The sequence below is a fragment of the Manacus candei genome, unplaced genomic scaffold, assembly GCF_025592945.1.
Source record: "Manacus candei isolate 608988 ecotype Guabito, Panama unplaced genomic scaffold, ASM2559294v1 h1tg000033l, whole genome shotgun sequence".
Classification (NCBI taxonomy): domain Eukaryota; kingdom Metazoa; phylum Chordata; class Aves; order Passeriformes; family Pipridae; genus Manacus; species Manacus candei.
Window position 1 is genome coordinate 6,055,126 of NW_026138081.1, and position 243,793 is coordinate 6,298,918.

The 243,793-nt window shown below is 38.0% G+C and overlaps 1 protein-coding gene across 13 annotated transcripts; it reads left to right on the top strand.

The window, feature by feature from the left end:
• The first annotated feature begins 24,779 nt into the window (after positions 1-24,779).
• On the top strand, positions 24,780-239,954 carry SIPA1L1 (signal induced proliferation associated 1 like 1). 13 transcript variants are annotated; one of them, XM_051791511.1, is made up of 24 exons: positions 24,780-26,889; positions 27,298-27,513; positions 48,080-48,181; positions 98,679-98,771; positions 160,845-162,663; positions 171,944-172,074; positions 172,697-172,885; positions 179,249-179,423; positions 188,389-188,492; positions 189,730-189,887; positions 193,393-193,969; positions 195,070-195,344; positions 201,286-201,564; positions 210,724-210,873; positions 215,580-215,704; positions 218,420-218,538; positions 221,007-221,446; positions 227,221-227,460; positions 228,540-228,705; positions 231,644-231,866; positions 233,859-234,005; positions 236,436-236,550; positions 237,043-237,124; positions 237,877-239,954. In XM_051791511.1, exons 5-24 carry the CDS (start codon positions 161,166-161,168, stop codon positions 238,018-238,020), a joined length of 5,337 nt encoding a protein of 1,778 aa, XP_051647471.1. In that variant the 5' UTR covers positions 24,780-26,889; positions 27,298-27,513; positions 48,080-48,181; positions 98,679-98,771; positions 160,845-161,165; the 3' UTR covers positions 238,021-239,954. The 13 variants fall into 13 exon arrangements, with proteins under 13 accessions (XP_051647471.1, XP_051647460.1, XP_051647458.1 ...); XM_051791500.1 differs by having other exon boundaries at positions 24,782-26,889; positions 98,679-98,775; positions 231,623-231,866; XM_051791498.1 differs by having other exon boundaries at positions 24,782-26,889; positions 231,623-231,866.
• The last annotated feature ends 3,839 nt before the right edge of the window (positions 239,955-243,793 follow it).

Sequence of the window (243,793 nt, forward strand, 5' to 3'; positions counted from 1 at the left end):
TCTGAGGCTTAGTTTTGTCACTTACATTGTTGTCCAGATTCTTATGACACATCTGATGGTAAAACACTTTCAGGATATAATAACCCTCTTAAAAAACATGTAGACAACGTTCAGGAAATTTCTGTATGGTATTTTCTAGGCCATCTTATGGTGTTGGTAAATACAGTGAGGAAATAAACACTGGGTCCCTCTTTGGCATTAACTGTGCATTATATGAGTAATGTAAAGAATGGATATAATAGAGGGAGTGTATGTATGTTTACATGTGTATATATAAGATGTACACATGTTAAATATTAAGTTAATTAGTAACAAAGCAGCAACATTTACTTCATTTTTGAAGATCTGTTTTATGGGATTTATTTAGGACTGTAGCAGCAGCCAGTCTACAGCAGCTAGCTTCCAGTCATTTCCAAATGAGTCATTTCCACCTACGCTAACACATGTCAGAATGGTTCCTACTGTGTGTCTACCTATTGGAAATAAACAGAAAATAACTGTGTTAATCTGAACTTCTACAGCTTCTTTTACCTCAGGGTCTTAAAGCACTGTAGAAATGGAGACCTCCCAGCCCTGCTATGGTGGTAAGGTGTATTACACTCATTGTTTAGATGGGGAAACTGAGGCAAAAAAGAAAGCTTATTTGCGTAATGTCACAGAGCAACTCTGCAAACAGAGTAAAGGCAAACACCGCCTGCTCCCATAGCTTTGCTGCCTATCCACTGGACAATGCTGTGGTTAAATCCCAGAAATCTATTTTTTTTGCTTTATTTCCAGCTGGAAGTGATGGAGGTTTTTTCCCTTCAGTTGCTTAGCTACCCCCTGACCTTTGGATAGTCTTTCTCATTGGCTGGGTGAATGCATTTCCCTCCAGCTGCCTAGACATGCACGTGTCTCAGACCTCCCTCTCTGGCAGGATCTCATCAGCTGCCCTGTCTCAACCATGTGTTTCTCTTCCTATCTTGCTGAAAGAAATGTTATTATTTTGCCTCTAGTGCATATCAAAACAGTGCTAGTAAGAAAGCAGAACTGATGTCTATTTTATAGATTCATTGTATTATTTAACAACAGGCTGTTAATTAATGCGAACCCACTAATTATGGTGATTCTGTTTCTCTGGAATTTTCCACAACCTGCACACCAGTGGGTGTGGTGGATTGACCCTGGCTGGACATCAGGTGCCCACCAAAGGCACTCTTCTCCCCCTCCTCAGCTGGGCAGGGGAGAGAGAATATAACAAAAGGCTCATGGGTTGAGATGAGGACATGGAGAGATCACTTAGCAGTTACTGTCATGGGCAAAACAGACTCAAATTTGGGAAATAAATTGAATTTATTACCAGTTAAATCAGAGTAGGATAATAACCCAAATCTTAAAAACATCGTCTCCCCAACATTCTCTTCTTCCTGGGCTTAACTTTGCTTCCAAATTCCCTCCCTCCTTCCTCCAGCAGTGCAGGGGGGTGGGGAATGGGGGCTGCAGTCGGTCCATCACATGTTGCCTCTGCTGCTCCATCCTCCTCAGGGGAAAGACTCCTTACACTCTTCCCCTGCTCCAGTGTGGGGGCCCTCTCATAGGAGACAGTCCTCAACAAACTTCTGCAACATGAGTCCTTTCCACAGGCTGCAGTTCTTCACAGTCTGCTCCAGTGTGGGTCCTCTCTGGGGTCACAAGTCCTACCAGCAAACCTGCTCCAGCATGGGCTCCTCCCACAACGGGTCCACCAGTTCTGCCAGGAGCCTGCTCCAGTGCAGGCTTCCCAGGGACTCACAGCCTCCTGCAGCATCCACCTGCTCCATCTCTTCCACCATGGACCTCCATGGGCTGCAGGGGGACAGCCTGCTTCACCATAGTCTTCACCATGGGCTGCAGGGGAATTTCTGCTCTTGCACCTAGAACAACTCCTCCCCCTCCTTCGCTGACCTTGGTGACTGCAGAGCTGTTTCTCTCCCATATTCTCACTCCTCTCTTACCTGTCCACGATTGCTCTTGTGCGGTAACTTTTCCCCCTTCTTAACCCAGAGGTGCTACCATCATCACCAGTGGGCTCAGGCTTGGGCTTGGCCAGCAGCTGGTCTGCCTTGGAGCCAACTGGCACTGGCTCTGTCAGCCATGGGAGAGGCTTCTAGAGCTGCTCACAGAATCACAGAATATTCTGAGTTGGAAGGAACCCACAAGGATCATTGAGTCCAACTCCTGGGCCTGCACGGGACCATTCCCAAGAGTCACACCATGTGCCTGAGAGTATTGTCCAAATGCTTCTTGAACTCTGTCAGGCTTGGTGCTGTGACCACTGCCCTAAGGAGCCTGTTCCAGTGCTCAACCACCCTTTGGGTGAAGAACTTCTTTCTGATATCCAACCTAAAGCTCCCCTGACACAACTTCAGGCCATTCCCTCAGGTCCTGTCACTGGTCACACAGAGAAGAGATCAGTGTCTGCCCCTCCTCTTCCCCTCATGAGGAAGTTGTAACTGCAATGAGATCTCCCCTCAGTCTCCTCCAGGCTGAACAGACAGCTGACTTCAGCTGCTCCTCATACGGCTTCCCCTCGAGGCCCTTCAGCATCTTTGTTGCCCTCCTTTGGACACTCTCTAAGAACTTAATATCTTTCTTATATTGCGGTGACCAAAACTACACATGATCTCCCAGAAGCCACCATTGCAGCTTCCCCCTGCCCCAACCTTGCTGCTCAAACCCAGTGCAGTTGGATTTCTTTTCAAAACAGCTAAAACTAGAACAGTTAAAACACTGAACAAACTGGGATCTGAACATGAAGACTGGAACATGCATCCACTTGACACATGACCTCACTGCTACTAAAAACATCTCACTAACCAAACTTGCATGAGAAGTCTACTTCATATAGGAGGGTTTAAACCTTTAATTAAGATGTTTGGACTCTGGAAACAAAGGCAGATAGAATAATCAGAGATGGCTTTTGGATTTGGGTTTTTTTTTTAACCTATCAGCTTGTCTGGAAATATTCTGCCAATAATCCCATTTGCTGGAGGTGGAGAAGCAGTGACTCAAACAGAAGACACAAAAGAAAGAGAAGAAACATGCCTTGTCAGGCCATTCTGTAACATTTCTGTCATTATATAATCATGAAGGATGACATCATATGGACTACATAAAATGTAGAGTCCTGTGTTAGGCATCAGCATCCCATGCACAGCACAAGGCCGGAGTAAAATTTTCTTTCTAATGGGACTTGAACAAACCATAGGATGGAGCTTCCTAAGTTCACCCTTTGATGAACCAGCCAAGAACCAGTCAGAAAATGCTGAGGATATATCTTAAATCCATCTCCTTGGGTGTCTTCCAGGAGGCATATTCATATGTTTGGGATCCATTATATATGGCTTTCTCCTGAAGAGCTGAGAAGAGGTCAGCCTTTTCTTTCCCAGGCTGCCAGAAGGTGAGCTGGGAGCTCATGCTGCTGCAGAGAGGACCTTTGCAAAACACTGGGCTCCTGGGGTCAGTTCTCACCCCAGTCAGAAGTGCTCAAAACTGTCTCTGACCTCTTGGGAGAGTGTCCTTGCTACCAGGGTATTCGGTATTTATCAGAAATAGCTCATATGAGAGAGACTGAGCTTAATTCACAGGAATCTGTACAAACAGCTGAGATCTTCAGATGGAAGGTACTGCAGAACTGCAAATTATTATATTTAATCATAGAGCTCTTGAGACTCAGCCCTTTGAAGCCTAGAGGCATTCATTAGCAACGTCGTCATGTAATGCCGAGCTCTTAGTAGAACATAATGAAGATATCCTCAGGATGAGGGGAAAAAAGAAACACTGCATTTCCTCCCATGGGAGGGGGCATAAGAACTAGATGTGCAATCCTAACAGATACATTCCTTCAGGAGAGGTTTGTGTATTTTTTCCAGCACCAAAATGAATTTACCAGGAATTTTAAGACAGCGTTGCACCCCTGCTGATGAGGCTCTCAGGACATTTTCCTCTTTGTAAGAAAGTGCATCCTGTCTCCCTAATAGGCAGTGCTAAAATGCCTTATGCAAGCACCCCTAAACACTAGGAAAGTTTCAGTTAGATTTAAATTTATGCTCCCATGCTAGCATCCATTCCATGGAGGGAATGTGATACTGTAATGGTTTCTTCATGAGGATCTGCTTCCCAGCTTTGAACCTGGGGTCCTCTATGACCCTACATGCTTGAAAATGGTGACAAAAATGGGCTTGTTACTACAGGATCTATGGTGCACCAAGGGATGAAGAAAGGGCCCACAGGCACAGTTTGTGCTCTAACCTACTCAGGCCAGAAGCCAAACAGACGGGCAGGGAGCTGGAAGCAATTGCAGTGTAGGAATGAGAACTATTCTCACTTTTTTGTGTGTACAACTGAAAAATGTGGATTTAAAGTCACTTTGCTGCAAAGAGCAAAGCGAATAAAGAAAGGGTATATACCTAGAGTGCCATTAGAAGTGCAGGCACAGCACAGGCAAACACAGCAAGTGCTGGTGACAGAGCAGCTGTAACAACCTGGCCTTCATTCTGCTGACGTAAACCTGCAAGTTTTTCTTTTTCCTTAATATTTGCCACCCACCCACTCATCCAAACAAAAGAAAAGACTGTCAATTGCAGCATGTTTGCAAATTCTCTTCTTATCAACCAACTTTACTCGTGTAAACAATTTCTGTGCATAATTAACATTTAAAATACAGTACACATGGAAAAATCATAACCAAAATGTACTAGTGAGGGAACTGGTCCCAAGGACACATAAATATAAAGAACTCCTTTGAAGTTCAGCTGGATAAAAAATTATTGAAGTCACTATGATCTTTCTTCTGGAAGGAAATCAGCTAGCAGTAGGACAACGATGGAGGCTTTGTGAAATTTTTGACCTTCAGGGGGTTCTGGAAAGCAGTGTATTTACTTAGGGTTATTTGAGGGGCTTGGCAAATTGAACAGTCAGGGTCTTAGTCATCTTTGCATGGGAATGGTGTATGCTCTTTGTGTAGCAGCCTGGAAAGAAAAAGCCTGCCTGCCTGTCTGCCAAGCAGTGGGGCTGCGAGCTGATCCAAGATGGAGGCCCTGTTTATTCTGGGTCCAGATTCATATTTTACTTCTCTCTCCACTCTTTCATTTTTTGTTAACCTGCAATAAATCATCCATTCTGGACATGTTTTTTCCCTCTGCATTTAGAAACCATTACTCTAGAGAGTCCTACTTTCAACACTGAGCTATATAAGCTGCTGTGTGAGTGAGTGTCACGGATTTTAAAAGTTCAGGAGATTATTTATAGAGTTTGGGGGTAGCTGAAGGTACATTGTCTAAACAGATAGGTGAACTGTCAGTATCTTTACCTGATCTTTCTAGGTGGAGTCTCTCAACTCTAGTGAGTTGAGAGACAGCTGACACGCCCAGAGCAGCAGGCAGCGTGCTGATGGCAGGTCTGCCAGCCCCTCTGGCACTGCTCTCCACAGTTCTTCCTCCACTGCAGTGGTTCTGACACCCTGATTTACATCTCAGGGATATACTGGTTTGCTACCTGCAGGAAAATTATTTCAATGGCATTACAGGGCACATATAACTGTATGTCTGACTTAAATTCTAACTTGCCTGGCATTTTCTTTCATACCCCTCTGCAAGTTGTTTTTTTCTTATTTAACAGCACAAAAGTTATCTCTTTATTATTTTTATTGTTTAAACTGGAATGCCTTGGCTACATAATTAAAAATATGGAGAGTACATGAGTATATTAATCTGACACATCTTGCTTTATATATTTCCAGCACCTGCTGGAAAAAGCCTTCCAAGAATGCAAAGAAGAAAAGGGGTCTCTGCATCTCTTCACTGGCTGTTTTTCCCTCTTTCATTTTTTTTAAAAAAAAGATGGTAAAAGTAAAGTAATTGCTCCTGTGATGCCTCTGACGTGGGATGATTTATCAGGGTTGTGTAAGGATTAGCTGAATGGGTGGGTTTGGGTGTTATAAATGGGATGTGAAAGTCTGGATTCCCAGTGGTAAGCTTGGCAGGGTTAACTTGCTCGGTCCTTTGTTCTTGTTAGACAAATAAAATGAGTTTCCTCTGAGTGGGTGGTAGAAGGGTGTATTTTGGATGAAATCTCAAACATGAGGTTCTGTGTGGATGTTTAAATACTCTCTGGCATGTTGTGTGAGAGGAGGGATGGGCAAGGGGAGGAGCAGAGCTCTGTGGCTGCAGGAAGCTGTCTAGCCCAGCTGCTGGAAACAGCTTTGGAGGCAGCCCACCTGGCAAATATTTGACTGCTGAGAAACCAGTGTGACGCCGGTGTGTTATGTCCTTGTGCAGCGAAAACAGAGTTTGTTCCTTCTGTGGGCTCCATCCTGCCTTTCTGTGTGAGAGCAGGGAGGTTAGGAAGAAGATGCCTGAAATTTTCAATCTTTACAACCCGCTCACAGCTAGGCCAGCTGGGGCTGTGATTAGACACCCTGCTGTTGGAGAGGTGGTAGCTGAGCCCTCTCACTGGCTTAGGAGGGGTTATTTAGCTTCCTGATCATCCTGCTTTTCTGCTGGCATGCAGCAGCAGGGATTTGGGATCCTGCATACTGCTCCTTCCTGGACAAGACCCAAGGAAGGCGGCTGCATGTATTACCCTCATCTAAACAATTCTGCATGACTGAGAGATGAAGAAAGTCTCTAGGAACCTCTGCTTGACCACCACAGCTCTACTCTCCTCATTGCTCTACGTGATGGGAATGGGACTAGAGTAATGGGAGCAATGGTCTGGGAACAAGGAGTGGAACTTAGTCTGGTCAGCTTGTAAGATAGTTTTTGCACAGCAAAAATTCTTTTTAATATGGGAACAAGGAGAAATGTGATAAAAATAACATTAAGAATGTGCAAATCTTCCTGCAATGTAAGAAGAAAGGGAGGGGGAAGGGGAACACAGCCACATAAGGAAGAAGATATGACTTGGAGAACTGAAGAGGATAGAGTGTAAAAGCAATGCAGTCAATAGCTAATAATCAAGAAAAAGAGAAATGGAGTAGTGATTAACTTATTAGCAGCATGTAATTGAAGCCTGATCCTTCAAGTGAAAGGAAGGCTGAGAAGAATTCAACTTCTTAATCTTCATATACACTAACTGGAGCCAGAGCTAAACCAACTTCTGAATTTTTTCCTAAGGGTTCACAGATTTAAAAAAAAAAAAGCCCTCTGAAGTCTTATTAAATGTTTTGTAAATACTATGATGCTCTTACAGCCACTGCAAAGCTTTCTCTTGCTCCCTGTTCCCAGGTGGTGCTCTATTTAAAGGAATGAGCAACCTCTGAAATCCTGCCAAGATCATGGAAACCTCCACACCCTGCCCATGATGAGCTGTACGGAAGAGGAATCATGGCAGAGTTCAGGCAGAGTTGCTCTGTGCTCAGAGGATACAAGTTTTGTTTCTAGTGTCTGTTCTCTCCTCTGAAGAGAGTGGCTCACACTTACCTTACTCAGAACTGGTGCTTGAGTCAAACAACAGTATGGTCCCTGTGAATCACTGCATCACCAAGTGAGCTACAGTCACTGATGGTTTATCTCAGTTACAAATGAAAGAGCAAGAATTGCTTCCATTGTTCTTCATGGTTAACATCCTGCTACATTTTATTGCAGAGCATGTATGAGAAGAAGAGATGTACAGTTAAAAGAGCAGCTTAACAATCACATGAACTAAGGGAGGATCTAATCTTCCAAGCTCATTACCAGATGCAATGCTTCTCCGCTTTTTAGTGTCGAGGCTTCCTCTTGAAATGGCAACAAGCACATGAAGAGTCAGGCATTTCCTATGGCTTTCCTAAAAAGGGCACCTGTATCTATTGAATCTTTGGAGTGTTAAAAAATCAGTGTTAAGCCAACTTCCACAGACTTTCCCAGCAAAATCAAATTAAAGGTGCCATAATTTCCCATAGCTGTTGTATGCTGTGTTACAAACAGAAAACCTACTCATTATTCATAACCGATCAAATTATAAAATATCTGAATCTCTCACACAATTTTTAACATGTAGATTACCTTTTCTGGCTAGCCTTTTTAAAAGCCAGGCTTTTAAAGCAAGGCTGTAGTGTAAGATGAATGATGATCACTTCTCACTGTACTCAGCAATTACTTCACCAACTCCTTTCCAAATGTGTAATATACTAATATATGAAGATCATATTCAACAGCAAGGTAGACTGAATGCTGCAAGGGAAGTAATTGCTTCTGAATGTAATTTGAAGATACAATGAAGTCTCTGTTAAATGAATTTATGAATGTTTTCAGAGCTGATGTAAGCACATCTGTTACCAGCTTTGTCTAACTACATGTAAACTGCTTAGTGACACCACTTCTACTGACAAATATTTTAAATATCTCAATTTTACAAGACAAGTTTGGTTTTGAAGAGGTATCAGCACAGTAATAAACTTCTTCAATAAAAGGTAAAACTTTACCTATTCTTTTATTGTCCCAATAATTATTGCTCTGTGTGGAAGACAGCAGAATAAAGGCAGCCATGCCTTAATAGAAAATGTCTGACTAGAAGAGAAATATTTATAATTCTCTTGACTGGAAATCTAATTTTAGTCAGGGACTTGGGTTAGGCTAAATTTCTTGGGAAAGATGGTATGCTAAGTTAATTGTTTCCCCAAAATTAAAAACAAACCGAGACACTGTTGGTCTGTGAAAATAGAAGCATTTACACAAGAAAGTCACGGAGACGTAGTAAGTTAAGGTAAGCAATCTTGTCATAGAATCATAGAGCTTGCTGAGTTGGAAGGGACCCACAAGGATCGTTGAGTCCAACTCCTGGTCCTATGCAGGACATGCCAAGAGTTACAGCATGTGCCTGAGAGCATTTTCCAAATACTTCCTGAACTCAGACTGGCCTGGTGCTGTGACCACTTCACTGGGGAACCTGTTCCAGCACCCAACCACCCTCTGGGTGAAGAACTTTTTCCTGATATCTAACCTAAAACACAATGGTAAAAACACAATGAAGTTTTCATCCAGAGGACCGTGGGTTGTCATCACCCCAAGCTTTAACAAACTAGATAGGCTCTGGCATGGCTACTGCTCTACCTAAAAAGAGATCCTTCAAAGGGTATAAAGTTCATGGATGAGTTGCTCAGGTGAGGCTCTGAGGGAGCTCCAGTATGAGCAATGGGTGAAACCACCCCTCAGCTGATCACTCCAGGAAGAGGATTAAATAATGAGGTATCTGTGAAACCTGTGTGTTGGGCTTTTCCAGTAGCCCCTTCCAGCCTGGTATTCCTGGTTCACTTTTGTCTGCACTGCCCTGCTTAACAGGGAAGGAGGTTTGTAGGGAGCCTGTCCTTCCTTTGCTTTTGTGAAGGAAGCAGGCAGCTTGCATCCTCCTTACATTCTCCTGATCACTTCTGCCTGGGTCTCCTGAGAGCAAATTATGGTTCATTCTGGTGGAGGAGGCTGCAAACCAAAGGAGAGATTGTAACTGGTAAGCCTTTCCTATGCTCATCTGCAAGGATTAATATTTATTGCAACTAATAGCTACAGCACTTTGACCAAAACTGCAGAAACTCTTGCTTTTATTTATGGAGTTGTGTGAATCAGCTGTTCTCTGTGTTGGCCAAATGTCCTTATGTGTCTCCACTGTTTTATAAGAAAGCAAAACAAGTCTATCCTGTAAAGATGTTACCTGAGCACTCTAGATTTCTGCCAAGACATATTTGCAGCACTAAATTTTGGGTTACATTTCTTGGTAAGTAATCTGTACTTGCTATGTTTCCTCTCCTAAAATAAAATATTTTGAAAATAATAGGACTATATTTTCTGAGGTTCCTGATTTTCTAAGGGTGCTGCTTTTTAGAGAAATATAGAAAGAAGGAAATCTTCAGCCAAATAGCTGCTTAGGAGGTAGCTTTTTGTGCCGAAGTCCAAAAGACTTGAAGTCAGACTTCATGAGTCATCTATAATTCGTTGCACGTTGAGGTATATCTTGCTTTTAGGCTTTGGGGTGAAATGTGAGCTTTCTAGTATAAATAAGCATGCAGGGAGTGGCTTTATAACTCACAGGTCTTAGACTGTCACTGGCTTTGGATTATGTCCAAGTGTGACATACTGTCGGCCACTGAATGCTTTTGATAGCGGATGGGTATAGCAGCACCACAACACTACAGGCTTCTAAGTGCCCACAGTAGTAAATTTTACCTAAAACTAAGAGGACATTCTATCAAAATATCTATAACAACAGCCTTAGCTCCTCACTGCGCTGCCTGCAGTTTTGCTTCATTTTGATCTTGCTTCCTCCTCCATTCTGCCATACAGCACTGGTGTGCTGGTACATCCATAATGTCCTCACTCCAGTAAAGAAGAGAGAAGCAGGCAGACAAGAGCTCCTGCATGTAGCAGGTCAAAAGGATCTGTAGGCCCTTGGGGAGGGCTGGATTGAGGAGGCAGATCCAATAAAGTAGGATCCTCTAGGAGGAGACCCCCATCTTGCTACAGCCTTCTCCGTGGGGATGACATTCTCCAAAGCTTCAGATCAACTGGAAAGTTACCATTAGGGAGAGGAAAGGGAGAAATTCCCTTCCCACATGGTCCATCTGTGCAAAGTTCACTCATTCCTCCTGAAAAAGTTAATAGCATTGAGACAGCTAACATTGTGATACTGTGTTTTGTGATGGTTACCGGGAAAGATGTTATTGCCTTTCATTACTTCTCAGTTGCTGTCAGGCAACACTCAGCACATGACAGGAAAAAGACCAGTGATTCCAGCATAGAAACTCTCCAGGACCAATCTTTCCCATACAAGAAATAAGAATCCTAGCTTGAATGCCTGAGATTACTGCTTCAGACAAATATCCCTAGACATTACAAAAGACTGACAGAAGACATTCTTCTATGTGAGAACTACTGTTTTCCATGTGGTGGTGAACAGTGTCTCTTTCCTCATCAAACACTGAGGCATTTTGAGGCATACCCATTGATGCTGTTCATGGCAAATAAAGTATGCTAAAGTAACAAACTTCTGCATGCATTCAGCACTGGAAATTTTTTGGTGCTCTTACAGCTGCTATGGTTACCAGTCACACAGTTGGCCACCTTCTGTAATGGAAGTACAGAGTGATTATACTGTACATTGTGTGAAGAAGTCAGATAGACCTTGGGGGTGTGAGGTGGGTGTAATTTCACATACACTGCAGAAGGAGCTGGAATCAAAGTTCTCTGAAAGAAATGCATTGCAGTGCTAATACTGTGTAAGTGTTTGTAAAGCAACTGTCTCTGACTTTTATATTGCTTGTAAGGGAAAGAAGATCAACTACAGATTGGGCTTCAGGAAGGAGCCCTTCAGTTTTTCTCAGACATCATAGTTTAAATCAGCACGTTAATGAAAGAGCTGTTCACTTTGCCTACCCAGAGATATTGTTCCTGACTTTAACCTGGCAGTATGCCATTGCTGATAGAAACTTGAATTTCTTCTTCTTGATGACATTGCAGCTGTTTACAAGATAGCCTATTTCCATGTAGTTCAACATCCTGTCTTTTGTTACCTTGAACAAATGGTGCTGACACTTGTGCAGCTTTGATTGAACTTTCACAAAAGCTGTCACTGTGGACGAGACCGCCTTTGACTTTTTTCTTTGTTTGTCAGTGATGTCTGCTTGTGGTTTTGTCTCCAGCATATAGTATTTCTTTGGGTTTCAGTGGCCTCCACCCAGATTTAAGTTCAACTGCTGGTGGTGGCTCCTGTGAGCTCACTGCTGAGAGCACACCCTCCAAACCTTCTCATGTTCTTTCCAATTCACTCTTCCATTTCCCATTCCTTTACTGGTATGTTAACTGGGTTAAATGGCCATATTTATTAGACTGCATTACACATAAGATGGCTGGGGGCAATGGCTTGAAATCTTAACTTTTCCTATTTTCTTACCTTACACAGGATTCTCTCTATGCATGCATATCCACATAGGCATGATTTTATTTGCACTTGTATAACTGCCTGATACTCAGGTCAGTCCATGGGAACTTAAGTTGTCCTTCTTGCTAGTAAGCATGTTAAAGAGGCAATAGGGGTCCTATATTCTAAAGGGGATAAAGGCAAACATGTGAAGTTATTTCAATAACGATTTTCCAGGCAATGAAATAGCACATAAGGTGTTGAGAGAGAAATGGTAATAAATCCAGAAGAATTTTTTTTCATTTGTGAAATATTCTCACTTATTCATTTTGTCAGTTTTCCCTTCTCCATGAGGGTAAGAAAAATACTTCTTTTTAAAAATTTCATTCTGCATGTTTATTTTCAAAAAGGCAGCTGGCAGGTTGTCACAGAAGGGGAAGATTATGATTAACTGAAATGTCATCAGCATGTTATTGTCCACAGAGCGATATGAATGGGAATTAAGTAATGAACTTCTACAAACTGATGATAGGAGAAGGAGAAGCAACAGGCTGATTTCTCAGCTAATGCAGGGTTTTGCTGAATGAATGGAAATGGTGAGATCTTGCTTTTAAATTCTTATACCTTATCGACTCCTATTACCCAAAAAGGACAAAACTCTGTCTTGTCAAAAAGAAATCTGCAAGATTAGACAGAAAGGGAAAGGTAAATCCCTCTTTATTTAACCAAAAGTCTTGTATTTCTAAACTTTGGATTTTCTATTAATATTTGTGTGGCATACATGCTGCTGATCCTTTTTCCAACATTGCATGATTAAATCATTGCAATGGTAACTGATGCATTTTCCTTCACAGCGCCAGCAGAATGCTGATAATATTATCCCATGGGAAGCTCATTCCTGATTCAATCAGGCATTCTTTAACTTTTTTGTTGTTGTTTTATCAAAGGAAAGACAGAGCAGTACATGTTAGCCTATTATATTATACATTATAACTTAGGATGTGTTCAAGGCATAGAATCTGGATATGAATTACAAATACATCTAAAAAGGCCATGTCACTGTGCTGGTATGGGTATAGGCTGGCGTTTGAAATGTTGGGATGTTTAGAGGTGAAGTCTCCAGAACAGTCTGCCCTTCTTTCTTGGAGAAGATACCAAACTTTGCCAGTGCAGCAACAGAGGCAGCAATCCAGCCATGTAACACACAATGGGGGAAGACAAATGGTGATAAAACTGCCTTCTATCCGGAGATTACCACATCTCTGGAAGTCCTCTTTGACAAGTTAGTTCCTCTGTATGTGAGGGAGCAAGCTGTGCTTCAATGCCTTTTTGAATCTCTGTCCTGCCATGGGACAGGGCTGAGGAGCCCTTTGTTGTGCAACAGCCATGGGCCTGGGTCCTAACAGCCGTCTGTCCGGCACAGGAGCTTCAGTACACTGAAGGAGCCTTTACTCTGGTGGTGCATTATGGGTGAAAACCACCTCAACATAGCAACAAAGTGCTGGGCTGAGGAAAAGGCTGCAAGGTCAATCTTGTGGGTCAGATTCCTTTTCACATTCCCATCCTTTTAGGGACACAGGCAGGAGAAACCATCTGCAAGACCACTGATAACATTCTCAGGGTGCAGTGGAAAACTCATACAGACGTTCTTGTGACTATCCCTGTTTTCCTTCCCCTCCCGGGCAGGTGGTGAAAAAGAGGACTGGCTCATGCATGTGCTCCTGACAGCACCCTGAGTGGTTTTGCACCAGCCCCACTTAGCATACAGTCCTTTGGGAACCAAACTGGACACATTTAGTGCAAATCAGTCACACTGGGCCAGGTCTGCAGTGGGGAATCAGCTTCTCTTTGCCTAGAGGTATTTAAAAGATGTGTAGATGTGGCATTTAGGGACATGGTTTAGTGGTGGACTTGGCAGTGTTAGGGTAGTGGTTGGACTTGATCTTAAAGGTCTTTTCAAACCTTTCTTTGCTCCTTTTCTTGGTTCTGTGGAAAAAGCATTTGCCCTGATTTTGCCCTAACCAGATGGGTTTCCGTGTTGCTTTTTGTGAGACCTCCTTACATTATATAGGAAGCAACCAGCTGAGTGATCCATCACTGCCATCTCCACTCCTTGGAGAACAGCCCACAAGGGCACAGGAACCAGCTATAGCACAGAATAGGTAGCCTGAGCCTGCAGCACCACTGGGTTACAGCCAAGCTACTCCAGGTAATCTGGCAGTGGTGGACCTTTTTGAGGGCCTCCACATATCCAGCATGTTGATGTAGTGATAAGATTGGTTAAATCATGCATTTCAAAACCTTCAGCACAAAGTCCAAGGACATGTTGTAGTTCTGTAGTAAGAACATAGTATTTCTTCTCTCCAGTTGATAGCACATATTTTTCCAAGATCACAAGTGGCCCTGTAGGTCAGAGGCAGTTCATGGTGACATCCACTGATGCAGTTAAGAGAAATTTATTCTAATTATTTATTATAAAATACTACTAATATTATTTTATATAATAAACTCATATAATAACACTCTCAAACCTTACTGGATTTGAGTGCCAAGATTCAAAAAAAGGTCACTTTTTCTCTGTCAATTGCTTTCTTTTCTTCTAAGTTGCAGTAATTAGAATCTAAAGAAACCCTAAGCTGAATAGAGAAATTGAAATCTTGCAATTTCTCACAATCTTAGTTCTTTGAATAAGGCAAATCATTTTTTGACAATGTTGTCTTTGTGATCTCTCCAAAACGCCTTCCCCCAACCCTAGTGTAACTCTCTTCAAATATTTTTTTTTTCTGTCTCTAAGTAATTTTACATTCATTGGCATTGCTTGCTTGTAATCAGAGAGCCATTCCAGCAGCTAGCAGATGTTTAAAGACAGCATCTGCTGTTTTTATTTAAACTGGGGAGGGTTTGATCCCAGGAGATGTCCTAGCAAAATCGATGGGGCTGTCTGTCTGCTGTAAAAGAAATAGTGGCAAGATAGGTAGAATTGAGCTGCAGAGGTTTCAAGAGAATTGAGCAGGTATTCAGAAAGAATTGGCTCAAGCTGATTTTGCAACAGTAATTCACTTGATGGTATTCATGCGGGAGAGCATTTCAGATGTATTATGGAATAAACTGAACTACTGGCAACATTCATTGCTCCCTCCTTCCTGTATGCTGCAGTGAGGGCAAGGCTGTTTCTGGACAAAGAGCTTCAGTTTCCTATTTCTGTTGCAGTTCCTGTAACATGACGAAGTACAGTATACTGTAAAGTAGTCTACAGCAAGGCCAGACGTAGAGATGGTGGAGAACAGAGGTAATCAGGTCTTTGTAGAAGAATGTGGAGCTCAGATGCTACTTTTATATCTTCATGTGATGGTGGCTTCCATAACAGGGCTTCCAGCTAGCTGATAGCCATGCAACTTCATACTTGTGGCTAAAGTTTGTAATATGTAGCACATTGCAAAGAGGTGCTTGTGTACTTTGTTTGTTGCTGAAATGCACAATGCAGTGGAAGATTTTAAAGATGTCCCACATAAACATCTAATGAGGGACTTTCACTCACAGCAGTTGTGACAATTCAAACAGCAGAGGAAATGAAATGCTATCTCCTCTAGAGAACCTGCTGAGATATATTTAGAGCCTCCACTAATATGATACACAGACGCCTGTTCCAATAGTTTATAACAGTCCCCTGTGGCTGATAGTACCACTCTTCAGGAATGTGATGCCCGCAAGAGGCTTTCTTTAGGATGAACAAGATTTCTCCTAATCATTTGCTGGTGGCATTGTAGATGGAAAAGATGTCAAATGAATAATAGATTTTACTATCACTAGGTTGTAATATACAGTTTCAATACTCTTTTTATTTGAGTTTCTTATTTTGATATTTGCTTGTTGACATCTTTTATTGTGATAACCGCCACCCACTAGTCTTGCTTCTTCCTTCAAAGACTTTTTATGTCCTGTTAAGTCTTACACAATTTTCAAACCCCACTGCTCCCTTTCCTGCTTTCCCATGTTGTTTTAAGCCATGGCATCAGATGCACATTATGGACACAACTCCTTGTAAATACTGAACTGCCCCTTTTATGGCACTCTGGGAATGTCACTTATTCCCACTTTTCAGGCTGTCAGAGCCACAGAGGCATCTTTGTGTAAGCCACAATCAGGCCTCATAAATCCAAGCATGAGATCCTCTTGGCTACAGCTGTGTTTTTTAGGAGTATGATAACAGAAATAACATTGAACAAAATGAGCAAATATTGGCTCATCTAGTGTCACATCAGCAGTACTTTGGGTTGCCACGCAAAAAAAAAAATAAATCAGGATGCTGGGAAGACAGAGTTTCAGAGTGGTGAGAAGCCAGGCTCACCAGGGATGACAAGTGATTTAACATGGCCCTTCACAGTAAGTGCCTGCAAGCTAGCTGATTGCTAAAGCAGCATTGAGAGGATCTGTAGAGGAGGTTACACAATCAACCAGGCCAGCTAGCGAAAAGGATGCTGTCATGGCAATAGCTGCAACAGTTTCTGTTGGAAAGGAGGCAGATTCCTGTTAGTAGTGTTCTTAGACATCTAAAGATCACCTAGAGTAAGCATTACCTGGTTTTGTAAGCATTGCTTGGTTTACCTTTTTCATAAGTTTTTTTAGTTTGCTTTCTTTTTGTCTGCCCAAAGAAAGAGGATCATATGAATTGTCGCTCCTTCACTTGCCTCTATCAGCAATCCTTAAGACAAGCCTTTCCATTTCAGCTACATACAGTGACTTAAACCCCAAGCATGTGAATTATAGGACAAATACTATATTTTGTGGGGCTGCCCATTAGTAAAGTTAAGCATGTGTTTGTTCTCTGGGGAAAGAGATGGGAGAGGATATCCTGTCATGAGAAGCCATATTTGAACAGCCAACAGAGATAGCTACAGAGTTGTTGCTCTTCAGGTAACATTCTTAAAATCAAATAATCAAAACCAAATTTTGAGGTAGCTGCACAGAATGCTACTCGCGGACCATGAGGCCAATCCATAAAAGTACAGTTAATGACAACATATGATTTTTAAAAATGTGATTTTTCAAATCATCAACCGTTAAAGATAATGATAGCTGTAAAGAATAGCAGATGGAGAGTGTCTTTTTCTTGCCTAGTCCCAGGCTTTGATGTTAGACTGACTGGCAAACACTAAACCACAAAGGGTTGCATACAGTTTACATGAAATACCCTGAAGGAGTCAAGATTGATTTCTGGGTAAGTTCAACAACAAGATTACTTGTTGTCATATAGCTTTACCATGCTACTAGAAATCCTTCTACTGCCAATAAGAAATTACTCTTTGAATAGTAAAGATGTGCCAAGAGCCATAAAGCACTGTACAGATCTGATTCCATTCCTGCTGATCTGAGCTCTGATGTGCATTAAACTGTGACAGTACGTGCATATTGACACAAAAAAAGGTCTAGATCAATATAGCCACTTGCAAAATGAAGGGGATACATTGATATGGAACTAATATTGGGCAATGTAAGAGAGGAAATTTGAGCCCAAGACATTAGTGAAAATACTGAAGACAGAAGTGTTATGGGAAGTTTAATATCCACACAGGACACAACAGTACAACGCTAAAGCTCTCACCTGGAAGATAACATCAGGAATATTTTACTCTATGTGCTTGCATTAACTGCATGTTTACATTTTCAGAAGGGCAACAGGGACCTAACAAAAAGCAAACAGAAAAGAATCTTCCATCATATCTTACTTCTGACCAAATGTATTTGTCTGATGTTAGACCAGGAATCTGATTTCTATTAAACAAGCATAAATCTCAAAAACTCCCATCTAATTTGATGTTGGTGATGGATTTCACAGAACAGCTTTTGTCTCCCCACTTCTTAGAAGCAATAGAGATAGATGAAAAAAAATACTGGAGAATTTGCAGCAGGAAAACTTGCAGAATTATTGTCCATACATTTTCAGGTGTAATGATCTTGTACAGTCATAAACTATTTCATTGCTTACAAAAATGTTTAGTGTTATTTGTTCCTTACATAATTGTTATATTTGTTTCATCAAGGTTTAAAATTACTAATAAAAGCAAATTTTCAAGCAGTGACCTAGTAGAAAAATAATAATTCTTATGCTATTTGTCAATAATTTACAATGAAGAGGTGATACACTCATGAAATAAAGAGTGGAAAGCAAATCAGAAAAAGCGACTAAAAGTATTTGTACACAAAACTCATCTATTGCAATTTTGGAAGTCCAATCTCAGTAAAGGCCATTTAAGTATTTAGGCAAGAAATACCAGCTAGGAAAAATGTAGTGGTGCATTTAAACCTATTGCCTTCAATTTGGAGAGCATTGCCAACAACACCACTTACAAGGAACTTTAATCTGCTCAAGTATAGATTTTCTAATTACTACCCCAGGGCAACTACCAGAGAGAATGGCCACATACAGGATGTCTAGACAACTAACTGCTTGCCTCATTTTTACAATATGCTTACATATCTATTGAGTCCAGAGATCACAGGAGGCCAGAACATGAAAGTTGCTAATCCATTAATGTTCCCTGTTTGTTTCATGAGAGGGTTATAAATTGTTTCAGTGTTGAAATACAGTGACTTCAGGAGTTATCAACAGATGTCTCAGATTAATGAGTCATAGTTACTGTAATTCAGCTAGGTTATGGGTTTTTTTCTTCACAGAAATTAACTCCACCAAACAATATCATAGAAGAACAATCCCTGCAAATTTAACTATCTAGCAGGGCAAGAATTGAAGCTCTGTGTGTATTCCTAGTATATGAATGAAACACGTAAAATTGAAATTGTGGAAAAAAATGCAAAAATCATAAAACTTGCAAAGACCCTGTCAAGACAGGAAGTCCTGCAATCCATGTGCCTCATAAATAGATCAGCAGACCCATCTGTGTCATTAGGTGACTTAAGGGAGACTGAACTGAAAGAACATGTATTATTCTGCTAAATTGCATGTGAACTCCTAGGGTTTTTTTTTCAAAAGTTTGAAATTTGGAAAAGAAGAAATCTGTTCAAACTCAAAATACCTATAGAGCCAGTGTTTCAGGCCACCCAAAGTGAGGAGAAATGTAAAGTAAGTCTGGAGACAGGGTGTGTGTGTGTGTGTGCAGTGATGTCACTAAGATGTCTCATTAAAACAGACAAGCTTAGATTTTAATCCCAGGAGGGCTTTCAGAAAACTGAGAAAGAAACATAAGGATTTATTCACCAGAAAATGGGACAGGGAATTCTACAGTTATGACAACAGCCTGAAGTATAAGCATGTCAGCTGCTCTAGATCAGAGCTGATAAGAATATCCTGAACTCTTCCTCCAAGTTTAAACTGAGGGGAATATATACATACATTTAAAATAGCCCCATTAATTTCTGAATAGGTTTTATATGGCATTATGTAAGGCTTTTATATTTTCTTGAATGAAAATTAACCTTTTATTCAGTTTAAAAAAAATTTGACTCTTAAAATCCATTGTTTTCTTCCCTGCTTTCACTGAAATGAAGTGCACATTTTGGCTTTGGCTGGCATTCTGAGATATAGTTCATTAGTCCCTTGGAAAAGATTTTTCTTAAAACAGGATCTCCAGGCCACTTTTATTTCTCAGTTCCCTCCCCCAAATAATCACCCAAGGTCCCATTTTACAAACTCCTGTGTATTTTTTTTTTTCAGGAGATGCTAATACCACTGGTATTTGATAGTCTTAAAATGTTGTCAGTACCTCAGGCTCTCAAAGTCCCAGCCTAGCATTCATGCTCAACAATCTCTGTAGCCACATCTACCTAAGGTTTATGCAAATACACTTGGGATTGTTCCTGTAAATAATTTTTGTGTGATTAAACAGCTATTTTAAAAACCATTAAGCACTGAATGAACATTCATATCAACCAAATGGATTTCTGTACTCTGAAACCACAGTTTACAATAAAAAATTATTTTATTGATTGCTTGTGAAAATGCTGAGAAACTTGAAGAGGGACATATATGCAAGACTGAATATTTGACCCTTGAGAAGAAAATGTTTATCAAGTAGCAAGAGGATCTTCCCTTAGAATATTACTTTCAGGCCATAGGATACTTTCAAAGCTTTAACAGACCTGCAGTAACCCTGGGCTAGGCCAGACTCTTCTGTTTTCTACCTTAGCAGCAAAAATAAGTCTATATTGGTGCACTCACGTTACTGAAAAGTAATCCATCATACTTACAGCCTCATTGATTTACTTTAAATAACTCTTTAGTTTCTGCAATACTGGCTACTGGTGTAGATTGATATAGGTGTTATTGCAACATAACTAGTTAATAAAAAACTTGCAACATATATTTGTAACTTTATAGCATGTTTAAGAGTCTTATGGTAAAGAAGTTCTACAGCAAAAGACAGAACTGCAATTCTCCCTCTTTCATGTATTTCATACGAAATACAAACTACAAAAACATATACCTGGCACTTTTCCTTTACAGATCCCTGCACTTGTCCTTTAAAGACTACTTCAGTTTCCTACTTGTTCTGAAGCTGAATTCCAATTGCAATTGTAAGTTGAATGGCATTTGCAGTGCTAACATGCTCCTTTTTCAGTGCAAAACATCTGGAAGATGAATTCAAAGCTGCTGAAACCTGATGTACACACAGCAACAGAAGACGATGGTGGATACCGAGTTTTGGATGGCACAAAGTGATCTTATGAGATCTTATGAGATCTTCCAAGTACCCTCCCAAATCCTGCAACAAGATTTTCAGGCCCTGTGAAGGCAGAAAGGCCAACCAGAATGTAAAAATAAAAGGATGGTAGCTAGAGCAGTCACATACTCTATGGAAACCCTATGGAATGGATACCAGAGGAGAGGAAATTCTGATTTCCACACTTCCCCCCCTCACCCAAGTCTTGCTTTAGACAGAGTGGACACAAGATGGGAAGGACTTTTCCAACAGAAAAAGGAGAATTCAAGCCTGAGATCGATAGAAAAATCTGTTGACCCAGAGTGATCTAGGATGAGCCATGTAGAACTGAATAACCAAAACAGAAGTACAGCTACTCAGCATAACTGGCTTCACTGTCTTATTGTACTCTGTGAGTACAAATATACTTTCATAATATGCATAGTAACTATAGGGGGCTTAGCTCCTTCAAAATAATTTGGAAAATAATTTCATGTTTTAACCATGCTCCAGTATCTTTTTGTCAGTTTTTTGATTTGAAAAATCACAAAGTGTTTTTTCCATCTTCTTCCTGATATATGAAATCCTCAGACAAATAACAGAATGACTAACACCCTTTGCTATGGAAAGAATGAAACTGAGTATTCGGAGAGTTCCAAATGCAGAATAAACAAACTGATACAAAAATTTCCCCCTCTCTATCTAATATGGTGATCTCAGTTTGAGTTTCAACATCAATACAGAAATCCTCAGACAGAACAGTTTTCCAAATAAAGAATATCTTTAAATGTCATATTAGAAGAAGCAACTTACTCTGCTGAAAAATTGAAGCCACTGATACCACAATATTATCCTCTCATGGTAACAGTACGATCTCTTTCCCTGCAAAGTAATTGTTTCTTCCATAATAATTTAAGCCATGGAAGCCTGCAACTTCAATTTTTGATTCTAAGAGAGTTCTCAGAATATTTCCCAGCACTCTTGGTGATTGGCAGCTTTGTAAAAAGCGATACCTAGCCCAACTATCCATCAAACAAATGAGTGGTAAGTCATTTGGAATTTCTCCCAGTGTTATTCAGTTTTCTGTAGAATTTAATTCTGTTGTGTGTAGGAGAGGTTTCCCAAAGGTTAATAACTGTGTCATTTTATATTTTGCTCAGAAAACTGAGAGCTAGAAAACCATATTTCAGACTAATTGTGTATAAAATACTTTACAAAATAGCCACCTTGAATTATGGACATACAAAAATGAAATGTATCTGAAGGATTTTATTTTATATTTTCTTCAGGATGAATCATTCAGGTTTCTTTAAGAATGCTGCTCAAATTTTCTAGACATTTCTAAGGATACCGGCTTTTGTTTTCCTCTCCTTTTAAATGAGTCTACTAATAACATCCAAGATAAGACTAGGAGATACCTCCATTCTTCAGTATTCAGAGCCCAGAACCCTTTGCTGAAGATAAATGCTTATTACAAGTAGCGATGAGAGGTCACTCTTTCATTTTGAGATCTTGCCAGCAGAAGGGGTGCTGCTCTTTTCTGCCTGGACTAAACTTGCCATGAACACGGAGCACTTGGGTTATGTTTCTCTCTGGAGCACATCAATCTCCAGCTACAAGTTCCACTTCCCAGGCACATGCCATAAGCATTGCCGTTGTAAGCTCTTCTTGGTGGGAATGTTCTCCATGGGTGCTGCTAAAATTTTGCCATTTCCCAGAAAGGAAGACAAGATTTTTGGTGCCAGAGCATAAAAGTCAGTCCTTGGACTGACAGTTTTTGGACTTTACATGAATATCAGCGAGAATGTGTTTTCCATAAAACATAGAAACAACCCTTCTGATTTGCAGGAGTATTCACATTTCTGGGGAGATGTGCTTCCTGGAAAAGAAGAGCTGTACCTTGCTAACCACATTGGAAAAGCAAGTGCTAGCTATTCAATCTGTAAAATGGGGATAACAATATCACCTTACAGGAAAGGGGTAAAAATGTATTTATTGCTGTTTGTGAAACATTCTGTTCTGATGAATGCTCCAGATCAACCTAGTTGGCAAAGCATCTGCCTGTTTCCAGAGCTAGTGAACAACAGTGTGCAGAAAGGAAGGCGTGGAGCTGTGCTCTGATTCTCCAGGCTTCAGAGAAGCTGAGGAGAAAGTTATATAATCACATAATTGCAATTTATATTATAGAGTGTGTATGCCCAAGAAATCTGAAATAAAGGTATAAGCAGATGGCATTTGGGATATTACTTTTGAGTATTTGAATTTTCATCCCTAATCTTTTAATGCATGGGAAGGGAGTTTTTTATAAAATACAGTATACAATGGAATTTGCTTATGTTGTTTTTAAATACTTGAATAGTATGATTCGATGGCTGACATTGCATCACATCACTTGCAAATTTGTAACAAAAGAACCCCCTCTCCACAAACGTCCCTTTTGCATTACCTTCTTGTTAGACAAGGAAGATTTCTAATTTTCCTTCTCTTTTCCTACATTTTCTGCTAAGCCTGTAGTACTATGACTACTTGACACACTATGCTGAATTAGTGTACATTGGTCTAACCATCTATGTTCTTGCTCCAGGTACTGAATTAAAACCAAAAGCTAACACCAAAATAATATTCTTAAGTATTCTGATGTGCATCCAAATAAAATGTGGGGGTTTTTTGCATTAGCCAAGGTTATTAACTGTGCCTTTGCTATTGAAAAGCCTTCTTGATTCATAAAGTTAATGTCTATGTACATTGGTGCCTCTCTAAATGCAGACTTGGGACATGTTCTGAACGTGTGTTTTGCAACTCTTTTCTGAGGATTATATAGCTGTCTAGGTACTAAGTGGCTCATTTTCTGGGCTTCTTTTCTCTATTCCAGTGGTTTGGCACTCCATCAAAATGCATAAGAATAATGCAGATCCTTGCAAATTGTGAGAAAGGGCCTGTTGACTGCGAAGTAGGACAGACAGGCTTGGCAGGAGGGAACTGCAATGTGGATGGGTGCCTCTGTAAGCCCATGTACGGCTGAGAGGTCACAATCCTGGCCTGTTAGACTTGACACCAATAATTTCATTTTGTACTTCCTTCTTGACAATCCCTTCGCACCAGCCTTCAGGATCATCTGCACACTTTCCTCCATGCTGCTGCTTTGTTGCAAACGCTCCTGCATACTTTCTCTCTTTTCAAATCCTTGTTGATGGAAATCCTTCAATATTTCTACTAAGTTAAATGTACCAAAGTCTGAAACATTTCCTTGCATTTATCAAAACATACATTTTTTCCACTTCTAACTAATGTGTATTTCTCATGTTGAGTTTTAATGACTTCAAATACTTTTATGGCCTATTAGTAATTACCCATGCCAATTAAATGGAACAGATTTACTTCAGGATGAATTCTTGTAAGCTGCAGAGAGGGTTTAAAATGCCTCTGAAATCCTTTCGAGAGTTCAAATGATGAGTTGCACAGAATTATAACTGGTGAAGTCAGGGAGTGTTTATATCTACTTCATGTCAGAAAAGGTCTGTTGGTGAATGACAAAAGAAGAACACAGAAGTTATAATTCACAAGATGCTGCCTTTTCTGCCAAAGCTGGCTAAAGAAGTTGCCCCTTGTGTCCAAAAGCAAAACTGGCCTTTTCTTATGGCAGTATAACTGTTTATGTGTTATAAACTGGATCACTGAAGTGATCCATATGAAAGACAGTCCTCTAATGCCCAGACCAATAATTCTAGAGAATACTCTAAAACCCTAAAGCCTTCCCTACATATACAGACTTCCTGAGAACATGAATGAGAATATGGACGTTTTCCATACCCTGAAACTCACTGATCTTGGGCTCTATCAAATCATCACTATGTGAATTACTTAATCTATTTTTCTGGTGAGTTGTATATCTAAATCGTAATGCTTCTTGGAAGGGTGTACTGTTACAGACTTTCACATGCTCATTGTTCAGCAATGAATAAATTCCGCACTCAGTTTCAGGGTAGTTCAGATTCTTAGCCAAATTTTCCCTGTGCTTCCAATATTTCCAGTCAGATCTACTCAGAAACAGTCCTACTATCTACCCTTTCATAAAACCAGATCTTCTGAGAACAACATAAATGTTAATTAATTTACATTCACCTTGCTCTTCTGAGGTAAATAACTGTGTCATTTTCCCTTTCTGTTTAAAGGAGAATATTAAAACAGAAATGAAGTGACTTGCCTATGGCAACACAGCAAATTAGTAGCAGAAGAAGGTTTGGCATTCAGAAATTCTTGGAGTTCTTGAGGCTTGTCTCCAAGGGGAAACCAACTGCGTATCCTTCATTCTGTAACAGCTACTTAAGCAAAGGCCAATGTACGAGTGCTCTTTAGAAGGGAGGAGAGTCCTTTTGTTCTGGAATTAGTTGTGCATTATTGAGGCAAGACAACTATTTTGGAATAAGCCCCCTCTTATCCTTCTTATTCTAGATCAGCTATTCTGATGACTTCCTTAGACAGAGGAGGTAAACTCTGAATTCTCCTTCTCTCCCCGCTTCAAACCCAATTAATAATTGCTTAATTATAAAGACACAGAAATGTTTGTACTTGCACAAAAAGAAAGTAAATGAGTTCTGGATATTCTGACACCACAGCTCTAGACATCATGCATGGGGAAAATGTAGTGAGACCAGCATCTCACACCAGCAGCCCTCACACTGGGACCCCTGCACTACCAGATGTCGACCTCTCAGATCTGGGATTCAGGGAGAGACTACAGGAGCCTGGGAGAAGGAGCCAGCTCTGGGCTGAACTGCAGCCAAGGGTGTGTGCCTTCACTGTGGCCTCATCTCAGATAGCTCGTAGGCTGGGCTGGTGTTTGGTGTCAGAGACTCCCTTCCTATGTGACCCTTCTGAATATCTTCCTCATCTTAAGATCAGACACATCAGCAGCGTGTGAAGGAAGATCATAGAAACGGTTTGGGAATGTGCTGGCCTCATTAACCTCAGAAAAGAACTTGCAAGCCTTACTATCTAATTTCCTCTGATGAAGGCAAATTCAGTAACTGCATACCACAGTTCTGATGCTGCAGTCACATACAGTGCTGTTATGTGTATGTACCCAAGGACTGTAAGACTCTTTGGACTTCCCTCTATAAGAGTGGGGCTACAGCTGTCAATAAAAAACTTTTAAGTAAAAATCACTGAGCTTTTTAGGTGGGTGATATAAGGTAAACATATTTAAATTACTGAAAATGTTCCTGTTTATTTTCCTGGTTTGTCAATTCTGATTTTTTTTACATGCTGGAGCATCACTGGGATCAGTTCTTTGTCCATCCATAACATTTTTTCTGCTCATGAAAATGACACTGGGAGTGCTTTTCTGACCCCTTAACACCTGCAGGAGTTGTGACTTCAAGTTGGAAACCCGTAAGAGAGTGATTGCTCTCTGGATATCCAGGTATTTTTACAATACTAAACACCGTGGTATTTAAACATCAGTACCGACTCTTCAGAAGACATCAAGCCATTTGGAGCTGTATGTAAGTTTTGTTGGTCTTTGCTGTCCTGACATTCCTGGAAAGTGAATGGGGGAGTGAAGCTACCATCTCTGTAGCAGAGCAGCTGCTCAACACAGCTCGGCTGTTCTAGCTATCACTGTGCTGCACGTTGCTGGAACGCTGCCAGCCCAAATCAGAGGTGTTTTCTGGAGTGTCCTTATTTCAGGGAAAGCTTCAGTCACGGTGGTTTAACTGAGATTGGCAATGTCCTATCAAGCCGAGGACAATAACAACCACCAGCAGAGTATCCAGAATGGGTTACCCAAAGCTAGTTTTGTTCAAAATTTTGGCCATTTGAAAACAGAGCAGTGTTCCTGCAGAAGAAGGGGTGATGTTGATGTATACTAATTTTTTAATTGTTGTTAATTTGTTATCTGTGGTGGATATCTAGAGAGATAATCCATTTTAATTTGGCAGCAAAAGAGCTTGGGATATACTATCCGGTACCGGAAGGTTTTGACTTTGTGGCAGCAATTGCAGCGATCTTCTCTCTACAGGTCTCCAGGAGGATGGAAAGCGATGCAAAGATTAAAACGGGGAAAAGCCAATCAAAACGGAGGGAGCCAGGCTAGGGCCTGTGCCGCCCGCTGGGCCCGGCGCTTGGCTGTTGCCATGGGAACGCCGCCGGCGCGCGGGCGGGTGGCGAGGCGGCCTCTCTCGCGAGAGCGGCAGCGGGCGGAGCGCGGCGGGGTGAGCTCATCCCGGGCGGCGCGGGCGGGAGTGCCGCGTTCAGCCCGGCGCAGCCCAGCGAACGGAGCGGAGTAGAGTCGAGTCGAGCTGAGCTGAGCTGAGCTGAACCCAGCCGAGCCGAGCCGAGTCGAGCCGAGCCGAGCCGCCGGCAGCCGTCGCCGCAACTTTGTTGGGTGAGTTGCGAGCGGCAGCGCCGAGCCGGGACGGGCTGCGCGCCGTGCCCTCTCCTTCCTGGCGCGGAGCCGGGCGTGGGGAGCCGCCGTGCCGCTGGCCGAAGGGGTGTGCGGGCGGCTGGGTGGACGTGCGACGGGGGGAACGGCCCCCAGCCCCGGGGCTGGGCCGCCCCCAGCCCGACAGCCCGGGGTTAATGGAGACGAGGGCAAGGGGGCCCGGGCGAAAGTGGTGCGCAGAGTCCCCTCCCGCCGCAGCGCCCGGAGCCGGGTGGGGGGCGCCCGCCCCGTGCGCCCCCGGGGCGGCGGGAGCCCCCAGTGCCGGCAGCCTCGGGGCGGGTCGGGCGCGAGTACCCCTGCAGCGAGCCGTGCCGGGTGCTGTATTCCGGATTTGTGTCTCTTTCCCCGCAGGAAAGGCAGCGTGGAGCGGGAGCAGCGCGGCCGGAGGCGGCGGTGAGCGGCGGCGGCCCGCCCCGCTCCGCTCCGCGGCTCCCGCGCCGCCCGTCCCTGCGGAGGCGGCCGCGCCGAGCCCGCCCTGCGGCGGGGGACGCGCTCCCCCGCGGCCCCGAGCGGCACACGCCGCTCGCCTCCGCGGTTCGGGAGATAACTTGGCTCTTGTTCGCCGCTGTAAGTTGCACTTCAGTATTTCCCCCCCCTTCTTTACTTTTTATAGCCAGCGAGGGTGTAGTGGGGCTGGTTTTGTTCTGAGCCGATGCTGAGAAGGCAATAATGATAACAATTAGGTGATTTGGAGGCAGTGCCAGTGGGGATGTTCTGAATGCTTAGCTCACGAGAGGGGGATGGAGGAACAAAACGTTTGCGGATGGTTGATTTCTTCACTGGGAACCTGGAAAAGTGGGAAAACAGGGAATGTCTTAAACTGGATCTTATGGGGAGGGAGAAGGACGTGGAGAAGCAAGGAAAGGTAGATGAGAAGGCGATAACCCTCCTAAGCTGAGTTCGTTTGCTCTTTCCCGGTTTTATTCATTACATGAAGTCCTGATGTTAACGTTCTCATGCTATATTTAAAAATATCTCTATTATTTGCACTGGATAGCTGTGATGCAGCTTCACTTCATTTAATAAGGAATGCTCTCATTCATGTCTGGTAAAGCAGTGATACAAAATGGGAATTACTCAATGAAGATCTCCTTGTATAACCTTGGCCACAACATCTGTATATTTTAGATCAAGGGGGCACGTTTTTACCAGTAGAATAATATAGAGGCATTTTTTTGATAATACTGTTTACCAAATTGCATTTAAAATTTTTGCCAGCAAAATTGCTTTAAAAAATTTTAGTGATGCTGCTTCAATGAACCCGTTACTGCATGCTGAATGAAGTGCATTTGTGAGCGTGGAGCCTTAGTTGATAATACAATGCAAATTTGTCTTCAGAGTAAAGGTGTCAGATTTCATTAGGTTCCAGATCTGTATGGGTGAACCAAGATTGGTGTTTTCTTTAGAAAGCAACCCTTTCATGATGGAATTTCGATTTAGTGGCTTTTTTTTTTTCCTCTTGCTAACTATGGAAATTAAGCATTTGTTTAATTTAAGACATAAACCAGTTTTGTAAAAGGGAAAACAGTCTTTTACTGTAAGTACTAACTGGGCACTAATATTGTTTTCTTTAATGGAGAGTGTGGTTATTATTTATTTGGAATGTATTGCTGGCTACACTCCATTCCCCTTCAGCTGGAGTGGTGGGAGAGACGTTAAAGTACTAAGGTAGAAGTTTGTGGCAGCTGTAATCGCAGAGAGAGATCTGTAAGTTGTGTTTCACTGTCAAGGCTTTTATGCCTTAGGCCATCAGATGCCATACCAGTTATTAATGCAGAAACACTGTGGGAACTTCAGGATAATTTTTTCTTGGTTTCAGAAGAACAACCCCATATGTTCTATTTAGGTAAAGCTAAAAAGAAAATTTTCATGATTGAATGTTTTATATATGTACTATGTCTCCTTTTTAACTAGGTAACTAGGGACAGAAGATTTTTTTTTCACCATTTTAACAATGTTTATTTATGGACAGTTGATTAAAGGATGTGCACTTAGTTGCACAACGTTGTATTAAGAAGGTATTACTGATGTTAATAAAATGCTTAGTTTCAACATTGCTACTTGGGATAGGCATACTTAGCTCTAGGTTGTGCTTCATAGAACCTCTTAGATCATGAAGTCAGAAGCAAAATGGAATGTCAGCTCTGACTATTTGAGGGCTGCAATAAAATTTCCTTTATGAAAAAGGCTAGCAGGTGTAGAGGTAGGCAGTGACACAGAACTGTGAAAGGGTGGAGCTGCAGCCAGGAGTGAAGACTTAATATGGAGACATGTAATATATAATCTGTTTTTCTATAATAAAATGTATGATCATCGTTTCACCTTTGCATCATCTAAGTTTAAAGAGCTTTATCCCCGTCTCATGTTTGTCTGAAATATTATTTTAAGGTTTGGGATTAACTTTTGGATACCTGTTGTTTTAAAAAATATGTCCAAATGTGGCCTCTTCCCACTCCCACAGGTTTTCAAGGAGGGTTTTTTCCATCATTCTTATAAGCATTCTGCTGCCACTTTGGGAATGTTTTGTTCTTATGTAGCTCTTACTGTCCTCTCAGTTTTGTAAATCTGTCTCAAGTATTTCCTTTAAAATGTCTGTTTTAGAATTATTAGTTTTATTAGTATAACAGCATTTTTTTTAATAGATAGGAGAACAAAACTTAAGAACATAAAATATTCCTACCAGTTATTTTGAATTTCAGTAAGGTCATGTTTAAAGAGGATGATTTTGGAAATACATTGGGAAAATGTGAGGTAGGCTAGTAAGAGAAAGGGTTGAGGCCCAGTTGAATTTCTTTTCTATTCCTCTGTTTTGTCCTAGAGCATGTCTATTGTAGAGAAGAAAAAGGAATAGTCTCCTCCGTATCAGTAGTTTAATCCCTTCAACAAGAAGGTTGGTGTAAGGTATTTAGTTAGAAGTCCTGGATGCCCAACTGGGGTAAAGAAGCAGAGCTTCTGCCTTCTCTAAACTTTCAGTCACACAAGTTGGTTTTCCTAATGCTGACATTATCAGAAGTTGAAATTTATTCTCATTGACCCTGAGTGTTGGCTAGTTGGCAGATAGTTTTGATCTGTCGTTTCTTTGGCTTTCCTGGCTTTAGGCAGATTCCTTTTATTTCTCAGCAGCTCTCTAATTTAAATATTTAAAAAGTCAATAAATCATGCTTTAATTATCTTAATATCTTTTAATATCTTTGCTTTGTTTACTTCATTATCCGTATTTTAGATTTTTATTTTATTCATTTATTCTGAAAGCCATTTGTTTAACTTGTTAATAAGTTATGACAGATACAGCAGTAGTAAGTGCACTTATTTCTTTTATCAGTGTAAATACATATATTTTAAAAACTGCTAGGTGAGGCTTTTGTTGATTTGGCATGTAAAATTAATCATATTCCATATCTTTCTGTGAGCAAAAAAAAATGTTATATTGTTCTCTTTTGTGTTTCCAGGGAGATTTGACTTCAATGACTTGCACTTTAGAGGGATATACTTGACATCAACTTTTAAATAGTCTAAGATTGATATTTCACTGAGTTCAGTTTAATGTTTGGGGACTTTCAAACTGGAGGTTTATAAAGTGGGATTTGACGGCTCTGTGAGACTTCAGATATTCTCTAATGAGAGGCAATCAGTGTTTTTTGGGAGTGCATCCTTACCAGCTTGTAAACCTACACATTATGGCTGTTGGTGATGCTGAGTGACAGTAATTTTGTGCATTTGACTTATTTTGATTTTTAGTTCCTATGCAGCTGGCAGCACAAGACTAACGCTGTCTGTAGCGGTTTCGGTGCGTATTTGGTAGTAGTTTTGCACTCTGAACTTTAGGAAACCCTTTAAGAGTTGCAGAGACTAGAATTGCTTGGGTTTTTAGCTACCTTTGAACATGAATCAGCAGATAAAATGTTTTTAGATGTCTGTCTTTGCATATGTAAAGCTAAATTATGTCATTGTCTCAGTCTCTTTAATTTTGAATTCTGTGGCACCAGTTTGCTGGGTGAGTTATTTGATTTAGATTCTGCCACATGTCTTTTATGTTAAGTGAGACTAAGCATTTGCAAGTCTTTGTTTTCATTATGGAAGCATGTTTTAAAGAGCACTTATTTTCAATGCAGCAACAGAACACTTTTCATATTCTTGGTAGCTGTTGAATGATGATTGCTAACTGAGTATTTGTCGTGGTTGTTTCAAAGGTCTGAGTCTGTAAGTGGATCCTCTCTTGCAAAACCGTGTCTTCATACTACTTGAGCCCATGTTGGATGCTGAAATGCAATAGTCATAGCTCTTGTTCCCTGCACAGTGGATGGATGTCTGTTTTCAAGAGAGAGATGAAGTTCCTGAAAAATGCATGACTGTATAGAAAACTTTTGTGAATGTTTATAATACAGAAGGAAGGGTTGTTACTGGGAGTAGTGGTTCATGCTTAGGCCTGAGAGGCCCTTTGAATTTTTTGTTGATGTTTTAATACTCTTTTACTTTTGGTCTTAGGCTCTGTAGAAAGGGAAGAACACTTTCTTCAGATGAATTTTGGAGATTAGTGGAGTGCTTTTTGAAGACCAGGTTTTATTTCATAAAGTTGTCAAAAAGTTATATCAAAAGTTAAATAAACTGCTGGCATGTTTTAAAGTTGGACTGTTCTTCATGATTCCCTATGGTTTACCTTCAGTGCTAAAAAACCTTCTGGTTGTGGTTGTTTGAATTTTGTGTAATTTGTTTACCTTTTGAGGTAACACGTTTTTTACCTCAAAATACTCATGTTGACCTTGTTACTGCAAAACTGGGAAATATGTTGATTTTGAACTTTTGCGTTAAAATGGACTTTTTTTGGTGAAAACTTTTAAAGTTAACCCCAAAATATTTCTTATTTTTCCTAACTGGTGATGTTATAGTGGATTAAAAAGCCTCAATCAGCCAAAATTGGTGGTAAACAAGTTATTTTTCTAGGTGGCTAAAAAGTGTGGGTTAAAAGTTAAGCATAATTTGAAGAAAAGTTGCCTGTTGAGTCTGCTTGTGAGACTTAGTTATGTTTAATATACTTGGCTGGTATTATTTTGTGAATTTTAGTGCTCACTTTTAGAGTGGGGTAAATTAGCAAACATCTTCCTTTGCTGCGTAGCCTCCTTGCTGCCTCTCTCTGTGCAGTGTATGGGGGGGTTCCAGGATGTGCCCAGGGCTGCTTTTGTAGCATGGCTCTGTTCTCTGCATTTCTGGAGTCGTGATGGATTTTACAGCAGCATCAGCTAAATCAATTGTCTTTTGACTTTTGAATAAGTAATGACAGGCTTATTGTATGCTGATGTGAAATAGGATTAATTCAGAACTTTTTTTGAGAGTGGCAGATAATATCTGTAAAACGATCGCTGCGGTAGCGGAACTTTCTCTATGCTAGTTGTTCACATCAGCAGCTCTGATAAATATCTTGGGTTTTCTTGGTGGTGGTAATACAGACAGTTCTCTCTAAAGAGTTACAGGCATTTTTAAGGCACACATTTGTTGTTTGACCAAAAGTTGCTGTGGCAGTTTAACCCTAGACAGCAACTAAGCACCACACAGCTTAGACCCAGGAACATTTTTTTTTTTCATGTAACTTCTTCAAATGATTGCAATTTTATTTTTGTATTGCCAGTTTTTTATTTGGTCTTATTATAAGCTACTGCTCTTATTTGCTCGCTCAAAATCAGTTCACCCTGTCATATGATGTGTTGGTGCAGATCCATGATGACTGGTGTTTACAGGAGGGGTTATTTCCTGGCTTTTTTTTTCTCCTTTCTTTTTGTTTCCAAGAGTGCTTCTTTCCTTCATTTGATTTCAAAATTGCTGCTTGTATGCATGGCTTTGTCACTTGGTCTTAACACTAGCATATCATTTGACAGAGAAGAAGTGGGTCTATGGCTGAAAGTAGGGGTGTCAAGTCTCCCAGATCAACATCTTGGTATTTGGGTAATTTTAGTTTGGGCAGAATTTAGTCTGGTCTCCTAAACTAACTCCTAAATGTTCCCAACACAGATGTGGTTTGTCCCCTTGGACCATTATGACCCTTAAGGGTTGGGCCACACTTTGTGAACTTCTGGGGAGGGATTTTTAACTTAGTTTCCTCTAGGAGAATTCTAGTTTATGCACACCTAAACAACTATAGAAATTAACTGTTCTGAGGGTGGTTAAGCATTTAATAGACCCCCCAGTAGTGACTGGTGAATTTCCATCGTTGGAGACTTTTAAAGCTTGACAAGACAAAGCCATGAGCCACTAGGAGCAATGTGGAAGCCAGCCCTCCTCCAGCAGGAGGTTGGGCTCTTGAGTTAAACAGCTGTGGGCTCTGCAGACTGCTAGCTGGTGATAGCTGGAGGGCTCCTCAAGGGGCACTGCTCTTGGAAATGCTATTGTAGGTACAATTTAAACAACTTTTAAAAATGAAGACCATCCTTGTGGCAATTTTTTTTTAACTAATGTGAAGCACTTTTACTCTGGCGTCCAGCTCGTTTCATGTCTCTCGCAGGGGTAGCAGCACTACCGCTGGTGTCAGTTTATCGTGGCTTCCTAGTGCTGGCTCTCAGGTTGCAAACCTGCAACAGGAAACCCCATTTCCTTTATCTGTGGGCACGCAAGAAGAGGGGGGGGAGCTGGGGTGTGTGAGTACTTATTTATTTTCCCTCAAGAGGCTCATGTAAGCAGAAACATACACGTCTTGAACGTTTGTCTTTTGGCAGGGCCAGAGCACAAATTTGCTCTTGCTGAAGAAACTGTGGCAAAGATCAGACTTTATTTTTTGGTTTTTCACATTTCTGAGGTGTAGCATGACTTTGTCTGTGTGTTTTTTAAAAAAAAAGACAATGGGTGATGAAACTGAAACTGCAGGCTTAAACATGTTACTGCTACGCAAGCCATTACAGTTCTTATCTCGGAACTATTTAAAGATCTCTTTTTGTTTTTGTGGACAGTGCTTTTCTCCTCACTTTCTGAACTACCAATCTGATTTTTAAAAAATTTTTAAAAGCTGAAGTGTTTGATACTATATTTGGAATATTGTTGCGTGTGTCAAATAGAAGACATTACTAGACCCCAACAAATAAATCCTGGAGTGCCTTCCCTGCCTCTGCTGGATGCAGTTGAGATTTCTGCTATTTCTTTTCAGATTGGAAGGGCTGAAATTGGATTTTATGCATTCAGTTCATGCAGAAGAACTGCATAATTGTGCTGAAGAAAGTTATGGTTTAGCATTCTCATGCCTTGAAAATAAACATATCTTCATGAATCACGTGATACTGGCACCGATCTTCTACTTTCCAAATGTATTTAACAGCTTGTTGTATGAATCAGAATAAAATAGTTCAACAGACTGTACTGTATTGATTATACCCTAGCTGGAATAAACAGTGAAACCTGATGCTTTCCCCAAGCTTTTGCTAAAGCAAACATTTAGAAGTGAAGAAAAAAGGAGATACATATGTAAAAACTGTTAACATAGTTTGTCCTTTCCTTAGATTTTTTTTCTTTTCTCTTTCCCTTCTTTTGCCTTGAAGAAGGAAGTGTTGACAGGTCAATCTTATTTTTTTTTAATCTCCCCCCCCAACTTCTGCATCATCTTGCAGAGTAATCATCGATTCGTACTTGACATAACTCTGGAAATTCCCATGATGTCCTGAATCTAGTACTGTTTAGTGCATTGCCATACACAGATAGTAGGAGAGTCTTTGCTAGGATGCCTCTGTTAAGAAAAGGAAAATTCTAATATAGTCTCAAAACATACCATCCATTTGAAATTGAGAAGGCTTTTTTTGTATTAAGTTCTGTGGGTTTTTGGGGCATGCCTGTGCAGTGACATGAATGGTTCTGGTAGGCTGGAGTATTACCTGCCACAGACACTTCCACTCTGCTATTTGAACTGCAGGATACATACCATGGAATAATTTGAGAGCCTTAAGTTAATTCTTGTCTTATTATACAATTATCTCCCTGTCTAGGCAAAGCCAGAAGATCTGCAGAGCTTTATAGGGTTATCACATACTAAAATCATCAGGGTTTCTTTTATTTTAATCCTGGACTATTGTACTTCTATTTTCAGCCAGAAAAATTTTAAGGTTAATTAATATGCTACATAACGTTTGAGAACAGAAGATATTACTCTGTCTCCAAACAACAGTATTGGAATTGGCTGTGAACATGCAACAGTCTACCGTGTATTCCAGATTTAGTCACCTGTGTATGTAGTGTTGATGCACTAAAGACTTTCAAATTTGTTGGTAATTTAAAGCACATCTCCTGTAAAACAAAGGTGTGATAATAAGCAGTAATTAAATGTTGCGAAGGGTGCTCATCATTGTTATTTTAACAGGAGTTAGTCATTATCTACTGATTGCTGGCATCATTAAATCTAATTTTTTAGTATGTAAGTTGATGCTTACATACCTGAGCAGCTAGGTTGAGTTTTTCCATTCTTGCATTGTTGAAGTATCTTTTTGGTTTGTGAATCTTAAGTGTGATGACCTACCTCAAACTGCCAACAACTTTATGCCTGCCAAGGGCAAGAGGGCACATGTTGTGAATGTGCTGTTAAACTAAGAGATGTAGTGCATCCATTCTGAAAATAGAGGCAGGGGGAACAGTCAATTTCATTCAGGACAACTTCGAAGTTGTGTAGGGCTGGCTACATGAAAAATAATCATATGCAAGGTAAACATTGCCTCCTGTAGAAATACAAAGTGCTCAGAGATAGAAAATATCTGAAGTGCTGGATGAGGGAAGAGACCTTTACTGTTCCTTATTTTTTGTAACTTGCACTTTGCTTAAAACCAAAAAACAAAAGCAATTTATAGCAGTCACCAAATGTTCCTATGATGTAATCATTTAATCTTTCAGTTACGAGTAATAGGAAGAAGTAATAAGGATTAGCAAGGGTGAAACTTGAAAAAGTAATGGGTGAAATAGAGAGCTAGTGGACAGATTTAAATTAAAGTAATGCTTTGATCACTTATTTGTTTGGAACATATTGGAAGGTAGCATTGTGAACATTAGGGAAGCTGGAGAGGGTAGTAACAATAAAAATTGTTAGATCATTGTCTATTTGTACTAAAGTTGGGTTCATATGAGGAAGAATCTTAATTGTAGTGTTGTTTGCCTTTGAGTTACCAGTGTTTCTAATGTGGAAGACTGAAAGATTTCTGGCGGAGTAGTGAGCTTCTACTTGACATGGCATTAAAGCATCCAGAGTTAGCATGACTAATACTTTTTGGTAGAGAATAGTACTGAAGAAGCGATTTTTTGAGTTGTGTTTAAATACTGTAGCTAAAAATGTATGAACAAGTGAATCACATTGTGTTTCTGTCCCTCCCTTCCTCTCTCCCTCTTTTTCCTGAGTGTTATACTTTAGAAAAGAAGGGTCCAGAGATGTCTAATTTTTCTGGTTTTAAAAGTGAAAGAACTGAAGATCCATTTGAACAAAGGTGAGAGAAGAATCAGCACAACTTGATAAAAATGATGCTAAATGCTTAAAATTCTGACTAATTTATTAAGTTAAATCCTGCTTTCCTTCAGACTTCTTAGCTTTTTTCCAGGTATTGTCAGAAAACACAGCTAAATTCTTACTTAAAACTTAGCTACAAATTAGAACTTTATTCCTTGTAATGGAGAAGTTACACGAGGACAGTATAAACAGTGTATCTGAATGTGTGGTTTTTCATGTTCACTTTTTTACATGGGGAAAGAAAAGGACTTGTGGAACAGTGCTCTCTATTTCAGTAGCATTTTACAAGTTTCAATAAAAACTTGGCTCTGCAGCAGTATGTGGGTGTTGTGCTTGCAGGTAAAAGTAATATAATGTTAGTGTTTAATAGTACTTTTGAAAATGAAGTAATGGTATGTGTAGTGTAATGCAAAATACCCCTAAATAGTGGTTGGTTTCTGCATTATAGTATTTTCTTGTTGCTGATAAAGGAGGTACAAAAACCTTTTTGTGTCAGAGGTTCAAAGCTATTTTGCCAGGTAGAAGAAATGTCTTTCTGAAGGTGGTGGGTTTTTTCTTTTTGAGTCTTGCATTAGTGCTGAGTGATTGTTCTGTTGGCTTAAAACGTTAATAGCTATCTTGTTTGCTGTAACCCTTCTTCGTTATCACCTTAGTACTTAGCTGAGATGCCAAAAGCTCTTGAAATACATGGCAACTCAATCAGGTTAGCTGCTTGCATACTGGCACCCTGGGTTGCAAGTCAGTGTGTTTTGTTATCCCCGTGCTCAAAATTTTGAACCAAAGACTTAACGATGCTATTGAAGTACTCCTGCTGTTCAGTTTATAACAGTGTTAATTAGTACTGAATTTCTTTGAGATGAACGTATGCAGTGTTAATAAAACTACTTGTGAAATTGAGCTTTGTCATTCTCACTGAATGGTTGTACTGAATAGTTGCTTGACTCTTCCTCAGAAGAAAAATAATTGAGAAAGGCTTGTAGTGTGCCCCTTGAGCTGTGTAGCTGTCCCTTGGGGAACGGATCACCTAGTCTCAGTCATCTCTTCTGAAACACTAGATGGTCAGAGACTTGGCTGCAGGGGGAGGGACTGTTTTAATAGCAATATACAACTTCGAGCGCACTCTCTTTTCTTGTCTTGTGAACGCAAACAAGTTGTCCAGTCTCATGATTACATGTGAGGAGCAGGAAGGCCGCTGGGACAGAGAGGGTTTGTGTGGGGAAGGTTCTGTAAATGATTTCTACTGATGACAGAAACAATTACTTTTGGGATGAAGTTTGGTTTCCTTACACCCCCCCCTCCACTTAGTTTTAGACTATTCTACCTGACTTGATTAAAAAAAAATATGGAAAATGAATCAAGCAGGATAATTAAAACATTGACAACAGGTAAGTATTTTGTACTTGTGTCTGTACTTTCATGGACTGGAAAGGGCTAGAGCCCTAATCGGACATCTTAGGCAAGAATACAGAGTCATCTACATAGCTAATGTGATGCAGCATAGTTGCATGATAATTGTGCTGCTCTGCAGTGTGTGTATTCTACTTCATTTATTTATTTATGGGTACTAATGAGATTGTATTTTGATGTGACGTTACTGTAATATCAGTGCCTTGAATTCATTCATTAGTTTACCTCACTGACTTTGTGAAGCAAGGAAATGCAGGTGCCCTTGAGCAAGTTGTTTTAACACACACATGAGAAATCTGTAAAGCGTTCAGAGCAGAAGCTGCCTTGGGCTTTAGATTTCATCCTACTACGGGCAAATTTATTTGTAACTAGCTGTAAAGCTGTGCTTGGAGACTCTTGAGCCAGCTCAGAGGAAGGTAATGACTCCATCTGCACTTGTCTGCAGCCCGCTTTCTGCTCTGGAGTGGGTCTGCTCAGCTCAGACTCCTGCTGTTTACCAGGAACTGTCCGTGGCCTCATAGGATCTCGTGTACATCAATGGCCCTTAGTAAACTTGAACAAAACCACAACAGTTACAAATTAGTGCTCAAACCTGTGCCCTGGACTGATTTTATTTACTATTATATCTTTAGCTCTCAGTGCCTGCATGGCACAATGTAGCACACTGCTGAGTTTGTAGTTGCAAGTGGATAGCATTTAATAGCAGTACCATAGCACTGCATGTGAGCTAACCAGCCTCCCCTTCAAGCTAAGGGACAGTGTTGTGCTGATGTGGCTGTTGCATTTCTGGTTCTGGTGGTAGTCCAGTGGTTTTAGCTCAAAGGTCAGAAGATCAATGGTACCAGCATAGTAGCTGGCATGCTACAAATTAAAGTAATACTAGAATAGATTGCCTTGGTTTTTAGTAGTCTGCTAAACATCCCTATTTTAGTGAGCTCTTGTGCATCTTGACCTGTAGCAATAGAGAATGAGAAGGTCTATAAAACCACAAAAAGAATGAAACAGGCTGCATCCAATATGTGTAAACAAAATGTGTAGACATTGTCAAATCTAAGGCCATTAAAATGTATTTTTACTTAAAGTATTCCTTTAAGTCTGGATTAATGTCTGGTGTAGGCTCTCAAGTCACGTTCAGGAAGACTTATGTTCAAAAGTTACATGTGGCTGTACTTCAGATAACATCCTTGCTGCCCCTGTGCCCTGAGAGTCAGCCAACATGCCTTACATCATCACTCTTGGAGTTTCTTCATTTAGTTTTTTAGTTCTAGCAAGCATGTGGATAGTGCCCTTTAGCTCAGCACTGGCTCTGGTATCTGTGCTGCATGGCACTCGCTGCTGAGACTGCAGTTACTGTATCCTACATTTCTGATAACAGCTTTGAGGCAAGGTTGCCCTCGAAGTTTCTGGTTTACTATGGAAACCAGCTTGTGTGGTTATGCTCTGTGTGTGGCTGCCAGTTTGTCTTTCTCCTGAAAACTTCTTTCTTCTCCCCAACTTGATAAATATTTTGATTTTTTTGGTGTCCTTATGGACACGTAGGGGTGTCCAACAGGCCTTGTAAAAGCAGAGCAGTGAGTGGATAAGACTGAGTTCCAGCATTGGCAAGAACTGCAGCACACATTGTTATTGGATACCAGAGGAGGTGTGATGGATGCAATTGCATGGGAGGAACTTCAGCTGGAGTGTGTATATTCTTATATACCAAATCCAGTCAAATATGAGAGAGATTTGAAGGTACCAAGGCTTTCTTAGTACATCTGCTTATTCTATGCATGTTTCTGCCAAATCTTCCAGAAAAGTGCAGAAGACAAAATGTAATGGGAGCCTGTAGTGGTACCTGTATTTAGGTTGCTTAATAGTTTCTGTCATTAAAGTGTCCTGTGAGATTTCTCTTCCCCGACACCTCCCCACCTTCCACCCCCTCCTCCCCATAGTTAACACTACCACTGTGTGAGCAGTTTTTGTGGGGTTTTTTTGGTAGAAGAAATCGCTTTGGATCAGGGAAATGTCTTCTTCCCTCCAGAGTATTTTGAAATACCACCCCCCCAGTGTTACTGTTGACAAATGGAATACTGGTTACCAGAAGCTTTCTCATACTACCTTTTCTCAAGAATCTTTTCATTGTGCTACTGAGGTGTTTCAATGTTCCAAGGCTCGCCCAACAAACTTATGCGAGCGAATACCTGGAGTCCAGCAGATGAGCACAAACAAATGGGATCCTGCCCTTTTGCTGCCCTCCCAGTTCACTGTGTCCAGACACTCTTGCCTTCCTTCTTGCTGCCTGTGCTTTCTAGCAAGTGTGTTGTAAGGCTTGGTTGAAAAGAGTTGTTGGGATGAGTATGAAAGATGGTTTTCTTCTTGATTTTGCTTGTCTGACCTGTTAAAACTTAAGCATTTTTTTTCTTCAAATTTTTTTCTTTTCTGACTTACTGTTCGGGTCTTACTGGACAAGTGATAGGAGACACTATCTAAAGAACATCCTGACTTCTAGAAAAGGTTGAATCTTCTGCACTTGTAATGCTTTTTGATTGTTGGTTAGTAAGTTTGTAGGTAAAGTGGAATTTGTAATGATGTATTTTTAAACTTGAGATTGCAACCTGCAACATTATAATCAATGTGATATCTTTCCCTTCTTAAAGAGGCAAAACTAAATGTTTCTATCCATCTGAGAAGGGAAGGTCTTTGAATAAATTGGTATTGACTTTGGTTGTCTGTGGCAGTGGCACCATGTGAAACAGTAACTGGGCCACAGTCCTCTTTCTTCCTCTCTCCCTCAGCAACTGCCATATGATGTGCAATCTGGGCTCACTGGGCTCTTGCCTTCCTTCCCATTGCTCTTGAGAATGGAGATCTTTGATTCCTTTTTCCTTCGAGTTGAGAAGGATGCTGGTTTCTTCACCTGCACTGGCAAGGCCTAATACTAGGTAATAATGATTCGTGAATCTTCTAGGATCACAGCTTTTTATTTGGGCTGCCATAACACAGTTTTGCAGTTTAGGTGACAGTGATCTGTCAAACTCTGAACCTTTTTCAACCATTCAGCATCAGTCACCACTGGAGTGTTGGATTGTATAGCTGCTGCTATACAATAGTTGTCCACAATGCTTTTAACTTCTTCTTGGTAAAAAGAGGAGAGAGCAGTAGTACATGAAGCCATATATATAAGTTGGGTGAAGTGTGTGTAATAATATATATCCAAACTTACCTTAAGGCTGCAAAGTTAGAACACTGGTTCAGTGATGCTGCATGAAGGGCTTTAGGACTCCCAATACTGGGTCAAAAGTACAATGACCATATGTAAATTATCAATATCATAAATTATTCTGTTGGCTGTAATTAAATCAAAAATATTTAACTGGTAGCAGCATGACTTATTTGTGTTAAGCATTAACTATTTAGACCACTATAATTTCACAGTGGATTAGATATTATGCGCTTTCCTACCACTGATAGCAATTTGGTGTCATATTCTGCCACACTTGATAAAATTTATACATGTGCCTGAGTCTCATTTGGATCAAATTTGTCATGATCAGTGACAATGCAGAGATTTGCTGTTAATCCTTGTGAAACCAGCATTTTGTGTCTTGTAACTTACTGACAATTTTATCTCTACAAATGTTTGAGAAAGTTTACTTATCAACTGTATTTGTACCTAGCAAATAACTCTTTTTTATTCAGTGTTTGAGTGGTTAAAGAAGGATTGATTTTTGCATGCATAGTAGAACCATGGTTGTCCAAAGTTATGAAAGTGTGCTCTAAGAGTGGTAAACACTGGTATTCATTACATTTATCTTTTTGTTCATCATCCATTCTTAATGTTAGGCCAAACCCAAAGTCTATTTCTAATTTTGTAGAAGGGGAAAAAATAATGCAGTCTTCCTGAAGCAGATTCTTTCTTGAATTCTCTTTAATCTTTTTGACAGATATGAAACCACAAATCTTTTTATCTGGAGAATGTAAAAAAAAAAAGGGGGGGGCATTAGAGGAAAAGACTTTTATGGGATCATAAATGTTCTGTTTGGTTCGGTCTTATTAGATATTGCTTGGAAATTGAATCTCCTTCTGAAGACATTTACATGTTCCAAGTTCTCAGTATTTGACCTGATTCCATTATGAGCTATTTATATTTCAAGATATGAATTGAGCTCTTTTAAAGTCTTTTGACCTTTCTTTGGAAAAGGGGAAAACATACTCTTCTAGGCTTGTGACTAAGTGTATTTTTTTAAATAAGGTTTGTAAGTAGTGTCATGGACGCTACATGACATGTGTGAGTCTATGGTGTCCAAAAGCACAGGGTAAAGAGATTCAACTGTAGTAATGCTGGGAAACTTTTGACAGAATATTTGTTAAGGACATGGCTTCAGATGATTTATTTTTATTTTGAACTGTGGCATTTATCCACAATGTTCAGACAGAGGAAGAGGTATTTCTCTTTCTCTTAGCGTTTCATGTGCCACGAAAGAGAAGTGTCTTCTGTTTGTCTTCTACAACTGAGGAATCTTTCCTTGGCCTGATTATTGGATTTCAGTAACATATGTTTGTGGTGTGATCATGTCTAGAGGCATCAAACAAAATGAGTAAAATATGGTGAAAGTATAGCTCAGATTTTGGAGATGAATGTGTTTTTATTGAGGCTAACTTTCACTGACTGCAGATGCACTGTGTTAGTTGGCAGGGATCTCTGGAGCTCCTTTAGTCCAACCCTGCTGCTCAAAGCAGGGTCAGCTGGAGCTGTTGCTGGGGACACTGTCCAGTTAAATTTTGGACATCTCTTAGGATGGAAACTCCAAAATTCCCATGTGACCCATTTTAGTGTTCAGTCGCCCTTAAAGTAATTTTTTTTTATGTTAACAGGATATTCCTGATCAACATGTTGCAGTACCTGTCAGGAGTCAAGGGAAAAGATTCTTCTGGATACTATCAGAATTTGTTTCACTGTTTGATTTCTGAGCTCTTTCTTTTTGTGAGCTACATAGAAATTGCAAGCTAGAGCTACTCATTGTGTCTCTCTGTTACATGAGGAACAGCATGACAAATTCAGTTTTTGATCCACTAGTCAGATACAACTCTTACCTCATGTGTCAGGCTTTCTGAAAAGCTTTTAAAGAACGTTATCCATATCATTCAGGTTTTGCTGGCCTGTAGAAGCAGGTGACATAGTCCTTCTGCAGGTATGCACAGAAATGTCCTGTCTTTCTGTAGAAGGTTGACACGTGCTTTAGATGTGACACTTGCATTTAAAGAGTTAGTTTTTATGTGTACCTGTGAGTCTGCTAGAGGTCTGTTTTTCTGTTTTCTGGGAATGCAGCATCTTTTTTGTATGAAAATGAGGAAAAATGCATAGAAGACAGTTTACTGCTTCACTTTTGTACCTCCAGAAAAGCTTGGTACCGTAGTCTGAACTAAACTGCATGGAAACTGCTATTTTTTTGTGCCTTGCTGTTCATTCATTTATTTGCCACACTTGTGACCATTGCTAAAAGCACAGCTTGGAATTACAACCAAATTTACTGCTTATTTTTAGGTGATGGTTGTTTTGTATCAAATATGATGCTGTGCAGGTGGTTTTGGAAACCTCACTCGTTCCCCATGAAGCTATTTTTTTTTGTACATATCTCTCCCTGTTGTGCTGTAGTAATTCAATAACTTGAATAATCAGAAATTAGCATCAAATTGGGATGAAAGCTTCCATGGGTAGTATCAGAGTTGTAGATTTATTTAGGCCGAAAGGGACTTCTGGAGGACATCTGCTGCAACCTGCCCCCCTGAAAGCTTGAACAGCGTCAATTTTAGTGTACAGTGACAGTAAGTTTAGTCTTTGCTATTGTCTCCCTTTAGGTAGATGAGAAAGCAGGATGATCCCCCAAGTCTTCTCCAGAATAACAAAGTCAGGTGTCTCAGCCTGTCCTTGTTCCTCATGTACTTCAGTCCCCGAACTGCTTGGTGCTCTCTCTGATGAACTTTCTTTAGTCCATCTGTCTTGTACTGAGCAGTCCAAAACTGGGCATGCTCATTTAGCTGAGATCTCACTAGTGGTGAGTAAAAGTCAATGTCATTTGCTGGGTTTAGACAGAGCACCAACGAGCACTTCAAGGCAGATATTTTTAACTTAATTTTACCTAGAGGTTGAGATTTTGCATTTTCAGAAATGTCTATTTTTGTTCCTAGATTCATGAGGAACCTTTGATTGAATAATTTTTTACTATATCACTGTTTCCAGAAAGGGTTATTTACATCATTTAGCTTGAAATAGACTTTCTAATTCATAGCCAAACTTATCTCACACAGCTGCAGATTTAATCAATATATTTCCCTGCTCTTTAAAGTTTTTTTCCATCTAAATTGAACTGGTAGTAGTCACATACCGTTTTAGTTATCCTGCTGATGTATTTTGCCTTGTGTGGCATGTTATATTAGTTTATGCTGCATTTCTTCAAGCCAGCCATCAAGCAAACTGTTGTGGATTTCTGACTTTGAGTGGAAAAGTAGCTTTCTGCCTGCTTTATTCTTGGTGTTAGCTTTCAATTTATAAATTAATGTTTGTTTGATCTGCATGCAGGGATGGACTTTGCACCATATTCTAATATGTCATAGTCAAAGTCAGTAAAAGTCGTGCCAGAATAAATGCTTATAAGACAAATATAAGAGTGGGCATTCTAAGAAACAGTGAGTAGGGAAATGAAGCAGTGGCAGGGAACAGAGAAGAGACAGTAAAGATATTTTTGTCCTATGCAAATTAGTCTTTCACATGAACCACTGAAAAGAGACACTTTGCCCTTGATACTCATATCTTTTACCACATTGCTTTTGCCGTCTAACAGGCTGCACGGTGCTGCCAGAGCAGAAGCAAGCTGCCATACAGCTGTCTTGGTGAGGAGTCCAGGTCATCCAGAAATTGGACCCTTGGCTTAGGGTCAGGCTTCTCCTATGGTAACATTTTCAGTCATATGACTTTGACTTTTGCCAAAGACTAACTTTAGGTGAATCTTGCTGGCACCTGCGCAGCATTATTTTTTGGCAACTGCAGCTCTTGTGCCATGGGCTGTTGGCAGGTTGAATCACTTGCTTAATTTATAAGATACTATGTAGTGTTTCAGGATATAAGGACAAATCAGCTTGCAGCCTATGCTTGTCACAGCTGTCTTGCCTTACACCTCATGGGAAAAGATTTATCGGGCATAATTATGTTTAATTGAGCCACTCTTGCTATCTTGCCAATGTTACTTTTTTCTGTTAATTTGATGAGTGGACACAGATGAGATAAAAATGTAAACAGTGCCTATTTGAATGGCTTCTTGGATTATTTAAATGATTCATTTAATCTGCCATGAAATTATGTGGGTTGTCACATGGAGGGAGATTCAGCTAACTTGAGTTCTCTACCTCTTAGAATTTTATTTCTGTGAGGAAGGTTTAGTTTTCTTTTTCACTTGTACAGGATGAACTTCATAATGCATCTGCAACTTACTTTCTGTAGTCACAAGTGTGGGCTTTCTAAACTATGATTTGTTCTTTGTAAAACAACTTTTAAAACATCCACAGTGTTCATGGTTATAAACTTTTTCAGCCTTACTGTTGAAATAATATTTGTAGTAGATGTAGGTCAACTAAACCTCACTAAACTTGTAGCAGCTCACGTTTTGGTTTATCTGTATAATTCATGAATATTTCAGGAGAATGCAAGGCTGTATTTCAGAGTGGTATTTCTGTGCCTTAAGTTAAATAAAGTAGGGGTGACTTATTTATGGGAAGCTGTAGAGACGTTATTGTTTCTGGGTCTGTCTGGTGTCCTGGAAATGCAGTCTTGAAATACAAATGCTGAGGAATTGGGAATGAAAATAAGAGGAAGGGAGATAAATCTGTCGTTACTTCAGACTTGAGTTTCCTTAGTGTGAACTGTTCTGTATGTGGAATTGCTTGTAGGATGGATAAGCTGAGGAAAATTGCAGTATAATAAACTTGAATTTATTTTTCTTTCTTTGCCACTAAGTGCATTATTAAGCATCTTTTCTATTAAAAACTATCTTTTAAGTAGTACAGTTTTAAAATGGCTGGAAATATTTAACTAAGCCACTCTTTAGTTGGAGAGGGAGGTTTGCCTATGTGTGAGAATTACTTTGAGACTGCTTTCTGTCATCGTTTTCTTCTAGAACAGTTGCCTACACCAGATAAACATTTAGGATATGTCTTGATTGGAATATGAGTTGAGTTGGCTCATTTTTGCTTTTGCTAAGAAGGTTGAATATGAAGACCTTGCTGTCTGTACTTGGCTTTCAGTATATGCCAAATGCGGGTTTAATTATGGAAACTAGACCTGCTCTAAAGCAGCTGCAGCCAAGGCAAATGTAGTCCTGTTTCGCTTTACTACTTGTCTTCCCAACTAATGAATTCAAAGAAATAATCTAGCACATGTAAATGTATTTTAGTTTTTGGTTTCCATGCCTTTAAAAAAAGCCTCACAAAACACCACCCTCTCTCCCAGAAAGCTGATAGGAAGAAAAGAGGAATGCCTGGTAAAATGCCTTTCCTGTCTTGGCAATTATACAGTGGTAGTGCTGCTCTTCTCATGCCCATGTGCTTGTAGAAGGTTCAGTGTTTCTTGCTCTGATAGCAGGTGCAATGCTCTGTCAGGGAGTGCCTGGAGAAGAGAGGCTCCCAGGTGGGGATATGCCTTTCACAAAACATAAAACCTGGCCTGGGTTGAACTGAATGCCTTCCCTCCGCATCGTGCCTGAAACTGTAAGGGATGCCTGTGTTTAAAATTTCTTACACTTGCTAATAAATTTGTATTCTTAGTTGCTTATGACTTCATCAGACTGATCAAAATTTTCTTGAGCAAATAGAATTTGTGTAGCACTGAGGAGCAGGAGGCACTGGTGGGGCACTAGTACTTATCTGCAGAGGCAACTTAGTGCTCAGTGGGCAGGTAGTCAGCATGGCAGATCCCCCCCCCCAGCTGATGTGTTTGAAAAGCTGTGTAAGAATTGCTTCAATTAATGAGTTTCATCTTTTTGAGAAGTCTTTCATTCCCTTTTCACTGGTGGGAGAATAAATGGTACAGAATACTAGCTTGATTAGGCTTTGTTTTAATGTGTTTTAGTAGATGAAATGAAGACTGTTTTTAAAAGCTAAACTCCACTTTGCATAGTTTCATCCACACTAAGCAGTAGATCAAACAGTAATTAGCTGAACACTTGGCTAATGACCGCTGGAAGAGGAAGAGGACAGAAAATTGTCAGGAGAGTGCTGCTGTTGAACCTCTACCAGGTTGTATTTTGGTTGAGAGCCTTTAGTAAGAAAAAGTGCTACTGATTTGGCATACTGCTTTTTACGGTGTCTCCTGAAGTGTGACCCTTAACTCCAGCCTGCAGAAAGAGGTAAAAGCTGATACTAGAACACGTGTTCCAGGTATAATCAGATTTCTGTATTTTTAAATTGAGGTTAATAACAAATGTTACTAATGTTTTCAGTTTTTTAATTTGTTGTGATAATAATGACTTTTGGTGAGGTTGTATGTAAGAGGCTTCTTGACTGTATACATTTGCTGAGACATAAACATTTCAGTTTTAGAATTTACTGATTTGCAGTTCTGACTGTGTATAAAGTAAGAGGTAAATTAAGTTACAAACCTTGAAGTAGGTCTGTACATCTAAGGCTACTGCTGTACCCTGCTGAGTGACTTAGGTAAGGGTCACCTTAAGTATCAGAGGAAGGTTAATTAGGAAATTAAAATCACCACCAAACAAAAACCCACTGCTTATTTTGGCTAATAAACATATGGATCTGGCAAATTCCCCTGCCATCCTAATGTATCTGTTCCTTTAGCAGAACCAAGTGGTTCAGAGCCATGTTACTTCTGTGCTAGTTTAAGTTACTGTTATTACTGTGTGAACTGGTGATGTTTTCAGCAGGCAAGTGTTCAAACTGATGGTTCAGCTGAAGGATGATCTTGCCAAAAGGGCTTTTTGTGTTTTGAACAAATTGCACAAATTGATTCCTTTTGTATACCTAAAGGATTATTGAGGCATATGGTGCATCCATAATTTAACTTTCCATGTAGTCTTACTCAGTTTATCAGTTTGCTCTGTGAATTGCTTATATGGTTGCAACTGTGACTAAAACTTCGCTTGGAAAAGCTTTTACAAAGGAGGAAAACAGGTTTAGAATACTTTTTGGAGGAAAAAGGGATTTTTTTGGGGTGTGTGTTATCTCTGTCACAATGCTGTTGGACATTCAATCAAATCTCCTACTTCTGATATATTTTAGATGCAAACTATTCTTTGGACTTGACCAGATGTCAACCTGACAGGAATGAAAATCTGAAGATTTTTGTGAACCCACAACTATCTAAAGGAATTGATGAGCAGGGTAAGAATTCAACTTGTGTAAACCTTACTTTTGTGGGTATCTGGCTACTGTAATACAGAACATACCACTTCCTGCCACATAAGTGGAAAGAACAAAGGAAGTTATGAAGGATAAGGACAGCAGTCAAATTCAGTTTCAGCATAAGGCAAAATATCATCATTCTGAATAGCTACCCTTAGAAAATGTTAGTGGCAGACGTGAAGTGCTTTCCAGAGTATAGATAGATGATGGCAGAACACTAAGTTTGTTGAGGAGGTTAGTTTTTTGGTGTCTGTTTGTTTTGAAATGTGAGAAAAAAACTGAAGTGGCATGTTGACTATGACACTTGGAGGAAGCAGAGCATTTTCTTATAAATGAGGTTTGGTATATTGAGGTCATGACTATTACTCAGGAATAACTTCTGGGAGTTGCTTTGGGTTTGAAGTTGGTTAGAGCATGGTGCTAATAACACCAAGGTCATGGTTTTGATCCCTGTATGGGTTGGTCTTGTTGATTCTTCTGGGTCCTTTCCAACTCAGAGTGTGATTCTGAGTGATTCTGAAATAGCCTAAAATGCATTTAATTTGAATTTGAAAAGCATTTTTTCTTGTCAGATACTAAAGTTTTGCCTGATGATTTTTTGGCATGCAGTAGAAAGCTCACACTATGAAGAGGATTGAACAGAAGTGGGCTGAGAATGAAACCTTCTGTTTCTTTTGAAGGTCTATTCCACAGTGTATTGTTAAACGGTATCTGGATTTTTCTGTGTTTAATTTCTCTTGACTCCTTTATCTGTATAGCTATAGACTTCATTGTAACAGTTTCTGACTTCTTGTTCTTATTGTTAATGGACTCAGAAGTAGAATGACGTTTTAAAAAAATGGGTTGTAGGAATTCAGAAGGGTTTTTGATGGACAGGAAGAATCATCCTGTGGCAAAATTGAGTTAGTACATCAGTTTTACATTTGAAGGTCTTTTATTTCTACCAAAGACAATGTAATTTCTGCAACGCAATGGTAACATGGATTTGGCTCAATTTTTCTTTTTAAATAACATGATAGAGTAAGGGAAAGTGCTTTGCCCATGTGTAGGTACATTTTTTTTTTTCTTCATGTTTCCTAAAGCAAGGACAGCTGAAGGAAGAGTAAAGGCAGTTTAAACATACTGTGGTGGTACAGATAAGCTAACAATTGTTTAGGTACTGTTTGCTCCTTGGAGATTAGAAAATTATTGAAAATGTTAAATACTTTTTTCCTTAGTGCCTTCATTTGAGGAGTACTTAGGAAGGCTCTTCAGTGTAATGAGTTCAGCTGTTTTTCCCTAAAATAGCTTGTACTTTGTCTTCATTTGCAGTTTGGACTGGTTTTGGTAGAATTTTCAAAATTTCCTACGTAATTCCTGCCTAAGCTAAAGTGTAGAGATATCGCTTGTTAATCTATTGTATGCCAAATGGCCCTCATTTTCTGAATTTTAGTGAGCCATTTGTATGTGCCCAAAGGAGCAATGTGTTGTTAAGACAGAATATAGCGTGGAGGGGGCTTTTGTTTTGTTTCTGGTTTTGTTTGGTTTTGTGTGGGTTTTGTGTGTTTTTTGTTTGGGTTTTGTTTGTTGTTTGTTTGTTTGTTTTTTTAAATTTGAAAGCTGTAAGCTTATACAAGCACCTAAGACTGAAATGTGCTTAAGTGCGGGTTTTGGGGGCCAGGATTTCATTCACTCTCCTTTGCAGTTCTGATATTGAGAGATGTCTCTCAAAATGGTTTGACAGCCTAGGAAAGGGACTTGTAATTCAACATGATATACTTAATGATGAACTAGGGTGCCTTATGTGTCAGATATACACCTGAAACTGCATAATGACTGGCCTTTTCTACTGCTAGATTTTGCGTCTGGGCCCCCCTGCCAGATACCTCACTGCTGCACAAGTCATTGAGTCATTTTGCTGTCTCAGTCCTCATCCACCTTGTACATACATACTTGCACAACTGAGAAGGCAGTAGAGAGGCAGGAAGCTGCACTGAAAGATTTGCTCATCAAATTACATCCTAAAAGTACAGTGGTAACTTTAGATGTTTCTGGGTGTTTATATGTTGCCTTCTCTGAAGGCTAGTAAAGCTAGTAAATATGTTTTTAAAGAGTTGGTATAACTTTTATCTATAAACCCAGAAGAACACAGGTTGTAACAAATGCACCTTTGCGGGTATAGTGCAGCTGCTGTCTCATTCTGGGAAAATTCACAGTAACAACAATTCTTCTGTAACTCTTGGTTTTATATCCTTCTACAATGGGGATATTAATTGAGATTTTTGTGGGTTGTTTTGGACACTAGAAACTGGGATGAGACAAAGTGTCTTTCTTTACACAATGCAGAGCTGTTGGATGAGAATAATCTAGTTATGTTTTAAGCTGTACTTGAAATCTATGGGTGACGGATCCCTTGGTTCTCTTTCTTTTTGTTTTTCCCTCTTGTTGGGAGTGGGTCACTTGTTTTGTTTCTCAGTGCGGTTCCCACCTAAACAATGTCAGTGAGGTATTTATGTATTTATGAATTTTCTGTGAGTTCCTGTTACGAAACTTACTGTGTTTTTGTCTCCTCTTTCAAATCTATACTAGAGGGTATTACTGCCAGCTCTGTGCATGGCAGATTGCTTCTGTAAGTGCATTCCAACAGGTGTGTTATTTTTATTTTCCTGGCATTTGTTTTGCAATTCAGTATGAACATACTTTACATCTATATTTCAATCTGGTTCAAACAAGTTTAGTTCAAGTAGTGGTTGAGTTGTGGTTTTGATGGAATGACTGTTTGGCAAGTATTGTCTGTAAACACTTTGGTGCTTTCTGCACATGGTATTTTGGGACTGCCATAATACAGTTGCATAATCTTCAATTATGTGCTTTACAAATAAGAGATGTTTTTATGGATTGAATACAAACCTTGAGCAGTTGAAAGTTTGGTGTATGAAAAAGAATCTAACTTTTTATTTTTTTCATTATGTGCATATTTCAACCCAATATAAACCTTCTCACGATACAGAAATGTGTGGGATTTGTTTCAAATTTTATAGGGACTCCTTAATGAAGGAAGTTGTTCAGCTTTGCAAGTCTGTAGTTTCAGGTGACTCACTTGTGACCCTTGTGACATTCCACCCTCTTCCCTGCTCCAAATGGTGTCTAGAGAACTGTGGTTTGATGGGAGAAAGTTCTGGTAGCATTCAGTAAATGCATATAATATGTACTGAAAAAAGAGAGAACAATTGTTTTGTTCATTTGAGAGTGACTTAAATACATATTAAACAATACTGTATCAGTTCTGAGGACTGTTAAATCTAAGCCTGCTAAATCTAAGCACTGCTGACGTGCCCACTCCCTTATTTGTTTTTAATATGAGAGGAAAATGTTAGAGAAGTTATTACAAGTCATATACAAGGTACTACAAGCTGTTATTTATAGTGTTCCAGTAGCTTAAGGACTTGCCAGTATTGTAGATGACAGTTTTAGGGTGCTCTGTTAAAAAGTGCCTGATCTTCAATAGATTCACTTCTTGAATCAAACTGGAATTCTGACCTCGATGTTGTCCTGTGGTAAAAGTTATATATTGCAGGGAAGAAACTTGCTTTTAAATTCCTTGTTAAACTTTGGTTATCTTACTGAGATTTCACCAGTCCTTGTATGTAATGGATAACTATTCCCTGCCAGTGTTCATGATTTTAGCTGTGTCTTTTTTTAATCCCTCCAAGGCCATAATTATCCATAATTTTTGTTTGTGTAGAAGCCGTGCTATATCTCTTAACTTTTTTCTCTAGTCCCTCTATCTTTTTGAACAATGCAAGTGACAAACAGTAGTCAAGAAAAAACTTGTGGTGATGATTTCTGTTCTGTTTTCCCTTCTAAAATTTGAAACTTGCTAATACATGGATTCACTTGAGATTACTTTACCCTTCCTATGGCATTTATTGGCAATAGATTTAATCTAACATTTTATTTCACAATCAGCCTGTTGCTGTGCAAGCCTTCTGTAGCTAATCAGAATAATCAGACAAGATTATTCTCACTAAATCTCAAACTTTTAGCTTGGCAAAGTTTACAAAGTTTCTTCAGCTGTCAGTTTATATTTATAAGCATAGGTCAAAGTGCAGATCCTTGAGGAAGGTTATAGTGCATCATCCTCTTCCCTTCTTTTCTCATTCCTGTGTCACCATTTGAAAAAGCTTATTTCCTCTGCCTGTCTCCCACTTCGTATTTGTGGATCGGTTGTAATTTCCAGGTAATTTGTTGCTCTCATTGTGTAAGAATTTTGTTTCTGTAAGACCTGAGAGATCTTGCTATTCTCTTAAACTTCCATGTATGTTCGTGAACTTTTCGGATATATTGCATCAAATAGTTTTTGTGTTCTTGTTGTCTCTTTTAACAAATCCTAAATGGTTGGACTTCTCTTTATGGAAATCAGGGTGCTTTACTACATAACTTATTGTAAAGAAATGATGTTTTTCTTTGAACAGGCAAGCGAAGTAAGATGAATAGTAAAGAGTATCTCTAGCAGAGCCAAAAGGCACACCTTGTAGTTGTGGCAATGGCATGAGATTACTCTGAATGCGTTTTAACCTGTTTCATTATGCTGCCTTAAACCCAAGCTGCTGCACGGTAGAACTGGAAATATTTGAAAGACACACGTTCCCTGCCAATTGCAAGGCAACCACACCCTGACTTGTTTGCTACCCTTAGGAAGGTGCCTTTTTGATTTGTAAACAGTTCCTCATTGTTGCTGCATAATAAGAAGCTGAATTAATGACATTTTTGAAAGAAACAAGTACTGTAAATCTCAGCTGTACTTAACAGGGTCTTTTGTTTGAGCACTTTAAACTGATGAATAAAATGTGTGACATCAGTTAAGTTTAACTGTGTATGTAGTACTGTGATAGTGCTGGGCCAGCCCTTTGTACCTCTTCCCCTGCACTCAGGTGAAGTCTCCCAGGGTGCTGCCTTCCCTGAACCTCCCTCCTTGCCCCCTTCCCTGGGAGGGTAAATCGGTATGCTGCATATAGACAGGTGTATTTTAGACCTGTCAGTATTCCAGTGGTTAGCTGACAGTCAGAGCTGTACTATGTAGAGAGGTATGTAGCAGGCAAGATTTGAAAGCCAATATAATAATGTGAAGAAATCATTTGCACTAGATTTTTAGGATATCTGAAATGCACCATGTTACATTTCAGATAGTAAGGGAAAGATGATCAGAATAATTCTAGTCTATTTGCCTTTGGAATTATTTCTCTGAGACTTGTAGATAACCTATAAGAGAGTAAATCTCTGGGCTCTGGGGCTGCAAAATGCCGAATATAATAATTGTGAAGTATTACGTGAATGAAGTTGTTTCTGATAGTGTCTCAAGTGATATATGTTAGTTCTAGAATTATATTCTGAATAATCACATGATAATCCTAATGCAATTAGTGTTTCATGGATTATAATGTTTGTGTAATTTCATTTTGCTTTTGAAAATTAATTGCAAAAACATGATGATGCTCTGTGATACTTCTGAGATAAGTCTGTTCTCTTGTATTGCAGAAAAAACCCACATGACTTCAAGATAAACCAAATAAATCCTTCAAAGTTTCATGTTAATATCCATAAAGAGAACATTCTCCTTTGTGGCCTGTTCTTGTTGTACCCAAAGAATGATTTTATTTTTTTTGCTGATCAGTGGCTATTGCTTTCTACCAAAGCATCTAATATTTTGTTTCTAGATACTTTTATTTTTAAAAAATAGTACCTGTTGAAGTAAACTACATAAGTGTTGTTTTCTGAAGATATACTCTCCCACATAATTATTTCTCAGAAATAGAATAGAGATCTCTGTAATATAATAATGCAATAATGCTTCTTCTGTTGTTCAAGAAATATCCCATGATATTTCTTTTACTAGTCATATATCCCAAGTCATTGTTGCAGATAGTTAGCAAGCATACATTTTAATTTTTTTTTAGTTCTTTGCTGCCTTAAAAGATCAGTCAAACTTCTTTTGTTGGCAGCTCAAGTGCTAGAAAACAAAATGGTAGTTTCTGTAAAAATGGGCCAGTGTGTAGAACTGCTGCAAAATGACTGATGTGATTCTGTCTGAAGCCTGAAGAAGATAGGAGACTATCTAACTGGAAACATTGTTCTTCTGTGCACTTGATTGCCTTCAGTTTACTTGCTTTATGTTTTAATTACTGCTTATCATCTACTAGTTTGGATATTGCATACCCAACTAGGTCCTGGGACTCTGTTCCAGTTCAGCAGTAGTTCCAAGAATCTGCCTTAGCTTTCACAGATGAGATAGGCTGCAAGTAAATGAAAGTAGTGGAAAGAAACCCCACAAAAAAAAACATTTACAGGTAAATTTCTGTAATTAAATGCTATCTTTCTTGTATCTACCTTTTATTTTGAAATTGATGCTTGTAAGGTTCTTTGCCACTGACTTGCTCTGCTGATGTTAATAGTTATCATGACTTTGGAATAGGGAGGTGACATGTAAAATGCAGGCTGACCATAAACTGCAAACTGACTATAAGGAACTGAAAATAATTTGTAAATTAACTGTAAGAGACAGTAAAGTAATCTGTGAACTTGCTGCTTCAGCCAGGAAGTTACTGGGAGGCAAAATGGTCCCTCCAAATTACTTGTTGACAGTTATTTCTTGACGTGGAGCAGCTTTGGGTAATCTGGGAGAATACAAAATGTAGGAAGTTATATGCTGTTGCTGGATTTAGTGATGTTCCTATCATGGATTAATATTTACTGTATTTTTGTATACACATCCCACAACCTTCTCCCCTGTTATAAGTAGAGTACTACTTTCTGCTATTTATGTCTTGTTAAATGTTGGGAGAGGAAGTGGAAAGTGTGATATGGCTAACCTACATTAAAAATAATTAAAACCATAGTTGTATAGTGTTTTTTTACTGATAAAAGAACCATTTAAATGTATTTATCTTTGTTGTAATTAGTTTAATGTGAGTAATCACATTTCCACTATACTTGTGCAATAAGCTGAGTTTTAAAAACAGAAGCAGTATTATCTTGATATGCCATGATACTATGTGTAATAGTATGTAATAATAAAACAAAATTTTAATTTCTAAGATATATTAAAGAAGACTTTTTTTAGCATTTGGAGTTTAGTGTTCTAGTAAAGAAATTTTAACAGGCTTTTGTGAATGAGGAATACGTTAGTTAACAGATTTGAAAATAAAAATATTTTAAAATTAATTTTGGTGATCTGAGGCATCCCTGACATATTCAAGAAAACACATAAATGTAATCTGTGTACATTTTAATTGCGTATGACATCAAGCTTCATTAGGTATGTTATTATGGCAGTTAACACTATATGGGATTGAGCATTAGGGTTGAATCTCTGGGGTCTCTGGTCCAGAACAGTGTATTTAGTGAATGGTTCTATTTCTGACCTTCCGTTAGCAAGTTGCAGTTGTCTAGTGAGGTTGAAAGATTTAGTATAAGGATTTTTATCTTCTGAAACTACATACTGAATTTTAGAGATAAATTGTAAGATTCTGCATTTGGAAAGTTAATAAAACAGAAAATAATATTTCTTCCTAAGACATAATTGAAGTAGTTCACTTATGAAAAAATTACAGACTTGTAAAAATCAAAGAATTTGAAGCCTGGTCAGGGTACCTGATTCCTCATATCCACTGATAATCAGGAACAGGACTCTTTTATATTTCATCGTCTCATCTGCATACTGTATTAAGGCCTTGTAACTTCTTAAGAAAAGCAGCATTATAATCTCACATTTCTGGAAAGGTTTCATTATCAGATGGGTTTAAAAGCAAAACTTGGTTGCCATGGCCAATTAATGTAGAACAGTGCTATGCTGCCAAAGGTTCTTTCTGTTGTTATTTTTGTTATAGTCTGTAATAAATTATGTAGAGATCAGTGCTGGCAACAAGAATTTCAATTTTAGACTTGTTTCATTTTTTGGACTTTGCATTCCAAGAATGGGGAATTTTTATTCGAAACTTTGAAATGGTTGTAATTAACGGCCTCAGAAAATTTTTTTTCTTATTTCTGAGAGTGAATTTTCAAACATATCTTTTGAGTATGCAAATAGTTGAATGAGTAGTTGTAATGGTTTTTATTTACAATTGTACATTTGCTCTGATTAATTTTCTGAATTTATATTTTACTAAATCGGTTCTTTTATTGTTGCCTTCTGAAAAAATTGCTTTTCACCGCTTTTAAAAAGCATATAACCCATAAGCATAAAGATGATCTCATAAAATGTTCCAACCTTTTAAGTCCATTTGTTGCCTCGGAATAATTGCATGCAAATATTACATGCAAATAGATATTTACGCAAGAAAGTTTTGACTTGATGAGAGTTCTACATGGATAATGAACAGAAAACTGGTTTTATGTGTCATACAATTGACCATGAATGTGTACTTTGTGCTTTTATTTATTGTCCAAGTTTATAACTACCTGCCTTGACTTTGTGGGGAGCACAGTGCCATATTTTGCATAGTAATGCTTTTTATTTTGCAGTGTAGAGTGGGGTAGATGATCTTTTGGAGCCAAATAGTTTGATCCAGATTCAGTTGTAGGTGCATAAAAATCAGGAGCTGGACTCGATGATCTTAGTGGATCACTTCCAACTCAGCATATTCTACGATAAAACAGCAAAGTTCATTTAACGAAGAGAATGTGATGTGGTGGGGTTTTTTTTATCAGTTCCCGGAAGAAATGATAGGAATGACAAATAATGTAAAACAACGTGAGAACTTGGTTCATGTGTTGAACATGGTTCCACTAAGACCAGCTTCAACATTATTATTACCAAGAGTATTAGTATAAGCATATATAACCATATATACTTATAATAATATGTGTATATGCATATTTCAGAGTGCTTATGGTCTTCATACTCCAGAAGAGAGTTGCTGCATGCAGTACCTATAAAGGTTATTTACTCTCATGTCTGTTTAATGGGTCTGTTTCATCAAACAGGTCCGTTAGTTCCTGAAAATAGTATCTGCTCATAGAAATCTGAGCAGCAAAGTCCATCTAGTAGCTTGAGTTATGAGTTAAGCTTGCAGCTATGTCAAAGTACCAGGTTTCAGGGAATCAGCTTTTGAGGAATCAGGGAATAGAGGACGGTGCATTTCTTATTGTGTTTTGTTTAATGTTTTTATATGCTGCTACTAAGTGTGTTATTCTGCAAAAGATGAGCTGAACTGAAAAACTTCTATTGCTTACTGAATTTATAAGTAAAAAAAAATTAATGTGAAGACCTTCAGTGCTGTTCTTTTTGTCCTTTATATGAATCAATTTTTCTATTCAAGATACAGTTCCTCATCTGTTTCCAGTGTCAAAGGACAGACAAAGAGCTTTAAGAGCAGTAATTACTTAAAGGCATGTGAGAGAGAAATATCTTGCATTGGAATCTTCTGTCTTTGGTTGTGCTTTCCATGTGTGGTTTTTGTTCTTTCTGTATTATTTAGTGTTTTTTTTCCAGTTAAAAATGAAATGTGGAGTGAGACAAACTCCATAATTTATTTTTACGTATAAGGCCTTTAAAGACTTTGCTACTCCTCAAGAGAAATGAATTTTCATAGTATGGACTCTGTTTGCATATATTTTATATAATAGACTTCAGTTTGGGCTAATATTTTACTGACATCAGCCTCTGTGTAGCACAGAGCTGCTCTGTGAGGAGTACCGACTTCTTTTGTAGCCTGCCAAAAACTGTATGTGTGTTGGCGGCATGAATGCCATCCTTTGGATGAATTTTTTTTCATCCCAGGGTTAAGCCACAAAAACTGGAAGGAAAAAACAACAATATTGAGTCTGTTATTTTTAAAAAAAATTATATAAGTTAGTCTTTCAGTACAGACATGCTGAAAAATAAAACCCAACAGTTGTGTGATGTTTCTTCACATTTGGACACCTAATACCTTTTCCGAAATATTTTGAAATTTATGGGTGATTTCTTTCTAAAAGAAAGATTAAGACAAGATTAAGAATTTCGTTAGTGTTCTGAGTAAGCAGGACATTTGGAAAGTGAATATTACCTAGTTCTGTAAAGTTCTTTGGCTTTTAGAGGTAGTAGATGCTTTGCAATTCGTGGTTTGGCTTGCTACCTCAGCAGGGAATAATATTGAAGTTATTGTGTTCTTTGACCTGAAGTTTTGTGGCAATTACAGTTTGTGAACAGAAAAGATAGGTTGAAGGACAAAACATAGAAGTTATTTCATGAATGCAGTGGGATTTGAAATGTCTGAGAATATAAAGTTTTCATTAAATATCCCATTTCCTACTACATAGTTGTCTAATACAGATTCTGATTTCCCTGGTGGAAATGCATTTTTCTGAAACCACGAGCAAAAAAGTAATTTAGCTAAAATTTGGCCAAGAGTCCTAAAATTAAGTTTAAAACCTTTATTGAAAATGAGATTTGATCTTTGTGGTAGGTTACAGAGCTGACTGATTCCAGACATTCTTTAAATGTGCATCTTGTTCAAAAGGCAACTCCCACAGTGCACAAACTTGGAAAATGTCCTATGTAGTTTTGGTTTCAAGCCGAAGGTAAACCAGGACTACAATTGCACTGCTGCTCCATAATTTCTTTCTGCTGAAGCATTCTACTTACCTTTCTTACAGTAGTACTAATAGATTGGCACATAAACAGTGAATCACATCAGCTCGTGGGTCTGCACAGGCCTTCATTATTTGACTTTTTGGATTGTTTTTGCTTCTCAGACAGAGCAGTGAAGTGATCCAACTTGCTGCTTACTACATACTGGTGTGGACACAAGGAAAAATTGAGGTTGTGTGGCTGAGGCACAGCATCATATGCCAATGAGTGCAGTGTTGGATTGTCCCAATGCAGTTGTGAAATGTCAGTATTTTACTGTTTATAATATCATAGAAATTTACTTTTGCGTATCATTTTAATGCAAGAAAATAATCTAGCTATATGAAGATTAAAACCAGTGAGTTTCTGTGTTCTGAAATCTTTTTAGAAAAGCTTCTCAATTCTGAATAGCTCTTTTCCTTCCTTCCTTTTTCTCCTTTATAAAAACAATCTGAAAATTTTCTGCAGTTTTGTTGCATTAACTTCCTTTCTATATCTGGTCATTATTTCCAGAAAACAAAGAACTACAATAGATTTGTGTTGGTTTTTTTGTGTGGTTTGTTTTTTTTTTGTTTGGTTTGGTTTGTTTTTTTTTTTTTTTATTATAGAAAAATTTGTAAGACAAGAAAATATGGTATAGGCTGATAGGGCCCATGCAATTGAAGTTCAAAAAAAAAAGAAGTTCTAAATTTTAAACTAGTGATAGACACAGCAAATCAGCACGAAAGACATTTCCTATCTTGTGCTGATTAAAGTGTATTTTTGAGGGAATGTATTCAAGTAAAAGTACTGAAAAAATAGTATCGAAATCATAATTGCTTTAAAAACATAATTTTCTGTATCTTGAATTCATTACTTTCTTTATATTCCTGTTTGTTATTTTGTTTTGCTTGCTATACTCCATAAAAGATTTGACTGTGTTGTGCCTTCTCTAAATGTTGCTTTCTGTAAAATGCATTGTCTAAATTGTTTGTGCCTTGGCTTCCTCGTGGAAAGGATGTCCTGTAGTTGTTTACACTTCTGGATTGCCATACTTTCTCATCAGTTTTGTGAATGCTACTGCATCTAATATTCTCATGCTTTTTCTTATGATAGAGGTTTGATGATAGTGAGTTATTGGATTGATCCTTATTGCAGATGGTTTGAAGTGAGAGCTAGGCTGAAACTGGAAGTAAAAGTGAAGTTAGCAAATATTTCTGAAACATATGTTACAGTGGGGGGGTTGTTCAGAACGGGCAGACATTGGTTGTGGGAAGAGAGGTGTAAAGAGGACAGAAAGTGACAGCTTGTACATATTGTTGAGGGAAGGGGGCCCTATATGACTGGGATAAGGAGGTGCAACTGTGTTGTGGTAACATTGGACATACATCTCCCTCCTTTCCTGTTTGTGCTTAAAAAAAAAAAGTGATTTGCCTATTCAGTAGAGCTGCTTTTAGGCACCAAGTATGCTCACTTGGAAAGTAAGAATAGCAAAATGTCTCTGGGTTTGTGTTGGTTTCTTTATCCCTCGATTCCAAGTGGGTGGTTATCAGGAAATCTTGCAGTCTTGTGTCTGGTAAAGATAAGAATAAAAAGCATGAGTGCTGGGAAACAGTTTAAGTCACTTACATGAAATTTAGCTTGAGATTCTGCTTTAGAAAAAATGGCCATATGCTGAAAAATGTCAACACATGTTCATAGAAATGAGTAATTATCAAGTGGAACTTGACTTAGTCTCCCTTAGTGCTCATATTCATTTAAAAAAACCCATAAAATTACTTTTTCTAAAGGAAATTGCTAAAGTTTGTTTGTCTGGTTCCTTAGATAATCAAATCTTGTGGTTAATACTGGATAGTGAAATAGAAATGATGGGGCTGTAAAATAGGAAAGATGGTGTGATTTCTAAATGAGTATGTAAAAAAATCAATTTTCCAGGATGTGGATGTGAGTGCTATTGTGAAGGTGGTGCAGATGCTCATTACTGGATTATTGAATATGTTGTATTCTTATCCTCTTTTAAAAGGCAATGAAATGTGCTCAGCCACTAGTATTGAATGCACAGTTTCATTAGGAATTCATGCACTGGTCTCTTGGTTTAGGAGGATCCAGGGCTATCATTTGTCATGGGGTTAAGGAGACTAAAGTGACTTTTGGATGGTGTGGGACACATAGAGGTTATATCTGGAGTTATCTGGCCTCTGTGTTGTTGCGGAAGTGCACCAGCAGCTTTTTTTCCCCCCCCCTAGAGTATTTATAAGTTTGCTGTCAAAGCTACTGCCTGTTTTGGAACTGGAGGCAAGGGGTTTGCCTTTGCATAGCAGCTCACTCATAATTGAATGTTTGCATTTTCTGCGGGTATTGTGAGACTCTGAAAGATAAGGAGGAGTGACATAAGGATTGGATCCTTAAGCTTATTGCAAAATGCCCATGTTCACAAATGTTTCTTGTTTCCTTGGGTTTCTCACCTTTATGTGTTTTAACTGCATTCTGATTTATTATAAAAGGTGTTTCTAAACTCTCAGTAGGTATATTGCATCTTCAGCTGCAAGGCTAGCTATTTAATAATACAGTGTATTATTGTAGTGTATATAGTGAATATAGCGTAATAAATGTTGTAAATTTTATGATTTTTTTTAACTTTTGTTTATTTGTTTGTCTTCTTTGTCAGATCACCATAAAGAAAAGAGTGTTGCCTTTTAATTTTGAGTCTAATATTCAGTAAATTGCTTTCAGGAATGTGGTTGTTTTTAAGGTATAAATCATGATAAAACAGGGAAAAGGAGAGTTTGTCAGTACAAAGCTTTATTAGAGACTACTTTCTGACTGTATTGAGAAAGTTTTATAAGGGTGGTGGGGATGATGTGAAGTGGTTCAAAGTGTTGCATATTTTCATTAGCATTACCCTACAGTTCTTAATTTTACACCTTTGTGTAGATGAGACAGATGTCTGCACCTGTTGAGTCATGCCATCTCAGTATGACTGCTCAGATTCTCAGAAAAACACTGTATCGAGGCAGACCAAAGGCATGTTTGACAAAGGCCCTGTATTTCACCCACAACCAAATAGTTCCCCCTCCCCATCTTCTCCGTTTCAGCTGCAGGGATTGTGTGAGTGCTGTCTAAGATAGGCTGGCTTGGATCTTGTCCAAGTGTGCCTTGTTTATTTGCCCTTACAAGTGAGACTGAAGTTACTAAGGGCAAATCCTTGGCTGTAAGCAAGTGGTTTGGGATATTAATATCTCCAGCTAAACTGACTGTGTACAAAGTTTGTCTGGGACCTGGATTTGCCCTGTGAGATTTGGTTAGATTTTTTTTCCCCCTCTTTTTCAACCTTGAGTAGGTTCTCTTTCAAATGCCTGCTCTGTAGGACACAAGGTGGCAACCAAGGTCGCTTTGTTGCACAGAGGTGGCAGGGGTAACAATGGCACGTCTAAAGAAGACAGCAAAGGGCTTTGTTTGCAAAATACAACCTTTGTCTTCTACTGTTTTCACATGCAGGAGATGGATTTTCCTAGTTATTAATTTTATGTAGTGTTGATTAATATTAGAATGGTTCATACAGTGATTTGGGTTGGAAGGGACCTTTAAAGGCCCCAGATATTAGTCAGAATATTGCTGAAATGGAGTCTGGGTTTGTTTGTTGAACAGGTATGTTTTCATTGTGTGTACTTTCAAGGAAAGGAATGGTCTGAAATCTTAACTTCCTTTTCAAGTGAAGCTCATGTCCTTTTAGCTCATGGCACATTTAGTTTCTGCATATCTTAATGTGTGTTTTTGGGCTGAAGTTCTTGTTTTAGCCAGGCTAGTTTTTAGCAGCACTGTTGATAGTTGTATTTAGAATGCTTTGTGTGATATGCTTCGGTCCTAATACAAAGAAAACCCTCCAGCTTGTTTGAACAACAGTTTCTCTGCAGCTAGATTGGTCTGGTAAATAGTTTTAAAGTGTATGTTTATAGACTAGTGTTTTTAGAGCTCTCAGAGAGAGACCCAAAAGGACATCCAGGTAAGTGCTGGGCAGCACAGCAGTGAAGAGTAAATGCACAAGTTCTGGTTGAGACAAGGCATTTTCTTGGATCAGGTCCCTGTTTGTCTTTGTTTGGAAAGATGGAAAAATGCTGTTTCTTCTACAAGGCCTAATTAGATGTTTGTGAAAAGCTTTGAGAAGCTTTTGATTAATGACTGTATATAATATGTGATTATATCACACACAATAATAGAGGGCAAGAGGAGAAGACTGGCAATGTAGTTCTTGCAGCATTGTGAAAAATTAAGGCCTTGTTCTTTTTCAAGTGCTGTCTTTACATTTAAACATAATTTCTTCTGCTTATTTCCCCTTAATCCCAGACTAATAACAAAACAAGAAAGAAACAGGTCTCCTTTTAAAAAAGGAGAAGGAAAAAGTGTAGGGTAAATAGTTTTGGCTAGTTGTGGTGTGGTGGTGTTTTTTGTTTTGTTTTGTTTTAGTATTTAAACTGTTTTTTCTATATTCTGTTTTTACCACGTTTGTAGCTGATATATAGGAAATCAATCCATGAAAATTTACCTTTTTTTCCCCTTCTCCCTTCCCCTCCTTTTTTTTTTTTTTTTTAAAAGGCACCAGTAACTGGTGAAATTGTTTGTTTGCAGGCTTTTCAGTACTGGTTACTTAACTTCATACAGCTGTATAGCTACACTCTGTCCCTCTCAGTTTAAAATTGAGGAGTTTTGAACCTCAGACGCTTATTCACCCTCCTCTCCCCCTTATTTTTTTCTAATCTTCATATTACCACAGTTACCTCTTGGCTTCAGGTTTTTATTAGCTGCTTTTGATTTAATGTGCACACAACTCTTTTTGCAACAGAAATGTAGTTTCTGAGCAGGTGAATCTGAGGAGGTGTTTCTGGTAGCTGTAGATGACAGATTTAGGATTTTGTTCGAAATTTGTTGGAGGTGTGGTGGAAGGACTTTTTTAGGAGGGCCAAGGACACTGCACTGCAGAAGCTGGCCAGCAGAAAAGAAGCAGACCTGGGAAATGGTTGCTCTGCCATCCATTGCATCCCACAGGGTTATGCAGTGGATTTAAATGTGCCATCCCAAATAAGAGTACTAGGTGAAATTCTTCTTCAAGAACTCATTTCTAATTTTTCTTTTGTATTTAAAAAAAAGAGATGGAACCCAGTGGATGCAAATAATATGCTGGAGACAGAAGCCAACAGGAGAAGTTAGAACCTTCTCTGCCAAGGTTCTGAGCTTGGAGTACTTAACTTATCAAGAGTTCTGCCAGAGAAACATGTGGTTTGTCAGCTGAATGTAGGTGGTTAGCAAGCATTTAGTGTGAATGCTAGCATACTTTTTTTGGTAGTAATACGGGAATATAATGAAAAACAGTAATAATGGAGAACCATCACTTCTATGGGAGCTTATGTGTGCAAAACTTGTGATGAAAAGGAGACTGTTCTTCTTCCGAATGTTGTCATTAGTGTAGTTTAAAGGAAGGAATGGGTTGCTTTGGTAGAAATATTAATTTATTCCCAAAATGTATTTGTTTATAATATTTTTAAATCCTAAATTGGTGCTACTGAACCGTACCTTCTTGCTTTCTCCAAGAAACTTGCCTGTGTTTTTGAGAAAAACACAGCAATATTACTTTCTTACACTGTATTTCAACAATGCCTTTGTAATGGTTGACAAAATGAAGTAACTCGAGTATATGAATCTTTTGAAAAAAAGAAACCCCCCCAAACCAAACCCCTCACCTTCTTCCTTAGCACATTAAGATAGTCTGAAGTGAAATGCATTTTGGTTTGGTTGTTTAATGTTCAACTCCATTATAGTGGCACAGTTTCACAGACTTTCTCAGAGGGTGTTTGGGTAAAGGTTGAAATCCTGTAATCATAAATAGTAGGTGAAATAGAGACCGATACACAGTTGTAGATTGTATTTTGGCCATGTGACTTAGTTCAAAAAAATCTAAATTACAGGATTAGACTTATGTACATGTATGAAAATTTTTCATGGACATCCTAGGTTTTTTTGCACTCTTTCTTCAGAATGTTAATTGCACTTAAAATTTTTAAAAAAGAATTTAGCATTCAAGAGACACAATTTAGCTGAAAGAGACACCATTATGCTTTTTTTCCCCTGAAAAAATGTTTTATGTATCTGGAAATACTTCTACAGGCCTTTGTGGATGAAAGGCACCTTTCTGCTTGTTTGGAGTATATAAATGGCAATATATAGAGTGTACAATGAACGTTTCTCTTACCGAGGAAAATGAGTGGTGAAACAAGGATTTTCAAGTAACTGCAAAAAATTAAATGTAAAATGCAACAAAAAGGAGAAGCGTGTGAGGAAAGTGAAGGTAAACTAGACTGTAAAGGTATGGCTTGAACTGTTGTAGAGCAGGCTTCATGTTCCGAATGTCTGCCTTTCAGGTTATGACGAAAGGGCAGCAACAGCAATGGGGTTGTTTTTCTCTTGAGTGAGTTCCAAACCTCCCTTAAAACCTGTTCATTGTATTAGTAACGGAGTGCCAAGACCTGCTTTTTTAGATGTTACCATTCTTACTGCCTGCATGGTTAAGAGGATTGTACATTTCCTTCAGTTGGAAGTAAAAATCCAGGGTAGATTCACATTTCAATCAATTTAAAATTTATTCTTTGTGGCAGTAGGACATGGGACTGCTTTTTCTTGATGATCAGTACAATCTGATTGACTCAATCTGTTCCTGGTGGAATTGAAATGCAGGGAGTGCTCTGTTGTGAAAATATGTAGGCTTTCTATAGTAAGGAAATCTTGTTCAGTGGCAGGGCAATGTGTACAATAACTACAGAAAACAAAAGGCATATTTAATTCTTGATGCAAGATTTGACTGATATGTTGGAATTGTTGTATACAGAGACCAACAGCAGTTACCAACTCACATTTCAAGTCATTGTACAATTGCCAGTGGTGCCGAAGTTTAGAGGCTGGTGGCCAAGAGACAATTGAAAGTTTATCACTTGCAGTTTCCTTGGGTTAGCTTTCAGCCCTCTTCTGACTCTTGCTAGTTTTTAAAATGTAACAGGAATAAATTATGTGAAATTAAAATCCTATATCATCCTGTTCATTTACACTTTAATTCTTGGCTTCCTTGCTCCATGTTTTTTTCCTTTTCTGGGAAACAAACAAACAAAAATTAATATAAACTTTATTTAGTTAGCCAACAGAGATATAGAGCTGTAATTTCAGAGTTCAGGTTTTGTCAGTTAAAATACCCAAGATTGCTTAAGTCTAACTGTTAGCATTCCAAAATAATTCTGGATCATATGAAAACAAATGAGTTGTAGTTATTATTGAATAGGTAAGTCCAGATTAAGCAGAAGGACAGAAAAATACAATATCACATGAAAATTATTCACAGTCTTGGCAACTTCACAGTAGAATTTGCTGGGGAATATTTGCACTTTTTCCCCTTCATGAAGTTCAACATTAGCACCATATTTGATAAAAATGTAGGAGAAAATGAACCCTGTGCATCAGGTGCTTGATAAAAGACCACAGACTTCAGTAGCAGGCAATGCTGAATGGCCAGGGAACAAAAGCAGTACAATGGAACAGATGGTTTAAGACTTCTTGTGTAATGATGAAAAGTCATCACATTTTTAGATGGCTTATACTAAGAGACATGCTTCCTTGTAGACTTGAGTTGTTTTATAGGGCAAAATTCATGTCTACCAAAATCCACCAAATGGGCTTTTAAAAAAACAAAATTTTGTTACATGTGAACAAGGAAAGATTAGCTCTTCCTCAGAAGCAACATGGGTAGTAGCAATATAACTTTAATGGGTCGGTTTTCCTCTCCGCAGCTGGAAACTTTCTTGGGGGCCATTTGGAAAATTTGTTGCTTCTTTTTATTTGATCTTGTAGTCTTTTGCCATGTTTTAAAGTTGAAAGATATTTTTAATAGTCATCTTTTAAACAAACAAGTCTCTTTCTATTAAACTCCAAGTGAGTGCCAGTCAGTTGAAACTACTATCGGAACAAAGTTTGAGACTTGGATTCTGGGAAACATTGTGTTTGTGCCCTCTGAAAGTAAGTTTGAAACTTCCTGATTTTAAAGATGACTTATCAAAGAAACCCAGCTATGGAAGTTTGGCTTGTGCAATTTTAGCTTTCTGCTTTGCAAACCATTGCCTCTTGCTTTTTGGTAAAGCCTTTTTTGAATCCCTGCATGTGTGATCATGGTGTATGTCTGTTCCCTTTTCCTTTATGGCTTATGTGCTTTTTGGAGTCTGTCAGGTTTACTTGTTAGGTGATACCAGAGAAGCCGATATATATCTATTACCTATATATCTATGTATCAAATTCCATTATGAGGGAATTAGAAATCCCCTCCATAACTACTACTCCAGTATCTTATCTTTCCCAATATCTTCCTTTCTCATGATGCTAGTCTGTGTCTGACTTGACTCTGTCCAGGTCAGCCGAGCCAGTATGAAGGTAGCCCAGAAAGATGGGTGTGGAGAGGAAATAAGTTGTCTGTCAGGTTATGGCTTGTGGCAATAGCAAACTGTTAGGCAACGTGAATTAATCTGACTTCATCTGCTTAGGGGGTGTGTGTGTGTGTATTTAACTGCTGATGCTTCATTCAGATTGGTTTTTTTAATGTCTTCTCCAAGAAAGGATGGTAGAAATAAGTGGTGAAACACTGCAAGAGGAGGGAATTGCAGTTCTGTGTTATGACAGGTGCTTAAAAATTCAGGAATCTGGTGTTATCCTTTTTTTCTTTATTTGTTATGGTTAACAAATGTCTGAATATTGCTCAATCTTGCTAGTTTTTGTATGTATATAATGTGCCATAACTTTAAGGAAATGCTGCCTACCTTCATGGTGCTAGGGCTAGTGGAGTATTTTGTGTAACTCCGTGATGACATGTAAAAACTGTGCTGCAGCAGTACAACCACTACACTTTCACCAGTGCTATGAGTGCTTATCACTTGGCTAAACTACCTTGCTGGCTGTGACTGTTGTGTTTTATTTTTCAGGCAATAGTGCCTTGTAAAGGGTTGCAAGATGGCAATGGGTAGGGAGAAGTCTTTGTAGTGGTGAAATAAAAATATTTGAAAGTTCAAAGGATCACTTTTTCTAAGTGTGGGCTAATGTATTATTTTCCCCAAACTGTAACCTGTCTTTCTCTAGTTAAATAGAATTAATGGAATTATGGAGATAAGCTCAAAATGTGAAAGTTGTATATAGCTCTTTTTAAATGTTTTCTGATGCTTATTTCAAACTCTTGAAGCACATAGTCTTCTTAAGGTTTTTTTATTTAAGTCTCTTAAAAATGCTTTCTCCCACTTCTGTCAAAGTTTGTGTGTAAACAGTCCCAGTGTGCAGTAAAAAGCCTGAAAGATAAATAGGACAGCTGCTACTTACAGTAGAAGGAAGAAAATGTGCTTTATAATTCTTGCATACATTTAAAAATTGGTTCATTGGGATTTTTCGTTAATTAATTCTATAAAGTAATTTGGCCCTTGGGATAATTTTAGGGGGTTGTAAATACTCAGAGTATTGGAAGTTTAAAGAACATTTTTATGTATTTGCAGAACTAATGTGTTAAAAGTTCTTCTGGCAGCTACATTTTCACATTGTAAATGGTGGTCATGATATCCTACCTTTCACAGGTATTCTGCTACACCCTTTTTGGGGGAAACCCCCCATAACTCAGTTGGAGTAATAGAGCTGAATTGAGGAAGCCTTGCTGAAAAATTGTATACCAGTTGTTGGGAAGGAAATAATTTTTTTCCTTTATTGTCTTTCTAAGAAAATACAGTTCTGTTAATTGGCTGCACGATGACAGAACCTTTCTTGTTTCTTGAAAAAGAAGCTAAATTTTTGAGTATTAGAACAGAGTTTCATTAGAAGATGTGTTATAACTGATTAAAGGTGAGATATTTGCATATAAAAAAATCTCTTAGCAACATCTGTTTTGCTAGGGAGTTTAGAAGGAGCCTGTGCTGCTCCAGTGTAAGGCTTCCCAGCAACAAAGCAGAAATCATCTGAATTTTTTCTGTGTTTCTTGTTCCTGTTCTTTTTCAAACTTCATACATAGAAACAGATGCTGTTACTTCTGAGGGCTGTTGGATGTATTGAATCTGTTGCAGTTCTGCTGCATCTTTTCTGGGGAAATGTTTGCTTTGAAGAAGTTCACCTTCAGGCAGCATGAGGAGTTGCATGGCATTTGATCTCATGGTGACCCTGGACTGATTTTCCTGTCTCCTTCCCCCCTCTCAATTAGCTGTAGAGGATGTCTGGAGACACTGAGGACTTGAATGTTCCTGAGTGTTAGCAGCAGTATTTATTGGCATTTATCTAGGGGTCATCCTAAAATGGGAAATGAGGTCAATGACTGCTGCTGATATGGGGACTGGGCTGTGAGTTGAAGCTGCAATGACACTTACCAGCCAGGGCAGAGGATGGCACTGTCCTGAAACATGTTCCATTCAGGCTGTGGTGCTTTAGGACCACCAGGCCACAATGTGGTGAGGTAGCCCTCAGGGATGCCTTGAGTTAGCCCCAGGTAACTTCCTTGGTAACGCTGCTGCTGGTGTCATTACAGAGTCGGTTTAGTTTGGTTTTTACAATTGTCTGGCTAGGATGACTGCGCTATTTTGGCTTGGGTTGATGGAAAGCACTTCTTAACATTGCTGGATTGGAGGGGGCTTAAAAACCTGAGGCTGTTAATTTAGTCATTTGGAGCAGATTTCCTCTGCTGGTAGGTAAGGTATTTTTAAAGTCGCTTCCAGAAATTGCTTTTGTCTGCCTGTGTTGCTGTGCCTGAGTCTTTTCTGGATCAGGTGTGTGTTACTAGGGAGATGATGAATTCCTGGGCTCTGACTGCAACTGCTTAAACCAACTGAAACACAGGGATTTGCGTACTGCATAATTAAATGATAACTTTACAGAATTCGTGCAGATCAGATAGAAACAAGCAATCCAAACAAGGATTGCACAATAGAAAGTGAACTTGTACCTCCTTAACTATGTGGCATCTTTCCCTCTGGCAGAGACAGCAGAGTTTCAATATTAGTTGCCTCATACTCGCAGTATGACAAGTAGTTTAGGTAATTATCTCAGGAACTGGCTTTGTTTTTGCTGTACCTAGTACAAAGTAGGCCCTATTTTGGTTTAATTTGCTATGCACTAAGGTAGTAGGGGTACTTAATAGTGTTTAATTCTTACTACGTGTGCTTTAAAAAGCACAAACACAGGGAATTTTCATGTCCTTTGAGGAACATTTTGATACTCTTACTCCAGAAACCTAAGTACTGTGTTTCACAAAAAAATTGAGTGCTTTTATGCTACACCCTATATTTCATGTAGCTGCTATTCCTGAGCATGGTGTTCACATTACTTAATTGCTCTGTGACTATTCAGATATAACCCTTGTATGCTTTGCTGTCTAAATCATCTGGAAGGTGGTGGAGTTTTTTTGTGAAAATCTGTATGGTATAGTATGTCAGAGCAGTAATTTACGACCTGACTGGCTGAAGGTAGACTGCCTTTAGACAGGCAGCATAACTTGTTACATGAGATTTTGTAGCTCACCAGAAGAGAGAATTGTCATGTGCTGTATTTGTGCATTCACACATCCTTCTTGTGTTTGCCGGTGTGATTATATAATGCATTTCTTGGGTTTCATCAGCGCATCAAGGGGGAGTTGGGCACTTCATTGCGGCTGGGTGGATTTGAGTAATAGCTAGGCCTCTCTCGGGAATGGACCTGCAAGCTAAGCTGCTCAAAGTTGAAAGCAGATCTTTCCTCTTATTTCTGAACTGACACCTGAAAGGAATAAGATTAACTGGCTCTTCAGCCCTGTTTTGTGGATTTTCAAAAATAGAATGCATGAAGGAAATCCCTCATTGAACCGAAAGCTCCATAAAAGGATTCTTCTCAAATAACACATCACCCTGCTATTTTTATTCTGTGCTTTAGTGGTTAAGGTGAAGGTAGAAATGCTGAGTGAAATCACCATTTAATGTATTGCTCTCATACCCTTGGGAACAAGGGTTTATACAATAAAACTAACTTCTTTTTTTTTTTTTTTTCAAATAAGAGAAATTGGTTTCACTAATTAATTTGAAATGGGAAAATAACAGTATATATTTTTGAAAGGGGAACCAGTGGTATTAATTTGATTCTCAAGTCATTTGATACTTTAAGGCATAATATAAAACATTTTCCCATGATACTTCAGCACAAGTGCCTTTTAAATATGTACATGCCCAATCTTCAGGCACAAATGGTTATGCCACAGAAGAGGAGAGAGGTAATAATTAGACACAGGACAGTAATGTGTGAAATGAAAGGGGAAATTCTGTGCTGGTCTTGATGGCTGAAAGCATCAGTTTTACTGTGGGTTTTGTTCAGGATGGTGGTGCCATTCTGTGGATATATAGGAGGATCCCTGCTAGAGTGCTTTTTATTTCTTGTGTCTCGTCACAACAGACTTGTAAAGGTAAGCTAATGTAAGCTGGGAATAACAGATGGGGGAACATTTTCTTGTCAGACTCTTTCCAAAATTTCCCATATACCTTTCCACTTCTGAAATTGTTATTATTTTAAAATCTTTATTGTGTCTCTCCTGTATATCTTCTGGTCTTCTATTCCATCTTAGAGAAAGAACACCATAGTTGTGCTCTTAGGATCCTCAGTATGGATACTCTTCAAAATCTCACATGAGTTCAGTTTCTGTTGTTTTCTTTTTAGAAGGCAAGTTGCTTCTGCCTAACCTAAAAGCCTTGCACAACCCTCTCTGGACATGTTTCCTGTTCTAGTGAGTAAAGCTTTGATTCTGGAGATAGAAGGATATTTATTTTTTCTTCTTTCTGTGAGAGAGAGACACACATATATGTACACACACTTTATTATGACACATAGGTCTACCTATGCCTGTATCTATCTATCTCAGAAATAAAATAAAAAAATAACATAAATTAGATATCTCTCTGTAAGGTATGCTTCTACCTAGCTGGAGATGAGTTTTGTAGTACAGGTTTCTGTACTACAGAAGTGATCACTAATGCAGTGATTGTTTAAAAGGCTAGGTCTTTGTTGATTTATAAGTAGCTGTCATAGAATCATATAACAGTTTGTGTTGGAAGGGACCTTAAAGATCATCTAGTTCCAAACCCCTGTGCTTGATTTTAAGTGCAAAACTCAAGATAATGATAGTCTTTGTGCAACAGGGCATGCACCTTGTTAATAGTACTAAAGTTTTATTAAAGTTTATTAAAGTTTATTTAAATTTTAATTGTTTAGAGGAAACTTACACAAGCTGGAAGATAGACAGTGTTTCTTCCTGGTGCTTTCTCCACTGTCCTTGAATAGGAAAAAAATGGTCATCTCTCTCAGTAAGACTGTTTCAGATTTCAGAGCAAACACTGATCTAATCTCAGGGGAAGTGCAAGTACTGTCAAAACATCTTTTCCTTCTGGGGTAGGCTATTCCTAGGAATTTGCAGTTTGAATGTAATTTTGTCTGGCTTAAAGCTGAAGTGCATGGTTATAGTAAATGTGACACCTCAAGACAAAGTGAGAGTTTTATTCACAGTTGCATCCTGAAATAGTATTGTGATTTGGCACTGAAGGTACCCATTTAGCATAAAACTTTACTGCATAAGTCATATTTCCAGAATTGTTTTGGTCTTGTTCTGCTTTGCGTGTTACGAAATGCATGTTTCATTGGTAATGAAGAGCTATAATACAGTAAATGGGGAGAAGATTAATTAGGAATGGTTGCTTTTCTAATTAGTTATGATGGTAATCAAATTACTTGACACTGAAAGTAAGAAGTCTAGATTTTTTTTTTGCCTGTTCATCTCTTGTCCAACATTTTATATTAATTAAATAGTATCTAATGTTAGTCTTGACTTTCTGATGTGTACTAGTGCTGTCTAATGAAGAAAGTATCTGTTGGTAAATGCAGTTAAGTTTAAGCTAGGAAAATCCATTGCTATGATAAAACTCATAACTAGTGATTGTCTAATTGGCATTTTTAATGTATTGAAAGAAGAAATCAAGTGGGTTATTAAGTGTAGTTACATGTGAGTTTACTAATAGTCCGGCTATTATAAAGAAAGATTTGGGTTGAAGATGTATTTCTGTCATTAGAACATTTGAAATTGAGTATGTTTAAGATGTTAAAATTCTGAAGGCTTTGAAGGGACCACTAGAAGTCATGTAGTCCAGTGCTAGGATGAAGTTAATCCAGGTGGCTCAGAACTTTTTCCAGATAAGTATTGACTTTTTCCAGGGGTGGAGTTTCTACAGACTCTGTAGGCAGCTTCTAGCAGTGTGTTTGATGTTCCTGTCCAATCCAGCAAACAGGCTGCTCTGAAATCATTTTGGCATTTTGTTTCTGTGAGTCATGAAGACTTCTGGATTCTTGGGGTCTTTCAGAACTGAGTAGCATTGTATCTCTTGTAACATCTCTTTTTGGGATGCAGGTTTGAAAAACCTTTGGATCCACTGTAGTTGTGGAGAAGGTAGCTGGGACTGAACTTTACTTGAACTTTACTTGCTCAGTGCTGGGAGTGAAAGTCACAACAGATGCTTTCTTCTACAAAACAATGCACAGATGGAAAGAACGGATGGAGAACTAAGTAATTGACTTTTGATTACCTGTGGAATGATTTGTTGAGGTTAAGGATTAACTTATGCTTTAGCGCTCCTTCAACCTCACCTGAACCACTCATTCTTTATGACATCATATTTTCCTTACTTTTGGTAAGGTAAGATGTATGTAGTATTTATTATGAAAATATTAGTTTATTATGATATCTGAAAATGCAGGCTACATGTTTTATTTTATTCATAATTATCCAATTTAGTAGTCCTTTTTCCCCTTTTACTTTGATACTTCTGACTACATCTAGAAACTTTACTGGATGCTTCTTATTAAAAGAAATGGAACAGCTAGTCAAAATAAGACTAGTTATGTCAAAAAGCATATACCTTATATAACATTATTCACTAAATGTTTCCTCAACTTTGGTCTAAGTATACTTATCTGGAAAGAGTAATTTTCCTAATACTGTGCTGCTCCTTGGATGATTGCTCCCTGCAATTGGTAGCGTAGTAGTTGCAGGAAGGCAGGAATGCCTACTTTTTAGAGTAATAAAAGGAAAAAAGAAAATCTATTTCTGTCTTGATTTAGTAGTAGTATACTCCTCTTTACGAAATAAAAGGGACCTTTGAGCAATATTAAGTTGCTAAGTTTGTGTTCTGGGTAGGTGGTTAGAGCATACTTGTGCATTGCAGGAGACTATGAATGTGTTTCGAAACCATAGCACTCTAGCTGTGGACTCCCAGTAATTGGCTTTCCTCTTGTGTCCCAGAAAAGTGCTCCATTGAGACCAATTTCGGTAGGCCATGCTTCTATCTTTGTTATTGAATCTTTGTTATTGAATGACCGGACTGGTGGATGTTCTTTCCCATCAAGGGTTGTCTGTTGCTTATCAAAAAGGACTTGTGATAAATTGTAGAATTTTATGTTCTGCTATTTGACATGCGTACAGTTCTTTTGATTTTTATAATACTCAGGTTGAACATTGCCCTGTCAGAATGCCATTCTTCACCTTAGCCTAATGCTGAAAGTCGCATCTGAATCTTCAAGTTTATGTTTGCATGTCTAGTGTCTAAACTGGAGCCCTTGCCCTTGTTATGCTTTGCAACAGAGGGGAATAGTGAAGACTGTCTAGATACCTGAGCTGTGTAAATGTGACCGTGTCAATGGTAACAGCCAAGAGATATTCCAAGAGAAAGGAAGTTGTTAAGCTGAAGAACAATATTTAATTTGGCAGTAAATGTAATGTTAATAGGTCTAGGGAGCTATTAGCTAATATTGTGGGGAAAAAATTGTAGTCCAGGAAACATGTGGGGCTCTGCAACTTTTGAAACTTAAGAAAGAGTAGATTCTTTGCATGACCAGATGTGGGTGCCCAAGCTTGGATTCATACCTTGCATATTATGATGTCTATAACCATGGAGGTTTAATCATACCTTTACATCATTTCTGGAGCATGTCTTTTACAGGTGACTGAGGCAAAGCTCTGAAGTGTTCTGTTTAACTTGGTATTGCAAAAGTTTCCATAATCCACATTTTATAGATACATGCTAAGCTGATAATACTGGGCATTGCATTCCCATCTATTCTTGTATCTTTGGAAGCCAGAGATATAGATGATAAAGAGGATTTGCTTGTAATGTAATTTTTAAATGTTAATTGATCATGTAATGGGTAAAATTATCTGTTTGATACAGATATTGATACGATAATTTTTTCATAAAAACAAGATGTCTGATATTTAAAATAGTCCTCAGTTTGATTTTTATCCCCATGACGCCCCTCCCAGCCCCCAAGAGATGTTTTCTGTCATTTCCCAAATGTGGCAGTTTTCAAAACTGTGGATTCTTTCGTCTTTTCAGTGAGGTTCTTACTGTCAAGACTTCTTGCAGTCCTTCATGTTAGTGTTGGATACACCAGTGAAAAAGAAATGTGTGATTTTCTTTTGTTTTTCCTTAAGAAAATGTATGTTAATTCCAGAGTGTTCTAGTCAGTTTTTCAATTATGATGCACCTTAAAATAAAGCCATTGTGTTGGATTTCCCATTGTGGCAAGATTTCTTTCTAGGAAATAGGTTCTGAACTGTAAATAAAAGCAATTGCAAATCAAAATTTTAGGTCTCTTGTGAAGGGCTGCCCTGTGATATCCCTGTTACTTTGCCTGTCTCTCGTGGAAACTTTGTCCACTTGAATTTCCAAGTTTCTTTGCTTGTTTTTGTTATGGATAATCTGTATGTTTGGTCTGCAAATTATTTATTTTTGAACTAAAGTTTGGTAATACCATTGAAACCCTCAAACATTTAGATGTGTGCTGAGATTGGGGGTTAGACTGAGCTTTTGGTTCACTGACAATATTGTGAAGTACCTGATTGAGACAACTAAAGCCCTATGGTGTTAAAGGTCTTCAAGACTAAAACACTGAACTCCACTCCATTTCTTTAGAGTCTCCAAACCCAGTTTTATCTCTATACCTTAGAACTGGTCTCCTTGTAGCTTCTTTTCTAAAGAAGTCCTGTCATTTCTAAGCATTTTGACATTCTTTCTGTAAAAGGCACGTCTTGTTGTTGTTTTCTCTGTAGTCTACATGTGCTTTTTTTCTCCAGGTGTGTGTTCTTTCTTACCGTTTGTTATGAGGGATACAACAGTGCAACAGCATCCGTGCGAATACACGCTGCTCTGTAAGGCTTCTTCAGAGGGATGCAGAAATGCACACAAAGAAGAAAATCTACAATAGTACAACAGAATGGTCATAGGATTGCAACTATGAGCAAAATAAGCTAACATTTAGGTTACTCCTCAGTGGAGAAAAGCAAGATTTCTCAGAACTGGGGACAAAATCATAAGTGGTACCAGAGGTAAAATCATCCACAATGCATGGAAAGAATAGGAAGTTGAAGGGTTCAAACTAGTTCTCTGTACTATCTTGTCCACTTTCTGGGTTATCAGAACCCAAGTCTATTGACGTATTTCCATTACCTGTGTTTTTGTAGTTTGATCGTTAGAATTCTAATATATGTACTGATTTAAGTATTTTGATGTAAAGGGTGTTAGAAGGACCGCAGAAGTAATCTTTTAATGCATATTTAGATCTCCATTCTGAGAGAGGTCCTTTTTAAAAGGAGAGTGAAATACAGGCACTTGACATCCAGGCATGAGTTTATTTGTGGTCAAACAGTTATATTTATTCAACTCTTTAACCTGTTTCCTTTTTTCTTATGGACAGGAAGGGAAATTGGAATGCACAATATATTAATGAATGTGATGATTTCAGTGACACATCTGTTTCCTCTAAAACATACTGTAAACATGCTAAGTGACACGGTGTGATTTCAATGAAATTCTGGCTATTTGAAAATCAAGGCCCGAATATACAAAACCAATTAATATGAGATCTGTTTGAGAGTATCTTGCATGTTCCACATCTGGGATATACCAGAGGGAACTTCCTCTGGTGCAGTTAGGAGCACTTATGCACCATGTCCTATAGCTCCATCATTGCTACAAAATCTTCTAAAGGTCAGGTGAGAAAAGTGAATACAGCAGTCTCCTCACTTCTGTCCAACCACAACAGTTTTGCTCTTGAATTTCAACTGCAGCTGTAGGGAGTGCCAGGTCTCATTGATGTGATGGACACACCCAGGGTGTGTGCTGAGGGAGTATCTGGCGTTTTATAACTCCTACTCATGATGTTTCACTGGTTTATCTTAGAACGGAAGAATTATCTCCTAGCTCATCTGGTCGTACCCTTAGCTGCCTTGATCGTAGGACTGGAAAGGAAACTGTGGTTATCTTCTACAAATGGAAAGTCTGGAATCAATTATCAGGAAAAAATATCCCAAAACAAAAACTCTTGAAATATTAATTAGAGTGGCATTTACTTAAATCTTGTTTATACAAGGCTGAGTGTAGCTGCAAACTAGAAGTTAAGAGGGAGAAGTACAGCTGTGCATACATGGGCCAGAGCAAATAGCTGCCCTAGTGATCCTGGTGTGGCTGTGTTAGCCACAGTTGTGGACGAGTATCTATCTCTGAGCATACACCTGGGATCAATAGCAGCGTGGCAATCACTGAAAATAGGCTGTTTATTGATAAATTTAATCTTACTTGAGAGGCATGCAAAAGTTGTTTACAAATGATAAAGAGCAGTGCTCATTTGGCCTGGCATAACTGGTGGATTTCTTAGGTCAGCTAGGAGAGTTTTGGATGGCGAAGGGATCATAGAATATGCTGAGTTGGAAGGGACCCATGAGGATCATCGAGTCCAACTCCTGGCCCTGCACAGGATACCCCAAGATTCACACCATGGCTGTTTCTTTGTTGGTTAACAATTATAAAAGAGCTCTATTTTATTAGCAAAACAAGTTAGAAGGTTTTAGCCTCTCATAAAAGACCTGCCATAAACTTTTTTAGATGAGGTGATGTTTTCCTTGGACTGCACTGCAAATTTTTCATTTCCAATTTGCTTACTAATATTTTTTTACCAAAACCTCATGTTTACAAAGGGAAAACTAGGCAATATGCCTAAAATGTGTTGGTTTTTTTGTATTTGTTTTTTTTTTTTTTCCAAGTGATGATTGGGACAGGATTTTCCACCAATGCTTTAATTGAAGTAGCTGAAATGGGTCTATTCCATTTCTCATTTCCAATTTCAAATTTGAAAGCAGATTAAATTGAAAGTACACCTTCAAGTTAAAAGACTTTGCATTCTTACTCTAGGTTTAAGAAAACACCATAAAAATGAGAAGATAGGTTTTATACTCAAAGGATCTCACCTTACAGATATTTTCCAGTAGAGTCACAGTTTTGAATACTATTACTGAACATTCACATTCCTGTAGGCAGCTTGTGCAATCTCTGCCTGCATACAGAATTGGGACATCCTGGGAATATTTTTTTCACATTATACAGAGCTCATTAGTACTGAGGGAATGGTTGATTGTGTATTCCATGATGGTGGTAATGTAAGCAATGCTGGAGAAAAGAGGAAAAACTCACCTTGCTAAATTATCTGATTGATTTCTAGCTATAAAATTGCAGCCTTTTTTTCCTTTGAGATTAGGTAGAAATTCCTGAGTGAAATATCTGGAAATTGTTCTAAATACATAATATTTTGGAATATAATAATTATTTAGGGCTGACTCAAAACAAAGATGCTTTAATTTGACCAAACAAAAAAAAAAGTTTTAAAAATATTTTCCATTTTATAGTTTAGCAGAAATTTTATTTTACCTTAACAATCAACAGCAAAACTTAACGAGAATTAAAAGCATGGAATAGCTAGTACAATGTATTAGGTTGAGTGAATGTGTTAAAGGTGCTCCAGACAACATCAGTGAACAGGTTTGCAAAATAAAACTTCATGAGAGTTTTCTCAAGTCAGGTGTACATATTGTTGCTTATTGTCTATTGATTTACTGGTATTTTTTGGCAGGCAGTTGGGATGTGTTTTACATAGTGCATACTTAGATGTTCAGACTCCAGTATGATAATTTTCTGGTCCCCTTTAATATTTGCTTATAACAAATGAACCAACTTAGGCAAGACTAATGGATAAGCAGATGGGATGTTGCCAAACATCCATTTTGGATATTATTTTTCTTTTGCTCAACTGATTTGTTTTAAGATTATGGAGTAGTTACTAAAAGTTCATTTTTTTTTTTTTAGTCATCAAAGGAGAGGTATCTTCCATGAAGTTAAAGTTAGTTCCCAGTTGTAACAATGGGAGGCCATGTAATCTGTGACCAGTTCAGTTAAATTCAGCAATAATATTCCTGTAAGTAAAATTACTCACATGCATTTTGCGGGGCTGTGGTTTTTTAAAAAATTTGGGTTTTACTGTATTTTAAAGTAGTAGTTTATCAAGGGTTAAGTAGCATTGTTACCTAAAGTTTCAGAAGTAAAAAATTACCTGAATTTGTCCTGTTTCAGGAAGCCCGCTTGAGAATTGTTAGCAGCTTGTGTTCTGTTCTGGTTTTGCAACATTATGAGACTGTAAAGAACAACTGCCTAGCCTCTTGTGGCCCTGGCTTCCCTTGTTGCAAAGCAGGGAGGTTATGTGTACCTGAAGCTCTTGTTTAATTTTAATCTGGCATAAGCTGAGCGACTAGTTCTTCCAGCCACAAAAGCCAAAAACCTTCAACAGCAGTTAATTTATGTTCACACATGGAGGCTGTGTAATTCTCGTTGTTTGCCTATTTCAGAAGTTTAGTTCTTCCTTTATCCCTTTCTTACAAGACATAGAAACATTGCCTTTTATAAAGGTCACTTTCTTGGGGCGTACCTTTTATGAACACTTCATTAAAAGCAGGAGAATTTAAACTATGATTTTGTTGTCTTTAGTCTTACGTAGCAAGTAGCTGTATCTGTGTACTGTTTTACAACTCGCTCCAATTGAACCTGCTTTTTTCAGGCTTGTCCTCTTTTCTCTGGGCTCACAGTACCTCTTAAGGTGACAGCATGTAGCAGTTTATGAGTTGGAGGGAAAGACGGATCAGATACTTTGTTTCAAAGAAAGGTGTTTATAGAAACATTGCAGTGTACAAAAGTACTTGATCTTTAAACTCCAGCATTCCCCTTGAGACTGGATAAGATTTTCTTCCTTGAGCTTGGTTTGCAGAATTGTTTCTTTGTACTGCTTGTCTCTTTCTTCTGTTACATGTTTAAGTTCCGGCTTGGCTTGCAGTGCGCTATTCACTTCAGTGGCTTCGTGGGTAATGGTGAGATCAGCATGTGGGAGGCAGAAAGCTTCAGAGGCACGGATATCTGTCTTGTACAAGTAGAAGTAATTTTGGTAAATACACCCTTTGCCTTGCTGGAGATGTCTGAAACCAGAGAGAGTGACATGCCTAGTTAACATGGGATTCTATTTACGTTGACTAATATAAATAATTTTGATCGTGACTTTACTTTTTAACTGCCGCTTTTTACCAGAATCCCCAATTACCTCTGCTTGATTAGAAATAATATTTTTGTTTCTTTCTTTGTCCAACTCCTGTGAACATTAATATATTCATACCTTTTACGTTCATTTCCTGTAGTGTCTCAAGATCTGACATCGAGCTATGGTGCTTGCAAAGTCCACCAAACCCAGTGTTTACTGACATGATTTACCATTTTGTTTTAGTTCTATGATTTTTCTGCGTAGCTTGTGGGAGAAAAGTCCTAAGATCACCAGCTACTCTAATGCCTTTTTGTTTGGAATTTGGGGTTAGGAATATTATCTGTTTTATTGGTATGGCAGAAGGATGCATTTTGAATTGATGTGAATTTTACATTTCTGATTCAAGATTAGAATAACACAATCTGACACTAAAATAATTTTGTATGATTTAACATTTTGCTGATATTTAGCCTTTTTCCCTATTTTGACGGTAATGCCTGTATTAATGCATGTATTTGAGTAGAACTGGTTGTATTGCATGAAAATTCAAATAATTATTTCCCTTCTTTCACCTTTCCAAAAGGAAATTATAAATGAGCAGCAGCAGTGTCCTACAATGCCCTACAAAAATCAGTCACTTCCTGAATGTTTCTATTTTATTCTATATGTAAAAGGGAATATGGCATTGTGTGTTTCATTTATGTTTGAGGAAATCTGATAAAAAAAGATATCAGCATGGATTTAAGTCCATGTAATGTAGATTAGATTATCTACATTAAAAAAATCTGGGGGGAAATAAAAGCCCACTTATTTATAAATAACTTATTTATAAATAACTTTTTTTGGATGTGAGAAATAAAATAATAAAGAAAGAAACTCAGCTTTGTCAGTGGCAAACTTGTAGTTGACCAACCTGTAGTTTAAAAGGTGATGAGAAGAGCGAGGTTGGTATAAATGACTCTGTGCAGCAATGGCCATGGACACAAATGAGAGCTGTGAGTGAAATGTCCAGGGCATCTGAAATGCAAATATTCACTACTTTGGGACTGACTTGTCAGCATCTTGTGCATAAATATTCTTAGAATCGTTGAATCAGCCAGGTTGGAAAAGATCTCTAAGATCAAGTCCAACCCTTGATCCACTACCACTGTGGTTACTAGACCATGGCACCAAGTGCCACATCCAGTCTCCTCTTAAAAACCTCCAGGGATGGAGAATCCACCACCTCCCTGGGCAGCCCATTCCAATGCCTGATTACCCTCTCCGTAAAGAATTTCTTCCTAATATCCAACCTAAACCTCCCCTGGCACAGCTTAAAACCATGCCCTCTTGTCTTGCTGAGAGCTGCCTGGGAGAAGAGACTGACGCCCACCTGGCTACAACCTCCTTTCAGGGAGTTGTGGAGAGTGATGAGGACTCCCCTGAGCCTCCTCTTCTCCAGGCTGAACAACCCCAGCTCCCTCAGCCTCTCCTCATAGAACTTGTGCTTGAGTCCCTTCACCAGCCTTGTTGCTCTTCTCTGGACCTGCTCCAGCACCTCAATATCCTTCCTGAACTGAGGGGCCCAGAACTGGACATGGTACTCCAGGTGTGGCCTCACCAGCGCTGAGTATAGGGGAAGAATCACTTCCCTGCTCCTGCTGATCACACTGTTCCTGATCCAGACCAGGATGCCATTGGCCTTCTTGGCCACCTGAGCACACTGCTGGCTCACGTTCAGCTTCCTGTCAATCCAAACTGCCAGGTCCCTTTGTGCCTGACTGCTCTCCAGTCACTCTGTGCCCAGTCTCTTGTGTGTGAGTTTACAGATGTAAGCAAAAGGCACCTGAAAGAAACATCATTGTTCCAAAACAGTGAATTTAGGTAGTGCTCTTTCTGCAAGTTGTACTGAGCACTTTACCTCCAACAAGAGCTGAGACCACAGCTAACCTTCAGCCTCTCTCTCGCTGTGAAGGCCAAACATTCTTCTTGCTGACAGCAAGGAACTGGAAGACTGCACGTGGATCTCCTTGGCAATGTTTGCATTTGAGTTTCTTGTGCTTGGTACAGGCCTTCATGCTAACTCCTTGCATTTTTTGCCCTTAAACCATAAGTAATAGTTCTTGCCAATGTGAGCCCTCTATTGCATGTCCTCAGAATGTTTCAAATGCTTGTTAACTCAATCCTCTATGGCTATAACTTTGAAATATGAAAACGTTACTTTTTTCACTGTTTTTTGTTTGTTTTGTTTTCTGCATACCTGATTTTCTTAATCTGTTATTTTTTTTAGGAGCACAGATGAGTATAGAACGTGCAGGTGTCTGTATGTATATGTATTTTGGTCCATGGAACATATTTCAGATTTCTGTATCTGATAAAGTACATCTGCTGCTAAGGTGGCCTTCTATATCTGTATTGCTGCAGTAGCTATGCTCTAAATTCTTTATTTTACAAGGCTTAAAATGTACAAATTAATTTTGTTCCCTTTGTAAAGCCAAGTCACTCTTTGAAAGATATAACGTGCTGTCACTTCAGCACTAATGATGTCTTCTAGATCACTAGGGTGTTGACCTGATGTGACTTGCATGGAATTTTTTTTTTGAAGAACTGCATTATCTCCATGTGGGAGCCTGCAAATCATTTATGTGTTTCATCTGTCTGTTGCTGGTGAAACTGGTGATAGAATCCTGTTCAGAAGCAAGTTGGAATTCATTGACATAACATGTATTCTTTTTTCATCTTCCTCTTCCCCCCCATACAGTATCAAGTCACTGCATACTATTACTAATTTATGACCTCTTTGGGGCATAGTAGTCATTTGATAAGATCTGCCTTGGTCTACAGGGAAATTACTGGTATTTCAATCAGTAAGAATGATACCCGGTGAACAGTATACTAGTTTCCCTTGTCTAGGTCACAGACAATTAAAAATCCTTAATAAACTTTTGGTTTCCTGTGTTTTTAAAACATGAATTTGTTCCCTAGAGCCAAATATATTAGATATTTACAAGTAGTGTGCCATACATGTGTGACAACTATACTTCTAGTCCAATTAGAAAGTTGCTGAACACGTCACCTGTATTGTTATTTATTAGCTTTCTATATATGGTATTTTTCTTTTAGAAGTATATTAAATTTAAAAGTTATTTAGAAGTTTCTTTTTAGATATATAATAATATAGTTATTGTAAAAATGTACAAAAAATTTTATAAATTGGGGTTTTTTAGGAGCTAAAATACAGTTTAACATCTTTCGAAGGTGACAGTTTTGTCACCTTTTTCAGTAGACAGTTTTGTGAGCAGTCACTTTGAGTGATCAGCTCATTGCATACCAAGTCTTAGTTTTCATACATTATAGGACCTGGACCCACTGAAGAAAAAGTACATGGCGGTGGGGGTGGAAATCAATTGCATTGTCTCAAATCTCACAAATGCTTACTTACCCTTTCTAACCAATACTACCACCCCTGCTGAAGTTTCAGCTAACAGTGTCTGTATTAATTGAGTCATGTGGATCGTAGTCCTCTTGTTCTGTGTGAGATGCACTTTTATTGGACTGTAGTTTAATGACTGGATGTGCTGGATTAGGCCCTGGTGATGTGATGGAAAAGGATCTTGTTTGAAAAGCCATACTCAATTTACTGGTTTAGGTGGCGTTGGGCATAAGATGGGATTCTCAACAGGAAGAGAAACTTTGGAAAAGGACTTACTAAAATGTAGGTGATTAATATTGTAACTCCCTGGCCAATTTTAATCAAGCCTGGATTTACTCAGTTAATGCTGAAAACTGTGTTCTTGTACCCCTCTGCAGTTTCCCATGTAGCCTGTTGCTAATCTGGGAATTCTGGAAGGCATTCAGCAAACTTGACTGGACATTGCTTTTTATGTCAAAGCTAACCTGCCAGAGAAGATGTTGGGTTCCAGCTGAGTTGGCTCTCGTGATCTGGTTTACTGTGTCACCAGCTGGCTATTGATGACAGAACATGAAAGGGCTGAGAGAGCGGGAAAAGCCAAGACTCCTGCCCTCTCAGCTCCCACTTCTTCCAGGAGCAGTGTGTGTTACTGGGCTGTTGGTTGGATGTGTTGAGGAGTCCCTGAGGGGGCCATGGGCACCCAACGAGTGACTCTGACCATCAGCTTGTCTACCTCGTTTATGTCTCTCTGAAGTGGCATAATTTTTGTTTCACAAAAGGGTGATAAGGAGGAATGTTTGAAGACTCCAGTAAGCAAGTTACACATTGAATATGGATTAGTTCTGGTCTGTAAGGTTGAGCAATGTCTCATGTGATCCATGCAAATCCAATATGCTAGCATAGTTTTTGTGTTTCTGTGGTTAGTCTGGTAAATTCTATGCAAGTCTGACTGTGACTTGGTTAATAAGTTGAAGACAGAAGGTGAAAGTCTGGTAAAAAGAAGAGGATGTTTAATTGAAATTGCAGTATGAAGGCAACCAGGAATTCTTAAGTATTTCATTTTCAGACTTGTGAATCGCTGGGGGCTGTTTACTCTAGAAGGGTTGTTGAGACTTACTGTGAATTAAAGGAATGTTTAAATATGACAGAAGGTTGTATTTTGGGGATTGAAACCCACATAGGTGTAAGAAGGCAGCTTTGCAGATGTGAATTCAGGACCAGTATTTTCCAAGTATTTTTAAAATACAATTGTTTGAATGAATTACGTGTTTAGTACTTTGGCTGCTAAAAGACATTGTTAAATGTTCTTATGAAGGCACCAGCTTCTCTAACCTATGAAGGTTGGTTGATAAACATCCTCTTACTATAAACATCCTCTTGACCATCTGTGAACTAAGGCCTGAAAGGAAAAAGGAGGAAGGTGGAACCTTTTACTTGAGAGCTTGTTTTAGGGCAGATATAACATTATGTATATATTTTACTGAGAAACAGATGGTTTGTGAAATGAGCCTAACAAAAATACAGCTGAAAAAAAAATCCCTTTCTGAGTCCTGCAGTGTGGTATTTGTGCTGTGAATATAAGCATGCTTAACAAAATATTAACAACTGTAATTAAAGGTAAATTGTTGGAAATCCTTAGGTTGTATTTCTCAAATATAAGAACATATTTATAAACTTCTTGAAGTCCATAAAAAATTCTGAAAAAAGTGAGTAGGCTTTAGCCAGTAATTCCGTTAAGTAATGGGTCTGGCATCTTGCTGTTCTCCCATTTCTTCCCCTTTCCTTCCAGATCTAGGCACAATTGTTGGCAAACTAGTAAATGTGAATCAGAATTTGGCTTGATGGAAAATTAAGTGTAAACACAGCACACACATGCTGGTAGACAATTTCTAAGAAAAGAGTTCCTATAATATTTTCTCAATAGCCAGAATTATTTTGTGTTCATCAGCATACAGACAAATTAGTCTTCCATTACACTAACCGTGTTTTCTCTCGGTGTGAACTGACTTGGAATAGAGTTTACCTTGATTTTGCTTAGAGGGTAGGGTTCCCCCAAGGGCCTCACAGATGTCTCTGGTGTTTCTTCTCCCTGCCTGGAAGCATTTCAGGACTTGTGTTGAGTGGTGAAATCATGAATCTGAAGAGTGGTTTTTGTTGTTTTGAGTTACCTTTTTCTTTGAAGGAATGTTTTCTTTTAGTCAAGTTGACATTCTTTATTTATCTCTGATGTTTATAATTACAGCTATTTCTTTTTCCTGAAATGATCCTTTTGTATGGGCTCTAATAGTTGTCTTCTAATTACCATGCAGAGTTACTTAAGATTTGATTCACAACATACTGAGATTTATTTTCTGTAACCTGCATAACACAAAATGTGACTTGCTTGAGTGAAAAGAGTGAGTCTGAGCATTTGCTATCCTGACAACATGCTTTGGTGAAGGTGCAGTGTTGATACTCCTTTCCTCTCCTCAGTGAAACCATATTTGCAGCCTGGTGCAGGGATCACAAAGAGCATTCTTTTGGATAAAAGCAATTACATCTAGAGAAGTGCACTCAAGTAACGAGTGGGTTTTCTTTTGAGATTGGTCATGGGACAGTTTTTCATGTGTTGAGTCTAGATGTGAGGAAAGGCCCTTACTTGGGCTTTATTAAAATCCAAATATTTCAAAAAACCAGGGAGATGTGGGAAGTACTTATGATCAAAGTATGTTTGTGTTTGAAAGCAACCCGAGACTGCAAATCGAGACCCTATTGCACTGTAAGGGAAGAAGTGAGTGGTCAGCATGATAGGAGCTCTTCTCCTCTAGAGTAAACTGTGTTATTACTGATAGCTTTTCTTGGATATCTTACCAGCTATTTTGGGTATGCAGTGTGCAACAAATCTATCTGGAGATAATACTTGTAAAACTCTTAAAAAATGTTAAAAATGTATGCATCTTAGAGTGCTGTATGAACATGGTGATTGCAATCCTATGCTATGTATGGGTTTGCTGTGTGGTATCTTCTCTGTGGCAGTGGAGTGACATTTTCATAGCACTTTGGCTTTACATGGCTGTGGTGACTGAGACCCTGGTGATGGGAAAGTTCTTTCAGGTCATCCTCTTAATAAAGTATGTGGTGCCCTTTGAAATAGCATAAAAATACATATATTTAGATTTGGAAACTTTTCCTTGTCAAGAAGAGACCTTTATGTGTACCAAGTCAAAACTGCAACTGCTAATTATTCTGTACTCAGACACTGAAGTGAGATGTGGGCTGGTGGATCTCTTTATTCAAGATTGCAAACATATATATTTTTTTTAACATGTTAGTAATGCTGTGTTCTCCAAGTATTTGAAACTAGGCTGGAAGTCGTTCTTGTATGTAATTGCTAGCTAATAATTTCTGATCTTTCTTAAAAATTAGGTCCGTGGTGCAGTTTTTTTAATGCTGGAAGTCAGCAGACAAGGCAGAAGGCTGGCTTGGCTGAACAGGGATCTTCTTTTGAAGCTAAGGCAAAAAACCAAAAAAGTTTGCCAGAGGTACTAAATTGGGAGGAACTGTTGTCTCCCTTGAAGGCAGGGAGGCCCTGCAGAGAGACCGTGACAAATCGGAGGGCTGGGCAATCACCAACTGTGTGAAGCTGAACAAAGACAAGTGCCAGATTCTGCACCTGGGCTGGGGCAACCCTGAATGTACATACAGGCTGGGGAACGAGACACTGGAGAGCAGTGCTGCAGAAAGTGATTTGTGGGTCCTGGCTGATGGCAAGGTAAATGGGAGTCAGCAGTGCCCTGGCAGCCAGGAGGGCCAACCCTGTCCCAGGGGGCATCAGGCAAAGCATCACCAGCTGGTCAGGGGAGGGGATTGTCCCACTCTGCTCTGAACTGGGGCAGCCTCACCTTGAATATTGTGTACAGTTTTGGCACTACAATATAAAAAAGATATGAAGCTCTTAGAGAGTGTCCAAAGGAGGGTAATGAAGATGGTGAAGGACCTTGAGGGGAAGCTGTATGAGGAGTGGCTGAGGTCACTTGGCTGGAGTTCAAGCCTGGAGGAAACTGAGGGAAGACCTCATCACAGTCTACACCTTCCTCATGAGTGGAAGTGGAAGAGCAGGTAGTGATCTTTCCTCTCTGGTGACTACTGACAGAACATGAGGAAATGGCATGAAGCTATGTCAGGAGAGATTTAGGTTAGATACTAGGAAAAGGTTGTTCATCCGGAGGGAGTTGGAGGCTCCCCAGGGAAGCAGTCACAGCACCAAGTCTGACAGAGTTCAAGAAGCATTTGGACAACACTCTCAGGCACATGCTTTAATTCTTGGGGTGTCCAGTGCAGGGCCAGGAGTGATTCTGTGATACATATGAATGATAAGATTTCTTACCACAGGTCAGGAGAAGGTCCATTAACAGAGTACACCAGTCTGGGCTAATTTGGTTTGTCTTCTGTATGGGACATCAGGTCTGCAGAAGCTCATTTTCAGTTCCCCTTACATCAGTAACCTGCTATGGTTTTTTTTCAAATGTTTCTGCTGAATCTCTTGGAATAAGAGTCAAAAGTGCATCCAAACCTAACTTTGGAATGTATTAACAGATTTTAAGCTTGCTTGTACCTGATAAAATTGGTATTTCAGCTAAAGTTCAGTTTTTTTTCCCTCAAAGCAATCAATAGTAGTCTGGGGTAACTAGTAAAGCCAATAGGATGAGATTTTTTGTTCAGATGTCTCGGAGCCCAACCCACTCTAGGAAATTGCTGTTGTAGCAGTACTGGGCAACACCTCTATCTTCCTAGCAAAATGGAGAATTTTTTTGCTTTGGAAGTCCAGACTGTGGGGGTGCAACCACACCAGCCTGGCCCAAGCCCATGTAGCCCCTGCAAGGGCACACTGTGCTTTTGTCCTCCCCCAACTTAGCTGTTCTTCCTACCGCCTTTGCTTACAGATGTGTGCAGCTGCAGGGTGGGCTGAGTCAAGGGCTCAATCCTGCTGAAAGCCAGTACTTCCAAAGAAGGGGAAAGAGAGCTTCCCCCCTCCCCTGCAGCAGCACATACGTGCTTTATAATGGGTTTGACCAGCCTTGTATGGCCTTAATAGGATGTTTCTGAAATCAGCTGTTACTTATGGTATGTCTGGGTTTTTTACTGGAGGATTTGTTCAAGTTGTGCTTGTGCTCCATGTTCTTGCTCTAGATTGTTTGAATTCCATGTAATGCATTACTAATGTTTTCTTTTCCATGCTTTTCCTAAGCCCATCAGAAGCTAACAATCGTACATCTATAGTAATGAGGCTGTTATATTGTTAAGGCTGGATAAAAATAATTTAAGACCTGCCATAGGCTCTTTGTAGACACTGTCAGTGGCATCACATAGTAACACTATAGATTTTCATAATGGGTCTCCAAAAGTATAGGGGGGGAAAAAATGCCGTTAGGTAATTCAAATGGCCACAGTGAAGCTGAGATGGTATTTTTTTATTTTCCTATTCATGAAACAGTTTGAAGCTTTGTGTGTTCTCTTGAAATTGAAACATTTTAAGTAAAGCTTGCTGAATTTCACTTCAGACATGCAGGCAAGCTTTTTTAAGATAAGAATGATGCGGACAGTATCTCAGTAATACTTGTCATCAGGTTTGTTCTTATTTCATGTAAGAGAATGAATTTTTTTTTGGTTTTTTTTGCTAAAGACACGTTCCTGTATCTATCTATTTAAAGGAATGGGACATGTTACATGGAGTACATAACTTCTACCTAATAGCATTGATATCTAACTCTTTTGTTTCAGCTCACTGAGTTGTGCAACTTTTCCGTTGTTGGATATGAATGGACTAATAAATCTATGAAAAACTAAAGAAAAATATGTTAATTTTTTCCCTCAAGATTTATAGCCACTATTTATTTTCACATTCAACTGGTGGAATATAAACCTTTGCTGGCATGCTTATTTGGATGAATCATGGGAGTAGGCTCTTCTCAAAGCTTTTATTTAGAAGGATGTACATGTTCTGCCCTAAGGGATATAGGGAAGCAGGTCAAGAATTGATTTGTGCCTGTGGATTCCTCGCTGTGGTGGACAACGACTCAAGTAGACTAGAGCAGAAGATGCTATTTGGATTGTGAAATTATTTAAAAAGAAATGTTCGTTTGCAATGTGTATGGGTTTTATGCTGCTGTTACTAATTCTTCTTTTACATTTGAAATTTTTAGCCTGGCATAAGATTAGAGAGTTTTCTCCTTCTTAATGGAAATTTCTGGCAAACACAGTTTCTGCTAAACTGATATGGATAGTGCGTGCTTCTGGGTGGTGGATGAGTCGGGCTCTTCTGCTCTGGCTGCTGAAAACAACGCGACTCTCTTCTGGAGGAGTGCTGCTGCTGGTGGAGGTGTTTGCATCTCCTCCTCTGTGGTTCTGTGGCTTGGAAAAAAAAACATAGATAGACTACCTTACTGCCCATGTTGTGCTCCCCACACACCATTTTTAGTTTTATGGAGCTTCTGCGACTTCTGTCATTTGTGGTGGATTACACTGGGCTGGTGCTGGAGGTCTGCAGTTTATAACAGTGGAAAACTTTTCCTTAAAGAGTATCTTTTTTGTACAGTAAAAGTAAACTTGGTTTTCTACATAAAATAAAAAATCCCCAGCAAAAATTGTGTTGTCATTATATTAAGTCATTCTTTTCTGCTCTTTTATTTCTAGGTTGTTTTTCCCAAACACTGATGAATACTTACTGAAGTGTAGAATCTCAGTTTTTGACAACATGGAAGTGTTTCATGTACTTCATTAAGCATGGATAACCTTGCTGTTCTGTTTCTTCATAATCTAATTTCCCTTATTAACAATTTTCTTATTTAAGTTTCTTTCGTAGTATTGCAGTTTCTTTAGCAAAAAGATTGTCTAGTATTTATCTTATGATAAAATCATGAGTTGTTCTGCATTGTATGTTTCTCTCTATCCAAGGGTTTTAGTTACAAAGTGTTTTAACTGCAGCATTTGTAGATAAACAACTGTGCTATTTTAAGCCCCTTCCCCTCCAAAAATAGTAGCAAAAGGCCTCGACTTCCTTGTATCTCCGTCTCCTAACTTGGGTTCAATCTTGTATCTTGTAATTACTCATTTACCTACAGACCATGGTACTTTCAAACATGATGGATCTAGTGTCAGGATCAGTGTCAGTGGAGTACATTGATGGACTGGGTAATCTTTTGTGACCATGAATAGAAAAGTTGAAGCTGGGAATGAATTTTCATGGATCCCTAATAGTTAGCTGTGTTAATAGTCTCTAGATTCAGAAGGTACTTTTTTATATTTCTCTTCTGTTTTGGGTTTATTAAAAGTATTATGTTCAGAGTGTTCTGCAATTCTCTTCCCTTTCTTCTCACGAATAAATGAGCACGGAGTTCTCAGAAGGTAACATCTCCTTTTATTAGTGAAACTGCAGCAACTTTGGAGTCAAGGCAGATTCTAAAACTTGTCTGTTCAGATAAAAATCTGATGTTGAAGAGTCTGCTGCTGTTCATAGCTGGGTATGTAGTTTGAGAGAAATTATAGTAGCATTGAATTTTCTTTTTTTTTTTAATGTGTAATTTTGCTAATATTCTGTAGCTGGTTCTGCTGCAACTCAAATATTTTTCTCATTTGAAACTGAGTATAAATCTAATTTGTTTTTCCTTCACCCTCTCCTCAGAGATATATCAAATTACCCTCTGTTTTAGATTCAAGCTCTTCATGGAAATTAATCGTTCTGACCCCCTGTGAGGTAAATATTATTTTCATTAATAGGAAAATTACAAAGCAGACAAGTAAAATTGCTTATTTGAATTATGCAGAGCTCTAGACACATGGTCAAATTGCTAGACTACCTGTTTTCAATAAATTCTTTACAAAACTTTTTTTAAAATTTAAGCTATAATGATATTGATACTGTCTAAGCAGACAGAAAAATACTTTTTTTTGTTTGTTTCCTGAAGTGTTGTGTGACTAAGAGGACAACTGAAATACTGTTATAGAACCATATATCTTGAAATGTGGATAAATGAGCTGTCTGCTGAGAAGAGTACAAAACAGTTTTAAATTTTCCTGGGGGAACAGTCAAAGAATCCTTTTAAATTTTATTTTAGTCTGGTAAAGAGGATGAAGGTCCTTGAATGATGAAGGTACTCCACTCTAAAGGAAATGAATCAAATGGGGTGGGGATGGAGATAGAGGGTGCTTGTGTCTTATAAAATAACAGATTATCAGTTCCTGTGCAATGCAGGAAAGAATATCTTGAATTACTTTTGACTGTTTCAGTAGGATATAGTTCTACTTGATCTCAAAGGCAGCGTAGATGAATTTTTTTTTCCCTTGAAGGAAGGCTTGTAAAATAGCAGAGCAGAAGTTTGGTTACATATGCAAAAAACTTCTAGCTAAAGAATTGTCTTGTTATTGTAGTTGAATTTCCAATTAGGGATAGAAGAAGATATGACTTATGGAGTGTGAAACTTCCTAGAGGTGACTAGAATTTTCAGTTTGACACAGTTTTAAAGCTTTTGAAGACAATAAATTCTCCTCAATAATGGAATTTTTCATATTATTTTGGATATTTTGAAACTATAGTGAGGTAGTTAATATCTCTTTTAATTAATTTTACAGGCAGTAAGCATCTATATGACTTTTAATGTGAGGCTTCCTGTTGTAGCAGTTGTATGGTGTACGTTTCTGGTGTGCTGTGATGGGGACTGGAGGCTTATAGAAGTGATGCTCAGAGCACATATGCACTTAACCAGAATCTACATTTCGGTATTCCTGCCTTAAATGCCTTTTGTGGTGAAGGGTCAGGTAGTGGAGCTTCTGCAATGTGCCTGTATGTTGTGAAAGATTGGGCAAATGTGGTTTGAGGTGCTGTTTGCTGACAGACGTTAGTGTGTGCCAGTGGGAACCCACTGGTTGATCGGTATGCGTGGGTACCCTTCAGTAACAGCATCAGGGCTTTTACTTTGTTCACTGTTAGGCAGTTCTCTGCCTTCTTGTTTTGGGTACCTAATTTGTCTAGCTAATGTGTTGTTGCCCAAATTAGGTGTATTACCAGTTCATCAACATGTTGATGAAAAGCCTTCATATAAAGAGAAGTCATTATAATCCTTTGCCATGGGTGCTAGAAGTTGGAAGACTAATATCTTTGACTGACACTTGGCTGCTGGGTGATCCTGGCAACTCCTTTTCTTTCTCTTGCCTGATTTCCTTTTCTTAGCATTTGGTTTAATGATAATTACCTTATCTGCAAAGCACTTTGAACTCTTATCAGCTGATGAAAGTATCCTAACAGCAGCATGCTCTCTATGGTGCTTTCTCTGTTTTTATTGACAAACAGCTTTAAAATTCCAAGTCAGTTAAAACACCAGCTCAGTCTTTCTTTTAACAGCAGTCAAATGGATTGAAATTACGTGGGGAAAGGGATGGGGGAACAGAATGAGGCTTTCAAATTCTGAATGTGCAAATTCTGTGCTTTTTACTTATTTCTCCCGTATTTTTTGCCATAGACAAATTATTAGTTCTTTTTTTGGCAATAGTAACTCCTTCTGCAGTGTAAAATCCTGTCGTTCTCTCATAGCTTAGTTGTGACAACTAGGCTGAAAAGCAATAGAACAACTTTATAAATAGAAAAACTAACTTTTAAATTAAGAGGAAATACTAGCATAAAGGATTGGTCATTACTGTATTTAAGTGGGAGGAAAGAGTGGACTCTGTTTGCATTTGTTGTTGGTTTTCTTAATTTCTAACTGATGTATTTGCATTCCTTACCTTAAAGTGTTTACTGTTGTCAGGAATAACTCCAAAGTTCGTATTTTTATGTTTGTGCTTTGTAAATTCCTTGATGTTTCACTTCAGTTAGTTCAAGTCTGGACAAAAGCATTAGTTCATAGACAAGGAGCTCTTTCAACTCAGCAGTATCTTCTTCATGTAGGTATTTTACTTGTAGAATGTGCAGTTATATTTCAGGTAAACACGAAGTCATTTGTATCCTGTTATGGTCTCTATGGGTCTGGCTGAGCTGGAGTTCATTTCCCCATAGCAGCTCTCACAGTGCTGTGCTTTGTGTTGGTAGCTAGAAGGGTGTTGATAACACACTGGTGTTTTGGCTACTGCTGGGCACAGCGTCAGCACTGCAACATTCCTTCCTCAATCGAGGGCAAGATCCTGGGAGGGGGCACAACCAGGCCAGCTGACCCAAACTAACCAAAGTGGTATTCCATACCATATGATGTCAGCTCAGATAGAAAACCTAAGGAAAGGAGGAGGAAGGGGGAGCATTTGTTCTTTACTGTGTTTACCTGCTGAGAAACTGCTGTGCATGCTGAAGCCCTGCTTCCAGGGAAGTAGCTGAACATTGCTTGCTAATGGGAAGTAGAGAATAAACCTCGTTATTTTCCTCTTTGCTTGTGCATGTGCAAACTTTCGCTTCTGCATTGGTAAACTGCCTTATCTCAACCTATGAGTGATTTTCTATCTTGTTCTCTCTCCCCTGTCCACCTGGGAAGGGGAGTGATAGAGCAGCTTCGTGGGCACCTGGCATCCAGCTGAGGTCAACTCACCACACAGTCACACACTGTGTGGCTAGAAAAACTGGCCTCAGCCATGGTGGTTGTGAATAACCAGGAAAAGTTATGACATAATGCACTAAAATGATGTTGTGAACATCAGAAGAAGCCTTTTCTTGTTAAATGAGTTTAAATGAAATTTTGTCCCATTACCACTTTTGAGAAAAATGTTAAGAATTGCAGTAATTGACTCCTGTTGACAGGGCAGCAGAGTAGTTAATGAATTAAGTGCAGTGTTGCTAATTTTGATTGATACTGTGTAATTATGATGTCAAAGGTATTTGAATTTGTATCAGGCTGAAATCTGCACGAGACTTCTAGTTTACCCTTGACGAGAGGAAAAATACATAAAATGGGAAGACCCAGACACTCCCCCAACCTGAGCTATCTTACAAAAGTATATGAGAACGTAAAAAGGTTTCACTAGTTCAGCTTGCCTCTTTGTTAGTAGCACATCTCAGAGAAGTTCCTGAAGGTCTTAGTGTCTGAAAAGCAAAAGGTAAATGTTGAATTTTGATGTCAACAGCAGCAGAGTATTGTCTGACAGCCTTCTGTGCACTTCTAGCTTTTTTCTTTCCTAATAGCCTTAGTCTGACTGGAAGTCTTAGGTCCTGAAGGTAAAAGACAGCCTTCCAAACTGCCTTGAGCTGTTTCTATTCTCACTAAGAAGAAATAAAACTTCATTTTATCTGAAAGCAAAATTTATGGAGAAGACAAGAGATCCAATTATTCTGACAGTGACTCTTGAAGCAAATGTTCTTTAGCTTGATAAGCCAAGCATGAAGGAGTACACTTTATTAGGATGTAAATTCTATGTGTGATTAATTTGTTGTGTAATATTTTAATACATTTTCGGTTCATTAGAATTACATGTTTATTACTATGTAGAGAGGTTTTATTAATGTGTCAGAAGTAGTATTTCACTGTTCACCAAGGTGAAAGTCGAGATGGTTGTGATTTCAAAGTTTAGGAGTCTATACATCTTATTTTATTATAAACAACTCTACTTTTTCTAGAATAAGGGATTTCAATTCTTACTACTTGTTATAGACCTTTATTTTTTGTACTTGTTTCTGCTTCGCCTTACTTCCCTTCTTGTTTTTGTGTTTTTCAGCATTTCATATTCATTGTTTCAGATCCTCCTTTTTCAGGAGATTGTACTGCTGATGAGGTTTTTTTATAGCTCCCTTTGATACTTCATCCCTATTTGCCTTTCCGACCCAGAAGCCTTAGTGAGCTTCAGGAGCAACTGTTTTGCATTTTATGAGTAATTTTAAGAACTTAGCTGTGCCATCTGAGTGTGCTGCTTTTGCTTGCCATATAGTTTTGTGTAGGTCAGCTAGCTTGGTGCTTTTAAATATCCTATCTTATTTGTGTTTTTGATGTGTATGAGTCATTAGTGCTTAACAATCGTATAGTTGGAAAGTTGTATAAAAATGGAGTTTATGTTGTAGTAGTGTTATTTATCAGTTTCTGTCATTCAGCATCTTCAGCAGCAGCATATGTTTGGCTGGAGATGAAACTTAGGGCCCTGTGAAAGCTTTGGTTGGAGATGGCCCCTTGCAGAAGTGCTACTCTGTAGGCTCTTCTCTATTGTGGCAATGTTCTGTGGTTGCAGGGTTCATTCACTCATCTGCTGGCACAGGGCTTTGAAATTACCAGTCAGAGGAATTAGGTGCTGAAGTCCTATCTCCTTGTGACTGGTGTTAGCAAAATAGTTTGCAGACTGGTGTCCAACACGATGGGAGCAGCACCACCTTTTTCCTGCAGTGAATCATCTCATGTTTATTGAAGTTCACTGGTGAAACTTGTCCTGGCTGTCTTTGTTCCCCTGGTAGTAATTGCGGTAATAAATCAGCTCACAGACATATGTCAAAAGCCTTTTGTTTTTATTGTGAAGGGAAAGACAAACCTATTAAAAATATTTCCATAAGCTTCTTTATTTAGAAATTGTAATGTGTATAGGTGATGCCTTCCTAAAGTAAACTGAGAAGGATATTTTCCACTGATGCTGCTTCCTTCTTTCTTTTGCAAATCTGGATTTGTTAATAGGACATCCTGAAAGGCCTTCATATTTCTCTTAGGAGATGAAGGGACTGAGGGCTACGTAAGGCAGGGAGAAAAATATTTTTTTTTTCTAAGTCTCTGTGAGAAAGATACATCTGAACTTCTTGTGGTCATTTTTTCTGCCGTTTTGAATACTATTAGATTTAGCTGAGATAGTTATTCTTGGTGTTTATTTAGACAGCACTCTTTCCCCTTATATTTTTGAGAAGGCTTTGTCTACAATTTCAATACTTCCTGATGTTATTAATTATATAAGGCTTCTAAAGCTTTGAACTGCTGTTCTGCAGGTGACTTGCTGTTTTGTGAGAATAGCTTTTGCAGGTTGTGGCAGAGAAGTGGGAGAATTAAGCATTTCTTGGGTAGGTGGCAGATTTTGAGATCAGAGGCATGAATTTGCAAGGATTCCTCATCTTGCTTGTAGTACTGCATATTGATAGCTGGAACATAGCAAACAATCCTTGAATTGTCTTTAAGTAACACATTTGGTTCTTTCAAGGGTGATGTCAGAAAATAGCCTTTTTCAGTAGGACCAAGTTCTTTCTTTCCTCCCTCCTTAAATACGCCTACACTGATGTTTTTTCAGCTCTACAAGTGTGTGTTTTCTCAGTCTCTCTGCCGTGTAGGCGGCCTTCCCAATCACAATTGAGCTTCACAGGCAATCTTATAAGAAAAAAACCCCGTCTTTACGCAGCAGGTCTATAATTTAACACCAAAGGAAATGGAGAGTTCTGGGTTAGAATTGTGGTGCATCTTAGTAATGGTTGAACAGGTGAAGAACTTGACCCTAAAAAACACAAGGAAACTTTTTCTTGACCAGAAGACCGACACCTGTGGAAATAATTTTTTTACCTGCTGCCCAAATGATTTGACAAAATGTCAGTAGCAATCACAGAGTTGAAATCTTACGCTTGCTTCATTGGTTTAAGTTATAATTGAGCTTTCTATCTTAGGATTAGAATTTGATTCTAATGAAAAAGACAAACTCTGTTTGTTGGTAACATGAAAGTTAAAATGCAGTTCTTCCTGGAGTGTTACCTTATTTTAAACATGAGTTTAGTTTTCTATACCTTTTCAAAACTGCTTTTGCTGCACTGGATCATTATTTTTGTGTACTGCAGCTCTTTTGATGATGCTTCTCATTTTTCCAAGGTCTTGATTTCACGCAATATTTTGTAAATAAGCCTAAACTTAACTTGCAATAAAAAAAACCCCTCAGCTGTATTTGTAATTGCTCAAAAGAAGATAGCGATAATTAATTTCTTGAACTCTGTTGATAATGCTGTCTGGCATTTCTTAAAGAATTTTGGTTGATGCTAATTTTCTTGCTACCAGGTATTCAAAGTTTATTCAACTCCGTAAAGAAATACTGTTGGGAGAGTAGCAATGCATGGCTTAAAATCATTTGCTTATCAACCTATCAAATTTCAGTGACAATTATTACAAATAGCACTTGTACCACGGTTTTATGTGCAATTTATGCTGCCATTGAAGCTGAAAGGAAGCCTTCTTGTCTGCTTATCCTGTCTTGTACCTTTTCTGCCTCATGTCAGCACAAATACTCATGTAGCTGTCTGGTGAACTGGACTGGGGAAAACCAGGTTGAAGAAATGATCTAGGTCTTCTTTAGTCTACTTATTTAGAGTTGGATTATAATCTATCTCTTTGATGTGATTCACTGTACATCTTCTCTAACACGTGTGTTTGGTGGGAGTAGAGTAGGACAAAAATTCATTGGTGGTATGTACTCTGCCTCCAGCTTGTGCCTCTGCAGAGTTCTAGGGAATGCAGCATACATCTCCATGGTTACATCTGTTTGCCCAGTCTAATTTTAGAGGCCTCCTATCATCTAGAGATGCAAGCTTTTTGTAGCAATAGACAGAGGTCAGATGTTAGCGCTAATGCTGAAACAATACAGATTATATTACAGGACCCAGTAAATAGGAAGGACCGCTTTGAAACCTTTTTTTTTCTTGCTGCTCTTCAGAGTAGCAAGACTTCATAGAGGACTGCAGCTGCTGACTTAGATAAATACATGCTCTCCCTTGTTTGACATGTGTGATAGTTTTATGTTGAGCAGTGAGGAAAAAAAGTGGGCCACAGCGCTACTAGATGTCCCCTTTCCATCAAGTGTTACCCAATGTGTGTTTAATCTCCAAATGCCTGGCAGAATGTGTTCTGGAAGAAAATAACTTGATTCAGAGAAGCAGTGATAAAGAAAGGTTGGGATTGTTACAGTGGGAAACTTGTTGTGTAGGCTCCCTCAGATGTGTGAGTTAAGTGCAAAAAATTAATAGATTCACAGTTTTATAAGTCTTCATTATTGCTTCTGGCTTCTTACAAGCAAAATTTTCAGAGTACCCTTTTACCTTTGAAAAATATTTCACTTGTTCATTCCCATTTAGATTTTGTTCATGCCCATGGTCTTTCTGTTTCTAGGTTTCACTGTGTTATGATTCATCAGGAGTTGATCGTGACGTCCACCTGGAGCTTTTGCTAAAGCTCCATGTACCTGCCTTCTCAAGAATTTGGGTAGGTAAGAGTGCATGTTCTGCTTTCTGTACCATCTGACCTTTTGGAGTACTGCTAGTTGCCACAAAATCAGTGTTGGCTTTGTGACTGCTGGTACTGCTGGTAGTGTTTCATACAATGCATAAGGAGTGGTCTCCAGCAGGATGGTTTCCCCTGGTAGGCTGGCTGCTGCCGAGTGCCATACTCTGTTCCAGTCTGTTGCTGAATGCATCCTCTATACATGAGAGCTTATTCCAGGAGGGAGATGCAAGGGGACTAGATGGCTACTCTCCCCCCCCCCCCCTTTCTAGTATGTGTGTGTTGAAGTGTTCGTAACAGCAGGTTGGACTCTGTTCAGGCTGTGACAGAATGCCTGCTTTTGTCACGTTTTCTGAAACATAGTAGTTTTTGTAGGTGGTTTCTTTTGCTCTACTTGTGAAACTTATGTTTTAAGGAAGAAAGGGATGATTATTCTGAATGTGTCTGATGCTTGAAAAAGACTTTTGGTCTTTTAGTACATGATTTGTCCTTTTGCAGAGAAATGTAATATACTTTTAGGAAGTTTGTGAAAAGATAAAAAGGATGCTGCAAGTATGAGATGCTCCAGTTCTGCCCATGCCGCCTTGTCCTCTGCCTTGTATCTAATGCAAGTCCTTTGCAGGTGTGTAATGACCTGGTTCGAGGTGACATATGAAGAAGGTTGGAAAATTGCAGTGTGCAGTTTTGGAGGGTGAGGGAGAAGGGATAGAGAGCAGTGTTGTTGGTTTTGCAAAGATAGGCAGGGTTGGATTTGTTTTCAGATGGATCAACTTCTTGAATTAACAGGTTGTGCAAGCAGTAGTGCTGCCTGAAGGGAGGTGACCAGAATACTTGCTAGGGACTGCAGGAAGAACAGCATTAGAGATCTTAACATAGATCAGTTTAAGTAGATTTGCAACCAGGCAGTAAAACCACAGCTCCCCCCCCCGAACAAGTTTTAATCACATGTTTATTAACAAATATTAAAAACTATAGATGTAGGGTATGCAAAGGAAGCGCAGTTGAAGTGACAGTGTAAACACTGCTGCCAAAGACAAACCCTCCCTTGTAACATCAGTTCATCAGTCTGTTAGATGTCTAAAGAAATAAATAGGTTTCTTATGTGAGAGAATCTACCCTGTTGTTTTAGAGGATGTTGTTGTGTCAAAAGTGTCAGTTTAAAACTGTTCTTCTGAAGTACTGGAAGCAAAGCTGCATTATGTTGGCAGAGGCTCAACTTCTGAGGTTTGACTTACTGTAGTGACAAAACCTTTCCTTCAAAGGACACATATATTAGAAACAAATATATTTGTTCACTGACCTAGCGGAGCCCTTGGAAAAGGCTATTTTAATTATTTTGTCTTTCCCTTTGAATCATCTTACCTTTTAACTTGGCACCATCTTTAGTGTTGATTTTTCACACAATCATTATTGTGGTTTTCTATGATATGCAACACTCCAAGTTACTGACTGAGGAGAAAATAGTGTTCATTTCTCCCCCACGATGCCATACGAAAATTTGTTTTGTTTTTTTATTGAAGTTTGTGGTCCCAAGAGACTATTTAGGATCAGAGCAAACCTGAACACTGTGTAGTGGGGCACAGACAGTGAAAAAGGGCTGTCTTGAGTGATGAAGTAAAAGCAGTCTTAGCTATGAATTTAACTTACTGGTGGAAGGTAGGTGAGCAGTTTTTCCCCCTGCTATGTTTGGATTCCACAGTTTAGGATTTTTGTCTTACACTTTCCATAAAAAATGTAGAGATACTAAGGTGTAAGACATTCAGCAGCATAAACTTAGTTAATACTGACAGAATAAAACCTGTAAAATTCTACATACAACTTAGACTGCTTTTTTCTTTTTGACCTGCACTTGAAATGAAGAGGAGGACTGGGGGGAGGAAAGAGAAAGGGATGGCCACTGTGTGCAAGCAGACCTTAAGTTACATTTTGTAGGATGGTGTTTAAAGCTGCTGGTTTTATCGGTATTGTTCTTTTGCTGTTGACAGGTTGAAGCCCCATGGCTTCATTTTTCCCTAGTAATAAAGACTGTTTGGGTGGGGTTGAGGTGGGAAAGGTTTTGCCTCAGTGATTCTTGCTTTTCCACAAGGATGTGCTTAGGACCATGTAGTGCTGTGCTCCCTGCAAAGGGAGGCAGAAGCTATTTGGGTACCGTTTCTCTGAGTGGCCAGGAGGAGAGATGTACAAAGTTGTGTTCCTTGCTTACATTTTGCAGGTCTTAATTTTTTTCCCCAGAGATTTCCCCAAGGTTTAGTTGGTGATTATATAAAGGTTTCTGTTATTAGGACTGTGTAGGTTTGCAGTTAAAGTTGTTTCCCTGAGGAGTCTAAAGAAAGTTAGGAAAAACCCATGCAATTAGTGCTTACTGTCTTGACCTCCTTATAAAGAAAGGGTGTTGCTTGAGGAATGCACATATATATTTCGTTTGCATGCATATGTACCTGTGACTCAAAGGAAATATGTGTCTTGGATGCATGTATGTTCCCAAGGTGATGCATGTTTGTTCCCAGGTTAGTGATTGCCTTGTGTAATGTTTTTATACTGTGGTATTGTAATGATAACTGCAGTAATTATCTTTAAATGGAAAAGAAATAGAAAGTGCTTAGTCTATTTTTACATTCTTTTATGCTTTAACAGAAAAGCATATAAACATAAAATATGTAAAGAATGTAAACATGTAAAGAATGTAAACATAAAAATGTCATGAGTTACCAGAAGTTCGCATGTGGTAGTTCAGAGATTAGTTAAAGTACTCTAGAACTGGAGAATAGCAATAAGACCATTCATCAAAACTGAATAATGTTCTTAATAACTAACTGTGTCTATTGTAATAGGAAATGGGTGTTCATGGTAAAAGTCTCATCTTCATTTCATTGTGTATGAGACTGAAAGAATTGGATATTCAGAAACTAAGTGTATATGAGTGAATGAAAAGAGAAAAGCCTGGACCCATTAATTTTTGGCTGCCCATTAGCTGGTGAGAGTTTTATGCTTTGATTGCTGTTTTCTTACTCCAGAATGACTGAAGATTTAATGATATGGATTGTAATGATCCATGCTCTTTTATGTTACAGGCACCTGTTGACTAGGCAGGCCCAGAATGAGGCATGCTGTGTCTGCAAACTTCCTGATTTCTGAATAGTTAGGCACACCCAAGTCAGCATTAATCTAGCTAGCCTAGATTAAAAATGATTGCACGGATTTAACAGCATGGATTTTAGCATAGCCTGTTTGAGACTGGCTGGGACTCTGGGTGCTTAATCACTGCAATCCTGTGCCCTGGAAATTGTCTGGGTTTTGTAAAACTGAGTTCTGTGGCTTGCATAAATGTACAGAGCTCCTGGTAGATTAAATAGGTATATTATTCTGTGTACGAATTTCCCCTAGCTTTGCATTTAAAGTGTGGAATGTAGTGTAACTTAGAACTAGTAACTATGTACTTAAGACTGTGTATGATTACAAATATACACTGATTAACAAACAAGATGTTTTCTTTTGTTGATTCTGCTATATTAACATTTTGTAGGACTGGCTGGTGAAGAATGAGCAACCCTGGTATTTTGATTTTTTGCATTGTTCAGCTTGCACATTGCTAAAGTACATTGTGCTGTGCTTCTTAAACTTGAATAGCAGCACATTTTTGCAGTTAAAATATTTTCATTGTTGCAGGTTAGTAATAAGATTCAGCAATTAAATAAATCTGAGACATTAAATAGAAGTGGAATCTGTGAAGCAGAAAAAACCCCAGTAAGTTCAAGGACAAAAAAAATCCACCCAACAAACAAAAAACCAAACCAACAAAAACAAACAGTCCCTCTTCCCCGAAACCCCCTCCCCCAAAGTAAAACAAACAAACCCCAAACCAAACAAAAACCAGCAAACAACAAACCCCCAACAGAAGAGACAATAGATTAGGGACATTTGGACCATTAGTGTTATTCCCGTTTTGTTTTTTATCCCTAGAGAGCAAAATACTTTGTTCCTTTGTAAAATGTTTTGAGAACATATGCAACTGCTACTACTGTAACTGCACTGACCATTAAATTTCCTAAATTCATGCTTTAGAACAGATACACCAACTTGAAATACAGAATTTCTAAAGAAAACTTCAATGAAAATATTTCTGGGTATTCAGAGATGAGCAATTCTTAAATGATTCCATCTACCTAAAAGCAAAAGATGTCCAGTCACTGGCGGTCCTTCTATAACTCTCTTTCCTTCTCTTGATCACTCCCTTCTTATCCTTTAGTATCTGTCTTGAACTGTAAAATCAAGAACTCATAGCAGTTTCTCTGTGCCAGATGAAGTAAAATAACTACTTTGCCCTCTTATTTGATATTCTTGCTTGTGTAGATATTAGCTTGCGTAACATTCGCCGTGACTGCGTGTTTCAAGTTTTCTACTGGGGACACAGATTCAAGGAAGCTAACTAGTAAACTGGAATGATGCACAGAGCTGTCACCTGTGAAGATCAGAATTCACACTTTCCACTTGAGATCAGAGAAGATCAGCTCGCTTTTCAACATAATTGTATTCACTGCTTATGCATAATGCAAACCCACAACTTAACTCTGCTCCATTTGATGGAAGATAAAGATCAGTGCCTACTAGACAGTGTGATGCTAGTTTTACAGATGCCATCAGCATCAGGCATTAGTCATGTTTTTTTTATGTATATAGCATAGCATACATGTCTGTACACATCATAATATGAATGATGCTGTATAGTTTTTCCATTATCATAGAATACCAGACTGGAAGGGACCTCAAGGATCATCTGGTCCAATCTTTCTTGACAAAAGCACGATCTAAACAAGATGGTCCAGCACCCTGTCCAGCCAAATCTTTAAAATGTGTAATGTTGGGAAATCCACTGCTTCCCCAAGGAGATTATTCCAATGGGTGATTGTTCTCATTGTGAAAAACTTCCCTCGCGTCCACTTGGAGTCTCCCCAGGAGCAACTTGATGCCAATATCCTTTGTCTTTTCCATGTGATTTCTTGTAAAAGGGAGTCTCAACCATCTTTGGGGCACTAATAGTAATGCAATTAATAAATAGAGCTTCCTATTAGTGGGTGTAGATTTTATAACCTGTTGATCTATTTAGTGTAATGCCTTGTATATGCTGTTTGCCAAATTTGTTATCAGTCACTAGTTCATTCCATCAATTCCCTATGTAAAGACTTGGTACTAATATACATTTCTTTGGTACCTTGAAGCTCTGCTATTTATTATATTGACCTTTAGTATCACTAATACGTCACTTAGTCTTTTTCAGTTTATATTAGAAATAGTGATTTTTTAAGCAAAGGAAGCTTATGATTTTCTAACTCATCAGGGTAGTCGAAAATTCAGTTTTGGCTTTATGTATGGCATTTTTATAGAAGCTTAACATGTTTGAGCTGTAGCCTTTTCCAAACCTGTTCATCTCCAAAAAAAAATGGAAAGGGAAGAAGCCAGGTTGGTCATTAAATCTCATCAAGTTACATTTTAGCATCTATATATATTAGAAAATGCACAAGAGGAAAATTTTCTCTAAACTGGCAAGTCTAGGGTGGCAGAGTCTTTTAAAGTTGAGGAATTGCTTGGATAGAATTAAATTGGAATGTGCTATGGTAGAATTTTTGGTTTTATTGCTGTTGGGTGTTTAGCGTATGTGTGTGCGCAAACATCCTCTCCCTCAACCACATCAGTGTCCTGTTGTTTGTGAGGCTGAGTGTTTGGATGTGTCAGCTGGTCTAGGCTGCACCTACAGTGTGCTGGACTGGCCAGCCTTTAGTGCCTCCACTCCCAATGCACATGAAATAAAGGCAGGAAAGCCACTTCCTCATCCATGTTGGACCGACCTGTTTGCTTGGTATCACACAGGTGGAATTGTTTGGAGGCTTCTGGTTGTATATCTGTGACACAGGAAATGCTGGAGAAGACATTTTTTCCTCCCTTCTTCTTTGCCTTTTTTTTTTTTTAACCCAGCCTTGTCAGTATTGGTGTAGCATAGCTCTTAAAGCCCCTGATTTCTGTGTGTGACAGTGATACCTTAGGGGAACAGCCACTTGCTGCTCTGCTCTTTGTAATGCGTTTGTGAAGCCTGTAGCTCAGAGGTGTAGTAAGTGTGTGTATGTATATGTGGTAGTGTAGGTATGATTTTTCAGGATATGAGGAAGTTTAATATAATTTTTTCTTTGTGCTCGTTGTTTTATTTTCTTACTCTGTTCTTTTTTCCTTTATTTTTTCTACTGCTTTTCAGCATTTATTTTCTTCAGCATAGCTTTCTCTTTTTACTCCTCTTTTTCTGTCTTCTAACACCTCTGTTAGAATTCTTTGCAGAGACTTGCTGAGGAGAAAGTTTGAAGTTGAGAACCAGTGCACCTTTCCTTTCTCTGAGAAGGGAGAACTGATGCTTTAGCCTCTCCTCTCTGAAAACAACTTGCTATTGGGAGGAGGTTGTGTGGAAAGAGGATGAGCTGCAAAATGACTGTGGCCTGAGCGCTTTCCTGTCTGGGATTAATTAAGAATCAGAAGCTTATAGTATTTTTTAATCATTTACATACTCAGTTGTGAGGGAGTGTTCCTCAGAAATCTTTGCTCCTTGACTATAAAAAGTCGAGGAGTCCTTTACTATAAAAAGGAAGCAGCAGTAGATTTGGTCAGACTGAAAACGTGAGAGAGAAGAGCAGGTAAATGCAGTGGTTATTTAATATTTTTGCTGTGGAATTGTGAGCCAAGTGCTCTCTCTTGGGTTATTCTGCAAAGCAGTTGTCATTTCTTCGTTAGTAAAGGTTATTCTGGCTATTTTAGCTTTGCTTTTATTAAAATGGCTTGGATGTAGAAAGTAATGTTGACGCTCATGACCATCTTGATAGACACTGGAAAGGTATTCAGAAGAGCTGGTTAAATATTTGGACAAGTTGGATACATTTTCTCATACATTAAAATGTAACTGTTGTTTTTCATCTAGAAACCCAGTGTTACAGTTATCTTACTGTATTTGGTCAAATTGAAGTTCCCTCTCCGTAATGGTGCTGCCTCTGACAGAGCACAGCAACTGATGTAGATGGAGGAAGATAGGACAGATTTCTAGCTGTAAACTTTAATGTCTTCTATCTCATGACTTTCTGAATCAGGAAATCCAGTACCTTTTGTTCTTTGCCTTTCTCTTGCCCTTCCTAATTCTGCAATAGCTTTTTTTACTTGGGAAGAGCAGAATTGCGTATGGTACTGATGGTAGAAATTTCATACGGTGATAAGATAGAGAACCAGCGTTCTTTTCAGTACAGTTCCCAATGCTGTCAATGTGTGGGCGTTAGTTTTGTGTTGTTGGGTTGGGGTTTTTTGGTGGGTGGGGTTTGGTTTTTTTTGTTTGGTTTGGTGTGGGTTTTTGTGGGTTGTGGGGGGTTGTGGGGTTTTTTTTGGGGGGTGGTGGTGGGGGCTTTTTTGTGAGCTTTGGAGTGTAATATGATGGATACAAATGTCTTCACAGTCTTCAGTAAAAAGAATGCTACAAGGAATTGAGAAATGCCAGGTTGTATTGGTAATGGGTCTGCTTTTCATATTTGATTATCTGTTTGGTATAGCCACCTAACAGTGGGTGCTTCAGAGCTGTGAATCATTGCAGCATGCAAAATTTTTGAGAGTTTGGGCCCCTATTTTCATGGTTAGGGCTTAAACTTTCCTATGCTTACCCCAGATTAATAATATCTCTACTGACATATCCAAAGGCATGCCTGCTGCATTTAAATTACCTATTTCTACTGTTATTCCATGTTCATCAAGTAACATGGTTCTTCATTTCTATACGATATCTATGCAGTTACATACCTTCAGTCCATAGGGGCCTCCAGAGAATGAACTAAATGATCTCGGTGCTCTAAGGACACTACTGGAATTGTTCATTTGCAAAGCAAAGAGGATTATGGCTGACCTTCTTCTAATATTTTTATATAATCAGGATTTAAGTTGTTTTCTAATTTTGCCTATTAAATGAAAACTGAGATTTAGTCTTTCCCTTGAATGACTGAATTCTGAAGCAAATCAATGTAAAAAAACCTTTTGAGATCCTTAGAGCTTTACTGTGCATGTGGAAAATTGCAAGTGTGTATTAATACATACTTTGAAATTCTGGTTTGGAAGGTCTTAACACCTTTAGACAAAATCTGAGGGTGCTACAGAAACTGCTTGCTCTTTTGTAACTGAAGGACTACTGTTACTGTTTTTGTTTTTTTCTGACTTTTTTTTTTTGGCCATATTTCTATTATAACAAAAATATGACAAGTTTTCATGTCTTTTGGTAAACTGTCAAGAACTGGCTCCTTTTCCTTCCTTTTTTCAAATGAAATCAGCCTTTGAGGCTGAGGTTTGGGTTTGGTGCTCCAGCTGTGAGCCTTATAGGGACTGCTGCCTGTTCTGTCATTTCAACTGAAAACACAATTTACCTATAAAACAATTTTATTCTGTGTTACTACCTGTACAGTGATTATGCTTCAGTTCTAAATAGACTGGTGAGTCAGTTCTAAATTGACTGGTTGAAACAATACATCTTGCTTGGCATTTGGATTGTTGGTAGAGTTCAGGATCACCCTAATCATGACTGATACAAATTAAAAAATACCCTTCTTTCATGCTTTTTATTTCAGCCCAGTTGTCTAGTAAAAAAGTTTTTATATTCTTCTTATTTAATCTGTATTTGATTGCGTTTTTACAGTTTAACTTTGTGGCTTACAATATTAGTTTAACTTAGCACAAATACACCACACCTGCCATTTCCATTTAGTGTTTGAAAAATAGTGTTTGTACAGTAAGTACTTCTGACAAGGAATTACAGAACTATATTGAAATGATTTTAGTAGTAAGTAGTACAAAAATCAGAAACAGCTGTGTCAAAATACTTTGTGATAGAAGAGCATACGTGAGTACATAGGATTTCTTTTCAGTTTCATGATACCAAAATTTAAATAGCGGGCACAGAGATATTAATTTGTGTCTTATGTAAAATATTGTATTTGTTATTACACTGGAGGGTGGTTGTTTATAGAAATATTGTTCCTGTTTTGAGCAGCTCATAAACTCATCTCTATCTCTAATGTAAGTTTACATGAATCAAAGATGATCCTGAGTGTAAAAAAGCACTGTCAATTCCTTTTGTTAATCAGGGAAAGTATTTTGTATTATCAGCTAGATTTTGTAAGTATTTAAAATCCCTTTTATTAGTCTGAGGCATTTTGCAGTCTGTGTTTTAATACATGAATTATATTTGTAAGAGTATACAGAGATAGATAGGTCTGTCACCCGCAAGAACAGGAGAAACCTCAGAATCATTTGCCTTTATTGTAACAGTACAATCAATATAATATGTAACACATAGACCAATATTTTGTGGTATTCATATAAACCAGATGGAGCTTTCTTGTATTTGGACAGGTACAGACATAAATCCAGTAATAAATTAACCTTTACTTGTTGGAATGGGGTCTAATGTAAAATCATCTTTATTCTGACAAAATACTTTTGAGAGAGAAGCTTAACTACACCCTATCCCCATCCCCAAAACAAAATGCAAGTTATAGGGAGTTTTATTCATGGCACTGTTAGGCTAAGCTGGCTAATCTTTTCAAGACTGAAAGCCCTTGCAGTGATATAGGATTTATTTTCTGGACTTAAGTAGATGTTTGGACAGCTGTTTATTCTCTAATATTATGTTTTTCTTTTTCTATTTTCTATGTATTTTGTGGTTGAGGAAGGATTCTTAAAAGATTTACCTGATATGTAGAAAAACTGTTGTCTAAAAATGGAAATGTTGGACCAAGAGCCATGAGCTTTGAATTATACTGCTGATTTGCCAAAGATTAATAATGCTACTACTGTCTCTTTTAATCATTGGGCTCTCTGCATAAAGTGTTTTTTTTACCTTTTAGAGGCATTGGAGCTTCACAAATTTCTTTATCATACCTGGGAGTTGGTGGTTGGGAAGACTTGTTGGTCAGCAAGCTTGGTGTTGCTATAATTGAGCTTCCCACTGTTTGTTCTGTCTCACAAATTCACAAACAATAACTGAGTGGGGACAGAGTGACTGGAGAGCAGCCAGACACAAAGGGACCTGGCAGTTTGGATTGACGGGAAGCTGAACATGAGCCAGCAGTGTGCCCAGGTGGCCAAGAAGGCCGGTGGCATCCTGGCCTCTATCAGGAACAGTGTGGCCAGCAGGAGCAGGGAAGTGATTCCCCCTGTACTCAGCGCTGGTGAGGCCACACCTGGAGTGCTGTGTCCAGTTCTGGGCCCCTCAGTTCAGGAAGGATATTGAGGTGCTGGAGCAGGTCCAGGGAAGAGCAACAAGGCTGGTGAAGGGACTCAAGCACAAGTTCTATGAGGAGAGGCTGAGGGAGCTGGGGTTGTTCAGCCTGGAGAAGAGGAGGCTCGGGGGAGACCTCATCACTCTCTACAACTCCCTGAAAGGAGGTCGTAGCCAGGTGGGCATCAGTCTCTTCTCCCAGCCAACCAGCAGTAGGACAAGAGGGCATGGTTTTAAGCTGTGCCAGAGGAGGTTTAGGTTGGATATTAGGAAGAAATTCTTTACGGAGAGGGTAATCAGGCATTGGAATGGGCTGCCCAGGGAGGTGGTGGATTCTCCGTCTCTGGAGGTTTTTTAGATGAGACTGGATGTTGCACTTAGTGCCATGGTCTAATAACCATGGTGGTAGTGGATCAAGGGTTGAACTCGATGATCTCAGAGGTCTTTTCCAATCCAGCTGATTCTATGATTCTATGAAAATGTAGGAGACAAATACTTCTGAGAATTGTTTTCTGATGGAAAATGCAATGTTAGAAGAGAGATTGCCTTCTATAGGACAATGGTTAAATAATCACTGTTCCCTATCTTCCATAGCATTTTTCTCTCTTCAGTTGTAATGGTGCTGCCCTGTTCAGGTGGATGTGGTAATTTGTGGGGGTAACTTGTTTTACATTTATCATGTTGGTTTAGGCTTTTTTTCTAACTTGTTTGCCAGATTCCTTATGTTTTTTCTGTTAATGCAGATGTAAGAAGGTTTGTTTTTAAAGCTTTACAGAGTCTGTCATACATGCAGATAGGTTACTGGAATGTTTTGAGTTCTGTTTCTGAAATGGATGCTAATTCATCTGAGAAATAACGGGTTTTTTGTACATATGCCAGTGGTTACATTCTTCCCTCTTGCAGTATTGCAGGTGCCCTTTCTATAACTGGAGGAGTTTTGCATTCCTTCTTGTACATGTCTGTTGGACCCAGACTTCACAGTCTGGTTTTACAGATGATTTAGAATAGCCCTGGAGATGTGATCAAAGTCTTGTTCTGTCCTTCAGCAAATATTTTTACATGATAAGTCAGGAGTCTTGGGTTTTCAGACTGCTTTTATATGTTGTTCTGGCTTTTAGATCTGTGAACTAGTAAATATGCATACGTATTTTAGAAGGAAAAGGGGAATGCTGTCTGTTTCTAGCTTTATGATTGTTATAAGTGCTTGCGTTTACCACTCGGTTTCATAATGCCAGTTCATAGAAACCGAGATGTATATGTGTATAACTTACTGTTCTTAAATTTCTGGCAGAGAAAACTGTTAATGAAGGAATTGTGATGGTGGTGGTCTGAAATGTAGGCAAGAGTTACTGAAAATCTGAATTTTTTAAAAGGCTGAAAGATGATGTCATACTTGGGTATGTGCTGTTGACACTTCAGACTCACTCTGAGCGTCAGAGCTGATGTAGATACTTGATGGGTTTTGGTATAAGTCGGAATATTATTGCTGTTTCATAGAACAGATGAAAAATAAAATCAAAGCTAAAATACATGCATGATCAGAGCCAAAATAAGTGTGTGCATACACAACTATAGTTAAAGTCTAAATTATTTTATATTAATAGATGTAAACATGATACCAGCTGGAGTAGGAATGTAACTGCTGTCTAGAAGAAAAAAACCCCTCACGTTGAAACTTGGTTTAAAATTGTGACTGCGTAGAGGTGAATTGCCAAGTGTGAAAAGCAGTAGAATTAGTATGGATATCAGCAATACTGAAGAGTATGTAATTTTTCTGGTAACTGCACTGATTAATTCTATTTAAAGAACTTCATGTTAATTTTACAAGAAGACCAAGAAAAAAGGAGACTGAAGCTGGAAGGAAATTTTTCTGTTTTAGACGGGGAGGTGAAGGGGAGGAGAAATTTGTTCATGTGCACTGTCACCTAAAATAAATAATAAAAATGAGTTTATACATAAAGACCCCTTTAATTTTTTTTTTTCATTTACTCTAGTCACTGCTAGGAAAGTCAAATAACTCTACTAAGAAGATGAGTGTTTTTTGGTTTTTTTCCTTCTAGTTCTTGTCAATCTGTTTTTAGTAATTTTAGAACTAGATTTTAGGATCTGTTCCTTAGAATACACAAGGATGATGTATGTGGTATTTCAAAACTAGGACAATGGTGTTGACTAGGCTTGAAATACCTTAACTTCTTGTGCTCAGTGGTCTTACCACTTTCCCAAATTGTATTTGGCTTTCAGGATCAATATCAGGTTTATAACTCTTTAATCTGATCCTGTATTGCTTCTCAAGTTCCTTTCTGCTTTATTACTCTTTAGATGGCTATTTTTTTGTATATGTGGAGTTTTTATTTACTTTACTTGATCTCTTTCAGACTTACAGTATTTTGTTTTTGCTCTCACCTGCATGGATTTTATCAAGTGCAGTTTAGAAGCCCTGATTTCCTAAGCTTGTCTGGAATCAGGATTGTCTCCTTCATACTTCTTACACCAAACTGAGGAGGAGCAGAAGTTGCAATTTGCAGATCGTTCAATGAGGCCGCTGTTTGATCACCAACATTAATAAACTAAGCAAAATTTGCTACAGGTCAAGTTCTAGCTGGACCTGCCTGAAATGCTTTCTGGGTTTGGGTTTTTTTAATACTGATCCACTGCTTTAGTTCTCTGAAAGCAAACTTTCTAGTAATTACCCTTATCTGCACTACTTATTTTGGATTCATGGTCTCCAGGTTATGTTGAACAGTGTCAGAAACATCATTTACATAAGCTACACCTGCTGCTTCATTAAGACATTTATTCAAGAGAGAACATTATATTCATTTGTGGCTTCCTGACTGTAATTTATCTTTCTCCTCTAACTTATAATAATTTTTGCCCCTCTTCTTTTCCCCCACCAATATATCTAGGTCTTTCTAAGCATCAGAATGACATTGTTTGTCTTGCCTTCGCACTTCCTTATTATTGTTAAAGGACATACACCCTGTTTCATATTGCTCTGAGATCCCTGTCTTTTAGTGGTTTTCAAAGCAGAACAGTAATAGTTTAGAAATCATTTGGACTAGTTCTTTTATATAGTCTAGTATGCGTTACTGTAAGTAGCTGCATTAAACTATGTGTTAATTTTTCTAATTCAAACATCAGTTTGGTTTTTTGAGGAGAATTTATTTTGAGTATTACTTTGCTAACTTTCTTGCTTCTTCTTTATAGAGCCCTAGAGGGGCCTATAGGGGCCTCTGAATATCGAGACCAGATTCTAAAATTGGCTGGTAATTCAATGTGTCACAAGTTTAGTCATCTCTGGAGGTTTTGATGGCCTGGGTGGGATCCAGAATCAATCGATGTGGCCTGTCCAAGCCAACATGCTATTTAAAAGCTACCATCAAGTAACTAATTCTTAATGAACTTGAGAGCAGTGTTGGTATTTCTCAAAATTAAGAAGAAATGCTTTTTTTTTTGGTTGTATGGGAGTGTGATTTGTAACCTGCCGCCCCCAAAGAAATGTTGCAGAGCTCTGCTGGACTGGTATTTCACTCAGGAAGACTTTGAGAGAATAACTAATTCCGTGTTGGTATTGCTAACCACCTACTTGCATGTACAATGTTTTTCTGCAGTTCCTGTCTGGGCAAGACTAGGCATGACTTAAAGGTCTTCTTACCCGAGTCAGAACAGTATAAAAGAGCACAGAGAAGGAGGTTCTTGGCTTGCAGAGATGTAAAACGCCATACAGATGAATGGCCTATATGACTGTTTTTGTTGTACTTTATCTGTCATTTGAACAGACTTACTGTAGCTAAGAAACATAGAATATTGCTATAGGATACATTGAGTATCTTATAAATGTATGTATATATGTAATTGTAATATAGATCTTGGGACTGCTTGGCTGATAGGTCTCCCCAGGTTCCTGACTGGAACCACTTAGTAAAGGACTGTGCTTCAAAAAATCTGTTCAAATAGCCATAACACAGCTACATGTGCTGAAAGCTGAAGCCATGGTGATGGGAAGTGATCCAGAAATCTCTTTTTCTAAATGGTTGCTGTTTGACAAATTTCTTTTGTGAATTACTGAACCAGTGTTGAACATCCTTTGCTGATGTTGCCAATTACACCTCTCTAACAGAACACTAAAAATCCCAGCTCCAAAACGATACTGTTTCTCTTCCTTTGTTTAGTTCTGTCAAATAGACTATGCTGGTAATTTCAAGACATTAAAGAGCAATGGAAGATAAACAGATGCAAAATCAGTCTGGTTTAGTACTTTTTCTTGTAAATTTTCTGATAACTTCTAATTGACACATGGGCTTCTGTTTAATCTGTCATGTCTGGGTAGACATTTTAAGTGCAAAACAAGTAGAAAATAATTTCAAATGGCTGAAGGACTGAAAATATAGTTCTGCAAGCAGAGTTTTCGTTAGTTTACCCTTTTTAATTGGAAAGAAAATTTAAGGATATTTACTAAAAATAATAATTGCACGACCTAAACCAACAGAATTGTTACTGATTCTAAGAAAAAAATTGCACTTTTCAGTGAGTTTTTTCTTTTCTATTTATTTTTTCCTCATTGTTAGTGGAATTAATCTCACTTATGAACAGCTGTTGAAATAATAAAATGTGTTACTCAAGTTGTAGTTGTAGTTGTTCCATTTTCTTGGAAGTCCGTAGCAAATTTAAAAAGAAAAACCAAAAACCAAAGCCACCAGAGGATAAAGGAGACAGCTTACATGACAGAAGTTTCAAATGGGAGAAAGTATTAAATAGAACGTCTTGAGCTTGGCCTACACACTAATTCACTGAATACTTCTGAACTGGTGCCCCCTTTGGAAGGGGTGGTTCTGACTTGCCCCTGTCTGCTGATTTGATGGTTGTTTCAGGGTCTTTCACCCAGGAATAGTGGGAGAGTATGGAGGGGTAAGTCTGAACTGCATTGCACGGCACGTGCACTTGGTATTGCCTTGTTAAAGACAGAGGTCATCTCTTAGATGTCTTGCTTAGTTCAGCTCATCAGATATTTCATGGTGGGTTGGATTATGGTGCAGGTTCTGGTGCATTTGGAAAAAAAAATGTCCTACACAGCTGTACAGTTTCGTTCTTGAAACTGTTATTTTGGGGTTTGGTTGAGATGTTTTACTACTTAAAAATTGTCCTTTTCTGAGTGACTCTGCCTGGTGAATGGGGTAGCATATCTTGAGTTGGCTGCCTACAGCCACATGCCCTCTCCTGCCCTGCTGAATTGAAAGCAGAGTTGTTCATCAGTCAGTCCTAAATTTTCTGAGGTTTATAGCCTAGCGTTGCGAGGCAAGTCTGCGTAGGTTGGTCTTAATTGCTGTTCTAAAAATGGTAGTCTCAAAATCTTATGAGTGAGAGCTCTGATTTGCAGTGCAGGAAGAATACCCAGTATTTTGTTTAGCTTACTCCACAGTTTAGATGAGTAGCTCTAGCAGTCCCATCGCTTGGAACTGAGAAGAGGGGCTGTTGTACTGTGAGAGAGCTGTCCCAGTTCAAGTCCTCTTTTGTCTAAGACTTTTATCTTGCACAGATTTCACCCACTCATATTAGGTTCACTGTTCTGGCAACTAAGTTTGCTGAAGGACCCTCATTTTGCTTCATGCACAGTTTGCAATGCTGGCCAGACTTTGTAGGGTCAGATGGGGCACCTGTGCTTATTCCAGTGTCTGAGCGTGTCTTCTCGCATTGTCTTCATGTGCAACATCAGCCTCCATGAGCTGTGGCTCTCCAAAATGGGAGCACAGGGACAATCTGTTCAGTACTAGCAGTGCTGTCTGTGTTGGCATCCACTGCAGAGCAGAGGGAGGAAGCGGTTATGATTCAAACACCAAGGCTGTAGAACAGAAAGGAGGGAGAAGATGCTAGGCTAGGAGACAGAGGGCAGACTCTTGGAAGGAAGGAAGAAAGACTGTAAGAGCCAGAGACTGAAAGAAAAAAGGGACTAAGGAAGGAACAGGACAAGGAGAGGTGAGAGGAGTTGATTTAGAAGCAGCAAGCAGCAATGAGTAACAAAAGAGGTTCTGAGGATAGGAAAAATGCAAATAATTACTTTTTTGGTTTAAAAGAGTTGTGGATGGTTTGGACGATTTTCCTGTAAAAGTACTGCTGTTTGGTGCTGCTGAGATTTTGTGGCAGGTGCTCTCAGTGGAAGGTTCTTTTTTCCAGGAATATTGTTCTCCAACTGATTGGCTATCTAGGTCTTGAATTAATTAACTCTGAACAAGAGTATTTTATCTGTATATTTTGTTTAAGTTTGTTTTACTGGCTGCTGCATCTTTTAAGAGAGATAGATTGCCTGTGTCCTTGTTCAAATGCCTATGGTATTTCCAAGAGGAACTGTCTTTCTGTAAATGGAGGTCTTTTCTGTGAACATAAAATTCATAACATGAATTAGTTGAATGCGTTAATAGGAATGTGGGTGTGTGGAGAAGTCTAAAATGGTAAAAAAAATGGATTTTTTTGTACATAATATGATTTTCATGATTCATAGTTGAGAATAATGATCCATGCTCAGGGGAAGCTCCTTTTTTTTGCTTTGGTCATTTGAAATGAATAGTATACTTCTATTATAAGCTTAGACAGTGATAATAAAAGTAATGCTTGTGTCTGTCAACATTTGTGAAAAACAAGTCTCTGCAGATTTCTGAATGTTTTTTTTAATTATGAGAACAGTAAATCTGTCCTGTGTAGTGTCTGAGTGAGCTGTCTTATATAAAAACATTATTAATTGATTTTTATATTTTACAGCTGTGTTTTGGGAATAAATACTGGAATAAAAGCCAAAAGCTCCACTCTGGATTGTAAGAACCATACCAGAGAAGAGTTAAGGGATTGATTTAATTTTCTGGGTTTTTTGAGGAGGAGATAAAAGGAGGCCCTTGAGTTGCCTACTTAACTTGGTTTGCCAGCAGTCTCAGAACTAGTTAGATCATCACAGGTGTATAGTATCCATTTCTGTGCAAGTATCTAGGTTTATGAAGATAGGCACCCAGTGAGCTCTTTATTTTCACTTAAATCCACTTAATAAATTCACTTAAGTTGAATTGTGGAAGTAGGGGTTCACTGGAATTGCTCAAGAACTTTGAATTTGCTTCTTCAGATGTGAATATTATGAATGCCAGTCATTAAAGCTTCTCTTCTGGAAGTACTGAGTTTTACATTCTGGATGCATTCTATACCTTAATCAGTTCTTCAAACATTGTGTTTTGTCTTAACTTTATTCTAAAACTCATAGTGTAGGGTCAGCAGCTAGTGAGATAGTGTTTGTAGCACATGATACAGTACATATAAAGGACTATACATGCTTGTAATGAGGCTTGCTTCAACTCGAGTAAGAAAAATAATGAGAGTTTTCTCCCTGATTTAGAAGCACACATTTTCAGGAAAATAAACAGCTTCACAAATAGCTATGCAATAGGAATTTGTGGAGTAAGTTGACCCTTACGTGTATTTTTCCCTCATTAGGAGACATTCCTTTGAGGGTTGTAATGCAGGCTAATTGCAATTTAGTTGAACCATGACTTTTCTGTATGCATGTGTTACAGTTCTTTTTCTTCTCTAACTTGGAAGGCATACACACATTCTTAAAATCTTTAGGATATAGTAAAGTTTGTTCTACTGGTTTGGAAGCTGAGTGTGTTTGTAATGTGAGGAGATGACTGAAGGCCAGAAATGAAGAAGGTGGGAATGGAGGAGATGGGAAGTTTCTGTCTCCCTGTTCCTGGCAGCAACCAGCTGCCAACTGGGCTTAAGTTGTAATGTTAAACTGCAGTCCTGGACTCAGTGTGGGCCCCAGTGCAAGTTCTGTGGGCCTCAGAGATGTCAATATCTGTTTTGTCCCTAACACAGATTGGATAGATCAATGGGAGGCATTTAGATAGCTTGAGAGCAGAGACACATAAATCAACATTGTTTTGCAGTGCAGAAACATATGAAAGTCTAGGAAAACAAAGCTATGTATTCTCCCACTGTAAAATAATACTCAGAAATCCTGTGGTGCAACACATTTTAGGAGACTGTTGAGATGAAATATTGAATTCTCTGGACTTGTGGCTACAAAAAGTGAAGGTAGCATCTAGTGCCATAATTACTTCTTTTTGCATGTGTGTGTTGTGATGTAGTATCTCTTGTTTTCCCAACTGCTATATGCTTGTGGAAGTGTCTTCTTGCTAGGACCCCTCTGTGGTCTCTTGAAAATAATACAGTGTTTATCTAATAAAATAGCAATTCCTTTGTGATGGAATGGGCCTACTGAGGACATGGGTCAAGCCAGGAACAGCCCTGATTCCCCAGTCTACCACATTGTGAGAGGGAGGACAGGTCTGAGCGTGAAGGTGTTGGAAACTGCACTGGTAATGGATTGATGTGATGTTCCTTCTTACTTGAATTGAAACATCTGGTTTTGTTCCTATCTTTCACTAATGACTGCTACCCAGTTGGTGTTCTTTATACTAAGTTTCATGCAGAAAAAGAATGGAAGAGTGGTTTCATCTTAGACTAAAAACAGGGCCTTGTATATTCCTCTGTTAATAGGAAGGATTTCCATCTACTGTAACATAACTATATAAAAAATAAACTGAACAGTTTGTACAGCACCCATAACTAAAAACATCATCTAAGTGACCCAGAGAATAGTTAAGGAATAGGACTTGCCTTTCTAAAAATCAGAATCACTTTACAGACTACTCAAAACAGGAAAAAAATGGATTATCTCTTCTAACAATCCTTTGGGAGGGAACTGGGCTGTGGTTATGCAAGCAGGTGTATGAATTTAGTAGTCATAGCTGTGGTACCATAAAAATGCCAGTTGTGACCTCTGTTGCTTTCTATATAATTCAAAATTTAAAATTCTTATCAGACTTTTTGAATGACAAATATGGATGGTTTATTGCAAAAACCCTTAATGGTGAAACCTGCAAATAATAGCAAGATTATTGAAGCCTCCAACACAGAAATCCTTGGACCTTTGTCCCATCTAAAAAAACCCACATTCGTGCCATGAGTAACAAAAAAGTCGAAGCCTTAGTAATTGGCTTGATCGCTCATATTTCATATGAAGGGATTTCATAGTATTTCTAGTGATCTGGTTTTCAGATGTAAAACTACAGGGAGTAATTTATGTGAAGGAATTTGAACTAGGAGATGATTTTACAAAAACCTTGATTTTTTTTAGTGCGTTCAACAAAAACTTCAGAACTTCCTTTTTCTTCCACACGCTTTATGCAAACAGTCTGTACTTGTACCAAAACTATTTTTGTTTCACGAGTATAATTCTTACCTGCAGTTTCATTTAATCATCCAGTATTAGTTAGTTTTTGAAATATAGATGTAGTAATTTGAAGGTTTTTCTGTAACAAATAATGTAGAAATATCCATCTAGAACAAGAACCAGTAAAAATCGCTGCTATAAAGTCTTTGATAAGATTATTTCCCAATCAGTCTCCAATTAAGTTTTGAAACTTTTCAGAAACTATGGAGTGGATCTGCTTTGCCTGTCATTAAATTTTTGGTACTTGCAGCTGTGTTTAATACTTGCAGAAGTTGGATATGATAGTTTTATATTGAACGCTTAAAGCAGGGTTCAACAAAGGCATTTGCACCTCACATGCCTCCTTGATGCTTAGCAGCAGCATTTTAAATTGTTTTGGAAAACGAAAGCAGTTTCACCATTCCATTATGACAATCAAGTGATTCTAAGTAGATATAACCAAATACTCCTGCTGTATGGATATTTTCATGCTTTTTATCACTATAAAATATTCTCTTCTTTATAAAGAGAAGAAAATCTACAGGCTGTCAGTGACTTTCAGGTGCCTGTCAATATATCACCATAGCTCTTTTCATGTGTACACATTAAAAATTACTGCATCTGTAGGGAAAATATTTAAATTGGAGAACTTGTAAATTTTTATGGGTAAAAATACAGCCTTGAAAGGCTTACTCCTTTAAAATTGCAAGTGCAATACAATGTAGGCTAAATCAGAAATGTGGACTTAATTCACCTGAGCAATATTTGCATTTTACTGTGATATAAAATGTATATAGAGTTTACCTTTTGAGGGTAGTGCAAATTTGGGAAACAATGAGAACTTTCAAATGCAAGTTTTATAACACAACTTTTGTGTTAGCATAACAATGTGTTTTAACTGAGAGAGAATGTATTTGGAGTGTGCAAGAGGAGAACCTGAGCCTAAAAAAAAATAACAGAAGGGACAGGAAGCAGTCCCTTTAACGTATAGTGACTTGTATACTAAATGGAAGATTTATGAATGAGGCTGGTGTTGCATTTTATTAGTTTGTTATTGCTTTATGGATTTTTATTTTAATTCTATTTTTAAGACTCCTAAATATTGCCTGAAAGATCATGCTGCAGACTTTGTTTTTCTCCCTTTTGCAGATGTTCATTTTCCTTGATTGTATCTAAAGGGCTTCCTTGTGTCTTAAGTAACTTAAGAACTGTGATATACAGTGTCAGTTTGAAGACTCTTTATTATGGGAGGAGAATGTAGTCTGCTGTCAGAAAGGTGCTTGGTTTCAAAGGGGAGTCTGCAATGACTGCAGGTTTCTTTATTTTCTTATAATTGTCTGCACCAGACTGTCTGAAATCTGCAATCACACCTTTTGCTTTTTCATAGTAGTTCCCTTTGTATGAGTTTCAGTAACATTTTCTGTTATAGATACATTAAACTTGTTTACTTTCTGGTTTTAAACTCACTTGGAATTCTATTTATAATTTCAGATATGTGGCATTATCATATCTGTTTTTCCAGTATCATCCAGTAATTCACTATTTTAATGCAGTTACATTTAGATTAATACAGAAATCTGTAGGCAACCAGTTGGTTTGAGCAAAGTATTTTCTTCAACTCACATAGGTGTCCAGTTAATTGTGTGTCCATGGTGTAAAATGTCAAATCATAAATCCACTGTAGAAAATACTTAGGAATGTCTAGTGTATTTTTTCCTACAATTTAGAAAATACAAAATCAGTCTTGAAGTAAAAATACTCCTGGTAAATAACAAGATAAATTGAAAAATGGGCTTAATCTTATGTAAAGTATTCATGCAAAGAGATGACAGTGGTTTAACTAAACCAACACAATGTGATTTCATATATTCAATTGCTGTCATTTGTGTATATTGAACTCACTTTCCCTCAAGGTATTTTGAGACAATCGTTTGACTTGTTTTTTCTATGTCAATTTTTCCATGTTTAAGAGTATCTTTGAATATTTTTCAGTTAATGGAATTAAGTAATGGATTCAAACCAAATGTTATTGTCTTTGTTCTGTTCCTCCCCCTGTGTGTGCCCCCCATCACGTATGTGCAAAGGAGATGCTTAGCTTCATACAGTGGAATAAATTTTTGTTACATTTGGGGGGTTTAACTTCTATATGCAGTAGAAAAGTTATTCTTCAGTGGTAAATGATTGTGTAAAATGTACTTTTTAACTGGCACCCTGGTGAGTTACCATCCTCAACAAAGAATTTGTACCTTTCCTAAGTGTGTTAGGTAACCAGGTGATAGGGAGTTTGACTTAAACCAGTCACATCCAATGGTTTTTCCTGAGTTAAGAGTACACTTTAGAGTGACAACCATACGAAAGTTAAGGACTTGGCAGCTTACTAGTTGTGTTAGAAGTAGGTTTTAAAATATTAGGAGAATAGTGGTTGACAAAGTGAATAACTGGTACAATGGACTGAAAAGAAAAATAGCAGTGGCAGAGGAAAATAACTTTCAGTATTGTATTTTAAGGCTTTTTTAACAGTCTAAAAACCCTGTATCTATAAATCAGTTCCAAGATTGTGGTGAAAATTACTTTAAAAAAAAAAGGCGGATAAATTGAATGAAACACTTTGAATGGCTCAAACCCACCTTCCTCCCTCAGGTGCTAAAATTTGTATGAACTAACAAATGGAGAAAGCTGTGAGCAGACTTCTGTGATGCAGATTAATGATGTCCACGTTTCTAGAGGGAAGAGGTGATGGGTATGAGAGTAGCCTTCCTTTCTCCATCTTGGAAATCTGCAGCATAGGAATGTATTCACACTTAAGCTGTCCTTTCTGGGAATTATAGAGAGATTTATTTCATTAACTTCTCCATGCGCAAGAAATCAGCGCATTGGTCTGGTTTATTTAGAGAAAGTTAAGATTTGTATAGAGTGCTTGAAGTACTTTACTCTCCTTGGTAATAGTCTGAAATTGGATTGGCCAATTTGCTGGCATGGACTGCATTGCTGGCAAGGAGGTCCTCTTGTTTTGACTGGTTGTCTGCTGTTGCTGATAGCAGATGAATCCTGCTTTCAGGTTAGGCTGAAGAACATCTTTCTCCTATGTTCACACAGAATGCCCTAGTAACCAACCTCTTTGTTGCTTTGGTCTCCATCAGGTGACTCTTAATTTAAGAACATATGTATTAACTCATTCCCTGTGACTGTTTTTAAGTGGAAAGGGAAGTTTTTATTTATTTTGGTTCATTAATAGTATTTCCTGGCAACTTAATAAGGTTGATATGCACATTTTCAGAATACAGGCTCAGTAGAAGTTCCTGTGACTCATGGACATACAATTTTTCATCCAGTTATTTTTTTTTTCAAAGAGAGAATATTAAAAAAATACCCATACAGGCACGTATGGGTAGTTCCCTTTTTACCATTACAACTTGAAAGATTTCTTGTAGGAGGAGGGACATTACTCACTTAAGAAAGTGTACTTTGTGCATATGCTGTTAGTGCCTTGTTGGTCAGTATCAGTCTCACTCACATTCTCTTCTTGTGCAGATGAATTATTTCAAGCTGTCTCCTCCATCTGTTACCAGATTTGGGAATGCAGCTTTCCAAAGTGCATCTGCATAGTTCTAACCTGCACTTAAAACATATAGGCAAAAGCATACCTTCTTAGACTTTTTATTTTATATGCCTATGTTGTTTTCTTTGTTTCTTTTACTGGTGTGTGCAGTGACCTTATCAGAAGTTTATAATGAAAATGACTTCTAACTTTTATGTGAACGTGCTGACTTCTTTCACTTCCACAAATTTCACTGTACAGCTGGAATAGCTGTCCTTCACTAACATGAAAAAGGACTAATTTATTAGCTTGATAGTCTTTGTATTTCTGGACCGAAGTCATATTTGCATCTGGTGGAGTTTGTGGAAGGCTGTTTTCTCAGTACAGAGACTGTTTTTGTTAATCTTGCTTTGCTTCTTAAAACCTCAAAACTTAATTTTCCCACCTGCTGATCAGCATAGGGTCATAGGAATTGCTGTGTTGGGTCAGACCATCTGTTCTTGGAGTAGAAACAGGAGTAGAAACAGATGCTTGGGATGATGATGCAAAAAAAAGAATCTACGATAGGTAGTTATGACAATAGAATACTCTGGGGTGTATCTCTGGGATCCTGTCAGTTTGACTTATGTCATAAAACTCAAAGACTTTGGTATCTATTCCTGGTCTTTGTTGTTCAAATATTTTCTATTACAATGTAATTTTATCTTTTATTCTTCCCTTTAAGGCTGCTAAGCTCTTGGCTTGGCAGTCCTGTATCCCTTAGTAGTGTGTTCCCTATGGAGAGGTATGAAGAAGTATCCTTTTACATTGACAGTAACTTGTCAGCTTTCATTTAGCTGAACATCATTTCTTGTTCTTGTGGTATTCTGGGGCAGAAATTCTTCTCTGCCTTTCATGTGCCATTTTCTGTCTTGGAGGGGCTGGAGAAGTCTTAGTCTTCCTGATTTTTCTCCTTCATAGTGATATTTCTGTGTTGCTTGTTATTCTTGGGCCCTGTCTCTATAAGGCTTTCAACTAAACCGCAGTAATGGATGATTCAAATTTCCCACTGTGTTGCAGTTGAGAAAACACTGTTGATTCCTGTGAGAGAGAATATTTATGCCTTTGAAGATGTATAATTCTTAGGAAATATCTTCAGAATTTTAGCTTTTAATTGAGTTGTAGTGGTGAAGGTGGCTTTGCAAGGGGAACGTTGGCTAAACCTGTAACAGTACTGCAGGAAAGTGCTGCTCTGAACACTCAGGACTACATGGTTGGGGCAGGACGCCTTTTTGGGGGGCTAGAGTGATGTCTATGCTTCCCTTGGCAGTCATAAATTCAAAATGAGAAGCAACACTTTTTTTTTTCTAACTGCAGCTAGAGTAGTACTTAAAGGGTTGTTGAACTGGGGAGTCAAACTTTTTTTTTTTTTATAGTACCAGCATTAATTCCCAAACCAGAGGTTATGGCATCTACAGATGGGCATGGAACACAATAGAAATTACTTTGTTGTTTTTTGGTATCTTGTGCTGATCAAGAGCAGTTGGTATAGAAACCAATTGATGTAGATCAAGATTATAAATATCTCTGCAAAAGGGGTCTTAGTTCTCTTCATTCTTACCAGTTTTGCAGCAGGAGGCTTGCTTCTTAGTGGAGTATTGCTTGGGTATTGCCAGCCTCCATAAATTGCTTATCTTTTGATGCATAGGTGCTTAGAAAACTCATTGAACCTCAAGGTGAGTGCAAATTAGTAGTGAAGAAATGGATAGGATTTGAGTGAACGGCTGAGAAGGCAAGTAAGAAATTTTTGGGGGAGAGAGAGAGAGACAGCTTCTTGTGAGATACATTAGTAAAGAGAAATGAAGTGTTGAACCCTATCCTAACTAGCAAGGGAATGCAGTTGTTTTTCTAACCTGCTTCTAAGCATTAGAACCAGGCGTCTTTGTTGTGCTGTGTTCAGGTTTCCAAGGAGATGTGAGATATTTTTGTGAAACTGAGAAACTGAGAAATCATGGGAAGAGGAATTTTAAAATGCATGTCAAACCTCAAAATACAGTTGCAGGAAGGACCTGTAATGTGCAATATTTTAAGGTTAGAACTTAAATGCCATATGACTGAAATTTTCTTTTTGACCAGTGGTAAAGATTACTGTTTAACCAAGAGCTATTTTAGGATGATAAACAACATTCCTTTCATTCTTAACTGCTTGGAGAGGAGACCAAGTGCCACGTAATGGATGCTGCTTAGTCCAAAGTTTTCAAGAATTCTTTACTCAGGATCAAAACCTCTAAAAATGTTACTGAGAATTTGTTTCTTTAAAGATGCTGGAGATCTAATTCTTGAGCTAGCTATTTGTGTTGAGGGTGTTCAATGAATGGGTTTTGCATATTGAGCAACCCAGGAATGTTCTGTGTCTAGGACTGTAAGAGCTACATAAGACTCTATGAAGTGTTTAAATCCACTTCTTGAGGAAACTAGAGATTTTCAATTGACAGCAGCATTTGATGCATATTATTTTATTTTGCATGCAAAAGGTAGTCAGATGCAAGACTAATGCTTAGGAATTCTCGGTAGTTGCAGTGAGTCCTGTGAAGCTGCCGGACAAGGGGGCTAATTTTACTTATTGTGAAGGCATGCCATGTTTTGTGAAAGACCTCATGAACTAGTAATCAAGAGATGGACTTCGTTATTGGTGGTGGCATTACGGTTTTTGTTGCAGAATGTTTTAGTGCAGCACTGTTAAGGTTAGCTAAATGGGATTGCAGCAGACTTACCAGCAAAAGAAGTGATTGATTATCATTCGTACTTACTTAGTGCAAATTGCTTACTTGCTGCTGTAAGGCCTGTTTGGACTTAAGATTTATTCCAATCATATATTGTTGTGGATTTGATATGGTTCTCCTGGCTGTTTTTCTATTTCTTTTGTTTATTTTAACCCTCTCGTAATTTCATTTTTTATGCCTGTGCTGTGGGCTGATCTCTCTTTTTATTGCTGTGGTTACAGTACTATTTGTGCACCTTTTGTGTGGCTGGCAGGTTGAATGGGCATGTAGGGCGAGTAGCAGGAAATCATCGGGAGATTAACTACAAATATATGAAAATGTAAGAGGAGAAGGGTAAGCAGAAACTAAAAATACTACTATGTGGATTGGAATTTGAGCTGGAAGCCATGGGGGAACTGTAGTACAGGCTCAAGATAATATTGAGAGGGAATAGATTTAATGGGCATAGGTAAAAAACATTGGCTCCAATTTAAGTATAACTAATATTGTAAACCAATGAACCAATGAAACCAATGAAAAACAATGAACTATATGTCTATTGGAAATCTGTCTTCCTCAGTACTACTTGTTTAGGGAAGCTAGCAACCCATAGCATTGTTGGATCCCCAGCTACCATAGTTCTTGTTCCATAGATTAATGAGGATTTTCTTTCCAAGCAGGCAATAACATGGAATACCCAATTTATTAAAAAAACAAAAAGTATTTTTTTTTCTATGTAAGAAAAAACAATATGCAGATCACTGTCTTAAACTTTTTGATAAAAGTGTCCTCCCTGTTTGTATGTTTAAAATATCTTCTCTAAAAATGCTTTTAGTTGGCATATCTCTTTATGATGGCTTCATGCTGATTTTTACTTTTAAGACTTAGGTTTTGTTTTACTGAATGTTCTGGGAAGAAGGATTCACCTACATTTACTTAATAACATGTCAAACCTTAATTTCATCATGTCTTCAATTAAGATATTTGAACATTGATGTAAACAAGCAAGATGAAAACTTACTTTACTTGCATTAATGAAAATATTTGTAATATCATATTTGAAAATACTGTTGTTCTTGAGAAATCACAGAATACGATGAATCGCAGAAGTTTTGAAGAGTGTGAAACTGTTAAAAGATTTTATTGATGCAGAAGAAAGGATGTATTTACAAGCTGTCTCCAATTGTTTTCACTGAAACATGCTGATTTCTTAAAGTAGCAGGCCTGTGAACTGCTATGGTGATGTGAGTTTTGTCTTTGCTTCAGTAACATATGTTTGAGGTCAAGATAACAGAAAAAAGCTTGAGTTACTTAAAAAATGGATTGAAAATGCAAAAGCTTTGGGAAATAATAGCAATTAAATATTACTGAAGGTTATATTACCTGGTGTATAGGGGCAATTAAGGTGTTGCTCATGAATGTAATGGCTTCAAACTGAAAGAGGCTAGGATTAGATTATATATTAGGAAGGAATTCTGTACTGTGAGGGTACTGAGGCACTGGAACAGGTTGCCCAGAGAAGTCATGGGTGCTCCATCCTGGGAAGCGTTCAAGGCCAGGTTGGATGGAGCTTTGAGTAACCTGTCTAGTGGAAGGTGTGTCTGCCCATGACTAGGGGGTTGGACTAGACGATCTTTGAAGGTCCATTCCTACCCAAACCATTCTATGAATCTGGCTTTATATATGTAGAAATGGTGAAAGTGTGAAGAGGGAGTTATACAGGGGTCAACTGATGAGAAGAATATAGTTTTTTTCTGTTGTCATCTGAGTTACCTAGCACAAAACGAGCTTCAGTGAGCACTTCAGATTCTGCAGACATGCTTTCCCAACTTCACTGTAGAGAGCAAAGTGAAGGTTTTTTTGAAGTGAAACCTCAAAGCTGAGAGGAATTTCAAAATGAAAATAAAATTATCGTCTGTCAGGAGAGATTCATTAGCTGCTATTCAGTAGAAAAATCTGAGCAAAATGCTTGTGGTCAGCTAAATGTATATGAATGTGTTACATTTTTTTCCTTGCATGTGTTATGAAATGTGTCTAAATAATTTTGATTTAGGCATGATTGCAGTTGGTTAATGTCCATTTTGTATTTAAAACTTTTCTGAAAGAAAATGTATGCTTTTCTGAGAATCAGTTTTATTTTAAGGAGTGATAAACACCATTTTATACATAGATGAGCTGAGTTCTTGTCTCTTCAGTTATCTCTCGTATAAAACTGACACCAAGTTTCTTTAAAGGTATGGTTTGCTGCTGGGAACCTTTAGCTTGTTAAAGCTTGTGGGGATAGCCCTTCCTAAACATAGTTGTTTAATAATTTTATCCTTGAGGATAGTGCATAGGGTGTGTCAAATTGCATACATCTTGTCTAAGGAAAGGTCTTGATTGTGGTGTGTATTTTGATGTAAAGTCAGAAGTGTCTATGACAGATTTAGTAATCAAAATAGTAAATCTACTTCAGCCAAATTCTTTTATTCGCTATAGCAATCAATGTGGTGAACGAGGCAGAGATACTGCAGAAAAAAAATGCTATTTTAAGATGTAATAGAGCATTTGTAAAGTGATAATCCATATATATGAAACAAAAATTTGTCTAAGTAATGATGCAACAGCTGTTCCAGATCAGTCCTTTGGTTGTAGTGTTTTAGAAATTTTACTTGATAATCTGTTTTAGAGAAAACTGAAGTATTAATGACTAGGCTGCAGCAAAATGCTGTGGTCCCCTCAAAGGGTGTATGTCAAGCAAACCTTCTGACTTTTTTTCTCTGGTGTGAGAGAGATCTCTGCTTTTTCGTGCATGCGTCATGTAGGTGAATGACATTTGTTGCTCTGAGTAATGATCCCTACTTGCATAGTAATACATCAGCAGCCTCACAATGGGCTGGTTCCTTCTGAGGTGCTGTCTCCTGTCTGTGTGTGTTTGCAGGTACGGAACACCTGCCTTCTGGTGTCAGAGCTGTGTGCAGAGAATGCAGCAGAATTGCCAAGTGTTTAATCTCTGAACTTAAGAAGGTGGTTATGCACTCCCCCATAAAACAGGGCAGAAAGGAGGTCTGTCTGTAAGAGGTAACTTTAACATGCACAGTAGCTGTGACAGTGTAGGCTTAATGCTTTTCCCTACTTTCTTTTGCAGAAGAAAGTGTTTTCCTTTGCACAAGCTTTCATCTTTTGATTTCATCTGCAAGAAGAGGGAAAACAGCACGCTTTCCACCTAATTACATTTTATTCTTTACATAGGAACTTTTGTTTCACATCCAGGAGCATTTCAGAGCCATGCTGTGGCTGTCACACTTCTTGCTTCCAGCCTGTCCTCTGCCCTGAAATGCTGCCAGTGATTATAGAATCACAGAATTGTTTAGGTCGGAAAAGGTAAGATGAGAGTCCAACTATTAACCTAACATTGCCAAGTTCATCAGTAAGTCACATCCCCAAATGCTTCATCTGCATATCTTTTAAATACCTCCATGGATGGTGACTCCCACTTCCCTGGGCAGCTTTTTCCGATGCTTGTTCCTGTGGAGAAGTGACCAATCACCACCGTAGTACAACCTTATTTCAAGTAGTTGTAGATATTCAGGGAAATGCAGTGGTATGAATCAATGCATATAAAAAATGCTGGTGAAACAGTATTGTTAAGTATTGGACATCGTCTCCTCAAGGTCTTTAATTTGGTCCTAACTGTGGTGGCACAGTGTATATATATATATATATCTATATATATATATCTATATATATATCTATATATATCTATCTGCTTTTTTCCTGGAGACTTTCCATTATTGTGCAGTGAAGAAATCACCTTTATGGTGCTCCATGTATAGGGTTACCTGTGCTGTGTGCATTATTCAGTTTGTAAAATGAGTGGATGTCTTTAATGCTAATTAAACATCATCCTCCCAGGAACCAATTATCCGTAAGCAGAAACAGCAGAAGCATGATACTGTGTTGCATCCCAGGGAGGATGAAACATTTCCCAATCTAATGCTTCTGCCTTGGCTAAGTGGTATCCATTTTATCAGTTGTATTTACATCTGATACAAGAAGAAACCTCAGGGCATAGTCATGCTTAATATATAATAAATACTATTTGCTTTTTTTAATGGCTAAATGAAAATGCATTTTAAGCTTTTATCAAGAATCTCTGTAAACATTTTACACAACTTAAAAACTAATCTTTAATGTGTTTGTTAAGAGGCCTGTTTAAGAAAATTTTCTCAGTCGTTCTGATTCCCCCCCCCGACTTAAACGGGGGGGAAAATGGCTGTAGCTGAAAGCTGTTTAACAGTTTCTTAATGCAATGGTTCTAAGAAGGAGACAAGAGTAGTATAGTAGTACAGACCTTTGGTAGTTTGGGGCATTAAGTTAGTTAGTGATGCCAAATCCAGAAGGTGACTATATGCAGATCAAGACTGAGGCATATTGATGGGGCTCAGAGAGCCATTTGTGCACTGGTTCCAGGACTCTGTTTCCTGTTAAGTTAATTAGATGCTTATGGCTTTTTACAGCTGTTTAACCAGCAAAGGGATATCTTAACTCCATTGTGATGTTCAAGGGGCATGCCACGTATTGCTCTCATTAGTTCTTCTCATCTTTACAGCAAAATTAGGGAAGTATTTGAGTCTTACTCAATCCTTAAAAATAAATATTTTAAAAAGTTACTGCGCAAAAAGCATAATTTTTTATTTCCCCCTAAAATTTATCGCTTGTCTGTTTAGCATTCACCTTTATCTTGTTTGTCATCAGTCCTCCATTCGATATAGTGTCTCAGCTGCTAATATGAATAGGCAGTGGAGAAAACATCTTCTTTGATCTGCATCTATTCCTTTCTTTACCTGTGTTTCACGGAGTTTTTAAAAAATGAGTGAGACTGTTGTTTCTCCTTAGGGAAATGGCGTTTTCGTTTTTTGCTTTTAGCTCAGTGTGGTGCTGCTGTAAGGATTACTCACTGTTAGCTCTGCAGGTTGCGCTGGTGAAAGTGTGTTTGCAGAACGTTTTAGTGCATCTAAAAGAAGCTACTGGAGAGCGTGGTTCAGCTTTGGAGTTTTTTTGGTTCCCCCTGCCAAAGATACCACATGGCTCATTTAGTGAGAGTTTTCAGCATTTGAAACTCTATATTCCAGCAAACAAATTGCATTACTTTTATAAAGTGAATAATCTCACTGATGGATGGCACGTGTTATGTCATGGTGTTAAGGAAATTAATTCTACCAGATGCTCAGCTGTCTCCTAGCCTCCAGCTGCTGCTTCTCTTATGCTTCACACGCAAAGTGCTTGGAAAGTATTTGTGGTAATAGGGAAGGTGGATTTTGGTGTATTTTAGGCATCTTGGACTAAAAAAAGAATTTGATATTTTGTGGATTGTGTTGCTTTAGAATTGTTTGGTCTGAGTCCGTTTTTTAAATTATATGGTAACATTAGAATAAAACCAGTAGTAACAATTAAAAAGACTGTTTCTTTTTGGTCTACTAATTATTTTCTCTGACATATGGGATGGTCCTTTTTCTGACATTGTTCCTCTGTATTCTGTAAAAACCCCACAGAAGTTGTTACTGTCTTCAGAGTTGTATATATGCAGTTTCCTTGTGGACCTTAGAGCATTCAAAAATGTTTCCTTCAAAATAAATTTTTTTTTCTTTTATTTAAAACAACTAAAGCTTCTTACTGACATTGAAGTTGTCTTCCGAAGTGGCGTTTGACTCTACTTTTTTAACATCCAGTGAGCTATTAATTTAATACAAAGGTGTTTTTAAAAAAAAAAAAAAAATCATTGTCCTGATGCTCTGTTACTGTTGTTTTCATTGGTGGTCATGAAGAGTTGTGAAGTAAATGCATGAATCCCTGAAGATATGTGCTTTAGTAATAAATTAGGTTATGGCTTTAATGATAATACTGCATAGGCAGTTTTTTTGCAAGGAAATTCAGTTCAGTAGTATTGGTGTTATAACTTGGTCTTTTCAAGCAGTCATTATGCACAGTAAAATTCACAGCACAGAGGAAGAGTGAAAAGTGACAGTTACTTGTTCCAATTTAAATGGCATAATAAATTATGATCCGTGCGAGAACTTTTAATTGATCTTTTGTGCACAGGTAGTATCCTGACATACTGCCAAATGACGGTGAATATGAATGAAATTACTAAATTTTTAGTTAAATGCACAGATTTATTTCTGAGACCCTTCTCCTTGAAACAACACTTCAATAGAAGGCTAAATTTAAAGATGCTTACCAGATTTTGGGGATTCTCTTTTTATTTAATATCTACAGTAGTTTAATGTACATATTTATTCTTAAATTGGCTTTATGCATATGATTTTGTATTTGGTAAAGTCTACCACCTTTTTCCTTTTTGACAATATATTATTCATTATTTTTTATGGAGTCTTTGCCAGTACTGTACTGTACTGGGATTGTTGTAGAATGGTTGCTGTACGGTGATGTTTAAGTTCTTCTTCCTGGTGGAATTTTCTTTTGTCCAGTGAGCTTTGTAGGATATCTTTCTGCTTCTAGATACTTAATCTATCAGCTGCAAGAGTATGTAATTGTACATAGTATGTCTTTGGTAATTGTAAATAGCTTAATTTTTTTTCTGACAGTTCTCAAATGGACATCTTCATTTATTAGATTTGTCACCTGCCCAGTCTCTTCCTCGGAGTTGGCAGTTAATGTCAATATTTGGTGTGCAGGAAGGTGGGACATAACAAGAATAATGTATAGAGAATAATTTTTTTAACTCCTATTACTGTGACATGTTTCTTTAAGAAACCAGAATTTATAAGTACATCTGCTCAGACTGGAAGTTGTAGTCAACTAAAATGAGGTTCTGTAGTAGAAGTTTTTGACAGTCTTCATGATAAAAGGTGTTAATATCCCAGCTTTTAATGCTAATGATGTATTCTTCAGAATACTTTTCATGATGAGAGAGCCATAAAGTCCTTGCTTAAAATATTGAAATGTTTGGCAGTTCACAAAGCTAGATGGGCACACCAACATTTTGCACTTTGGACTTTGAACTGGAAGAATCTTAGGTTTAAAAGGGAGACCTTAACAAATTCCAAGTTTTGGTTGCTTCAGAGTTAACTTTCTTGATTTTATGGTTTTGAGATGCAAATGCTGAAAATAACTGAAACACATTTACCTGTGTTTCTCTTCTGCTGTACTAACCACTTGTGGAGCTTCACAGTTAAACTGAACCTCACTTTCAGGTTCCCACGGCCACTCTTTTTTTTTTTTTTCCTTTTTCTTTAGTGTAGCTCATGTTGTGTAGAAAAGTCTTGAAAGGCAGCTACAGACAGGGTGAAGTATTTCATGTTGGTGTGAAAGTAATGCTGTATCTGCTAAATAAATAGCCACCCAGATTTTCTGCTGTCTGATAGCCATGTCAGCTCTAACAGAGGGAGTATCCCTCTGGTTAAGTCTGCTGCTTTGAATATAGTTCTACCCTGTTCTCTGTGTTACCTTGTCAATCTTGTGTGTCCTTTACCACAGCTTTCTGCATGTCTCTTTGAAACACCCTGCTCGTTTCTCTGCTTTTTGTGCTTCATCTCCTGCTGCTGCTCAGTACTTCTGCATGGTCTAGAGTTACACACCCTGATATGTACTCACTGTTTGAATGGATTCAGCTGCCCACTTGGAACATCAGCTGTCTGAGCTGATCTATGATGACTTTTCTAGGAAGGACTGTACTGTGCTGTGCTTTTGTGTGTGCATGTTTTGAAAAAGTGGTAAACTAGTAAATGGTATGCTGTGTTATATTTCAAGTGTAAGTCATATAGGTTTTTGTTTTGTGCTTAGGGTTTTTTTTTTTTTATAATGAAGTTAATTTTTCAGAGAGCTTTGAGAACCACCTTAGTTCTTCAAAAATAACAGCTTTATAAGATTGTGCCTTTGGGGAGATTGGGTCACTAGTAGTAATTTGGAAGAATATTAAGGTTACTGAGTAGCAGTGTGATAGTTGGTGGCTTTGCTTAATTTACTCTGTATGATTTCATATGTGCATAATTGCCTGGACCACCGAACTGGCGTCAAGTTAAACACTAGCTACCCTCCGTCCTTCACTTAATATGCCTTTTGAAATCTGGCTGTGCTACCAAAAAACCTAAAATGCTAACTTTTAAAAGGTATAGAAGATCCTATCTGGCAGATCTTAAAGAATATCAAGAACTCTGCCTAATTAATAGTTTTTAACAAAATTTGAAATAAATGTTATAAATAAGTATATGTCAGTAGTTAAGGAGTATGTCTGGCTTGACAGCTGAGACAGTGTTTGTAATCTTGTGAGCCCCATAAATGGAGAATGTCTGATGCTTTAGTTTTGGGTCCAGTAACACAACATCTTGACCAAAAGATTGAAAAGTTGAAAAATATTTGGAAATGTATTCATAAACCTTGCTTCAGCACATCTGCTCTTACTCACACCTGAGTCACTAGCCTTTTCCGAAAGTACCTTTTTGAAAGATAATTAGCATCATAGTGAATGTAAAGTGTGAGTGTATTTGTGATCTCAGAGTTTTGCAAAATGGCTGTTTCCCCGAATTTGTACATTTTGCATAGTATTTGGGTCAGGTGTTGTTTTACCACAATGACAGCGGGTTTGTTTTCACTGTGATCTCCAGGAAGAGAGGCAGAAAGAGGAAAACTACTGCAGTAGTTTCATGAATCATCAGGAGGAACTTCCTTTTCGTCATGTCATATTGTCATTAACAAAATGCTTTAAAAATTCTGAGAATTTTTCCTGCTCATCATCATCAACCTAGGTGGAGTTCTGAAGTACGTTGTTGATGTTAGTGAACTTTGATTTTACTGCAATTTTGTGTATTATGTAAAGTGAGACTGTAGATTAGCCTTCTATTAATAGTTATCTCTTACTCTCCTGTTTCAAGGTTATATTTGTCATTAGCATTTTTCTGTCTGAGCTACACTTGGTAATGTATCTTTAGGGTCACAATTAGAGATGCTATCTTATGTTTTTCATTATTTAAATATGGCATACTTTATCTACAGTATGCAACATTATACTAATGGGTTTTGGAAGAAGTTGGCTGAAGTTGTACCTAAAGTGATGGCTTTATAGTCAGTCATTGAAGGATGTGATGAATTGTCTTAAGCTGTGGATATGTTGTAACCTTCCTAAAATCATGCATAGGTTGGATGATGTTACATGCTGGAAATGTTTAAAACAGTAGTGCTTTTTTTTTCCTTCACTGATGAATTATATTACCACTTTTTAAAGCTTATGCTAGGTACTAGGTTAAGCAGTTAAAACAGCACTTGGTAGACAGTACAACTGATTTACCAATCAATTTTTTTCCCTTTGTGTGTGTGTGTGTGTAAATAATAAATACATTAAAAAGGATGTCCTGTTCTTTGAACCTAGACTGTAGGTGCTTAGAATCTTGTGTACGAACATACTATTTGGAAAATGCTGTTAGGGACGGGGCCTTTCTTCACTTTTCCTCAGACAAATTTTTCCAGAAAAGTGGTAATTGTTGTAAGCCTTAAAACGTAGTTTGTATTTACACAAAGGAGGTCTGAAAAGTTGAAATAGTATAGCAGCGGGTCCAGTGTTTACAGATTCTCTGTTTCACACTACTGACCATACTATTAACCTGATTTCCCCTCTGCAGGAAAACTGAGCAACTTCCTTCACGTGTAGTCATGCAGATATCTTTGCTAATAATTGTATAATGGAAAGTTTTCTGATACTTGCTTTAGAGATACTGAAATTAAAACAGAAGACATGTACTTCCACCTTAAGCTCTCAAAATTATTATGAATTGGCTAAAGTCAATATTTGAGTTTATAGTTGTCACTTAAACTCATAAATTCCTGTCCCCATCCGTAAGTTATTAATATATATATAGTCAAGTAAATGTCCTTGACCCTTCATCTCAGAGTTTGTAAAATAGACTCTCGCTTTGCTTTGTATTTAGTTAATTAGGTTTTTTATTTTCTTGGATATTGATTAAGTTGGGATATCTTTACCAAAACTTTTGAAAGTGGGGACACAGAAGGTAGAAAGAGAAGTCTTGGTTTGTTCCTCTTTGTTCTGTGTAGAATCCTGCAAGAGAAGAATTTTGCCCTATTTTAACCATTCTTGGGTTTTCTGATATTTTTCCAGCTGTGGGCTCCATAGAAATTGCGCAGGGAGGTTCCATGGGATCCTCTTAAAGGACATATTTGGGAATTGAATGGTCTCAAGGAACAGTTGATCTGAGCAACCACCCTCCTTATAGAGGAATCCAATCTTGCTTCAACTTCCTGTTTCAATGTCTCCATTAACATTTTAAAATGTTTACCTACATCTTCTGGGGCAGGAGGTGTGCTTGGGGAAGTGAGGAAGGAAGAGGAGGAAAAGATGTGATGCTTAGAGCAATACTGCACCACATTAATTCGAATCTACAATGGAGAAAAAAAAAAACATCTACAGAACTTATAGGAGCATTTGCAGTGGAATTCCCCCCCCCTTTTGTTCTTGCTTCTTCGTAGATATTTAATTTCCATAACGCAGGGTAATTGTTAAATGCATGCTGAGGGCTGGGTTTGGTTTGTGGGTTTTTTTGGTTTTGTTTTTTTTTTCTTTTCTTTTTTTCTTTTGCTACTTATGTTTGAAAGTGTATTATATGTAGACTAAAACCTTAGGAGGAATATGGTAATTCTGTTAATGGCTTTTGTTCTGAAACTAAAATATTAAACTGATAAACATGGTGAAATATTTAGGAATGGCACATTGTTTTTTATACTTTGAAGCTAACTTGTGATGTAGTGTTTATTAATGTGTAAATCTGGATTGAGTAACATCCAAGATGTTACTAGGGCTTACATGAGTGTAGCACTGTGATAAACTGCAACTTGAATAGTTACCTCAATTGCAACTTGAATGCCTACATGACTGCTTTTCAACCAGAACTGGAAACTGTTGGTCTGAAACACCTACCCAAAAAACCAGTGATGGTATGGGCTCTGAATTATTTTGTTTTCAGGTGCATAATGTCTGTGTCTATTAGGTGGTAGGGTATTTGCAAATAATTTGCCACTAAGGACAGTGAGCATAGTGATGCTGATGAGGAAGCACTTGTGTTAATATGCTGAACTCTGTCTTAGGCACTGGCCTGTGGAGGTGAGAGGAGACTTAACAGTAGTCAGAGCAATCCACCATGTAGCTGAACGGAGCAGAATCTGTTCTCCATTATGTGACTTTCTGGTGGATAGAATGCTGCATTGGCTGTACTTCAAACTGGCAGAAAGGACATAGCATTTTGGCTTGAATTCTCAATAGCAAACATTGCGCTTCAATTTCTGCTGCGTGCTGAAGCTGAGGAGCTGACATTTCAGCAGCAGAACGATGTCTTCATAGAGATGATGAGTACAGGCTGAGTCATGTAATCTTCAGCTTCAAAAATTAAAATTAATCTGCTGTACATAAAGTTTTTCATTGCTGCCAGCTCACTCTGAAAACTTAGTTATACCATATTTGCCAGTGTAATTGCAACTATTTTGACTGGCTCTTCTGTTTTTGTTTGGGTTTTGTTTTTCTTTTTTTTTTTTTTTTTTTTTTTTTAAGAGAGAAGTATATGTAGCTTTTCCAGCAGTTTGCCAATAGTTTGCATCTAAACAACCCTGATGTCACCTTCTCTCTGCCTTCCTATGCTAGTCCTTTATGAGTTTGAGGCTTTTCCTCTTAGCAAGTTTTATTGTTTGTCAAAGGAGGTTTTCTCTTTGTAGGTCAGTTAAAGTCACTTGGAGGTCAAACAGCAGTGTGGATTTTCTTTTCAGACTAGGATTTTAAGCAAATATATTTGGTAACATAAAGTGGAGTAAAGTTTTCGGGTGTTTGATCTTTGCCTGAAATAAGGTACACCCATGTCTTTAAATGACTGGATAATCAATTTGGGAAGGGGAAAATCTGTTTCTCTGAGCTGTATTCTATGAGGTCTAATACCCATTGATCTGCTGTTTCTGAAGTAGATTATGTAGTATCTTTGTACATGAAGCTCTGTTAGAGGAACAGTTAGGGTGTGATGTGAAGCTATGTGGAATACCCTTGAAATCTGGGTGGCAGAGGGAAATAAGGGAAGATAATTCAATGGTTTGAGATTTGGAATCTCCAATGTAGGAAGTTGCTTGTTGTGTTTCCATCATAGTTTTTATGAAAAAAGAAATTATGGGGGAAAAAAAAGCTGGAGGAATTTCTATCAATAAGGATCAAGATACAAGGTTGCTTTTAAATTCTTTCAGCTCTGTCAGCATTTTTGTTTATTTCTTATTCTACTTACTGAAGTGATTCTGTTTTCATCTCAAATTATTTAGATATATTAAATTACTGGTGGTTCCAAGTGATGGTGGTATTATGTATGAATTTCCTGACACTGCCTTTGTGCCTGGGCAATGATTCCAAATTCTTCCTTGCAAGTGTCTGCCTGCTTCTGTCTCGTGTGTATAGTTTTATATTGCCCTGGACTCAATCAGGACTTTCCTATTTAGCCAAGGACTTCTCTTTCCCATACCACCTCTTCCAAAGTCCAGGTTTGTGTGCTCTACTACTTTCTTTCTGGTCACTGTAGCCAAAGCTGCCATTGAGCATCATCCCCAGCCAGGCCTTCCTGGTTTGTGAAGAGCAGATCCAGCTGTACATTAACCCTGATTGGCCCATCCAGTACCTGTGTCAGAAGCTTCTCTGTGTCACTCTGTAATACTGCAGTCACGTTTGAAATAAAAACATGTTTTCCACTGTGTTAAATACTAAAATTAATCCTAGTTGATTAAAAGAAAATGTGATACCGTATACAAAATTGAATATAAACTGTAACCATTTGCTTTTCTGTGTCAAACAAATTGGGGACACCTTTTTTAATGATAGTAAAATACAACAAAGTTAATTTCTTTGCACATATCAGTATTTTATAAGACAGAGGCAGATTATCTGCAATCAGTACAAACTTTAGAATCAAAAAATTATTTTTCACATGTGCTAAATCATCATGTGTGAGGTCTTCATTGTGAACAAGCTGATAATATTTCTGTGGTAACAGTGACATTTGCCAATTTAGTCTTAAATTCCTTCTTTCTCTCTGGTAAAATGTAATTTGTCCTAATAGGGAGTACACCATTGTTCCATAGAGGTTCTTTTTACAGAGAGATGAATGTTACCCTTGCAGACCATTTAACTAATGGTTTTCTGATGTTCTGCTGGGTTCCTTTTTTTTTTTTTTCTATCTCTCTCCCTTCAGGGGAAATATTTTGAAGAGGAAAATCATGAAATGTAAAAGCTAGCCTTAAAACTTGATTTTTTTCTTTACTACTTCAGTTTACCTCCTGACTTAGATAAGAATTATGCGTATTCTGTGCTTTACATTTTCAACTGCAACTTCCTCCATGATGTCTTAATTGGAGGCTGAAGAGGTCAATGAATGGCTCACTACCAAGAAACATTAGTATCATACTAATGCAGTTTATTTGGTGGTTTTTGCCTAAGTGTAAATGCTGAGGTATAAATAAATAACCTAATAGTTTTGGTGGGATTGAAACATTTACATCCTTATATGAAAACTTTACATCCCTATCATGTGATACCTTCATCTTTCAATTCAAGCCTGCCCATAAAGAAAGATCCCCTCTTTATGGTGCATTTATGTTAAATATTAATTATCATGTTTTTTGCTGATTCTTGAACTGTTTTCTGTTGGAAATAGTTAAAAGTGTTTGGTAGCTATGAGACTAAATAAAAGGCACTAGAGAAAATGTGACTTGAAAGTGATGGATATTTTTGCTAAGTAACAATTCTTAAATCAAGATGTTGGTCATTACATGTCAAAAGTTGGTGGGGAAGAACTGTGAAATGCTGTAGTACCACTGGTTTAACCTGTACATCACCTATTGGAGATGAACATGTGGCAGAAGTGAGCCTTATTTAAGAAGCAGCTTTTGGGCTGCAGTTCTCTTGCCTCTTAACCACTGACCTTTCTCTTCTTATGGAATTACCTGTATTTTCTTCAGGTCTTCTGTCTGATCTGACCTTGTGATGCTGCCACCTACAATCTGGTGGTATCCTGGTTGTACAGGAAGATGTACTTGTTGCCAGTGGGCTCATCCATGATGTCTCTTTTCTTGTTAAAGGCTACATTTTTCATACAACTGAAAAACAAATGGAGTTTTAGCTATTTTTGTCCTCCTAGGCAGACAGAAATTTTCTTGTTATCTTTGAGGGGGAAATCTGGACCTGTAGTTCTTGATGTCTTTTCTTAATCTAACCCACTTGACCAGGTAAGACAGTAATCATTTCATATGATGGCTACTCTCTTTTAAGAGCAAGTATAATTAATGTAAAGTATTTCTTCTGTGTGACACACATATCTTGTAGATTTGAAATATAGAATTCATTTGGCTTGCTTCCATAAAACAAGCTCAAGGTTGTTTGTGGGTTGGAATTTTTTGTATACAGCATCTTATTCATCTTTTGTATTTAAGAAAAATTATATTTTTCCCACTGTAGATTTAATTATTTTCTTAATATTTAACATGAGGCAGAGCTTAAAATCTGGATAATTTTTTTACTGTAAAATTAGACCTTTTCTTACAGAACTAATTAATTACACAGTTTTTAAAAATACTTTATCTTATATATTGTTTGCATTTATCATCTATTAGTTACTTAATGACTATTCAGCTTTATTTTAAAACAGATAAGAGCAATTCTCTTGGAAGACTGATACAGTCTTCGTTACTTGCATCCTACATATAAGCTACTGATTGATGGTTTTGACATCCATCATATTCAGAAAATTTTAAAAGTATTTTTTGCTCTTTTTTCCATCCTTCTCTGCCACTGTGACTTAGTAAGCCCTGGTCTGCTTGCTAAAGATTCACATACTAGTGAAAATGTCGTTGATTGCTGGTATAGTTGGAGGGTGTTGTGTTCTGCTTTGTCATCTCGTGTTTCTTGACAACTTCAGCTTTTAGCAGCTGCTGTACACAAATTGATGTTGGTACTGAATTATTCCCCCTGTGTAAGTGTGAACATTATTACTGCGTGCTAAGATGGAGGCTGTAGAAAATAATAAAATGAGCAAAAAGTAATACTGCATCCTGCCATTTCAGCCAGGGACCCAAATCTCTAGATATAGGACAAAATCTTTTCAAGTGAAATCTGGACTTGAGCTCATCAACAGGTTGATTAATATCACCTTCTGTCAAACAGCATATATCTCGGGCAGCTTGCTGTACATGCTAATTTCTGTTTTATTTTTAGCAAACCATTAGTCTCTCACAGGGGAGCGTGGGAGTAATTGTCAATGCTGGTGAAGGACTGCTATTAAGCCGAATTGCTGTAGCAGGTGTTGGGTGGGATCTCCTCCATTCTTATCGGTTAGCAGCTAGTGGCTTCACGTTTAAAGACATGTGAAAAGCAGCCCTGTCACGTGAAGATTTCCTAGCCTTCCTTGTGCACTGTTAGATTGGGTCTTTTGACAAGTATTCTTTTTGAAGTTTCTGTTCTTTGTCAACATACAAGAATTTTTTCCTACGTAAATACTTTCACTAGTCTGTTGGTTCATTTTTCAAGGGGATCTTTTGTAGGGGGACTGTGTTTAGTATGGGTTTGCTAAGGAAGTGTGGCTTTTGTGACTAGATTTGCCTGTCCATCAGTCCTTTTCTTTTACTTCTCCCTCTCTCCCAAAAGAAAAAAAAATCCACCAATAACTTGAATATTAACTGGCTGCTGATTTCCATTGAGGAGAGGTGTAAAGCTCTTGGGATGGAGTAAATGGTTGTGAAACTGGTGATTAAGTAGAGGAGTAATCCAGACATCACGGCTGGGTAAAATCTAGACCATACCCATCCTGTGTGGCTACACATGCTGCTGCCCCTTGCTTTGCCAAGCAGGGTGCATCTGCAGGTTAGCTCTAGCTATAGTGTTTCATGTACAGAAATGATATACAGATATATGTACCGGGGAGAGGAGAGCACCAGGACTGTACAAATAAATGGGGCCTGTTGGTCTTGGCAACCACTGGTAATGTCAGTCAGATCTGCAGGACAGGAGGTGATGGGATAGTTTCTTTCCATCCTGCATGTTCTCTTCCTGCTAACCCTTGTTTTGTCCATCTCTCTTAGTCCATTTTGCTCTACTGGGGCCACTGGTGTTTCAGGAGTTTGTTTCAGTTACCTTGAAAGTTGGAACCTACAACTTGGCTTCACAGAAACTCCTCAGTTATCTTTGATTTATCAGTATTGGAGTGCAATAAAAAAAAAATCCCAAAGCGTAAAACCCACCGAATTTAAGAAAGATAAGAAAAGAGAGGAAAAGATTGTACAAAGCAGAACGCAGGGTCTTTGCTTGGCGTACTCCTATTCCTGCAGTTTACCCAAACTGCTCCTCCTTTTGTGAGTACTGTCATCATGACCAGTTCCTTGACAGGAAACTTCTGTAACTTTATTGATTCCTTTATTCCAGTCTTCTCTGAAAAGCTTGTTACACACGTGGATATTCAGGAAGCTCATGGCATCACAAGACAAGAACTCAAAATAGAGTTCTCAGCAGGGGAACTCTTAATCAAGCACTAAGTTGAGAAGTCTTCAGCAGAGTGATGATCCAGCTCTTTTTGGTGATGGGATCAAAGCTAATTAGGATTAATGTTTTCCTCCAGTTCATAACTACCTCAACTTCTGTAAATGAAAAGCAGTTGTTAAAGCACCATAAACATTTGCTAAATAATTGGTCTGAGAAGCCAGCTACAGGACCTTGCAAATTATGAAACTCTGTAAGTTTTCAGTCAGTAAGGAATCATAGAAAAAGAATTTTATTTGGAAAAATTTGGAAGCGTAGGTAATGTTAGTACATTCTATTTATTTTTTTCTGTCTGGTGGTTAGAGCTGTGGGTATCAGATAAAAGCTGTTGCTGTGTGGTAAACTTGGATATTAATTGGATGGCCAGCACAAGTTCTGTGCATTACTGGGATTTCACACATGAATGTTCTTAGTAGGATTTTGATGGTGCACAGGACTTGTGCTTCAGTCTCCTGACTCTGTAGCAAATTCTCTCTCAGTTACTAAACCAGGGCAAAGAATACATTTCTGCAAAAGACAGAGAAGAGTTTTAGTTCATGCTGTTGACCAGTTTCAGTGGGTTTTTCTTTCTTGCTGCAAGTTCTTTATTGATGTAACCATAACTCCTTGAAATACCACTGCCTTTTAATGACTTCCTTGTCTCCGGCCACTGGCATAGTACATAGAACTAGTGATGAAAACACAGTGCAGGAGTACTAAAAATTGAACCCAGAAATGAATGTGGCTTGATATGTAGGAGGACTGATGCCCCAATTCTAGTGCCTTACTTAGAAGAATAAAAAAAATTAATCCTATAATTTGGAAGTAATAGAGGAGGAGGCTACATTTGCAACTCACTGCTCCATCTTTTAAGTACATGGTTTTCATGTTTCTATTTTCGATTTTTACTTGGTAAGTGAATCAGTCATTCTGTTGTCTGTTGTGAAAATCTTTGATGCATTCCAGCATGCATCCTTAGTAAGGAGCATGGAAAGAAAACCAATTGCTGTGCAGGTTGATAAAGCCACTGACTAAAGTTTCTGTCTCTACTTCACAAGAAACCCCATAGTATTCTTGATTTATGAATGTGTGCACACTTGTATTCATCAAGAATATAGAAATCAACTTTGGGCCTTGATTTTGGAGAAAAAAGAAATAACACTGTGGTTTTGAGGTAATGGAAAGACAATGGGAAATAAATGCTTGTAATTACATTGAATATACCTGCATGTTTGCTTCTAAATGGAAGACGAACTTGTGGATTGTTTCACACTAGATTCTTCTTAGTCTTGCATTAATGGTTGACAGTGCCTTTATTTCTTCCTACATACATATAAAATAAAAAGATACAAAAGGGACCCCTATCCTGAAGAGAAATCCATACTGCTAAGATGTCTATTTTTATTTTGGCTACTGACTTCATCAGAGAAGCAGAGCACAGTGTGCTGCATACCACAGTAGTGTGTTCTCTGAGCAAAACTGTAGCCTGTTGATAATGGGGTCTCCTTAGTCGTGAACTTTTTTCTCCCCATTTACTTAAAGGTTGGTTTGGTTGTGTACACAGTGGTTATTTCAAGTAATTATTTGACTTTAAAGTCATCTTTGTTATACTAACAAAACCAAAACCACTTTAAAAGTATTTTTTAACAGTAAAAGACCTGTGATCTTCATTCTGCCCCCACATTTATGTTTTAAAGGTTTAACGAGAGGATTAATTATAATAATTCAAGTTCTATCAATAAGGCTTTTTTATGCAGAATAGTAGAGTGAATATGGGTTTAAAACAAAACATTTTTTTTAAGCCAGGTGCTTATGAGTCTAAAGTTTGATTTGGATTTCTTAACCTGTTAGTTCTTAGATACTTTGACACGATGATCTGCTCTCAAAAGAAGACATTCGGAGGTGTTGGCAGTGTTTGACAAAGGAGTTTGATTAAAAGGATCACCAGGTCATAATGAAGTTTTGAGTATAATCAGAAGGAAAAAAGAATAATTGAATCTTTTCCTTTTCTTGCCCATATCAAGGTCTTTAAAGCCACTTGTGGGAACTCTGCATTTTTGTAGTGTCCTCAGCTTGGCAGTCATAAACGTGACAGCATGGGAGTGTTTGAAAAAGACTTCAAAATTTTTTCAAAGCATCTAAGAATGCTCCAGAACAGTAATTTTTAAGTTTCCACTATATGTGAAATTACTTTAACTGTAAAATACAGTAGTACAGTACTGTCTGCTTACTTATGTTGTGGTTTGAATGGTGATATGGTTAATAAATTATTTATACTGCTAGTTCACGCAAAAATGCTGGTTTTTACTAAAGGGTTGTTTTTCTCCCACTCTTGTTATCAGCATGTTTCATTGTGCGCAAGTATTTTCAGGTATTTGGTAAATCTCTGTATGCACCAATGACTTATCTCTGCTCATTTTCTCCTCTGCTGATTAACTATTGATCATTAGCCGCAGGAATTGTGTGCTAATACAGCCTCTCTGCTGGAAGTTACGTTGTTGATCTACAATAATATTTGTAAGAATCAATACCCTAGAAATACAGCACTTTACTGCTGCCACTTATTATCAGTCAGCATCTGTTCAGACTGCTCACCAAATTGTTACACCTCAAAAACAGTACAGTAATTTGTTATTCAGTGATTCATTTCCCACTGGTCTAATGCAAGTCTAATTTTTTTGGCCTATCTGTATAGGAATTCCTGTATATCAGTGATGATAAAGGTGTATTTTTATAGTATTTTAAGTACGTACATTTTAGCTGCTGTGCTGATACATAACTATTTCAGTTAAGAAATAATTTTCATATTAATATTTCAAATAATTTTCTATTTACGAACTTTTCATTTTGGTTTTTAAAACTGGAAGCTAATCTTTCTGAGTGTACTCACACTACCTTCACAAGTAGTAGTCATGATTGTTTCTGTTTCTCAAACTTCTGCATCATCTCTGCACTGAGCATTGCCTTCTGTCTTAATGAAGTTCAATTTTAAGTCTCTGGTCTGTGTTCTTAATGCTTTAGTTTTCTTCTGTGGATGTTACTTAAGGGAGCTCTGACCACTTACTTGAGGACACGTGAGGTAGGGAGGGATGTGTTACTGTGGATGTGAGTTGGATTCTGCTATTATCACTAATGCTTTGAGCTAATGTACTGCAGCAGGAGGGGTATCAAAATGAAAATAGTGTTCATACAATGGAAACAAATGCAACTTTTGAATTACTGTTGTTGTGGTTTAACCCCAGCCAGCAGCCAAGTTCCACACAGCTGCTCGCTCACTCCCCCACCAGTGGATTCGGGGAGAGAATTAGAAGAGTAAAAGCCAGAAAACTTGTGGGTTGAGATAAAGACAGTTTAATAGGGAAAGCAAAGGCCATGCAAACAAGCAAAGCAAAACAAGGAATGAATTCACTGCAGGCAGGTGTTCAGCCATCTCCAGGAGAGCAGGGCCCCATCACATGTGATGGTTACTTGGGAAGACAAACACCATCCTCCTTCTTCCCCCTACTTTATATACTGAGCATGATGTCATGTGGTCTGGAATATCCCTTTGATCAGTTTGGGTCACCTATTTCAGCTATGTCTCCTCTCAACCTCCCTTGCATCCCCAACTTCCTCTCCAGCGTGGCAGTACAAAAAGCAGAAAGGACCTTGGTTCTGTGTAAACCCTGCTCAGCAATAACAACAACATCTCTATATTATCAACCCTGTGTTCAGCACAAATCCAAAACACAGCCCCATACTAGACACTGTGAAAAATATTAATTCTAGCCCAGCCAAAACCAGCACACTGTACTTCAAAATAAGTGTTCTTTTTAAAATTGAATTTAATCCACCAACCATTTATGGTTACAGAATATTCTGAGTTGGAAGGGACCGACAAGGATCATGGAGTCCAACTCTTAAATCCCTTCTACAAATTCTTTAGTCAGGGAGGATTGCCTTAATTTATTTTGGGTATGTAATTTAGATAAAAACACAGTGCTAAGTAAGAACTGAAGAATTAAAATACTCTTCCGTTCCTCAAAAATTTTTTTTTCTGAATCTGTACTAGGAACATGAATAATTTTCACAAAGATATAACCAGGCTCAATAAAACTTAATTCTCACAGCAGCGATAATCGTCATATTCAGTCCATAAAGTGCAATGAGCTGGAGAATTTTAGCATCGTGTAACTCAGATTATTACATATATTCAAAGGGATGTTCTTCCATGATTCCCAGATGCTTTAATCTCTCGGTGATCATTTGCAGGAGCAGTAGAAGGAGATCCATTGACTTAATTTTCATATGTGTTAGCACTAATGCAGCAGCATCCCGATTTCTTTGTCTGTGACTTTCATGCAGCTTACATTCTACCTTTTTTCTCTCACTGCACTTTCTTGCTTTCTTCACATTTCACATATACTCAAACTAAAATATTTTCTCATGCCATACTTTGAACTTATGACTTTTCTCCTTGAAGTTAAGTAAAATAGTGGGAGTTGATGCAGTGACTTTGTATGAGTGGGAAGTTATGATACCACTTATAAAACAACTGCCATTTGAAAAATGGCAATATCAGTCTGTTCTCAGTGCACTGTTTGCACAGTTCATTTAGAATATTTCAGTATCATGAACAGATTTTTTATTTATCAGTTATGCAGGACTGTGGCATAGTAGCAGTGCACAGCTCTGTGACATCTCCTAGTGTATGCAGATTTTTCAGTTTAAGCTGGGTATTGTTGCTGGTATATAATGTACTTTTCACCTTGAAATCAAAGCTTTCCATTCTGTTTTAAAAAGCAAGCTTTGTAGTGAAATGTGAAGTAGTTCCACATTTAGTGGCTGTAATGAATGAATGGATGAAAAACATCAGGGAAAAGAAGGTATTAGATTTCTTGTTTTCCCAGGCACATCCTTTTTCTCCACTGTTTATTTTCTTACTGTTTGGATCCTCTGACTATTAAAATAATCCTGTACCTTTCCACTCTTCTGGTTTTGATTTGCATTTTCCTGTTGTCTCACATGGTTTTGTCAAGAGGTTTTCTGTTGACAAAGGGGTGGAGGATGCCACTTCAGCTAGTTAATGTTAGCCTAGAGAGTGTGGTTTTGTAGACTTCCTCTATAATCAGTGAGGACAAAGCCAAAGTCTCCTTTAGGGGACAGTTCAGACATAAATGTTTGTGTTTTAGATTCAATGAGGACAAGACTTTCAGGGAAAGAACTTTCTGTTAGAGAAGTTGCTGTGATAGGAGAAATCCTCAAACTAGCTTTTAAAATAACCTGTTAGATGTAGTCCTGATGCTGTGATTGCATACACTAGCATGCTGCCAAAACATGAAAATGCTTATTTTTGTAATTTGATATTGTGAATAGCTGATGTCTGAGCAATAGATCTTAAATGATTATTTTGAAGTTAACTGAGTTTTGAAAGTAATTTAATTTCCGGAAACTGCATTAGTCTATACTAATTAGTGTATACTGTACCTCCCCAGACATTTCCTATTATGTGCCTTACCTTTTGGTTTGTTTCAGGGTTTTTTTCCCTCAATTTATTGGCTATTCTGACCTAATGACCCTTTTCTTGAAGCCCTCGGATTAGAGTAGCATGTGGATTTTGGGAGACAGATTTGCAATACAGAAGTAATAGCCAAGTTTTTAACTCAAACTTACAGGCAGTGCAAGTGTAACAGTTTTTAAGGACTTTGCTACTACTTTTCATCTGAGATCGTAATAGAAAAAGCATTTATTCCCTTAAGCTAATTTCTCTTATTAATAAAACTTGATATTTTAGGTAAGAACATAGCAAGACCTGTTCTGAATCAGACAAGTGCTGTATTTGTTTCCATGAAAGAGAAAGGTAGGAGCAAACAAATAGTTGCACACATCATGCTATGTTTCCTAGTTTCTAGAAGTCTGACTGAAGAACTTCCTCAACTTCACGTTGAACTATTCGCACTTGAAACCTCTGATGACATTTTTCATATATGAACTTACCTGACAGCTTTTTCCTCTCAAGTTTCAGCATCCATAAGTCATGGTTATGATTTATAATTAATTATGCATCTTTGCTGGTTGCTTTATAGAAATTTTCTGTTTCTACAGTAACAGAACTGTTTGGAATATTTCAGTGGACACACCATGACTTTGTAGCACATAACTTCTCCCCACCCCTTTCAGAAAGTAAAAAAAAAAAAAGTACAATAGTCTAAAGATTAAAAAAATCTGGTTCATTTCACTGTAGAATTTCTTCCAATAACTGTATTATTTTGTTCTAATAAGAAAAAAAATTCAAATTTACTCTCTCTTCTGAGGTAGTGAACTACTGAAGATTGTCAGAAATTCCATATGTTTAATTTCAGAGAGAGCTAGTAATGCCTCACACTTCATATGTTTGAAATTTGTAACTACAATGATTGCTTATCTCAGCACAACTTCTGACAAGTCTGTATAAAAGTACAGGTGAGCAGAAATTGGTCTAAGTGCTTTACTTGAAAGAAAACCAAATATTTTCAGTATAAAAGTATTTGGAAGCACTTGTGTGGTCTTAGGAATCTATGCTCACCAGGCAGTTTTAAAACTGTGATTTTGTTTTGAATCATCTCTCACTACTAGAAAAACTGACTCACTGAATTTGGTAAATGATGATCATATGCTTAGCATGAAGGATAAAGTAGTGAAAAAAAGAAGTATCTGTAGAACTAGCCATGCAATGTTTTTAGGTGTAACAGTTTTTTGTTGTGTGTGACCTACTGCAAGTAGATTGTCTGCTGTAATCTCATTACTGTGCTTACGGTAGGCTTGACAATTAGAGAAGGTTTAGTGAGGGTTACAACCCACATTGACCCGATGGGTCTAATTTTTATTTTTCCTTTCCCCCCAACCCTCCTTCAAACTGATATATGCACATAAGAAAGCTTGGTTACACTGGCATATTTCTGTAAAATCCTAGAGACTTAAACTTATGTAATTATTGAAGAGGATTTCCTTCAGTAGGAGGATAAATTGTGTTTTGGGAGCTCTGGTTTCCCCATCTGCTTGGGTTTATTGCTTGTTGGAAATCTCTCTTCTCAATAGGTCTGTAGAAATTCAGCAATTGCCCCTGCTAGCAGTGAAGGGCTTTTGTTCTATCTCATCTTGTGAGAGACACCTCTCACGTTTCTGCTTAGATTCAGAGGCTGTGGCTTGACACTGTGACTTACTAGTGAAATAGTGGTAACACAGGAGTTCATAAAAGTATGTAGAATCTGAATTTTAGAAGTGTGATGGTGTCACTCTTTCTGTGCACTTACAAAGCACCAGTTTAAGTGTGACATTAGTATGTTTGCCTGTGTTCAAACCCCACATTTTGGGGTTAGATTTTGTGAAGGATGTTTGTCAAAGTAGACCCTACACTGCTGCTATTGTGACCAAGGGGAAATTTTGAATTATAATGAAGACTGAGCATTGCTAACATCAGACTGTTTACTGAATCAACTTGTCATAAAAGACAACCATTTTTCTGAAAGCTTTTCCCCAGGAAAAACTCCAAGTTTCAGTGTAGAAAGATGAGTTGCTTTCAACAGTGATGGTATCACTGAGCAAAGTTTCCTTAATGGAAGAAGGTATAAAATCGTCTAGTCTTCAGAGGGTGAAATCAAGACCTAATTTATCTTGAAATGTAACAAGCATATTGTGGAGCATGGGAATGATCCCTTTCAGATCAGAAATCCTACTGAGGAATTATTTGCTATGCTTCACAATTGCTGACATTTTCAAGTAGTTTTCAGATATTGATCTGCCCAACAATAAAATCCCCATTTCAGAGTAAAAGAAGAGTAGACAAGCAAAAAGAAAGTGTGCATGCTTAAGAAAATGCAGCCCTGCAAATCAAAGAAGGCATATATGGCTTCAAAGTACTGTTTGTATTGCTAAAAACTCCCTAGAACTCAAAGCAGGGCTTTCCAGTTGTGAGCAGATGTGGCTCCAGCTGATGCAGTAGGAATCATTTCAACCCTGTGTGAGCAGGGAGGCACATTAGCTTTCCAAGTTTGCTTTCTGTGGAGGATCTGCAAGGACCTGGGGGTTGCAGTGGCAAGCAGAGCTGAGGAGGATTCTGCAGGTATCACCATCCTCAGCATAGGGCGGAGCTGCAGCCTTTGGATAGTTCAAGCCAATTCCTGTGGTTTAAAGTTGGCTGCGATGGCTTTTACCAAGTCATGCGTGGCTGGGGAAAGTCATCCCCCACATACACACATCAAGGGTGAAAAGTGGTGTGAGAACAGTATTTCTCTTTTTCAGAAAGGATTAAGAAACATTCTTGCTGAACTGTTATCAACGTGATTTTATATAATGAACCATAATCAGAAATAGTATGCAAGCCTGATTAAGGCTGTTGATGCAGTGAAACAGGAATACACCCACACATGTACTTTCTGTAGGTAATTTGCTTTTGAAGGTTTAGTATTGAAATCTAAATGATCTCAAACCTGTTTTCGTTGTATGAAATGTTTTTCATGCATGTGAACCAAGAACAGATGTAGATATTTCCTTTTACTGACCATGGCTGGAGGGAAAAAAAAAATCACATAAGGCAGAAAGACTCTTCCATCATACTTAGTTTTGAATGCTAAAACCTCAAGTAGACTTGCTGGACTATGTTTGGGATTCAGTTAGAAAGAGGTAGGTTTATTTTTCTTGTCTATGCAAGTTATTGTAGCCCAGCTTACAGAGAAGTTAATAAATCTTATAAAGAATAAATTGGGTCTTGGGCTGGACGGGCAATTGATAAAAGACCTGCATGTACAGCTGGGCAGGTCAGATACCCAGATTTACTTAAACACTTTGAGACAACTGGTATTATTCAGCCATCCACCTAAATTTGCCTCTTAGGTTTAAAGATGCCTGGATGAAGTGCCAGTACTGCTGGCATATGTGTACTTGTAATAGACTGATTCTTATTTAAATTGCAAAGTGTGTTTTGTAGGTGTCACTGCCACCTTGCTTGCTCTTTTCAGTTTGTATCCTGATTTGCCACCTTGACTGTCTGGATTCATGACTGGAATTGCTTATTTTGGTTCTCTACCTGGTATTGCACTTTGGTGTAGATCACTTTACAAAATGGGTTGTGCACAGATTTTCACAATCACTCCTGAAGAGTTGGTGTATTTGGCCAACTGGGTATTACTTTCCCTTTGTAGTTGCTGGAGACAACTCTCTGCCTTCAGCAGGTGACTTTAAAATTTAAGTACTGCCTATTTGGATGTTTTCAGTTACTTTTATTATATAGTCTATGTTAGGGCTATAGAACGTAACCTACCAACACCATCAAACCAAAGGGTGTCATCTACCTGTTGGTCACTGCTGAGAGATCTATACGAGAGAATTTCTAAATAACCTTTCTCCTTTTTCCACATGTGAAGAGTTCTTGCTCTGTTTGTCTTCTGAAATCCAACCTGAACACCCACTCATAGCATAGCGCTCACAAGAAATGAATCTACAGAAATATTTATATCTAGCTTTATTATTTTCTAAACAATAAATGTTGCAATCATGCCGCATGCAGATTTCTGCTGGGTAACTGCATGTTTTGGCAGGTTTGTTTTTTTTTTCTTTCTCTTTCTACATTGTTTTATTCACCACTTGAAACATTTTAGATGCAGAACAGTAATTTATGTACAACCAGTCTGGCTTTTGCCTTGTGTTTTTTTGTACATTCCCATATGCAGAAGGAGAGTGACATTGAAATATTCATTTAGCAAAGTCAGGCTTGTGTAGTTGTACTCATTCCCTGCTAGGTTTTTGGAGCTGTTTGCAGGTTTTTACATCATTCTTTTGCATTTCACATTGAAAGTTTCAGACATCCTTTTCATTTTTAAAGGTGATATCATTAAGGAATGTAACACACTCCTCTTTGTCACCTGGTGATAGAGCACCTAGTGCTCAGAAATCCTGTCAGTTGTTTACAGGTCCCATCTGTATTTTTCTGATATATTTTCGTACCCAAAAAATTGGCAAAGTCTTCCTTAAAACAGTGTTTCTTTTAGTCCTAATGTTAAAGGACATTTTAAAGGGAAATTAACAAAAAAAGCTATATAGAGGCCTATGTGGAGGTTGAGCTCTTTATTCCTTTATATCCATGAAGGTGATATTTTGGAAAGTAAATGTGTAATGCATATATTTGTAAGATAAATGTAGTTGTCAATGACAAAAAGCTCTTTATATGCTTTTTCTCATAAACCGGAAAGTGAATTATCCCCAGGGATCTCTGATGTCATACCCATTTATGTTATATAAGAGTTAGAGAAGCCTAAAAGTTTGGGTGTTTTTTTTTTTTACTGGTGGATTTAATGTTCCTCATAAGTTTAGATTTACATAGCATGTGTCTCAAATGGTAAGCTAAGATGGTTTTCTTTTTTTTTGCTCTGTGGGATGACTGTGTTTAGCTCTTACTGAAACCAACCTAGTAAATAAATGTCCTCCTTGGACAAAGACCACAAGCTTTCTAGTTTAGGAGTATCTGTTATACCAGAGGACTGAGAGGGCTTGCCATAAGCGCTGCTGAAAGCATACGTGACTTACTGAATCTGATGCCATGCCTTCTCTGGGAACAATTTAATTATCTGAAGAAAAATGTTATTTCATCTGGTTATTGTTTTTGTTTGCTTGTACGGATAAAGCTTCAGAAAACACAAAATGTGGTTTCAAGGAAGAAGATTGTGCCTAATGTTCCGTTCTCTGCTTTGGGGTGGGGTCTATTGGAGAAATTCAGCAAGCAGTAATCCATCAACATCACTAAAATAGTGGTCTAAATGTTTGCTAGTGGTGATGCCACTACGGTGGCAGTGATTTTAGAGTCCTTTGCACATTAATACATAACTAATTTTGAAACCTGTTTTAGTGTTCCACTAAAAGGACACAGGAGTTTGGCTAGTAAATGGGATTACATGTTTGGGATTTAAATGATTGCAGGCAAAGTATGAAACTGAGGTCTAAGAGAAAAATGAAAAGAATGGAAAGCATTAAAGTAAAGAGTTGCTAAAAATTATTCATGCTTTCATATAAAATCTGTTACTAATTTTTTGTTTTGTCTTCTAAAATAAGTATATACATAAGAACACAATTAAAACTTTTTTTCTTTACACCTTTTTAACCTACTTTTATTATTGGGGGCAAGTGTGTCTATTTCTTTTTACTACTTGTTTTTCTACACTTTTATATCAGGTTCTTTATACGGATATACCAGTATGGTTCCAAGAGCTTAGCAGTATTACAAAATTTGTAATTAAAAAAAAAAAAAAGTTGTCCTATTGATGAAAAGAATATTACTCAATTTTTAGGTTTTTTTTCTAAAAGGATTTATGGTGGAAGGCTGTGAAGGGATCAGCTGAGTGCATTTCAATTTGAATGTTCCAGTTGTCCACAATCATATAATTAAAAAAAAATATATATATTTTTCAAGTATCTTTCTTTAAGGTTTTTAATTGTCTTCCTTCCTTGGTGTTGCACACTTGGCTGCATATGGCAGTTATTTGAAACGGAAGCTGCTGTACTTCTTGCAGAGATTATTTGAGGATTACAAACTTCTTTATCTGTTCAAACATGTGAACTGCTAAAAGGATCTCTTTCTTACTCTCTGTAGCCCTTGTATGACTTTACAGTCTGGACTATGATTTTCAGTACAATTATTTTTATGCTGTCTTTACTTGGATAAAGTTTGAATTAAACCTGTAAACCACTAGTTGTTGTGGAAACTCTTGTTTAAATGACATGAGGATTAATTACAACATTTGCCTATGTTATATTTATGTACTTCTGTTTAGAGAAGCTTTTGAGAGATAACATTAACATCTTGTGTGTAAATAAATGTAGATGTAGGTATACAAAAATATACGTGCTATATATACCTACACACAAAAACAGAACATCTTTTCTAGGGGAAAATATTTTAACTTTGTGTTAAAGTCTTTGTCATAAAAGAATACCATTTAGGCAGGTCAATTGACATTTTTAATAGGTTGTTTGGGGGAGAAAAATCCTTTTTTAGATGCGTACTTTTAAATACTATGTTTCAGTAATAGCTTGAACTTGGTTTTCACTTTACAAACATAGTGTTTGATTTTATGAAACAACTTCCAGTTGCTTTCTGATGTTTTTTGTGGGTTGGTTTTTTGTTTTGTTTTTCTTTTTTTTAATATACAGAACTGTATACAGAATAGAATCAAATAATGATCTACTTTGTATTGTCACATCAGCAGATTCACTGAACACCTATTAGTCATTTGGAAACTTGAAGAAATGATACTTCATTTGATGAGATGCTCAGCTGTCTTATGAGTGGCTTTTGTTGAGGAAGCAAACTGAGGTTTGAAATTCGAATCTGATGGTGTTTGTCTACCTGATTTGGGGGCCATGGCCAAACAGGCTGCGTGGCAGAAGGGTCCTGGGGATGAGAAGGAAGGATAACGGAGGGCGATTGCTGGCCGTGGTGGCAGTTGGCCTTAGAGTGAAAAGAAACAGGATGTGACTGGCGGCTCAAGGGGCCTGGGGCACCAGCAAAGGAATGATGGCAAGGCAGGAATCAATGAACACTTTTGGTGTGGATATCAGGTAATAATCCCCCTGCTCCTAATTCTCCTCTCCACCACTACAGCAGTATCTTTAAAGCAGGAGCAATAGTTGGAAGAGCTTCTTCAGGAATGTGTGTGAATACGAAATGCTCTCTAGGTGATTAATATGGGGGTTGTTGGAAACAAAGCCCATTAATTTTAGGTAAAATTTAACTTTCACTTCTGAAAAGCTGCTTTTGTTTCTCCCTTAAACACATGACTTCATGATCAGTCAACCTATGGAGAAATAGAACTCTGTGAAGGTTTGGTAACTGGTTGACTTTCATGAAGGCAGCAGAATATTAATTTAGGGAGGAGCAACTGCAGTGATAGAGCAAAGGAATATAATGGTGTTGGGAAAAAGATTTTAAGTGCTAGCAAAATGATGGGTTTATATTTTTTAATAATCCTTTTATCAAATTAGTGACAGTCCAACACCTATTAAAAACATAAAATTAGCTTTGAGTTGCACTCCAGACTACTTAGAAGCAACTGGAAGTTTAGAGGTAGTAGGTTAAGCATCCTCTTTCCCCTCTTCCAAACTGAGGTCTCTCACTCAACATGTTTGTGGCATGTCACGAGATGTGGTGATGACTGCATGTACAGATATGGCCAGCATGAACGTAGCCAGTGGTGCAGCGCAGAGACTGCAGGCTGAGCTCTTTCTCTGTATTGGTCCCGAAGGTATGCTGGAAACAAACTTGTGGCTATGCTGGAGGAGAAAGGAGGCATTTGAGCCTTTGTGCTATGATGTGGGTATGAGCAAGCAAAACTCAGGAAGGGGAATCCGTGATCCTTACTGTAATTGACAGCTCTTACGCTGTACCTGTACCAGCATGTATCAGCCCATTTTGGGGGGGTTTGTTTCTTGGTCTGTGTTTTTTCCTTTGGTTTTGGTTTGTGGTTTTTCTTAGGTCAGAGTCTTGCAGTATCAGAAGTTAGTCATTGATTAACTTGGGCACTTTGCAGTAAATTGTAAGAGTCCACACACAAGGGAGAGCAGTCTGTTTCTGGAACCACTACCCAGGGATGCAATATAGCAACAGCTAGAAACGGAGAAAGAAACATATCTTTAAAATAAGAAAAGGGAGGGGTATAAATCAATCTGCTTTGTAGTTGCTAAAAATTTCACTGTCTGGAGAGACAGTATCTGTGAGCTAGAATATTTTGCTTGTATGTATTGGCACTGGTTTAGAGTTGCTTCCTAGGGAGCAAGCGCTCCTTTCAAAAGTAAACTGTTGTCATTAACAATCTCATTCCAAGAATAGAATGCAATTAGCATACAGGAAGATTTGTCAGCATCTCCCTTTCAGATCCTGTAAGTTAGCTTCCAAGAAAGGGATTTTGCATTTAATTAACTAGATGAATGACATTGGTACCAAAATGGAACACGAGTGTTGGAAGTAGGAATGACCATGTGCAGTGCCTTTTCTCTCTCTTCTTGCTTGGCTAAAAGGAGTTTTAAAGGGTTTGCTTCAGCAACAGTTACTTGTACACTTGGTAATTGTGATACTCGTGTCTTGATTAATGGATACGAAATGGATGTGAAAACAGAGGATGCAATTCTGGCTTTGAGATATCGTAGTATTTCCATGATGAATAATGAGTAGGAAGTCATAATGGAGCAAAATGTACTGAAGTGCACAGGTGGGGCGTTGCTGTATCTGTCACAATTTGATAGCTTTTATTATGCTTCATTTACCATCCTGTTATGTCATGAGCATTTACCATTGACTGCAGGAGACTATGATTATTAAGTGTGACTTCATGGCCTTTTGCACAGGGAGGCCAGCTGGTTTGCTGCGCTCTGAGCCAACCAGTGGTTTACAGCTGTGTGAGCAGGGCTCGAAACCTGAGGGAGCAAATTCTGCTGAGTGCCACAGCAGATGCACTCAACTCGGCACCCTCCTCTAGTGACTGCACACCCTCCGGTTATTTCACCATGTAAGCAGAGCAAGTTTGTGTTTGTCTGTAAAAAGGCATACTGCAAGAATGCAGAAACTAATGGTAGCAGCTCACATTAATTACTATTACTTCCTAAAATCAATGTAACCTTGCCTAAGTTCACGTGTATTTGCATCAGCTACTTCAGCAGAGAGCGAAGGTAAGAATAAAGCACTATTAAATCTCAGCAGATCAGTGCAGGTGATCGTTGTGTGTATGGCAACAGATGGCACACAGTGTCCTCAGGGCATAGGTTTTCTTCTGATAGTTAGGGTGTGAGGAAACATTGAGAGAAACAGGGAGAAACACAGACTTGCTGACTTGTGAATTGGTGGCAGATTTTGTTGACACCATAAATGGGGAAGGTGGAGGAGAAGAAAAGAAGGTTGAGGGAATCTCTTTCATCCTATGCAGAGCTGACAATTATCACAAACTCAGTGAACAAAAAAACCAGCAATTCCTTTAAGTTCAAAAAATAAAATCACGAAGTTAGTAAAATACCAAATACTATTCTTCAAATAGCCTTTCACTTGGTAAAAATCTCCTCAGAAAAATGAACCTTTTAACTTTTCTGCAATTATAATGATGAAAGTAATCCTGGGAAGAAAAGGATAAAGTTAATAATAGGTAACCACATAGAGCCAAGTATTTCTAAAGGCTAAATTGAATTTTTCTCCTCTGAGGAATTAATTTTCTGCAATTAGACATTATTTTGTACATATAATAACTTAATTGGCTGAGAAATTAATATTCCCTTCTGGGATTTGATCTGTTATAATTCAGGTAAGAATTTGTGACACAAATAGATAAGCTTTCATGTATAAAATATTTTTCTTTGTTCTCATTTATTTTTCTGTTTTCAGGGGAGCTGCTAGTTTTCCAGGGTTTATGACAATGCCAGTTCTTTTCCCAGTAAAAGTTAACAAGGATTACTGCCAGTAATGTGTGTGTGGTTACACTGCATTTCCTAAGTTACCTGTATTTCAGTAAACCCTGTGGAACAGAGATTTCATTTATGTTTTTAAAAACTGCTTGCAGGAAAATGTTATTCTGATTACCTTATCCTACTATTTTTGTGATTTTAAAGTATCTCTGGCAATATGTTGCATTTACCATCCTCTACTGTATTTTACTGTTTGGGGTGGAGCAGGTGAGTGTTATGGAGGCTTGGCAAAAGTGAGACTTTCCTAGAAGTAGAAAACTGATTCACTCATTTCCAAATGTTTAATTATAAAATGCCATTTTTAATGAGGGCTGATGCTGAAGTATGAAATGTTCCTCTGGAACATTATGAATCATAAATAATTTGGTGCCCCCAGATCTCTCTCTCTCCTAACATCAGAGTATTAGGATCATTAGCACCCATGCTTCTACAATCTAAAGTCTCATCATGTTCTCAGCAGATAACAGAGTAATTACTAAATCTCTTCAAGTAAGACTCAGTTGTGGGTAAAGTCACTACTTTGTAAGGAAAAAGAACGTGATCCCACATAAACTAAAGCTAGGAAAGACTGTAATAGAAGGTCTCTGAAATGATGTTTCAGGCTTGATCTCCTTTTCTCCATTCACCTGAACAAGTAGGTGTTGAATTATCTCATTTTGCTACCCGGATCCAAGATAAAAACTGATTACTGTGCAGTAGTTGATGTTTTTTTACTATCCTGAGCTGATTTGAGCGAGATTTTTTTCTTGATCAATTACTTCTGTTCACTGCTTTGTATTCCAAAGGTGTCTAAGTGAAATCTTGATTGATAGGTCTTCATTTTTCTGGTGGCTGACTTCAGTTATGAGGAATATAAAACCAATATCCCTTGACTTACCTACCTTTTAAGAATGATGTAGGACTGCAAAACTATCTTGCAATTCATCTACAAGGACCTTTTAAGTTTTATCAGAATAGTCCTTTGTCCTACAGCTATAACACCAGTTTTGGAGGAGGGAGCAAAGTGATCAAAGAGGTAAAATAGAAAGGAAAAGAATGAAGATAGGCTTGTAGCTCATTTTGAGTTGAGAATAGACGCAGGGTCTGCTAGTGCTGGTAAGAAACCAAGAATAAACTTTGTCCTAAGAATCTGAGACCCATTTTGAACAGATCCTTGGAGTGCTTTAGTAGTTATTGTATGTAATCTGATAAGCAGATAATTGGTTTTCCAAGCTTATTCTCTTAACTGGTTTTTAATTGATATTATCAGTATTAAATTTTCATGTACCCTTTCAGTAGTTTTTGCATGTGGTTTTCATTTACAGCTTTTTATATGTAGCTGTTCATCTGAGTATTTTTTTGGCCTCCTCATTAAGTTCAGATGAATTGGAAAAGTCTACATTTTCTTGGTTATGCTAGTTTGGCCTTGCCATATTCTGTTTGCATACTCATAGCTCCACCTTGAATTGTTATTTTTTCTATATTGAAATAATAACAAAATACAAAGTGTTTCTCCTCACAAATGCTGCAGTTGTCTTTAGAGGTAGGTACTATGCTGCCTATCTTGCTGTTGTAACAAATTTTAATAGATCACATATTCTGTGTTAGCAATTTTGCTGCTTAATATTTAATTTTCTGCAGGTTTTCCACTTGAAAAATAGCACCTGTCACTGGTAACTGATGGTCATTTAAATCAAGTGTGATACCCTCGTCTTTGACGCTGACATGTTTTGCAAGTAATTAATATAAGAAAAGATTAAAGTACTGATTGCCATTATTTTTTATTTTCCATTAGAGCTGGTAACTGGTGTACCCAGGACTTGTGCTTTTGGAGTTTTTAATGTTATCAAATGCAATATTTTCACTTTATTTTGATTGGAGCTAAATAAACCTTTTAGACCAGACTGTTAAGTCTCAAATTAGACAGTGGGGTGAGAAGGTCTAGAGAAATAAACACAGACAGGTGGTTTCAGTCTCCACAAAATTTGACTTAAAAGTGATTTATTCATATAAAGATAGACATAGGTAAGGGTGGAGTTAAGGTCTTCTGCGTATGATATTAACTATTACCTTAATTATTTATGGCCTGTATTCCAGCTGCTGCAGCAGATGAGCGAGGACAGCTGCAAAAACCTGCAGAACATGAAACAGGTGGTCCCCAGAGTCAGAAATTTTTAAAGCTGAGTCAGGAATAGAAAATTTCCTTTGGAAAATATACTGTGTGGTTCTGTAATTAATGACAGTACCGTACATACAACAGGTCAAGAATAACTTAAATAGACCACTTAGTTGTATTTTCTCATGTATGATTGCATATATGTTTGGGGGTTTTATATATATATATGTATATATGTATGCATATCCTTACTTATTTAGGATTGTTGTCCTGGAACTTTTTAAAGGAAAAAAAATAATTTGGGGGGATAGGGGTAACTGGTCACCACCAAACTTGGTAATTTTTAGAGTTGCTAAAAATTGAGAGTGAAATTCTGCCCTTAAGTTAATGAGAAACCTGTAGTAGTTGTCTTCTATGAAGACAGGCTGAGAGATCTGGGGTTGTTCAGCCTGGAGAAGAGAAGGCTGTGAGGAGACCTCATTGCAGCCTTCCAGTACTTAAAGGGGACTTTGAAAAAAGGCAGGGACTTTTTACATGGACAGATGATGATAGCACAATGGGAAACAGTTTTAAATTTAAAAAAGTGAAGATTTAGATTAGATGGTAGAAAAAAGTTCTTTACTGTGAGGGTGGTGAGGCACTGGAACAGACTGCCCAGAGGAGTTGTGGATGCCCTATCCCTGGAGATGTTCGAGACCTGATCAAGTGGGTGGCATCCCTGCTCATGGTGGGGGAGAGTGGTTGGAACTAGATGATCTTTAAGGCCCCTTCCAATTCGAACCATTCCATGATCCTATAACTTCAGAAACATTACAAGGAAAAGAACCATTTATGTAAATGGCTGTGCAAATACAGTAATACCCTAAGTGACTTGTGCTTTCTTGTTGTGTGTGATACAGTCAGTATGCATTTTAAGTATTCCTTACATGTTGAACTTTATATAAACAGCAGCTATTTCAAAGAGGTGTAGTATATGGCAAGTGAAGTTAAAACATGATGTCTTTGGAGGCAGAAAGTGCCCTGGCTTGGTATTTAATTAGTGTGGTGCAAAGTACTGTAGTTCTGAGACTGCAGAAAGTACTAGTTTCCCCGGAAGCATCAGAAAGCCTTGATTTGTAGACAATACTGTATTGTGAATGTAGTGCTGGTTCAGCAGCATCTCTTTGCACACATTTGGCAAATATTTAAAGGCCACATTTTGTGTAATTGGTTCAGCCTTTGAAAATTATTAACTTCTTTGTGTTAAAGGATGTACAGAGCAGTGCAAGATTTTTATCTTGACAATCCCATGCTTTTGTCTTCTACTAGCAATGATGTATTTGTGGATTATTTTTTTTAGCTCCTCAAAGGGCAGTATACAAAATGCTTTGTAATCACTTCAGTACTGATGAGGTATGGGAAACCATTTAATTTCTATGACTTTGTAAAGATGGATTATACAGGAGCTGTGGCAGACAATATTTTGTTAGCCAGGGAAAATGAAACTTTTCTTATCAAGTTACTTAAAAGTATGTGTTTCGGTTAAGCTTTAGCCTTTTTTGTTGTGAACTCTCTGCAGAGGCGATACATACTTTCTGGACTATGCAGGTAATCTGCAAATAAGGCTGTGCAAAGCACAAAATAAATGTTATTGACAGCCATTCTCTCTATTATAATTTTGTAATCTTTGCACTAATAAGCGTTTTTGTTAGCATGTCAGTTATTTACATTAATGGAAAAGTTGAATAGGCATTGTTAATACCTAATTGCAACCAAGGATGTATGACCCGTAAATGGCAAATTCTTTTAAGTGTTTAAGTAGTTCTGATTTGGCTCCTATCTAATTTCTCTGGGAAATGCTGTATGTGTCCTTCAGCTGAGGAAATTACCTCCCTACTTGTGCATTGTAACAGTACTACTAATCAGTTCATAAGGAAAACGTATTTATGTGTGGAATAAAAATCTGGAAGTTTTCAGAAGGCAACCCAACAATATTTAGAAAATTCCTCACCACTATATAGCACAGCTCTGCACTTTTGAGATGAGGATCAACAGGATTTAAAAGCATGTTTATTAAAAATATTAGTTATGTGTAATAATTATTTTGATAGTTTCAGTTACCAAAAAACTTATATATTATTAAATAAATAATTATTTTATCTCTCTTTTTTCTACTCTAGGCTTAAAAGAAGCATAAATGATGGGATTACAACTGACATTTTGGAACACGAGTGATGTTAAAGCAATTTGAATGTATTGGATCATGGCTACTTCTTAAAATGCAGAAGTTCAAGGAAATTATTACTTATCAAAACCTACTGAATATCTGAATTTTCTGGACATCCTGCATTTAACTGTGTCCTTAAGTATCCATGATTAAGATCTCATGCAACCATTGTATATTTTGGAGACTATTCTCCAAAAGAGAACTGTGCATTTAAAAAGCAGAAATGACTGTGTCTTCTCTTGGAACTTACTAAGGTTGAACATACTGAAAGACCATGACCAGCTTGAAGCGGTCCCAGACCGAAAGGGCTGTTGCCACTGGGGTATCAGTTGGAACAGATGGCACCTCAAAAGTCCACTCGGATGATTTCTATATGAGGCGCTTTAGGTCACAGAATGGCAGCTTAGGATCTGCAGTCATGGCGCCAGTTGGACCTCCTCGCAATGAGAGTTCCCATCATGTTACCTCTACTCCTGGAGTCCCCAAAATGGGGGTCAGGGCAAGGATTGCTGATTGGCCCCCAAGGAAGGAGAACATCAAGGAAACAAGCAGATCTAGTCAAGATATTGAAACGTCAAGTTGCCTTGACAGCATGTCTTCTAAAAGCAGTCCTGGGAGTCAGGGAAGTTCTGTTAACCTGAACGCTAGCGATTCTGTCATGTTGAAGAGCATCCAGAGCACACTTAAAAACAAGACCAGACAATCTGAGAATCTAGATTCCAGGTTTCTTACACCTGATGGCTATCCCAGTTCCCCAAGGAAAGCTCTTCGCAGAATACGACAGCGCAGCAACAGCGACATTACCATAAGCGAGCTGGATGTGGATAGTTTTGATGAATGTATTTCACCCACGTTTAAATCTGGCCCATCTCTGCACAGGGAGTATGGCAGCACATCTTCCATAGATAAGCAGGGAACTTCAGGGGAAAGTTTTTTTGACTTACTGAAGGGCTATAAAGATGAAAAGTCTGATCAGAGAAGCCCAGCCACAGCTAAGCTTGGTGAGCTCCTGATTGCCAGTGGAAGCAAAGGTTCAGGATTCTCTCTAGATGTGATAGATGGACCTATTACTCAAAGGGAAAACCTGAGACTCTTTAAGGAAAGGGAGAAACCACTCAAGAGACGCTCAAAATCAGAGACAGGAGATTCATCTATTTTTCGTAAGCTGCGCAATGCCAAAGGTGAAGGGGAACTTGGGAAGTCTTCAGATCTTGAAGATAACAGGTCAGAAGATAGCATCAAGCCTTGGACTTGTCCGAAGTGTTTTGCTCATTATGATGTACAGAGTATTTTATTTGATTTAAATGAAGCAGCAATCAACAGGCATAACGTTATTAAAAGAAGGAACACAACAACAGGTGCATCTGCTGCTGCTGTAGCATCACTTGTCTCTGGACCCTTGTCCCATTCTGCAAGTTTCAATTCTCCAATGGGCAGCACTGAAGACCTGAATTCAAAAGGAAGTCTCAATATGGACCAGGGGGACGATAAAAGCAATGAACTAGTGATGAGTTGTCCTTATTTTCGTAATGAGATTGGTGGGGAAGGGGAGAGGAAGATCAGCCTTTCCAAATCTAATTCAGGTTCCTTCAGTGGGTGTGAAAGTGCCTCATTTGAGTCGACTCTGAGTTCTCATTGCACAAATGCCGGAGTTGCAGTTCTGGAAGTTCCCAAGGAGAATCTGATTTTACATATAGACAGAGTGAAGAGATACATCGTTGAACATGTAGACCTTGGTGCATATTATTACCGAAAATTCTTCTACCAGAAAGGTAGGTAAATTTTATTTCTCCTTGAACAGACATGCAAAATTCAGTTGATGTTTAATAGTATTTGCAAGAATTATGTGTGTCTTTAATCATCAGTACTTAAGCATGGTATGTTTATGCACGTTACGTGCTATATCAAGTAGTCTTTCACAGTGTTGGAGTATAAGAATGTTGAGGATTTTATTACTGATATATATGACAGAAATGACTACAAATTATAAATGTCTTGAAACACAGCTTTGTTATTCTTGGGAGGGGGCAGGGGTTGACATTTGAAAGATTAAAACCAGAAAATAAAATTGTAAAATAGAAGAACTTTCTTCCTTTCGTAGCAAGACTTGATGTACTGAGGATTTAGTGGAATGTGCATCTTGGAATAAATAATAATTGTGCATCTAACAATAAATAATCAGTATAAACAAGGTTAAAATTCTGTCTTCCTCACTCACTATTTTCATTATAACCATCATTCTAGAAAGAAAATTCTAATCTGTCAGATTTTGTAGACACAAAGTATCACTATATAAATATCATCATACACACACATATATCCATGTTGCAATGACAACAACATATTTGAAAAGCCAGAATACAGGTTTTTTTTATCACATGGTTCTGCTGTGAAACCAAGGATTATAATTTCCCTTGGAGGCATATGGGAGGGATTAAAAAACCCCAAACAACAGACCAAAGTTTTTTGACCCGTAGAAAACAGCAAAGCCCAATCTTTAACCAAATACCCCTCTCACCAAAGTGATGGTGGCACCATAAGATGAAGATCTTGCTGTCTGTTCTTCATGATTCTGGAAACGATCAAAAAGGGAATGCAAACCAAAGTCCTTTAAAGTTTGAGTTCTGTCTGCAGGTTTGTGTGCCTCGCTGTGGTATCTCCTGATGGATAGAACTGGTCTGACTGACCTGAAGAGTGCTTGTTCCTTACCTACCAATGATCAGGACCGGTTTCCTTCTCTTTAGTGAATGCAGCTCAAAAGAGCTTGTTTCCTGCAGATAAAAACAATAGGGATGCCTGGTTAGAATTAAGTCAGTTAAAATCACCCTATAACTTCTTAACTGTATGTTATTGTAATAATCTCATCTCCCATTTTTCTCTTGCCTTCAAAATATGTCCGTCTCTCGCCTCTTTATCCCTGCATTGTGGGGTGGCTCTTGTTACTCTTTCCAGTCTCCTCTTTCTGAAGTTTTTCTAGGGCTGAGCAGTAGCCTTTGCTGCATGTTTTTTGACAGTGTTGACCCACATCCTTTGGAGACAAAGAAGTTAGGAAAAATATTGGTTTCCTGGGAGCAGTAAACCAGATGTGTGATATAGGATGAGGTATATTTGGAGGGGAGACCCTGGGATTAGAGACCTTTGTCCGTGATTACCTTCCTATATGTCTACTTTTGGAACAATTTGATACCTTATCACTCTGAGTTTCGTGATCAGCAACTACAGGTGCGGTTTCACGCTACAGCTGACCTGATTTACCAGCATTTCATCGGTAAAAGGGGAAGATTTTATTCCTCTCCCTTGTACTTGTATTTCTCTTGGTTTCTGAAAACATGATAAACCAGTTGAGTTTACTAACCAGAAGAAATCTTGCCATCACAATAAATTTGGGGTTTATTGCATGGTTTTTTCTCTCTGGTTTTGGTGAGGCATATTATCTTTCCTTGCAGTCAGAGAAGTATCAAAGCCCTACTGCCAGGGGAGCAATGAGAGTGAACAGCAGAAGAGGAAGGAGGTGTGAATGGAAGGAATTTCAGCCTTTAGGCAACAGCAATTTATGTTTCCCTTCTCCTTAAGGGAAACCACACCCTTATGCTACTACAGTTACAGTCACCATTACATTTCCATTTCTTGTAGTTGTAATTAAGATGAATTAGATAAAATCTACATAATTTAGTCCTAAAGGCATTGATGAGGGGCAACCAGATATAAAAACATATATGTATGGAGTGTGTTTGGAGGAAGAGAAGAAGCTGTGATTTTTTTTTCTTAAGCTGTAAAACTGGGTTTTAAATTCACTTTCCTTGTGTCCAGTCCAGCAGGCACAAGCCAGGGATGTTGATTCTACCAGAGATTTTTGTCTGAAAATATGTACTTCAGAAGCCTCATTAGATATGCCCAAACCCCAAATTTCTACAGGTGCAAAACACATTTTGTTGACCATGCAGAGTATCATTGTTCCCTAAGCAAACTTTAGACTAAACTGATGAGATGGGATAGTGATAAAGCAGCATAACAGGAAAAAAAAATCAAGGAAGTCAGTTGTAACTGTTTTTTTTTTTTTTTTTTAACAACATGAAGCAGGTAGTGATGCAGAAGTTTTCTTGCTGAAAGAGGAGGTTGGATCTTTATGATGTTATAAATGGAAAGAGTGCTGAAAGACAGTTTCAGTGGGATTGGCTCATCAAATCAGCAGGCCTTGGGTAATATTATAGTCTTAGAAGTATAAAGCAAAGAATTCTGATTCAACAACAACACATTTTATAGATCTCAAACCAGGAAAATTTCACAGATTTAGAGAACCCCTAGTGATCCTAGAGCTTACAAAGAGTAAAAAGTGATGTTTGAGAGAATTGTAAGCCTGAGTTTGTTTTTATTCCAATTTGAAATAGCAAAGCAGGTAATTCGGGACTATATGAACAAAGAACTGCTAGTTAAAAATCATTATTGATGCCAGTCAGCATGATTTAATGGAAAGTAGGTCTTGCCACAAAGAAGAAAAAACTCCATAGTTAATCTTGTGTCTTAAAAAAAAAGAAAAAAATGAAAACCATTGCATTCATATAGTCTATATTTTAATTTCTTCAAGGTGATTTGGTGAGATGCTGATAGTGACCCGACTGAAATCTTAAACTATGTGAAATCAATAGTTCATTTTTTACAGATATTGTTACTTGAATGATAGATGCATCTCAAATTTTAGCAGTGTATGGGGGAGGTATAAGTGAGCTTACAGTATTAGTAACATGGTCCAAATTAATTAAAATATTTTAATCTAGTTAGTGTAAATATTTGCATGTGACATTTGTGAATGAATTTTGTATAAATTCAATGAATGGAAGTGGATGAGCTTTTGTATGTAAAGGAAATTGGTCCCTCTATAGAGTGGTGGTATCGATAAATAATATTCTGACCAAGTGCCAGACTGTTGGAGACAGTTTAGAGGAGGTTAGAAAAATGCTACAAGGTGCAGATATTGGGAAAAGAACTTTATAATGGCACTTCCCAAGGTTGGATTCACGTCCTTTACTTTATATCTGAGCTCATTGTGCAGATTCCCTTTTTACTCAGTGGAGAGAAATGAACCTTGCTGGATCATATGAATTGCAGTGTCTTCTCTCTGTTCACGAACAGAAGGAACTAATTCACATGGAGATGTTTATTCTAACAGGAAATAAACACTACTCTTATGATATACAAAATGTATTTGCAAGGTGACTATTTAAAGGTGTTTTTTGAAAGGTATATTTGATAGAAGGACTTAAATGAAAATTTTAAGTCTAGAGATTTATAAGCTGAGCTAGTGCATAAAAAGAGGGGGAGAGGATGAAGACAGGGCAAGAAAATACTTGGGAAAGTTGCACAAATTTGACCTTGGAGTAAGATTAAAGTTTGAACAAAAAGGTTAACTCTACATAGGAAAAAATCTACTGAAGGAAGTTGTTCATTATTTGATTTTTACACAACAGTCATGGGTTTTTTTGCATGATGTTTTCCCTTCTTCTCTTAAGAGACAATTAGAGGCAATTTCTGACCTGTTTTAGTTAAGATAACAGGGTCTTTTCTGGCATCTCTGTTTAATATGATCAAGTCCCTTCTTTTAAGATGCCTCTTTATTGAAGGGGTTTGTAGTTTGTGTAGATGTTTGTGTTTGTAGTTTGTGTAGCTGGACAGAGTAAGACTGGCTTCAGTTCAGTATTGGTGTGCTCTGTCACGTGTGCTGTAATGTGTATGTTTTCAGCTCTTGCTGCACAGTTGCGTGCAAGGGAAGCTTTGTAATCTGAACCCTCTGAAGTGAAATCAGAATATTGGCTGAAATACACAACTGAGATCATAAATAACAATAAAAATGTTTTGAAGTAAACTGGCACAGGGTAAAACTTATAAATTCTGTGATTATTGAAATAATGTTCTCTCTAAACATGGTGCTTTTCAAATTAATCAGATGGAAAACAGATTGGACTCGTTTAGGTTTTTTTCTTTTCTACATAGTGGCACCAAATGTAAGGTGCAGGGGAGGGGATTTCTAGAAGCTACCTGTCAGTTGTTTTGGGGCTACTTTCTGCACTACTTTTTCCTTGGGGACCATTCTAACATTTTTGTTTGTGCTATGATGGCGATGAGTGTAAAACCTTGCAACTGATCTTTTAAGAAAATAAATGTGAAGGCAACTGATGAACTTCAGCTTTGATAGAAAGTATATTTTTTGACAGAAAGGAGAAGCAAATTGTTTAGGCCTTCTTACTGAAATGTAAGAAAATGTATTCTTGTCTAAGAAATTGAGATTTTTCCTTAAATACATAACTGTCTAGCCTACACAAATAATTTTTGTACCATTGACTGCAATGTGTCAGTGTATTTAAAAAAAAAAGAGGGAGAGAAGCAAAACTCTTGAACTCGCTGCTTCTAGACATAAAATTACAGTTCCCAGAGAAGGGAAGAGTTATCTGAGGTCAACCCAAAACTTCTAGTCCTATCTTCAGGCAATGGCTGACTTTCCAAGTGTACTTTGCCAGCGTCTGGAGATGCACAGATAATGGACTTCTCAACCTGATGATAATATAATTTGTATTTAGTAATCTTTGGATGTTTATCCACATGTCTGTTACTCTGGATAGACTTTTAGCATTCATAGTACTCCTGCAACAGCAAGGAGTTGTGCAGCTTGACCACACTGGTCATAAAGATCCACGTTTCACTGGCTTTGTCTGGTGGCTTCCAGAGTAAAGATTAGGGTCAGATTAAACAGTCTCACTGCTAGGTGAAAAAGTTTGCATTTCTCTCCTTTCCTTGCTATGTATGATTTTATAAGGCTCAATCATGTTATTCCCCTCAATCATGTTTTGTTGCCCTTCTCTGAACCTTTCCCAGTTGAGATCAGGGCACGGTATTTGAGACAGAAGTGGTTTTATGTAGGATCATAATGTTTTCTACTTAGAAATTCTGAATGTCTGGCCATAACTTAATTGAGACTTAAATTTCTTTTCCAGGGGTAAAAAACTTTGTATGTGTATTCTGGATAAAGTCTTACAAATGTTTGTGCATTTGGGTAATGGGCCATTTATTAGCAATGAAGTATTTTTCAAGGAGAGCCATGCTTATTAACCTATTTATAGCTTGATATTAAAGACTTATTTATAATCAATATTAAAGCTGTAGAGGTAGAAAAATTTGTTTCTGTCAGCTTGTCCAAGTGCTGTTTAGAAAAGAGAGCATATCACTCCAGAGGAGCAGTCTGTTTTCTCTGTCTCCCCAGTTGTGTCTGGGAATTGTGGTTCTCATAGAAAGAACCAAGAGCATCTGTTTTGCTTCTGTCATCCTCAGGCAGTAGTCACTAACTTTACCATTACCATTTAGGACAAATTTTTACTTACTGGCTTAGAATGAAAGACTTGACTGAGAAGTAAAATAGTTTTCTGAACTGGTTTTATGACAGATGAGCTGTTGGTCAGCTTTTCTTTAACTGTTGATAGACAGTAAAAACAGCCTTTGCTCTAATGCTTTAAATTGCTGCATATTCTGTCCAAAAAATGGTGCCTTTCAAGTGTGTGACTAGACTTGCAGAAAATTTGCAGTTAGCAGTTTAGTCCTGAGCAACAGTCTGCAGACATTATAGGACTAAGCTCTGAAAATGCTACCCTCTTGTTTCCAAAGAACTGCTTGGCAGAGTTTTGCAGTGTTGTAAATGCTGAGGTAGGATTAGAGGAAAATGCTTAATGCCAAGTTTAATTCTTATGCAAAATGTTTAGGATTTTTACTTCTAGTCTGATTACACAGAATACATCACATGAACATGATATCTAAAATCAAGTGCATTTACTTGGATTTTCTTTGCAAGGGAAACTCATAAATATCTGCTAAGAAAATAAGTATTTTCACTTAGGTTCTTTCATTGGAAGTATCTTTTGAGTTATATGATAAATATTTAAAAATACGTATAGTCTGTTTTAATGACCTAGGACAATCAATTATTTCTGTTTGGTATGGATTTATAAATTATTTTATGACTGTTGCTAGTTGTTCTGATTGTCTTTTATTTAAAAGATTTTTCAACAGTAGTTTTAATTAAATAATGTCAAGCTTGAGAATTGTTGCTTTCAATCAGCTGCTGTGTGGGGTGGAGAAAGAAGCTGACTTCTATGGTATTCATGTTTGGCATAAAGTTCTTGAATTATAGTTGTGATGTAGCCCTAGTTTTCCCAATAAAACTCTTAAGTAGCTACCTTTAGATTGGATATTAAACTTTGTGCACTTTAATTCTTTTCTGCAACAGGAAAGAGAAAGCTGTTGGATGGAAGGAGATTCAGAATGTAGTGGAAAATCAGGTGGAGATGCAAGAAAAAGTGTACCACAAGGAACAGTAGTCAGATACAGGGATATATAGTGTAGCTTGCAGAATGAATGCAGATGTGGGGGAGGAGAGGAGAAAGAATGAAGACCAAGGTAAAGAGAGAACAACCTTGTAGTAAATGTGAATAGAAGAGAGAACTGAGGACACGCGTAGGAGAGCAAGAAAGATAACTGCCCTATGCAAACTGAAGGGAAAGAGTATAAAAGACATTTCCTATTAGCAGAGAAGTGTAAAATTCCATAATTCTTCATGCATTTTTTTTTCCAAAGCAATAGGAGCTAGTTAAAAAGCTTAATCAAATGATACAGAATAGTGTCTGTATTTTAATGCTGCTTCAAACATTCCTCTTACCAGCCTTCCTAAATGTGTTTTTAAAAGGTAAAATAATTTCTCCTGAGAAAATTTTTTATCTTAATTGCAGGCTAGAGTGGTTATAGGATATAGAAATTTTACCATTTGTGCAACTGTCAATACAGAAAACTAATGTAATGTTTGGAACTTTCTAGTATGTATTACCACCGTATCTTTTTTCTTTAAACTTTCTATTATAAAAGCAAAACCACATCACTCTTTTTAAGTCACTAAGCAGTTTACTGTGGAGATGACCAAGCTATCTCAGGTTTTGAATATAAAATTCATCTAATATTCTCTAAGACTGTGTTGCTTCTGCATTGACCATGTCTACCATAAACTGGTAAGCTATAAACATCCTGGGCAAAAAAGCAAGCTACTTAATGGAGGAAGAAGAAAAACTAAGGTGCTAGTAAGATAGTTTGGAATTTTGAACAACAGAACATCACTGGCATTTACTGGGCTCATACCAGTGAACTAGTATAAAGATTTAATTAGGCTTATGTGAATGATCTAATTATTTCTAGTTTCCCCATTCACAGCTATTTCAGACATCCAAACCTTAGTGCCAGTATTTACACAATATTCCACAAGATATTAAAAGAATTTTGGATTTTAATTGTTTCTGTGGAGGGTATTGGCTTCTCAAGACTTGCAGAGGAATTTGGTAGAAAGCAAGTCTAACAGTGCTGCGAGCATGTTTCTTTTATGTCTTGCTTGCTTTGAAATCTTAAATGGAAAATGTTGAGGAAAGGGCAATAAAATACCAGACACTGGGCAGAGTAGAATAGAGCCCCCAAGGGCTTAAAGGGTTGGATAGCTGTGTGAAGACAAAGGTGTAATTCCAGGGCACAAGTAAGTTCATAAGGAGAAAGCACCCTGCTTGAAAAGTATTTGACTTGTTAGAGGAAGGTTTTGCAAGAATCAGTAAGTATAATTTTTAAAAGAAATGCAGTAAAAAATGAGACTTCCAACTTTCTATCACCACAAGTGATTATTAATTGGAAAAATGACTGGCATTCACTTTCGATGGAATATGTTCAATATCTATTTTTACTATGTTTAAGGATGCAGTTCTTGATGATGTTAATATATTTTACATTTTATCTTTATAGTAGAATAGCTCATATTAGACCGCTCCTAAAATTCTTATTTTAAAACTCTGGTTATTTTAAGAATAACAAGTAATCTTTATGTAGTAGTCAAGGCAGTATGGTTACATTTCCTTACAAGGTAGTTACATCTTTTTTCATTCCGTTGAATTTCCCATTTCTCTGAATTGCTGAATTTTCAGATAGCTCTTTATATTTTTTTGCATAATATTTATTCATATATGCAGCATATGGAAAATGATGACATGGGACTTATTTTTCTTGTACACTGCTTGACTTTAAATTCAGTTGTCACTTAATATATGTGCAGTTTTGTTTATGTGTTTCTGCATTAATGGTGATGTACCTCTGTCATGAGTCAAGATAGTTTGTAATACTCAGAAGGCTCAACAGAAGAACCTTCAACAACAATCTCAAAAATTGTTGAGCTTTAATTTTTGTAAATGTGCTTTTCTAGTATTTTTTCAGTAAAACTTGACTTTACATGTCTGTAGTTAAATGAATATAAAAATATATTTCAAAATAGTCTGCAGTTCAGCTAATAAGCAATTTTGCCAGCCCTGTTTTCTCTCTGCTGCCCTCCCTACTAGGCTAGTTTTCAGCTCAACTTTTACTACTTTAAATTTACTTTCAGGGTTGTTGAACACTTCACTGTTAAATATTTATACTCGTCATTTTGTTTCATGTGCTTTATTCTTGTGTGGTACTATGCTTTGATATTTTTTACTATGAACAAGTCTTTTTTCTCAGCTTCATCAATTTTTCCTCTTTTAGAACTGAATTACTTTTATGGAAAAAGCAAAAAAAAACCAGTCAAACAAAAATAAATAATTTATATCCTTTGCTAAGTGCAGTTGTTTGCCATTTCTCTTTTAATGTAGGGTGTTGAGTTTCCCACTTAAGTGTATTTGGCTTCCTTGTTTTTATTTTTAAGAGGAGGGAAATCGGTTATACCTACTTAGCTCAATGTGAATGAAACAGATGTCCATATAAGATGTAAGAGGTATATCCTGTTCTAGGCCTATTTAAGCAGTGATGCCATGTTGAATTTCAGCCTTCTTGTATAAACAGAGCTCATGATAGAACTGAAGCACAAGAGTGACATCCTGGTACCACTTGAACTGCCAGCTCCATAGAGTCAACAAGAGCATATCTGCATTCCCAGTATAACAGTCAAGTGTGAAAATATAGTTGATGTGTAAGAAGTAAGGCAGACTTTTTTTTTCTTTTCTCCTATGCAAGAACACTGGAACTATTTTGGGGCAGATGAGAACCTGGGTCCGGTAGCTGTGAGTATAAGAAGAGAGAAGCCAGAGGAAATCAAAGAAAATGGACCTCAGTACAACTACCGGATCATATTCAGAACCAGTGAGGTAAGCAGTTCAGGAGTGTTGGTAATAGAAGCTAGAAGCAAGCTGGCAAAACCAGGTGGCATGTATGGGGTCTGTGTGCTTTTCAGCATTGATAATAGATTTCTGTAAAATCCAGGAACCTCCTGACAAAATTACACCCTATGTTTATCTGGCACAGAATATATGTAAATTAGTTATTCCATAACATCCAATACAGAGGAAAATGTGAAGGTCATTTTGGTTAAAGATTGAGAAACTTATAGGAACTATATTAGCTAAGAGCAAGCAAAGAGGAGGGAAATTACTTTCTCCACTTTTATATGTGACCGTGAGTAGACCTGAGAAACATACTTTTTTTATTTTTCAGTGCTCTGTTAGATAGAAATACTATACTAATACTAGTTTTTCTACGTAGTAGTTTCCTGTAAAACTTAAATCTGATGAATCATTTGAAATAGTCTGATTACTGTTACTAATCAGTGAGTGACATTTTGTGTATGTCTCTTTCATGTCAACAGAAATTACTTAATGTCCTTAATCTCTACTGAAAATTGAAAAACCAGTATGTTTTGTTCCACTGCTATTGCTAATCAGTCTCAGTGCATAATTCAGTATATATACTATTTTTGTTTTGTATCCTTAGCTCATGACATTAAGAGGCTCTGTGCTGGAAGATGCTATTCCTTCCACTGCAAAGCATTGCACAGCCAGGGGACTGCCCCTAAAAGAAGTGCTGGAGTATGTGGTTCCAGAGCTGAATATCCATTGTCTAAGGCTGGCCTTCAACACTCCAAAAGTCACAGAACAGCTTATGAAGCTTGATGAACAAGGGGTAAGTGCAGAGTTAGAGAATTACATAAATGATTACTGCCATGAGTTGCAAAATTATCTTTTACCTTTAAGTGATTAGAGTCAGTCTGTTGAAATGCCTCATTTAAACTAAAACTTGTCATCTGTAGGGAGAGTTGGGTTGCATGTAAACCTTGGGGTTCTGTAAACCCCAAGGTTTACAGAATATTTGGTATATAGGATATCAAGTTCGTTTCTCTATGTAGCGTAAAGTTTTAGATTAATGTTATGGCAGTTGTTCATTTTAATTTACGTCAAAAGAGCCTATGTTATTGTTTTTCAAAGACTGTGAGGAGGAGGGAGTTTTGTTCTGTTTTTCTTATTGCTATTATAATAAGAAGAAAAGTCTACCATGTAACTAAATGTTTCTTGTAGTATTGTATTGGCTCAGCCATGACCAGGGTACTGCCTGTCTCTTTTTGTTTTGTTGGGGTTTTTTTTCTTCTCCTGAAACAAACTACATGGTAAAATATTCTAAGCCTCTCCTTCATACAAATGGTTTTCAATTAGGTGATAGTCTCCTGGTCTTTTAAAGATGGAACTGAGGCTCATTAGCTATACAGCTTAGACTTAGCAAAATGAAAGTCCATGAGTAAAGTGAATATTATGATTAAAAACTTCATTAGTAACATTTAACAGCTCTGAGTATGCCTGTTTTCCCTAGCAACCTCTCTTCCCATGCCTCTCTAGTGGATGGACAGCAGGATGGGAACTGGGTCCCTCCAACTGTAAGAGAAAATCAGGTTCATGATCACCTGATGAGCATGAATGTAAACAAGTCTGTAGGACCCAATGAGATGCTTCCCAGAGTCCTCAGGGAATTGGCTGATGTAGTTCTCAAGCCACTCTCCTTGATATTTCAAAAGTGATGGCAGTGAGATGAAGTCCCAGGTGACTGGAAAAGAGAAAACATTGTACACATTTTAGAAAGGGTGGAAAGGAGGACCCTGGGAGCTACTGACCTTTCAGCCTCACCCCTGTGCCTGGGGAGATCATGGAACAGATCCTCCTAGAGGTTATGCTAAAGCACATGGAACTGGTTTGAGCCAGCATGGCTTCACCAAGGGCAAGTCTTGCCTGACCAACCTAGTGGCCTTCTATGATGGAGTGACTGCATCAGTGGACAAGGGAAGAGCTGCAGATGTCATTTATCTGGACTTCTGTAAAGCCTTTGACGTGGTCCCTCTCTAAATTGGAGAGGGATGGATTTGATGAGTGGACTGTTAGATGGATAAGGAATTGGTTGGATGGTCATGGAGGGTAGTGATCAATGACTCAGAGTCCTGATGGGCATCAGTGACCAGTGGTGTTGCTCAAGGGTCTGTATTGGGACCAGTGTTATTTAATATCTTCGTTAGTGACACAGACAAAGGGATCAAGTGCACCCTCAGCAGATTTGCAGACAACACCAAGATGAGTGGTGTGGTTGACACACCTAAGAACAGGACGGCATCAAGAAGTGGGCCCATGGGAATCTCACAAGGTTTAATAAGACCAAGTGCAAGGTGCTGCACCTGGGTCAGGGCAATCCCCAGTATCAGTACAGGCTGGGAGATGAACAGATGGAGAGCAGCCCTGTCGAGAAGGACTTGGGAGTGCTGGTGGATGAGAGGCTGGACATCAGCTGTCAATCTGCACTTGCAGCTCACAAAGCTGATCATGTCCTGGGCTGCATCAAAAGCAGCGTGGCCAGCAGGGTGACGGAGGGAATTCTACCCCTCTGCTCTGGTGCGACCCCACCTGGAACACTGCATCCAGCTCTGGGGTCCCCTGTACAGGAAGGACATCGACCTGTTGGAGCGAGTCCAGAGAAGGGCCACCAAGATGATTACAAGTGTGGAGCACCTCTCTGATGAGGAAAGGCTGAGAGAATTGGATTTGTTCAACCTGGAAAAGAGAAGGCTTTGGGATGACCTAATTGTGGCCATCCAGTATCTGAAGGAAACCTATAAGAAACATGGAGAGGGACTTTTTTAGAAGAGTGTGTAATGACAGGAGAAGGGGGAATGGCTTCAAACTGAGAGTAAGTTTAGATTAGATATTAGGAGGAAGTTATTTGCTGTGAGGGTGCTGAGACACTGGACTAGGTTTCCCAGAGAAGTTGTGGATGCCCCATCCTTGGGAGCATTCAAGGCTAGGCTGGATGGTGCTCTGAGCAACTGGGTCTATTGGAAGGTGTCCCTGCCCAGGGTAGGAGGGTTGAAACTATATGATCTTGAAGGCCTCTTCCAACCCATGATTCTATGATATCTAACAAAAGTCTGAGGTGAAATTATCCTTATTTCATATCCTATATGTCATTAAGCTCCCACAGTTTGATATATAGTATGGTTTTCTGTTAATACTTAAACTTTTGAAAAATCATTAAGGACAAGTGATAGTTAAATTTTTATTATCTGCATCAAAGTATTTTTTGGTTTTGTGGTAATGAAACAGTTTGACACTTCTAACAGAAAAAGGTAAGCGCATTCTGTACTAATTAGAAGCTGCATTTTTTTATCAATTCTAAGCTAACAAAAAAAATGGGTAACAGCTGCTCTGCTAATTAGGTACACAGAATGTTGTTCACTTCATCTTACTGAGTGTCACACTGTTTCATTACGGCATGAACAGGTGCCCATTTGATATAGCAAATAAGATGTTTTGTGAATTTAAGAGTTAAGTCTACAAAGTCACCTTAGCCTGATTTAGCCATTAGATTTCACCCAGTAATCCCTTCACTGAGCCAAATTTGCATGCACCAGTTTTGCTTAGAATAAGAAGTCTTTTTTATATTTGAGTGAGGTCTTAAAGCAATTGGTTGTTTTCATATTTAAAAATTTGCAATTCTGTATTTAAATTTATCTACTTTCAACTTCAAGACTTCTGATATTTTTCTCTGCTACATCTTAAAAGTCATTTTGGTGTGAGATTTTTTCCCAGCAAAGGTTTTGTATGCAGTGATTAAATCATCTGTTGGTCTTGTTTACGATAAACTAAACAGATTGCACTTTTCAAGTCTTTCTCTGCAACAGATTTTCTCTGAATTTCATATCACTTTTACGGCTGAGCTCTCTCTCTTCTACTCTTTCAATATCTGCACATGTCATTCAGTGTCAGAATAGGAATATTCTTCTTGCTCTAATTTTGTAGTGGTGTTGTACATGAAGTTGCATGTTCTTTACTTAGATTGCTAGAGTTGTGATAACATCTGCATTCTGTACATATGGTCCACGTTGCTTGTTACCTTGATATTCTTTTATTGGATTTACTAAAATGCATTCATTTGAATGGTTCTGTGTTACAAAGGAATCCAGTCACTTCTAGGACTGTGCTAGCTTCTTTAATAATTACCATCTACTAATCTTTGCCTTGAATACAAAGTTCATGGTAAGTTGCTGTAGGCTTGCTTTCAAATCTGAGTTACAAATTTGAATATCAGGGCAATTACTGATTTATTCCAGTAGAAGTTAATCTTTGTGGCAATTCCTCATTCACAGAAATACTGCAAAATGTCAGCTGGTTCTTAATATAATTCCCTGTTCATAATATAAACTTGCTGACTGGTTAAATCCAAGATATACTTTCTGCTGTCTTGCACTGGGTGCTAGATAAATACTTAAAGTCCACTTTTCCTACATATATAAATACCTAAATACTTCAAGATTATTCAAATGAAGCTGCTACTTTAGTAGTTTTACCACAAGAGAATTCATTCTTCGACGTCTTTTTTATCTTTTTCTTGGAGTTAATATACTTCTAAGGACCCTAGATTTATCAGAAGGAGGCTTAATAATGGGGACTGCATCCCTTTATTTCTCCAGAAATGTGGGTTTTTTGATTCAAAAATACCAACTTGTGTTGTTCTTAGGAAACTTTTTTTTTCAAAAATTAGCAAATCTAAGAACACAGATAGAAGGCGTATCCTGCTCTTCGCATAGTCCTTGTTTAGTTTCCTAGGCTGACATTTTCAAAGTGGTAAAGGACATTTGCTTGCTTGCTCATGAATCCTGCAGATCCCGTTTATGTTTATGTCCTTGAAAATACTTTCTTCACCTGAAATTAAAGTTTAAATAGTGTGTGGTTGATGAGGATGGCTTTTTTTGTCCTGACTTGTTTAAGTAACATGACTAGAAACCACTGTATTTAGCAGTGCAGATAAGGTTTTGTGGTCCCATCAAACACTTGTATCCATCCTGTTTCCTTGGGCCTGGAGAGAAAGCGTATCTGAGTAGCAGATGCCCAAATGGTCCAAAGTAGGGCCTGCTATTGATGATGTGGAAAGTGATGACAGTCGCTCAGGCAGGAGCAGCAGCAGTGCCACCTTCTCACCACCTTTCCTGGCTCCCCCCTTCCCACATGTCAGCAGTAGCTGGACCAGGTTTTCTGTGAGGGCACATGTGACCCTGTGGGCAAAGGCACAAAGTTTGGCTTCTCTGAGGCAGTAAGAATGCAGTGAGTGGGATCATGTAGTTCACCAGCTAAGCAGAGATCACAGAAATGCACCCGTAAAACTCATCTATCTTCCTTGATTCCTGAGAAGATTTACGTCTTAATCAAACACAGAATCATGCAGAATGTTTTACAAAAAAACCTCCGCATACCATCCATCTGTATCTGAATTATTTTGAGCATTGTGTGCACTGATGATTGGCTTGATTTTTTGGTATTCTTTTTAGTGAACTGAGAGTTGAAATAAATAATCATCATAATAAATTATAACATTAATTTGCTTGTGCTCGGTATTTGTTTTACCAATACATATCTTTGCTTCAAGTTTTAATACTTCCAATACCTAAAGGGGGTTACAAGACTTCTTACAAGGGCAGGTAGTGAGAGGACAAGGAGGAATGGTTTTAAGTGACAGAGGGTAGGTTTAGATTAGACATTAGGAAGAAATTTCTTACTATGAGGGTGGTGAGGCACTTCAACAGGTTGTCCAGAGAACCTGTGGATGTTCCATCCCTGCAAGTGTTCAAGGCCAGGTTGGATGGGGCTTGGAGCAACCTGGTCTAGTGGAAGGTGTCCCTGCCCACATTAGGGAGTTTGGAACTAGATGATCTTTAAGGTCCCTTCCAACCCAAACCGTTCTGTGATTTTATGTTGTACTTGCATTTTGTCATAAGAAATTTGAACATGTTTAGAAGATGCAAGTCAGGTGGTCAGTCTGTCAGATGATAAAATAAGGGGCATTCTTTAGTGGGGAAAATGAAACGGCTTAGAACTGTGACTCATTACATATATTCCTGTCATAATTCATCTTTGGTAGTAAAGGAGAATACAGTAAAGTTGCAATTTTCAGAGTTTTTAAATTTTAAAATTCACTTTAATTAGAGACAGAGTAGGCCCACTTCTGAGTGCCTTCAAATTATCCCACCATAAAATTAGTGAATTTCAGTATAATTATGTGTCCACATTGTCTTAGCAAGTTCAAAATCCTTTGTCTCACAGCTTGAGATAGAATCTTCTCGGAGCAAATCACAGTATATTCAGATGACTTTGCTTGCAGTGCTCTTGCAAATAACTGTTTTCACTACCCACTAAGCTGTAGCCTGAACTTGTAAATCTCATGCCAGTTTTGATAGATGTTCTAATGATTTTGCTCTGACATATCTGTTTGGTGTTTATTTGAAATAGAGCCTCTGCAAAAATTCATGTGTGGGAGGAAAGATTATTTACCCAGCAGTAAGAATGCATTTCTACTGGATGAATTACATGCGTAATCTCCAAGGCTCTCCCTTGCGCTCTCTCAATCAGAGTTCCTGCCTGTGAAATTGGTTTTGGAGACAGCAGTAAATGGTTCTGGATGCTGCTTTCTTCCTTTCTGTTTGTTTTTGTAGTCCAGATTTACATGGCATCAATTTGCTCCTTTTTTTTTGTGTGTATCAATTTGTAATTGGTGGGAACAGTTTGCTTTGAGGAATCACAATTATGGTTGGGTAAAAAATTACCTTATTCACATCTTCAGCTTCTGCTGTATTAGGAATATCAAATAAGAAACTAGAGGGAAAATGGAACTGCAAAGAACAAATATATTTAAAGATCTATGCTAGTAAATAGTGCCTTTAAAGACATTCACTATTTGCAAGTTGCAGTGTTGTCCTCCTGAAAATAAGCAACATTAATGTTTGTTTCACTTTAGAAAGCATTTTGACATCTTCAGATTAAATATACCATCATCAAGACAATTACAGTGGAAAACAATGAGAGTATTTGGATCTAGATTAACTTTTGAAATTAGACTGATAATTAGGTATTTTTTCTTTTTGTGAATTTGGTTTATTAAGAGGTGGGAAGTGAATTCAATACATAAGTTGCTGCATCACTTGGTATACATATAAGATTTCAATCTTTTTCCCTTTTGCAGTTAAGTTACCAGCTTAAGGTGGGTATCATGTACTGCAAAGCCGGGCAAAGCACAGAAGAGGAAATGTATAATAATGAATCAGCAGGTCCAGCCTTTGAGGAGTTTCTTCAGCTCTTGGGAGAACGAGTTCGACTCAAGGGATTTGACAAGTATCGTGCTCAGCTGGATACAAAGAGTAAGGCTTTTTCATTATTTCCCCCCCTTAAGTGAACAAAATGCATTGTATGGTTGCTAACTGCCTCTTTGCAGAGAGTTCTTAAAAATAATGTCTTTGCTATAGGAAGACAGTTGCTCAATATTATTAGTGAAGCAGAGCATGCATGTAATTTGACCCATATCCATATGGTCTCTCAACTCTGATAATCATTGGAATTTTGTACTAATTTGGTATGAAATTACCACTGAAGCCGCAACAAGAAACCAGTAACTGTGGAACCATTATTGGTATTGCAAATCAGTGTGTTGTGTAATGACGATCAATACAGTTGATATGTCATATTTTCTTTTAATGATACACTTGGAGACTGTCACCCAATCGTTTTGAGAACCCGTCTATGTCACTCCACTTTGACAAGTTGATCTGCTGCTTTTCTGATGTCTGTTGCATGCAGTTTTTCTTCTAGGCAGTTTTGTCTTAGTCACGCTGTCAAATGTATTCCTCCCTCTGTGATTTTTCTTTTGAGTTACGGAAATTAATGTGGATTTGGCAGTTAAATTATCAACTTTAACTGTAAAACATGTTGCAACAAAAATACAGTGGTAAGATGATCTTGGGTGACCATATCTATAAAAGAAACTCCCTGCTTTTGGAATCAAACATGAAATACCTATTTATCAGCTAGCACATGCTATATTCAATTTGTAGATCTATTTAAATTACTCAGGGGTAAATTTTAGTCTGTATGCCTTTTCTTTGAGTATTAGAGCTAACCAGTTCCTATGGAAATCTTTTGCTATTTTGCTCACTTGTGGCAAAGGAAATTAAATAAGGAGTTGATTCATGAAAGCTGAAAAGCATTCATCAACTTCAGTGCAGCAAAAACTGTGGTCTTGTCATGGGTCTCCTAGCACACATACAGTAACTTGCTGTGCTTCAGTGCTCCACCATTCTACCCTGTGTCCTTAATTCCTGCAGGAATAGTGTTGCCATCTCCTCAGGCTGTTCTTGACCAGTCTGATCATCAGTCCTCAGAGAATTATAAAACCTGTGGTTTTAAACCTAAATTAATAACTATTTCACACATATTTAATATTGAGCCTGCTTTCTTTTACTTGCAGTATTTATATTTCCTCTGTTGTAGTTACTCACGTAAGTGCATTTCATAGAATCATAGAATGGTTTGGGTTGTTTCAACCCCCCTGCCATGGGCAGAGATACCTTCCACTAGGCCAGAGCCCCATCCAGCCTGGCCTTGAACAGTTTCAGGGATGGGGCATCCCTAGCTTCTCTGGGTGACCTGTTCCAGTGTGTCACCACCCACACAGTAAAGAATGTCTTCCCAATATCTAATCTAAATCTGTCCTCCTTAAAGTAAAATCCTCTCTTCCCTTTCTTCTGGTTTAGTCAAGACGTGAAAAAAACCTAGCCCGTATTTTGGTGTCTGGTTTCTAGTATATGTAAATGCTGTATGATTAAGAGTTGATTCATCTGCTCACATACACCCTTGAAAGCGTAACTGTCTTTTAAGTACTTATTTTGCATTTTCTTCTAAACCGCAAAAATTTTCCAGAAATGTTTTGAGTTCTTTCTTATTGCTTCCAACTCGAGGAAAGAATTTTGTGGGGTTTTGAGTTCTGGTACTACAGTCTAGCACCTGTTGAATGGAAACGTGAACTTTTAGTTGAACTAATTTCTCACAGTTTTGAGAGTTGTCTTCTTGTAACGAAGATTTCTCCTCTGTGTTGAGAGCTGGCAGGTCATGTTGCTAAGGTTTTCACACTGCTCAGTAGACCTACCCAGCTCCATTCTGTATCTAAAAATACAAAAAGGCTTATGTGAACACTTCACTGTGATCGGCGAGGAAGGGTAATCCTCTTGAGTGGAAACTGCTGCTTTCATGAAGGGTTTCCTACGTTTTGTTTCAGTCAGGGTTTACAAGCTCACATGCATGGGGCCTCATCAGCTAGAACTGCTTAGGAACTCTTGAATTGTCTGAAATCTTTTGAGTTATGTTGTCTGCAGACTTACCGAGAAAACATAGGACTGCGCAGCATGCAGGAGTTCTTAATGAGTAAGTTTAGACAGCAGTAAATGTGAACAATGGCAGCAAACTTTTGTAACTGATCTTGATGGTGGTATGTTTTCCTTTCTGCTAATGTGCAGAACGCAGACTGGATGTCTAAGAGAAGGTGTTTTGGGGACACAATACTAAGCTGAATTCAGAAACACTTAAAGCATATTCTACAAGGAAATGGAAAAAAAAAACAAACCAGCAAAACAAACCAACCCCAAAAAAGCCACCTTGTGGTAGTCAAAATGCTAAAGACCAGAGACAATCTCAAGAGCTGCATCTCAGATGTGGGGAATATGTGAACAGCAGAATACAGCCAGGTGATACATCTTTGATAGTTACCCTAAGTAATCAGTCTTTTTGCCATGGCCCAAACATGGAAAGACCTGCAAAGAAGGAGGTTGTGGCTTTAACTGTGATTTAGGTTTATAGGTTTTGTTGAAACAGCTAGGTTTACAGCTAGGAAATGAGCTCCAACTCTGTGCTCTTCTGTTGCTAGAGATCACTGTCTTAGAATACTTTTTGCAATCTCATTACTCAGGAAATTTTCCTACTTAAGAATTCTGTTCAGTGTCAGCACAATTGATTGCAAAGACGTGCTTAAAACAAGTATCTGTTCATTGACTCGTAAGAAAGGTCAAGTCTGTGTAGGCTACTTGGCTAGTTTCTATACCTCTGACAATACTTTATAAACTATGGAAAGCAGTAGCATGAGGTAAGACATATGGAAAGATTTTCTCTGGATGAAGGTGAGCTGATTTGTATATGTACTCTGAAAATTTTCACCCTATTTTTAATGTATGCAAATTTAGAAAAATAAAGTTGCTCTAGCAAAAAGCGGTTTCAGAACAGTTGCTGTTGTTAGAAATTTTTTGGAATTAGGGGCCTAATTGGTAAGTATCCATAACAGAGTCATTTTTTTTTAAAAGGAGAAATCTCATGCATCCTATTAACTGAAATCCTGCTTAAGTGTATTGGTTCCTTGAAGGGCTTTAGCTTTGGATCTCTGCCAGTGCCACTGTGGAAAAGAGATGCTACTTTTCAAGTTTTGATTGTTTATTTCCAGAATTACCAGAGGGGAAGTAGTCTATCTCCTGGCAGCCTGCAGACTTTTGATAGGAATTAGAGCTTGAAAATGTCACCTATCCTACCATGGCTAGGAAGTTTACGGGCATCACTTTAAAGTCATACACATCACAGTGATCTTTCAGATTATAACTTCAGTCATTTTACTTTATTTTCTAGTTGTAATGCATACTTTATTTCCCTCCCCCTCACTTAGTCATATTTCTCAGTTTTTTAAATTGGTAGATGGGATTATCTCGATAATGCTAGACCTGGCTTCTGCCTTGTGGAGAAGCTCCCTGCAGCTGTTACAAGGAATAAGGCAAAAGATTCTGCGAGCAATGAAGAGCTTTCACTGAGCTTTGTTTACAGTTCCCACATGAGGCAGACAAGTTCTCCACTCTGGTGTGGACTCTTAAGACCCTCAACAAGTCATTAATAGCTACATTTAAAAACAGGTGGAGATTTCTTCAACATCCAATTGCTCTGAGAGGGAGTCAGAGTCTTCAACTAAGAGAATCCAGATCTCCTAATGAACTTCTAGGGCTTCTGTGTTAGAGCAAAGTCTAGAAACCTGCACAAGCCCTTCCCCACCAGGAGGAACTTCTAACTACTGAACGGTAGTCTTCCAGCCCCTCTTGAACTGAGAAGTAAAAGCAACATCAAGAAAAAATCTGACTGCAATACACCTGAGCCTATATACTGATTAGGAAAGGTTTTGGTGAGTTATCATCCCTCTCCCATTATACAGCAGAAGGATTTGAAACCATTTCCCACATTTTAGTTGACTACTCAAATCACTTGAATGAAAAGGTAACAACAATTCATATATTTAGAAAGAAAGATGTAGCTTGTGTTATTTGGGTGCATAACACACTCTGCACTTACAAACTCTGCATTTACAAACACATGCACTAATTCTAATCAGACTAATGAGAATGCCTTTCCAAAGCTTTGTGGCACAGCAAATGCCAGCACTTCAGCAACATCAGGTAAAGGACACGATGACTTAGATTCTTCTGTTGTGATTGGCCCAAAGAGAACCAAAAATTAAGTTGTACCCCATAAAGAGGAATTTGATCAGGGATAATTTAATTGCAATAAAAAAAATTGCCAGTATAAGGGATAGAGGACTCACCCTGTGTAGTTGACAGGCATTACTATGTAATATGGATTTCCTTTGTAAGCAGGAGGTAAGTTCCTGATGGAATGTAACAAAAACCAACTTCTTAAAAACAAAACCCACCTTAAATAAGGCTTTCTGAATTTTAAAGCTTTTATTTTCATGAATGGATGATAAGAAACAGGCTTTTACCACTGAATGGTGTCAATTCTTTTATGTTGGGGGGGTTTTTGGCACTCATTTACTTTTGTTTTCTCTGTCCTGTTCATAGCAGACAGTCCCTTTCCACCCTTAATTACAACAAGAGAAGCCATAGCCCATTAAGTTTGCACCTTCATACAAGAAAATAAGGGTTTGCTGACATCCAGTTTCCATGATCTAGGCCAAAGAAAAGCAGATTGTTTAGAAAATACATTATGAAAAAGTGCTGTTTTCTTCTCTTGAATGCTAGGCAAGAGGATAGACTTGGAAAAAAGGATCTTGGGTTGAGGAGGAAGTCAAAATTCCAAAGTGGTAGGAAAGGGATGTGTTCATTTTATACAAAAGAATTTTAAAGAGTGAAATAATATATGCAACAACAAATATAATGCAGGCATGCAGAACTTCAGAAATAGCAGCAAACAAATACAGTTCTGACACTGAGGGGTTTCAGCTATTAAGATGCTTAAGAATGTGTTATGAATGAGACTAACTCCTTTAAACAGATGTGTTTAGTGGCAGCAACTTTCAGGGTTGAATAAAATATGATTACAGAGAATGTATGCAGGCCAGCTGCCCTGGAGAAGAGGAGAGTGAGGGGAGACCTCATTGCAGTCTACAGCTCCTTGTGAGAGGAAGAGGAGGGGCAGGCACTGATCTCTTCTCTGTGGTGACCAGTGACAGGAGCCAAGGGAATGGCCTGAAGTTGTGTCAGGGGAGGGTTAGGTTGGATATTGGAAACAGGTTCTTCACCCAGAGTGTGATTGGGCGCTGGAACAGGCTCCTCAGGGAAGTGGTCACAGCACCAAGCCTGACAGAGTTCAGAAAGCATTTAGATAACACTCCCAGGGACATGGTGTAACTCTTGGGAATGGTCCTGTGCAGGGCCAGGAGTTGGACTTTGATGATCTTGTGAGTTCCTTTCGATTTAGGACATATTCTATTCTATGGTAATATTTAACATATATGTCCAACAGTGTGGTAGTGTGGTTGATGCAGGAAATGAGGGAAGTTGATTAATATGAGTTGTGGGAGTTTATTTGACAAGATTATAAGTTTAGCTAATAATGGTAGGTTTCTGTACTAGATGTTTATGTATTGCATGACTTTCTGGCTAAAACGCAAGAAGAATATAAAACCAGAACAGAAATTATTAAATAGATGAAAAATCTAGGGAATTAATGGACTTTGAATTGACATTTCATTTATGGGGTTGTCAATAAAACCTTCCTAACTTGTACTGTATAACATCTTTCCAACCATGTGGAAATAAGAACAAACTTACTCTTGGGTCTGCGACATTTGCTGGGAGACCAATAGCCAAAGGAGGTCAGAGGTTCCTTAATTGCTTAAGAAGCAGGAATAGGGCTGGAGGGAAGTCCTCTGCATTTCTCTGCATTTGTGTTACATATGTACTTTTGAATGTTACAAATTAAAAGATTCTGTCCTCGGAAATTCTGTCTGAAAGTAACTTGGGTACTACAGAAGTTAAACATGAGTGCTTGCTGTAATCCTTGTATATGACAGAAAGAAGAGCAGTATTGACAGCTGCTGACAGCAAAGGGAGAGGGGAGCAACATTAAGTTTTGAAAGTTTTTATTCTCATGCTTTTACCTGTGAGCCCTGCAGCAATGGCTGTCGTACCTCATCAATATTATTTATTTTTTGTTCTCCTAGAATTCCTTGCAATGTTTTCCTTTGAAATATTGAGTTAGATTTTCTACTTGTAATGGTTTTTATACTGTTTTCTAGTGCAGAGGTTGTTTTAAGCTGCTGTGGAAGCAGGCTGACAAAGTCCTGTGGATTCAGTGAGGTGAATTTGTCAGCAGTATGCTGTGTTAGTCAGTTTTGAGCCCTGTTGGTGCTGGAAAAAACACTTCAATGTGAGTCTGTTAAGACAGTCCTTGTGAAGATAGCTGGGAATCACTGGAAGTACAAAAGATTAAGGTGGATTTAAGGTGATTAATGATGGAAGGAAAAAAAGTTCAGATAATGTCTCAGCTAAGTAGCCAAATCCAGTAATGGGGCAAAGCTGAGAAGGCATCATAAACTAGTGGCAGGAGGGGATGTCTTCAGTGTAAAAAGGTGCTAATGAATTTGTAGATCCCTCGGGCCTCTGTTAACTAGAAGGAAATTGAAGTAGATTGCAGTGCTGGCTTACAGTTCTGACCTTGAAATGATGGCTATTATTCCAGTACACAGTCCTGGATTTTACTGCAGTGGCTGTAATTTGATTTAAAGCCAACAGCTGTAATTATTGTATTGTACTTCAGAAAAAAGCACGCTTTACTTGAAAGAAAAAAGAAATCTCAATGCTGAGAGAGATGCACAGTCTGTAGTGGATATGGGCTTCTGTTTATAGTTAGATTTGAATGAGATTTAAGCTGTGAAGTACTTGGAAATAATTGGAATTATTAAATGTGTTATTTGGATTATAGCCTGATTATTTAGTTTGCAGAATCAGTGCTGTTCTGAGAAAGAACCCCTTTTCTGCCTGAAATGAAGTCCAGCCAGGAAGGTTGAAAGTTTGACTTGAATATTTAGATGTTCTTGTGTATTTTTTATCAGAATTGCCTTATTCTTTTCCCCCAGCCCCTTCTGGGTCCTTTCTCTGCTTTGGGGGACCTCCATTCCCCTGTGTGTCTCACTCACTTCCCTGTCTTTTCGCATCTGCTCCCGCTTTCCAATTATTTGTGATATTTTTGTATGAAAGATGATGTACAAATTAGCATCTTTACAGATAGACAAAGCCAGTAAGAAGTTAAGCTGACATTTAGGTGACTTTCAGGTGCATCTGTCTCCTTCAGTGTGCGTTGCAATGATCAGGCAGAGGATGGAGGCTGCTATGAACGGAGTGGAAGATGAAATTATTCCCTTTCATCTGTCCTGCTGTTCTCATTAGCATTAAAAAGAAAATATTTAGCAGTTAGCTAGTTTATCCTACTGGCAATGTTGAATGCTGGAAAAGAGAGCCCAATCTCCTTGAAACATTAACTGAGAATTACTATTTTTTTGTAAGGTTGTAGGAATCTTTTATTTCTAATTTTAATTTTATTCTATATAGATGATCTAGAAGTGGAAAATTCTTATGCAGCTCTAATGTAGAAGACTTTCCATTTCATTTTATGGATGATTTTGTGCTTTTTCATTTACAATAACGCTACCTCTGTTTTATTATTCTGAATCTGAGAGAAAAGAAACTTCTCAAAGTTTATCCCCAAAATCTGGGTAAATAACCTGTGTATTTATGTTACTGTAAATGCCTCACAAATCTCAGAGCTATTATCTTCTTAATATCATGATCTTTCTGCTAATAAAAAAACCCAACGTGTAGTTTTTAACAGCTTTTTAAAATACGCTGTTATAAATGTTATCTGTTTATATAATTTAGGGGTTATATAATTTAGCAGCATGTTTATGTAACTTCAGATAACCAGCATGCTTTTTTCCCATATATATATATAAAACTAGTTATTTTTAAAATTCTGTTTGAAAACAGGCTTTTTGCACTGTGGACAGTAGTTGTATTTGATAGAATATACTCACTGTTTCATCTTTAAATGTCTTACTGCTTAAATGAATGGAACATTTTTCAAGGTCACCTTTTTGAAAGAAAGAAAAAGTAAAAACAGAAGTTCACAGTTTGTGTCTGAGTGTTGTTTTCAACCAGCACTTTGTAAACTCAATAATATCCCCTCTTCCTTTTTATTTTCTAAACTTCATAATCCTAGTTTTTATCATTTTCTTTCCACATGAAAGTCTCTCCATCCACACATACTTATTTCTGTGACCTGTTTCTGGATCTCTTCTCTTTCTTCTATAACTTTTAAAATAGGGTGGCCAGAACCCAAAACAGGTGATAGTACCTTTGATTAATATACTAGCATCATAATGTCATTGTTGTGGGCTTTTTCCATCGTCAGTTATAAGCACGCTAGCATCCTGTTTGGAGTTTTGATGGTTCCTGTCCATAAAGCACCTGTTCTAGTGAAGGTTTTATCTGACTTCATTACAGTTCATTTAGAGTCCTGATATTTATGTTTAAGAGAACCTATTTTGTTCTTATTGTGGGTTATTGTCCACTGCTTTAATTCTGCATGAGATCATGGTATTATTTTGCAGTATCTGTCTGCCTTCCTTTCTGAAGTTGTTTTCACATTCCTTACAGTTCAGTTTCATTCCAAGACATTCCAAGAGTGGTGCTTGAAAATTATCTCAGACTTTGTTATCACTTTTTGTGCTTAAATAGGCTTTCTTCAGGACCTCCTGGTATAAATTCCCTGTTCCTAACAAGTTTTTCTTTGGGAAAAGTATGCAAAATTGTACAGACCATCTGTACGCAGCATTTGCTTTGGCAGGTGAATAAAATCTGAATAAGTTCTTATTTGCTGATATACCAGCTAGGATTGAGGATGAACAGGAATTCTTGTCTTGGCTGATGATTTTCTTTGATAATAATGATGCTTTTGTTTTTAAACTTTTTTTTTTTAAATAATGCTTTTATTTTGTCTTTTTAACTGCAGCTGATTCAACAGGTACTCACTCTTTATACACAACATACAAGGACTATGAAATCATGTTCCACGTTTCTACTATGTTGCCATATACTCCAAACAACAAGCAACAGGTAAGATGGTCTATGCCTATTTAGAATTGTTTTTTCCTCCTTCTCAGAAGAAGATGAACTGTTGAATATTTATGACAACTTTCATTTGTTAGTAGCAAAGAAAACACTTAAGGAATCAAAAGTAAAAGTGACCATCTTTTTGTTAGGGACATGAGCAAAGCAGATCATTGTAGGTACATCATAGGTAGATTTTTCTCTATTGGACTGTTTTCTATTTAATTGTGCATTACCATTATGCATTTACTTAGTAAACAATATGCAATAATGTCAGTAGCACATCTATGTCACATAAATAAGAGTTCATATCTTATCTCAAAAGAGCCATAGTATACTTGATGATGTTAAATGATTTTAAACCTTTTAAACCAGCTAAATCAGTTGCCCTTTAAGGATTGCATTCAGCAAATTCTGATATGCACAGGATCAGTTGATGAGTAGGTGGTCCAGCACACTACACAAGAAGACATGAGTCAAAATCCTTTTGTCAAAGTCCTTTTTTTTTTTCCTCTTTTTTTTTTTCTTTTTCTTTTTTTTATTAACTATATTATGCTGAAGAGCTATGTAGGCTGATCTGCTTTGTTACACTGAAGTACCTTAGTGTTGTTTAACACTAAGCCATCATGTTGTGAATGATGTATATGCATTTTGTTCTAGAAATGATGCTTTGTGCTTCTGCAAATAAAACAGAAATTTTGTTTTACAATGGACTTTGCTTTGGTACACTAAATGTTCTACTACTTTGTAGCTTATCTTGTCTTCTACTGTAGTCTTGTATTTATTGAAAGAAGCATACCAGAAAATTATTATGAAGTGCCTTAAGGACAATGACAACTATGTTCAACTTGAAATAGAGCCTACCTTTGGTTTGTAAAAAAGTATGAAATGAAGAATGTTTTCCTTCTTCCATGTGTCACTGATTACTCTTGATACTAGCAGGGTTTGTTGTTGTTTTTCCCCTTTGTTTAGCTTAAAATTTTCCCTTGCAAGTTCTTCCAGTATGCTACATATGAAAATGAAATTGTTATGAAAACCCCCATGCCTGAAATTTATTAGATGAATAACCAGTTCTGGTATTTGTTACATAAATCCTCAATTATTTCAGTTTTCAACTTGAAGTATCATTTGGGGAAAGAAATTGAACAATAGTGCTTTAAAATAATGAGAAATAAATAATTGGAAATTTGTGAAAAATCTGTGTTTTAACCTATGCATCTTTTTTTTGTTGTTGTTGTTAAAGCTTCTGAGAAAACGACATATTGGAAATGATATTGTGACAATAGTTTTCCAGGAGCCTGGAGCACAGCCATTCAGCCCAAAGAACATTCGATCCCACTTCCAGCACGTCTTTGTCATTGTAAGAGTGCACGGTCCCTGTACTGACAGCGTTTGTTACAGGTAGCTATTGCTAGATTCACTGAAAACATGGAATTTGAGTGCAAAGGGAGTTGTCATTCTTCTCTTAAATTCTCTGTAGGGAAACATGATGAAAGATAGGGGTCAAGGAGATTTTCGGTCGTGTGAATTTAGAACACTGTTGTGTATAAAGTATGAGTGTTCATGAAACACACCCAGTGAGGAAATTACTGCTGTCAGTATGTGTGTACACACATGTGCACATACATCTGCATATCAAGCATTTGGAAATTATTTTAAAATTGCATTCTCACTTCCTTTTTATTCTCTTTATTAAGACTATGCTAGAATAATGTTTTTGCGATGAAAGAAATAGAACAAAGAACAAAAAACCCCTACTTCTTGTTTGTATTATTCGGTCATCTGAGCTTATGTTAAATTTTTGAAATAATGACAGTTAAAAAGTATGACTTAACCTTTCAGAAAGAAGCTAAGGTCTCTGAAATATCTTAATTTCTCATCTGTTGTGCTTCAACAAAAAAATTACAGAGAATTATGCAGCCAAAAAAATTAGTCTTAGTGTGACCTTTAAAGTCAATATGATTAAAAGAGAAAATGGTAATTTTCTGTTGGTTACTATCAATAGTAACATACAATAAAGAATTGCAAAATGAGATTCCTATTTAGCCCAATTTTTTAAACCAAATTACAAGCATCTGTTACAAGCACGTCCTTTTGCGATCAGTGAAACTTTTTACCTTTTGTTATATCCTGAAGTTATATCCTGAAGTATTTTTATTTTTAAATGTTGACTGATCTCAGAAAACTTCTATAAAGCTTTTTCATTTAAAATATGAAATGTCAGAGCAATGGATTTAGAAGAATAGGTATCTTGAAATTAGGTAGCCTTATTTATATAAAAGGGTTTCTTTAGAGGAAAATCTAAGACTGCAGTGTCTGAGTTGGTGTATTCATTATTTTTCAAGTATGTATAGAAGATTCAAAAGCTTTTCCTCAGAAGTTTTGCTAAAGTTCACACAGCATTTCTGGAATTGATTCTGAACTTTATACATGTATTAACTCTCCTGGAGTAGGAATGTTCATTTTGATATGCATTTTTAGGCAGCTTACTGACAAATTCAACTGCTACATAATTTATGTGGACACAGCTGATTCTTAAACTCTTAGGTGTATGTTTCAGCTTTGTACAGAAAATTATTTTGAAGTAAAGGGAAGGTAGGAAATGCATCCACAAGGGCTGCAGATGCATTTTCCATTTGAATTGCATATTACAACATAAATAAAATCTGCTTTGGGCTATTATTTTAAGTAATATGACTGCATATTTTCAATTTCTTTCTTTTAAAAGGCATGGGAAAGATTTATACTTGCTAAACTGTAATAAATTTAAATATCATGAGGGTTGTATTTCTGACCTTCAGACTCTTGAATTGCTTAATTTTTCAAGTGTTTACAACTGCAAGGGCTGGAACTGGTTACTTAGTAGTAATTTTGGCTTTCATGATGGTACCGGCTTAAATTTTAAGGGGAGGGGGAAGAGGTAGGAAAAATAATTGTGTGTGATACAGGAGATCACCAGGACATTGTATGTTCTCTGTACTGTCTTTAAGATTATAATTATTTCTTTTTCTGTCCTCTCATTGCAAACTCTTTGATTTTAAATTTATAGAATTCTATTATGAAAAGTTTTTCTAGGAAACTTTTCGAAGTAAATCTGACCTCTTTTTCACTGAATTATTTAGAAGAGTTTCATAGATTCATAATTCTAGACAAAACAGGAAACCATATAGCATAAAAATGTACTGGAATTTATATTAGAAAACTACATAAAAGGAATAGAATTAAGCACTGTCTTGACCAGTGATTCTCCCTCCCAGCAAAGATAAACAGTATTTCAAAAGTCTAGTGTCTCTGTCAGCATCACTCAGTTTTTAAAACTTCTCAGACATGTGTTAAAGATTGAATTCTTACCCCTGTGATTCATGATACTGAAAACGGAATCAAGCAAAATCTTACTAGTAGTTTTTCATTGTATCCAGTAATTGTGTTTAACACTTAGGATTCAATCTCTTAATAACAGACTCCTTAGGACCACTGAAGGTGAGTGATAGTTGCTTCATGAGCACCCCCTGTTGCATACTTTTAGATATACTGTCATACATTTGGAAGAAATTTGACAGTAATGACATCTCTCAATATCAGTTGCCAGAAAATTTAAATAAAAAACCCCTCAATACAACAAAACCAAACCAACCAAACACCCCACCACTCAAAACGAGAAGATATAGTTGAAGAAAGGGTGACTTCATTTTTATTTCTGGTGTTCCTATGTGCTCCTGCAAAAGATTGAATCTGCAGTCTCAGTTACTGGTATTTGGGGGGGATTTCTCTGATTATGTTTAAGGAGTCAGATGGAAACAAAATGTGAAAATAATACCAACCAGTCTTCTAAATGAAACACCACGTACTTTTCTAATGTGATCAAGTTTCATCCTTCTTTGCCTCCATTACCATGGTATTTTGGCCAAAATTAGTTAATGCTTTTTTAGACCTACTTATAAATATGTAGTAAATCCTATTTAAGCTGTTGGAGCATTTCTTGTCACAAAACTATCAAAGTAGAGTTGTCAGTCTCTTCTTAGGACAAATTGCCAAGTGAATGATACTGTATTAGAATGTCAAATCTTCAGTGATGCCAAACAACTCATCTGATTAATATCAAAAGGGAATTGACAATTGAGAATAGCTAAGCTTGTCCCATTTCTTAAGGCAATCTTATTGTCAGTCTGTCACTTGCTACAGAAACTAAAAGGAAGAAAGGAGAGGAAAAAGAAAGTATTTATTGCTACTATGTATCTCCAAACTTCTGAAAAATTTCTTATTTCTAATATTCTTGGAGTCTGCTTCTATTACTAGCATGCAGTATCAGCTAGTGAGGTTTTCAGTCTAGGAATTTAAAACACAAACAGTAGTGTGATGTACATAGGCATTCAGTCACCAGAAGATGATTTTCACGGTGAAACTGGCCTTGTGTGTGAGATGACTGTTGCCTTCATCTTTTTAATACGTTCATTTAATCTGTATCTCTAGTATTGATCATACACTTTACATTGCTTTCAGATGAGCCTTTCAGCATGAGGTAGCTGAATTCTAAGCTAGCCTTTGTGTGAGTTAGAAATTTTCTTTTTGTACTAGATCCAAACAAAATTCAGAAGTATCATACATGAGTGATTACTTTATCAAAAAAACCTACAGTTTTGCACTTGAAGCTCTTTTTAAGCTGTGGTAGTGGGAATGATTCAAAAATGTCTATATGCAAAAAGAAGTGGCTTTCTGGTTATTCAGTAAGGGGGGCATAATCTCCACACTGGCAACATTAATATGTAAATATAAGCATATTTCTAAGAAAAGGAAAGAAAAAATTGAGGGCTTTCGGGAAAAAGAGAATGTATTTTTTGTATGTAGAAACTACTGAATTTGCATAGAGTGAAACACTGTTTCTTCCTTATTCTTTTATTTAATTTAGTGTTGCTGTGACAAGATCCAGAGATGTACCATCCTTTGGACCACCTATTCCAAAAGGTGTGACGTTTCCCAAGTCAAATGTGTTCAGGGACTTCTTACTAGCCAAAGTCATTAATGCAGAGAATGCTGCTCATAAATCAGAAAAGTTTCGCGCAATGGCCACTAGGACCCGTCAAGAGTACTTGAAAGACTTGGCAGAGAAGAATGTCACCAACACACCTATTGACCCTTCTGGCAAGTTCCCATTCATCTCACTTGCTTCAAAAAAGAAAGAAAAGTCCAAACCTTATCCAGGAGCAGAGATCTACAGTTCTGGTGCGATTGTATGGAGTGTCCATGCAAAAGACTACAGCAAGGGTATGGAAATAGACTGTCTCCTAGGCATCTCTAATGAGTTTGTAGTCCTCATTGAACAGGACACAAAAAGCGTCGTGTTCAATTGCTCCTGTCGAGATGTGATAGGGTGGACTTCAACAGACACAAATATCAAAATATTCTATGAGAGAGGTGAATGTGTTTCTTTGGAGAGCTTCATCAGCAACATTGATGATATCAAAGAGATCGTCAAAAGACTGGAGGTTAGAATGTGTTCTCTTGTTTGGTTCCCCTTCTTTGCTTTCTTCTCTCACTCAGCTGCCATGTAAAGCGTCAATTTAAACAATGCCTGGGATCCCTAAAACTGTTTTAATTGTTTGTCGTGAAATCTGTAAGGACTTTCCTGCTGTTATTTCTCAAAATCTAATATTGCTTTCACTTAAATCAGATAACAACCAACCTCAGCAGGTTGTGTGTGTGTCACAAATGTCTCAATATATTCAAAAGAGCAGGATGCATAATTTGCTCCACAAAACAAATACAGAAGTGTCACATTATTTCTTTTCCTTGTTTTTCTCCCCTTTCTCTGTTTTATAGGCTTGTTGTATCTTGTTTCAAATGAAACTGCGATATCTTTGAGATTGACTTAGTATGTTGCCAGCAGGGTGTAGTCCCAATCCCCATTGCAACCTTCAGATATTCTCTAAATGCATGTAATAAACTAAAAATGCAGTGAATCATAGAATCTCTCTATAAAACATCTGTCCATGTAATTTTTTTACCTATTAAGTTATGAAAGAATGTGTTATATTTCACTATCTTTCCTGTAATTTCACAACTGTAGTTGTATGATAACCAGAAAAAAAAGGAAACCTAGACCCTCTTAAATTGCTTTTGATGGTATTCATGCTCATGGGACATAAAAGAGTTGGCATAGCCACCAGTTTACTGTGCTTAGTAGCTGCATGCCACCATATTCTGACTGAAAGTAATCTTGCAGCTTACTGAAACAGCTAGAAATGTAGAGTGGTTATTTGGCTGCTAAACTGTAAAAGATAGAGATGCTTGTGTAAATCCATGTGTTTTTCTGTTGAGTACTGCTATGTACCTTCTAAAATTCATGTGGTTTCAGTAAAAATTCCAAGGCAGAACTTGGCTAACCAAATTCTACTGAAAATACTAGTTTGAGCGACAAGATCCATTTCAGCTGATTATGAACCTAGATCTGCATTATATATTCCTTGATTGTGTCCCACCACTGTCTTGGGAGTTGGTTGATTTTACAAAAACGGGGTGCTTAAAACCTCTGTTAGCACTGGAGGTCTTTCAATGCATTAAATTCTGTCTTCATTTCAATTCCCAGCTTGTGACTAAGGGCTGTGAAACAGTGGAAATGACTCTGCGTAGGAATGGTCTGGGTCAGCTGGGTTTCCATGTGAACTATGAAGGCATTGTGGCAGATGTTGAGCCCTATGGCTACGCGTGGCAGGCGGGACTGAGACAGGGCAGCCGGCTGGTGGAAATCTGCAAGGTGGCTGTAGCCACTCTGAGCCATGAGCAAATGATTGATCTTCTCAGAACATCAGTAACAGTGAAGGTCGTCATTGTCCCTCCATATGAAGATTGCACACCACGCAGGTATTTTATAGTAACTATATTTGCTCTAAAAATGTGTCTTATTTTTGGGGGTTGTGAGGGAAGAAACACCACAGAATAAGTGTTAACCTCCAAAAACCATGGTATAATTGCAATATAGCATCTAGTATTGTAAGGTGAAAGAGGAGAGCAGGAAAAACCACCCATATTCAGTCTCCAGGCCCCCCAAAATATTAATTGAATACCAAAGTTTAATAAATGTGTGAAGAAGTTCATGGAAATCAAACAACTTTTTGGTGACAATTGTGTGTTTAGGATTCATCAAAATGAATCATACGCTTCCCTCCCTGCTGTCTCATTTGTAATTTGTAATGCCTGTGGATATAATTCTTGAAAGCTATGAATAGACTTACATTCTTCTATTTTCACAGTAAGTAAGGCTGTAAATGATAAGGGTTTATCAAAGGTAGAGATCTGGCCAGAGAAATTGCTTTAAACAGTGGTTTTTCTTTACTCAGTAGTAGATCTTGCTGCATCTCTCTCACTTCCCATCCATATTAAGCCTGAAGCTTGTGCAAACTATACTATTGCTTTTATAGCTTTAAAAATTGCTTGATCGGAAATAAGCAGTAATACATGCCTTTTATTGTTAAACTGTACATTAAGTTCCTCCATTTTTCCAGAATTCACATGAAATTTTTATAATTTTTACTGCTTCCATCTGAACTCTCAGCATTTGTCTGTAGCATTCAACCACATCACTAAATCTGATTCCCATATTCCTGACATCCTTTAAATCTTACAAATGCTATATGATTAAAATGGAATGATCTTTAATAGAATAAATTTGCCTGCAGACTAGCTGAAGATTTATGCTAGATTTGCCAAGAAGAAGCCAGTACAGTTACCAAAGTTAAGTGTGTTCCTTGGACTGAGAGACAGAGAGTGTTTTGCATGGTTGTTTTCTAATCAGTCAATATCTTTGTAGGGTAGTTGCTAAATCTTTGTATACTTAAGGTTGGGGTTGAACTTAAATGCATATTTATTACATTGATATGAAATCATGTCTCTGAGCAAAGACCTTTTACTTCTATAAAAGAAGAATCCATGTTTGTTTTTACTGTGAACTATATTAACTCCTTTTGTAAATGGTAAGAAAAAAGGAGCAGAGAGAAAAGAAGTTTTATTTGTCCTTCTCTTGTCAGTGGAAAATTGAATACATGTCAGGAATTAAAATGAGCAGTGGCATAAGGTCACTCATAAGGTATTTGGAAAGCTTTTGAACAGTATTTAGCAGCCCAAGCAAATGGAAAGTTCAGCTGCAGTCACTGCAAAAGGATTAGAGCTGAAAAATCTGTGTGGAAAGCACAGATCCTATTATTCCTGAACTAAATTAAGTACAACCAAAAGCAGGCTTACCTTTAGTTTATCCAAACCAATAGCAGTAACAGAAATGACTACACTTTTTGAAATGTTGCACTCAGTATCAGTGAGTTTTGTTGTTGTCTTGTAGTGAGCAAATGTTCATGGTGGGTTATTGTTAGTTATAAAATTCCATAAAGCAACTCTTGAACCTGTTTGCTCTATCCAAAATCGTAAAGGTTCAGGAACTGTGTCTTGAATTTGTGGCTGTCCTACAAAGAGATTTCAGTTAAATGTTTGCACAAAGCAATTTCTCTTTTGGCAATCAGTTTTCTGAAATTGGAGTCCTTTTGTTGTGTCCTCTGGAGGCCATCTAGTATTTCTACTACAGTAACTTCTGCAGACTGTAACTAAAATGAAGATCCATTCTGCTTGGAACAGTACATTCATATGAGTCCCTATCCTAATAAATTGATTGGCATGAAGCTAGAGGAAGAGCAGAGATGTAGTTAAGCTGACTTGACAACAGACACATGTACAAAGCCAGTAGCAGATGCAAAAATACAACCAAATACCCCAATTCATATTCTAATGCTCTACACAGAGGCAGGCCTTGTTATGGTTATATCTCTACTAAACCAGTCATTAAAGCATGGCTACTGAACTCATTTAGTGGACTGATTGCTGACCTTGAAGTTAAGGACACAGCATCCAGAGGAAATTGTGTATTCCTGCTTCTTAAACTGTAATTAGGTCGGGAAAAAAAAAAGAGAAACCCAACTACTGAAGTACATAAGCACGAGGGGGAGAATAGCAGAGAATATGAAGTGAAAAGAAGAAACAAGGATATCAGTATTTTAGTTCAGTTTTGAGTGGACTTTGAAAACAAATCTCCAGATCATCCCCATCTACTGTGCAGTGGATCACATCAGAGTGGCCTGGGAGCACTTTCAGATGAAGCTTAACTACATGTGCTTCAGAAGCACAACTCATGCCTTCCAACTACTAATTTAATTTGCAGGTCAAGACTAGAGGGTAGGCCAAAGTAAAACCACAAAATAAGTTTATTGCAGACAGCAAGACCTCAGCATGAACTGTTTGTCTTCCCCTATTAGCCTGTACAACTTCAAGTTCTGTTTTGTTTTCTGTTTTAGCTGGGAAGAGATACTGATATTTCTCACCCTAATAGTGTAATCTCTTAGAGGAAGAGCTAGAAGTTCAAAATTTTGCACTGATTGTTTATTTTTCTTCCCATTAGATAGTGATGTGTGTAGATAAACAAAGTAATCATGATAAAAATATTTGCTAAGATATATATAAACTTGTCAAGAGAAATACCAACATTATCCTCATGGAAGATGAAGATCATGTCTATTTTCCAAGTATCTCATTTCAAATACATGCAGAAGTTTACCCTGCTTCTTATGTGGACTGCATTAGCTTATGTGCTGTTCTAGTCCAATTTTTGTACTGTCCTGTTCCTTGGGAAGCAATGGGCATCTTTTGGGCTTGTCACCTACAATTTTGAGCACGTATTTTGTTTTCATAATGTGCAGATTTATCAACTGAGGTACTCCAAAGTCAAAGATGTTTGAAAATTAAATGTAGTTCCTTATTTCATGGGACTCTTGTCTTTTAATGTCTGTGCATCAGAAAGACATGTCTCAAAAAGAACAGACATTTTAGGTCTTATTTGTCTGGGTACAGGTAAGTTCTAAAGCCCATGACTTTTTCAAATTAAGAAGTGGAGATACGAAGATGCCCTTCTAGCATATATTTTTTAACTTTTATAACCCAGTAATCAGATGAAGAGTATCAACTCAACCAACTGGAATGCTGCAATGGATGACTACAAACCATTCTGAAGGGATAGACAAGGAGGGAGAGGTTTTGGAGTAGCCCTGTGTGTTAGGGAGTGTTTGCTTGTCTAGGGCTTAATGATGGTGACAATAGGGTTGTTAATGGGTAGGAATTAGAGGGAAGGCCAACAAGGCAGATACCATGGTAGGAGTCTGTTATGGATCACTGATCAGGAAGAAAAGGCAGACTGTCACCATCACTTAGTCCTTTTTCTTGGGTGGGACTTCAGCTTACCAGACGTCTGCTGGAAATACAATACAGAAGAGGGGGAACAGCCTAGGAGCTTCCTGGAGTGTGGGAAAGATAACTTCCTGACACAGCTGATGAGTGAACTATATAGGGAAGTTGGCCTGCTGTACCTGCTGTTTATAAACAGAAAAGGTGGGTGATGTGCTGGTTGGAGGCCATCCTGGGCACATGAAAGGGCAGAGTTTTCAGTTGTCAGAAGGTAAGCAAGAGGGATCAGCAGAACTGCCACCCTGGACTTCTGGAGGGCAGACTTTGGCTTGTTGAGGAGCCTGTTTGATAAAGTCCCTTGGGAGTCAGTGTTGAAGGGCAAAGAAGTCCAGGGAGGCTGCATGTGCTTTAAGAAGGAAATCTTAAAGGCTCAGGAGCAGGCTGGCTGCATGTGGTGAAAGATGAGCTGGTGGGGAAGAAGACCAACCTGGCTGAACAGAGATTTGGCTGGAACTCTGGAAAAAAATGAGAGTTTATGACCTTTGAAAGAAGAGGCAGGCAACTCAGGCGGACTACAAGGATATTGTGAGATTATACAGGGAGAAAATTAGAAGGGCCAAAATTTCCCAACTGGAAATTAATCAATCTACTGCTGTAGAAGACAATAAAAAATGTTTCTGCAAATACATTAAGAATAAAAAGAGGGCCAAGGAGAGTCTCCATCCTTTATTGGATGTGAGGGGAAACAGTGGCAAAGGATGAGGAAAAGGCTGAGGTACTTAATGCTTTCTTTGCCTTGGCCTTTAATAGTAAGACCAGTTGTTCTCCGAGTACTCAGCCTCCTGCCCTGGAAGACAGGGACAGGGAGCAGAATGAAACCCCCATAATCCAAGGGGAAATGCTCAGTGACCTGCATACACACACAAGTCTATGGGACTGGATGGGTTCCACACAAGAATACTAAGAGTGGTGGTGCAAGTGCTCACCAAGCTATTCTCCATCATTTATCAGCAGTCCTGGCTAACCAGGGAGCTCCCAGGTGACTGGAGGCTAGCCAGTGTGATGCCCATCTACAAGAAGTAGGATCCAGGGAACTACATGCCTGTCAGCCTGACCTCGATGCTGGGAAAGGTCATGGAATAGATCATCTTGTGTGCCATTGTGCAACATGTACAGGACAATCAGGGGATCTGGCCCAGCCAGCATGCGTTTGAAAGGCAGGTCCTGTTTGAATAATCCAATCTCCTTCTGTGAGAAGGTAGATGGTAGATGAAGGTAAATGAAGGAAAGGCTGTGGATGTTGTTTACCTAAACTTTAGTAAAGCCTTTGACACCATTTCCTGGAGAAACTGGCCACTCATGGCTTGTACAGGTGCTTTGTTTGCTGGATAAAAAAAATGGCTGGATGGCTGGGCCCAAAGAACAGTAATGAATGGAATTATATCCAGTTGGCATCCAGTCACTAGTGGTGTTTCCCAGGGCTCATTATTGGGGACCATCCTGTTTAATATCTTTACCGTTGATCTGAACAAGGGGATCGAGTGCACCCTCAGTCAGTTCACAGATGACACTATGCTAGGTCTATATGTCTCAGTCAGATGACACTATGCTGGGTGGGAGTGTTTGTCTGCTGGAGAGTAGGAAGGCTTTGCAGAGGGATCTGAACAGACTGGATTGATGGGTTAAGGCCAACTGTATGAGGTGCAGTAAGGTGAAATGCTAGATCCTGCATTTGAGTCACAACAGCCCCATGCTACAGGCTTGGGGGGAGGAGTGGCTAGAAAGCTTCCCAGTGGAAAAGGACCTGGGGGTGTTGGTCAACAGCCAGCTGAACATGATCCAGCAGTGTGCCCAGGTGGCCAAGAAAGCCAACAGCATCCTGGCCTGTATCAGAAATAGTGTGGCCAGCAGGACCAGGGAAGTGGTTGTCCCTCTGTATTCACACCTCAAATACTGTGTCCAGTTTTGGGCCCCTCACAAAAGAAAAGACATTGAGGTGCTGGAGTGTGTCCAGAGAAGGGCAATAAAGCTGGTGAAGGGTCTGGAGGACAAGAGTGATGAGGATTGGCTGGCTGAGGGAGCTGGGGTTGTTTGGCCTGGAGAAAAGGAGGCTCAAGGGAGACCTTACTGCTCTCTACAACTACCTGAAAGGAGGTTGTAGCAAGGTGGGGGTTGTTCTCTTCTCCTAGTAATAAGTGACAGGGCCAGAGGAGATGGCCTCAAGTTGTACCAGAAGAGGTTTAGATTGGATTTTAGGAAAAATTTTTTCACCAAAAGGATTGTCAAGCATTGGAACAGGCTGCCCAGAGAAGTGATTGAGTGACCATTCCTGGAAGTATTTAAAGGACATGTAGATGTGGTGGTTGGGACATGGTTTCGTGGACTTGGCAATGCTGAGTTAAAGGTTGAACTCAATGATCTTAAAGGTGTTTTCCAACCCAAACAATGTGATGATTTTAATATTTGTTAAATATATGTTTCTAAAAAAGCAAAATCTTACATTTACTCTTCCATAGAATTAATTCACCTTCTGTGTTAAGATTTCCATTCTTGTGAACAGGATGTATTTTTTCTTCATTTCCAGGAGTTCTTCAGAAAACTACCGCATGCCAGTGATGGAATACAAAGTGAATGAAGGAATGTCGTATGAATTCAAATTTCCCTTCAGGAATAATAATAAATGGCAGCGAAATGCAAGCAAAGGACAGGGACCTCATGTGGCTCAGGTACCATCTCAAATACAAAGTCCAGTGCCATCTAGGATTGGCTCTGGAAAAGGAGAAGGGAAAATGCCACCTCCAGAACGAGCGGCCAACATTCCCCGAAGCATCTCTAGTGATGGGCGCCCATTGGAGAGCCGGAGGTACGTGTTTACTTTGCAAATGGCTTTTCATTGCTGCTCAAAATCTTGTCAGAAAAAAATCACAAGAGTTTTATCTAAGTATCTGAAGAATGCTTTTAATCTTGGTTTTATTTAGTCAAAAGACAGCATGAATAGCCAAAAGGAAATACCTTTCCTGGTGTGATTAACCACAAAATGAAGTATTCTGGGATTTTGTTCCCCTGTGTTGGTATTCTGAAAGTGCTGTATTGTTATTTAAGTTTTAAATGAGTTACAATCAAAGTTTTAGAGCTAAGGGTTCATGAACTACTGCATTTTGAAAAAAGAAATAAAAAATGTATCTTGTTCATAGGCTTGGTGGAATTGCCTAAAGCACCCAAGGCAGAAATAGCATCTGACAGAAATTTTAGCAGAATTCTGACCAGCCCAGAGAGCTAATTTTTCTGACTGAGGAGTGTTAAGAGTTTTTAGGCTAGAGAAGAAATTGGTTTACATTTCAATTTTTAAGGTGATTTGGGGTTTTCTGGTTTTTTTGAGTTTTTAATTCAAGAAAGCAATTATTAAGATAAAGGTATCAGGCCTATCACATCACAGTATTTTCATTCTTTCATGGAAAAATACCTATTTGATAGTATTCAAATGAACTTTCATTGTTTTGATTATCTATACAAATCTGTCATTGTCTCTGCATTTACAATGAGATCTGTGGAGGGAAACAAGCTTTAGCTTGTATTTCTTACTTTGGACAATTCTTTAGGGGAAAAAAAGCTTTATATGGGTTCTGATTATGCTATGTGGTTGAAAAATATAAAGCAGTAGTAATAAGATGTGTATTGTAGAAAATGTAAAGGGTGTTCTAATGAATTAACCTAAAGCATTTTTCACATCGTGAAGAACTGGGGATAAAAAAAAATTGTTCAAAGGTGGTACAGCCAAGACCAAAAAACTACTAAAGTGAAATTGCAAAATCTGTGTAGGACACCTTGTTAAGAAATTATAATAGTTGGTAAGAACTTAATTTTCTTAGTTTCTTTTTCATAGATGTATACTTAAATCCGCCGTCAGTATAAGTTGCAAAACAATATTTGCAACACTGAAGGCACTAATAATTTCACAGACAACCTCACTAGATTGTCTGTGAAGAACGTTGCAGAAGCCACTGAAATGCTGGACTTAGCTCTCTAATGGTATATTTGGACCAACATAAAAATTGCGTTGCTACAGGCCATATCTGCCTGTTACAGCTGAAGACAGGTAGATGCTGAATTGGAAGGAATAAGAGCTGAGGTGGTGGGGTTTTTTGCTCTCTCCAGTGCTGTAGAATCTCGCTCTGTAGTTATAGAAGGCACAGTAGTTCCTGGGCAAAGCTTAAGGCAGTGTCAGATAATCAGATTCAGTTGCGTTGCTGGTTTTTTCCGACACTTTCATCTCTTCATGGTATTAAACAAAGAGCTTTGTCTAGAATCTTTAACTGGCTGTTCTGCAACTTGTGTCGAAGAGGGAGCCTTTGGCTGCATTGAGAGATGGGTTATTCACAACTGTTTCTTGTGCATAAAATCATATGCAGGCAACATTGCACACCTAAAGCATTCAAGGTTTGTCCACTCACTGGAGGCTTCTGGAGAGGGGTTATGGCCTGACAAATGTTTGCAAAGTGAAAATTACGTTTCCATAGGGTCAGTATTAGTTTTCAAAAAGTGAAACCTTGACTTTCTATTTTCTTCTTTTTCAGGGCATTTAGCTGGGTTTTTTCTCCTCTAGACATTCTTTTAAGTATTTTTTATTATTATTCAAAAAGGTTTCTATTGGATCTTTAATCCTTAAAAGTATATTATCAAAGTAACTTTTAAATTTCGCTGGAAATATTTTTGGATGCCTGAAAACTGTCTTCTCTCATCTTTCTGGTCTGCTAAACATATTAGTCTTGGCTGAATCAAGTTTAAATATATCAGCGGTTGCATAAGTTTAACATCTTTTCAGTTAAAGAAAAATACATTTTTGTCATTTTATGGAATACTGGAGGGGGAAAAAAGCCCAACAATAAACTCACTGCAAGACTCATTTGTCTTTACATGATAAAAGAAAGCTTTGCTTTTGGGGAAGCTCAGATACTTCTTATTGCGCAAAATCTTGAAATCAACAAAGATGAGATTCTCATAGCCCTTGTAACTGTCTCATTTAATTTTTCACCATTAACTTTCATACTTTCCCTAGAGTAAAGATCACCTGTCAGGAGGTGCTGGAATCTGTATGTGTTTCTGGTACAGGTAGCAGCAATGGTGCTCCTCTGTGCTTTACTCCCTATGACTTGTTCTTTGCTCAGCTGTTGATTTGTTGCAGAAATGGAGGACCAAGGCTAACCTGGTAATCTAGGTACCAGGATCTATATTGTGATCCAAAAAGAGCTCTCTAATTAACATGAATATAAACGTGACTCCACTGTATACAAGATAGCTACTTTGTTGTCTTTCTCTGCAGTATTTATATTCTATAGAACAATTTTAAGTAGTTTTAGAAAAAAGACAGCTCTTATTATGGCTCACTAGCAAAGCAATACAGATATTCTAGATTTCCTTATTACATTAGAGCTTCACTTTCGAAAACAAGGTACTGCCTAAGTTTCAGTGGGGCACTTAACTATGAAGATGAGCATCAGTAAGTAATTTCAGTACTAAATTATAGCAGTAACATTAATTTTAATCTTTGACTGTGGTCTAGACATCATTAACTATCACTTGTGTTTCTGTGGTGCTGAGCTGCAGTTCAGACTTGTTGATGTTTGATCTTAATACTTAATTGTTTTGAGACTAAAACTTGCCTTTATTCCTCTGTGCTTCTCCCTTTTGACTGCATGTTCTTTGTTTATTGAGCTGGGCACAGTGACAGTGATGGCAGATGTCATGTGCCACTAAGAAACAGTGATCTATAGTTCATGATCTGTTTTAAGGAATGTGGCACCTGAGAAACTATGTAGTAAATTGATCCATGTGGTTCTTTGAGCTCTGAACCTGAGGTGATCTTTGGAACTAGCACTGATGGCAGTTGCCCCAGACCACAGGTCAGTACCATGGTTAGCTGTAACTCTAGCAGGTGGGATTTCAAAAATTGAAATAGTCATCATAGTATTTCTGACACATCAGACCTGACACACTACTCATTTTAAAGGTAGCATATTAGCAGTAAATCCATGACATACATTAAATATTTAGAAAAATCCATGAAGATTTGAGGGGTTTAATTTAAACAAAAACAACAGACAAGTGTTTGCCTCTTTGAGCACAAAGTACTCTGGGAATACAAGTAGTACAGGTGTAATGTTTTTAAATTACCTACTAGTGATATTTTACTGATGGTCAATTTATATAGCTAGAGGCTCTAAATATGCATACTGAGTGAAATAAATTTATTTTTTACCCTTGTTGATATATTCCCTTTAGTCCATTTAACGGTATTAGAAATAAATAAAAGCTGCATTACCAATCTTGAGAACAGAATTTCTCTTCATATACATAAAAACATCTTGTCTCCCTGTAGAGACTGCTATTGTAGATGGGATAACAGGTCGCTTGACAATCTCTGAGAAGGCAGACAAATGTCCAGTCCTGTGTCTAATCAGCAGAGTACTTAAATTAGCCCTTACTAAATAGATTGTCTTCATATATCCAACTTAGTAGCTTATACTTAAATTTTCCCTGATCTTCTTAGTATTCTGGATCCTTGAATGTAGCCATAATTGATGTGGATATTTGTAGGCAGGAGGAAGAGCCCAAAACTTTATAAATCATAAAATAAAGCTCTAATGTTACTGCAACATTAAGACTGAAAAATGTAATCATATAAATGCAACAATTTCCAAGTTATGGTTTATTTCATAACAATAATTAGTCCACATGGGACACTATGTAGCCTATAACCCAAAATAAATATCAGAGCGATACATTAGGGAAAATAACAATAAACTACATATATGTGAATTATGCCAGAGCTAATGTTATTGGAGAAGATGTAATTATAGAGCTTGATTTTTTTTTTCCTTCCTCCCAATTCTCAGTTTTTGTTTTGTACACTTGGTTTCCAAACTTTATCAAAAAAGGAGACGAGATAGTGGAAGATAATAATCTGTTCTTCATTAATTTATCATAAACTGGAACCAGTCTTAACTAAAACTTGATTTGACAAACATTTGAAAAGTATGAAAATCAGTAGTCAAAGCATGCTGCTGGACTTGAACACTTCAGTGTGCAGTTGAGTACTGTACTGGATGAAAGCTCAAGGCTCTAATTAGAAAACTTCTGAGCACAGTCAATCATTAAACCAAATGGAAAACTGAATTATGGCATAGCTGTGGTAACACATGGGCAGTAAAATTCCACAGTACGGAATTATTAGCACAATATCATTAAGACTGGTTTTATGTCTTGTTGAGGACTTTGAAGCACAGTCTTGCCCTAAAATTTCATACTTTTTTGAACAATGCCCATGTAGTCAGTGATAGTAAATGTGCCAGTAGTAGTTTATAGGTTAGTTCTTGCAGATCCCATGTTATATAAAAATCCTAATCTGCTACTGTTGAACTTGAAGGAGTTATGTTTTTCCTAATGTAAACAAGGTGTTTGTGCTCATCTTGCTACCTGTCAAATGAGCATTGTAGCACACGTTGTCTACTTCACAGGGTTTGAGGATTTGTTATTTTAAGGTTCTCATAACATTCTTCAAATTAAAACATATACTAACATGAGATTATATATTACGCACTTCCTATTAGCTCCAGGACCTAGAGCTGGATGTAGCAGTGGAAAATCAAAGGTTTATTGACACACATGACTGTATGGCCAAACTCTTGTGATCCAAAAACATCTGAGAAGAGCTATGCTGTATCATGACAAATATTGGTCGGTCTTGTTTAACAGTGGCCATTAGCAGGGACCAGGGAAAAGTGTAAGAAATGCTTACAAGTGTAAAGGAAGATTCTTTACCCTGTCTGACAGCTGTCTGCCCTTTAAGACTGCCTGGTGCTGGGTACACCTATACTGCTGTGTTTAATAGCTGTGGATGGTATCTCTTCATCCAGGTGCCTGCTATTTGGTCTTTCGATACTTATAGGTTTCCTACTTGTTCTTTTGTTGGGAGAGATAATGAGTAATCATTGTTTGCTTGATCCAGTACAATTCATGCTTGGATGGATTGAAGCAGATACAATAAGTTTATCTATAACCTGTGGGACGATATAGCCTGTTTGGTGTGTCTTCATATGCAGGCTGTTCTGTACCTGGTTGTCCCATTGCCTACCTCTATATCTTTTCTTGTTAGAGTATGTGTTTTCTGAAATATGGTGATCAAATTGAAAAATACTTGAGAAGGTATATGGTGTGGTGCAAGAAGGTGCAACATGACATCCTGATTGCATTTTCTTTTTTGTTCACTATCCCCTTTGTCAAACCTGCTGATTTTTTGTTTTATTCCTTTTTGAATGGATTGGTTTCCTTTGAACGTGAGAGCATAGAGACAGTGTTTGCAGAGAATTGTCACAGCTTGCAGTATTAGTAGGATTGCAAAAGTCAAACACATGGAAGGTAAGCATGCCAGCATTAAGATTTACTGTGCTGTTTTATTCAGAACTCTTGTGTAACCATATTTTCAGATGCTTTCATTGATTAAATTATGAGAATTTAACAGAGGACATCTGCCTCATTCAGTTCACACAGTGGATGCAACTCATTGAAGAAGAGCTATTTAATATTTTATTGTCCTCTTCATTACTCCATCTCTTATTTACTGGATGACATTCAAATCCTATTGTAAAGATGCAATTACTCCCTCTAAACTTTACAGTGGCACCCATTACTGTAGTTTCTGAATGCTTCAGGGGTATTAATTAAACTTAATTTTCAGAATTCTTGTGTGAGAAGATATGTCTTTGACCCTCTTCAGATTAAGAACAAAGGGAGAGAGATAAATAATGTTCTAATCATTTGCTGTGTCTTATTTTGGGCATCTCACATTTGGAAGTGTGCCCAGCACTGTTAATATTTTATATATTAAAATTACAGCTTCAGTTGACTTCAGTGCTTAGTAAGTTTTCAGCTCAGAGGCATATTGGGCCTTGGAATCAAATAAGGCCTTTGAAAAACTTGCAATTAATGACGACTAGTGAAAAATGGTCATTAGCAAATATGTCAGTGGTCATACTGCAGCAAGTACAAAGTAAGAATTCAACTTGCTAAGTCAGCACTGAAATGCCTTGACTGTAAGGCCATTTTCCCTCTTCTGCCACATTGCGCCTCCTTCGCTTCTGAGCTGTGCAGCTCTTGCAGGAGAAGTTGTAGCACAAACTAGGACCTGTACCTCATGCAGTTTTAAGGGAGAAGGCACCTGTGTATGATCACATAACTAGACTGCCTTAGGCCATAGGCACAAAGTGTACTAGACTGACATTTTTCATATGGTATTACATACCTATATATAGTGAAGACGTGGGGAAAATTACAGCTAATGACATGGAAATTAATTTATTGAGAGCAAGATGGATGCTTTCAATGTCTGTGTTGTCATACTAAACAAAATAAATGTATATCCATCCCACTCACTGCCTTCACAAAAGACTTGGCAAGACTCAACCAGTTCTTTCAGGGTGAACTAGATCTGCTAGAACTAAATCATGCATGGTATAATCCTAGTTCAGTTGACTGCAATGTAATTGTATCTGTTTAATGCAATGGATGCTTGGCCTGTTTTTAAAGTCAGTTGTGGGACTTATGCACTTAACTATTTTTGAATTTCTTTTTAAAGCTGTCTTTTGAAATAGGTAAGATCTTACTTTAATATGATTTTTAATTCATAATAAAAGACAAGCTCAGAATATCTTAGCTACAGGGACATGCTGCTAACCAAATACACTTGTCTTGGGATGTGGCTTTCATCGGTAGTTTTCAAAGGAGCTCAAAAAGTAAATTTGAACTAATTTACTCTAAAGTTCTTTTGTCTTAGTTACGTTTCACAGAAAATGAAATGTCTTGTACTATTAGTGGTTTTTAGTGCAACTGTGAACTGTACTAAAAAAAATTATTTCTGCTTTAAGTAATAGAATGTCCTACCTGACTGGTTTTCACTGCTGTTGTTCAGACCACATTTATAATACAATTTTGTTTGCCCTCAAGGTCTTTCATCTTTGTAAATGAGTTATAACTCCATGACACAGTTCTGAAATCTTGAGATTCCTTCTGAACAGTGCTGTCACTTTTTGGTAAGGCATAGGAAGTAAAGAAAAGGCACAGCTGAATCTGAAGTGAAAATGCAAGCATTTTCCAACAGGAAATAATTTTACAGAAATTATTCGAGAAGTAATTGGTTTCCTTGCCATCAATTCTAATTTGATACTGGGGAAAAAGGTCATACTTTTAAATGGTGTATTGCTTTGCAATCATAACTGAGTTTAAATGTGTGTGCCTGTGTAGGTGAGTGAATGCTACCGCAAGTGTGTTTTTTGTCAGACAAACTAATTTTTTTTTCTCTTTCTAAGAGTGCTTCTGGGAAAATGAACTGCTTGGTTTGTGGGTCCCCAAGTTTCCAAGTCTTGAACCATGTTCTTTGCAATCAAGTATTTCAGAGTTGTGGCTTGATAAATGTGGGATAAGTTAAATTCAGTTTGGTATTCTAGAAAGGAATTACTGGATTCAGTATGGTATTCATCATGGTCAGGCATTAGATAATTCTTTTATCAAAAAAAGAGTTACTATTAGCCATATGCACTTTATGGAATTCCAGATGATCAAGATGTTTGATCCAGTCCTGCTGCTCTTTCCATTTTAAGATTTTGTTAGTTTACTGGTTTTTGCAATAGTACTGAGGAGGACAAATTCACGTTTGATATGAGTATATGTATATATGCTCATACACACTGCTTGGATATATACACATACATGAGTAACATTAATCAGTGCAATGGTGGTTTTTTAATTTTCAAAAGTTTTTTTTTAACTTTTGAAGTTCTTACAGTATTGTGGTGAGAGCTGATTTAAAATCTGCCACTCCTTTACAGATACGGATTAAATGTCCAGGCTAAGATCTTCTAAATCCCCAAATCTGAGTTGTGCACTGAGGCAACTATCTGTATGTTTCACTGAAATCAGTATCCATTTTTCAAATATTGAATTGCTATTTAACTTGTGCAACTTACAGTATTTTTCCTAGATAAAATGAATAAAGGTTTTGTGTTCATAGTAGGGGTTTGATGTTCATGAACTCAAACTCCACTTAAGTTGCTGTGAAAGTTCTGAATGGCTTCAGTCACCACTGAGTAGAACCAAAATCAGCAAAGAACTAACTAGCTAAGAGCACTGAATTGGGTTGGGGTTTGGGAAACAAAATACTGACAATTATCTAAAAAAGCCTCCAACTATACAGGCTATATGAGTCAAGCAGTGTAAGCCTGCTGCTTCCAGCCGTTCTGCCCAGGTGCGTGTGTTGCAGTTCTAGACTATTTGCTGTATGGTTATTCTGACATTTGTAGGCTTCGTATGAATCAGAGTTCTGATATGTCAAGATAGTTTTATATTAGAATGTTAAGCATTTAGGAGAATTTTAAGGTGTTAGTTATAGTTAGCATTGCATTTTTTTAGTCCTTTTGTCTTAATGAGGACAATTTGGTGGCATAGAGATAAACTTGATACTCCTGGAAGAGTTTGCGTAGACAGCTCACTATAGTTAGTTTAAATTCCAGGCAGGAGTTTGCTGTGAGAATTGGGAATATTTTCTTCTGTTTGGTAGTCCAGGAGTTGAACTCGATGATCCTTGTGGGTCCCTTCCAATGTGGCATATTCTGTGATTCTGTATTTTGATGAGGAGTGTCATGCTTCATTATTCCTTACAATCAATTTGTAACAACAGATCATGACTTTAGAAACTGGGGTTTTTTTCTAGTGTGTCAGGATTTTCTTTCCACACTGGCCTTTCTTCATTTACTCCCCTGCATCCAGGTTTTTATAGCTGATTTTCTTCATGGTTTCTAGTAGATTAATAAGAGGAAAATGTCTGATCCTTCAACTGATACAATTTCTACTGTCTCCATGACATCATTTTCTTTGCTGATGCGACAATTTGCATGGTAGTGTTCATCATGCTTTGCAGTCTGATATTGCTGTTCAGTATTGCTGATTTGACTGGTTCATTTCCTTGGAACAGACTGTCTCCTGGCTCTGACGTCTATGTCACAGTTTCATCCATTGCCTTAGCAAGGTCGCAACAGTGCCGTAATTCTCCAAGCAACTTATCGTCCTCAAGTGACACTGGCTCTACTGGAGGCACATACAGACAAAAATCTATGCCAGAAGGGTAGGCACCAACCTTTTTACATATTCTAAACATATTGTTCTCTGTTTCATGTGTTGTAACATATATTAAACTAAAGGAGTGCTTACACAGCCTCCTGTGTTTACATACATTAAACCATGTTTATTTTCAAATATCACTGTCATGCTTCTTGAAAAAGCCAGTTTTAAAAATCCCTTCTTTCCCTTTCACCTTTGCAATCTAACCTCTCTCTCTGATCCTAGTCTACAACTGCTCAGGTTACTGTACAAAGAGATCTTTATGTATTTAAAAATCTTGATTAAAGGTAGCTAATGAAGTGTGACAGATTGCTTCATTTCACAGGTTTAGATTGTGAAATAAAAAAAGTAATAGGTTTGGGACTTTGCAGTCTGCTAATAGTTGAACAGTGTAGAGTGCAACTAAGACTTCAGATGTGTAGGCACAAAAGTGCTAATTAGTCCACAGCTGGCTTCTTTTTCATGTATTCACAGTCATCCTGTTTTAAGGCTTCCAACATTCCAGAAATCTTCAAACTCTCTGAAGTGATCCAGTGTCAATGTAAGGGGCAACTTGCAGAGGAATAAATTAAATCTGTATCATTTTCAGAGAGCACCAAAAGGAGCAGTAAATCAAACATCTCCAAGTAGAGAAAAAAATACTTGACAGCAGAAGAGCTGTCCGCCACATTCCAAATTACTTTCTGTAAAGAAGATAAAGGGGCAAAATTGCTCATAGTTCACACTGCAAAACTTCCTCTGAAGTATTCTTGAGTACTTTGCAGGTCATTATGTGCAATTCATTTTGGTTTTATAAAGTAGAAATACCTTTTTCTCTATTTTAAAAAAATATGTTATTAGTAAGATTGAATGCCTTTGTCAGGAACTGCTTAGTACAAGGCACTGTCTTTTGCCTGTTTTAGGTGCTCTGTGTCAGTCCAGAGAATGCTGTTCTGATCATGTATTTGAAAAATTGCTGCTTCTTGCTCCACAGCACTGAAGATTTGCCCTCCCTGTCCTTCCTGCAGCTCAGTTTGAGGTTTTATGAAGAGTCGATCTCTTCTCTGCTGCACATCTTCATGAAGGCTTTGATTCATAAGACTATAAGGCCTGTTCTGGTCATTGTTTAAATTTGTGCTTAAGTCCTACTAACATTAGGAAATTTGCTCTAAACCCATTAAACTTTGCTGTAGGGAAACTAGATAGAAGTGTGTCCAGAGCTCTGCAGCTGGAAAAAAGCACATAACATCTGTATATGCTGCATACTTTCTGGCTTATTCACATCACACCAGCAGCACTTGTGTTGCCTTGGAGCAGCTTGCGCTCCCACTATCGTCTGCTCTTTTCCAACTATGTCATTTGCACTACAAGAAAGGTATTGCTGCCATATGTCCTTAGACCATCACAACCGTAACTGCTTGAGTAGGAAGGGGTTTTCAGACACTCTTGGGTTTTTGTTTTGAATTGACCTCAGAGCACACCAGCACCCATCCCAAACCTTTTCCATCTTTAAGTTAATTATACACATATGTTCACTACAGAATTCTTGAAGCATTTTGCAAGTTCAGCAAAGACATGTGTCCTAGAAACCTTGAGTATACAGTCTTTTTGGTTTTAAAGTTTTAATTCAGTGGAAGGAAACACTGTTTAAATGAAATAATGAACGAATTAACGCATGAATTTTGCATCTTCCTTACTAGATGCTCTTTAAAAAGAAAACACTTATTAAACTCCAATTATATTACTATTATGTTCTGTTCCTATAGGAAAAGCAGTTTGCCTCTCATACTGCCCTTGTAAATATGAATCATATTTGCTTGGGAATTCCCAAACATTTTCTACCAGGCTCAATGGAAAGCATGAAAAATGTGATTAGGAAGGAAACTTTTCCTTGCCTCAATAAGCAGTGTAATATCTGTCACATTACAAAAAATCATTGCAGTTCTACGTACGTGTTCTGTTGAGATTCACCTGAAAGACCAGATTCAGGGCAGCTCTGTGGTGATGTTCAGTGTTCAATTGCTAAGATGTTAGAGAAGAGGTGGGCTGAAGTAACGACCAAGGGGAAACCATGTCTTGGAGGTAATCTTCCAGATGTGAGGTCCCACTGTACTCTAGGTACTTCTCAGTCCCTGAAATGTTCCAGTGCAAGAAGTCTCAACTGCATTACTTGTGTATACAATTATTTCTTGTTGCATAGTATCACAGATTTGGAAAGTTTGTGAAATTTAAATGACCAGAAGCATGGGTGTGAGTCAGGCAGAGACTGGTGCAAGCAGTAACTGCTGCCTCTACTAGATTATTGTTCCATATCCTAAACTGGATATAGGCAGAAACTTCACTGCCTTCAAGAATATCCAGATTGGTCTTGATGTATATATGTGTTTTGTGTACTTATGCTGTGTATACCTGAAGGTATGTATATGTAATAATAATTACTAAGTAATATGTAATAATAGTTTTACCAAAATAGTAAGCTTCATTGTATGACAATTTCACTGTTCTTTTAATCCAAATTGATTTCTCCTTCGATTTTTTGGGGTTCTTTCCTTCATACCCTAATGGGCTGTATATTTAAGCGGCATAAAATATAGCACCACTTGCATTTATTATTCCTGCTGTTAAAATAGCCCACTTCATGTAAAAAGGCAGTCTAATGACATTTCTTGCTGCTGAGTTAGTAGAGCAGCGATTCTAATGAAATAAAATTAGAAATATGGTGGGTTTGTGTATTTCTAAACTTGAAAAGAGATCCTACATCACAAAATATGCCAGATGCAAGACTGACTGCTTTTATACATATGAACATTGTGGAGGTTAGGTACAAAGACATTACAGGAGAAAGTAAAATACCGATTCAGTGTAACTTCATTGCACCAAGGTTGGGCTTTTGACTTTTAGATACCAGCTTCTAGTTATTTTGTCATGAAAACATGTTCTTCCCATTATAGTTTACAAATCTTGAAAGTTTGAAAATTACCTCAGATCAGTGCTTAAGAAATCTGTCACCTTTTAAATGCTGTGCTTAGACTTTTTATGTGTATGTTGAATTGGTATTGAATTCATCATGTTTAATTTAGGTATTTGATCAAGTGAAACCCTACCTAGTGTATGTGAATAGAAAAGGAAAAGGATTTACTCACTTCATGTAATTTCCTTAATGTAAATAGTTTGTATCCAGAAGGCAGAGATATACAGGTTTTCATCACTTTTTTTAATTCATCAAAATGTGTGTCGATAAATTAGAGAGCAGTGAACAAAAGGGAAGTAGGATCATGTTCGGGTAAATTTTTAGAAGGCCCAGATTTCAATATGCAATATTTTGAAGGTGTGCTGCATGTTACAGGCATGTTCCAGCTGCTTATCTTTTAAGAATGGGAATGGGATTTTGTTGTTCTGAGTCATATGATGTTTCTTTGGTGGGTTAACAAATGCCTGAACTTGTAAGTGGGAGAACTACACTGAGCTTGTTCTGACAGTTGGGTGGGTGTCTTATGTTGGAGGTCGTATGGGGCAGTCTGTAGCTTGTAGAGTTAAGTAGAAAGCACAGTTCGGGTATTTTATTTTCTGTTATTTTGTTATACATTAAAGCTGGAGAAACTCACTGATATATAAATGATATATCAGCTTGAAATTCTGTGTGTTATTCTGTGCATGTGGAGTTCTCTTTTTCCTTAACGGTATGTCTGATTAAAAAAAAAATCTCAGAAATGCATTGTTCTTGATGAATTCTTAATGATTGATTTGCTATTCTGAACCCAACTATAATTCTTACATACTTTTAAGTGATTTATATGTAATATAGAACTGTAGATTTAAGTTTTACAGGCTTTTAGGCATATAAACCCTAAAAAAGGTTTTAGTATGGCACACAGACACTGTGTTTCTGAACTGGTTTCTGTAATCTATTTGACTAATCTGGCAGGATTTACAAAGTCCATAGAACAGATTCTTCCTTTTGCTCTGTATGCTTCCTTTTACAGTTGTACGTCTCACTACTTTTCTACACCTATATTTAACTTGCACTAGTCCACTCAAATTATTTTATGATCCAATAACTTAATAATTTACAGAATTCGTAATCCCCAGGTCTTGAGAATCCATAACCAATACAGTCACCTTTAATAGATGCTTATTTAAAATATTTGGCAGTGTAATGTTGTCCCAAACGAATCCATGTTGTTGGTGTATATGTCTGCATCATGTAGAGGTATGACCTTACAACTCTTTTGGTTAAAACCCAGCAAAGTGGCGGAGATCCATGGCATTGTCCCAACAAACTTTCTGATGCTTTCTTTGGCTAGTTTGATGTAGTGCTTTCGCAGTTAAAAGGATCCAAACTTTTCCATTTTACTCGTTGTGATGAGTTTTTTGTAACCATGTAAGAGTCTGGTTGTCTTTTCATGTAAACATCTATGTAAATGAAAACTAACAATTTTATTTCATGATGTTTTGATCTGTTTTTTTTCAATTGTATCATTGTAACCAGCTGTTTTTGATCAAAGATGCTCAATAAACTAATGTATACTGTAATCTTATGCATTAAAAGTGCTAAATGGGTCCAGAGAGCTACCAGAAAAATTAAATGGTAAAACATTATAAATCCCTTAAGCATTTGTGCTGTGTATTGGTCTGTTGTTTGACACTGGCTTAAAAGTGCTTTTTTCCCCCCTTATGTGAGATTTATGTATATTTAAAATCATTATCTGCTTTGTTTTTTGGGGAAAACAGGTTTGGAATTAGCCGTAGATCCCCTGCTTCCATTGACAGGCAGAACACACAGTCAGATACGGGCGGTAGCGGCAAATCCACACCCAGCTGGCAAAGAAGTGAGGATAGTATCACTGACCAGATAGGTAGGTAATGAATTCTTTACAATGAGCAAGTGGTGCTAACTGCAAGGTGACCTTGGTAATACCTCTCCATGCAGAGAGAGCACCCTCTTAAGCACTGTGTTTTCGGTGTCTTTGAAAGTTAACCTTGTTCATCAGGATGAATAATTAGGTCTGGAGCACATACTTAAGCTTCCGCAGTCTGCTTCCTTGAGACCTGTAAGTATCACCTGAGGAAGAAATGATTTCATTTCTTCATTTCATTGTGGGACTAAATCTACCTTAATGCTCTTACCCTGAAACACACTGTCTTTTTAGAAGCAGTTGGGTAGACACACTTGTTAATTTGTCTTGCTGTTGAGGACTTGTTTGACCTTCCCCACTCTCCTGAGTAGCTTGGCTTAGTTTAATTTTTTGCTTAGTTTGTCTAAAACGCTTGTGATGTTCCTTTTCAAATATATAAATGTAAATTGACTGTTTGATCATTGAAGCTATAAAAATACCATGTACAAAATGGAAAAAATGCAATTAAGGTTTAAATAGTGAAGTCAATCTATAGCTAGGTAATCGCCTTCCACCAGTGTATACATTTTCAGTGCACATGGCAATTAAGCTGTCAGCTTAGGAAACACATTAACAACATAAAACAGATAGGTACTAAGAATTTATATTGTTAGGCCTTCATTTGAAGTTTTTGCACATAGACCTTTTGCTACAGCTATGGCTTGACTTAAATGGGTACTGGTAAGATTAACACTGATGAAAATGTCCTGTCTACAGAAAGCATTGATCCAACATGATGACTGTGGCCAAGGTTGCTAGATTGGGTTTTTTTCTAACTTTTTTTGCCATAGATTAACCAATTCCATACTTTTTCTATTGCACATATAGGTCATTTTACTGCATCAATATATAAATGGACTAGTGTTCAACACAGAATAAGCTTCAGTGAGATCAGGAGTTTAAGGCGTATGCCAGCCTCAAGTTCTGAAGATGTACTTAGTTCACATACCTTCACAACCTCAGTAAGCTTGTGCCTTGTTACTGAAGCCATCTGTCAGTACCTCCCTCACAACTCCCCCCCATACTTCTCACTGCAAAACTGTGATTATACTGATGCACAGTTCTCATTTTGACAGAACAATTTTTAATCACATATATTTTGATATGGAGTGATGGTAACGACACATGTAACAGTGATCTTTTGCTCAGCTTTACTTTTGCAGACCAATAGTTGAGTATTGGTGCTGGCACTGAGTGGAGCTGCCAACAAGTTCTGTTCTACAGTATCAGGTGTCAACATATTAGCAAAATAAATAAAGCCAAAAAAACTAGGAAAAATTGTGTGGTAGAAGAGATGGCTCCGGCATTTGGCAAAAGCTGGGAAATGCATACTGACATATAATCCCTGTATTTTATCTCTTGTGTATTGTCCTGCATTCATAGAGTCGCAGTTGGAAGCTGCATCTCTGACTGGAGACTTTATTGCCAATCTGGTGAATCTAGGTGAAAGTTTGGTTCTATGACAGATAAGCACTTTTCCATTTGGGATAATCTGTCTCAAGGTAAATAAGGCATTAGGTGTAGTGAATCCACACACTCACTCCTTCCTGGCCCATCCTTAGCTACGGAACACCTTTGTTCTTGATTTGCTGACACTGCTTGCTACCACTTGTCCAGGGCAATCAAATTTGATGATAATATTATTGCTATCATCATTATTATTCTTTTAAAACCCCACAACTTTCATTTGTTTTTAAAAAAGATAGTAATGCTGCAGATTAAGATGAACAAACTGTTGCTGTGTTGAGGAAAGCACTGCTGTTTACCATGGGTATTGATAAGTATTTGATGTTTGTAAGCACATACTCTAATTAAAAGGAGCATTTTTTTCAAGTGCAGAATATATGTAAAAACATATGTAAAAACTTACAGCTGAGACACATTCTTTTAAATTACTGACCTTGGGCTCTGAGGAGGCAATTACCTACCTAACAGGCTGTATCTGAGCACCCTCAAGACTTCCATATTTATCTCCTGGGAAAAGAGTAAATTTAATTGCCAAAATGCACTCCTGTGAGCATACACGTAAGATGAATGATTTGAATTCCATCCACTTCTGTCAGGCTTAGTTTAATAAGTATTCCTTTTGTACACTTATGCAGTTCCCACATTCGCAGCAATGTTTAAGAGAATACTATGATTTCGACAGATTTTTTGCTATCTCTTCAATTAGAAAATTTTTATTTAACTTACCGTAACTTTGATAAGAAATATGTGTAGTAATTGTACTGGAAAAAATGTGTTCATTCAAGTGATCACTGTAGACTTTTGCTAGTGTCCTGCCTTGCGTAGAATGCCATTTTAGGAAACGTGGATCTTCAGTCTTTTTAATCTCTCGCTAGTGGGCATCATGCCTATAGTGATACAATGTCAGTACACTGTGAAAATGAATATTCCACTCTTTTAATGCTCTGATATAGTGCTGTTTGACAAAAGGGACATGAAACCATTCAGGTTGGTCTAACAAAAGTCAGGCTTCCTTTTTCATGAAGTCTTAGTGATTTACGCCAGGCAGGAATGGGCCCTCACTTCCTCACCTGTGTTTTGTCACACTATGTATTAGTTTTTGGCTAGTGGTAGTATTGGAAAAATTGCTGTGTAAAATGAGGTTACACATCTTTTTAGCCTGTTACACTGCATATGCTCTTCAGTATGTCATTGTGTGCTATATTGCAGAACCAACATGCCATCTCCCAGCAGTATCAAAAGTACTGCCGTCCTTCAGAGAAAGCCCCAGTGGAAGACTGATGAGACAGGATCCTGTGGTACACTTGTCTCCAAATAAGCAGGGTCATGTAAGTCATCCTGAAAAAGGAATTATTTGATATTATGGTTTTGCTCCACAAGCTCTTGATACCAAAAGTGTAGTGCAAAGTTATGTTTAGAGTGTCAGCTAAAAAAGGAAGGGAAAAAATCCCACTCTCTACTAAAACCTGGAGAAAGCAGTAGAGCAGGCCTGTTGTTTTCTAAATCCTACAGCACAGCACATTGAAATATTTATTAGTTAATAAAGTTTTGCTGCCAGTTGAACAGCAACTGCTAGTCTGTTACCTTGTGATAAGTAAAGGATTTGTGGAAATTTTCAAAGCTATTCCTAGGCCTCATACATAAGACTTAAAGTTTACTAATATATCTTATAATACAATGCCCAGAAAGCTGCTTTTTCAAGACAAAATAATGATCTTGCTTTTGCTTTTGTATTTTCTCCATTTTCATCACATAGTGTAACCATTAATTTCTTTCCATAAGGAAATTAATTCCTTCCACACTGTTGGAAGTCTGTCCAAAAGGTCTGCTTGGAATCCTGCTCAAAAAAAATCTTTCTTGTTCTATTAGTGTTCAGGATCTAAAGGTAAATTCTGTCCTTCTGTCTCCACAGAGTTAGATATTCACACATTTATGGAGACTATCACTTCCCAATTTACATACAGAGAGATTTACATACAGAGATAAATGCAGTAATGTTCATAAATTTAAAATGTCTTGAAAATTGTTAAAGTCACTGGAATAAAAAAACCCACTCTTTAAACTTTTACCCAATAACCTGTATCACTTTTTTTTTATTTATATATACAACAGGCTAAAATACAGAGTTGTGTTGTATGATGATACTAAAAGTATTAGTTGCATTTATTTAGATGTGAGAAAGTCTTTAATTGGTTCCTGGTCTTTAATTTGCTTCTGCTTACCAGCGTTATTCTTTCAATACAATTGGCAGTGTTGCTTTTAGGTTATTAATTCATAACAACACCTATTTATTATTTAAAATAGAAAACATCAAAAAAACCCAAACAACAATGCACCTGTCTTCATATTCTTAGAAGTACAGAGTAGTTTTTGAATTTAGATTGACCTGTTTTCCATGAGATGTATTTGACAGCAAAATAATGTAATACATAACTCGTTAGCTTGAGTGCAAAGTGCAACACTGGAATTATTAATGCTTGCATTCTTCTTGTTTAGTCATTGTTAAAGTAAATCTTTATTATATGGACAGATGGATTGGGGAGTGATGCATTTCCTAATGAAGAGCAGTGACTTTAATTGGAGACAAATAGGAGTCCAGATCAGCTTCATATTCCTCCTGTTTTTCTGTCAATTCTTGCTTTAGTATAATAAAAGACATGGATGCTGATGATTTCTATCTCTCAGTATGCATACATTCTCTATTTCCCCTCTTTTCAGGTGAAAACAGAAACAGTATCTATTTTTTTATATTTGTTTGGGATCTCTGCCCATGTCTGTTCAGTAAAACTCTAGGGGTAGACAAATAGGAAAGTTCTAGGTCTCCTTTCCATCCATTCCCTTATTCCTAGGCTATCTGGTGATCAAACAAGTCGATTGCTTCCTGCTTCAGTTCTGATTCTGTAGATGATCAGAACTTAGATAAATTCTTTGAACTTCAGATGGATATAAATACTCCAGTGGTAGATGAGCTGCTAAGTAACAAGTGTATGGCAAGAAATTCTTCCCAAAATGGGATATTCCACCAATGCCCACTATGAAATTGAGGGCATTCAATTTCTCTGTAATAGTGAGCTGTAACCAAGAACAGGGCATACAAACCAACCAGACACTGGCATGCCCTGATTAATAATTTAAAAGCTTTACATTAAAGCTTCCTTTCATGCAATTCTGCTTTCTGGAAAACAATTCCAAATTCGTTAAATGGTGTTTCAGTGGTCATTTGCAAAGGACACTCCTGCTGAGGAGGAAATACAACCTATTGGAGAGGGGAGGAAGAGCAGTGGTTATGATCTTCTTTGACCTTTTGATAGGCAATTGGATTATTAAAATAACAGACACTTTCTGTGGATCGGTTATGTTTTATGTTCTAAAACATTACAGTCTTAAAATTAGAATATTTTTAATTGCCATAGTTATAAATCAAGTCAAAGTCTACATAGCTCAGCCAATTTCATTGGACTGGGCTGAGCAGAACTGTGCTTGGAAGGAACCAGTGTAAAGTATTTTGGGACAAAATACAAATAACTCTGGCTTTTCCTGAATAGTTAAGACATGACTTCCAAATCCATATGAAAAGTTTTGTATGTGCACCCGTAACAGAGCACATGCATTGTGTTGGAATTAAATTTTTAGAGTTTATTAGTCTCCTCAATGTACTTATCCCATACCTCAGGGTAGAAGAGCTAGTATTGTACAGTGGTGACTTTTATAACTCTTTATTTCCACCTCTCCATTGCTGTAATTCTGAAATAAACCTACAAATGTGGTTTTTTTTGGATTATTGTTTCTTCTATAGTCTGACAGCCACTACTCCAGCCATTCCAGCAGCAATACTCTCTCCAGCAATGCCTCCAGTGCTCACAGTGATGAGAAATGGTATGACAATGGAGAGCGCACCGAATCAGAGCTGAACAGCTACAACTACCTTCAAGGGACTTCAGCTGACAGTGGCATAGATACCACTTCCTACGGACCTAGCCATGGCAGCACTGCCTCCCTGGGAGCAGCGACATCTCCCCGTACAGGGCTCACGAAGGAGAAGGTGGCACCACTGTGGCACAGCTCCAGTGAAGTCGTCTCCATTGCAGATAGGACATTAGAAAAGGACAGCCACATGGACCGGAAAACTGAATCTTCACTGAGCCTGGATATTCACAGCAAGAGTCAACCAGCTTCCAATCCTCTAACAAGGGAGAATAGTGCTTACAGTCTCAGTGATGCTGTCTCACATACAAGGTAATTTTCACCTCTCGTGTGATTGATGTTGAAGAGAAAGGTTTCTAACTATGTTCACCAATGCAAAGATCTCTGTGCAGAATGCTTGAAAATTAAGACCACCTTTAGTCTTCACATCTGCTACTGCTTGTAATACTAAAAGTCTTTGAGAGCATATTCCATACTAAACTGCTGCTCCTAAACTACTAAGACAGACATGGCTGATGTGTTCTGTTCATAGGGAATATCTTGCAACAACTGCAGTTCATATTGGATCAGAAAGGAGATCAGTCCATTTTTTTAATGAACAGTTTAATGTGAGATTCTTTTTTAGTCTTGCAAGTACCCATTTCAGATGTTTTGCATTTTTTCCCCCAGTCTTTTTGTTTAGAAATGCAGTCAGTATGATCAATACTGAGAGCAAGTTGCTTGGGAGTGCTAGCATGTAGATCTTAATCTCATTCTGCTGCAAGCTTGTGGGTATGACAAATTACAGTCACCTTCCCTCTCTTCCTCAGTTTTGCCACTTGTAAAATCAGCAATATCAAGTTTGTGTATAATATACTTGAACACCTCAGGTAGAAGATACCCACTTTACAAGTTAATCAGCACTGGTAGAGGCAGAAAATGTTTTAGACCATTTTCTTAACCCATTTTCCAAGAAGTATTCAGTGTGCTTTTTGAAAAAGACTCCTGCTCTGTCATACTAGCAACAGAGAAAAAGCATAGGTCTTTCAGGGAGGATGCATGATTATAGTAATTTGTTGGCCTTGTGGAGCCTGACTGTTGCATTTTTATTCTTAAGGCATCTCTGTTTTGAGTTTGTAGCTAAAATACCTACAGACTGGAAGCAATTTTTGCTAATTGTTTTGAACAAAGCTACTGTTTGTGCAAGACTAGATGTGTATTAGACAGTTCAATAGCTCCTCATACAGTATCTCCAAATAAGGGGTTGTCATAGAGACTATAATGGTCTCCAAGTACTTTGTCATGGTAGTTCTGACTAAGAAATCTATTAATGCCCGTCCCAGTCTGGTTTTGTGCCTCTCTTCATTGGTCATTTTTGGCACCAGAGCTCGTACTCAGTTGGTATAAATCCCACCCAGGTGTTTGAGACTGGTGTTTTCAGTAGCTATTGCATGCATGAAGGACTTGAGGAAGTCTGTAGAAAACACTGTGCAGAAGGATTTACTTAGATTTTGGACAGGTTAGCATGTGCCCCTTTCTTGAAGATAAAAATCTGTATGGTGGGTATCTACCTTTTATTTTAAGATAAGCATGCTTATGCTTATGTTCATTTTCTAACATTCAGTAGAATTTACCATATGCCCTTGCAGTACTTGTCTGAATGTAACTAGCAGTAGCATGAAATGTGAGATTCTTATATGCCACTTGTAATAAAATTGTCACTAGCATTTTCATTTGGAAGGATTTTTTCAGAATCGACTTTAAGAATCCTGGAAAATTTATGTGACTCTTGGAAGTTCTGTTGTAAAGCTGTGCCTAATGGGAATGGCATCTTTGTACATCTGAGGTTCTGGTTTCTTCTTTGAACTTTGCAAACATAAGTCTAGGTTGTTTTCTCATTATTTATAATACTATAACATTGTGTCTCCAAACATGGTATTTTCTCTGGTTATTTTGGATTAATACACGTGATGTTTCTCTGATGATATTGAAATTATTCTCTCCCTGTATTTTTGGGGCTATTACTGAAATTTCCAGATAAAAGTTCCCCAGGCTTTATGCTGGAGATAACAGTTGAGGTTTCTTTTTGCCAAGTTCCATTTAAACTCGAATGTTAATAATGCAACTCTTTACAAAAAGGAGTAGTAGCAGTTTGTAGAACACATGGGGCATAATACTTCAGAAATACTGCAGTTCTTGGACCCACATAGTTTTTTGTGTTGGATTAAAAACAGACTGACTCATGTTCCTTCTTTATTATTGCTTATTTTTGAAGACTAGAGCATGTGTTTGATGCCTCACAATAAAGCAAAAGCACAGTCTGGGCTAAAAAGCTTTTCTTTTGTTTCTTGTGGCACCCTCAGTTGGTGGTTGCACACTGAATAACAGTGCTGACCTGAGGAAACCCCGGGTCCAGCTGTTTGCTCCCCACTGTCCCATAGTTCTCTCTATGGAGACACATCAGCTTGGAGCGGGAGTCTGGTGAAACTGGTACTTCCAAAAGGTAACCACAACTTCCTGCTTCAAGGAGGTGAAGAAGGGGGGACTAAAGAAAGATTCTGAACGGGCTACTTTTCATGAGAAATGAACAGCTTAATTAGTGTATTTATCAATTTCTAAATTGCTATCCTTTGCTGCTTCTCACTTTTTTACCTTTTGCCTGTGGATGCCAGAATGTCTGTTACATCTTTAGAATTGAGTTTCTGAGCAAGAAGAAAAGGAATTTGGCCCTAAAAAGAACTCTGTGACAAAAGAAAATAACTACAAATTAGAGTGTTTGTGTCTGTAGAAGACGAGCGATAATTAGTGTTCAGATCATTTGATGGTGCATAAAAGAACTTGTACCTGGGTAGTGGTGGCAAAATGTAAATTATAGTGATTAACTTCTACAGCAGAGCTTCTGGCTGGGTTTTATTTTTCTTTTCCACCCCCATTCCAAAGTCCTTCCTGATGATTGTGCAGATTTCTCATAGCATCCCAGGAGAACTGCATTATGTAGGCCAGTAATTACACAGAATCATTATAGCTGAATGTCATTAAATGAAGCCATATGTGCTGATGGCATGAGTTCCTTACAAAAAAAATAAAATCAAACTTTTATTTCTACCCAAAGTATACAGTTTCTTATGATCCTCTTACAAAAACTAAATGGATAATTTTGGCTATTTGTAATAGGTACATTTTTCATTACTTCTAATAATTTTAAGATACTTAAAATATTATTTAATGGTTCTGGTATACTTTTATGAATGGCTCATCTGCAATTTTTGCAGTTCACCATTTAGTATTTGAATTTTTTCATAATTCAATTATTGATGTCTCAATAATAGAGGTGGGAGGTAGGGGACCAATAGTGACTATCTCTCTGTTCTGAAAATGAGGACTGAATCTCTTCTAGATGTAACTAAGCTGGTCCAGGTGTCTATTAATTCTCTGCTTGCTTCCTGGTGTCACATATTCTAATAACTTCCCATCACTACCATAGTGCTCCAGCTCATATTTAGTTTTTGTAGAGTTTATCCAAAGCCTTTTGCTCTCCAAATATTCTCTCCGTTAACAAGTGTGTCTTTTTACCTATCAGTACCCTACTGGCCTGCCTGTGTTTACTTGTAGGGTTAAAAACTTTAGTCATATCCACAGTTCTTTGTATAGTTCCTGAAGCACAATATTCTACCAAAAATACTATATTGTAAAAACCACAGCTCAAAATATGCAATGCACTTGAAAGAAAACTATTTAAAACTGTATGCTAATTTTACTTCCAATTGCCAGGCCACTCTTAGCATCTAGTATATGATACATTCTTTAATAAATATTAAAGTAATAATACTTAAAATACACTATGTATATCTACAATATGTTATATAATAAGATATTATTTTATGACATATACATATGCATCTTATATAAATTTTATATCGAGCATAATGAACATCAGTTTTTACTGTCTTTGCCTAGTAATATTAAGGATCGACAATACTAGCCTATCTAGTTGTTGTTATTGTATTTTTGTTAAGAAATGGTTTCTCACAACTAGCACTTCCTTGAGCAATACCTGATGGATTAAAGAATTCTGAAATGTGAACAGAACTTTTACCCTACACTGAAGCAAAAGATTTTCCACTTCTTGAGTGTATTTAGAAGGGATTAAAAACGAGGAAAAAAAATTGCCCCATACATTTTCTTTAAGGTTGTGCATCTTCCCCAAATCCTGGTGGTAAATTTTGTGGTAGTGATGCCTCACAGATGGGCTTGTTTGCTCAGCATGTGTAGGAGTTTTCTTTCGGTATTGAGAGAGAGAAAGGGGGAATGAAGAAAAATTTACTGCCTCTTCCCCTAGCTCTTAATTTTTTTCTCTGCTTTCTTGCTATAAATTATGTTTACTTGTATCTGTTACAAATACGAAGGTTGCGGTGTGCAGCACCATATATACAGGAAAATATCTTCCTGTATTTTCTCAATCTGTCATCTTGTGTATAGGCTTTTCAAATGTACAGATGAAGGGAAGGAAGAAATATAATTCTCTAATACAAAATCTGCATTTTTGTACTTTGATTTGCATACATATGGAGCAGTACATGTTGCCCCTGATGTGAGGGACGGCACGGCGTGGGCTGCAGCAGACAGTGATGCTTGAGGTTGGAAGACTACAGTCCAGGCTCTTCATTAAATCCACAGCATTTCACTGCTGGGAATCATGGTGCTTAACTTGGGCCATATGAAAATGAAGTATATTTGAAGGTGATTCTTTAGACTCCATCTGTTGTCAATGAAGAGAAAGGAGAAACTCCAAAGCATTAATTCTCCCTTCATATCTGAGACACCTAGTTTGAGACAAGGACAATCACCTGCTAAGGATATTCTTCATTGACTACAGCAGGAGCCAGACAAGTGGCATAGATTAGATAACTGGCTCCCTAAGACTAAATGTAGGTGATATTGTTTTCCCAGGTGGCAAAAGAAATTTAACGTTAAATTCCTTTTTTCTGTTTCAGTAAGAGAAAGAGATGTGAAAATGCATTGTTCTATCAAGTTATAAAAAAATTGGTGAAGAATTTTCTGTTAAGCTAAGAAAGAAGAGATTATTCAGTGACTTTATTCAGCATTCCAGCTAATTTTTACTTCTCAGTCAGAAACTGTTCTTTACCATGGGGCCATCTGTTTCAAGTTCCTTCACTGCAGTGTTGGATACAGGGATGAAAATGTGGCTAAGTTGTGTAGAGAGCTGATAGAAAACTGGTCTTCAAATATATAATGCTGTTTCCGTACTCAGGCTGTACACAAAGGTTTCCTGTAACTGTGCTGATAAATATCTGACCTTTTAAGGTTGTTATAGTAAATGTTGTCTTAAGACCTAGCACTCCTGGTATGATGCAAGTTGCATCGGATTTGAATATCAGCATAACTAAAGGGTGTCTCCCATCTAAATAAAGACCCTCTCCTTCTTCCAGCAATAAGTTGCAGTTGGTCATCACAGCTCCATTTTCTATCTTGACAAATTGTGATATATGTTAAAAACCTGCTCTGACTTCTCAATTTAAGGGTTTTTTGGGGTTTTGATGTTTTGGGTTTTTGTTTGGGTTTGTTTGTTTGGGTTTTTTACTATGGTAAATAACTGCTTGTCAGGCAAAATCCAAGAAACCCTCTTTTGAAAGCTGCATGGGTTCTTCTTTTGTTTGTTGTGAGGTCCTAAAGAGACATTTCCTGTTGCTTAAGTTCCTTCAAAATATGTTTTCTTTTACAGCCAGGAATTCCAGCAAGAAGTTGGACTTAGGTTCTTTTTTGCTAATTCAACTACAGTGTCATGTATTACTTTTAAGCTGCCTAATGACAATGAACCCTAGATTTCCCATTTTGTGAAGGAAGATGAGGGGAGGGTGGTATATTGTATCCTTAGTGGTTGCTTGCAAAATTGTTCCATTACTATGTGACATGTTTAGTGATGCATTGGTGGAAAGCCCTCAAGAAGAGCAAACTGGTTTTGCTACTCTAGCCACTATTGATAAGAATAACGTCTCGTACCTAGAGTTCTGCTTTAAAAACAGTTAAATAAGGCACATATATACACATTTCAGGCAATTTTTGTCTTTATTATGTTCTTTTCCTAGTACCATGAGCTCACGACACTCTGCCAGCCCTGTTGTCTTCACCAGTACCAGAAGCTCACCTAAAGAAGAGCTTCATTCTGCCACTTCTCCCCAGCTTGCACCTTCTTTCTCCTCCTCCTCTTCCTCCTCGTCTGGTCCCAGGACTTTCTATCCTCGCCAGGGTGCTACAAGCAAATATCTGATCGGATGGAAAAAGCCAGAAGGGACAATAAACTCAGTGGGGTTTATGGATTCAAGAAAGTAAGACTGTTTTTTTTTTGTTCTTGTTTGATTATTTAATTATAAAGAAGCATTTTGATCTTTGACAGTTTTCTATGTAGAAGAGCTCAGGACTATTTAATACAATCCTTCGTCTTCTGTAGAACTTAATATTTAATCTAGAGGTCTGCAGTTAGGTTTAAATATTTAATAGTTTGCTAATCTTGTTCCCTGTTAACTTGTAAAAGTTTTTTGTTATTATTTCTAGAGACCTCTATGGATTTCAGTCCTATTAAAGCTTATCTTTCCTTGGGACTTCTTAAAGGTGACTCAAAATGCTGTTTGAGCAAATATTAAAAATCTTCTTATCGTAGAGCCTGAGTTTTACTTAAGCCTCTCATCCATGTAGTAGTACGGTACATGCTGTGCATTAGCTCTGTGGCACTCCACGTTGCCTTGTTAAGATTGCTGCCTGTATCCAGTCTAACTGGCTTAAAGCTTAAAGCAAGCTAAGATATCATTGCATTACAATATGCAAGTATCTCTTTTGGAAGAGAAATTGAGAAGCAACTTTCTAGAGAAAATACTGTTAAGTCAAGTATGACTTAGCAAGTGGTTCAGAAAGCCCATTTCAAAGTAATTTATTCAACCTTTCTTGGCTGTTATTGAGTGAGGCACAGTATCCCTAGATGATACCAATAACTAGCTGTCAAAATAAAATGGTGAAACTTTGTGATAACCACATTATAAAAAGAAAAATTTAAAAAAGGAAAATATTAAAGAAACTTGGTGATTTGCTACTTTTGGGCTCACTGAAGACTTTTTTTTTTTTTTTTAGTTTTGTATGGAATGCACATTATTTTAATGCAAGGGAGAATTAATTACAGTAACCTTTGAATTATTTGATTGCATTGCTAGTTTGTTTTTAAACAAGCTTATTGCTTCAACAGGTATCCATTAAGATGAGTCTTCACTGAAGTAGTGAAACTTCTTCCATCCTCTATGCCCCTTACTTAATTTTTTTTCTTTTAAAAAGTTGAGTGTTCTGTAATTCTTGTTTCATTCGTGCCTCCTGCCTCAGGGCTTTGAGACCTGACTGTGTCTGTTCCGTTTCATTTCAGGCGTCACCAGAGCGATGGCAATGAAATGGCCCACCCTCGGCTGCGCGCTTCAGCGAGAGATCTGCGAGCATCACCCAAACGAACATCCAAGTCCACTGTTGAAGAAGAGCTGAAGAAACTGATAGATCTTGATAGCCCAACACCTGAATCACAGAAGAGTTTTAAGGTATGCTAAAGAGAGAGAGAGGATCTTTTCTATTCTCACTCACAACAAGAAAATAAAATGCAAAGCATTCCCTGAATTTTCATCATGGACAGAAAATAATCTGTTTGTAACAGGCTAGTAGGGAAATACATTTGGGAACTGTTTTGTTATTACAGTCTTTGCAATATTATTAGTTTTGTGTGCAAATTTAGAGATTAGTATGCCAAATTACAAAGAACATTTAGGACTTCTTGGTCATGGAAAATCCTGTAGTGTTGTCTTATATATTTGAATTTTTCTTCTCTTATTGCATCACCAGACAGTGACTTAAAGTATTGAAACTCCTTACAAAAAGCACACTTTTATGCCTCTCTAATCCTGTTATCAAAAGTGATCCCTAAACTTAAGCATATATTTATACAGAATAGTTAGAAACGTTTCTTGGTGTGTTTCAAAATGTATTTTATAACACAAGTGCATATATTAATTTTTAGAATCCATAATTTGGAAGAGATGTCTTGGTTTCTAGTCTCCATGTACAGCCAGTGCTTAACAGCTCATGCTCATCATCCAGAGCCCAAATTGTTTCCACAGCAACCATGCAGAACAGAGAGCTGCGACTTCTTTTTTTGCTAGTAAAAACCCAGTGTAGCTTATTAAAACTTATAAGTGCTAGGTTCCATACACAGATTATTTCAGATGTTGCCTTTGAAGCTGGAGGAAAAAAACATTGTCACTGGCAAGATACCTTTTTCTTAGGTTTGTAGTAGCTCTGAGGGGACTGGGAAATGGGTGATGTGAACATCTCCTGTTGGTTGTTTTAAGCAAGAGGATTGTTCTCATTCCCTGAAATTCTATTCTGTTTTTAGAGGTGACCTGAAGATTATGAAAAGTATCTTCCCAAGTTTCTTGTTTTTTTTACTTTGGGATTAGTGAACCAGTTCTTGCCGTGATCTTTATTTCCTGGTGACTGTAACAAGTATGTTAACCTAGGTTGCACTTCTGATACATTTCAGCAAGTTAAAAACATTCTATCACTATCAAATTGCATCTTTTCCATTTTAAAAGTAACTGTTATTTCTGCCCACTGTATGACTTATATTTTACCTTACAGAAAGAGTTGCTCTTACAGCATGAAATTTTTTGACACTTTAAAAGGAAAAAAAAAAAGATAAAGAATGATAATGGCCTGCATTAGTTCACTGCACCAAAAATCCTCCTCCTTTCTGTCTGTTGTCTGACAAAGGCTTCATTTGCTAGTAGAATTTGTTCTAGTCTGTGGTTTTATTTGTCTTGTATTATCTCTTCAGCATTCCTTATGTCATTACCTACCGCTTAGACATTGTATCTTCTCAGACAAGTCACCCTTCTTTTTCTCTTTCCCCTACTCTGGTACCAGAAGACAACTCCTACTCATATTGCCTATGTTCTGAGTCCATCAGGTGTAAATATCTATGCAGCCTTTTAATCTCAACGTCAGATATTAACTGTGTTTCCAGCTCCTAATTCTTTAATGCTAAGTGAACTATGCCACCCTCAAGTAAATGCTTCTTGACTTAGCAGCTCTTTCTTTTCCTTCCCCTTTACCACTTCAGGTCATAACATGAACCTGCTGACTGAGCTTTTAATTTGCGGGGGTGGGGGTAAGCAGTTTGATCCTCCATGTGACATAGTGACAACTATGTACCCATCTGTGTACCAGAAGTTGTAATTTCTCTAGGCAAGGTTCATACTGTGACAGGTATGTCCTGAGGGAGGCAACACAGAGGGGTGAATTTGACATAATAGAAAATTGGCACGTGGCTTGGCTTCTTTCCTTGTCTTTTGATGACAGCAGAGTTTTGGAAGTAACTGATGATCCTTGATCATAAAACCAAAACGCATAGCAATCTTCTCATACTAAAATTTGTACAGGTGGGGAATGGGGTGTTTGGTACTGTACATGGGAAAACCATCTGCCAATAGACCTTCTTCCATGCTCTTCTCCCACCTTTTAGTGTGGGATTTTGATCACAGGAATAGAATACTGTCTGCATTTTTTTTTGTCTTTCTGAGAAGAGAGGACTATTTTTATGTGCAGAGAGCAACTCTATGTTTAATCACTCTTTTTGGAAGTCCTATTATGTCCTTTTTTTGTTTAAACTTACTTACAGAGCAAATGAGCGTGGTGAGGTCTTCATTTCTGTTTGCCATTTCTCCATGAAAGCCTTCAGACCAAATTTCAACCAAAACGTAAAGAAATGTTAAGTCTTAGAGATAGTTACATTGCTACAGGTTTCATGAAAATCAGAGTCTCTGCTGGTGGGAATGGTTATGATAGCAGCTCACTGGCACAGGCCTGAGAGTGCCTAACTCCAGGCTAACCACAGCATTGCTTTCTCCTGTGTGGAGCATGGAGGAAGCTGGGATGATGGGGTAAGGCACAAGCTCTCTTACTCATGGGACTGTTTACTTAATTTTGATTTAAATAGTTATGAAGAACCACGGTGGTGATGGGTGTTGCTAATTGTTCAGTAATATGAGACTTGTAATTAGTTGGCATTTGCTGGTACTCTGCCTGCAGGCAGGCAGCCTCCCCAGGGCAGCAGGAGAACTCTGGTTTATGCAGCACTGAGCCTGTTTCTGTAACCATTTCTCTGCTACGCATCAGCTTGGAGTCCACAAGGGCTGCCTGAGATTTCCACTTCAGGAGAAGTTTGAGGGGTGTTTAAAAGGTAGAATGTGAGATAGGGTGAAGACTAGGTGCTACCTAGTTTTAATCTCCTTCAAAGCCGATTCTTTTAGTTCTTTTTCTTATCCACTCTGAAAAAATACTATGTTAACACTTACTTTCTTATTAAAAAAAAATAAATTAACACTTATTTCAAAATAGACTTCAAAAGTTTCTTTATTGATTTTTTTTTCTCATTTCTTTTTATTTGTTTTTATGAATGTATAGTCACACACTCTGTCCTGTCAGTCTCCCTTTCCCAGCACTCCTACCACAAGGCGTGCCTTGCAAAGGACTTTGTCAGATGAGAGTATTTACAGTGGTCAAAGGGACCACTTCTTCACCTCGCGGGCCTCACTCTTGGACCAAGCCATGCCAAATGATGTACTGTTCACCAGCACATACCCTTCTCTCCCAAAATCATTACCATTACGGAGACCATCATATACTTTGGGAATGAAATCACTACATGGTAAGTGGATTTCCTATTTTTCAACTTCCATAGGAATCCTTTGTCAGTTATGTTCAGGAAAAATGTTTGTTACAGCAATTAGTAGTTCCATCTTGATTTTGCTGAAATGAAGAGAGTCAAGTCACATGACTGAAAATATAAAATAAGACAGGAATTTAATTTTTTTCCCTCACTTTAGTGGTTGTAGGACTGCATGACTGGTCATGCAGTTACCTTGTGGAGGAAGCACAGAAATTTGCCTCACTGGCTGCGAGTTTTTACTATTTCTTACAAGAGTCACCTGGACAATGTGGACAACGGACAAATAATGTATGCCTGGTTATCTTCCAGTGACAACTTCAGGTGTCAGTTCCTTTAGTATGGGATTATAGGAACAAAATAAGATTAGGAAAATATTGATATGAAGGTGGATAGATACTAGTGGACATTTGAATATACAGCTACACCAGATACAGCTTTTATTGCACCAACTATTTTTAAATTTACTCCCTTACACTATCTGTTTTACAGGACTTGAGTTACTTATTTTAGTCACACAGCTAACTAAAAAAAAGTTACTTGGTAAACTGCTGTCAAGAAGACACTCAGCCTTCCTCCATTACTTTACTGAAAAGTCTCAGTAGGATTATCTCATGGGTTGTGTGTTGCTGCATGTGAATGTCCCAGTTGGTGAGAAAGGGAATTTTCGCAGGTTCCCACTGTACCTCATAACTAAATGTGTTTTCCAGAAATAGAGCTAGATCTCAGTGTAGGATTCTGCAATGTTTTCTGAAGAAGTACATATCTGCTCTGATTTATTCATGTTTTAGTATGTTTCAAGAGGAAGATGCAAGGCTATCAATAGATTCAACTCACTATACTGGGACTAAGCACAGTCTGTATTTAGATACACAGGATGTGCATTTGATAGTGAAGACTGATGAAAAAAGTCTATTTTAAATTCTTTTCGTCTGTCTGTGATCACCAGGCATCAGTTTTCAGTGTTTAACCTGACATTTTCATGAGCTGTTGTGTCTGTATAACGTTTCTTGCATAAGAGTTAGGAAACTGAGCTCACTTAATTTCTGCTTTTTATATGCACTAAAATAACTTTGCAGACTTGGTTATGCTTGTAACTGGCTCGTGGATTTGCCTTCTGAGGGCTTGGGGTCAGGTGATTAATGATGCCATCTGAGTAGAAGTGGAAAGCAGCACTTGATCTCTTTTCATTCAGGTGCCTGTATTTTCCAAAAAGAAAACCACAAAACCTTCTTTCGCTGTCATGTTCTCTTCCACGCCAAACTGGTAACTTCTCCTAGAACATAACCTTTCTACATTTGTCAACAAACCAAGATGTTCTGTTTTCCATAAAATGTGGGACCTGCATGATAAAAAGACCAGCTATCTTGAGTGGCACACAAATTGTCTTCCCATACACACCTTTACCTTTTGCTGAAAGTAGAAATTAAGTTAGCTGGATATTTAATACCACAAGTATTTGTTGGCTTCCAGCTATTCAAAATTCTTTCAATTCAAATATTCCAGAGCACATCCTTTTTTTTTTAATAGAGAAAACAGTGAGATAAAAATACTCATATTTACTCATCTATCTTAACAAAACCCCTAGTTTTGTATTTTTACAGGAGCAAGTAGGTACCAAGGAGTGTAGAAGCCCCAGCAAGCTGCAGAACCCTCTAAAGTATCTTCAGCTTGTGCAGAGGCAGGAATCATTGGGTAGAAGAGTATTGCCCCCAGCCCTAGCACTGGGGTAGGCAGAGATTGGCTTTTGAAGTGCTCATCTGCAGAGATTAGAAAGGAACCAAATGTCCTGGTGCTAGAAAACTGGCTTGTAATGTGCTGTATCTGGTCAACTGCAGTTATCAAACATTCCACTGAATTTTGGTTCCAAAAGTGCTATGCCAGTAAAGTTAAAAATAGGGTATGCAGTAGTATTAGGAAAGGAATTTTGGGGTGTTTTTAATGGAGTTTATAATCTATTCTGCATCACTGTAGGAGAGTTTTCTGCCTCAGACAGCTCCCTCACAGATATCCAGGAGCAAAGACGGCAGCCCATGCCAGACCCTGGTCTTATGCCATTGCCTGATTCTGCCTCTGATCTGGACTGGTCAAACTTGGTAGATGCTGCCAAAGCCTTTGAAGGTAAGTTCAGAATATTAACAATTAGGAAACTGGTCTTTGTGCATGCTTTGTTAAGGAGTGTGGGTTTTGTGGTTGTTTGGGGTTTTTTAATCCTGACTTTTGCTTTTGTTGTTCTTAGTGTTTCTACTCAGTCTGAAGCTTAAGTTCATTTAAAATACCAACTCAAGTCTCAAGAGCCTGAAACTTTATATGTAATACTCAGATACCATTTCTTCATACTGGAATTTCTCTGTGCTGTGATTTGGCCAAATCTCTGTGAAACCGGCCACTTCTCATGTCATGTAGAGCAGTTGCAGGCATCACAGCTGGTGTGGAAAAGACATTTGACACAAAACTAAAAAAATAAAGTCAAATAGTAGGGAAAAAAGCATATGAGCACACTAATGATCACTTGCTTAACTGCACTAGCAAGAAGTATACGTAGTGCAGCTGAAGTTTGCTACCAAGATAACTTGGGAAATATGTTGTGTTGGTATGTACTTTTCTGTTGCCATTCTTCCCTTTGCATACTCTGAATACATAGATTTGCATGTGTTGTTTCCTCCTATGGCACTTTCTATCTCCATGACACTTAGTAAACTGAAGAGAACTGTAAGCTGCTTAGATACATTTGAATTTAAAATTAATGCAGTTTAGACCAAAGGGAATTTACCTTACTATAATCCAATGGGAAAGTCTTCTAGGCTTGTTAACAGGAGTGCCTGTTCCTAATATCTGCATAAATATTGTCCCACCTTCATGGAAGTGTTTTCACCAATCCTGAATCTTTTAGACATTATTCAACATGGTTGGAGAAGGCTGTGAAGTAACTTGATTTTCTTGGCTGTTCTTTGGTAGTGGCCTCATACATCATTAAGTTGTCTACCTGGGTGTTTAAGATGTACATTTATCCTCTGCTCTGTTGCCGCAGGAGTAATAGGAGCAGCATGGCTCATATTTCTGCTATGCAGTATCGGGGAAGAGTATTCAAAGTAAGCCTTGGTCCTCAAGAGGAGATGAATTTGTAGTGATGGTCTTTTCACCGCCACATAAGGGTGAAACTCAGGTTTTAATGCATTTCCCTGTGATTGGAGCTTCTGTTTAAAAGAAACCTGTTTCTTAGTGAGATTTATTTGACTGTGCTCATTAACCTGAATCCCTCAATTTTGTAGGCCCCAGACTCACTTGTATTTCTCTTTAGAAGTGTGAAGACAGTCAGTGTGGTCAAGGTAACAAAATGACAGGTCAGACGAAGAAGAGCTGGGGTATTGTGTTGGCTGGCACCTTCATCCCACTGCTATGAAAATATGTTCAAATTTGACTTGGAGAGGGATCTCAATATAATCCCATTGGTCATTGGTTGTCTGGTCTCAATATAATCCCAGTCTCTAGTCTCTGCAAGGTGCCAGTAGGGATTGACAAGTACCAAGGAGCCTAAATTCTGATTTGTGATCCTGGACACCTACCTCTTCTGCACCATTGATTCGTGTCTTCAGCACAAGACCCTGAAGTTACAAATAGTGATATCTGTACCAGCTGAAAGAAAAACTGCCTGGATCCCTGAGCTACACCAAACTAGTATTTTCATTCACATGGGAGAAAAAAAGAGGAGCAGGAAAAACTCTATCAAATCTTAAGGCACGTTAATTTTAACCTTGTTGAAAGCACAAAATAAAAATCTGCCAAACAGAAAAAAATGATACTGTTCTGTTTCCAGTGAGAGACCAACAGCTGCTGAGGGAGAAAGAGGTTAATTTATTAAACTAAATGTGTTGATGTTACTGTTTGTGCTAGAAAAACTCCAGAGGTAGGAGGACTTGGTAGTTTACAGTCACACCACATGTGATACTGATACTCAGATGTGTTAAAACATCTGAGCAGTTACGGGACAAGAAATGCAGACACAAGGCAGGAAAGAGGTTTAATGTTTCAATCTGAAAACATTTTATAAGGCATAAGGAAAAAATTTCACGGATCCTTTATGGAGTGAAACAAGCTAAATATAGTTACTCAGTTATAGGGTAGTCTCATACTGTTGTACCCAGGAAGCTCTGCGCAGCACTACTTGTTACAGCTTGGCTTCTTGTCCCTCTTGGAACTGGCCTTGCATGGACCCGCAAGCACTGCTGGGCTATCTCTGCTTTGCACTCTCCAGCATATCTCTCCCAGAGAACTTTTTAGCCTGAGAGTGATGCTTAGTCTGTGTGAGCATACAGTTGTGCCAGAGCTAGTACTTGCTTGTTGAATCCAGTACAGTAGAAAACTTGGTGCAAACACTTGCAGTGCCAATTTGCTTCTGTCAAGTGGGTACTGATATGTCATATCATCACCTTATCTTGCTTGAGGCAGATTTAGATTGCTTTGAGATCCTGCAGCATAGCTTTTGTACTGTGCATGAACAAATAATCATTACTGCTGCCATTGTTTTTCTCTGTATGTTTGCCTTCCCAGTTCAGCGAGCTTCATTCTTTGCTGCTGCTGATGAAAATCACAGGCCTGTGAGTGCTGCCTCCAGTAGTGATCAGGCTGAGGACCAGCTTACTGCACAGATAAAGCCTTACACAGGGTAAGTAAATACACCAGATGTGCAGGCTTCATCATTTATGAACCAAAAATCTTTATTTGGAAGTCATCTCCAGGCTTCACAGAACTCTTCATGAGTTCTCACAAAGAGGGAGGTGAGAAGTGAAAAGAGAAGAATCATAAGTCCAGTTGAACCTTTTTGCAGGTTCTTTGTTGTCTGAGGTGTTCATGAACCTGTCCAAAGCAATGGTAATTCAAGGCACTTAAAATGAGTTCAAGTAGAGAGAGGTCAAGTGATGGGATGGCCCCAATTAATCATGAGTTAAATTTTTTCTGTTGTTTAATGTGCTACATGTGTTCCAGGTACTCTTTATTTCATTCTTTTTGTTCATTTTGTGAATTCTTAGTGTACCCGAGTGCCACTAAGTATACCAAGTGCTTCATAAAGCCACTTGGTATAGACAAGGCTGTTAGCTACCCTATGTGAAGACAGTTAATCGTATCAATACCTATTCTTGTTTCCTGCTTTCAACAGTAAAGAATCTCCTCCAACTCTCGCCTCTAAAGTGGACCAGCTGGAAGGTTTGCTGAAGATGCTGCAAGAAGATTTAAGGAAGGTAAAGCATTTCATCTACAGAAGGATCTGTAAGACATATATTTAGTGCTACTGGTGGTGCTAATAACTGTGTAATCCTGCTTTGCCATGCCTGAGCCTTTGACAGTCTCATCCTTGTATGAGAAAAAGACATTTCTTTGCTACTTTTCTGAGGCTTCTAATTATGCATGGCTAGGATAGGGTATCTCAAACTGTAGGTGTTTGATTCCTCTGCTTAAATTAGGAGGGTGATTTACAGTACCTTCACTCCTAATTCAGGTGACACTGCAAAAGGCTTGAAGTTAGTCCATGTAAATGCATCCTGCTGATGTTGAAAAGTTGACAGTGTTATCTAAACATGTAATTTCTACTGTGAAAACTTCCTGCATTTTGTCAATGCCTACTTGGTCCAAGAAGGATCTGCTGTGGTGAGATGAAAAGTCTCTTGGGGAAGTATTTACAAGAACATTCCTATCCCTTAGTTAACCATCAGCACTTGTACATACAGAACAGGTCATGCCCAGTTCTATTGGACCACCTGGTGAGCCAGCTTCTGTATTAGAATTTAATACAGAGAAATCCTGTTCATGCAAGCAAAACACGAGGAAGAAAATATCACTAATGTCCCTTGGATATAGACCCATGTGCTGTTGCACATAAAATCCTTATAAAGAATGAGACTTATGCTCTTTTAATAGGTTCTTGCTGCTCTAGATAGATGGGAAGCATGACCTAAAATTTCCACTAAGATCTGTATTTTTCCTTATGCCTAAGGAAAAAGAGGACAAGGCCAGTCTTCAGGCTGAAGTGCAACACTTGCGGGAAGACAACTTGAGGTTACAGGAGGAATCCCAGAACGCAACCGAAAAACTGAAGAAATTCACTGAATGGGTTTTCAACACAATTGATATGAACTGAGAATGGTGTACGAGGAAGGAAACTATCTATGAATATTATTACTGGGACTTAAGCTTTAATGCCACCTTAATTATGACATGTGAAAGTATAGTCAGAGCAATTCCCTGTTCTTCATCCTCCAATAACCCTTTTTTGCATCTCTGCGCGCACTCAGAACAATTGCAGATCAACAATCAATGTCTGCCTTTTGTATAAAAAACAAAGTAAATAATTTTAAAAAGGTAAAATAAAAGTTTAACTGCTAAAATGTGAATGTCTATTTTTTGCACATTGTCTCTTTATCTGTTATGTACAAAATGATTTGGAGGCAGGATCAGGCTTACTGTTCCATGTGCCTCTGTTTCCATTAACTCCTTTCTCTCTGTTTCAGGTAATCTGCTTTTCCTTGCAGCTTTAGCAAATATTATGACATCTAGAAAATTAGAAAGAAATGTTTACTTTGCTGCTCTTCTAACATTGTTTTCTGAAGTATGCCACAGACAAGGGGATGTAATGCAATGTTTTAGGTGTCTCCTTAGCAATTTGCGCTTGATTACTAGTGCTACCTTCCCATACATTACAGAGAGCGCGTGTCCATAGTGTATGGTACAGTACAACCAGCATCATAACGTTAGCAGAGAGACTAGAGAGGTGAGCCATGGGTGAGGCATATTATCACACATCTATTGCATTAGCATTTCTGGTGGCCTTTGTTCCCTGTGGAAACAATGGCTGCAAGGACCTTTACAAACAGCAAAACCAGGCATGCTGCAGTTCATGTCAGGCAGGCTGGGACATAACTGAGTACTGTTGCTGGATCGGTAAAGTACAGCCCCCTTCCCTTCCAGGGGAGTCTGTTGCTTGCATACATGCAGAAGACTTAGGCTGAAGTTGTAAAGAGATTAGGATTTCTTTTCCCTGAAATGTCTCCATGAAAATCCACACAAACCATCTCTGTGTACTGCCCTCCCATTCTGTTTCTCTGGACTTCTCAAATCACAGCAGATTTGAGAAAAGTTTATTCAAGTTGTGTTTTATTGCATGAGAGATCTTATAAATCCCTTACTATGGAAGATAGAGGAATATGTAAAGGGGAACTAGAGAAGTGTATTTTTCGACGCACTGGGACAGGATTGGAGCTCCGAAATCCCCGGTCCCATGTTTAGCATGAGTTTTCCCAAACTGCCTCATGCCAGCAAAGTTAACTTCTTGTTCTTTGAAGGAAAAGCTAACTTGCCACAACGTGTTACCTCTACAGAAAATACCTTTTAGGTGTCAAAATATGACTTTTAAGCGCTGCAGTCTGCACATCTGTGCAGCATGCTGAGAAACCTTTTCTACTCTCCCTTCTGAGGATACAGTTACTACCTTAGTAAATATTGCCTTGCATAAAGTGCAGTGTATTTGGGGGTTAATTTTGAGAGCATCCTCTCCCTCCCCTTTCCCACATTCTCAAATAAACAGATTAAAATCATTGGCATAATTTTGTCACAGACTTCCATGCTCTTTTCAAATCCCTTTTTCATGCTCTTTAATCTTACTGCACACAAGTACACACTACACTTCAACCTCAAACTTCATTTGTGATGCTAATCCCCATGGAGTTCTTCTCTAATGTTTTGTCATGGAAATGGATCTCTTTGGAACTATTTCTGGAGTGCTTTTGTGAAGGTTTAGAATGTCTTGGGTTTTTTAATGACTTGTATGAAGGAGATTTATATAATGCCTGATATTATTTGTAAATGGGAAATATTGCTAACATCTCTGAGCATCCTGAAGTCTTGCTTTTATTCTCTTTTATTTTTAAGTTTGGTTTTATTTTATTTCAAAAAATATTTTGGGACTTGGGGCAGACTATTTATTAGAGTTTTGCAACAGAGTTCTTCTTGTATGATGCCACTGAAGGCTACTTGTAAAATTCTGACAATAAAACTCATTTTAAAGGTTCTTCTAAACCATTTTCTTCTGATTTTGTTGGATTTGTTGTTTAAGACTTTCCAGAGTGTCCATGTCTTCTTGCTTTCTTCTCGTACCACTCTTCTCAGTGCTTACTGATGCAAGAGTTCCGTTCCCTATCAGATTCCTAGTTTTTATCTGTTTAAAGGCCATTACTTTTTAGGTAAAAACCACTTTATCCCTTGACTTTTTACTTGTATGATTGCACCAATGTATTTTCTTCCCCCATTTGCAAGGGTTTGCAACCTTTAACAGAGACTGAACTTCACCAGAATGACAGTAAAGGAGAGGCAGTGCTTTTTTATAATTTATCAGGATTTTAGTACTTACTTGGAAAAACTGAAACCAGTGTAGGTGAAAATCAAAGTCCCCTGGCACGCCAAACGTATGAGCATGTAACAATAACATCAAGTGTTAAGCTTGGGGGGGGAGATAATCCATTTGTTTTGTTTTCCAGATCTCCTTCTTTGACTTGGGAGATGGCCTTGGACGTGTTTTGAACAGACTTTTGTTTGGCCCAGTGGATCAGCATTCGGCACAGCTCAAAAATGTGGAACTAGGTCAGTCTGCAGGAAAGCATCTTCCAGTTCACTGAATAGATTCCTACAAGGCACGTGGGGAAAATAAATTCATCTCTTTCTAGGAGAAAAGTTACCCAACCAAGAGAGCTCTGAAGCAGCAAGAGCAAATAGACGCCATCTGATGAAAAATTGAGGTTGAACCTTGGAAAGAAAACTAGATGCTGTCTCACAATTTGTAATTGTGAGATTGATATTGGTAATTGAGTTGAAGGAGAAAGTTTTCTTCAGGTCAAGGAGTTGCCCTGTCCACATCCATAATGAATTCATGGCAGAGGTTCCCATGCTCCACCACACACACTGCTAGGTCAGCCTAGACCAGGGCAAGATCTAACTTGGAGGCATCTCCTTACAGAGTGTGTAGTTACTGGCCTAAGCAGAAGGCAAGTGGCTGTGGGAGGAGTGTGGGTAACAAGGGCTGCCTTCCTATTTCCCCCAATAGAGTAATGGTTTATATTCCTGGAAACAGTTTTGTATTCCTTGTCTACATTCCAGTGCAAAGGTGCTGTTTGCCTTGTGACAGTTTTTTGGATAGCTGGATGGGGCTGGTACAGCAGCAGAAGTCTGTCTTCTCTCAAAATCTGCCAATCAGGGTATGGGAGGGTGTCACTACAGAGGGGCTAGAGCTTGCATGACAGGTAATACTCTTATCAACAGTGATGCTGTGTGTAGGTAACAGATCAGAGACTAACAACATTGTGGTAACACAGGTGAGCTGTGAGGAACACAGGAGCAGAGTTTGCGAGGGGAGAGGCTGGTGGGAAGGAGACTGGGAAGTTAGGTATGGGGTTAAGGGAGAGGAGGTTTGGGGATGAAATACAACACTTTCAAGCTTTACTCCTCTGAAATGTGGTTACTTCTATGGGAAACTGTGTTCCAGCCCAGTTAATGAGGATTGTGAGAGAATGTTTTCTCCAGCTTTTCTTGTTGAGGGAAAAGTCCCCATGAAGCCATCACAATCTGGGAGGATTGACTTGTCTGCTTTTAAAATCTTTATGTAATCTTTCCTTGTCTCCTAGTGCCTTCTTTGGGGCTGACAGCTAGCAAATCCTCTTTTAAAGCAGTCGGCTGTCTCCTAGCAGACAGTTCAGCATGGTGTTAGTCCTGTATGTGAGCAACTTGCTTTGCTGCAAGACAGCAAGGGAACAGAGGCAGTTGCAGCTTATCACCTGGTATGGCAAGTTGGATTCCTTGGAGAAGAGATGACACTGTTCCTCCTCCACTGCTGCAGCTGGAGCAAGGACATGGGCTTTGCTGAAGTGGTTACTAATGGACAGGAACTGGGCAATGAGATGGTGAGGCTTGTACAGATGCCTTCACCTGTTCCTGATGGTAGCTGTGGTGAGGAAATCCTTGCCGTGCTTTTTAAGGCAATGCTGGAGGGAAAAGAAGCTCAAAAGAAGCTCATAGAAATATTCATAGCTCTGCAGTAAGAGCAGATTTAGTTGGGCATGAGGGCAGTGAGGCTGGGGAGTTTGTGTGAGTCAGACTTTTTGAAGGCCAAGGTCTAGATTTGGAGCTCCAAGGCAGGCATTGGCTGATGGCAGCCACCTACACCCCATTTCTGCAATGAAAACCAGCTCCAGCCCATGTCTGGGAAAAGCAGATCCTCTCCCACTTTCCACAGCAGCAGCTGGGGAAGTCGTGCTTAGCTTCAGGGAGACAGAGCTGGCTGCTGGGGGCCTTATGGGGTTTTACCCCACACAGTATGCAAGGTCATAGCAAGTAAGTCCCCCTCTCTGGCTTTTCACATGCTTGCATGGACCTGTCTCCCTCCAGAAGGTGATTTCAAGTGTGTCACAACCAGCTTGTGTTTCTCCCAGATGTTTGGTGTCTGATTTAAAGTGGGCTGGGTTGTTTGTGGCAGAGCAACGTGCAGACAACTCAAGTGGGAGCACTTATGGGAAAGTAAAGCCAGGGTGCTGCAGCAGCTGCATGGCTTTATCAAACCACAGGGCTGGGGGCAGCAGGATTTCACAGAACCACAGAGTATGCTGAGTTGGAAGGGGAGATCATTGAGTCCAACCCTTAGTCCTGCACAATCAGTAGCTTGATGGGTGCTGAGCATTGTTTTCTCCACTAATCAACTTCCTACAGTACAGTTCTGCTTTGTTTCTAGAGATTTCCCATTTCTGTACTCGGTACCACTTATTCATGCTTTAATAAGGGCCTAGATCGAGCCCCCTGGTTGTCCTTCACTCTGTGCTGCCCGCAAGGACACACGTGCTGCCGGGTGGGGAGCCACAGCTGGGGCAGAGGATGCTCTCGGCAACCAAAAAAGGCCCATCAGCTCTTGGCATCAAAGTCAGAGACTGAAACTAGGATGTGTTCAAGGACTAGGACTGAACATGATTTCCTAACCTCATGTTGTGATAGTGGCAAATGCCACCAACTAGTAATTAAAATAAGGTTTCACACCACAGGGGCAAAAAAACAGGGACTTGTCCTGGTGCTGTTTTCAAGTTCATTCCTGTTCTTTCCTCTTGCTTCTTCCCACCTGCTCCTGCACTTTTCTTCCAGCAGTTTGTTCATTTTGTGTGGTGGCTGCTGACTGCTGTTCTACCTCCAGGGATCTGGTACAGCAAGAGGGATGGCTGCACTGATCCTGGCAGCAAAGCTGTGGCTGACTGAAAGGTGAGACTGAGTCGAGCAGTTCAAGCACTTGGCTGAACTGAAGAGCTCAACTGCTCACTTGATTCTGTGAAAGGAGTCAAGGCATATTTACATCTTCTTTGTATCTCAAACCCAAAATGAGTTTGCTTAGCTGGAACTGGGAGGCTCAGTGATAACTTAGCTGTATGGAACAAGCTATGTCATGCCCAAATTGCCGTGTGCCAGAGATAACGCCTGGGATGTGTCTACCCACACACAGCAGAAACAACCAGTATGTGCTTGCCTGGACCTTCCTCCCTTGGGGTTTTGGCACAGTTCAGCTCTGCACAGAGGAACTGCCCAGAGTTCTGCTGTGCCAGCTTCTGCTACAGGCACATGGATAGTGGTTTGGGGACACTTCAGTCTCTTGTTTGCTTTCTGACCCATCACATTTGATCCTAACAGTGGGATTATATAAGTACATATCTATTTGCTTTTAACATTATTTGCAGCATCTTTCTTTTTTTCTTTTTAGAAAAGGTTATGTGTTTTCAAGCTACTTGCAAGCATTTGACAAATGCTGTTCTTCCTTGTTACTGATTCACATTGATACACTGGTCAGTCATCGTAACCTGCAAGTCTTAATAGCATTACTGACTGGCAGATTG

What these genes read in the sequence shown, in the direction of transcription:
- SIPA1L1 (XM_051791500.1), top strand. Translation starts at nt 161,166, where the DNA reads ATGACCAGCTTGAAGCGGTCCCAGACCGAAAGGGCTGTTGCCACTGGG. An exon ending in TCATATTCAGAACCAGTGAG is followed by an intron (nt 172,075 to 172,696) that starts GTAAGCAGTTCA and finishes TTGTATCCTTAG; the next exon opens with CTCATGACATTAAGAGGCTC. An exon ending in GAAGATTGCACACCACGCAG is followed by an intron (nt 195,345 to 201,285) that starts GTATTTTATAGT and finishes CTTCATTTCCAG; the next exon opens with GAGTTCTTCAGAAAACTACC.